Source organism: Phodopus roborovskii, unplaced genomic scaffold (assembly GCF_943737965.1).
Source record: "Phodopus roborovskii unplaced genomic scaffold, PHOROB, whole genome shotgun sequence".
Classification (NCBI taxonomy): domain Eukaryota; kingdom Metazoa; phylum Chordata; class Mammalia; order Rodentia; family Cricetidae; genus Phodopus; species Phodopus roborovskii.
In genome coordinates, this window is record NW_026125397.1 from 23,490,140 (window position 1) to 23,778,497 (window position 288,358).

A 288,358-nucleotide genomic window follows, 5' to 3' on the forward strand; every position below is an offset into this window, starting at 1 on the left:
TCACCAACCCTGGTAGTGCCTGGATTTTGTTTTCAAATATTACTAATATTTGAGATCCAGAGTACTTTTACTATGGAGTAGGCTCTGTCCTAAAAAAACAAAACAAAACAAAAAAAAACAAACAAAAACCCTTCCATGTGTTAACTCATTTAATCTTCTCAATCTTGTGAAGTAGGTAATATTATCTCCCCCAGTTTGCAGCTGGGGAAATTGAGGCACACAAGGACAATTTATTTGTTCAAGGTTATACAATTAGGTAGTTCAGAGACTGGGCTCATGGTATTGACTGTCAAAGAGTGGGTAACAGAAAGTCTAAAGCCAGGACACTGGTTTTGTTTAGCGGCTGAACATTGCAGAACTCTCTTCTTTTCCCTCTTCCAATTGTCTCCTCCCTCCCCCCTTCCTCTCCCCCTCCCCCCTCCCTCCCTCTCTCTCCCCCTCCCTCCCTCCCCCTCCCTCTCCCCCTCCCTCTCCCCCTCCCTCCTCCCTCCCTCCCTGCCTCCCCCTCTCTTTCCTTCCTTCCTTTCCTGTCTTCCTCTGAGATTGAACTCAGGACCTCACACTGCTAACCATGCTCTCTGTCACTCCATCACTTAGCTACATGCCCAGCTCTGATTCTTACTTCGTCTAAAGGTACAGTTTCTAGAAAGGGCTCGGGCTGTTTGTAGTGGCTACATGAGCAAACCCCTGAATGTGAGCTTCAGCTCCAGGGACAGAAAACAAGCGCAAGTCCCAGGAGAAAACTCTCAGCCTCGCGTCCACCCTCTGGCCAAAGCATTGATCATATGCCCCATTTGGTATGTTGCTATGGAAACAAAGTAGGCCTGGCTCTGCACGGGGCAACTGAAGCCCTGGGTGCAGCAGAGGCTTATGCCGGCCATTTGCCTTTGTTATCTGTCTCGGTTGCCTTAAAGCCTCAGAGACACCTAGTTGCTGGGTGTTCAGGAAATGTTGAGGGTGCCCAACTTCCATCCACCTCAGCCTGCCAAGGTCAGAGCCCTGAAGCCACTGTGGCTACTACCCTCCCTCCCAGCCATTGCCATGTAATGTGGCATTTTATCCTCAAGCCTAGATTTGCCACGCTGATTCAGATTCTTGGGTCTGGGTTGGCCCACGGTTGGTTTCCTACCGTATGGGAAGCATAGCTTTGCTCAGGTCGGGTCGACCCCTCTTTATTATCCCTCCCGGGGCTCTCTCTTGGCCGCTGGGCTCACACGTTATCTGACCCGCTGCCAAGAGAGCCTAGGAAAAGGAGGAGAGATCTATGGTGAATGTGGAGATTAAAAAAAAAAAAAATCAGACTAGAGGCTTCGACGGGAGAGTAAGTCTGGGAGGCAGACTGGGGTAAAACCGGAATGGAGGGCACGGGTTGGGAAGAAGGCTGTTAAGTAATGATGGAGAGTGTTGCCTTGGGCCTCTCATGTTGTAACCTGTGGCTGATACATTAGTCAGCCCGAGCACATGGAAGCTACACAACGTGGCTTAGAAAAACATCTCACCTCCGAAGAACAGTCTCGGAGGGGGCAGACAGGGCTGGGAGGGCGCTCCTGGTGATGGCTGCTCTCTGACGTTCTGCATCACTCATCACTCCGCTGTTTCCTGAGCTCCCAGAGTCAGCGAACATGAAAGCCTGTCTTTGTCATTCAACTCCGTAAATGTTAACCTCCTATTAAATTTGTTTTTCACATAAAAGGACTCCTGGAATGTGTTCAGGAGGAAGCTTAAGCCTCACACTACCTTGCATTGCTCATTTTCCTTGTCTCCCACCCATTCTTAAAGGGAGTTAGTTATGCAGTGTGCGTAGCGCTCGGGTTTGCTTTTTTGCTTTGAAGGTCTTGCACAGGATCCCGGGTTCTGTAACACCATCAGCTGACATTGCGGTTGTTTTCTTTGTAGGAGATCTATCTTTTCTTTTGTCACTTACTGCCCTTAAAACCTCCCGCTGGAGTCTGGCCATTTTGCAGCTTTACATAGGTCCATGGCGCAGTGTAGGTCGGTGGAATCTTCAGTGCGCTTTGTAGGCCTGCTCAGTTCCGGAAACTGAGTACGGTTTTATTGGCTTGAATTCTGCCTCTTCTCCGCTCTCCTTGGCTCCTGGAGGAGACTAGGTTCTAAGTGTGTTTGAGTGAACCCTTCCGGCCTCCAGGTCACAACGGCCTTTCACATTTTCTGTCTTCTCCATTTCACATTGTCGCTAATTTTCAGCTACACCTCATGATTTTCTCCTGTTGAGAGTCCTTTGACTCTGCACTGATTTTGCATGGTAGGAGACCTGAGGTTGAGAATAAAGGTATTTACTCCAGGAGGTCCCACAACTTTCTTGCGGAGGGCAGGAGGTTGGTTTGGTCCTCTTCACAGGTTGGGGTGTGGGGGGAGCGATGGCTCTCACACCTGGTGCAGGCTGCTTTCTATCCTCCTCGCCCTCCCAGATTCCTTCTCACTGCATGTTTCTAGGGATTGGGAAGTTTTCCTGTTCTCTGGGAGTCCCCCTGTGCACTCGTCCTATATTGGGAGTCAGAGCGTATTGCGCCTGGCAGGACAGCCAGCAGTCATAATAGCGGTAGTGGGCGCTGTGCATGCACAGTGTTGGACACATATAGACACAGGAGCAAGACACACACCAGCCCGCGTCATGGTCCTCAGGTCAAATATCTGAGCATAAAACCATGGTGCAGGAAATAGAAGATTGTCCAAAGTAACAACATCTGCCTCTGTCCCTTAAAAAGGGACATGGAGAGAGATGACGTCCAGTGTGAGACTTGTACGAACAGCCTGGAATTGGGGGAAAAGAGCTTTAACAGAGCTTGCAAGGCAGAAGGGGAAAGGGCTCACCCAACTGTTTATAGAAAGGGCCTTGTCTCACTCACTGTTGGCTAACCCTCTGGCTTCATAATCACAGGACTTAGCCGATAGTTTTTCTTGAGTATCCCTTTGGAAACCTCTGTAATGTCCTTGTTTACCGGAGGAGTGTTCATTAGAGCCTAGATTCCGTGGGGACAGCTTTTCACATGGACAGCTGAAGAGCTGTTTGCCCCTTCTTTGGGTGAGTGTTCTGTCTCCCTAATGCCCCCCACTTCCGGTCCTTCAGACACAGGCTTGCTGCAGACGATGGCAGAGGCTCGTGGATGCTTGCCCATCCCCTTGATGCAGTAAAGCTTTCAGCGGAGGCCTCTGTCTGGACCTCTGTAGTTGACTGAAGTTTGCTGCTGTTTATAATCTTCAAATCAAACTTTGAACCAGGCCCTAGTTCTTGGTTGGAAATTAGTTGTAGAAAATCTGGGCTCTGAACAAAAGATACATTTGAAAAGGTACCCCCCCCCCCCAAAGGAAAAGCTGAGAACAGCTGTTGACTATTTACACAGGTTTTTTTTTTTTTTTTTTTTTTTTTTTTTTTAACTAACTGCTAGACAATAGCTGTTTTCTTCTCCATTAGAATGGCATTTTCTTTTTCTTGGGCCATTTAAGTTGTCAGTCCATGTGGTCATGAGGGTTGGCCTGTGACTCTTCTCTTTGCCTAAAAGGGAACAAAGACGTTTCCTTCTTTTCCATTTTTTGTAGGTTCCCTCTCTGAGGCTGATCTGCAATTTGTGGCGGGCGGCGGGGGGGGGAGCTGCCACAGTGTCCCCTGAGCATGGGCACAGGGGTGAGCTGCATGCTCACTCAGCCTTTGGGCCTTAGGGTCCAACCCTTGATTACTCAGGGTGCTCAGCTGAGCTCGGCTTCAGGGAAGAAGCCTGCCGATCACCTTTCCCGCCAGCTCAGCACAGGTTGCTCACAGGTTACACTTTACAGGAAGTTTCTGTATCCAGAACACCATGGCTGTTTGTCAGCTTACATAGAGCACAGACCTGAGAACTGGACTATGGCTACCCCATGGTGGGGATGTCTTCCCGTACACGTGTTTCTCTTACTGGTTGATGAATAAAACTGGCAGACAGAGGCAGGAAGATGGGCGGGGCTAGGAGACGAAGTGTGGGAAAGGTAGGCAGGGGGAGCCCGCCAGAGGGGCCAGGAGGGTGGGACGCACCAGGCATTCTCCGGAAAGATAAGGCCATGTAGGAATATATGGATTAGGAGTTATGGGTTAATAATTGAGAAAGAGCTGACCAATAAGGAGCCCTAGCCATTGGCCAACAGTTTATGATTAATATACGTCTCTGTGTGTTTATTTGGGGCTGGAAAGAGGGAGGTGGGGCCTGATGGGGCAAGAAGCTACAGTAACAAGGCCCACACTACCCTCTCTTCACTGGAACTGTGTACCTTATTTTTTGAGACAGGGTCTCTCTCTCTCTCTCTCTCTCTCTCTCTCTCTCTCTCTCTCTCTCTCTGGCTTGAACTTTACAGCTGGTTAGGCTGGCTGGTCATTGTGTCCCAGGAATTGGCCTTTTTTAAAACCCCCACAGTGCCCATACCACCCACCATATCTATTTTTACAAGGGTACTGGCCATTGGACTCAGGTCCCCATACTTGTGTGGCAAACATTTTACCAACTGAGCCATCTCCCCAGATATATGAATTTCAGGAGGGACAAACATTCGGACCACAGTATGGGTAACCGCCATTTGTCACTGAAGTTAGACTGTGCGCGTATTGCTCTTACCACAGGTTGTGTGAGGTGTTGAGCGATGGGTTCATTTGGACACACACATCCTATTTCCAGTGCCCTGCACACTCCTCCACCATCAGTTTTACAGCTTTCATTACCAGTCCGCCCCCAGGAGTATGATGAAACCGAGAAAATGTTTATGGGCTAGTAAAATTTTTCTACTAATCTGCAAGGCTATAATAAAACCCATGAACTTGATGGCCTGCAGGAAGCGTAACAGGAATTAGGAATTTAGAGCCATAAGGCCTCTTTAAAACCTACAGGAAATGACTCCCAGAAAACGGATGAATCATAGCATTTTAAACAGAGAATTAAGCTGCCAATTTAGCCAGCTATAGGCTAAGAATAAAAAATTTCCAAAAGAACCTGTGATTTCCATCTCTCTTGCCTTTAAGAATACAAGTAATTCATGTATGTAGGAAATAAAAGTCAAATTAAAGCCATGACTGGAACACAGTGTATCTTACTATGACTTTGTCCCTTTTTAAAAGGACACTATACACAGCCATATTCTGCCCCCTTGTGGCTGGAATAATTAATACGTGCAGGAGACCTGCTAGAAATCATACTCAAGTGAGGGACGGCCAGAGGAAGGTGGTTGGTAAGAGGCCACTGTCGGAGCATGCATATTTGGCTGTAGTCACCCTTATTCAGGGCAACAGCGGTGAAGGGGGACCCTGACGCTTCAGTATGTGCAAAGGCATGCTGTCGCAGAAAACGTCTTCATTTCTGTTTCCTACTGGGTGTATCCATTCACGGCACAGTACTGCTAGTCAGCATCACCTCCGAGTAACAATCGTTTCTATCATTTAACCAGCCAGCTTCCTCACATCATCTCATGTATGGGAGTGGGAAATATTTACCAATGGATGCTGTTCACCCAACTAGGAGATAAGAGCTGGGATTTGAACGGAACCCGAGCTCCCTGAAGCTGTACACTTTCCATCACACAGCATGTCGTACCCACATTTTGGGAACTGTGTGCGAGATGAGGGCTGACAGGGTTTGCCCTTCCCTTCCGTCAGCAGCTAGGACAAGGGCAGGGAAATTGGGAAAGACGCTAGCCCACAGGGCCGTCCACAGAGAAATTCTTGTATGCAGACGATCTGCAGGGCCGTGTACTCATCCATCTGAACACAGAAAGTAGCTTACCATCTTCTAGGCTCCGTGGAGTTCCCTGGGAATTTGGCTCCCAGGACCTTCAGGAGACTCAGGTTCTTTGAATTCTCCCTGCACTTTGACTCATCTCTAGAATAGAATGTAGATGGCATTCAAGTGTGATCGATCCAGGGAAAGGCAACAAGAAGGATGTGTGTGTGTGTGCGCGTGTGAGTGTGTGTGCATGTGAGTGTGTGTGTGCATGTGAGTGTGTGTATGTGTGTGAGTGAGTGTGTGTGAGTGTGTGTGCATGTGAATGTGTGTATGTGAGTTTGTGTGTGTGAGTGTGTATGTGTGCATGTGAGTGTGTGTGTGAGTGTGTGTGAGTTTATGTGTGTGTGAGTGTGTGTGTGAGTGTGTATGCATGTGAGTGTGTGTGCATGTGAGTTTATGTGTGTGTGAGTGTGTGTGAGTGTGTGTGAGTGTGTGCATGTGAGTGTGTGTATGTGAGTTTATGTGTGTGTGTATGTGAGTGTGTGTATATGTTAGTGTGTGTATATGTGAGTGTGTGTGTGTGTGTGTGTGTGCGTGTGGTCTTTCTTTGGACGTTCTGTTAACTAATCTATTTGCTGCTGTTTAATTATTCTAGCTTTACAATAAAGTTTTTGAAACTAGGTAGTGCAGATCCTCCAACGTTTTTTTTCCCAAGAGAGTTCTGGACTATTCTAGGTGCAGATTTACAAAGTGACAGCACCCTTTGCCCGATTGTCCCCAGCTGGAAGTCGTCACCAAGTGTCCTCTCACCTTTAGTTTCCTCTTCCGGAGCCAGCCGTCCCAGGCCTGACACACGCCTCGTCCTCTGAGAGGCGGGCGACAGGAGGCGAGCTGTTGCTCCTTCACCCCCCCCCCCAAAGTGCTCCTTGGCCCTTCCAGAGAGTTCTGAGGACAGCTGTGAGACTGCTGTGTCCAGGGTGGGCTGGGTTCAAGGTCATCTACATCCAATGGTCAACTATAACTTGGTCTCTCTAAAAATTTTCCTTGTATCTGAAAGTCACATATTTTGATGCTGCATCCAAGCACCCTATGCATTTTTGTTTGTTCGCTTGAGACGGGGTTTCTCTGTGTAGCCCTGGCTGTCCTGGAACTCGCTCTGTAGACCAGGCTGGACTTGAACTCACAGAGATCCACCTGCCTCTGCCTCCCGAGTGCTGGGATTAAAAGTGTGTGCCACCACCGCCCAGCAAGCTCCCCATGTAATGTTTGGCTGCACACTCTAATCTGAATGTTACAGTTTCAGATAGACGCCGAGTTGTTCTTTCGAGAGCGAAGTTTGGGAAGATAATCGGCAACACTCCCCCAGACAGATGGTGCAGATTCTAGTTCTCACTGATGCCGTCGTCCTAGGCCCACTCAAGTTCTAGATGCTTCCGTAGGCCATACACGGTGTCTTCAGTGCAGTCACAGGACACAGGAGCAGCAGGGGAAACAGATTCCAGTAAAGCTGACATCTCCGAGTACCTTTCACCGTGGATGTAGTTTCCATGAGCCCAGAGCTCACGCCTGGTGGGGGCTTCCAGGCAGCAGCAGGCAAGTGGACGTGGGTAGCAGCTCTTGCAGAGAGGGGACTGAAGGCGCATGAGCAAGCGCGCAACCAGCACAATTTCTCAGCGTTAATAACGCGGCTAGAAAAACCACGTCTCCCTGATGCTTTATTTTTTGTAAAGAAAAACGGTGACATTGCAGCTCATGCTTAGACTGTTCTGGGCACCTTTTGTTCAACTGAAAGTCAGTGTGTGCAGATGCTCCCTGCAATTCTGCGTTGTCCCCCTGCAGCACAGGTGCAGGGGGACAACGTCAACGCTGGCAGTGTGCTGCTTTGTTCTGTTTTTAAATATAGCGGATGGGAATAACAAAGAAGTAGGGCTACAGGGCTGGTGACGTGGTGAAGGGCCTGAGTTCAGATCCCCGGCGCCCACGTAAAAGCCAGGCGTGGCAGCATGGGTCTGTAACTCCAGCCCTGGGGGATTGGTGGGCAGGTGGCTTCCAAGCACTTGTTGGTCTAACCAAAATGGTTCGAGCTCCAGGTTCGTGAGGAGCCTTGTCTCAAAAAGCAAGGCGGAGTGCAGTGCGGCACTATTTGAGTTAAAGTTTCTATGGCTGTGATCACGCACCGTGACGGAAAACAAGAAGGGGTGGGCTCATGTCGTCTTCTGCCTCCACACCACCTTCCATCACTGAGGAAAGTCAAGGCAGGAGCGCCAGGTAAGCATGTGCAGGCGGGAGCTGATGCAGAGGCCAAGGGAGAATGTTGCTGACTGGCTTGCTCAGCCTGCCTTCTAATGGCATCCAGGACCAGCAGCCCATGGATGGCATACCTGAGCCCTCTCACATCAGCCAATCGTCAATCTAGAAAGCGCACCAAAGGCTTGCCCATGGACCAGTCTGGTGGGAACATTTTCTCAGCTGAGGCTCCCTCTTCCAAAATGACTCTTGCTTGTGTCAAGTTGACACAGAACTCAACTGCACAGAAGGAGGTACTCACTGCTGACCTCTGACCACCATATGCACGTGTGAACTTACACACACGTGCACCCACAGCCAACACACACACACACACACACACACACACACACACACACACACACACAGGGATAGTGGAGAGCCAGGGTACGGATCGGCAGTAGAGTAGTTACGATGAGCCCTGGATTCAATCCCCACCACAGAGAATAATAGCATCAGGAATGTAGCCCGTTATAAACCAGCACTGAAATCAGTGGAGGACACACACACACACCAGACAGCATCCAGTAAGCTTCAGAAGAACACTGATGTTGAAAATAAAAACACAACCAACCAACCTTAAAGCCCCAGCAAAAATACGTTTATATATGTATGTGTCTCAGTCACTGTTCTATTGCTGTGAAGAGATGCCTGGCCAAGGCAACTCTTAGAAAGCGTTTAGTTGGGGCTGGCTTACAGTTTCAGAGGTTTAGTCCACGTCATCACCTTGGGAAGCATGGCAGCAGGTATCACAGGCGTGGCTCGGGAGAAGTAGCTGAGAGCTACATCCTGATTGGCAGGCAGAGAGGCTGGGTTTGGCATGAGATTTTGAAACCTCAAAGTGACACACTTCCTCCAACAAGGTCACATCTCTTAATCCTCTGAAGTAGTGCTATTCCCTGGTGACTGAGCATTCAAATATATGAACCTATGGGGGCCATTTCTACTCAAACAACGTTAGTATGTATGTATGCATGATGTATGTATGCACGTCTGGGTTCATGTACATGCATCTCATAAATTGTGAGAAACATGAGGTACTGAGTGAATGTGCTATTGCCATGAGCATAGACATGTCAAGAACCCCAGATGACTCGGGCCCAGGGGAGCGGCAGAGCCTTGCTTTGGTCCAAATACAGATGCTAAGAATTATTGACCTTAAGCTAAAGGTGTATGCAGAGATCAAAGTCCTTCCTTCTGAACTCCCACAGAGACGTCTTACCAAGCCCAGCTAACTGCCCCGCCCTGACAGCTATGGGCAGTAAACCCGCCTCCTCATTCTGAGGCTTTGTTGATGAATATGTGGTCGATTTTAGAGAACGTTCCATGTGGCGCGGAGAAGAAGGTATATTCTTTTGTGTTTGGATGGAATGTTCTACAGATGTCTGTTAAACCCAATTGGGTCTTAACTTCTTAACAGAAGTTAAGTTTCTGTCCGGTGGTCCTGTCCACGGTGAGAGTGGGGTGTTGAAGTCTCCCACTATGAGTGTGTGAGGTTTTATGTGAGCTTTGAGTTTTAGTAATGTTTCTTTTATGAATGTGGATACCTTTGTATTTGGTGCATAGATGTTCAGAATTGAGACTTCATCTTGATGGATTTTTCTTGTGACAAATACGATAAGACTTCATCATCTCTTTTGATTAATTTTAGTTTGAAGTCTAGTTTGTTAGATATTGGGATAGCTGCACCATGGGTGTGGTCGGAGCAACAGGTGCAGGCATGATGGACATCTCACTACACCAGCTTGTTTCTTAGGTCCATTTGATTGGAAAATTTTTTCCCAACCCTTTACTGTGAGGTGATGCCTGTCTTTGAAGTTGAGGTGTGTTTCTTTAAGCAGCAGAAGGATGGATTCTGTCTTCATATCCATTCTGTCAGCCTGTGTCTTTTTCATACTTCAGAGGTTTACAATGAGTGTGCCAAGTTTCCGGGCTGCTGATGCATCTCCATCCAAACGTGTGTGTGTGTGTGTGTGTGTGTGTGTGTGAGTGTGTGTGTGTGCGTGCGCGCGCACATGCCTGTCCTTTCTTCATTCCCCTGTTTCCCCAGTCAGGTCAAACTCAAAGCCTTGTAGGTCAAGGCACTGTGTAGCACCCAAGGAGCAAAATAAACAGCTTCCTTCTTCATCGAGTCCTGTGTTACTGCTGGGAAAAACCCTCTCTGCTTCCTGTTCACCCTCCCAGAGGTACTGTGTGTGTCATGTCTTCCACGGGGATCTACCACATTTCCCCTATTACATGATATTGCACTATAGAAATAAACCATATTTTATTAACTCATTGACAACTTGTTTGAAATTTTCTTCTGTTACAAACAAAATTTTTAGTTCATGCCCCCTTAGGAGCATTTCTAGTAAGACAGTGACTCTCATATATTCAAAGAGTAACCTTTGTTATTGTGCTGAGAGTGGCTAGGGGCTAGGAATCAGAGCCAAAAGTAGAGAGATTGGGAGGCAACTGTAACGGTCCAGAGAAATGCTTGTGTCCTGGGCCGGAGAGCAGAGGGATGTGGTGAGTGTTGGAGAATTGGGCAAGCTTTGGCGATAAATGTGGTGTGAAGAGCCGTTGCTTAAACATGGAATGTGGGGGAGAACCCAGCATCGATTGTATCCATTTTCTACCAATTAAACTCTTCGGTCCTGGAGGGAAGCTCCTCAGAACTAGGAAGGCTGACTCGGGCAGCAAACAACTGAAGAGCCTCAGGAAGTCCCTGAAACTGACTACAGGTCCCAGGCTCCTTCCTCTCCAAGCCAATGCAAGGAACAAGGACTACTGAGATCAGCCAAACTGAGCTGCCTGGAAGAGAGCCTCACCAACCTGCCCAGCTGCCTGTGGCTTGTGCAGCGAGCTCCAGGCTCCCAGCTCCTGAGAGCTGTGTTGGGGTGGGCTATGGCGATGCTGTCTTTGAGTCACTCCTAGTAACCAGTTCTGGTGGTTTGAACAGGAATGGCCCCCATAGCTTCATGTGCCTGACCCATAGGGAGCGGCACTCTTAGGAGGCGTGGTCTTGTTGGAACTGTGTTACCGTGGGGCTTTGACATCTCAGGTGCTCAAGCTGGGTCTACTTGTCACTTTCGTTTCTGCTACCTGAGGATCGAGATTCAGGGCTCTCAGCTCTCAGAATCACGTCTGCCTGCGTGCTGCTTTGCTGTTCTTACACGGGGACCCAAGTTCCGTTACCAGCACCCACTTGGTAGCTCACAACTGCCTGTAACTGCAAGCCTAGGGCTTCTGATGCCCTCTTCTGGCCTCCTTGGGCACAGCGGTACACAGACATAGGACAGACACAACACCCAGACACATTTAGAAAACAAGAGAGAAAAGAATAAAATAAACGGGCCTGGAGAAATAGCTCAGCAGCTAACATATGCTGCTCTCGCAGAGGACCTGGGTTCAGTTTCCAGCACCCACAATGGTGGCTCACAACCAGTTCCAGGGGATCCAGTGCCTTCTTCTGATAGCTAAGGGTGCCACATACCCATACACACACACAGCAAACATACATGCAGGCAGGCAAAACATTCATACTCATAAAAAGTAAATGTAAAAAGTAGATTTAGTGGAGTCAGAGCAGTTTGGGAAGACTCACGTGTTTGCCTGTCTACTCCCCATCTGCTCGTGCAGTTCTGAGGGGCCGTAGAGCCTTTGGGGTGAGAGGCACAGCTGGGTTCCTGTGAGAGCCCTGGGACCCTGCTTCCTGTCTAAGCTACCCTGAGATCTGAGGAACCAGAAGACCCTGTCACGGCAGTTGGAGCTGCCACAGCTGCTGTGTTCCGATGTGACGGACTGAATCTTCTAAACAATAAACCAAACAAAACCTTCTCTCCTTTAGTTGCCTCTGCCTGTGTGTGTGTGTGCATTGGTGTGTGCCTGTGTGCATTGGTGTGTGTGTGTGTCTGTGTGTGTGTGCATTGGTGTGTGTCTGTGTGTGTGTGCATTGGTGTGTGTTTGTGTGCACTGGTGTGTGTGTGTGCATTGGTGTGTGTGTCTGTGTGTGCATTGGTGTGTGTGTGTGTGTGTGTGTGTGTGTGTGTGTGTGGTTCTAGGGAGGGTGAAGTAAACCATACAGATATGCTAAGGCTGAGCACTGGATGATTTCTCAGGGGAACCAGTCTAGGCAAAACTTCAGCAGGAGTGGGGGCTCTCTGGTATAAAGGTGACATCATTGGATCTATGAAACAGTGAGCATGAGGGGAAAGAAGTCTTCAAGGACCTTCACATGCCAAGGACAGATTGGCAGGGGAAAAGCTCCAGCCGAGCACCTGAGAAGAGCCAGTGGGTCGGGAAGACTCTAGGGCCCGTGGACCCTGCTTAGGCAGGAAGAGTGATCTGGTCTGTGAAAGCCGCTCACAGGATGATGGCAGCCAGCATCTGCGGGAAACGGAGTTCATTGGTGGAACAATGCCTGGCTGAGTTGGGCTCGAAACATCGGGAGGTTTGGAGGTAGCAAGGGTAATGTCAACCCCACAGAGGACTGTGGCAGCTTGGAGAGAGGTAGAATGAAGGCAGGATGCCAGGCCGAGCAAACACAAGCTCCTGGTGTGCCGCTGGTGGATCAGAAGCAGAGAGGGTTAGGTGCAGGGGTCAGATGATGGATGTCCTGAAGCAAGTGACATGATGGGACCTAGGGCTAGGCGGTGACAGGACACACCTTTAATCCCAAAACTTGGGCGGCAGAGGCATGGGGATCTCTAAGTTTGAGGCCAGCCTGGTCTACAGAGCTAGTTTCAGGACAGCCAGGGCTACCCAGAGAAAGCCTGACTTGAAAATCAAACAAACAAACAAACAAACAGAAAGATGGGACCTAGGTCACGTGTTGCAGGCCTGGGCATTGGAGTGCTAAGTGGACCTTTTACAGCCCCAGGAAAACAGATCGTGAAGGCATGAATGCAGGCTGTGCAAACTTATCCGCTGGTTGTAAATACGTTCTTGCTGTAATGATAAGGAAAGGCCGGCAGCTGGATTCATGGCTTAGTGATTAAGAGCACTGGCTGCTCTTCCAGAGGACCCAGGTTCGATTCTCAGGGCCCACAACGGCAGCTCACAACCATCTATAACTCCAGTTTCGGGGACTCTCTGATGCACTCTTCTGTTGCAAGATACTTGATTACACTGTGTCAAGAGGTGTCACTGTGATTGGCTTAATAAAAAGCTACGCAGCCAATAGCTAGGCAGGAGGTAAAGGCGGGACGTCCGGGCAGAGAGAGACCGCTAGGGAGATGGGAGCCACCTGCCAGACGCTGTGGAAGCAGCACTTGTAGGAGGAGAGGTAAAAGCTGTGTGACAGCATGTAGATTAATAGAAGTGGATTAATTTCACTTATAAAAGCTAATTAAAAACAAGCCTAAGCTAAGGCCAAGTGTTAATAATTAATAGTAAGTCTCTATGTTACGATTTGGGGACTGGCGATCCAAAAAAGCCTGCTACACTCTGCTGGCTTCATAGGGCACAAGGCACTCATGTAGTACACGCATATGTATGTATGTATGTATGTATGCATGTATGTATGTATGTATGCATGCAAAATACCCATCTATACAAAATTTTAAAAATTAAAGGTCAGTGGAGTTGGATAGCGAGGCAACCACAAAATCACCTTCACCCTACCCACATGGCAGCACACATTACAAAACGGGGTCATATTCTTTTCTGGACCATACACTGTCACATACTGTGAATGTTATTTCATGTTGAGACACAGCTACACTGTGGCTTCTACTTGTAAATTATGTATTATTCATCACAAAGTAAAAAATTCCCATTGCTAAAGCATCTCAGAAAACCGTTCATATCTTCATACCAACATGTCCCTTTCAATACTCCATTGTGTTTCACTATATAGAAACACCCATAATTTATTTAACTAGTTCCTTGTTAACATTTATCCCCAGCTGCTTATTTTTTGTTTTTGTAGTAATAGTTGTTGAAAATTTTGCATCCAGACGTTAATGTATTTGTATGATTATTTCCTCATTTATGTTTTTTTTTTTTTAGTACCTGATGATTATAATGGTAATGTGTGTCTATTATAAAACTTTTTTTTTTTTTTGGAATGAGTGAACTCATTTTTGTCTGAGGCAATTAAAACCTATTCATGCCTAACTAAGAAGACTGGTAGAAAAAAGAATTAAAACGAAAAAAAGAAAGGAAAGAGGTGTGCTGGAGAGATGACTCCGTGTTAAGAGCACTGTCTGCTCTTCCAGAGGACCCGGGTTGATTGTCCACTTTCTCACGACAGCCCCAACTGTCTGGAACTCCAGGGGATCCAGTGCCTGCTTCTGACTTCCACAGGCATCGAGCATGAGATTGATGCACAAAGGTACATGTGGGCAAAAGCACTGGTACCCATAAAAATAAAACTTAAAAGAAGAGGGAAATTTTTATGTAAAATGCAGATGACTTCTGTGCTACTAAACTAGCATGGAAGAGGAACCTACACGATTTTATATGAGTCTGAAATAATATTGAACATTATAAGCAATAATGGCTACACTGGCAATCATAGACCAAAGCTCAGCTATGAATATCAGCCCAAAAGCCCCACATAAAATATAATTAACCAGACTTTAGCAGCTCATTAACAGGGTCTAGCATTAACAGTTAGGGATTATTGTGGGGTTGCAAGGATTTCCCACAGTCAGGTGATCTATTATTATGAGGAGAAAATTATCACCTTTTCCACAGGAACTAAGAAGACATTTGATAAAAGCTGATATTCATTCTTGGTGGAGGATGGCATCAACCAGCGACAGATGAACACTTTCATTTATGAGTTTATGCATTTATTCCAGCCAAAGTCTAGCAATGGTCATAATGGAGAAATAACATATGCTTCCATTGAAGATAGAAACAAGGAAAATATGTCAATTAGTGCCCCTCAACAGTAGGCTGTATGTGCTACCAAATTCAGTTAGACAAAGGAAATTTGACATTAAAAAGAGGTAATATGATTATTACTTGCAGATGTTACATCTAAAAATTTAAAAGTCATCTGAAAAATCATGTTAACCAATATAGGAAGCAATTTTCTTTGATGAAAAATAAATATGGAGACATAAATATTCTTTTAAATAATTAGAAGATATGTTGGAGGAACTTAGACAAAGTTTAATTTAGAAGAAATTTGGATGTTCTAGAATATTTTTTAAACATTCATGGGATCTGTGAGAGGAAACATTGATGTTCTGTGTGTAGTCTGAGGGTAATGAGGGTAGTAGACCACCATGCCTAGAGACACTGTCTCTTCCACACCCAACCAGGAAACCCAGAGCTACAGCACTGGGCAGCTTTAGCCAGTTGACTAGAAGATTCAACATGACATTCATGTCAACTTTAGTTTAATGTAATCTTAGTGAAGACAAGACCTTCTTTGAGACTAAGTAAGGTGCCTCTCACGTTAACATGAACAAGAAATGGGAAGGCAGAGCCAGGAAAATCCTGAAGAAACGTAGTGGGAACCAGCCCAGATATTAAAATTGTAATAGGGCTGGTAAGATGGCTAAGTAGGTAATAGCGCTTGCCGCCAAACCTGGTGAACCGAGTTTATTCCTGGGACCAATATGATGGAAGGAGAGAACAGACTCATGCAAGTCACCCACTGACTCCCACATACATGCTGCAGCATGTGGGACCCCCACTCCAATGAAGACTACAAACCTGTTATAAAGCCATGATGACTTACATGTATAGCATTGGTTTTAGGAAGCAGCTCAGTAGAGTATACAATTCTCATCCGTAAGACAATCTATTTGCTGTTGTTCTGGTGTGTGATAAAGGTGCACTTCAAATCAAAGAAATCAACTTTTCAGTTAATGGTGCTAGGACAATATGAGTGAGTTTCTGGAATTAAGTTGGATGCATACCTAATACCTTCTACCAAAATAAGTTTCTGATGGACCAAAGCCTTAAATATACAAAATAAAGAGAAATAAAAGAAGGCACAGAGGTCTTGTGTTGGAACAGAGGAGGGATGCTAAGCATAACGGGAAACCTAGAAGACTTAAAACCAACCTTTGAGAAAATGAAGTAAAAAGTTCATTATGACAAGATCAGCGTAAGCAATTCCATTCACAAACTGAGAGAAAGTATATCACTCTCACTCACAGAGGTTTGATTCTCTTTCCCAAAGGAACTTCTTTGAAATAATAACAGAGGCGAGGGTGTAGCTCAGTGGAATACTTGCCTAGAATTCAAGAGGTCCAGAATTTGACTCACAGCACTGCAAAAACAGTAAGAAAAATGGCAACCAAAACGAAAAGGTGTGATCCGAAGGGGTAAAACACAAAAGGCTCTTGAACACATAAGACGATGCTCGATTTCACACACAGGAAATACTAAAGAAAACTACGAAGAAGGGACGTTTCCTATGTCAGTTTGGCAGATCTCATGTTTGCTAACACACGTCACAGGTGAAAGTCAGGAAAATGGAAACATATACTGCACAGAATAGAAACTGGTACATGCACTAGAAAGGGTGATTTGCCAATGTTTATGAACATTACAGATGTGAGGATCTTTTCAGCCAGTAATCCATTTCTAGGAACTCAGCCAACAAACAGCTCTCATGTATGCAAATGGCATTTTTCTTATGACGAAGTCATTCGTCATAGAATTGTTTATAATCATGAAAGTTTGGGAGCAATCTAAATGTTTAGCAGTAGAAGTCTGGATAACAAACTGTGGTGGTTCCTTCGTATAACAGAAAGATACCATGAAATTTTATTTTTTTAAAAGTAGTGTTTAAGTCTATTTTTTCCAGCTAGAGTATGGAGCATTGAATAATCAATCATTTGTATGTAAAAGGAAGGAGATTGTATTTATTTGTTTATGGATCAAATATTTCTTTTAAGATGACTTATTTTCAAACATGTGTCTGTGTGTGGGTATGCACACATGAGTGCAGGTGTCTGCAGAGGCCAGAAGAGGGTGTCAGATCCCCTGAAGCTAGGACTACAGGTGGTTGTGAGCCGCCCAACATGGATGCCAAGCTCGGGTCCTCTGGAAGAGCATCACTCTTAATGACTTTGCCATCTCCACATCCCAGAATCAAATATTTTTGAATGGATGCTCAAGTGTCTTGGGATGCAATGAAAGTTCTGCAGATGAGGGTGGCTTAGATAACAGAAATTTATTGTCTCACTGTCCTAGTTTGGTCTCTGTTGCTGTGATAAAACATTGACCAAAAGCAACTGGGGGAGGAGAGGCTTTACTTCATTTCCCAGCCCCCAGCCCTTCATGGAGGGAAGTCAAGGCCGGAGCTCAGGGCAGGAACTGAAGCAGAAACCTTCGAGGAAGGCTCCTTACTAGCTTGCTCTCCAAGGCTTCAGTCAGCTTGCCTTTTCATAGAACCCAGGACCACCTGCGCAAGAGTGACTATGACTGCAGTGGCCTGGGCCTACCACATCAGTCAAGAATCAAGGAAACGCTCCCCAGAAATGCTCACAGGCCAGTCTGGTGGAGGCAATTCCTCAGTTGAGAGTGGGTCTACTCAGGTGACTCTAGAGCATGCCAAGTTGGCACAAACGGAACAGCACGATTGATCCCTTGTCAACCTGACATAAACACATCACTGTCAAACCATAACCTATCCTTTCTTGTTTGTCCCCTCAAGACACCAGGTTAATATCACAAAAATCCACAGTACAACTTTAAAAGTTGCGCAGTGTGGCAGCATCACGTAAAGGAGACAGGCTCCCGGAGTCAAGACTGAGCCCAGTTCCCCTAACCGAGGGCCATCACTTCCCTTTACTGAACAGCACATTAACCATGGCATGGGAAAGGAATGAGGAACTTTGTCTCAATCAGTATTTTACATGGCTTTTACGAGAGAAGAAGATTTTCTGATCTCACTGACCAAGAACAGCAAGCAGAACCGTAAACAGACACTATCAACGCACAGTCACAGGCTGCTCTCAGGATCCTCTGAGGGCCATTCGCTGCCAAAGCGCTCTTGCTTTCAACAGTGCTCTGAGCTCTCATCGCTGACCTCACACAAGTGCGCTGATAGGAGTCAAGGGCGTGGAGGCCTTGTGAGGGAGTTTAAGAGTAGAGCTGTGAGCTCAGCTCAGTTTGCAAATGTTGATTACAGCAGCAGTCCATGGCAGAGTAAGGTGGACTGCACCGTTCTCCTTAGAGATAACTCCAACTTAAGTAAGCAGCATGCACAGCGCATAGTTCCAAGTGGTCTCAAAGAACATGATTAAGTTGTTTACAACGTTAGGTAAAAGTTCAGTTGGTGAAGGCAGGCTACAAGAACAATTTCCAGAAAAACTGTTCCCCATACTACGGTCTTTAAAAACGCAAATGCTTCAAAAGTTTAAAGTCATTTACAATACCCAAAGTCTCTTAACTATGAGTTCCTGTAAGATAAAAGTCAAGTTAAATGCTTACCCACAAAGACAAGGACCCTGGACACAATTACAATCAGATCAATGCAAACCCGAAGTCTAAGAGTCTAAAACGCTCAGTGCCTGGCATCTGGGGTTCATTTGTGATCATCTGGACCCCGCGGCTCTCCGGCGGTTCCACTTCTCTGGTTTGTGGTCTGTAAAACCCGGAGCTTGTTCGGTGGGCTCGGCCTGGCTTGACTCCGCACCCAGAGCTTGTTCGGTGGGCTTGGTCCAGCCTCAGAGACCCCAGCAATGCGGTGCCGAGCCTCAGTTTCTCTCCATGCGTTTCCAAAGCACCGTCACTGATGGCCTCTTCTGGCTTCTCTTCAGGAAGACACTGACTCTGCCCCACAGTGCCAAGCCTTGACTGCTCTCCATAACCCCGCTGTGCCCTCAAAACCAGTACCACGTGGGAGGCGCTTACACATCATTTGCCAGAGTGATGTGCACCCTTGGTCCCCAGCTGTATGAGAGCTCGTTTCTGCTGGCCCTGAAGAGATACGCCCCTAACCCCAAAAATTTCACCTCATTGAGGACAGTCTCCTGTTAATCAGAATATCTTCAGTTCCAGCTGACCAGCATCCACAGTTCCAGTAAAGGAGAGGTCTTCCTTCCAGATTCTTAATTCAAACACATCACAAACATGGCGCTGATAAGAGTCTTCGATTCCCTCTGAAACTCCCAGGCCTCCATTGTCATCCATGCTTTGAGCATTGTCCTCCAGCAGTGTGGCTGGAGGATTCTCCTCCCGCCTGCCAGTTTCCAAATAACCACTCTGAGGCTTCCTATCAGTTACAATTGTTTGGCCAGTGGCCCAGGCACATTACTGACTAGCTCTCTCAATTAAATCAGCCCATTTCTGTTACCTTTTATCACGAGGCTCATGGCTTGGTACCTCACATGGCACGTTCCCAGCAGCTACACGGCCTCTCTTAGCTTTGAGAAGGGTTTGGACCTGGAGGCCACTGGGTACAGGACATCAGGGTATTTTCCTGCCCAGGGTTCAGATTACTCAATTTAGTGACTCCTTATACACACACACACACACACACACACACGCACGCACGCACGCACGCACACACACACACACACGCACGCACGCGCGCGCGCGCGCACACACACACACACACACACACTCTGAAAGCAGAGGCACAGGAAAGACTCTTAGTCTCCTCTTAGACCCCTCCACATCCCTTCCCGTCCCCGCTTAACCCTGTCTGTGCTCCCTGTTGGTGCTAACCTGTCTTTGCATACTGCTAATGGGCTCTTCCTTAGGAAGTCAGACCCTTGCTGACTTTGAGCTAGGCTTGTGCTTTCTTCCACCCGATCGTAAAAACTGCTATTCTAAGGAAGTTGCCTAAGTTTCCTGTTATTTCTTATACATAGATTTGTGCCCATTTGTTCATCTGACGAGCATTTATTGAACACCTACTACATGTCAGGGTGGCTTACAGCTTATGGAAGTGAGATCTGGCTCTACGTGTTTTATCTATCATGTGTGTAATCAGGTTGGGGGAAAAAATAAGAAAGAGTAGCCCGAAAAGAGGCTAGAAGGTAACGATGACCGGTGTTGTAGGAGCAGAGGCAACATCTCAACAGTGGAGTGGTTTCGAAGAGCCAAAAAGTTTCAGGTGAAGGACTAGTGAGTGTAAAAGTTCAGTTTTGGGCGAGGGCTGCGTGTGAGGGTGCGTGAGGACGGCCGCGTGGCCAGAACGAGGTAGTGATGGATGAGACGCAGAAGTGTGGGGGAGGGGTCAGGAAGGGGGAGGGGAGGGAAGGGGAGGGGGAGGGAGACCTGGTTGAGACGGTATCATCCGGTATCACCTGGGTGTGACAAGACCATTGCACCCAACGACTCACATTGGCTGTGAGTCCCTGTACAAGCCAGTTACCATTGCAGCACGGAGGGATGGAGTTCTTCTGATCGTTTTCTTTTCAAATTATGTGTGTGTGTCTGTATCTGAGTGTGTGCTCCTAAGCGCCGGTGCGGGTGGAGGCCAGAAGAGGGCGCTCTGGTGCTGAAGTTACTGGGTTGCCCGCTGCTGCCAGCAGTGGGTGCTCTGAGCCTGCGCAGTAACTGCTGGGCAGCCTCTAAAACTCTCCTTCAAAGGCTGAGCGACAAGAATGTGGAGTGTGAAAGCCCAGGGCATTAAGAACCAAGTTGGCCTGTGGTCCTAACCCTGAGGGCGGGTGTTGCAGGGTGAGGGCAGACAGAGGCAGGGGCTCCTGAGTTTGACGAGGTCAGCTTGGTGGCGCCAAGAAGTAAAGGTACACGTAAAACCCACTATGCGGGGAGTCTCCAGCGGGAAAGTTTAGGAAGCAAGGGTGTGTCCTGCTAAGGATGGGGAGCCAGGCGCTCTGCATTCCCGAAACTTCCTAGAAGTGCTGACACTTCCTGGATCACGGCGCGGGGGCAGCGTGCAGGTGCGGGACCCCGCCCAGCAGAGGTTGAGGGCGCGTGCGATGGAGCAGCAGGAAGACGCATGGGCTGCTGGGAAGGAGGCCACCCCGGCAGGGGCACCCGGGGGACGGCGGGCAGGGCGGGTGTGGCGCTGCGCTCAGCCCAGGGCGTTTGGATCCGCGACAGGGACATGGAGTCCCGCAGTGTGGAACTGATTTTTGACCACGTGGGACACTTTGGCAAGTAGGGACGCAGAGATGGACATGGGGCCAGAGTGGGGCGGCACGCGTTGGGGCACAGGGACATCTGTTTCTGTCGGTTGGGATGGAGTTCCACAGCTTCTCCAAGCCCTTTTGGCCCCGCGCTTGCAGAGGCCTGGCCAAAGCCCAAGGCCTGGCGTGTCCTCTTGGCTTCCGGCCCTGGGAGGCGCTGCAGCCCGCTGGGACTTGGTGTGTGCAGGCAATAGGCACCCCGTGGAGAAGTTGGGGCTTTGGGAAAAGGCATGGTCGCAGGTGTAGAGAAACTGCCAGCCCTCCCAGCGTCCAGGATAACTGCCTGTTTCCACCCCAGTGGGAACTCCCTGGGCCCGGCTGGTTCTCTGGGCTGGCTGTCACACAGATAACTAACATGGGCCAGGTACTCAGTGTAGGGAGCTCACACACAGGTCCTAATTTGACATTCACTGTTGGAATCTTTGAATGAATGACCGGGAAATGGAGGCCGTCGGGTTAAACACCAGCAGCAGAGTAATGTAGAAAGGATCAGCTCTCATAGATGAGCTAGAATGGGCCTAAATGTTCCATTTAGCTTCAGATGTTTATGAATAACTATAGAAATATTTATTACGGTCAGAAATGGCACACATATGTAGTTTCAGTTTGTGGGGGGGGGGGGCAGAAAAGAAACTGACAGAAAGTTCCAGGCCAGCAGCCTGGGTTACGGAGGAAGACACTGTTTTAAAAAGGAACAACACAAAGAAACGGTTATTGCGAGGTTTCTGTAGACTCTGGTCCTCACAGTAGCTCTCCAAGGTAATAGTGCTTTATTTTCTCCTTGTACTTAGGAGCTGACTAAAGTAACCGTGTAGTAGTCTGTGTTTGGTTAACGCATCGCCAGGTGCATGGCTCTTGCCTATAACCCCAGGGAGACTGATGCAGGAGACTGCTTGCTGAGTGTGGAGGCCAGCCTGGCCTCCACAGTGAGTTCGAGGCCAGCCTGGATTACAGAGGGGAGAATCTGTTCCACATGAAATCTGCATTGCCGGATTACTCGGGGACCATGCGTGGGCAATGCTTCTGTCCTCCCCAGCATCTGTTCCCATTGCACACACACACACCCCTTCACAGACCAGGGGGGCTGCCATGCATCCCCCGGAGCTGAGTGACTAGTGTCCTGCGCTGCCTGACGTGGGTTGTGGAATGAGAATTCCGGTCCTTTCATATGGCAGGAAGTGCTCTTACCTGCTGAGCCATCTCTCCAGCTCCTCCATCTTACTTCTTTGCCCCGACCCGCGAGGCAGTCAGTGAGGAACACCTAGGGAAGAATGCAGGACAAGGGATATGGAGAACGGCAGCAGGACAGACTTCTCATCAAGCTGACAAATTTTATTTTCTCAGGGAAGGCATGTATAGGGCCGTAGGCAGGGTGTGAGCAGGGTTTGCACGAAGGCAAGATGAAAGGGTCAGTAGTAGGAATGCCTTGAGCTATTCTTTAACTGGCTGTAAAGCTACAGCAGGAGGAATATCCTGAGCCATTCTTTAACTGTCTGTAAAACTGCAGCAGGAGGAATACCCTGAGCTGTTCTTTAACTGGCTGTTAAACTACAAGCCTGTGTCTAGGATGCTCTGCTGAACCTTCTGCTTGCTTACCTCTTATGAGGCAGTGATTTTCTATCTCAGAGGCCTGAGGTAGCGAGGATGGTGATGGTCCCCAACACTTCTTAAGACAGGGTCTCCCACAGGGTGGGGAGCTCACTTAGAGGCTGCACAAGGCTGCAAAGACTCAGGGTTCTTGCCAATTACCCACCAACACTGGTGTTATACGCACCTGCTGCCTCGCCTGGCTTTCCGTGCCTGCTGGGAATCTGAGCTCAGCCCCTTATGCTTGCGTGGCAGGCACTTTACCAATGGAGCCATCTCCTTCTCTGTAAATGCATGTTTAACGGTTACACGAAATCATAGCACTGTACATATTTCTAGGGTAACATACCCTTACTATTTACAGATAGAAGAGGAGGATGTGGGTGGATGCTTAGTTTCCTACAGCAAACTAGTGAACACACTATGTGGCAAGTCCTGATTTCCTCTTGTGTCTCGGTGGGTATTGCCAGGGAAAGGAAGCCCTACATAAATCACCTTTGAGACAAACATGGAGTCTGAGTTCTCAGGTAGAGCCCTTCCATACGATAAGACTGGTTGGGTACAAGCCCAAAGGCCTCAGATAAACAACTTCTCTAGTCTGTTCTTCTATTGCCATGATAAAATACTGATCAAAACCAGCCTGGGGAGGAACAGCTTCATTTGACTTAAATATCTTGCTTGGGTTAGTCCACGGAGGGAAGCCAAGAACTCAGGGCAGGAACCTGGAGGCAGGAGCTGATGCAGAGGCCATGGAGGATGCTGCTTACTGACTTACTCCCCATGGTTTGTTCAGCCTGCTTTCTTATGGAGCCCAGGACCACCAGCCCAGGGATGGCCCCACCCAGAATGAGCTGGGCCCCTCCCACATCAAGAAAACCCACCACAAACATTCCTGCAGGTGAATCTAATGGGAGCATTTTCTTCACTGAGAGTGCCTTTTCCAAATGACTCTTTGTGACAAGTTGACAAAAACACTCTTGGGCACACTGGGCCTCTCTTTGAACTTCACACCCAGGTTCTGCATCTCCCAGTTTGTCTCTGTGTGTGTGGCCTGTCACTTTAACCTCTCTCTGCTGAGAAACTGTCCGGCTCTGAATGTTGTTCAGTTACAGGCAGGACCGTTGATGTTGACGTCTGGGCCACAGCAAGAGCAGGTTTATTACCTTCAAGGGCTAATGGTGATGCCCGGTGCTCTAGTGGTGTGTTGAAAAGTAGAGACACGCTCACGTTTGCCTAAGAAAAATTAGTACATAGGAAGTTTTCTGACATAAAATCTTTTCCATGCCTCATTTGCCAAGCAGAGGTTGTTTGGTCAATAGACTTGAACAATATCGTACAAACTTGTATGTTGGAATGACTTGATGAGATGACGGCGAAACTAAAGTTTAGTGCATGTACTTGAAATATATATGTGTGTGTGTGTATACACACACACACACACACACACATTTCCACACACACGTAAGAAAGGGAGACGCACCTATAATTATTTTTGTATTTACCCATCTACGTATGTGTCAGGGTCTCAAGGTTAACCAGATGGAAGAACCCTTGCATACTTAGTTGCGTCGTTTTCCCACCCACAGGCCAGATAGAAGACCCAACCTTCTCGTGTCTTCACAGGTTCCAGATAGCCCTGTATCTTACCTGTGCCTACCAGAGCATCTCCTGTGGCATCCACTACCTGTCCTCCGTACTCATGTCTGTTGTTCCCGAGCATGCCTGCAAGCCCCCAGGCAGAGTGCGGAAGGCAACCTTCCACAACTTGTCTGCCTGGAAGTTGGAGGACATACTGGCCCTGCAGTCCTCAGACCAGAAAGACCACATTACGGTGCAGCTGCAGGACGGAGAGGTCTGGGAGCTCACAAGATGTAGCAGGACCTGGAGGGGGAACACGTCGGATTTGGGCTACAGGTACAGTGGCCAAAAGTTCAACAGCCCTTGCTCCGATGGTTATGCTTATGACCAGAGCAAGTGGAGAAGCTCCATGGTTAGAAGACTGAACCTGGTCTGTGACCAGAAATGGTACGCAAAAGTGATCCAGCCCTTTTTTATGTTTGGCATGCTGCTTGGAGCGGTTGTTTTTGGCTACCTTTCTGACAGGTAAAAAAAATGGAACATTTAGCACTGTTACATGGTGTAGGATTCAGTTTGCTCTCTGGGTCTCGTGATCGGGCAGAGAGTCATGTGCAAAGCTCCAGTCATTTTCATAACTTCCTATGCAAAGTGTACGCTCTTGCTGCTTCATCTCTGTGGTACGCAGAGTAACGAGCTGGTAAGATGACTGACTGAGCAGCCTGCCTGGACATTGGGGATGTTTCTGCTGCCTGTCAGCTGCATTGCTGGGGACATTAACACTCACCTGCTTCAGAATCCTAGTTTATAAGCTGAGTTCCCCTAAAAATCTTTCACCCTGAAGCTTTCTTCCTTCCTTCCTTCCTTCCTTCCTTCCTTCCTTCCTTCCTTCCTTTCTCTCTCTCTCTCTCTCTCTCTCTCTCTCTCTCTCTCTCTTTCTCTCTCTCCCTTTATTTCTTCCTTGTTTTCTTCCTTTTTTTTTTTTTTTGAGACAGGGTTTCTCTCTGTATTGCTTTGGAGCCTCTCCTGGAACTAGCTCTGTACACCTTGCTGGCCTAGAACTCAGAGATCCACCTGCCTCTGCCTCCTGAGTGCTGGGATGAAAGGCGTGTGCCACCAACACCGGTAATTTTTTTTTTTTTTGTTCAAAGCTTTCTTAAAAAGAGAAATACAGAAGAAACCGCTCCATACATATAGCCACTTGATGGATAATGGTTATTTCTTTGTTTATTTTTTCCTTTAAATAGACTTGATTTTAATGAGAGGTAGCCTGGCCTTAGGCCATAATACCTGTAAATGTGAAAACCTCATTAGCTGGTTTGTTGTAGTCTCTTTGTGTTGCTGTAGCAAGAATGCCACATATTGGTAATTTATAACCAATTTATAACCAATAATTTATTTTCTCAGTCTTGGGGACTGGAGCATCTGAGATAAAGAAGCCAGAATGGCTGATGCTGATGAGGGGCTGCTCTCTGCTTCCAACATGGTGTCTTATTGCTGCTGCCTCCAGAGAGGAATGCTTTACCCTCACACAGGAGGAGGGACGGGAGGGCTACAGAGCTGTCCTTTTTTATAGGGGTCTAATTCCATTCAGGAGGAAGGAGTCCCCAAGACGTGACCATATTGGGGCATTTTGGGGGTTGCATTTCAACATTAATTTTGGAGGGTATGCCATCATGCAAATCACAGAGCAGCCATATTTTTAAGCATTCACACTAAAGTAGAACACTGAAATAAGGCAACCTTCGTCTCAGAGGCACAGACCATTCTTTGAAGAGTCTCCGCTAAAACAGAGGTGAATGTGTTCGGCCTTCTCTGCTGTAAAATTCACAAGCATGTCCTGAGTACTGGGGACCTAAAGATAGCAGCTTAGATCAGAAACCCTCACCTCTAGGGGATAGCAGCCTAAGACAGCTGTGAAATACATCTGGAGAGAAATGACAGCGCTCTGTTGTGGCCAGGGCCATTCCTATTGTTGTGAAAGCTCGTAGGTGCTGAGTGTGGCTGTTTTCATCTGGCAGATTGGGGCACAAATTATCGTCGAAGCGTTTTCCATTGAAATGCACTCATTGCTCGAGGCAGATGCAATCTGTGCACGGGGTAAATGTGCTGGAATACCTGTGCTCCGCATAACGGATGCTTAAACACCTGCACCAGAGAATGAAAGATGTGAACTCACAGCAAACTGCGCTCTTGCCTTTGTGCCTGGTGCATTCAGGGAAGGTTTGAATGGCGGAAGAGAAGGATGGGTAAAGAATGGGTAGAGGTACAGAAGATGGGTCAGCGCTGGTTGCTTTCTAGAGACGTGGCTGGTGAAGTGGTTTGAGGTGAGAAAGACCAGTTGGAATCAATGATGTAAACACTGGGGAAAAACAGGGAAAGTGGACAGGGAAAGGCGCAGGCATATCTGGGAGGCATTTTGAAACTGAAGATGATATAATGATGAATACGCAGGGAACAGGGGAGGCTGGTGTGTGTGCATGTGCGCGCATGTGGGCGCGTGTGCGCGCGTGTGTATGTGTGCGTGTGTGTGTGTGTGTGTGTGTGCGTGTGTGTGCGCGCGCGCGTGTGTGAAGGTTTAAAAGCCTGGATGGTGTGTGTCTGGATACTCGCAATGGCTTGCACTATGTCTGGATTCTGGAAAAGACAGGGATGGGATACTCAGAGTTAATATCCCCTGTAATCATGACGAAAGACTGTAGCCCCTCCTACAGGGCAGGAGAGTGGGGAGGGGCAGCCAGCGCTGGAAGACACAAGGCAAGCAATAAGCAGGTGCTGTCCATCTTCCATCTGTTGCGTCTATGACGAGGTAAATGCAAGATGGCTGAAGACACCGTGGGTTCAAGAGAAGGTTATCATTTAGGTGATGAGATTCAAACTGTAAGGAAGGAGCCAGAAGAGAAGGAGAAAAAGAACCAGGTAGGTTGGGTCTTAGGGGAGGTGGGAAGGTGCTGGCTGTGCAGGCAAGCAGGCAGGAAAGGAAGCTGAGGGTCGTCCTGTGGTCATTCAGAGGCTGTAGGACTGTTCTCCTACAGAGAGAGACGAGGTCAGCGAGGAGATGAGAGTGTGGAGCTAGCCACAAGTTAACCATAGAGTTCAGGCAGTGGTGGCACGCGCTTGGATCCCAGCACCAGGGGGAGGAAACAGGAAGTGATGTGATCGGTTGGAGAACAGGAAGTGATGTGATTGGTTGGAGAAAGGAATATAAGGTGGGCAGAGACAGGCGCTGGACTCTTTCTGGTCTGAGATTTCGTAGAAGTGAGAACTCCAGTGGCTGCTGCTCTGCTTCTCTGACCCCTCAGCTTTACTCTCTAATAGCTGACTCTGGGAGTTCTTATTGTTAAGACCAATTAGACTTGTGCAACATCTAGCGCCAAAATCAAGGGACTATTTTATTACTACGAATCTCATGAGCTTTTGGTTTTATTTTGACTCCTTAAAGCTTTTATTAAGGTATAAATATTATCTCAAAATTTATAAGATTAATATATGTATGTATGTATTTTACACTTTTTGACATGATATTAATGGTCATATATGTTAAAAGTACTTTCCGGCCAGCCTGGTCCCTCAGCCGCATCAGCCCCAAATAACACACAGAAACACTGTATTAGATATAAAACTGTTGGCCTGTTACTAGCGGTTTTTTTTTTAATTGTCCCTACACATATAGAGCACTAACTGATTCTAGAAAAGGGCTTCATCTAGCTTCCTGTACATGATTTCGGGCTTGAATCTCTGTTGGTTAACTAGGAATTAAGTTTTTGTACTCTGGATGTACATAACAGAGTATGGTCCTTTAACCTTTTTTTTTGAGATCTGCTGCATATGACATTTAAAACGTTTTAAGTTTTCTGCCTAACATCAACCTTTGAAGTCTCCAAAAGGAGGATGGGGCCCCACAACGATGATTCCAATGGGACTGTGACAACACCACTAAGCTGGAAAACATCACCTAAAGATAGGCTTTGGACTAAAAACTGCTCAGGACCATTTTGAGGTGGCTAGCTGAGATGATCCAGCCTCATAGACTACTCTAGCCAGGACTTGAGACAAGCTCTGCACTTTCCAATTACACGGAGACTGGACAACAAATAATTCAATTATCTCTTCCAGGACTTGACAATTAACCCAAAAATTTCTTTTCAGGATCCCCTAAAGATGCAGGAAGTAATTTTAAGATCACAGTGCCCACATTCCCAATAGGTGGGATAGGTGATTTTTGTTATTCAATGAATTATGGATATTTGTCATTGATTAGGATGGTTGGTTACAAGTTGTTATTGATAATGGTTGAAAAAAATCTGAACAAAGGAGATTAGATTCAGAGTTCTTGTTTTGAAAAAAAAAAGAAAAAGGGGTTACAAATATGATAGGATAAGGGTAGATTATTGAATCTACTTTTAAACCAAAACAAGCAACTAATAGTATTAAATATTTCATATTGATATAGATCTTTGTATATTGATACAATGTTGAGATTGTTTTATAGAACATACTGTACATACATTTCTACTCTTGTTCAAGGTATTGTACCTATAAGTTCATTTAACAATGTAATGCAAGTTTCTAGCCCTTGGAAGGTATCATTGCCAACCAATTAGGATATAAAGAAATGCAAGTTAGTCATTACAATCAAACTTGTAGTCATATTAGATATGTTTTCAAGGTCAAACCGATATATTTTAGATAGGAAGGTCATCTTCAAACACTTAGGAGATCTGCAGAATATGGCATTTAAGATATCTTAATAACATACGGAGTTTTGTTTGTTTATTTGTTTTTATGACAATGAGACAAGTCTTCTCCTGGCAGCACCAATCTACATTAAAGAAGATGATGCACATTGAAGAAACCCCACAGGAAGTTTACTTCCTTTGTGGCAAAAGTTAGTCACTGGGCGAGAAAGTACCCTTGCCTCAACCGCTGACAGTATGCTGTCCAAATTGGACAAGCAGGACATAAAAGAAAGTGGCTGCCAAACTTTGCCAAGACAAGGTAGGCCAGCCCTTCTGTATACCCCACTTCACAGAAAAAAGTCTGTCAGATATGCTAGGCCTGTAGGCTAAATGTGGATGGGTGGCTGTCCAGGCAGCCAGCTGTTTCTATCATTTCTCACATTTTTGGAAGTTACTTACTTGGACTTCCTGGTTACTCAGGTAATATTATTTCCTTCGTGGGTCTTGTATGGAGTTGAAGACTTTAAGTTATAGTTTTCCTTGTTACCAGATTCAGAAAAAAAAAATCATTAAAGAGGTGTAAAGTGTTTAGGGTTGAAAGACATTAAAAGATAGCTTTGGCAATGCAAGTTAGAATAGAAAGTGAATTAGGTGCAACCTTTTGGACTCATCAAGATAGGACAGATATGGAGTATATCCTCTGAATTTGTCAAATGCAAATGGATTAGATGTTGTTGATGCATTTTTTTGCCTGCATATATTATATATAGTTACTGTACTTGTTGTATGTACTTTTTCCAATATTAACTGTAACATTTTTTATTTCAGACCAAGGGGGGAAATGTGGTGATATTTTGTTTGTGCTCCATCCTAAGGGCAAGGCCCAGAGGTTCTGTGTACACGTTAGCGGCCTAGCTGGAGGCCTCCCCACTGGAATCAAATGCATAATGTCGGCAGTGTTCACCTTTCCTGAACAGGACAGGCTGCTTAAACGGCGCAGCCACACTGGCGCCCCACTGTGTTCTTATTTTTCAGGTTTGGAAGGCGAGTGGCTCTGTGGTGTACAAGTATCGGTGTGTTTTTTTTTGGCATAGCGTCAATCTTTATATTTGATTATTTAAGCTTCATGGTGATACGCTTTTTCCTTGCCATGGTGAGTTGTGCTTATCAAATAGTAAATTTAACCCCTTTAGGTTTAATTGTCTGTTAAGAATCTACTGAAAGAGACCGTGGGATGACTGATGTTTGTGCACTGCAGAAGACTTTCTGTGAATATTAATACCTTCTGTTTACACTGGCTCTCGTTGCAATGAAAAACTGCTGCGTATTTAGGAACAAATCTCTTGTCTCGTTCTGTGTGGCATGTGGCCTGTTGTTAAGAAAGCAGTATTGAATTTCTAAGTGATTGTGTTGGCCTAGCACACACCAGATAGGTAAAGGATACTGTAAAAGTCATTCATATAATTACTGCAGAACAAGGAGGGGCAAGCAGCCTGCACAGGCCTTGGGGAGCAGGGAGAGCCTTGGGCGTGTGTGCATTTGACAGCTTTGCCCCCCTGAGCACAGGTCAGCCCCTTTGAGCCACAGTTTATAGTCTGTAAACTTCAGATGATCACCCCGTCTCACTGGGTTGCCAATGGTCTCAGTGGGATGGAGTGTAAGGACCCCCCCAGCGATGGAAGCTGGCACAGGGCAGGTGGCTGCACAGTTCTGTCATCACAAGTGTGTCAGCAAGCGAAGACGCTGTTCCATGCTGGCAAAGACATCTAGACAGGTTCCCTGTGGCAGCTGCACACTTCCTTTAAGATAATTTATTTTAAAACTGTGTGTATGTGATCATGAATGCCCATTTTCCCCCTGAGACAGGGTTTCTCTGTGCAACAGCCCTGGCTGTCCTGGAACTAGCTCCGTAGACCAACCTGGCCTTGAACTCACAGAGCTCCGTCTGTCTCTGCCTCCTGAGTGCAGGGATTAAAGGTGTGCGCCAGCACTGCCTGGCTAAATGCACGGTTTTCCTTTTAATGTCAAATAAATACAATTTGCACATAAAAGTGCACAAATTACAAATATCTTCACTCAGTGAGATAAACTCAGCTAGTATGTGGATCTAGTGAACCTCTGTGGCTAGTGAAGTCATAGACCCTAGAGGAGCATCTACAACCATCACTTACTTTTCTAAAAGCCAGTATAATCCCCAACCGCACTTTAATCCTCAAAAAACGTAAGCAAGCATAGCTCTCACCCCTCAGCAAAGAAGCCTCTCTTGCAGCAGACAGAGAGTGCACAGAAATCCACGCCCGGTCACAGCACAGGCAACTGGCCATGGGGCGCACAGCCCTGGCTGACACACTTACGATGTGACCTCCTCACCTAAGGGTCAGGGAGTGTCACTGGAGAGGGACAGAGAGACTGTCAGAGCTGAGGACCCGAAGGCTGGGGTTGAGACAGGGAGCTGAACCCAGGAAACCCTGACAGCAGGGTCCCTTAGACAAGTCCCCACAGCGACAACAGCAGCCGGTACTCCACAAGGCCCCATCCCTGGATGAATACTAAGAGAGGGGTCAGTGCCCTTTAAGGTTAAGCCCCCTCCCCCACCCAGGGGTTATCAAATCCAAAGTGGCCAACCCTAAGCACATGCGGATGCCAGCAATGCCAAATTAACTCAGCAGATTGTGCTTGTGTGAGTGTGTGCGCACGTGAGTGTGTGCATGAGTGTGTGTGTGTGTGTGTGTGTGTGTGTGTGTGAGACAATAATAACTGAAGAAAAGGTCATGAATTTGAGAGGGGACATGGGAGGGGAATAAATATAGTACTTATATATGAAATTCTAAAAAAAAATAAATAGACATCTGACCTGGACAAGGAGGAGCTAACGGGCCCCCAGACGGATAGCTGGGAATCCAGCATGGGGCTGACTCAGACCCCCTGAACATGGGTCTCAGCTAGAAGGCCTGGGCAGTCTAAGGGACCTCAGACAGTGGAGCCAGGATGTATTCCTGGTGCACAAAAGGACTTTGGGAGCCCATTCCCCATGGAGGGATACTCCCTTAACCTAGAGACAGGAGGGAGGGCCTAGTCCCTACTCCAAATGACTTGACAGATTTAGATGAACCCTCCTGGAAGGCCTCACCCTACATGTGGAGTGTGGGGGGGGGGGGAGGATGGGAAGGGAGGGTGGTCAGGGTGCATGTGGAGGGGATCGATATGCAAAATAAAAATAAAATAAAATAGGATTAAGGGAGACTTTTGCGAAAAATCAGTGCTCTTCTGGGATAATTTTGCAATAACTAAATAACTGTTTTAGTTTCATTTTTATTGCTGTGATGAAATGTCCCCTGCTCCAAGCAACTTTAAGGAAGAAAGGATTTATTTAGCTTACAATTTCAGATCAGAGCCCATCTTTTCCGGGAACTCAAAGCAGGAACTTGAAGCAGCTTGTCGCACCCATAGTCAAAAGTATAGAATTAACACGTGTGGACTGGAGAGATGGCTCAGCGGTTAAGAGCACTGTACTCCTCTAGAGGACTTAGGTTCAATTCCCACATGTCAGCTCACAACTGTCTGCAGCTACAGTTCCAGGGGTCTGACACCGTCTTCTGGCCTCCTTGGGCAGTGGTCGTGCATTAGGGATGGCTCACAGACAGGCACAATGCCCACGTACATAAAATGACAGCGACAAGGACAATACCTAGACACCGTAGTCACCTGCTGCTCTTTCACTCAGCCCAGGGCCCAAGCTGGGAGGATGGCGCTGCTCACGTTCAGGCTGGGCCTCTGCACATCAGTGAGCGTAGTGGAGACAGTCCAACAGGCACACCTTCAGGCCAGCCTGGTCTGGGGATCCCCTCACCGAGACTCTTGTCCCAGGGTTGTGTCAGACTGATAACTCAAAGTGTCAGCAAGCGTGTAAGCGTGCTTACGTCATCCCCTCTGCCCCCGGCTGCTATTTTAAGTCCCTGGACTTTGACTGTCCTGTTAAGATGGACTGGAACCTTGAATTGTAAACTAAAACATCCTTTTCTACCCTAAAAAACCCCAAACCCAAACCAAAATAAAATCCCAATAATCCCATTAACTTTAGTACTTTTGCTGTTAAAGTCCAACATGAAACAACCGTAAGAAACAACCGTGACCACTCTTCAACTGATACTTTGCTTTGTATGTATTTTTTTTCCTGCTACAGAGTCTTCTTACTATGCAGCCCTAGCTGGCCTTGAACTCACAGACATCCGCCTTTCTCTACCTCCCCAGTGCTGGGAGGAAAGGCGTGTGACAGCATGGCCATCTAGAACTGACCATTTGATTCAATATTTGTTCATCCCCAAAGCATGGAGATAACTGTTTTTTATAATCTGAGTTTTGCTAAATTAAAGTTAGGCATATTTTAGCTAGAGATGGTAGTGCAGGCTATGTTCTCAGTGCTGGCCAGGAAGTTCACAAGTTGGAGGCTAACCTGGTCTGTGTAGTAATAAATAAAACAATAACAAAATAACATTATTTTCAAAGTAAGAAAATTATCCAACTTCTATTGTGGTAAATTCTGTACAACGTTTGCCATTTACAAGACCAAAACTCTTTGGCCATCAAATGATAAATCCACTCTTCCTCCTCTCCTGGTAAGCAGGACAGTTTATCTTTCTGATGTTGGCTACTAGATACTATCTCAAGTGGTACAGGATAACTTTTTATTCTTTTGTAACTCTCTTATTTCATTTAGTGCGGTTCCCTCTTCCTTCTCCCTCTTTCCTTCCCTCCCTCCCTCTTTCCTTCTCTCCCACCCTCACATGCACCCCTTCCCCCCTCCTCTCCCCCCACTCCACATGTTGGGTGAGGCCATCCAGGAGGGGTCATGTAAATCTGTCAAGTCATTTGGAGTAGGGTCTAGGTCATCTCTCCTGTCTCTAGGTTAAGGGAGTATCCCTCCATGGGGGATGCACACCTAAAGTCCTTTTGTGCACCAGGGATACATCCTGGTTCCACTGTCTGAGGTCCCTTAGACTGCCCAGACCTTCTAACTGAGACCCATGTTCAGAGGGTCTGAGTCAGTCCCATGCTGGATTCCCAGCTATCAGTCTGGGGGCCCGTTAGCTCCTCCTTGTTCAGTTCAGCTGTCTCTATGTGTTTCTGAAGCTTGGTCTTGTCCTCCCTCTCTCCATCTGGATTCTAGTTTGGCTCAGTGTTTAGTTGTGGGTGTTTGCTTCTGTTTCCATCATCTACTAGATGAGGGCTCAATGATGGTGCATAAGTTAGTCATCAATCTCATTATCAGGGAAGGGCATTTATGGTAGCCTTTCCACGGTTGCTCAAATTGTTAGTTGGGGTCAGTCTTGTAGGTCTCTGGACATTTCTTTAGGTTCAATTTTCACTTCAAACCTATAATGACTCCCTCTTTTATGGTCTCTCTTTCTCTCTCTCTCTCTTTTCTCTCTTCTATTCCAACCCTGACTCAATCTTCCTAGTCCCACATGCTCTCCTCTCCTCCCCTTCTCTTTCTCCTAGCTCCCTCTCCCCTCACTTCCCCCCTCCCCACTCCCCATGTGCTCTGGGGGACTTGTCCCTTCCCCCTTCTGTGAGGGACTTTATATGAATCTCTTAGAATCCTCCTTGTATCCTAGTTCATCTGGTTGTGTGAATTATAGGCTGGTGATCCTTTGCTCTATGTCTAAAATCCATACATGAGTGAGTAAATACCATGTTCCTCTTTTTGTGACTGGATGGTTTCTTCAAGTTCCATCCACTTGCCTGTGAATTTCAAGATTCCATTGTTTTCTTCCCGCAGAGTAGTATTCCATTGTGTAGATGTGCCACATCTGACAGAGGACTGATCTCCAAAATACACAAAGAACTCAAGAAACTAGTCAACAAAACACGACCAAACCCTAGTAAAAAATGGGGTACAGAACTGAATAGAGAACTCTCAATAGAGGAAATTAAAAAGGCTGAAAGACACTTAAGAAAGTGCTCCACATCCTTAGCTATCAGGGAAATGCAAATCAAAACAACTTTGAGATACCATCTTACTCCTGCCAGAATGGCTAATGACAGCTTATGCTGGAGAGGATGTGGAGAAAGGGGAACACTCCTTCACTGCTGGTGGGAGTGCAAACTCGTACAGCCATTTTGGAGATCAGTATGGCGGTTCCTCAGGAAAATGGGAATTAGTTTACCACAGGACCCGGCAATCCCCCTCTTAGGCATACACCCAAATGATCCACATCCACGCAACAAAGACATGTGCTCAACTATGATCATAGCAGCACTATTTGTAATATCAAGAACCTGGAAGCAACCTAGATGCCCCTCAACTGAAGAATGGCTACAGAATTTATTTTGTATTTAAGACTTCACAACAGTTCTCTGTATGACCTACAGATGTCTGTATCATCTGAGGATCCACCTCTGGGCTGCTTCTCCATTTTAGCTATTGTGAGTTTGTTGCTGTTGACACAGGTGCAGCTACACTACTTCTGCCCACCGGGCCTTGCTTCCTGTTCCTTTATCGGAGGAGGGTATATACTAAGGAGTGGCATTAGTGGATCTTGTAGCATTTATAATTTCTTGAGGAACTGCCATACTGTTTTCCACTGTGTGCATTTTCCATTTTCCATTCCCACTAACAGTGCACAAGGACCCAACTTTTCTACACCCCAGCGTTATTTTTCTGTTTTTTTTTTCCAGTAGGTATCTTTGAAAATACTTATTTTTATGTGTATGACTGTTTTGTATGTCTGTGTACCACATGTGTGCAATGCCCTCAGAGGCCAGAAGAGAGCATTAGATCTGATCAGATGAGAATTACACATGATTGTGAGCTGCCATGTGGATACTGGGAGTTGAACTCCAGTGCTCTGAAAGAGAAGTCAGCGTTCCTAACCACTGGGCAGTCCCTGCAGTCCCCGGGCCCATCTTAGAGGATGCGAGGGTGTGTCACCACAGATCTGGCATGCCTCTATTTAACAGTGATGTCAACCACCTTATTAAGTGCTTTCGGCCACTTAGGTAACTTTTGTGAAATGCCCACTCAAAAATCATCTGTCCACTTTTGAACTGAATTGGTCTTCTGAGTGTTTTGTTTTGCTGTAGGAATTCTCTGTATAATCCTTTACCAGACACATGACTTGCGTGTATTTTCTCTAATTCTGTAGGCGGTCTTACTACTCTGTTGGTAGTATTGGTAGTGTTGTTTTTTTTTTTTTTAAATACAGAAGTTTTATCTTTGATAAAATCCAGTTTGTTTATTGTTGTTGTTGTTGCCTGTCACAATAAAGTTTTAACCAAGCTTACTTTTCCTCCCACTAGTCCCCATAAAAATCTTGTCCCTATTTTACAATTAGGCTGCCACAATGGCATACAGATACACAGATATGCCCTTTCAGAAGAAACAGAAATAAGTGCGCCTTATACTGGAACTCTTATTAGACAAAGTGGCATCTAGTACTTTTTTACCATAAGTGCTCCCTCAAGTTTGCTGCTGAGATAGGGAGAAAGATAAGAGGACCTGCATGAAGAAGAAAGATTAGTTTTTACCGAAATGAATTTGCAGAGCGCTCGGACCTCTCGGTCACTGTAACTGTACCATAATTACCGTCTCCTTGTCCCTCAGGCCGCAAGTGGCTATTATGTCGTGGCCTTTGTCTACGTGATGGAATTCATCGGCAAGAAGTCTCGCATGTGGGCATCCATGCATCTGCATACCTTCTTTGCTATTGGGGTAATGTTGGTGGCTCTGGTAAGCTATGTGGTGGACAACTGGTGGCTTTATCAGCTCATCCTGTGTGCACTGACTGTGCCTTTCATCCTCTGCTGCTGGATGCTGCCGGAGACCCCCCTCTGGCTGCTCTCAGAAGGGAGATACAAGGAAGCGCAACAGGTCGTGGACACCATGGCTGTGTGGAACAATTCTAGCCCCTGTGACCTGGTAGAACTTTTATCCCTGGACATGAGTCGATCCTGTGACAAAAGCAGGAAGGGCGTCAGGAAGCTCAGCCTAGTGGATCTGTTCCACGAACTGGATGTTGCCAAAAGGACTCTCATCGTTTGGTTGGTTTGGCTCACAGCAAATTTTGGATACTACATATTTAGCATAGAGGCTATTCGGAAGAAAGAACATGAGTACCTATACCTCTTCCTAGTGGGTAAGTGGGGGACACACGGGGGGGCGGGTCCAGCTTTTGCCGAGTTTGGATTATCCTTTAAAGCCAGGAACAACCCTGGTGACCTTATTAGTGTGACATCTGTTAGTTTCGTTTTATCTTAGGATGAGTGTCATATTTGTCTGGAAAAAAAGGATGCGAGTTACACGGGCTTAGTTCCTCCCTACCCCAGCCTCGATGCTTGCTTCCTTCTTTCCTAACCTGTAGTTCTGCCCAGAGATAACTTCTAGAGTGTTTGGCTTGTACATGCTCAGCTCCCTTTCTGTCATCTCTACCTACCCATGCAACGTAAGTGTTCCATGGCTTGGCAGGAATGAGGTCCTTTCACAGTACACTGCTCTGGATAGTCGATTTTCTTTTGATGTTATTATATGCCTTGAGGCCCTTCAAATGCCCTTAATTTATAAATATATATATATATATCTTTATTACATGCAACTATTATTGTTGTCATGTCTATTTAATTTTAGTAAAAGCTAGAATGACTTTGGATAAGGCAGATTGTAACTCCAAGGATAAGCAAAGGTTAGGTAAATGGGTAGGGTGGGAAGACACAGACGATGTTAGAAACTTGTATTTCTCTATCTGATCTGCACTGGTTGCTTCTGTGTGGGCTGCTATATTTTATATTATCCTCAGAAAAGTATTGCTTTTACATTTTTATATGTGGATACCATATTTTCTTATCAAAGTACTCTGATGACGTATCTATTTTTGTTTGCCATTCAGCAAGAGTTTAAGAAGTAATTTTTGGGGTGGGGGTAATGTTATAAGTGTGTAAGGAAAGCCCACCCTATCTGTACGTCAGTTTGAGAAATGATGTCGTTTTTCCTAGAGTGGCAGCAAATGGCAGGGGACGAATGCGGTGTGTAGTGTGCATGGAGGGTTAGGATGCTTCGTGGCACAGCTGTGCCCAAGACTTTCATGTTTTTGATATAAGAGTCAAGCTTTGCATCTATATGGTGAGGAATTTTGCATGAGTGGGTCTGTAACTGTATGGGGCCAGGCTTTCCTTCATTCTTCTAGCCAAGTAAAGAGAGCTCCAAGACAAAGGCCCTGCCCACAAGGGACTATCAGATCTTTAAAATGTTTCGCTTTAGGATTAAAATCTAACACATGGGAATTTGGGTTATAGCTCAGTTGGTGGAGTCCTTGCCCGGCGTGCTCGAAGCCCCGGGCTCAATGCCCAGCACTGTATCAGTGAAGGCCTAGTGCCTGTCATTTGGTCACTCAGGACGGGGAGGCAGGGGGTCAGACACTGAAGGTGATCCTTATCCTTGGCAACGCAGTGAGTCTGAGGATAGCCTGGGGATGCATGAGACCCTGTCTTTAAAATATATATAGTAAGTGGTTGTTATTAATATGCTTAGTTCCTATTTTAGTTAGCAGCTTGCTACTTTAATTTTATCAAAAAATTAAATCACTTTTTTTTTTTTTTTTTGAGACAGGGTTTCTCTGTATTGTTTTGGAGACTTTCCTGGAAATCGCTCTGTAAACCAAGCTGACCTTGAACTCACAGAGATCCACCTGCCTCTGCCTCCCGAGTGCTGGGGTTAAAGGTGGGTGCCACAAATAACCAGCTCACTTTTTTTTTCTTTTTTGGCTTTAACTTACATATTTTTAAGAAGTTTATTGTGGGCTGGGTGTTGGTGGTGCACGCCTTTAGTCCCAGCACTCGGGAGGCAGAGGCAGACAGATCTCCTGTGAGTTCGAGGCCAGCTTGGTCTACAGAGCGAGTGCCAGAACAGGCGCCAAATCAATACAGAGAAACCCTGTCTTGAAAAAGAGAACAACAAAGAAAAGAAGTTGATTGCGCCACAACATAGGTTTTGAAGTGAGAGACAGCGCCGTTGAAAACGTAAGGAGGAAGTATGTTGACTTTTTATGACTGGGTGTAATGCCAGCGCTCTTTTAGGATGAGGGGAGCTGTAGAAGTGGTCTGATTTTGCCACCCCGAACTAATAACTGTAAAGCTGGCCTTGTGTTGCTTTTGTGATTAGCGATAGATGTCAGAAATCAGGGTGGCTGAATGCAGTTGGCTTGGTGCCGGTGGTGGAGGTGGAGGTCTTACACAAACTATGGCCTCCATTTTTATTTGTTTGAAGATGCACTTTGTAAACACTCCCTCCCAGTTCTGCCAAGCACAAGGAGTCCCTCCCATTCTCTGCACTCTCTATTCATTCACGAGCACGGACCTCCAGGCACCACACCAGGGTCCTAGCGAGCTCAGCTCCCGGGACATTGCGAGGGGCCTGGGTGGTTTCACAGGGAACACTTGTCTTGTTCCAGGGGGTAGAAACATGGGACCACGCAGACAGCGCTGGGAAGCTCCTTCAGGGTGGTGGGCGGACGTGTGGGGTCACCTTGTGTCTGCACAGCGGTCTCACACAGGGCTCTTCGGCTCAATGACAGGTGCTATGGAAATCCCTGCCTATTTCTTCACGTGCCTCTTGTTGGAGAGGGTGGGGAGAAGAAACACTATGGTCTTCTGCCTTTTGCTTTCATCCTTCGCCTGCGCTGTGCACTTGGCCATACCCTGGGTGAGTCATTTGCTTTATTTATGAATGGCTGTGACAGTTTGAGGGAAAGACTTTTAGTGTCTTTTAGTATGAAGACCGATTCAAACATATGGACACAGTATATAGATACTATTTAAACGTATCTTTTTTTGTTTTGTTTTGTTTTGTTTTGTTTTTTGAAACAATCCTGGCTGTTCTAGAACTCACTCTGCAGACCAAGCTGGCCTGGAACTCACAGAGATCCTCCTGCCTCTGCCTCCCCAGTGCTGGGATTAAAGGCGTGTGCCACCACTGCCTGGCTTAAAGGAATCTTCTTAAAAAACACATTCTTTCTCTTTTATGTAAATACTGTGTTTATCGTAGGGAGATGTCTCTCTTTCATGTTGTATTTTAGAAAAGCAACAATTTCCTGGGAAGTTGATTATACCCACCAGTGGTTCTGGAATTTTCTTTCCTTGAAAAGGGTTTTCTTGCAGCTCAGGCTGGCCTCAAACTCAATATGTACCCAAGAATGACCTTGAGCTTCTTATCCTGTCTCGTCCTAAGCATTGGGATTGCAGGGTCACACTACCATGTACCCGGTGCTTGAGGATGAATTCAGGGTCTCACGCATGTCAAGCAAGCACTCTACCAACTGAGCCACGCTATCCCCAGGCCGCTGTGTGGGATTTAACACCCAGTCACTCACTCACTCACTCAGCAGGGCGAAGTCAGCAAGAACCACGCATCACGCAATGAAGGCCGGCGAGTCTAGTTTCTGTAATGAAAAACAAAATGGGGTGAGGGAAGGAGAGTGGCCCCATACCTGTGTGAATTAGAGAGAGAGAGAGGCTGGCAGGCGTCTAGGGGATACACCTCTCCAGCTGACACATGGCCAGCAGTGACAAACCGAGGGGAGCGTTGTAAGCGCCCGCACTTACCGGGCCAACGTCACCTGATACGGCCACAAGGAATTGAATCAGGCCAGGTTGGAGGGGCCACAGTACAAGCGAGACTGTGACAATGTCATTGAGAGCCACCAGGCTTTTTACATCTGTATCAGACACAGAGTGCAATGGCAATCGCCAGGATCGATACAGTTGCAGTTGCTGGGATACAGTGACGTTTGCACCCCACATCTTAGGACTTAATATGAATTATATTCTCAGAGTAAGTTTGTGTGGTACACTAGCCAGAGTTATGGAGGTCCTATTCACATAGGAAATTAAACCCGTTGTTGTTTTAAAACATGCTGCTGGAATATGAAAGTTTTAAGTGATTTTAATGACGCCAGATTTCCTTTTTTTGTGTGTGCCTTCAGAGTCACAAGACTTTGAAGTTAGTGGTGGTTTTGGTTGTCAAAACTGTTATAGGATCAACATTTGCCTTCATTTTCATTTACACGGCAGAGCTGTACCCAACAATTGTAAGGTAAGGATTCATAATTTTATTTTGTTGGAGTCCTGTTAGTTTTCACTTTATGTCATTTTATTGTATTTGGTTTTTAAATACAAATGCATCCTTTCTGTGGATGTTCCCCCAGAACTCCCAGATCTGGGAAAATTACATGATGGTGTTAAATTTGAGTTCAAGGCATTGTTTATAATTCATTAGCAAGGAAATTAAGGGGTTAATTTGAAGTAACACTTCTTAGTTTGTTTTTGTTTTTTGTTTTTGTTTGTTTGTTTGAGACAGGGTCTCTCTGTACAGCCTTGGCTGTCCCAGAACTATTCTTGGGTGGCCTCAAGTCACAGCAATCTGCCTGCCTCTGCCTCCCAAGTGCTGGCATTAAAGGCATGCACCACCATGCCTGGCTTGAAGTAACACCATTAACCTAACACCAAATAAAATAGGGTCTGCTGGCTGTGTGTGTAACACAAGGCTGGTTTGCTCAGATATGTTTCTGAGTATTCTGATGGTGTCATATGCATTCGCTGGAGCGGGTGTGGCTAAACGATGACTTTCTCTTAGTTGAATAGGCACAAAGTCTCAGATCCAAGTCAGCATACTGGAGGCCACCCTTGGCTTATCACTATAATCTTATCACCATGGCTTTGCAAGGGCTAAGCTCTGTGGCCACTCTGGTGGCTGTCCACCTTCTTATGGGGCACCAGTTCTACTGAATTAGGACCCCTATCTTTATGCAACCTCTTCTTTATTGACCTTGGCTCCAAAGTCTAAGACAATGTGTGTGGGGAGAGTAAAGACTTCAGCACCTGCATGTTGAGGGGACATAGTTTAGCACCTGGCACCATGTCCCTGGCTCCCTGAGATGACCTCATCAGGAACATCCCCAAGCTGTAAGAAACTCTCCGGGATCTGACACAAAAACCTCCGTCCTGGAACTGCACCTGCAGACCCTCCAGGAGAGCAGGCAAGTTCACAGGTGATTCTGAGTTGTTGCTTGCTTTCTTGGAGACTGTTTTGGCAATCCAGGAGTCCAGGGCCCTTCTAGACCTTGGGAGAGGCTTCCCACCATTTCCCATGAAAATGCCACATGAAGAACATAGGCTCTTTGGGAGCTCTGGTCAGGTGCTGGAGTCTCCTCTGGTCTTGGCTCCTTTTGCTCTAGGTTGTTGCATGTCTTAGGGTTTCAGTGGCTTCAATGAAACACCATGGCCAAAAAGCAACTTGAGCAAGAAAGGATATATCTGGCTTACCCTCCCATATCAGTGTTCAACACTGAAGGAAGGTAGGAAGAGAACTCAAACTGGACAGGATCCTCGAAGCAGGGTCTGATGCAGAGGCCACGGAGGATGCTGCTTACTGACTTGGTCCCCATGGCTTGCTCAGCCTCCTTTCTTGCAGAATCCAGGACCATCAGCCAGGGGATTGCATCACCCACAGTGGGCTGGGCCCTCCCCCGTCAATCACTAATTAAGAAAAATGCTGTCGCTGGATTTTATGGAGTCATTTTCTCAGCGGAGGCTCCCTCCTTTCAGATAACTCTAGTTTGCATGTCAAGTTGACATTAGACTAGCCAGCACACCACGGAAGAACATGCACCCTCCACTGGTGCATCCTGCAGCTCTCAAAGCTCTTACTGCAGCCCCTTGGTCTGGACAAGATAGTGGAGGCTGGAGACAGTGCACATCTGCCGGCAGGCACATAGTTGGGACCCTGAGGTGTCAGGAAAGGGCCTTCCTCCAGTGTGCTTCCCACCTTGGTCTGCACAATTGTCTTGAACTTTAAAGTTTAAATAGTGATCAGTGTTAGAATAACACTGTGAAAGGCCAGTGACCCACCTTCCTCTTAAAGATCTAGAATAGTTTCCTGCTGACAGGTCCTCCCAATCCTCCCAGGAACCTTTACCTATCACCCACTTAATTGAGCAGTTTCCCTTCCTCCCTCCCTCCCTTCCTCCCTCCCTCCCTCCCTCTCTCCCTCCCTCCCTCTCTCCGTCCCTCATCTTCGCTTCTGTATAGACATTTAAACCCAGAACCTCACACATGCTAGACAAGCACTCTACCACTGAGCTGTATCCATAATCACTTTCCCCCTTTAGTTTTGATTTTGAGACAAGGTCTTGTTAAACTGCCTAGGCTGGCCTTGAACTTGTGTTCCTCTTTCTTTAACCCCTTAGAGTGCTAGGATTATAGGCATTTACCTTGATACCAGGAAGAAGTTTTTATTCTCTAAGGAAAAAAATTATTTATTTTTAGTGAGTCTATTTCTTGGCCTATAAAAAAGCCAATCTCGCCGGTGACTAAGAAGAACCTGACGGCTGGAGAGATGGCTAAGAAGTGAAGAGCACCGGCTGCTCTTCCAGAGGACCCAGGTTCAATTCCCAGCACCCACATGGTGGCTAACAGTCATCTGTAATGAGATCTGGTGCTCCCTTCTGGTGTGCAATCATACATGCAGGCAAAACATTTTATATATATATATATATGATAAATAAGTAAAAAAAAAGAACCTGACATTTAGCTTTTTGCAAAGGATATTAGCTAACTGTTCACCCACAATTATGTTACCGCTGTGTGTGTGTGTGTGTGTGTGTGTGTGTGTGTGTGTGCATGTGTGTGTACACGTGTGCGTTGAGGTTGCTTCTGTTGTCTGCAGTTTACACATTGTGGAGCTGAGATTAGCTTCTTGACCAAAGTCATAAAGAACTCAGATCTACATTTCTGGGCCCATCCTGCCATTCAGCGGAAATGTGCACAAGCATTGTGGAAACAGAGCTGGGCATTAGCAAGGGATGGGCTGCATCTTTCATGCCTCCCAAGTCAGAATCATGTGACCAACCCTGCTTCCAGCTGTGGATGGCGGCTGGCCAGTGTGGACCACAGTGGACCACAGTTCCAGTGCCTTCCATGTGCTGAAGCTGGTTGAACACTTCCCTAGTAGTTGCTTTCCAGGAGCAGAAATGCCCTTGGGCTCCCTGTTCACAAGCCCCGATGGTCTTTCCCTGTCCCTCAAAGGTCGGGAGGCTTCTCTTTAATGCAGGCTCTTTCTCAGCACGCACCCTGACCGCACGCTTAAGCTCTCCGCTGTTCTTTTCCTCCCCAAACGGCGCATTTTTTGTTTACTTTCTGCCCTATTTATTGCTCATTTTTACTACAGATCTGCTTGAGAGTAATCAGTAATAGCCTTCCACAGACCCAATGTTGTGCTATTGTGGAATTAGTCTGTTATTTTAAAATCTGGTCTCATGTAAATTCTTAGACCGTGAACAGAATGCAGGTGGATTCTTTGCTAAGAGAGCACATGAGTTCTCAGCCCAATTCTCATTCCCCCCTCAATTCCTGAGCTAGGCATCTGTCTTAGCTAGGGTTTCTATTGCTCTGAGGAAAACTCCATGACCAAAAATCAAATTGGGGAGGAAATGGTTTATCAGGCTTACACTTTAGCATTGCTGTTCATCACAGAAGGAAGTCAGGACAGGAACTCAAACAGGGCAGGATTCCGGAAGCAGGAGCGGATACAGAGGCCATGGGAGGGGGCTGCTTACTGGCTTGCTTCCTATGGCTTGTTCAGCTGACCTTCTTATGGAACCCGGGAGCGACAGCCTAGGGATGGCTCCACACACCGTGTCCCTTCTCTGATGACTGTAGCTGGTGTCAAGTTGACACACAAGTCCACCGGCTCCAGCATCCACTGTCGCTTCTCTGAGCATCACCGCCTTCCAGGCTCCCTCTAGAATGGCCCACCAGGCTCTTGTAGCAGCATTCAGTGGCTCCTGCATGCCTTCCATAGAACAAAGGCCTAAAGTTCACATGGCCAGGGTCACCACAGCAATGGTCCCACTACTTGTGACCAATGTCTCTGTGCTTGGTATTCGTTTCATTACTGTTGCTATGAAAACGGCCCCGGACAAAGTCCGTTTCAAGAAGGCATGGAAGCAGGGGAATGAAGCTGGCCTGTTCTGTTACATCAGCAGCCCTTTAGGGAGCAAAAGAGGCAGGGTCAGGCTACGGAACCTCAAAGCCTGCCCAGTGACACACTTCCTTTAAGACTCAAAGGCCCCATAACCTTCCCAGACAGTGCCTCCAGCTGGGGGCGTGTGTGTGTGTGTGTGTGTGTGTGTGTGTGTCAGTGTTTGAACACATGAGCCTGTGAGAACATTTTCCATTCAGGCCACAGCTTCTAGCATATCTGAGAACTGGGGTTTGACCTGTAGCCAGCTTTGTGCAGAACTCACATCGGGTGGCTGACTGTGCTTGCTGACCCTGAAACCGGAGAAGAGAGACCAAATCCATGCCTGTCTAACTAAAGCAAGCTTTGTTAAATCCCAGCCAGGACTCCCAGAGAACGGTACTCAATCAGGCCAGTCAGGGGCTCCTAAAGGCAGAACCCACAAGGCTTTGTCCAATGGGGGCAAGCATACGTCCTGACGTACTTCCTGCCTATGCATCTCCCAGCTCTGTGTGATCAAGCACACTGTTATCTCCCGTGAACAGCAGCCCCCACACCCCAGGAAGTTATCTGACCCTGGGCAATGGGGCTAACAGGCTAACGTCACCCCTTATACTATTACCCTCTTGAGTTGTAGCCTGAGTCAAATCCTTGACTCTGTGGTGGGTGCCTGTACATTACATACAAGTTCAGATTATAACTCTAACCCCAGGGGATCCAGCACCTGCCTTCTGGCTTATACACACACACACACACACACACACACACACACACGCCAAAACAAAAAGTACAAAAAGTAAAATCTTAAAGATGCCATTTGATACTAACAGACATTATAGACAAATATTTTGTTCTCCCAAGTTGCCATACCCTCCCCTAAACAAATGTGTCTGTCTGATCCTTGTTATTGAGCTGGATCTGGATACATACGGGCCTCGTTTAAACAGTAGATTAAAGCTGGCTTGTGCCTTTCTAACATGCATGCTCATATACACGTTATTTCCCAGACTGAAGGTGGAAGTTGTTGGTTTTGGAACCATCTGACTTACTTCTGAGTGTTATTATTTCTCCTCATGGTGGAGCGTGAGGAGGGGTGGCAGGTGGCTGCCGTTGTTACCAGCGTCTGAATTCTCCTGGTGTTTTCAGGTGCTGGGCTGTGGGGAGCAGCAGTATGGTGTCCCGAGTGGCAAGCATCCTTATCCCTCTCACGGGGCGTCTCACCAAAGTCTGGATCATCATGCCACAGGTCCTTATCACTGTCTAGACACTGGGATAGCAGAGGGGTGAGAAAGCCAATTCCGTCATTTCTGTTTTTATCCTTTGGAGACCAATATAACCATTGTGTAACGGAGGTTTCTTGAAACAGGAGCGCTCACCAGCGGGTAAGTAGGAGGTGGGATGGTTTTATCGCCTGCTCTTAGCCTGGAGCTGCCACCAGCAGCATTTCAGCAGAAGGGCCCTCTGTCACCTCTCAGGCCTCTGTCTCACCGCCTAGCCCAGCCCTCAGTGGTTGAGCGCTAAGGCACTCCCGTAGCCGGCCTCTTGCTCTGGGAAAATCTTGGAAGAGGCTTCCCTCTTGAGTTCCTGTGGCCCTGGCAACATGAGCTGCCGTGTGGGTTTGGAGAGTGAGAACAGCCGTGCTCAGAGCCACATGGAGGGACAGAGAGGCCGGGAAGCGGCTGGGTCATAACTGGGTCTACCTGGATCTTCCAATCGGGAGGAATATGGAGCTGGGGAGGATGGAGGGCAGGTATGGTGGTGCATGTCACTCCACTCCACTCCTGGGGTGTGGGACCCTCACATATGGCCGCTGTCCTCCAAATTCTGTTGGCGATTGCTCCTCCACACCTCTCCGCCTCTCTAGTGCTCCTTTCCCTAAGGCGCATGCGTGCCCCCTCCCCCACGCTGCTGGGTCCTCTCCTCTCTTCTCTTCCAAGCTGCTAGCCTCGCCCCATGACTGTTCTGTCTGGGTCTCTTTGGAGCTGGTAGGCCATTTAAAGCCCCCCCCCACCACCTCACACTTTCAGTCAAGGGTGAGTTAATGACCTCAAGCTCAACACTTGGGCGTGGCCTTTTATTCACGCCATCGCTCTTTCCTACGCCTCCTCACATCTGTCAGTTATCACATCTCAGATCTCCTCACAAGAACCACCTTCTTCTGACTACTAACATATCCGTGCATGTGTGTACAGATGTGGATGCATTCTGTGCGCGCGCACGTGTGCAGAGGCCAGAGGTCAGCCTCATGTGTTCCCCAGGCGCCACTCATGTTTGAGGTGACCTGGGATTAACAAGCAGTCTGGGCTGGATGGAGAGCCCGTCCCCTGCCCGTCTCTGCCTCCCCTAAGCTCCAAATTGTTATGCCGAGTTAAAAGTATATGCTCGGGTACAAAGTAAATCACACAAATGCTTAGGTGAGTCAAGTGGAATTGGTCATCTTTGCCAGTAACTGCCTAGCGCTGAAGAAGTGGGAATTAAGCAGTATGCCATCTTGTTGAAAACTGATGCCCACAACTACAGTGGTGCACAATAAGTACCCAGCTCTTATTGAGCCAAGTGGTCTCGAAGTTATTGATAGCTTACCAGACCAGACTGGAATAAAGTTAGCTATGCAAGTTTTAAGTGCAATAAGACGCAAGAGAACTTGCTTATAGGAAAAGAAAGAACATAGGCTACCTGGTGTGCATAGCACGTGTTCAGGGAGAGTCCACCACCCATTGTAAGGAATGGGACTTTGTGAGACTTTCTCCTTTGAGCTAGCACTTTGTTTCTTAGAAGAAGGGAGGGAGGGAGGGGAGGGAGGAAGGAGAGAGATAAAAATGTTATTTAAAACAAGGAGTCAAACTCACAAAAAGAAGACAGACAAATCCATAAAAGAAAACTGCTGTAGATTCACATAAAGAATTAAATAATTATAGGGAAGGATATTTGCAAGGGTGTTTTAAGAGTTATAGAAGAACAGAGGTCTTTAACAGATACTCGGGTGGGCTTAGGTTTAAGCGCTTTGCTGATGTTACTTTTTTGTATAAAGCAGATGCAACTGTTTCCTTCATTTACAAGGATGGAGGGAGACTAGCAGAAAATAATTACTGGCCAAGGTCTCTCACCATAAAGGAGACAGAGTGTTGTGGTTTGAATAAGAGTGGCACTCTCTGAGGGGATTAGGGGGTGTGGCATTGTTGGAGGCGGTGACACTGGGGCTGGAGTTCGAGGTTTCAAAAGCTCTAGCCAGGCTCAGTGTCTGCTCCGACCCGCAGGGGCAGGGCAGTCAACGACAAGCCAGGAAACACCTAGCAGGAAAGGAAGGACCAGGGATACAAAGGACAGAAAGACAGGATTCTGGTCAAGCTGACACATTTTATTTTCTCAGGGGAGGCTTATATAGGACCGTGGGCAGGGTGAAGAGGTCAGTAGAAGGAATGTCCTGAACTAATCTTTAACCGGCTGTAAAACTGTAGCAGGAGAGATAGCCCTGAGCTGTTTAGCTATTCTTTAACTGGCTGTAAAATCGCAAGCCTGTGTCTGGGAATGCTCTGCTCTGCTGAACACTGCTTATTTCTCAAGAGGCAGTGATTTTCTATCTCAGAGACCTGAGGTAGAGAGGATGGCTATGGTCCCCAACAAGTGTCTCAGTCTTCCTGCTGTCTACAGATCTGGATGTAGAGCTCCCAGTGCTTTCTACAGCGCCATGCCTACCTGTGTGTCCCCTGTGCTCCCCACCATGATGATAATGGTCTAAACCTCCAAAACCACAAGCAAGTCCAAACTAAATGCCTTCTCTTAGAAGAGTTGCCATTGTGATGGTGTCTCTTCCTGGCAATAGAGCAGTGACTGAAACAGAAGTTGGTACCAGGGAGTGGGTATTGTTGTGACAGGCCTGGTCATGAGGCTTGTTGGCAGAACGTGGGCTTTGGAACTTTGGGTTAGGAAAGCAGTTGGACATTTTAAGTAGGACATAATGGGCCGCACTAGTAGGAGTATGGAAGACAGTGTTGCTGAGACCTGTGCAAATTACGATGGCCCAGCTACAATAGAGGTTTCAGAAGGGCAGAAAATTAGCACAAGGCCTAGAGACTGTCCCTGTGATATTTTTGTGAAGGATGTGTCTGCCTGAGGCTAAACTGAAGCGTTTCGGATTAATGGTGTTGGCAGAAAGATTTCAAGACAGCCTCGTGTTGACTGTATCACGTGGTTATTAGTAGCCACTCTTAAGCAAAGGAGCATCATGAAATGTAATGGAGCTAAGTCCAGTGCTCGAGGAGATAAAAAGTTTAAAGAAAAGTCTGACGCTGAATGAAATAAAGGGAGTGGTTACCTCGGGGCAAGACCCCACCCAGGTAAGCTTCCAACTTGTGAAAAGGAGTTAAAGAAAAGTGTGAGCAGTGAAGGGCACCGCGAAACAGAAATCTGATGAAAATGTATTTGAACGAGGGGGCCACGTTCCAGCTCCATCAGGTAGCGGAGCCCGACAGCTTCGGTCACGGGACTTTTGTTTTAGAGTCAAGGATATAATGAAAAGGGGATTGAGGAATTTTCCTCTGCAGCTAAGGAAAGCCACCGGGGCCAGGCATGTGCCAGGGCCCAAAGAGGCCATTGTGTGCACTGTGAGGGCCAGAGAGTAGAATGTGGTGGTTGAGTAAGAACGACCCCCACAGGCTCATGTATTTGGCTGCTTAGTCAGGGGGACTAGTACTACTTGGGAAGGGCTAGGAGGTGTGTCACTAGAACCGAGCTCCACAGGGCAGGGGTGGTGAGGACAGCAGCTAGGACAGAGCAGGACAGGAACTTCCCTGATTGCCTGGGAAGATCAGCTTGTGGGGGAGGGCTGTCGAGTCTCAGAGGTCCTGGGCCAGGAGAGCTGAGAAGGACCTGGGGACAGGGTGGCAAGGGAACTCACACACATGTGCTCCTTGATAGGCTTTCACTCCAGGAGTGAAAGAACCTTGAGCACGATTGTCACGAGACAGTGACAGCAGCTATGTATGGATTGTTTATGGTGGGCCAGGCACTGTCCCAGCCTCAAATACACCAATACCTCAGCAGTCCTGGTAGCGGGTGCTGGAATTTTATGTGCCCACGTATGTGTTCCTGTGGGTGTATGCACAGAGGTTGGGTGTGTGGAGGCCAGAGGTTGTTACCAGGTGCCTTCCTCAACTAGTCTTCACCTTGTAAAGAGCTTTGTGGGTGTGCGGTATGTGCATATGGGCATACATACATACAGCTCAGGTACGCAGAGGTGAAAGGGCAGCTCCGTGGTCCCAATCCTCTCCTCCCACCCTTGAGTGGGTCCTGGGGATTGAACTCAGGTTGTCAGGCTTGTGTGACAAGCACCGTTACCTGCTGATCCACCTTGCTGGTCCTCCACATTGCACTTCGAGACAAGGTCTCTCACTGAACTGTGTGGTGATGTATTTTTTGCGATTTATTAAAGCTTGCCTGAGAATTCAGAAAGCCAAGTCAGCCACAGGCCGTAGAAGCCAGGCACACACCTTTTAATCCCAGCAGCCAGAAGCTAGGAGGTGGCGGTACACACCTTTAGTCCTAGGACTCGGGATTAAGAGGTTGATGGATCTCTGTGAGTCCAAGGCCACCCAGGTCTACACAAGACTGACCCAGTCCTAAAGAGAAACAGCTCACACAAAGATGATCTCAGCACCTGGGAATCACACGCCTTTGATCTCAGCACTGGAGGGGTATAAAAGATAGGAGCAGGGCCTTCAGTAGTCAGTATCAGGCATTCATTCTCCAGCCACTTTGAGGGTAGGAAGACATTCAGTCTCAGGATTCTCCAGCCACACTGAGGAGAGGCAGCAGACCAGCCTATTCAGCCTGGGGTAAGGGTAAAAGCTAGTGACCGGCTTCTTTGCTTTATTGATCTTCAGCTTGAAGCTTGAACCCCAATGTCAGTCTCTGGGTCTCTTATTTATCCTGTTACAGACTGGAGCCTCCTGACTTGGCTAGGCAGTGCTCCAGGGATCCAGCTGTGCAGTTCCCAGTGCTGGAATGATGGGTGCATTCTGTCTCACCTGACGATTGTCTTTAATGTGTGCTGGGGATCCTCTCAAACCCTCTCTGTACAGCAGACACTGTTGGTGGCGCTGTTTCCCCAGGCTTCCCCCCCCCCCCCACTGAGTTCCACCTTATAGATTAGGAAACTGGGAAGCCAGGATATTAAGTAGCTCACACAAGACCGCAGGGGCGCCACGTGACAAGGACCCAAGCATAGTGGGTATGTGGGTTATAATGGCTTAAGACTGGTTTTCACTGCGGGAAAGCCACCAGGAAGGAAAAGGTGTCGTGAATCTGGGAAGGAGGGGAGGAAGGTACGAACGTAAAGGACTAATGGATCTAACTAGAACAGAGAGATTTGTCGGGGCAGGAGGATTGAGGGGCGGAGATCTGCTGGGGTGGTTTTTGAAGTTTGTGGGGTGCTGGGAATTGGTCAGGGCAGCAGGACGGAGAAAGAGTCGGGGACACGTCTACTGCCTGGCTAGCAATTATTGCTGCATGGCATGGTGAGGACCTGTGCCCGGGGTCCCGGAATTCTGGAGGTGTAGGCAGGAGGATTATGAATTTGAGGCTAGGCTGCACAGTGGGATTTTATAGGAAGTCAGATGCATACTTCCTCCCCATCAATTCCATCTTTGCTTTGTGTCCCAATCGCTGTAGGCTCTGACTCATTGGACATTTCATTCATTTATTTGTTCCTCCTCCTCCTCATCTACTGGCATGATGGCTAAAAAGATTTCCTTTTATGCTAGGCATCCATCTTGGTGCCCACTACCTGTTTGTCCCTGGACGATAATCCCCAGTAGCCCTGACTCGGCGACCCCCACCCAGAGGTGTAAGCCGTGACCGTTTACGGGTGTTATGCTTTGGCTAACTGATTTGGGGCTCTGTAACCTGCCTATGCAGATGTTCGGGTGGCCTCGACTACCTAATCTTGGCAGAGTCAAACAGCTCATGGCTCAATTGTGTGGATCCTCAAGGTCTTCTTGTGTTTGCTGCGTTTGAAATTCTGCCCTTCACCCCCTCTTCTCATGGCAACCTCAAGTTTGGCACAGAGATTGCACTCCTGCTAGCAGTAATCAATCACTCCTTTAATTATAATTGGATTGAATCTGTGGTCTTTTCCCAGGGGTCAGGAACTCCATAACCCTGGATGATACAGTATACTAGTCTCTGGGACATGGACAGGGCTGATGAACTCAGGGCTCACTTGCTTGGTTTCTGTACACTCTGGGGTCTAGGAAAAAACACAGGGGCTTTTCCTTTCCTTTCTTTCTTTCCTCCTCTCTCTTTCTTTCTTTCTTTCTTTCTTTCTTTCTTTCTTCCTTTCTTTCTTTCATGCCAATCCCTAAAGCAGAGCCTCCAAGGGAAATAAAGGAAGCAGGAGCTGGCGTTTCTCGGCTAGATGTCCCCTCAGTGGTTTGTGAATGAGTGAATTGAGCTTAAGCCTCGATGGTGCTAAAATTAACTCCCACCCCAGTACAAGCAAAGACAAGGCCTCAGCAAGGAACAAACACACTGACTGTTAATGCTAACTCTATTTATTGCCCTGGGGGGGGAGGGTTCAGTGAGTTCTTAATCTCTGAAGGGTACATTTCCTTTTTTGTACGTCACTTACATTATTGTTATTGTTATTTTTTTTTTTAAACATTTCCTCTAGATTTTATTTGGGATCCTGGCCATAGTGAGCGGACTGCTGTCACTGAAGCTTCCAGAAACCAGCAACAAACCATTGGCATCTACTTGGGAGAGAACTCAAGAGCGAGTGGGGGGAAACGAGGGTGGTCCAGGCAGAGCCCCTCCCACAGTCGAGCAGGGTAGTCCGGAGTAAGCCCCTCCCACAGCTGAGAATAGGAACGCAGAAAACATGGGGGTGATTGACCTGGGGGGGTCCTGGTGCTCTTCTGTGGCGCCCAGCACTTGGGATGTGGCCAGGAGTGACTTTGTTCTGTTAAGAGAGGTGCTATTCGGACCCCCCCCCCACACGTTACTTATGTACCTGCATAAAAAACATCGAGAGGAAGTTTTAAACGATTGTTTTGTAAAAGTCAGTGAAATAAAAACCAGTAGGAGAACTGTAACTCTTTTTAAGCTGTGGGTTGTTACTTATTTGCCCCTCGCTTACTTTTCTTTGCAGTGGTCCCCTGGCCCCCCTCCCTGCCCCCGGCCTCCTTGCCTCTTGCTTTGCCGAGGCTCAGGTTTGAGGGATGCTAGGGGTTTCCATGGGTACCAGGGACCGCCCCATCCGCGCCTCTCTCGCTTTCGCTTGCTTTTAAGTCTTCTCAGTGTAAAAGGTTATTTTAGTCTTTTATTTATTTTTAAATCAATCTTATTTTACACACCAATCCCAGTGCCCTCTCCCCCCTCTTCTCCTGCCCCCCCTCCCCCGCCCCCATCTTCCTTTACAGAGTATCACACAGTAGCCTAGGCTGGGTCCAAGATCATGGCCACCCTCTTGCCTCAACCTCCTGGGTGCTGGTGTTAGAAGAATGACCTGCCGTGCACCAGGCTCACGAGTGGTTTTTGTTGTTGTTTGTTTGTTTACAAAGCCCCTTGGAAATTCTGATGTTCTTTCCTTGTTTGTGAATCTTCCTCACAAACACATTGTTAAAGGGTGTTTGCCTTCAGGAAGAAATCATAAGATGCCAGCATTTAAAAAGGATGTCTCGATTTCCAGTGCACTTGAAAGTGCAAACCAGCACACTCGGCTTTGGGCCAGTTGTATCCGCCAGGGGTCGGGAAACCAGTATTTAGTCTGACATTTTAATTCTTTTCCCAGATTTACCAGGTTCTGTTCATTGGACAGCATAGAGAAATGGCGAATGCTCTGTGAAGTTAACACAGCATTCAGGGAGACTGATCGAGGGTCCACTCGACTCTGTTGCCAACGTTAACGCCTGTGTCTTCCTGTTCTCTTAAGGGGACTGGACAGTCTCCGCAGTTAGAGTTCTTACTGCCCTTGCAGAAGAGCTGGGTTGGTTCCCAGCACCCACAATGCTGCTAACAACCATCCGGAACTCAAATTCCAGAGGACCGGATGCGCTCAACCCATGTCTGTGGGGACTGGATGCAGTGGTGAATGGGCAGATAGGATAGCACAAAACAGCCATACACATAAAACAGAAATCAATACATCTTTAAAAATTCTCATTACAAGTAACTGCACATTTATTTTATTTCTATTTACTAAAAATTGTCTCTTAACCTCACTTTAATCCAAGGTCTTTTAAAAATAGCTTAACATCTTGGACATTTCAATTACTAATGGTTTTGTAACCTTACCTACTAATGTATCTCAGATTTATCAAGCATTTCTCTTGGGGGCTTTCCTGATTCTGATTTCATCTAAATTTACTATTTGTTTCCTTTGCATGTGGAAGTCTGCTTTTGAGTATCATCTTATGCTTAATGATAATTGATGAAGCAGTCTGTGTGTGTGTGTGTGTGTGTGTTGGGGGTTAGTCTGAGAAGCAGCTGTGTGAACTTAAAAAGAATAGCTAAGGGAAATAAAGGACCCACTTGGCCTGAATTACTTAGACTTTTATACTAATCCAGTCCCTGGGGTAACTGTTAGCTCTTCATTTAGACTTTACACATATGAAATAAAAAGTAAAACAAACAAAAAGCAGTTTCTCCTTTTAAGTAATAGACACGGTAAAACAGGGACAAGAAGAGAGAAGATTTTCTTGGGTTTTCCACCGCTATGATGGAAAGGCCAAGGCCAAGAGGAACTTGGGAAAGGAAGGGTTTGTTTCAGCTTACAGTTCCTGGTCACTGACGGAAGTCAGGAACCAGGAGGTAGGAGCTGACGCAGAGGCCGTGGGAGGGAGCTGCTTACTGACTTGCTCCCCATGACTTCTTCAGCTGCTTTCTTACCGAACCCAGGACCACCTGTCCAGGGGTCACCACCCCCAATGGGCTGGGCTCTCCCTCATCAATCACTAATTAAGAAAATGCCCTACGGCCTGATCTTACAGAGGTATTTCCTCAATCGAGGCTCCCTCCTTTCAGGAGACTCTAGCTTGTGTCACATTGACAACATTAGGCAGCATCCTGTTTGCCTGGGTTACCTTCTAATGCCTCTTAATGAAATAATAATCTCCTTCAAACAGGTCTTGCACATTTTTGGCTATATATGTTGTATATCAGTCTTCCTTCCCAGCTTCAATTCTTTTATTAAACCCGCTTGGTAAAATACGGGTGTCCCTGGGGTACCATGCAGTCTACCTTTGGCTTTTATTCTCAGTTCGCGATAGCTCCTAAAAGCCCTTAGATCCTGGAGCGATAGGAACATCTTTTGTATAGGGCCTGCTCCATGAAAGAGCCTGGGGATGGAAAGGACCACGGCGTGATTAGATGGTAGACTCAGAACCCTTCCGCCGTCTCCAGGGAAGGGAGAACCGATCCCCAATGAACAAAGCTGTAGCCAGTGATAACACCTGTGGACGTTAAGTCTACACAAGAATCTGAGAGGACAGGGTCAGCAGCTTCCTCTGGCTCTTCCTCTGCAGGCTTTATAGCTGACCGAGCCCCCTGCGTTCTGCCAGGCACACAGTGACCCTGATGGTACTGCCAGGCACTGCAGGACCCCCCGATTTGTGACGCTACTGATAGGCCTGAAGCACAGGGCACAATCTGAGGTTCGGGATCGGCATCTGAAATGTGAGAAGGGGCAAGCAAGTCTTAGGGGAGTGGGCCCTCAAGCTGTGGCATCTGGTGCCACCTCCAGGTAAAAGGTGCCCGACTGAAGTGAGCCGGATGAGAAGTCTGCCGGAGATTCGGTTGCTGGGTGTATGAGTGCATGGAGAAAAACGCGGGACTGTTCCGCGGGGACCATGGGCACACGGGTCTTACCCGCTCTGGACTGCCCCACGTAGAATCTTGCGTAGCTGAGCTCATCACGGGCGTAGGGCAGCTTGCAAATGGAGCCCTCTTTCCACCATTTTTCCCAGGCAGGGAAACAGACTCAGAGTCAGCTGACTGGCTCACAGGGAGAAGGAAGGACGCCTGCTGTGGTTGCTAGCTTGAGCCTCGAGTCTGATCCTCGGACTGGCCCCTATCACACAAGAGACGGCGGTCCTTTCCTCACTGTGTTGGAGCCTCTGTTTTTATTCATCTACAGAGCGAGGAGAGTACAACAGCGGTGCCACACGCAGGGGTAAAGCTAAATCGATTAACACATCTGTACAGTTAATATTATTATATTAAATGCTGTTTGGGCTGCGGAAATGGCCCAGCGGTTACGAACACTTGCTGCTCTCCCAGCGGACCAGCACCCATGTAGATGACATGTGACTCGAGCTCCAGGGGATCCGATGCCCTCTTCTGGCTCCAGTGGGCACTGCACCTTGATACATCAAATTGCTTCTCTGGAAAACAACTTGGTAGTGACCGGTGCTTTACACACAGTTGACACTCAGTAAATACTGCTCCCCTTCTATAAATATGTAGCTCCCACTAATGCATTTTCTGAACGTTTCCCTGCTGCCATCAGACTGTCATCGGAGTTGCCACCAGGCTGTCAGTCATCCAAGCTATCAACAGCATTTCGCTGCCTCGCACGCACCGGGCTCATCCCACCCTCTGCAGATGCCCACCACAGCCAGGTACCTAACGGGAGATGGGAGACAACCCTGGACAGTGCAATCAGGAAACAGATGTTTGGTTCTAGCTGGAACTTTTTGGAAGCCAGAGAGGCCACTTTTATTTACCGCACACACTGATCAGCTGGAGAAACTCCAGGCTGGTGGCGAGTGGAAGTGCTTGGGAGCCGGACAAAGACGGGCCATGGTGGCTGAGCCTTCCCTCGCAGGCTGGGTTTGCAAGCTCCTCTCTCCTGGGCAGAGGCAGACACAGTTGATTGGGCCAATGGAGAGTCAGTTTAGAGAGAATGCCCTTAATAATTTCCCCAATGGGAAGGAGTTTTGTTTTCCCCGTCTCTCAGGAAACCAGGCTAACTGGTCACTGGAAAACAAGGGTTGGTGCCAGGACCTCCGGAGCACACAATTGCCTTCCCAGAGACAGGTATTTGAACCTCACTTTGGGCTCAGGGGTCATTCTGTCTGCACCCTGGGGGTGTGCTTGGTTTGGATTTGGGCCAGAGCCTGCCAGGTCACACCACTCCAGGGTCCTTCCTATCTTTCCTTCCCCAACCTGGCAGCTGGTTATTCGTAGTCACAGGTTGCTTTTGCCCTTGTGTTAACTTATTAGAGCTCCGGAGAAAGCTGCTGGGCAGGCAAAGCCACTGTGATATAATAGGGCTAGTAAGGGCATGGCTAGCTGTCTACTACCCCCCCTGGGAACATGTCCAGGACTCCCCCCTCCCCCTCTGGCCTTCCCTACCCGACTGCCCTGTGCCTGGAACTCTCCTCTTGTTTCCCCTTGGCTCTGGCAGTCTAGTGTCTAGGCTCAGAAGCACACGCACAGCTCAGTGATAGAAACGGCGCACATTACACCTCCTGGAAAGGCTGCAGAGCTCCTAGAATGGGGGTCACATGGAGAGAGGGAGGAGGCAGAGAACCACCCTGAGCCAGACCTCATGATGTCTGCCACAGCTGATTCCTCTTGACCTGATGTCCTGGCCATTGCTCTTTGGGAGAAGGAATTGTGCCAAGGGCAGGGTTTTATGGTGACAGCCCCAACAGCTGGCTGGGTATTAAAACTTTGCCCCCCCAAAGTGGCAATGACTAACTGGGATGATTGTTATATTTTTCTCTCTCTCTCTCTCCTTAATTGGGAATTGAGCTAGACAGAGGGAGCTGGGCAGGGAGCAAGCAAGGCTGCCGGTTGTCTCGGTGAGAGGTAGGAGGGTGCTGAAAGTTTTGCCAGTCTTTACCTCCCACACAAGATGTCAGCCTTGGGGTGCTGGCCACAGGTACGGGACACCTACACTTTTCCCTGTACCCTCCCACAAGAGGCCTATGGGAGACCGCCTCCATGGCTTCTCATTTACCTCTTAAGGGGCTAATAAGAATTGATTTTATCTCGTCTTCCAAAGGTCACGGAGACTCAAAGGCCACGGGCCATTCCTTCATGTTATAGAGCCATCCATCGCGCAGACCAGCTAGGAGCCCAGCTTCCCTTATTTTGAAAATGTGCAGTCCAGGTTGGGAATTCAGGCCCAGAGTTCAGGGAGGACACAGTGCTGGGAATGAGGCTGGGAAAGGGGAGTTGGTTCCCAGAGACTGTGAAGATGGGAAGACGATAAAGTTCTCTGTCACTCACGTGCTCTCTGATGCTATCGTCCAAAGCAGATCACACACATGCTGCTGCTAGTGCCTCTGTGTCTGCTCCCCAGCAGGTCCTAGGAGCAGAGGTCATAGTTCTTCAGCTTTCCAGGCCGTGTTTACCTCACCCGCACTCCCTAGGATGTGCCCATAGGGGAAAAGTTCAGGCAGGCGCCTGACTAGAAATCTGTCCCCAAATGCCTTGTGATTGCCCCCGGTGAGTGTGGCAGAAGAGCTAGGCTGATGCTGGTTTGGTTGCTAATGCCTGGAGAGACCTTGTAGCTTGCACTGTAGTTTAATAGGAGGAGAGCTGAAAGAGTCGCTGGACTTCACCCATGGGGAGGGACATCAGGAGGGAGTCTTACTCTGAGAAGCTGCCTGACGTAAGGAGAGAATTGTAGGCCTGGACTTCATCCGGGCAGCATGACTCCCTAAAGAGGGTTTGCATTTCCGTCCTCTCAGACCATGGACACAGTGCGTATTGCAGTTGTCGGAGCTGGCGTGATAGGGCTGTCAACCGCCATGTGCATTTCCCAGCTGGTCCCCCGCTGCTCCGTGACGGTCCTCTCAGACAAGTTCACTCCTGAAACCACCAGCAATGTGGCAGCTGGGATGCTCATCCCGCACAGGTACCCAGGTGAGAGACGGAGATATTTGCAAGATGCTGACTTTTACACGAGGTGCCTTTCTTGTGACCGTGGCCCAGCGTCCCCCTGCTTGCCCCAGGCCTGTGCGAGTGACCCTGAAGGCTGCCTGGTGTCCCTGGACATCTTCAAAGGAGGCGCGCCATCTGAGAGTTCATCCAGCTACAGATGCCTCTGCTCTCTCTGTGACTCAGTGCCTTGGTGTCCCTTCATCTTTCCGCTGTTGCTAGAGGAAGGCTTGGCTCCGCTCCCCGACTTCTTCCTTAGACATAATCCAGACCCGCACTACTGACAAATACCATCCCATGCCTACCGGTAGACTCTTGTGAGGGTTAAACGAGCTAATATTCACAGAGTTCTACACAATGCCCTGCACAGAGCCATCCATCCATCTGCATTCGCAATTATGCCTGCCACTCTGCCTACTATAGTCTTGTTTGACCAGAGCTGAGTATGAATTAGGTTGCCATGCTGGCTTAATCCACAGTTGAACTGGAATTGTCTGTTATCTGGAGATGATTTCGGTAGCATGTGGCTCTTAGCCACCATTCCGGTTTTAGAGTTCAGGGGTAGGAACGCAGGGGTGCATATTAAACCAGCTCTCCACAACAACATAGGTGGTTGGAGGACATTCCATTGAGGTCTAACGTAATTCTGCAGTGCAGTTATTATTTCGCCTTTATCTCCAAGCAAGCAGCCTGTCTGCAATTTTGGAAGAGCGTGTTGCATTCACAGAGACACACTCTTCACTGATGTCAACGTTTATTCAATATTAAGGGAATATTTATTAGTTTTATAACCAGTGATTTATTTAAAAGTTTGTTACTAACACATCCTTATTGACCTGGAGCCCTGTTGGTCACCCTTCCTGTTTCCAGCCCGCCTGTAAGGAGTCTCTCTGTTCTATGTTTTGTCCCAGCCATGTGCCTGGTTGGATTTCCCAGTCATACAGTCATTCCTGCTCTGGCTGGCGTCTGTGGAGTATACCATGTGTGCTTCTGGCTTCTGTGTCGGGCTGCCCTGCCTAGCCTGTGCCCCTCCGTCAGTCAGTCATTACAAGACAGACACATCAATATCGAAACCCTGTGTATTCTGTCTGAATGCTCCCCCCTGACTCCATCTGTGTCACGATCATTTCCTCTCTTTGCCCTTTGCTTTTTTCCATGGCTACGCAGACACCCCTGTGCCCACGCAGAAGCGGTGGTTTTCGGAGACCTTCCAACACTTGTCCACAATTGCCAAGTCTGCAGAAGCTGCAGACGCGGGTGTTCATCTGGTGTCTGGGTAAGAAAAGGAATTTGAAGTCGTAGAAATAGAACAAGACAGCCACCAGAGATCAGCAGAATAGATTTGTAAGAGGGAGGACATAGAAACTGCTTCAGAAAACTTGAGAAATACCACTTAACGGAATTAGTGTTTTAAAACAATAAATCATCATTGTAATTTCTTATCACAAATATTTTTTGAGTTTCTTCAAATAATGTGAGGTGGTTTGAAAATAAATACAGAGAAAAGCAAGCAAAGATCCTGAGTAGGGCATAAGCACTGAGTTTGGGTGTGTGGAGGGTGGTGTAGCTGATGGACATTGAAGAGGTGGGCATTGAAATGCACACAGAGACCCCAGGCAGAGGAATGTCGTATTTATTTGAGAATCATTAGAAAATGAGATGGCCCCAGAAGTAAGTTTTGTACCTCTTAAAGTTGCTTTTTGGGGAGGGGTAGGTGCACGTTAGGTCACGCTGGGTGAGCGCCCTCAACTGAACTACATCTTCAGCCCTAAACTCATCTCTCGCTTTTTTGGTTTTCGAGACAGGGTTTCTCTGTGGCTTTGGAGCCACAGAGAACTCGCTCTGTAGACCAGACTGGTCTTGCTCTCACAGAGAGATCCGCCTGCCTGTGACTTTAGTGCTGGGACTAAAGGCGAGCGCCACCAACACACTGCTTAAATTTATCTCTTGAAGTGCTGTTTGGAATGTAGTGTTTCTGAAATGCTTAATACCTTTCTGATTGATTGTTAATATCTGATTTTGAGCAAATGTATGCTTACGTGAGGTCTGAGAACAAGTCCTATTTAACATTTCTTCTTTTAAATAATTTATTTATTTTATTTTTATATACATTGGTGTTTTGCTTGCAAGTGTGTGTGTATGGGGGAATCAGATTCCCTGGAAGGGATCACAGACAGCCGTGAGCTGCCATGTGGGTGCTGGGGATTTGACCTGAGTCCTCTTGAAGAGTATCCAGTGGAGCCATCTCTCCAAGCTCCACCCCCAACCCCAACTCCGTTTAATGTCTCTAACATGAGCAGCACTTAAAACATGATCATTTCATTCCGCATCCTCTAGAGATTACTAAAAAGATTACTAAGTATTTTAGCGTTTTTCAGTCTCGGCGTCATCAAAGGACAACAGGTGTGCTGTCCTATGTGCTAACACAGCCTTCTGAAGAGCAGGAGGATGCCTACCCTTAGGATGTTTCCAACTGCTTTTCTATCTGTGTGCCACCAAGATTGTTTTAAAAGTACAGGTCTTGGAGCTGGAGAGATGGCTCAGTGGTTAAGAACATTTTCTGTTCTCACAGAGGACCTGGGTTCAGCTCCCAGAACCCACCTGTAACTCTAGTTCCAGGGCATCTGCTGTCCCCTCTGGTCTCTGTGGGCTCTTGTCTGAAAGCAGTGCACACAGAGGCATGAATGCACATGTGCATGTACATAGAATAAACAGTTTTCAAAAAGCAGCAGCAGAAGAAAAGAAAGCTCCAGGCTGTGGACTCGGCTTCTAAGTGCTTACTTACCTCAGAAGGGTCTCTACTCTTCCCATTCAGTGGTCTGAATGAAAGCGGCCCCAAAGGCCATCTGGGAGCGGCACTATTGGGGGTGTGGCCTTGTTGGAGTAGGTGTGGCCTTGTGGGAGGAAGTGTGTCACTGGAGTGAACTCTGAGGTCTCAGAAGCTCAAGCCTAGTGTGTCTCTTCCTTCCTGTTGCCTGAGGGTCTGGATGTGGAGCTCTCAGCTCCTTCTCCAGCACCGTGTCTGCCTGCGCGCGGCTGTGCTTTCTACCGTGATGAGGATGGACTGAACCTCCGAAGCTGAAAGCCAGCCCCAATTAAATGTCTCCTTTATAAGGGTTGCCGTGACCATGTTGTTTCTTCACAGCAATAGAAACCCTAACTAAGACACCTTCCCTCATCACATAATCACCAGGTTGGCAGGTGATAGCCTCATTTTCCCAAAGCCTCTACCCAAAGAAGCAGGTTCTGCTTAACCATCAAGCTGTGGACTTATCCTTTTTAATGGCAGGGCCTATTCTCTCTCCCCAAGGTTAGTTGCTGAACCATATTGAAGTGTGGTATTCGCTGTGTTATAGTCATGCTGAACCTGTTCCAAAACAAATAGGAATTCATCAAGGTTGTCTCTAAGTAATTTTTAGAAATAGACATCTTCCAATATTCTCTCATTTCAAAACTAAGGCTTTACAAAGTCTTGTGTATCTTTGACAAAACTTTAATCTTCATTTCTTTAAAAGGAATTTTGGTAGCGCTCTCTCTACTGGTCTTAGAGGTATGACAATGAGGATTTCTACATATTCTAAATGCTTAGTAAATATGTGCTAAGTGAATTTTACCAAAGACAGGCACAGTCTTATCCCGAAGTAGCTCTGGGGGAATGTCCTAAATCTTACAAGTTACTAATGGAACATTCGTTACCAGAGGCTGGAGTACAGAGAGACATGTGTCTGGAGAAGAAGCTTGCTCCAGACACTCATCAGAAGCTGTGTAGGAAAAAGTGATTCCTTTGAGACCCTCGAGATGAGTGTAAGTTAGTAAAGGGACAGAGAGAGGGTGGGCTCAGAGGACACAGGTGTGGCAGAGAGGAAAACCCACACCCTGAGCATCTCAGGTGACTGTGGTGAATTGAGAAATGCCCACTGGGGCATTTTACACATGGAGTAACTTCATATTTAATTGCAAAGGCATTTTATCTGTAGTGCAGAGACTAAACTTGGGGAAAGAGATGCAAATGCAAGTAGGATGTATGGACGGTATGGAGATGGAGTAGATGGATCTGAGAAATGGTTAAAAGGAGATTGGATGGGGTTTAATAGTTTAAGAGTGTACACCCTTGATCCCAGCACTTAGGAGGCAGAGGCAGGTAGACCTCTGTGAGTTCGAGGCCAACCTGGTCTACAGAGTGAGTTCCGGGACAGTCAGGGCTACAAAGAGAGGCCTTGTCTCAAAAACTGAAAAAAAAAAAAAAAAATCAAAAAGTTGCTATTGTGGGGAAATAGGTATGTATGGGTCAGGGAGGGTTCCTATCAGTATTGGGCTAGATAGTGAACCTTTTAGAATTGGGTACTGCTGGGGTGACTGGGCAAAATTGTGGAGGAGGGGCCATATATCCCAGGCAGGGTATTTGTGATGACAGAAAAGACTTCCCATGCCCAAGAGACACTTGGTCTTCTAGGGTCTGCTTTGGGTGAATTGCTCTTCTTAGAGACACAGACTCTGGTGTGGAGCAACCACTCGGCGTTCAGACTGGGGTCTTGGCACTTCAGAGAAAGGGTGGTTGCCGTTGCTGATGGAAAAGCACGTGCGTGGCTGCTATTGGCAGCCGTTACAGGCTTCTTCTTCTTTAATATCTAAAGTTGTTTTAAGAATTGTTTCATCCAGTGCTCCAGGGTTCTTACTGATCACCAATACCGGTGTAGACTCTACACTCCCACTATTATGTCCATACCCCCAGGCTCCTCTGGGGACTCCTGCCTTCATAGCCTAGAACTGACTTAAAATCACACACCTGCTTCCTTCCAGTTATCCAGGTATGGGGATGTACACCTTTAGTCCCAGCACTCAGGAGGCTGAGGCAGGAGGATCATTATGAGTTGAAGGTCAGCCTGGCTTATATAGTGAGTTCCAGGACAGCCAAAGTTATATAGTGAGACTCCGTCTCAAAAACAACAAAACACAAACGAACAGGCAAACAAAATCCTGCCAATTAAGATATCATATTCAAAATCAAGGCTAACCTTTGAATTTCTTTTATTTTCCTTTCCTTCTTTATAGGACGTGTGGTGCAAAACATTAAAAACTTTCCTCTAAAATATGCAGTCATGTGTAAATAGGAAATTATGGTAAAGTCATTTAAGAAAAATCAATTAAATCTATTTATTTAGATAACACACATAGTCAACATGTTAAAAAGAAAATCATGGCAAATCATTTCAGAAGAAAATAAATGAAGCTGAAGAGTTAAAAAGGCATGCTTTTTTTTTTTTTTTTGGCCATGCTGGGGACTGAAAGTCTGGCCTGGTGCATGCCAGCTGGGATCTCCACCACCCACAGAGTCAACTCCCAGCCCTGTGAGTTCTTTACAAAATGTCTGACTCCTACCGTTCCAATACTGAGGTATCTGAACCCCAGAGGATGGAAGAATCGATTGTTTCCTCTGTGTTTACAGGAAGTGAATTTTAAAACGCGTTAGGGAACTTTATATGGACGATGAGAAACGCACCGTTTCGCATAATTTAAGGAGCCCTTCTACTCCCCGTGTCCCAGTTGGCAGGTGTTCCAGCATGCCCCCCACGAAGAGGTGCCTTTCTGGGCTGATGTCGTTCTGGGATTTCGAAAGATGACAGAGGCTGAGCTGAAGAGATTCCCTCAACACGTCTTTGGTCAGGCCTTTACAACGCTGCAGTGTGAGACTTCTGCCTACCTCCCGTGGCTGCAGAAAAGGTTGGTTGACTTGTCCTGTCTGACATGGTGACAAATTATTGCACAGCTGTTCACGAAGCACGCAGCCAGCTCTCCCGGGCCCCTCGGGGGGCTCACAAATGGCCAGGGCTGTGGAGTGCACATGTGGCCAGGACTAAGTCCGCGCCACATTCACGGTAACTTGGTGCCTCATTTGTCCCTGTTCCCTCAGAGAAAAGCCAGTTACTGAATTCTTAGTTTCTCCATTCGGAAAACGGAGGCGTTTGGGTAATGCATTTATAGCTTTACTTCTTTGGAAGAGAAAATCCCAAGTTTGCCATGAATTATTTTAACTTTTTTCTCATTTTCAGTAAAAATATTTTTTTCGTCATCATCATCATTATTATTAATTTGGTTATGAGTAAGAATATTAAAATTGAGGGCTCATCTAAAGTATGTAATTGCTTCCTGAAAATTCAGTCCTTGAACCTATGTTTTCATCACTCCACGTTCTTAGCTTTTTAGGGTACACAGCAAGTGTGTTTTCCCTTGAGACACGTCGATGCATGTAACGAGTATGGTTTTTCGCCTGCCGTCTGGTTTTGTCCCGCCACCGCGCCAGCCCCAATTAACACACAGAGACTCTGTATTTGATATAATGCTGTTGGCCTGGTTATTTGTTTCTTATCGGCTAGCTCTGTCTTAATTATTAACCCATTTCTGTTAATCTAGTATTTCCACGTGGTCTTACCAGCGAGAGGCAGCTGGCGGTTCTATTCTCCGTCCTGACTCCTCCTTACTACTTCCTATTTCCTTCTTGTCTCCTAGTCCCGCCTATCTTGCTTTCCTATTGGCCAACAGTGGTTTATTCATTAACCAGTATGGTATGAGAAACATATACAGAATGACATCTCCCATCAGATGCATCTCTTGCTGGCTCATCCAGTGCATGAGGTTGGGGGCTTGTAAAACATAAGCTGGTCAATCCCCGAAATCTGGGTACCAGGTTGGTCACCCTTATCTGAAATGTTTGGGACCAGAGGTATTTTGAAATTCGGTCTTCTTTTTGTTTTGTTTTGTAATCTACTTAATGAGCCTGGCATCTGGCCAGATGGCCGCTGGTGGGTGACAAAGGCTACCTACCCCCTCTTCTTCTATGGAAGGCTTTGTGGAGGCAGGACAATGTCTCTGTGAGGGAATAAGACTCCTGGGGTTCACTCTGTGGGCTGCCAGATGGGCAGCCGCACAATCCCTGCTGTTCCTTACCCTTGGGCCTGTTCTGCCGCCCCCGCCTCCCTTCCCCACAGTGAATCCTCACTCAGAAGAGAACATTCCTCCCAGCATGCCGTGTGGGAGCCTCCACGCCTGCCAGGATGTTATACCAATCCAGGAAAAATATGTTATTTTATTATAACTCAGACCGGTAATTTTTTTCCAAGAGCAGAAGAGATCATCTCCTTCTCAAACATTGCCCGTAATGTCTAGAACACTAGAAAAGTCCTCAGAGGCTTAATCCCCCGTGCGGGCAATATTTTACATCTTGGGGACAGTAAAGTCACCCGCTTGGCTGCTTTCCTGCTTGCCACATCCCAGGAAATGAATCATGGAGGCAACAAGTCTCCTGCCAGACAGCCTACCTAAATAAATTATCCTGAAGGGGCCAGAGCCACCCTGCATTTGGTGACATCTAGAAAGCCTGGTGGTCCCTTTCAGTGTTGGAGGGCTGTAACTTAGATGGGCTGATTTCTTTCCAGGGTGCCAAGCCTCGCCCCGTGGGTCTGAGGTGTCTGTTGCACACAGAACCCAGCCTGGACCCCATGTCCACACAGTTTTGTTCACTTTCTTCAGACAGACGTTCCACATGCCTGACTCTTGTCTGACTCCTGGGGAGTTTTATAGAAATAGACACCTGCGTCCCCCAGGGGACAGACTCTCCCAGTTTATGCCTCTTTCTCCTCCTGACCAGCACACCGTGGGCCTATGGGAACATAGCCTCCCTCTGAAGCATCCCTTAGTGCAGTGGTTCTCAGCCTTGGGAGGGGAGGTCACATATCAGATTTCCTGCATATCAGGTATTTACATTGCAATTCTTAACAGTGGAAACGTTATGGTTATGAAGTAGCAATGAAGCGAATCTATGCTTGGGGGGTGACCCGGCGTGAGGAACTGTGTTAGAGGGTTGCAGTGTTAGGGCACTGCCTTGGGCATTGCCTTCCTGTCCTGCATCTGTTCCCCAGCGCCTGGTTAGGGGAGTGTGAGACCGAAGGCTCCACAGTCGAATGTGTTCACTGTTCCGTAGGTGGGCAACGACAAAGAACGAGGACGGTGGCAACACGGTGCTGCCTGTGTTTCCTGATGGTGGCAGTAAGGCTTGTAGGGAACAGAGGAAGGATGTGTGGGGTACAGTGGCCTTGGCGGCCATTATTAAGACGCTCAAAGGCATCTCGTGGCTGGATTTTCTTCCCCAGCACCTCCTCTGTGGACTAAAGGAGCAGGGCCTCTCCATTCAGGGCCGTCTGCCTATAGATACCCTGGACCACACATCCATATCCCCTCCTTCAAGCATCCTGCTTTACACACGATGCTTGGTGTGACCTGGAGTGATTGGTATGTATTTGTGGGGTAGGATCAGCCTCGGGTGGACACTCAGAGAAGTGTGCGATAGCATGTAGTTCATTGTGAGGATGTTGTTAGTGAGAGCAGCAGACAAGAAATGTTGTCAAGGGTGCGAAAATTAGGTTTGAGTTTAAACAGAAGGCCAGAGGTCACAGTCTTCTCCCGGTGTGAGAGTCCTGGGGATATCTCAAGTACTTGGAGTCCATTTTTCATTTGTCTGATAGCTAAAATGAGGGGCACAAATATCTCTAGATTGTTTTCATTCCTGTGAGGACAGGCACGTTCAACTCCGAACCCCAACTCCGGGCAGCCCTGCTCTGCCTCCGGCCTCCTCCCTGCTTTTGGGATTAGTACCGGTGCCCTCCGTGGGAAGATGCGCAGATGCCTTAGGCGCCAGCTGGGCTTGGACACAGACTGGTCCCCTTCCTGTTGGCCAAGGCACAGAAGTTCCCAGGGCATATAGTCTGCAGAGGTGTAACCCGAGCCTTTACCTTCTCTCCAGAGCAGACACACATCTGCAGGAGGGGTTTTCACTTTATAGCATTGCAGGGCAGAGGGTTATTTGGATAACATCCCAGAAATAGTCTGCTCAAAGGAGTGATTGGCATCTTAGAAGCCTCCTGAATTTTGAGTGGTTAAAAATGTCTGTTGCTCCTCATTTTCTATTCATTAAGTTCCTATAAAAGCATTAGAATGTGTCTCAGTGAGTTGATCCCAGAAGAGTGGGTCCCTGGTCATGGTTGGTAGCTCTGTGAGGTCAGCTTGCCTCGCCCCTAGGCTGTATCCTCCCTCTTGTCCTGTTCCCCACCCAAAGGTCTCTGCTCCTTCCTGGCCATCCTCACTGTGGTATTTCTCCAGCAGAGCCCTTCTTGCCTGCTAAATGCTCCTAGTTAATGCTCTTAGTTAATGGAGCTCCCTTTTCCTCGTGGATTATGAGGCCTTGGTATGCTCTACTTGCAAAATGGGATCTCACTCTCTGCCAGAATCTCCAGAGGAAAATGATGGAGTATTTTCTATCTCTGGTTGGTCCCTCCCCCCCCCCCCCCAGCTTCTGTAACAGCGGCTTCATACGGCATACGGCTGTTAAAGTGATTTCTTGGCCGGGGTCATTTAAGCTAGTGTCTGGCTTCTGGATACAGAGTCCTCCTCTACACTGGTGTCAGGCTCATGATGTTATACACTGATGGGTGGGCAGCACCGAACACTCACACGGAAAAGGCGTGGTGTGACCTGTTTCTCCCTGGGAAAGAGATCTAAGGGGACCCAGTACAGCAAGCCTGGCTGGGCCTTCCCAAAGCCGCCTACCTCATCTCCAGAGACATGTTGGGCTTTTACCACAGCTCCCAGTGAGGGCTGTTGAAACAGAAAAGAAGGCCATTTGCATTTATTGAACTTACTAAATTCCCATATAGACCCAACTACTCTTATCCCTAGGCTATAGTTAAGGAAACAAGTTCAGCGAATTGAAGAATTTTGCGTGAACCCTAAGACTGGTAAGTTCACCTGAACTAGAAAAAAAATAACCCTGAGCTCTGGTTAGAATGTTCAAAGACTAGCGCGTGGGACCTACAGTCTGTTCAAAGAAAAACAAAACCAAGACAGCGACCATAGTTAAATGTCAGCGACACCCAGCTGTGAGGCAGGCTACCCACGGGTCACAGAGCGGGGCTCGTGTTCTATGGCAGCGTGACAAACCCTTCTTGCCCTGACCCAGCAACTGCGGCTGTGGTGTGTGACGGATGTTGTCCCTGGCAGCAGTAGGGAGGAAGGGAAGGCTGGAAGCTTAGAGAAGTTCCTAGCGGAAGTGAGGGGTAGGCGGTCCCACTTCCCCAAAGTCTTCCCTCGCCTTCGTTGGCAGATTCATGTGTGCGCACAACGATTCTAGTTGTTTTCAGCCCCCATTGTCCTCTCTCATCTCGCTCCCCGCTCTGTTGAAACCCTTGTCCCGTTTGGTTTCTGCTGCGCTGGTAAAAAACACGACCAAAGCAACCTGTGCAGGAAAGGGTTTCTCTGGCTTAGTGTTCAGACCGCAGTCTATCATGAAGGGAAGTCTGGACAGGAACTCAAGCAGAGCAGGAACCTGGAGGCAGGAGCTGATGCAGAGGCCGTGCGGGGGGGGGGGCGCTGCTTACTTGGTTGCCCCCCAGGCTTGCTCAGCCTGCTTTCTCATAGAACCCAGGACCACTTGCTCGGGGATGGCCCCGCCCACCACGGGCTGGGCCCTCTGGTGTCCGTTATCACTCAAGAAAATGCCAATCTGATGGGGGCTTTTTCCTCAATTGAGGTTCTCTCTCTTTAGATAACTCTAGCTTGTGTCAAGTCAACCAAAACAGAAACAAACAGAACTAAACAGCACTCTCTTCTTCAGACAGACGGCTCTCTCCCTACTTTTGTGTATTTTCCTCTTCCTCTCTTCCTTCCTTCCTTCCTTCCTTCCTCTCTTCCTCCCTTCCTTCTTTCTTTTCTTTTCTTTCTTTTTTTTTCTTTTTTTCTTTGTTTTGTGACCCATTGCGTTTAATTAGGGTTACTTGCAGAACCTGGGCGGAGGATTATTTACTTGCTAGAACACCGGGAAATTATCAGTGGCTGAATCACTGAGATAAACGATAGCTCTTCCTCCATCAGCTACCAGGGGAAGCGTGGGGTCTCCTGAGCTCTCCCCATCCGTGGTGAGACGTTGATGAGTCTGAGTCCGGGCTTGCGCGGCTTTGTGGTCGAAGCAGCTGTATAAGGTCAGGTAGGCCCTTGTCCCCTCCCCGCCCCTCCCCACCTCCTGGCTCTTTCGTCCTTCTCACCCCATCTTTCCGTGGTGTTGGTGTTTATTTCTTAAACAACACAAACACAGTATTGAGTGCAGGTTAGTGTTGCCACAAAACACCAATTTCCCCCTTTTCCAGCCAAGTTTAGCCTGAGAGAGTTGTCTCACCTTTAAATCAAAAACACTGTTAGTGTTCACCCAACAGACAGTCTCAGTTTCCAGATTGTTCTGTGGAGAGAGTGGAAACTTACGATCCCAAAGCTTTTAGTCACTCTGTCACACTAGGTGTTTTTATTGCTTGTCTGTGGCCCTGTGTAGATGCTTGCCAGTGTCTTTGGTTTTTCTTGCCGCAGGTAAATGCCACAGCCTCCCATTGGTTTTCTGAAGAACAAGCAAGGATACACAGGGCAAAAACTAGTGCCTGAAATAACGTCTTGGGCTGAATGGAAAGTACACTCCAGGTTCAAATTACTAAGGGCTTAGCACAGCTGGGCCTTCTGTAAATATTTAATGTATAACACATGAATCCAGTCCAGAGGTTTCTGGTTGTGCTTCAAGTGCTCAGTGATTGTATGGGAGCACTCCCTCCAGTGGGAGGGATGTGGAGAGTAGGGGGCTGAAGCTCTGACCATCAGTCACCGACTGCTGAGCTGTGGAGAAGACAAAACTCTGCTCACAAAGGCTGATGCTGGGAGCTGCCTTGCTGACCGCTTGCGATTCTCCTCTGCTTGTGGCATTTTCTAGAACTGGGGACAGTGTCAAAAGACCAGTTCCTTCCAGATCTCAGTGCAAGTTTCAGATGAACTTTTCAGTCAGAAGGAGTGGAATGTCAGGCTTTTCTTGTTGAGTTAAAAATCAGCGGTGAAACTCTGCCGTCGTCACCAACCTCTAGCCACACCCTTATGCTCTGTCTAGAAGTTTCTGACTTTTCTGTTTTCCTTCTCATGAGCATGTTCATGGGCATGGGAGGGAGGGAGGTGTGCTGGCACGTGCAGCTCTGCTCCCTTAGAGGCAGGGAGGGCACAGGCACCTAACCCTGTCTCTGCTTCTCTCTGGAGTGTGTTCGAGTGACAGCAGACAGGGGCAGATGCCTCTGGGGTAGCACTGTATTTGTCAAAGTTCCCTGGAGAAGGAAACAATTGTGTGCTTATGTGTGTGCGTGCATATGCACATGCCTGTGTCTGTATGTTAAAACTTCACACTGCCAACTGTCTACACTGTCTCCCAGTTCTTTTTACGGTCCTGGAGGAAGGGCATACTCTCTTACAATGTTTTTTTTTTTTTTTTTTTTTTTTTGTCCCTCTTAGCAATGTTTTGCTTCTAGGTCACCAACCTGCATCTATTGGACAAAACTGCCAAAGTGTTTTGTATTAAATCCCTGCACCCCGTAAGGAACCTGGGAATAAGATTATTGGATGACAAGGGATTAAAATGATAAGATTACTAGGGGTTATTTATTTATTTTTTTTAACGGCTTCAGAATTTCCACATTCAAGATGGAAAGAGTTGCTGGGATGGGTTGTGGTAATGTTTGTGCAACAGTGTACGCTTACGCATTGCCATTCACAACATGCCACTGAGCTGTCCACTTGAAAATGGCCCAAGCGGTAAAGTTTTATGCTGTGTATATATATTATCCTACAATTCAGCAATGATTACAAGGCTTGCTAAGCCGTTCCTTCTCATCATTAAACTGTTATATTCTGTTCCTTTTGTGAAAACATTCTCTGAAAGAGTGAGAGAGACAGAGAGTGAGACCATTTACCAGGGTGAACTAATACAGAGGTGCTTGCAAGGATTAGCAGCACGTGACTGGATGTGGAGGCAGAAGGGTCTGAACAGGAAGTGCTTGGGAGTTCAAAGCACACGTCCATTTATCTTGCATCTCAATACAGGAACTCTCTGTGAAATGTTTCAAGAGAGAGACGTATGATTTCCTTGTTTTGGCTTTGCAAAATAGGTTTTCGTTTAGGGCTAACCTCAGGGGTCTCCATTGGCCAAGGATGGAGAGAGACTGATGTTGTGAGCTCTGGAAGTGCCCGGGAGCTTACTGTTTGGTTGTTGTTCCTGTGGTCCTGTCCTTCCTTTCTGGGAAGTGGGTGAGAGGCGGCCAAGGTTCACCCCGTGTCTCGTTCCCAGGATACAGGAAGGTGGAGGTCTGCTACTCACCAGGAGAATAGAAGATTTGTGGGAGCTGCAGCCATCCTTTGACATCGTGGTCAATTGCTCAGGCCTGGGAAGCAGACAACTTGTGGGAGACTCCACGATTTCCCCTTTGAGGGGCCAAGTGCTCCGGGCACATGCCCCCTGGGTGAAGCATTTCATCAGAGATGGGAGTGGCCTGACGTATGTCTACCCTGGCACATCCTATGTAACCCTGGGAGGAACCAGACAGAAGGGGGACTGGAATCTATCCCCAGACGCGGGACTCAGCAGAGAGATGTACTCTCGATGCTGTGCTCTTGAGCCCTCTCTCCACAGAGCCTGCAACATAGAAGAGAGGGTGGGCCTGAGGCCCAGCCGGCCAGCTGTGCGTCTGCAGAAGGAGGTCCTCGTCCGGGGAGGACAGAGGCTGCCTGTGGTCCACAACTATGGCCACGGGAGTGGGGGCATCTCAATGCACTGGGGCTCTGCTCTGGAAGCCACCAGGCTGGTGATGGAATGCATCCATACCCTCAGGACCCCAGTTACTCTTTCAAAGATGTAGCTGATGACAAGGGTCAGCAAATAACCCCAGGCAGTATTGCTCGAAGCACAGTTTAAGGCCCTCATAATGTTTCCACTGCTTGAAAGTCGAATCTGACCCTCTCTGTCTCCAAAATCAGAAATCATGCAGCACACATCAGCAGACTTAGAAAGCTTGCCTCTAACGACACAGGGCACAAAGCGCCTACTTTTGTCAAAACACGTTATTAAAAAATGCTTGCTGAATAGAGTAGCGTTTGGGGAGGCTCTCATGGCACTGCATGGATGATGTAAGTGACAGGGGTTTTTGTGTCTTTGGCTCATAAACTCGTAAGAGGATACGATGTGCGGGAAACGCTTGGACCCCTGACAGTGGTAGAGTTGTGTAGCATCCTCTTGGGTCACAGAGCCAACCCAGTAAGCATTACCATCTCTCCAGATAAGAGCACACAGTGAGGGCCTCCTGTATTTAACTGAAGGCAAAGTATGGTCGTTGCCCGTGGCAGCTGCCTCCTCCCCTCAGCTGGCAATGAGAGTTGGCGACAGAGGTGGGGTTGCCTAAGGCAGTGGCGCCAGTTAGGAGCAGCTGCGAGTCTGCCACTGTGTGTGTTTCATTGTTTCTGGGAGGAAACACCTAACAGAGACAACCTGAAGCATTAGTTTGCTCACTGAGTCACACGAGGGAGGGCCCTTAGAACAGAGATGCTCCACTTAGGCCCGTGAGAAAGCAGAGTGGAGAGGCCCCCTCCCTCCCTCACCGCCAGTTACCTACGCCCTCCAGCCATCCCCACCTCCTACAGTTTATTCTTCAATGGTTCGTTCAATTCTTGGATTTATAAAAGGATTAAGTCATTGATTAGGTCATCTCTATCTACCCTCAGCTGCGCCCAGAGCGGTGTTTCAGCACTCACCTAAGCCACAGCCCATCCTGTCAAGGTGACAATGGGGACTTACCATGTCGGTCACCTACTCTGCACGTCCCATTAGAGCAAGTGGAGGGAAGAAAGCTGGCTGACCGCACAGTGAATGAGCATCGTGGAAGACGGAGTAGTCTGCAACCAAAGAGCTGATTTGTTAGTGGAGACGGAATGGTCTTATTAAATGATGTACAACACAAAGCATCCTTCAGTTAAAAAGTATTAAGGAGGAAAGGAATGCGTCTTGCGACAAAACAAGTCTGAGAATTGCTGAGTTGAATAATTTGGCGGGATTCCCTAACTTAGGTCTATTAGGAACCGTTACCCTGTCCCTGCGCTTTGGGGATCCTTGGGGGTGCTCCTCTTGGCTTGGGAGAAGATGTACTCATTCACTGAGATACGCAGTCTTGGGGCAGTGATATTCTGAAGGGAGGTGCTTTTGCTTCTGAATAATGGAGTCTATCCTGAAGGTATTTGGGGAGGTGTGGGTTTGGCCGTACATACAGGGACAAGGCAGGAGAGATGGCTCAGCAGTTAAGATTGCTCACAATCTTATCTACAACATATCTACAGTTTCAGGGGGCTCAGCACCTTTCTATTGAGGTTCTGCATGCGATTTTATTTGCAGAGAGCTCTCTGCTGAGGCTGCAGAGGTTTAACTGTTTTGATGGGTCAAGTCTTGTTAAGTCAAGCAGGTTCATTTCTATTAACTTCCACAAGGGGGTGGTGTTGTATCAAACTCAAATAAAACAGACTGGAAATTCAGAAAGGAGAAGAAATAAAGCGTGTGTGTGTGTGTGTGTGTGTGTGTGTGTGTGTGTGTGTGTGTGTGTTCAATTATTCTGAATTCTATTTAAAGTGAGCAGGATATGCACATGGCTTACATAAAAAAATCACACGCACCACATGGGAAACAATGATAGATGGGCATTTTAACACGAGAAGATAACATTTTTAATGGTTAAAAATAAAAACAAAGGCTGCACCTCAGCACGGAGATACCTTGTCCTTCACAGAGCCATTAGACCATTTTTCCTACAATATATTTGATTACGTTTCTCACCCCCCCAACTGCCCCAAGCTCCTCCTCACTCCCCACAACTTTATGTTCTCTTTCTCTCTCAAAAAAAAAAAGTAAAACAAACTCATAAAACTTGAAAGTGAAAACGAATCCCCCCCCCAATCCAGCAAGACATAAAAAATTATATTAAGACAAAACAGACCAAAACAAACTACTCCCGGGCACAAGGCCTGCCTTGGAGTGTGCCTAGTAAGCCCAGTGACACTCTATCTCCTTGGGGAAAACTGACTTTGCCTTGCCAGCAGGGGTCAATTTTGAATGGCTTCTTGGGTAGGGGAGGGAGTCTGAGGCTGCAACCTCCTCTCCATGCTGGGACCCATCTGGCCTGAACGCGTTCTGAGCACACACATTTGTTTGTTGCACTTGCATGGACATGCAGCTCTCTGCTGTTATCTCTCGAGTCTCTCACACACCATGACCTTCACCTATTTGCTATTCTGGTTTTAGCTTCACACTCATTTTATACGTCTAAAGCTCTACCTTGCAGGCCTGGAAGATCAGAGGCTTCCTGGCTACCTGCCCTGATTTCATTGTCACTAATTGCTCAATGCTCCTAATGGTGTCTCTCAAAGGTTATTACTCATGTTGGTCATGAGCTGCTAACCTGGGCTGCATCTTAACACGTGGGAAGCTTGCGGGGAATCCTGATTCCCAGCCTTGCTTTGCCGCAAGGAGGTGGGCTGGTGGGTGGGTGGGTGGGGAGGCTCTGCAGCATTAGCTTGTGCTCAGAGCTGCCCACGGGGTTCTGAGCCTCGGCTGAGGCTGTATCATTCCACCTTCTTCCTTTTCCCTTAGAGCCCTCAGCCGCTATAACCCTCCCTTGCTCTCATGTGCAGAGCTAGGGCAGTGTGCTGGCTTAAGCAGGTACATCCCCAGGCACTCAGGACAAGGTGGCTTTGACAACTAGCTGCCTCCCAAAGTGGCTCTCTAGATATGCTGGCAACTTCCTTGCTAGCTAGAGCTCAGCTGCCAGGAGACAGCTGCCTCTCTGAAAGGTGGGAGGCAGACTTTGCACACCGACACTTGCCTGAGCATATAAGGGAGACAGAGCTGTGAGCCACGGCCTGCAGCCTTCTACAAGACAGCACAGGAAGTTAGACTGCTGTCTGTCAGACTTGTGAGACACCAGATCACACACCTGTTTCTAGTGCCAGGCACTTCTGTAACAGTTGACACAAAATGCTCAGGGCACCATTAGTAACCAACGTCTTCCCTAATTTTGCCTCTCCTTCTAACGTTGAATGAACCAGAGGAATCAAAATGTGCACCCCTATCCAGTGACAGCAGGCGTCTTGCGTTCAACCTGCTTGCTGTGTCCCAGGCCAAAGGAAGGTCTCCAACCAGGGCGACACTGAACCTTTCCTCTGCCCGCCTTTGAGTGCCTGCCAAATGAAAGAAAGGGATTCAGGCTCACTCCCACACAAGCACTAAAGAACCAGCCATCGGTTTTCTTTGGCTGGTGGATTAGTCAGCATACTTCAGAGAAATAAAGCCAACATATGGCTATGTAGAGATCTTTCACAAGGGATGGGGCAGACTACGTGACTGTGGAGGCTGAGCAGAGGCCTGCAAGATGAAGGAAGGCCTAGAAAGCCCAGTGGTACAGCTCGGGTCCAAGACAGAGACCTTGGACAGCTCCCGGCTGGCTGCTGGTAAAAGGGCCCAGTGCTGGTGTCTGGGGGCAGGAGATGAGGACAGAGCATCTCCCCCCATCTTCCACCCATCCATCAGGCACTGGGCAGAGCGTGCCGCATCTGTAAGGGCGATGAACTCAGTCTGAAGTCAGGGTTCTGAGTCAGTTCTTTATCTCCGGCCAGCAAGATGGCTCAGTGTGCAACAGCACTTGGGTTCCCAAATCTGAGAACCTGGGTTCAACTCCCGGAACCTCCAGTAGAGCCTGTAGTAGAGGCTCATCTCTTCTGGAGACATCCCTACATCCACATCTGTGTCCACGGATAACAAATAACCAGCGGTTTGGGCACACGTTAGCTCAGGCAAGTTGGCACGTGAAATAAACCATCGTAACCGGCCTTTATTTCTATGAAGAAGATCTCATGTTCATGTAAAAGTTCTGTTTCTTTAATTGAACATGGACCACCTGTTTTATTTCCTTCTTTCCAATTCCAGATTTTTGGTGCTTTGTACACACAGGGGGCAACTGGTTCCTGTCTTAAACCCTTGCTTTCTAGTGTGGAGCCTTTGTGGCTGTGTGTGCCTGCTGTGCTGTGACCCAGGGGAACGAGGCCACTTTGAGGCACGGCCATTATCGCCATGGTGCTTCTACAGACAAAGGTTATGTTCAGCGTTTAGGACTTTATGCACTTGGAAAGAGAAGATATTGAACAGAAAGGCTGAGTGCAGTGTATAGAAAGAAGACAAGCTATCTTAAGATGACACACATTCTGATTACAGGACAGACACATTTATTCAAATGGGCTCCCCTCTCTCCTTCCCCTTTCGCTGCATTTCTTACTCTCCTCCAGTCTCCCTTCCCTTTCCTCTTCCTTCCTTCCTTCTCTTCTTTTTTTCCTGCCTCTGCCCTCAACTTTTCCTGTTTGTCCCATCTGCTCCCCCCTCTTCTTTCTCCTCCTCCTCCTAATTTTGATTTTTTGACACAGAGTCTCACTGTGTAGCTCTAGCTGTCCTGGAACTCCTCTGTAGACCAGGCTGGCCTCGAACAAGCAGAGATCCACCTGCCTCTGCCTCCCGGGTGCTGGGATTGAAGGTGTGCACCGCCACACAGCCTTTCCTTTTGTTTTTTGAAACAGGATCTGCTACACAGCCTGGGGTGTCCAGAGACACCAATTTATATTTAAGCCAAATTTTCTCAGTCAATTAAGATCTCTTAGAAACGAGGAAGAAGACAACCACGGACCCCTGTCCGTGGAGAGTTGTAGGTCTTAGGAACTGGCTACGAGACTCTCCTATAAGGAAGAAGAGAATGGTAGACCTCTGCCTTCTGGGAGTTGTAGTTCTTACAAATCTGCTACAAGAGTCTCCTAACATCAGACATTTGAAATGAATGCAGCCCTTCTAGTATTATTTTCTCAATTTGTCTCATTTTTCTTCTTGAACGTGTGAAGGATGGAGGCAGGTTTGAAGCCTGTTTCCCCTGGATTTCACTCACTGGAGAGAAACTGATTGAGATGTTTAAGTGGTGCCTTTCTTCTTGAAAAATCTCAGCAGTTGCCATCAGGCCTGGGGGTTTTATTATCCTAAGTGACTCTGCTGTCTATAAATCACAGCCCTAAGCAGCCAAAGGGAACACTTAACCAGATTCCTTAAAAGTATAGCCAAGGCATTCTCAATAGTTGGCAGAGCAATCGACTTCTGTCAGCTCAGAGTCCCTGCCGACCTGGCCTGCAGCCGTCTCTCACAGCCCTGGCCCCTGAGTTGCACTCACTCTGCATACACCGGTGTGGTCTGTCCACTCCCACTCTGCCCTCCATTCAGACCGGCTCACCTGGCCATCATGTGCACTCAGAGCTCTGCTGGTTCTGCCCGGGCCGCTCTGGAGGCGGCAGGGACTCATCACAGAGGCTTCACCTGCGTCCTGGGCCCTTTTGTGAGAACCAGAACATCAGGTACTGGTTCAGTCTCAAGGAAGAGAAAGCCTGCAAATGCCTGCCCCGACAAGCAGGGATGTGGACGGTGGAGGGCCGGTGTGGGGACTCTGAGGTCGGTGACATGAGCTCCGAGCTCCTTGGACATGGTGCTGCGCTCACGATAGGCCAGGCTGCAGGTGTCACATCATGATTCTTCCCCCAAGGAAACGCCCCCAGAAAACTCAGGGAACATTTTGCCTCTGTACACGTTTCCATAAGATTCAGCTCAACGGTTCCACTGAGATTTGAGGGAATGAGGCAACTTGGTGGCAATGTAAAGGTCAGGCTCTCAACTCCTTGTAATGTATTGAACTGTAAATGGAGTTCCACCAGCTGGGGGCTGGGAAGATGGTTCAGCAGTTAAGAGAACTGGCTGCTAGCACCTCTGCAGACCCGGGTTAGACTCCCAGCCCCCTACTTCCTTCTGCAACTCCAGTTACAGGGAATCTGACATCCCTTTCTGCCCCCCACAGGCATCAGGCACTCACATGACACACAGACATACTTGCAGGCCAAACATCATACACATATAATATTAATAATAAAATATTTGTGTCGGGTGATGGGGGGGTACACACCTTTAATCCCAGCACTCTGAAGGCAGAGGCAGGAAGATCTCTGTGAGTTCAAGGTCAGCCTGACCTACAAAGTGAGTTCTGGGACAGTCAGGGCTACACAGAGAAAGTGTGTCTTGGAAAAAGAAAGTTGCTCTAAGGGCTTCTGCAATGAATTCCTTGAGCCTGTAAGTCCTAGAAACATGTTGGCTGTAGCTGGTGGCCAGGTTATTGAGACTTACGTGGAGGAAAACAGGCAAGAGAGAAGAAATGGAGATGAGCCGAACTGGGAGTTTGAAGAGGACCATGTTAGGTCTGAGGAGGCATGGAGAACGGCTTCAGATCCTGAAGTCTGGATCCACACAGTTAATTCTACATTCCTCAGAAACTTTACACTTCAGAAAATAATGAAGGATGGAGAGGAGAGGGAGGGAGAAGGGGGAGAGAGACAGAGAGAGACACAGAGGATATTTCAGATTCCTTAACAAGTAAGAGGTGACTGGACTGGAGAGTGATAGCTCAGTGCTTAGGGACAGACACTGTTCTTACAGTGCCAGAGTTTGGCTCACAACTGCCTGCAACTCTAGCTCCAGAGGATGGACGCCCAGTTCCGGTTCTCATGGGCACTTGCAGTTACACAAGACACACAGACACACAGCCACACACACTGAAAAGAAGTTGCTTTGAGTGGGGCTTGGGGAGATGATTGGGTGAGGAAAACGCTCGCCTTGCAATGTGAAGACAAGAGCCCCAGTTCCCAGAACCCACATCATACCAGGCGGGCATGGTGGCCGCTTGTACTCTAGAGGCACAGACATGGCATCCTTGCAGCCAGCTGGCGGGCTAGATGAGTCCCAATTGATGAGCTCCAGGTTCAGCAAGAGACCTTGCCTCAAAATGTAATGTTAAGAACCATCTAGATCACTACAGGCATGTGCACGTGTACCTGCACACACAAGTGTGAATACATGTACACTCACACCACAACACCACACCCAAATATACAAAATATAAAAACTTTTTTCTTCAATGATTTCAGTAAAATGGATCCTTTTTTGTTGTTTTTGTTTTTCAAGACAAGGTTTTTCTCTGTCATGGAGCTCACTCTGTAGACCAGGCTGGCCTCCAACTCACAGAGATCCACCTGCCTCTGCCTTCCGAGTGCTGGGACTAAAGGTGTGCGCCACCTCCACCCAGCAAGATGGATACTTTTTTATGGTGTTAAATAAAAATTACAGGAGGCCATTGCTCTGTCTCAGCTCCTGCACTACAGGGCAGACTGAAATAAAAATGAGATCAGTCACAGTAAAGATAAAACTAAGTGGTTTTTCTGACCTTCCAAGAAATCGAGGCCACAGAAGCAAAGGCCAAACTTTCCAGACAAGCCTGTGTCAACTGATATGATAATGAAATTCTCTGTCAGCAGCAGCTCCTGAGAGGAAACAGGTAATGGAAAGGAAGCTCATGTTAACCAATCAGCTATGTTTTTATTGTCATCTTGAATGACCAATAGGTTCTTTCGCTTCTGATATTTTTCAGTTGATGAAATTAACACCTTCTGCTTGGCCCCAACAAACTGTGCTAGGTTTGAAGTTCCTTCCCTCCATGTCTTGAAGATACTATTCCATTATCTTCCCCATTGTTGCCGTAGAGAAGTGTGATGCAGGTCTTATTGTTGACTTTTTAAGGTAACTGACTATTCTCCGCCTTTGTTCAGGCTGCAGGTTTTTTGTTTTTTGTGTTTTTTTTTTTAAATAATGTACTACATACAGTTTCATCTTTTTTTCTGTCCTGTTCCTTCAGTCTGAGGTTTTTATGTCTCCATTAATCTAGGAAAATTTCAGAAGTTTCTTTCCTCATTCTGTCTACTTTCTCCTTGGAGATACATTTACAAAATGTTAGCTTTAATTGTATTAGTGGAGAATTATGGGGCATGTTTATTTTGTACTGTGGAAAAAGCTACAGTATTTAGGGACTTTCTAGAGAGCAATTTGAGTAGGGATTACACGAGCAAAGCATCTGGCAGAGGACTGAGGAGTGAATAATGTGTATGAAAATGGACACAGCGGGTGAAGTTGGAAAGTTTCTTGAGAGAAGCTTGCCTGTTAGTTTCTATAGGGTGGAAGATAACAAAGAATTTAGGGAGATCTGAGACCACCCACGCTGAAAGAATCAGTCCTTAGAAATGGGAATGAAAAACCACGGAAGAGTGTGCACATCACTGATGTAGTCTTCCTGGCAGAATTCTTTGTGCCTGTCAGACTGTTAAAACTGGTCCCCAGGAAACTGGAATTTCCTCCCAGGAATGTAATGCTGAGAGAGGGAAAAGGTTGAATCCTGGTACCAGCCGGAGCTCGCCTCCCGGGAAGAGATTTCACGCAGTCCTGACAACTTTTAAACCACCTTGCAGGAGAGAATGGAGCCCAGATGATGATGGGCAGGAGCACACTTTGTAGTTCTCTGTGCTTCTCATCCTCCATTTAACCCTAAACCTCAAGTCGGACCCTACAGGTGGCATTAGATGATCACAGGGTCTCTTTGTTCCTCTTCCCAAAGCAGCCACATTGATTAACTATCCCTTTTCCATGTTCCATTACTGTCTGTTCAGTTGCTCTGTTGAGGACAGATGGCCTAGTCTAGCTTGTTCAGCTGTTGGGGTTATGGTTACGATCCTAACAACTCTAGCAAAACCAAGAACGCAGTGGGAGGGAATGGTGGAGATAAATACTCCTCTGAGTCAGCCAGAGAGGGAATAGGCGCGGATAAGGGTCTGCTGGGGTTATCATCTGTTGTCCTGGACTACTTACTTCCTTACAGCGGAGAACCAAACCGGCTATTGCTAACGAGGGAAAAGTTGCAGACCGCTGTGAGTCCTTTCCTAGTCTGCTTCTGGTACTGTGGGAAAAAAAAAAAAAAAAAAAAAAAAAAAAAAAAAGCGTCTGAGGAAAGCAACCTAGAGGAGGGAGGTTTGTTAGCTCACAGAGGCAGGAGCTTGAAGTAGCTGGTCACATGACATCCACAGTCAGGAGAGAGTAACCACAGTCTGTCTGTGCTCAGATCACATCTTTTCAGCCTTCACACAGCTCAGCTCAGCATCTCCTGCCTAGGGAATGGCCCCACCCACAGCTGAAGTCCTCCTCCCTAATTAAAGCAAGGAAGATAATCTGTGCTCCCCCCCTCAGACAAGCCCATAGACCAATCTAATCTAGGTGATTCCAGAATGTGTCAAGTTGACAAAAGGAACTGCAAACTCGGGCTATGGGCTCATGCTATTTCTCAGTAAGTGATGCCCGGAGGCTAACGATCCTAAGGGCAGTGAAAATGAGTTAGTTAATTAACAGTGTAACTAACACTGTTAATTAACTCTCAAGCAGAGGCATGCCGAGCAAGAGCGGGAGTTTACCTATGACCAGAGGGTACGCTGTGCCCGAGTGGCCACTCTGAAGTTACCTAGTGTGTGCTGCGAAGGAGAGCAGATTCTTTTAAGAGGGGACCACTGGCTCGTGCACTTGGGTTAGGTTTGCCCTTGGAAAGATAGCTGTTTTCATGACGTGAGGGGACAACGCCCCATGTGAAGAGGTAAGGACATTTTAGACAGAGAGAGATATCAGTACAAAGGCACTAAGGGAGAGCAGACTGTTTGGTATACACAGGAGCAGCAGGCTGAGCCAAGATCCGCATCCAGCTTAGCTCACGAGATCGACACTGTGTAGACCTTGTATGTGAAGTGCGACTCAAAGCTGTTAGGGCTGAGACCATGAGGGTGTGACTTGCATTAACCCGGGTTGTACTCGGAGAGTTAACTGAAGAAGGGATAAGAAAGCAAAAGGGAAGACAGGGCAAGGGACCCACTGCACCGATGCAGAGGGAGGCGTGACGGTCCTGGACAGACGCCGTGGAATATTATTTTAAGATGTGTCACATTCATTTGTGCTGTGCAATATTCATCCAGTGATGCAAAGATGTGTTGCATTCTTTTATGTTGCATTTGTTTAGCTCTGTGAAGCTGTGTTGCTTTGCCTGTCTAAAGCACCTGATTGGTCTGGTAAAGAAATGAACGGCCAATAGCAAGGCAGGAGAAAGACTGGGCTGGCCGGCAGAGAGAACAAGTAGGAGGAGAAATCAGGAAGAAAAGATCAAGAAGCCAGAAAAGAAGGAGGCGGTCAGGGGCAGCCACCCAGCTACACAGCAAGCCACAGAGTAAGAAGTAAAGAAAGGTACACAGAACAAAGGTCAAAGCCCAGAGGCAAAAGACGGATTGGATAATTTAAGAAAAGGTGGCTAGAAACAAGCCAAGCTAAGACTGGACATTCATAAGAAAGAATAAGTCTCCGTGTGTGTATTTATTGGGGAGCTGGGTGTTGGGCCCCCAAAGAGTAAAGATTAAAAAAAGAAAACTAACCAGCTAGAGTAAGGAATAGTGGTATTCTGCATCTCCTTTGAAAGTAGTACAGGATTTGCTATGGACTGGACCTGGGATGTGAAGTTTGACAAAGAGGTAATGCCGACTCCAAGGAGCTTGGTCCCAGCAGTTGCGATTGAGGCGTGTGTGTGTATGTGCGTGTGTGCGTGTGTGCATGCGTGTGTGCACGTATGTGTGTGTGTGCGCGTGTGTGCGTGCGTGTGTGTGATGGCTGGCTAGTCAGAAGTTTGGGGCATGTTAGATTGGAGAGCCAGTGTGTATGTGGGGTGTGCAGGCAGGCAGATGCTGAAGTCAGCCGCAGGTGGAGGTATACATTTTGGAGCTGTCAGAATATTCGAAGTCATGGCATTTTATGGAGTCACTTGGGAATAAAAGAAGATGCCTGAGAAGACACCTGAGCCCAGTCAGCGCTCAGATGTGGGATGACGAGGGGACCACAGAATAGGACACAGAATAGGACTCTTCCGTGGGTAGAAAGAAGGCCTGGCAGTGTCAGCTCTCTGGAGCTGAGTGGAGAAGGGTGTGGCCACCTGTGTGGAAGGCTATTGGCAGGCAAGGCTGCCGGCTTTGGCAGGAGAAATCACTGGCCATGAGAACTATTTCCCTCAAGTGTTAGCGGGAGATTCTGATGGGCTAGGTTTAAGAGACGTCGAGGAGAGAGGAAGTGGAAATACCTACTGGGAGACAACTCCCAAGGGGCAGAGAGAAAAACCAACACCCCAAGAGGCAGCTCAGAGAGCCAGTCAGCTGTTTCCCAAGGTGAAGGATGCAGAGGTGGCCCTAGGTCAGTTCTTGGCTGAGTGACTGTCCCGTGAGTACAGCGGGAGTGTGTGTGTGTGGAGGCGAAACCGTCTGAGGGTTAGCCCTGCTCAGAGCAGCTAAACTGGGGCCCCAAGGAATGGGTTGAATGGTCAAGGAAGGGAGGCTGTGGTCCTTGGGAGGAGGAGAACAATGGAAAACAATACAGACATTGTTTTTGTACAACTTAGTCTACTTCGGGGTTCTTGTTGTTTCTGAAGTGTGTGAGTGCCCTGGAGTTTTGAGCGGCAGTCTGTTGGCTTAGTGAATCAAATCCTGATAGCCCCGTGGGGTTAGATGTTGGGGGTTTGTGAAGTTTGGGGCCTGTACATTTATCTTCATCCCCTCACAGTTTAAGATTCTGGCAAATATGTTGGGAGGAAGCATGCACACGTGAAAGCCTACCCTGTATCTGTAGGCCTCTGACTATAACATAGTTCCCACTGCCTTGTAGCGCTCAGCCTTGACCCCTGAGCACAGCTCCAGCACAGTCAAAGCCTTGCGGGGGAGGGGAGGGAACCAGCCTCCACTGGGTTACATCAGTCTCAGAGCATCCCTGGAGATGCCACTTAACCCCCCCTGTCTTAATCAACACACCAAACCAACAGATGTTTCCAGGGGAAGAAAATCTCCCAGGAGTGTCCCTTTTGTCTGAAATCCAGTTTTTCAATCTTTCAGTCTTTAAAGCTCCTACAGGAGATGATGGGACAGACTTATCTACTCTCTCCGAGGAGCAGATGGGAGGTGGGGGGGGGGAGTGGGGGTTAGGGGGAGGGGAAGAGGGAGGGGGAACTGGGATTGGAATGTAAAAAATAAATTAAAAAGAAAATAAATCTTCTACAGGTCTCATCTGATGTCTTTTAGGATTTTGTTGTTGTTGTTGTTACTATAATGTGTTATATATGGTTCATGCACAAAGAAAGAGTAAGAATACAATATGACCGATCAGAAGAGAGAGAAAGGGATGGAGGGAGGGAGAGAGTTAGGCTTTTGCTCTGCTCATCCATTTTCTCTTGGACAGGATAACCCCCCCCCCCCGTTATACTAATGGAATTTGAACCCAGGATCTCACACATTTTAAGTGAGATCTTCACCACTGAGCTTTATTCCCAGCCAGCTTTTTTTGGTGGGGGGGGGGGGAAGCTGGAGAGAGAGAGAGAGGGAAGTGTGCAACGGTGCCTTCCCCTCAATTGCCCCCTCAAGCCTTAGCCCTCCCTCTCCCCCACTGTCTTGCTGGGACCTTGGCATGCCAGACAGGCGCTCTATGACTGAGTTACATTTCCAGCCAATCTTTATTTCCTCTCATGAGGAAAGTTTGATAGACAGCTGGCCTATGGTCGTCAGAGAAACACTGGATAGTCAATGATCTGCGAGGGAAGAGAGAAAACTAATCCAACCCTTGCAGGGTCTCCAGTTGAGGGGACTCTCTCTCTCCATATCTCAGTAGTTATCAAGGGCATGGCTATTGCATACCACAGTGAAATAAATGACATTTGTGGATATGGTATGGGGCTATCAAGGAAAAATTACATTGCCCTTGCTTTCTTAAAAGGACCTGGAAGAAGTAGAAGGAACTTGAAATAGTTCACAGTTAAAGTGTTTGACACTTTGATTGTTCCTCAGCTTAATTGAAACTTCACTAATTAGAAATACTGCATAGGAGACCCTGTGAATTGTGGGGGCACCTATTTCAAAGCCTGTATTTTGGGTGTTTTCTACAGAGTCTTGAAAACTGAAGTATTCCCTAATCGTCCTGATGGCTAGGATTCCATTTATGACTTAGGTTCCCTTGGACTGATGCCTTAGCCTGAAGCTGGTATTTGGAACGGAGTGAGGTGTGGAGAGAGACAGGGCTAGAAGCATCTCTTGCTGCTGCAGAGTGGGGCAGGGAACCCTGTCCAGCCTCCATCACTTCCTGGCTCTGGTACATCCTTCAGGCTGGGCGGGGCTTTCTCAGCAGGGGCGGAGGCATCAAGGAGTTGACTCCTGCCACTCCCCTTTCTGTGGTTTAGTAAGCCACAGAGTACCAATTACTGTCTTGGTTTGAATGAACTCTAGCACAGCTTCCATTGCCTACAGTGGGTACCACTCATGCGAGATGTCTGAGACAATCCCATGTGTGTACTTAGCTCCCAGGGCGTCTGTAACAGGCGGCCGGGCTAGCTTGTCTGAGGACAAGGCTAAACCCAAGTCCAGTGACTTCTGAGCTTGGAATGCTCTCTGTTGATGACTTTGCTGTCCTCAAGCTTCACCTGAAGTGTTACTTTTCCAGTCATCTTAGCTGAAGTCCCATATACCCCCATGGACTGACTTCTTAGCATATTTTGGAAGGCGTTGCTTCTGAAAGGGACATCAGCCACGTCCAATTTCCAGTGAATGTGTTGCAGGTTTCCTCCCGAGGTTGTTTTTGATAGTGTGGGATTGGGAAGGGCTTCAGGGTAAGAGGCGAAAATGCTTGGGGAACTCACACGTATGGGGTATCTGCTGGAGCTAGAAGCATTTGTTGCCAAGCACGGTACTTGGAACATGGAGGTGTATGAAGATAGGTTCAGCTGAAGCTGGGTCACACCACACCACTATTAACGAAGGCTTACCTGACAGAGTAGAAAACACTGATATGTACAGACGTAAAGGGAGTTTGCTAGTTCTTACGTTTGGAGGAGACAAAGGGCCATGCATTTTGAGGATCAGAATGAAGGGGTGTCGAGGCTGGTGGAGGCGTGCTTATGATGAATCCGGGAAGGGTTTGGGGAGATGGTGTGGCTCCTCACCTTGCGGTCAGCCATATAGTTAATTCTTTTGGGCTATGGACAGGATGATTTTAAAGAGCTACTTAGAGACCAGGGAAGTAGCTTCTTGGTCAGCAGAACCAAGAACTTTGAATGGCAGAGATGGGATCATTAGAATTATTTTAAGGTTGCAATGACACCTTTGTCCACAGAGCTTTTCTTCAGTCTTTCCTAGGAGATTTTAGAGCAATTTCACAACTATCTAATTTTAACTTTCACGACAGTCTTGTGAGGTAGGTAAGAACCTCACTTTCGCTTTTTTTAACAGTTCATAAAATTTCATAACAAGTATTTTTCAAAGAAAGCACACAGGGTCACAGTGTGAAGCTGGCAGGGAAGTTTGCCTTCTTACCACAAAGCTGTGATTCCTGCTGCTGGGGAAGGTTTTAATCCTCTTTCCATTCCAACCCCTGGGCCACGGAGGGCCATCGGTGTTGTCAGTTAGTGACAAGCCCTATGAACAATAATGATGAAGACTTCCCTAAGGCACTGGCCATGGCTTGTGCCTAGAGAATGCATTCCCCAGCGAGGCCTTTAGAGAGGTCTCAGAGTTGCAGGAAACAAAATTGAGACATGAAACTCTGGACCCTTTGGGGTGGTCTTCTGTGGGCAACTCAAAAAGACTTTCTCAGAGTGGGAACTGCTCAAGGAAGGCAGACAGAGAGTGTGTGTGTGTGAGTGTGTGTCTCTGTGTGTGAGTGTGTATGTGTCTGTGTGTGGGAGTGTAAATGTGTGTGTGTATGAGTGTGTATGTGTTTGTGTGTGTGTGGGGGTGAGTGTGTGTGTGTCTGTGGGGTGAGTATGTGAGTGTAAATGTGTGTGTCTGTGTGTGTGTCTGTGTGTGTGTCTGTGTGTGTGTGTGGTGTGTGAGTGTGTGTGTGTGGTGAGTGTGTATGTGTCTGTGTGTGTGTGGTGTGTGAGTGTGTGTGTCTGTGTGTGTGTGTGTGTGTGGTGAGTGTGTGTGTGTGTTTTAAATGTTAGTCCTTGTCTTCTCACTTCTATTGTCTGAAGAAAGAAATAATTCTGTTGCTCTGCTCAGCTAAAAGTTTTGCTCCTGTCAGCAATAGAAGCTGGCAAAACTTCTAACAAACTTTAAACAAAGTTGCTAACCCTGGTGGTGAGTAGCAGACACAATCAGGGGATCTGAGATTGCCAAGGCTGGAAAGAGAAGGGAGCTTCTTCCCTTTGTTTACCACAGGGTCTGAAAGGGGCGCATGGACATCTTCTTCCCTTTGTTTACCACAGGGTCTGAAAGGGGCTGCGTGGACATAGCTGTATGTCAGGAAATGGATTTTTATTTTAAAGAGATCAGATTGTGATGGGCTATGGATTTACTTTTGATTTTATTCCTCATCATTTCATATTTAATTGCTAAAATGAGCTTAGGGCTGGAGTTGGCTTGTGAAGTCGTTACTTTGCTTTTAATCTAGAATTGGCAAATGAAGGACTTAAGATGTCACGTGTAATGCCCAACGCTTGCCAGCTTCTCAGTTCAGCTGAAATCGAATTCTGGAAAAGGTTGATATGGCTTACAAATAAAATTTTTGGTACTGTCCATAATACTTAGCAAGTGAGTAATCTAACATGCATGAGACTCTCTTAAAGTTTTATCAGTACATAGAAGGGTATGGGGAGGGAGCTGCTGGGTGTCCACAGTGTGGTGTGGATGCTGAAAAACTGAGGATTTACATGGAAATAATCACACTATATCATCATCTAACTTTGTGCCTAATAGTTGGGCAATGACCATACTCTTTTGTTAAATCCTATGAGCAAACCTCATGAGTTTATGGCTCTGCAGTAAGGGGAGGCAATTCAGCCTTGGGTGCAAAGGATAGGTCTTTGTTTGCAGTCATAAATCCGCCCCCCCCCCCTTCTGGCCTCCCTGGACACTGGGCAGACGTGTAGTGTAGCCACGCGTACAGGCAAAACACTCATGTTTACACATAAAATAAAGTTACCCCTACCCACAAGCCATCGGGGACTCCCTGTGCCCACAGTGAACCCCAGCCCCTCAGGCCAGTCTTTTTCAAACTCACTGTGACTGTCACACCTCTGTCACCCGGCTATTAGTGTTTGTTTCAGGCACAGAGAGTGACCAGAGCACCGTGAACCGGGGCCTGAAGACCGCGGCCATGCGCCAAGTGCGCCATTGGAAGGCCCCAGAAATTCTCTGCTGTATGATATCTGCTCAGGTCATGGTCCTAGCAATGATGGGGACTGTTTTCTACATACACACACATACACACACACACACACATACATACATACATAATTTCCCCACATTCCGGCAGGGTTTAAAAACCACAAAGACCTTAAATAAGATCCTTGGCTATTAGGATGTCACTATAGTGGCTGAATCAACACACACACACACACACACACACACACACACACACACACACACACACCACACTGGTGGCTTTTCTCCTGGCCATCATTGTGACAAGAGTGATTTCTCCTCTCTCCTAGCAACAGCGGCAATTCCTTTAGGAGAGGCATTTGTCTCCTTTTCCGACTGGCTCAGTCGTTGGGGATGGTGGAGGAGGGGAGAGGAGGCAAGGAAATCTAGCTCCAGGCCTCGTCCTCCCTCCCTGTGGGTGGAAGCTGCTCTCGGCTGTCTTAAGATTTGGGTTTGCATCTGATAATGAAAACATAAGCTCTAGTCAAGGGGTCGTTGCCAAGGCGGCTCTGGGCGGCAGGAAAGACACACAGGGGTGTTGAGGCTGGAAGTTGCAAGTGCCTGGAGAGTGAGCTTCAAAGAGGGGCGAGGTGTGAGCTCAGGGGCCTGAGGGAAAAGGCTAAGGAGGGGTGTGGCTGAGCAGCACACAAGGGCCCTAGGGACCCCTGAAATGAATGGAGAACCCTTCACCACAGCACAGGGCAAGGGACGGTCTGCGAGTTAAGTCGGATCAATGCACTTTCTCAGAAATAGCGGGAAGTTTGGAGGTGCTGAGGAGAAGGACGGCATGCTCCGGGTCCGGGGTGGGGGTGGGGGTGGGGGAGAGGGGTGTGTGTGGGTGGGGAAGGTGGAGCGCCCTCTTCTTCTTTCAGGACGGTTGAGACCCAGGGAGCCCAAGCTCCAAATAGTTCAACTGAAGGCAAGGGGAGGGAAACACGAATTGCAGCAAAAGATAAAACGGGAGTAAATATCCTGTCTGACTCAGAGAACAATGTCAGTAACAAATGACGTTAACACTGTGGGCCAGGCATATCCCTGAAAGCTCTTTAAATATATATGAAAAGTCCCTGCACCCCGGTAAGCCTCTCTACCTGTGCAGCGATCCAAACCAGACCAAATGAAACCGAATTAGAAAAAGTCCATGTTTAATGGATACAATGCTCCGGGATGGCCTTCCAATCCTCTCCCCCCCCCCCAATAGAGGAGACGGAAAGAGACTGAAAACCCACAGTTTATTTTCTGGGGTTTCCATACCCTGTGGGAGCGGTCTTGGGCATCTCTGGGGGAGGGGGTCATCATTTGGCGGGCTTTCTGAGACGCAGCAGGGTTTGGAGGGGGTAGGGGAGGCGGGCTTGGGTGAAACCTCCACCGTAACAATATTAACCCATGTAGGTTCAGGAGCTCTAGGCAGCTTTCCAGCCAATATATGAGCTCATTTAATCACCGCGACAACCCAGGAAGAAGTCATTTTTATTATACTTTGTAGACGAGGGTGCTGAGGCAGCTTCTGAGCGGCAGGCTTGGCATCACGTCTCACTCAGCCAGGGCCTGCAGGCTTCCTGTATGTACACCTGTGGTGGGATATTTGTACGCTCTGAGAAGGTGCATTGCTGTGATTGGTGCGATAAAAAGCAGAACGGCCAATAGCTAGGCAGGAGGTAGAGGCGGGACTTCCAGGCAGAGAGAGGAAGCAGGGATGTTAAGGAGATGCCTACGCCATGGCTCTGGGGTGAATTGGAGGGGGGGACAATTGGGGAAGGAAGGATGTAGGGATGTAGGCAGGGAAGGGATACTAGGATGGAGGGAGGGAATTCTCGTCGTCTCCTGGTGAGAAGTGATGGGGGAAGAAGACAAGGTTGCCTTGTGAGCTTCTGAAACTTCAGACACCTTAACAAGATGTCTTGTTAACGCTGGGAACTTTGTCAGTGTTTGTGCTTAGGGGACCGAAATAGAACATTTGTCATCATGGATACAGAGGTCTGCACCCTCTGCCACCACAGTGGGGAGCAGAGTGCCATGCATCTGTAGATTTGACCTGGGCTGCACAGCTTGTTTGAAAGGATGAACCTGGGGACTTGCCTCCCACAGAAACTCCCCCGAGGTGTGGCTTTTGAAGCTGCCCTTGAGCGAAGCCCAGCCTGCGCCTGATTGTTAAGCACACTCTTGGGTTCCAGAGCCGGTGCATTCTGATCCGAAAATAACACAGTTCTTATGTTTTCCCTAGGGTTATCGCCTTAATGTGGGAAGAAACCAAAATGGCCTTTGACCTCAGGATTTTTAATATATTCACAAGCTGAGCTGAAATGACAGAACCCTGAGATTTTTGCCTTTGAGCAAGCTGTGCCTGACTTTATCTTTTCTGACCTCGAGAGGCTTTGTAAGCCCTTGAGTTTGGGAAACTTTAAATCAGGAATGGTTTTTTAGTTCAAAGTGATCTATAGCTGGAAGCTTATTTTTGGTATGTGTCATAATGATAAGATTTGTGGCGGGTGCAGGAGGGAAGTGCTTTCTAGGTGGCCCTATGAAAAAGGACGTGTTTTGGTCATTCTTAACCCAAGTCCCTTTATTAAAATCTAGGAACATCTCATGTGGAAAGTGTGTGTGTGTGTGTGTGTGTATGTGTGTATATGTGTGTGTAAGTGTGTGTGTGTGTATGTGTGTATTGTGTAAGTGTGTGTATGTGTGTAAGTATGTGTATTGTGTAAGTGTGTGTATGTGTGTGTGAGTGGGTGTGTATGTGTGTGTGCATGCGTGCATGTGTGTATGTATGTGTGTGTATGTGTGTATGTATGTGTGTGTAAGTGTGTGTGTATATGTGTGTAGTGTGTGTATGTATGTGTGTGTATGTGTGTATGTATGTGTGTGTAAGTGTGTGTGTATATGTGTGTAGTGTGTGTATGTATGTGTGTGTATGTGTGTGCGTGTGTGTGAGTGTGTGTATATGTGTGTATGTGTGTGTGTGCATGCGTGCGTGTATGTGTGTATGTATGTGTGTGTATGTGTGTATGTGTGTGTGAGTGTGTATGTGTGTATGTGTGTGTCTGTGTGTCTGTGTGTTGCATCGTCAGTAAACTTCCTGCCAGCAGCTCAGGACCTATGGCTGACTGAGTTACTGACCATTGCGGCCCCCACCCTTCCCAAGCAATGTTATTTCTACAACCGTTTCTTTGATCTTTGTCTGTTTTCCTTCCAGTGGCTTCCGTGAGGATGTCTCTGATTCTTCTCCAGGTTCTGTAGTGCAAGAGGTAGGTAGTGTTTAGAAATTCAATCTGTGAGCAGGCAGTCTGGGTTTGGCTATGATCCTTATTTGATTGATTTGCATCTGAGCACTCCAGACATGGTTGAGACCAATCCCGCTGAAGGCATTGTGGGAAGAGTCGTCTCCATGTCTAAGTTTGAGAAACATCTCAGAGGAAGGATGCAGTAGGTCAACACCAACAACGTGAGGGTTGTTAAAGACACACACAGGTTTTTGCTGGGTCACCCAGACACACCGCCCAGGCGTTTTCCTGTGGGAGCTGTCTTGGCAGGGCTGCAGTCGGAGCCAGCAGAGTAGCCTGGGTTCACACCTGAGATGGAGACTGGATGAGAGAAAGGCTAGCTAAAGGGGTTAAGAATCCAAAACAGAGACACAGGATAGCCACCGGGAGGGACACACAATCCATACTGAGTGTGCCTGGATTATTCTTTCATGATCTTACACACTCAACCAGCAGTCGGGACAAAATGGCAGAAGACTTCTATTATCACATATAAGGGGCAAAGAGAGTTACTTCCCTTAATCCTCCAGGTATTTACTAGCCACACCTGCCATCTACCTTTCGGGTTTGAAAGCCCAAGCCTACTGTTATTTAGATAAGAGACATCCACTACCAAGGCCCAAACATCCTGTAGCCGTCAAACTAATGTCTGATAGGTAATACGACAGGTTTGAGCTCTCTGAACTTGAGGCGAGATGGAATGGACTCCTCTTCATGGGTCCTGACATTTTCCGAAGGCCAGGCCATCGCCAATTTCCTTAGGTTGACGCCTAGGCTGTGGTATGATATGAGGCAGGGCTCTGGGTCCCAAATAGGTCCAGTGACAGTCATTCTGTTACATCTTTAGTTTTAGTCTTGAGAGTTTTCGATTTTGTGAGTTTGACCTTCTGATGCAAGCGTAAGTCATGTTAAGCTAGCTTCTTAATATGTAGCTATGACTCTGGGTAAGGGGGAAACTGATGAGCAGTGAACACAAATCCCATCTGGGATGTGGCTTTGGGGAGGCATTTGAAGGGAGTTGAAGAGTCAGGAAGCAGGAAACCAGAGGTAAAGCTCTGCTGACATCATCCTTCTGTTGGGGGCGGGCTCAAGGCTACTCTTTGATGCTTCCCAGTCCTAACAGGGAAAGGTTTTATGGCCTTTAGATAGGATTAGCGAAGCCTTTTTGTGGTATGCTTAAAAATTAACAAAACACATTTCATGAAAAGACAAATTTCCCCAAATAACACTTTCCTCTCAGGAATTAAATATGACAAAATAATTATAAATGCCTACAGACTTGATGCTCTCTTTGCTTTCTATTTCAAAAAAATTATTTCTCAAGTTACCAAGCAGTTATTCTAACTATTGGGGTTATAGCAATAACAACTAAACAAAGTCCTTGAGCTCACGGAGCTTATACTCTGTGTAAGGATTCAGGCATATGCTGGCCCGCCCCCGTCACCTGGCAGAATGCACTCAGGCAGTACCGTGGTCAGCCCAGGGTTCCATGAGTACTAGTCTCCACGCAGGTGCAAGAAAACCCTTAAAAGACAGACCGCGCCCACTTACGATGTCTTTTGCTCTTGTTCCTCTCTCTCTCCTCTCTCTCTCTTCTGTTCCGGGTGTCTCTCCGTCTCTTTCCTCTTCCTCCTCACTCCCCCTTCTAAATAAACTCACCTAAGCTCTGTCTGCCTGGCATGTTATTCCCTCTGCCTTGGTCACCCTCACCCGCTATGGAACCTGCCATGCTCTCCCACACGGTCCCTCACCTTGTGAGCCCCACTCGGGACACCCCCCCCCTTCTCCAGCTTTCTCCTGTAACTGTAACAGAAGAGCAACACTCTTGCTTGGGAAGCCATAGTAAAGTTGTCATGTTGTCAATTCTCATGGCTGGTATTGTAACAGACCCCTCAGCATCTTCATTCTAGGAGTACATTTTTCGCTTTGTGTCACTGGGGGCAGGCTTTCAGATTTCAGAAGTTCACGCCAACTCCGGTTAATCTCTGCCTTGTGCTTGTGGCTCAAGATGTAAGCTCTCAATGCCACGCTCCCCCCATGCTGGCTTTAACTAACCCTCCGAAACTGTAAGCCCGCAGTACTCTTTCTGCTACAAGCTGCCTTGGTCTTGGCGTCTCATCACAGCCATAGAAAAGCGGCTAGGACACTTGGCTCCTGGGACCCACATTCTCTTATCACACAGCTTATCAGTGTCAATACCTTACCTTTATTGAACTCTCCTTGTTTCTGACTTTAAATTGGTAAATGTCAGAGATAAGTTCTCGAAAATGTCTTACCTCCTTCCCTATGTGTGCTGAGGCTATAAAGTCATCTCTCAAGCCCTTGCTAATTCTGGGGATTTTAACTTTGACTCCAACTGCTTACTCTGCTTTTCCACTTGGATGTCTAGATAGACTTTCAAAACTGCATGGTCACCAAGATCAACCCCTTGGTTTTCTTCCCCAAGAGTGTTTCCCCTTTCAGTCAATGGCAACTTCATGCATAGCGTTATTCAAGAAAATTCTGGGATCATCCTTGGCTTCGAGCTCTCATACTGTGTCTGATTCTTCAGATTTAGGTGCAAAGAGATTCACCATTGCGTCTTAAAATGTAGAAACTTGAAAATTACTTCCACAACAGTGGGAGAATGGGTAAATCATGGTATTTCTAGACATTAAAATGATACTGCAATAACTAATAAGCCAAGAAGGTAAAATAGAAAATGCTATTTGATCCACAAAAATGGGAAAAGGTAAGGTCTGTTGATAACAAGTGTAGGCAATGATGTGGGAATCTGAGGCTACTGTTGGAGAGAGTGTAGACAGGTACTTTGGCTATGAAAACTGTGACACAAACTTCTGTAGAAATTAAAACTAGAGATGTCATATTAGCTGCAATCCCTCTACTGGGCATATAACTAAAGAAGACAAACCATCACCTTGTAAAGATACCTGTATCCCTATGTTCTCTGCTCTATTATTCACAACATCCAAGGAATATAATTTCCCACCAACAAACATGTATAAAGAAAATTTAATGTATATATTTTATGGGATAATACTGCCCTTAATAAAGGAGGAGATTCTGTTATTTCCTACTGCATGGATGGGCCAGAGGACATTATGCTAAGTGAAATAAGCCACAGGCAGTCATAAAAATGTTACATGATTTTGTATTAGAGCAGAGTCCAAGTACACAGGTAATGAAATAATGGTTACCATTAGCAGAAGAAGAGAGGAAAGAAAGTGGGAAGAAGATACACAACACAGAGATGTGGGACAACCAGCTTTAGAGACCTAATGCCCAATATGAAAACTGATTAATGGACTTGCATTGCATTGCGTTGGGTAGTCTTGCTACATAAACACACTATCTGACTTGATTTCTACAGTTTCAGTTTCCTGAAGACAACTTTAGGTGGGAAAATTTCAAATGGAAAATTCCAGAAATACACAGTTCATAAGTGTCCAATTGTGTGCTGGTTTGGTTGCATAATTAAATTAGTCATCACTTTGGTCCAACCAAGCTTGCTAGTCATACAGAGATCTCAGTTATCAGATCGACCCAGATTATCACATTAACAAGCCATGTAGATGTCAAAGTTATCAAATTAGCAGCAGTGTTTGCAGAGAGTTTGGGTCTATACAGTTTGTGGCATCCATTGCCGGTCTTTGGAGTAGGTCTTCCGTGAGTGATGGGTATCTGGGTTATGGTAGACCTTAGACACTCTTGCTCTCCCAGCATAGGAACGATGAGGGATTATAGGCATGTCAATCTTTGCTATAGTGACAACATCACCATCTAAATCTTCTAACGATGTGTCATAAAGTAATATGAACTATCAATTTTGTTTTTTTAAAGATGTAGCTAATAGCTCACAATTTAAAACATATTTGTTGCACATAATTTCAAGCATGAAGAACTATGAATTCATTACCCAGTTATAACAATAACCAACTTGCAGCCATTTTTGCTTTGTTTCTATCCCGTGCATACCCCACCTCTCTCCACTGAGTTATTTTGTATTTTTTGGTTGTGAGCCTAGCCTTTAACAGCTGAGCATCTCTCCAGCCCCACAGAGTTATTTTAAAGCGAATCTCAAGCATATTATTTACAAAGTGGTGATTTTGTCTTCTTTGGGCATGTATAATACTTTGGGCATGTAATATAGTAAATATTATGTTACAAAGGTAGATCACAGTAGGGTGGACATGATTTCCCTTTGGTAAACAGGAGGAGTCCGTGAGGGTACTCACTTCTGAATAAGAAATGACTGCTCTCATCTTCTCTGGCTGGTATACATTCCCACAGTGCACATGTGGAGAAAGGACAGTACTGGTTGGAGGAAGATGCTGATGGCAACCTTCCAGCGACAATCCTCTTGAACATCTGATTGCTTTGGTCCAGTCTGGGCGTTTACACAGGAGAGCAGAGGCACAGCCACTCTACAAGAGCGAGGGTCATTTCTGTTGGCCTCCCTTTTCTCCTTGGTACGTCAGTAATTTAAAATTTCGATATCAGCATCTATTGTGACAGCGTGGTTCTTCAAAGTCAACTCTGCTGACATCTTGTGCTGGAGCATACTTTACTGGGGAAGGCTGACTTTTCCAGTGGAGAATGTTTAGTAGCATCCTGGTTTTTTATCTATTAGATGCTAGTATTGTCTTCCCCTTTCCCTATGAGCTGCAATAATCATAAATGTCTTTAGACGTTGTCTAGTGTACCTTTGTAAGGTAAAGTTAGCCCTGGCTGGAAATCACTGCACTCCAGTGTGTGTGTGTATGTGTGTATGTGCATGCATGCACGTACGCGTGCACACGCACGTATGCACATGCTCTCTCTCTCACACATATATGTAATACATATAAAATGCATAGTGTTGGAGATCAGCAACAAAAACTCTTTTCAATTTATTTTATTGGCTAAAACCTCATGGAGAATGTATTTTATGATGTGGGAAAAAGTCACTGTTGTGTTTTACTGATCCCCATATTTAATTAGCAAGCGTATGACACAATGGCTAATGATGATCTGCTTATTTGAGACATATTCAGGAACAACCTTGGCAAGGGAAAGGCCAAGGCCCCAAGTGGAAAGGTCACCTGTCAGCTGTGACAGTGGTGACCCCAGCTCACCATTGGCCAGTCCATCACCATTCACCACACAGCGAAATATTGTGTGGGAGTCGAGAGTGGGAGAGCTCTGCCTAGAAAGTTAATGATGTTACATACATGCCAGTAGGTCTTTTGATGAGTAATTAACATAAATAAACACGGTTGCAAAATATAAAGGAAAGGGTATTTAAACATTGCATATAGTCTGGGTGTTTTTCGCCCATAAGGGAGACATTATATTACAGAAGCATAATGAGAGAAGGGGACATATGAGATCATCTTGCCCGTTCTCTTCAAGGGCTACACAGTTCTGCACGTGTCCATGACTGTGTCGTGCTGTCCTCCCAGGACGGAGTCTCCTTAGATACCCCATTCTAGTAACATAGGGGAGTCTTCCCGATGCCTCTCTGTAGAGAAACTAGAAGAGGGCATGCATCAGTGATGCCATGATCTTGAGAAGATTGTTTCTTTTCTTAGTGGCACTGTGTTAACTGCTCAGAAAAACAAACAAACAGACAAACAAAACACTAAATGAAACTAACCACCTTCTAGCAAAGTCCACATCAGACGTTGCTGAACTAGGGCTAGCAAACACTACACATGTTGCTTTAAGCAATGCCATGTAAGTAGATAACTCATTGAAGAGCATTTGCAGAATCTTGAGTTGGAGGGTGGAGCTCAGGGCCCTTGTACGTGCTAGGCAAGTGGTGTCCCACCTAGCCCCAACCCCAGCCCAGCCCCAGCCCCAGCCCAGCCCCAGCCCCAACCCCAGCCCAGCCCCAGCCCAGCCCCAGCCCCAGCCCCAGCCCAGCCCCAGCCCCAGCCCAGCCCCAGCCCCAACCCCAGCCCCAGCCCCAGCCCCAGCCCCAGCCCCAGCCCCAGCCCCAGCCCCGCCCTGAGATCATGAGTCTTACCTGTTCTTGAAACTGCTGGTGTTTGAGTCGGATTCTCTAGAGGAACAGACCAGTGGATGAATATGTTATCAAGCAATCTGTAAAATAGTGACAATCACAGCTGAGACACCGAGAATCTGGCACTTGGTCCTTGAGACTGGGTCCCTCAATAGTCAGAGTAGTCCCAGAATAGCAGTCTCTCCCTGGGAGTGGCGACTGTAGTTACCCAGTCCACGGGGCAGGGCGCCTCAGTAGGCCCAGTCTGGCGTCAGAGGCCTGCAAAGTTCCTGAGAGCACTGGACCCTAGGCTGGTTCCGCTGCGGTGGAGAAATTAACCCCTTCACCAGGAGTAGGGGAAGCAGAGACAGGTAAGTCAACCTGGAGGGCAGGAAGGGAGGTCAAGGAAGCAGAAGGTGAGAAGTTTCTGAAAGAAACACCTCCGTTTAATCTCTGCGGCAACCCAAAGGTGTCACCCACAATCTAGGTCAATGGAGACATTGAAACTGACCGTACCGCCTAGCATATGCCAATTATACACGACAATGGGTTTCATAGTATTTTCACACACATACAACGTGTTTTTATCATACTAGTTGGGAGCTTCTAAAGTCAAGAGAAGATATTTATAAACCCTGAGTCAATGATGTTTCTAGATCACCTTGTCTTTTTTTGTATTTGCCCATTTTTAAAAAGATGTATATCTTTTTTTTTCTGTAACAATACCTAGAATTTTCTTTATTGGTAAATGATAAAGGACAAAGTTTTACTCAGACACGAAATACATAATACATGTGACATTTGTAACCCTAAGTAAGGCCTGTCTCCCCACAGGAAACAGAAACTCACACAAACCAACTTCTTTGTTTACTGTCTCCCATCGCTCAATGGGAGGATTGTGGTTCAAATGCCGTTCATGTAAATAAGTACAGGATGAGAGGCTGTCTCTTACAGCTTGTGTGAATAAAAAGGCATTTGTTTGTACGCCTTAATACTGACTTTATCTGCAATTTCCCCGAAGGTGGGCAAGTACATATCTGCTTGTGTGCCTGTCTGTCTGTCTGTCTATCTGTCTGTCTGTCCATCCATCTATCCCCTATATCTAACATCCATGTCTATCCATCTATCCTTCATCTGTGTCTACCGTCTATCTATATTCCAATCATGTATGAATATTTTCAAACATAATGAAGCTCCATGAGCCTGAGAACTGGTGGTGGCCTGGGAATGGTCTCGGCAGGGTTCAGAAGTTCTGTGGCTGGAGGAAAACAGGTTAAGTGCTCCGTGACAAATAACAAATTGGGTCTTCAGCCAAAAAGGAATGGGAACTTCATAGAGCAGGGCTCCCTATAGAAAATCCCAAAACTCAAATGGGGAGGGGACCAGGCATCATTCTTAGTCTCTGCTGTTCATGTTGCAGGCTGGGGGAAGAGACGGAACAGCAGAGACAGCCTGCAGAAAAGCATGGAAAACACGTGTGTGTGTGTGTGTACATGTGTGTGCGCGAGCGAACGTGTGTGCATGTGTGTGCATGTGTGTGCGTTACCTGGCCATAGTTTTAAAAAGGACCTAAAATAACCCGAATGTAAATCTAGAAATCAAACTCACCCCAAACAGGAGGAGGGACAGAGTCCTAACAATCAAAAGTGGAACACCAAACCCGGGGCTTCTAACTGTGAGTGAGTATTTAGGTTTTATTAATTAAGGTCAAGGGGATGATGGCAATACCAGCTGGGGAGCATTTTGCCTAGAGATAAATTTGTCCCTCTGCATTTCTGCAAGGCAGCGGGGAGGTATGTGTTTGGAACTAAATTAATTTGATTTCCATCATGCCATGGTAACTTCTGTTCTCCCTCCCGGCTGTCAGATGTCTTAGCTGGCTCCCCCTCCCCCTCATCCCCACACATTTCATAACACCAAGAGAAAGCACGGATTGGCTTCGGGCAGAATTTAGAACCTGAATAACTCCTCTAATTTGACTCTTCTGCTGTTCTCTCTCCCTCCCTCCTTCCTTGAGGGAGAGAAATTGTAAACGGAAGCATAAGTATGCTTTATTTTTATGTCGTGTTTAACGGCATTCAAGCGCTTGACAGAACTTTTGCTTCGGTGCAAAACCTGGCAGCTCACCTTCCCGCCCCCTCCGTGTCTAATAGTAACACTAGCGAAAGAAATCGGAGCCCAGGACCCCAGGAATGTGCGGGTGTGCCTAGCCCACCGCCCCTGCTCTCCCTGCTGGGCAGGATAAGGTTACGCCGGGGCCTCCGCCGTCGCAGGGAGGAAGGCGGGCCGACACCCGGCCGGCTGGGGAGTTGCCACAGTTGGCAGCCGGGGGCCCTTAGGGACGCTGCTCTGCAGGCGGCCTGGAGCGGAGGGCGGGGCCCAGAGCGCAGCCGGGGTCCCCGCCATGGCCACGGCCAGGCCTCCCGGGCGCGGCTGCGGAGCCCTGCCCCGGTGGCTGCTCGGTGCTGCGCTGCTGCTGGGCCTGCGGCTCTGCATCGAGTTGCACCGCGCGGGCTCCGGATCCCCGGGACGCCGCGATCCCCCGGGGCCACCCCGGCCGCACCTGCTGCCCCCGCCCGACCCTCCACGCGGTGCCAGTAGGAGGCAGGTGACCTACGTGCGCAGCGGGCGCAGAGCACTGCCCCGGGGTGGTGGGACCACGACGCCGGAGCCGAGCTGTTGCACCCCACGCGGGCTTCCCCGCAGGAAGGTCAGTTGCAAACTGTGCAGACCTGGACCTTGGTGTTGAGCGGCACGCAGTCCCAGATGGCTCTGGGGAGCCTTCTGCTCAGGCCGGTGGACCTCGTAACGGGGACCTGCAGACTCTTGTGCTTCCTTCTGACTGCTCTCCTTCGAACCTTCCCTAGCCTTTCCAGTGTCCCTATAGACTTAGGTGGAAGACAGCAGAGTTCATCCACACTCAGACAGTTTGCTGAGCGCCCACTGTGCAGGCCTCCTTCTAGGATTCTAGGAACAGAACACCCAGCAACCACACCCATTTCAGTGAGGAAGAGGGTGCTCAACAGCACGAAGGGGATGCAAAGGAGGCTTGTGGCTTTCCCACCCAGGCCTGGACAAAGACGGATGGGTAGACACTATGAATGTATCGCCAGGTCCAGGTGATGGTGCATTCTCCCCCCACCCCTCCGCCCCAGTCCCTACCCAGGCCTGGCACCCAGTGAGAAGACAAGCCCCCAGCACCACTTAGTGGGAAAATAATTGCAACCTCCAGGACCAAACCTAAGCTTGTCTTCCATTGCCTGCTAAGCGCTTCCTTGCCTCATTAACTTCCTGCCACACACTTCATTGAGTAGGTCAATTTTAACCTCTGGTTGTTAAAGCCTGGGCTTCCTACCTTCTTTTGGGAGCTCATCATTTATGTGGTACTTAAGAGGGGAAAGACTAGGAAGTGAATGTACACGCTTGCCAAATCCGCGTGCCCATCACTCCTGCTTCCAACCGCAATGGCTTCCTCCGAAGCAATGCTATCTGTCCTCACCACACCCGTTTACCACCGTACTGTCCCTTTGGCTCTGCGGCTCCCTGTCCGATTTTAATACCCTCCTTCATATTTCCGCGGCTCTTCCTCTGCTTTGCCTCCGATCCTCCCACAGGACTGTAGTTACTTAATAGGCTTCCCTATTATCTTCTGGGACAAACATAGCTCCGTTTATGTGCCTCCTATGTAAAGACCTAGCTAGTTGCTCTAAAAGACCCCCTTCCTTCTCATGCTGCCCATGCGGCTCCCATGATGGCCGTGTTAAGCATTCAAAACTCTTTTCAAGGCCTTACGCTAGCTGCTGGGTCAAAGGCTGAATTCGAAGTGGTTGGGGGCTCAGCAAAGGAGCTGAGTTTGATTCCGGCCTTGAACCTATGGAGGATGATCAGAAAGAGAACAAAGGGGACATTTGCAGCAGAGGCACTGCCTTTGAAGAGTCTGGCTTCCGTAGTCGGTCTGCGGATGTCCCCAAACAGTCGGTCTTGGATACTCTGTTCTCTTTCCCAGTCGTTCTCTATACCTGTTGTTTCTGCTGTTCAAGGACTCCCAAGGCTTTGTCTCTATAGTTATTGTTAACTAGAGCGTTAACTTTACAGCGTCAAGGCTTGGAATGCATAGACTCAGAAGGCCACTGGTGGTGTGTGTGGAGAGTTCACCTTTATCCCCTGGGGCGGAGAGCCAGTCTGGAAATGGCAGGCAAGCCGTCGATGTGAGGGCAGTAAGAAGTGGAGGGTGCTGGCTGTGTGTGGAAAAGGTTCATGGGGGGGGGGCTCTGTTTGCCTTTGGTGGATTGCAGAAAGGAAGCCCTGCCTCCAGATAACTTTAAATATCCTTTAGGTAGTCAGTTGGAAATGTCAGACAGACAGACATGTGGGATCTGGGGCTTGGAGGCAGTGTCTAGGCTGAAGTAATGATTTGGGGTCATTGCTTGCAATTGGCACTAACACTACGAGATGTGTGAGGTCACCTGAATGTGGCTCATGGGACAAGGGTCAGAGCGCTGACGTTCTGTCATTACAATTAGAAAGATAATGAAAGGAAAATGTTAGCACAGTGTCTGGCATGTTATAAACACAGTATGACAGCTTATTTACTTTCCTTTGCCGTTTCCTGTTCCGTGTGCCCCATCCTGCCAATCTTCCGCCCTTTCCTACTTCAAACATTCAGGTGAAGGCTCATTTCTCTCCGTGACTTCTCAGGTCAAGGTGCATTGAGAATCTCCTGTTTCCGTGCTGAGCTCTCTGCAGTCCGCAATGGCGACAGCAATGCCTTCTGTGGGTGTGAGCTGCGTTGTTCATGTGAGAAGCCATCTAACTATGAAATCCTCTTGCACTGGGAGATGAGGATGGATGGCAGGGGATGTGTGATCATTGCCTCTTTTGATTGTGACAGTCCTGGGACCTATCCATTTCTGCACATTCCAGACTCACAGTGGACTTGGCCTCTCAACTTCGCATAGTCATAGTGTGCCTGCATCAAAACATCACAGATGGCCCTTTCTTTACTGTCTGTTTCCTGGGCGTTTCTGGGTTTTGTTGTTGTTTTCTTTCTTCAAGAGGTATCTATGAATTCCTGTGTGAAGTTCTTGGGGGGGATTTATTTACAGAGGACTAGATGTGGTCTCTGTGATGTAGGCTTCTTGGGTATTCTTGGGTGTATGTGGTATCCCTTATAGGTTGGCAGCCCGTCTACAAGGAAGCAGCTTTTTAACACCTAGCCCTTGCTCATTCAGGAGACACTTAACTCAGGACCAGGCTTCCAGGGGGAAATGTCTTTGCGGAGTAATGTCATTTGACATCTAATATGCTGGCAAACAAAGTGACTTCTGAGTCACTGAGCTACAGAACCCAGCAATATGCTGCTGTCTTGGCTGCTAAGTTACAGATCCTTTGGAACAGTGTGTGTGTGTGTGTGTGTGTGTGTGTGTGTGTGTGCGTGCATGCACATGTGTGCAGGGGAGGGACTGTTTCCTCTTCTGAAAATCCATATGGCAAATGTGGTTTGCAGCTTGTCATCTTCTTAGCTTTCCGATTCTGTAGCTGCCCTCAAAAAGATGGGAAGTGGCGTAGTGTGCCCCCTGATCTACCCGATCACCTTAAGAGCTCTTACAGTTTCAGACTCCTAGCAGGGTAGGCTGAGTCCCCTGTGACACTGAGAGAAGGCAGCATCCTGTAATCTGCTCCCTCTTCCCCTGCCCCTCTTCACCAAGCTGATAGGACAGCTCTAAATGTGAAGTCCTCTGTCACATCAGGAGTTCTAATCTCCCAGCACTGGAGATGGGGACAGAGGACAGATGGTGGGAAAGTGCCAGCTCTTTTGATCGTGACAATCTTCGAACTCATCGGTCATGTCCGGCCCCTTCGGTTTTGCATATGTACCCACACTTCTGAGGCAGGGGGTGGTGGCGTGAGTCAGCCCCCTCCCGCTGCCCAGGAAACGGAACACTTTCCTTTGAAACAGTCAGCTGAGAGTGTTTGAATGCGCTCCAGCAGCATGTGGGTGTGGAATAGCAGTTGCTTAGTTTCATTTCGAAAAGCGGGTTTTTATTACAATTTTGATGTGTCTTCAGTGGGGACCAGGGCTCTGCTTACACCCAAACCCTGCACTTAGTTTCTTGGAGAGTGTTCTGTGGGCAGAGGGTTGCTAATGGAAGCTCTATTGTTTTCCAACAACCAGTGGTGGAGATATTGGGTTTTTGTGTATAATTTGTGCAGCCCATTTTCTCTAAGGAGAAAAACGACCTGCCGGTTTTCTGAATAGAATTGGATTTCCCGTCTCAGGCTGTGAACAAAACCAGGGCTTCATAGTTGAGCGGGGGACTGTCAAGGGTGGAGAGCCCTTGAGTTTTTCCACCTGTGCAATGATAGCTTGCAGGCCTTCTGTTTCTGAGAAGTTGGGCTCTTTGTTCTGCGATGCAGGGGAAATAACAGGAGCCTGCTTCATTTGCCATGAGGCAAGTCTCAGCACAGCCACCTGCCAGCAGTGATAGGCATCTTTTCACAGAGGACCTGGGCCGTCTGGATACGTCACAGTCGACCTATCAGTGTCCCGGGGAGGTTTCTGGAAAAGGAGGGTGGGAAAATTTGCTCTCCAACAAGCATTTTTATCCTGCTCAAGTGATTGAAAGAAAATTGAGTTGTAGAAGCCTCACAGTCTAGGGGCATATGTAATTTAAACTAATAGCAAGCGAAGCTGTTGGTTACTTAGGGGGTGAATCTAGCCAATGAAGTTGAATCGCATAGCATTTTTTCCCCCCTTGTAGTGGGAATTGAACTCAGAGCTCATACATTATAGGCAAGTGGTCTACTACTGAGCCCCACCTATCCCCTCTTGTAAATATCTTTAGATGAGGGTTACGGTGGGACCCAGCACCAAGCACCACCCATATCCTAATATAAAAATCTTTAGACGGGGTGCCCTGTGGAACCCACATAACACTCCCTCCATTCACTTTACCTTTATAATCTCAGAAAGCATTTGAAGTTACAACTCCGAGCCAAATACCTTCAAAACGATCAGTTGTTTTTCCTTAAAAGTGACAAGCAAAGTTAATACTTCTTAGCTCCATGACAGTGTGGCATATTCCTATCATATACAGCAAAGGAAAGGGTCCCTTTGAACTGTTGCTCTTAAGAAAGATGATGTGATGATTAACCTTCAAAGTCAACTTGACTGGGCGGATCACGGAGGTGAGAGGATCACTGTGAATGTGGGGAGCACCATTCCATGGGCCGGATCACGGAGGTGAGAGGATCACTGTGAATGTGGGGAGCACCATTCCATGGGCCGGATCACGGAGGTGAGAGGATCACTGTGAATGTGGGGAGCACCATTCCATGGGCCGGATCACTGAGGTGAGAGGATCACTGTGAATGTGGGGAGCACCATTCCATGGGCTGGGAACTGAGAAAACCAGACATCAAGTATACGAGTTACCTTTCTGTTGCTGTGATAAAACATCATGGCCAAGGCAACTTACAGAAGAAGAAAGGGTTATGTGAGGTTATGGTTCTGGAGGGTAAGAGTCCATCTTGGAAGGGAGGCATAGCAGGAAGCAGCAGACATGGTGGCTGGAGTAGAGTGCTGGAGAGCCCACCTCCATCAGCGTAAGCAGTAAGCAGAGAGAGCATACTGCAGGTAAATGAGGGTACTTACTCTCAAAGCCTGCCCTAGAAACAAACTTCTTCCAGCCAGGCCTTACCTCCCCAAACAGCACCACCAACTGAGGACCAAACGTTCCAATGCCCAAGACTATGGAAGCAGCATTCCTTGCTCTCCATCTCCTGACTTTCAGAGATACAAGGAATCCAAGTGCATTATCCTGTCACCATAAACTCTTCCTTGCCATGCTTTCCTCGCTACAGTGGGTGCTACCCACAAAGCATGGTTCCCAAGAAGGATGGTACTCATGGTGGATGGTACCCATGATGATGGATGGTACCCATGATGATGGATGGTACCCATGATGATGGATGGTACCCACGATGGATGGTACCCATGATGATGGATGGTACCCATGATGGATGATACCCATGATGATGGATGGTACTCATGATGGATGGTACCCATGATGGATGATACCCACGATGGATGGTACCAATGATGGATGATACCCACAATGGATGGTACCCACGATGGATGGTATCCATGATGGATGGTACCCTTTGAAACTGTGAGCCAGAATGAATACTTCTTGTATTAACTTGCCTCAGTTGTTATTTTTTCCCAAGGAATTTTGAAAACTAACAGATACAGATGAATCATCCAAGGCCAGAAGTGGACATTGGGAAGGATGTTTGTAAGGAAATATATTTTGTCGATGTAGCACTGTTTTGTTTTATAACAACCCCCCCTACTGTTTTGGGTTTTTAAACAAGAAAATTGCCCTCTGGCCTAACTCAGAATGAAGCAGCATGGGAAACTAAAGAGGAGAATTAAAGAAGTATGAGGAAGGGTGTTGGGAACACTGGAGATTTCTCCGTGAGCCGGAGGAAGAGCTCAGTCACTTCCTTTTGAAGAAGGGACTATTCCGAAAACCCCGGTTTTCGGAGCCCGTTGTCTGTCTGTCGGAAGGGCCAACAGAAGGTTCTCCTTGCTCCACTGAGGGGACAGCACTCTGATGTTCACTTGATCCAAGTGCAGCACAAGGTCCTGGAAAGCTGTTCTTAAGAGTATGGTGACCTAAACCTCTAAGTCCTTGCTGCTCGGTGACTACTCAGTGTCATTTTTGCATGTTATCCCTTAGACTATTTGTTTCTCATATTTCATATTATTTCAATTGACCCATTTTGGAAATCTGTAATCTGGGACCTAGACGAGATTGTAGGGGTTTCATTTTTACAGATCCCAGATCCTGTCCTCAATATGTGTGTTTATATAGTTATGTATGTCTCTAGTTATCGTCATTGCTTAATTACTTGCCAGTTAATGGTATTCTTTGGCATATGTGCATTGTGTGTCCCCATGTGGAGACTGGGGATGTCTGACATCTTCCTCTATCGCTTTGCCTTTTTTAAAAAATAGAGATTTATTTATTTTTATTTTCTGTGTGTGCGTGCTTTGCCTGCGTGTATGTGTGCACCTCTTGTAGGCTGCATGCCTGAGAAAGCTGGACAAAGGCATCAGATCCCCTGGAACTGGGGTTACAGACAGTTGTGAGCTGCTAGGTTGTGGGTGCTGGGAATTGAACCAGGGTCCTCTAGAAGAGCAGAGAGTGTTCGTAACCACTGAGCCATCTCTCTCTAGCCCTGTCCTCCCCACCTAACTTCCTAGACAAGCTTTCTCACCTGTTGACTAGACTGGCCAGACATTAAACTCCAGGGTCCTTCTGTCTCCTGCTTCCTGTGCTGGAATTGCAGATATGCGATGCTCAGATTTTTACATGGGTGAGGAGGATTTGAACTTGGGTCCTTGTATTTGAGTAGGAAGCATTTTACCCACTGAAACATCTCCCCAGTCCGTCTACTACACTCCTATTTCCAGTTAGTATTCGGCAGAAAGCTGGCATCTGGTGCACAAGAGTTTTAGCCAATGGGTGAATATACACAAGATCCCTATGCTGTATCCCGTTCATTCTTCTATCCTCTCCCTCCCTTCATTTCTTCCTTTTCTTCTTTTAAAAAGTTATTTGTAAGGACTTGTAGTAGAGAAGTAAACGCAACAGTTGGCTCACTATCTCAATTTAGGTTTTCAAACCAAAATTAGAGTCTTACGGTATTTGATTGTTGTTAATGTAGTTACTTTTCAAAAACATCCAAATTATTGCTCAGTGCATTTGCATCTTTACGGCCTCCCTTCTAATTGGCTGGTTTAGGATTCTTTAGTGTGAGGCTACTTCTGTACCAGTTAGGACTCTAGGATTGTGAGAGACAGGCCCAGCAGAAACTAGTAATACCAGAGACTGTTGGGAACATTCTGAGAATACAAGGGAGAAATAAGAAGCCAGGAGGGCCCTGGGAAGTCAAGCCAGGGCTAAAGCGAACCTGAAGACGGCAGCTGTCTGGATGACCCCATATCTCAGACCTGGTGGTACCAACTCTTTGTTTTGTTTGTACCCTTTCTCCTCCTACCGCGTTAGTTTTACTTTTCTAAGGAAACGTTTCCCCCGTTTCTCCTTGCGCCTGATGCTCCTTCACGGGATCTCAGCGTCACTTCTTAGACACACCTGCAAGGAGGTTCGGATTGTAGCTTACGGATGTAATCAGGCAGATGACATCAGAGCTGCAGCGTAGCTCTGAGCCAGGGCTCTAGTGATGGGGAAGTGGGCGGTTCAGGAGTCTGCACCCAGTCTAGTGTGTCTGAAATGGTTGCTCCTGCCCTCGGGTGTCTGTAAGCCAATAAATCTTTAATCAATTCCCTTTCTCTTAACTAGCTAGAGTGGTTTCTGTTGTTTACAACGAAGAGCCTTGACAGGACAGTGAATTAGAGCTGGCTCTTTGGAGGGTTACAACTATAACTTCTCCTTTTCAGTTTCGCCTGGGTCTGTTTAATTCAGGCTTTGGAACATAATGATTGGGGGCTGGGTGAACCATGGGCTGAGGGATCGCTCCCCGACAAGATGATAACATTCCGTTTCAGATACTAAATTAACACAGATCTGCTGCTCATCTCTAGAGACACCAAACCGTGTTTCATAGTGCCATTTGCCTGGGGTAGCAGGAAGGAGGGGACAGTGTTTGCGGCTGTCACAAATGACAGTCCAGAGTCAGGGCTCACACTACTGTAGGTTCACTTCTGGCTGGGCTGTATGTCCCTTGTAGATTGGGTGGGTATGTGTCCTGCTGCTCTGTGCTGTAATTGTTCCACCCCTGGACCCCATTCACCTGAGCAGAGGGGTGGGTGCCCTAGTGTGTCTTGCCTGGCATCACTGAAAGCCCCAGCCTGGGGCCTGGAGAGATGGCTCAGCAGATAATAACTATCAGTCCCCAGCAGTCACATACAAGGCAGTTACTTCCATTCTGGGGTTCTGGCACCCTCTCTGGCTTCCCTGGGCTCTTGTGTGCACAGAGTGCATATAAACATGCAGGCATGTATATACAAACATAGTTAAGTCTAAACCAGCCTGGAAGTGACATACTTCTCTCCTGCACACATTTCGATGTCTAGAGCCAGCAGTACCATCCTGCCATGTGCCAGAAGACAGCTGGAATGTTTGGTAAGCAGGACGATGCCACTGCAGAGTGTAACTTTCAATCATGTGTGTCTATGTGGACACCGTCTACGTCATGCTTTATGTTTATGTTTTCAGCTGATTTGCTGATTTGCATGTTTGACCGTAGGGAAGAAAGCATGGGTATTTGTTTTTAGTGGCTGAGAACGGAAATGAAGTAGCCGTCTGAATTAGTAGTAGTCTGCAATAAAAACAGACTTCGTGTACATCTTGCAAACATGCTGGAGCCTGTTCTGGGATTTGTTAGCACAATGGTTCTCACCGACATTGTTTATGTTCAGTTCTTCTCAGGGCAGATGGAGGGAGTGAACTATTAAATAAACCATGAAAGTAAAGGGCTGGAGAGGTGGCTCAGGAGTGAAGAGTGCTTGCTGCTCTTCCAGAGGACTGGAGTCTGGTTCCCAGCACCCACACCAGGCAGCTCACAACTGCCTGTAACTCCAGTTCCAGGGGAATCTGACTCTTTTTTGTGGCCTCCAAGAGCATCAGTATGCATGTTCTCATAGTCACACACAGACACACAGACACATACACAAACACACACACACAGACCAGACACATACACACATACAAACACATACACACACACAGACCACACACACAAACACACACACAGACCACACACACAGACACACACACAGACCACAAACACAACACACACACAGACAACACACACAAACACATACACACACAGACCACACACACAGACACACACACAGACCACAAACACAACACACACACAGACAACACACACAAACATACACAGACACACACACACACACTGAATCTTTGAAATAACAAAAGCCATGAGTGGAAGGTTTCCAGTAAGAGGAGTCAAACCCCGTATGTTTAAAGCCATAGTAATCATTTTTCCATTTTTACTTGAAGCTAACAGATTTACTTCCAGAATGTGGCCACAGATCAGTGGCAATACTTGAGGCCTGTATGCACAACGTGACAGCCAGTGATTTAGTTTATTTCTCATTTACTCTGAGTGTAGAACAAGGGATCATTTGAAATCCCTGCTTAGTAAAATGCATGGCCACTCAGAGCTCAGACCGATGAGGCTGTAGACGAGGCCTTTTCTGTGGTGCTTTGCAAGTGGAGTATGGATTAATAATAATAACAACAACATACGAGATCCTAGGGTACCTGCAGCATGGATTTACTAAAATGTCATCCACATATTCTGATATGTGTAGCTTGCCCATGAGATGGGCTTCTGGATTCTCTGGTCTTACTTTCTTTGTTAGGATCCAAACCCTGGGAGAGCTCTATATATGTTAGGCCTAGGGACCCTGCTTTTATGCTTGAGGTCAGAGGGTTAAATTCTGTTCCCTACAAGTTGAATATAGGGGAACAGACACACTTACACTGAGCAAGAGATGTACATTTCAGTTTCTTTTCTTAAAAACAAAAGACGGGAGTTTAGTATCTTTACTTACTGTGGGTGTACGTGTCTGCCTGTGGGTATGCTCTGGCAAGAGCAGGTGCCCTCCGTGGCTAGGAGTGATGAGCCCCTGGGGCTGGGGTTACAGGCAGTTGTGACTGGGAGCTGCCCAAACATGGGTGCTGGGAGCCGAAGGAGGAAGCTTGGTCCCTGCAAGAGCAGTGAACAAACACTCTTAACTGCTGAGCCGTCTCTCCAGCCCATTTTCTTCCTCTGCAAAACAAACCTCACAGGGCTCTGTGAAGGTAGAAGGAGAGAGCAGAGGCGGACGCACCAGGGGGCGTCCTGGCACCGGGACATGCTTCCTACATGGCCCCTGTTTGCAATGTCAGAAGTTATAGGAGTGGTGTAATTTTGTTTCTCTGTGTCTCGCTCTCTGTCTCTCTGTCTCTCACTCTCTCTGTCTCTGTGTGCCTCGCTCTCTCTGTCTCTCACTCTCTCTGTCTCTCTGTGTCTCACTCTCTGTCTCTCTATCTCTCACCTCTCTGTCTCTATCTCTCACCTCTCTGTCTCTATCTCTCTGTCTGTCTCTATCTCTCGCTCTCTCTCTGTCTCTCTCTGTCGCTCTCATTCTCTCTCATTCATGCTTGCAGTTTGTTTCATTCCCAGGGATGCAGAGGGCTCAGCTGACACGCTCACAGCTCTGTGAACCGGCGGTGATAGTAGACACTCAGTAACCCTGGCTGGAAGAATGGGTCCCTTTATTGCTGCTGGCACTAGCCAGTGGGTCTGGAATCACCAGAATCTGTCAAGCCCTCCACTGCATTCCCTTTGAGGCCGCTCATTTCCGAGTCCGGGTGAAACACTACAGATCTTGGCACAAAGCGATTAGCGTTTACTTTGCCTCCAACTGTAGGACCAGGCTGGGAGTCCTTGTGTGGCCATTGAACTTAGAATTACTTTTACAGATAGACATTTGCGGTCATTTTAATGTTAGAAATATCAATCCTAAATCCTAAACACCAATAAGACAAAATAAATAATAAATTCCAGTTTTTTTTTTTAATTAGTAGGTCTAAATTTCTAAAAAAATCTGTCTACTTACTATTGTTGCTTGGATTCTTCACTAGAAATGTAAAATTGTTCTTTTATCTTGCCAAATAAGCACCTAACTAATATTCTTTTTTTTTTAATCTATAAAGCTGTTAGCCTGTTACTAGCATTTCTTATTGGCTAGCTCTGTCTTAAATATTAACCCATTTCTATTAATCTAAGTGTTTCCACATGATCTTACCTTACCAGAGAGAGGGACCAGCATTCTGCTCTTCCTGTCCTACATCTTGAAACTCCTCTCTACTACTTCCTGAATCTTCCTTGTCTCCTAGTCCTGCCTATCTTGCTTTCCTATTGGCCAACAGTGCTTTATTCATTAACCAATACAAGAAACATATTTACAGAATGACATCTCCCATCATCTCCTTTTTTATGTCTAAAATAAAAAGGATTTTTAACTTTATCATAGTAAAATATATAACAAAATGTTATCAAATAAGAACCACAGTTAACAATGTTTAGTCCATTAACATTTAAAGAACATTAAAGATTTAAAGAAAATATTACATCATCTATTCTATCTTTGAAAGTCTAAAGTCCTATATGCAACTTATCTTTAATCCTAACTATGGAAAACTATAACCATAACCATTTGTCTTCAACTCCATCAGAGACCACAGAAGGATAGTATATAAACTCTAGAAATGACAGAGACAACTCACTGCCTGGTCAGTCACCTGAAGTTCTTCTGTAATGTTCCATCTTCAGCCTATAGGCCATAGTGTGTCTGGCAGACTCCTCAGCAAAGCAGGACACTTTAAACTGTCCACCTGTAGTGGCAGTTTGTCAGTCACTTTTCTCTGTGTCCTACAGACTGTCTGGCAGACTCTTCCTGAAGCAGGAACTCTGTAGCACTGTCCATCTTGAATCAGCAGTCACTTTCCTGTGGGCCCTGTCTGCATGTACAGTTTATACAGCATAAAGTCAAACAGTCCAGACAAGAGCAGTATCTTGCCCAAATGGCTAGTCTTGCCATATTGAAAGCAAATTCCACAAAGCATTTCTTCAAAGTCCACCTTCCTTTGAAATGCCATATTCTGTAGGTCTTTGAAAGTTTTGAAGAATGCCTATCTAATTGAAATATATCTTAATATAACTAGAAAACCACTAACTTAACTATAAGTTTGACTATTATAGGTAACTATAATATGTACTAAATTATACATTACATTTTTAAATGAGTTATAGAAACACAATACCTTAACAAGAGGAGAAATATACATATCACAAAATTGACCTTAAATTGTATCAATAAATGAAAATCCATTTCAAAGCAAAATATTTATATCTATACCATAATCCCATTTTACCTTTAAAGAGATTGGTAGTGGTCATTAACCATTTTTAAGCAACCCCATATAAATGAAAACAAACATTTATAAACAATATTTGGGAATTTGGGCGTCGTTCTTTCCAAACTGCTTCCTGCTAGTAGGGGGCGCTGTCTTGGGGATTCTAAGAAGATGCAGAAATCCTGGTTGTAGTCTGCAAGGCTGCCTTGTCCCAGCTGTTTGAATGTTGGATTACCTGGGACACCGCTTCAGTGGGGCTGGAAGGAATCCATGTTAGTCTGGAAGGAATCCACAGCTTTTTATTTTCCGTGGAAACAAAAATAGAAATCCTTTTCCCTAGTAACATGTCCTTAGACTTAAATTTTGGAGTTCAAGCATTTTTAAAATATATAAATTGAATTAATCCAGCAGCATTTCTTTAACAGTTGTTATTTCCTCAGCAGTCAAACAATACAAAGACAATATAAAACCATACAGTATCCAGATTCTCTCCGTGCTTTCCATCTTTATATGGCTTTTTTTTTTTTTTGAGACAGGGTTTCTCTGTGTAACTTTGGTTGCTTGGGAATTTATTCCATACACCAGGTTTACGTTGAAATCACAGAGATCTGCTTGCCTCTGTCTCCCGAGTGCTGGAATTAAAGGCATGTGCCACCACACTCAGCTACTCTCTGTCTTTTTATTATTCTTTTTTAATCCATTTTATCCTTTTTCTTTTTCTCTCCCAAGCCTATGTATATTTTAAAACACACTGTAAATCTTTAGAGGTTTTTCTTAACCTGAATCTGTCTTTGCTGTAAATCTTTATCTTTTTTTGTGGCCACAAGTCTTTTATCTGGTAAACAACATTGCTAAAATGAAAGCCACAGCTGTATTAACCACGGTCTATGAAAGTGGCGGCGGGTACTCTTACCCTCAGAACTGAGAGCTGTGCTCACTGCCTTGGTCTACGCTGCCATCCAGCAGCATGCTGCTGGCTTGGAGATGTGGCCACTGCCATTGCCAGCTCTCATACACACCATTCAGCTGTTAGCAGAGCTCTTTAAAAGCCTTGTGGTTTTTTGCTGCTTATGCTGAGTCAGGAAACCTCCCTTAATGGAACCATGCAAATCTCTGCTTGTCTCTAGCAAAACAGAGCCCAACTGAGAAAATACTGTTACCAAGAAGCCTTGCATGTCTCTGTTCCTTTTGTTTCTAAAACCCTTTCTTAAGCTTTTGTTAAATTTTAAGTGGAAGTTCTTAGTAGTCATGTTACTGACACCATTTGTTACAAGCAGTTTTCATGCCGGCCTGGGCCCACAGCCACACCAGCCCCCAAATAACACACAGAGACGCTGTATTAGATATAAAGCTGTTGGCCTGCTACTAGCATTTCTTATTGGCTAGCTCTGTCTTAAATATTAACCTATTTCTATTAATCTAAGTGTTTCCACATGGTCTCATCTTACCGGAGAGAGGGCCTGGTGTCCTACTATCTCCGCCCTCCATGTTGAATCTCCCCTAATTAATATTCTTAATTTTGCATCTTGGCTTATGAAGTGTTTACACCTGACTTTATAAAGAATGATTTTGCCAACCTGTGCTGTGGCAGACCTAAGTGTGACAGTTTGTTGCGGGGGGGGGGGGGACAGAACTTTAGGGGCCTATCTAGTCTTGAAGACGCTCATCATAGAGTTGTTTTATTGCTGGATGAGGAGAATGGCTCTAGACTTCCAACAAGACGCCGGGAATCCCTGAGACCACCCCCACGAAGCCTTGAAGGTCACTGTTGCGTGGCCATAGCTGCAGAATGGGTATCGAGTGGTTTACAGCTGGTTTGGTCTACGAGGATGCCCTTGACTTATCACATAACCGGAGTGTTGTTGGGCAGAGTTGGGGATCATTTCCCTAATACTTACATGCAAATGGCAGGAGCCACACAGGGGGAGGTTGGTAGTCTTCCTTCTGTATAATGTTCTGAATGAAAATGTCTGGTCTCGTCTCTAATTCCTGTGGCTAGTTCAGTGTTTCTTCCTGGTGGCACACTTCTTACAGCAACACAGACCTAGAGAGTCAATTCAGCTCAAACCAAATAACATGGTAAAATCAGTTCTTCAAAGGCGTCTTAGCGGCTCTCCTTTCTTCTCAGGCTCCGACTACACAGTTCTTCTACACCCACAAATGCTTTCCTGAACTTTCAGTCTCTCACATCACTCTCTACTCGCTTGAGTTTCTAATGAACAAATTCCCAACCCACGCCCCCTTTTGTTTTTTTATTAAGCTTGAGAGATTTTTTTCCCTTGCTTCCTTTCCTTTGCAGGCCTGGCCTAGTGATGCTTTAAGCTCCACAGTGGCAGCAGGCAGAACCGTGTTTTTCCTTTGGTGGTGATGTAGGCAAGGGTTCTGCTGTCAAACTAAACTCCCTGCTCTAGCACGTGTGGAGGTCTGAGGAAATCCTCCTGTGTCTAGTCTTGCTCTTCATCTTGTTTGAGACATGTCTCTTGCTGTTTGCCTCTGCCTATGCTAGGCTTGCTGGCTCATGAGCTTCTGGGGATTCTCCTGTACCCACCTCCCAAGTCTCCACAGGAGCTCTGGAGTTATAGGTGTGTGCCACCGTGTCTGGCTCTTCATGGGTTCTGGGGCCTTGAACAAAGGTTCTACGCTTTCATGGCAAGTGCTCTATCCACTGAGCAATCTCCCAGCCCTATGAAGTATTCTATTTTTTTTTTACACAAAACGTGTGCAGAAATGTTTAGAGAAATATCATAATGTCCAGAAATAAGAAACCACTTAAGTGTCTCTCAGCTGATGAACAAATAAGTAGGGTGTGGTTTAGCCAATCAGTATTGATGTGCGCTAAACTGCAGATGGACCTTGAAGCATCGTGTTAAGTGAAAGAAAACAGTCACAAACAGACCACGTGTCCCATGTCGTGATTCAAGTAGAGTCAGAAGCTACGTGTAGGGGAATAGAAGTGGTGGTTCTTGGGAGCAGTTTCTTTCTGAGAAAATATTCTTGAAGTGGCAGTGGTTGTACAATATGTATGCATACAAACTCCGCTGGAATGTACGCTTCAAAATGGCACATTTTGTGGAGTGTGATGAATCTCCTAGATTCGCCCATGAGCGAACCACAGGTGTGAAGCTCCATGCTCTGCCCTGTTCAGATGCGGTAAGTGAACCGTGAGAGGGCCGTGTCCGCACTCCAGACCGCTGGTGCTCACTCATTGGCACGGCCAAGTTCAGCAGGGCTGTGCAGGCCCTGTGTTTGCCTATCAACATGGCCTCTCAGAAGCTCCCACAGCTCATCAGGCCTGGCAACACATAACGCATTGAGGAGTGTGGCACACCTACCCTGTGTTTGGAGATGGCGGAGAACCTCGAGGTACCATTGTTAATGAGCTTGCTGGCACTATACGTATGCGATTTTGGCAGAAAGGACAGCACAAAACACTAGGGTTTGCAAAAGACAAAAATAAGTGTCTATACTTCTGTTAGCCAGTTGTATCTCTTAGAGCAGTAACTTCTTATTCTGCTTACACCGGCTTAGGATTTCTGCTACACTGGCTGCTTTTCCTCATCATATTCACCAAAATGACTTTCTGTGCTTGCAATGATTCTTGTGTGGAGGTCCAGATGGCCTTCTCTACCTCATAAAGATTTGCTCTGTTGTGTGTGTGTGTGTGTGTGTCTGTGTGTCTGTGTGTGTGTCTGTGTGTCTGTGTGTGTGTCTGTGTGTGTGTGTCTATGAGAGAGAGGGGGGAGCATTGTCTCCCTTCCATCAGTAGGGAGCCTGGTTGTGGTCCTGGTTCAAGATAAAATGAGCCTGAGGTTGGCTGAGGTCAGATGGCGTCATTTCTACTCTCTGCTGTCAGTTATTACTGTTGAAATCTAGATTGCAGAAAAATATGTTGATTCCTATAGATTTTAGGTTCTTTATTGAAGTGGGGCATCTAAGATATTTTCTAAGTCAACTAACATATTTTAGAGTTTGGCTTTAGCGATTTTTGTTAGAATTTCAAGTATGCCTTACATTGCTTAAAAACAAATTTGAACTGATTATGTAATTATGATGGGGAATGTTCTTTTGAGTGGTGAATATTCATTTTGCACAAAAGTAGTAAAAAAAATGCTTATTTTACTAATGTGCACTTAGAGGACCCTCAAACAGGAGCAGGCAGCTACATGAGTTTTGAAACTGAAATGGCTTGAATTTATTTGGGTGCCCTGGATACAGAGAGTTGTTTTGGAAAACTTGACGCTTGGGTCTTATTCTTGGATAAGGAATGTTCTTATTTACAAAAGCAGAGCCAGCAAAGATTGGCATTATTTAACACACACACAGCATCAGGTTTCCTTGTTAGGGTGATGTATGGAGAAAAAGCATGGAAAAATGTACCATCTACATGTGTAAACTTTATTTTTGAAGTGTAGGTAAGACAGAGTACTGAGTTAAGTAGCACACATGTGTTTGGTGCAGTCATCAACGTCACAGTAAAACCAGAAGTACCGTGTGTTTCTGATGCTTTAATATCAAAACCATACAGGCATGAAGAGAGTGGGATAAAGGAAACTGGAAACTCAAATTTCCATGTCTTTTAACCAAGGAATTCTTAGGTTGTAGTTATTTTGAAACTAAAAAAATTCAACTTAAAAATAGAAGTGAAGAAATAGGAACAGATTGCAGTCTGCAACAAAAAGAAAAAAAAAAAACCCCAAAAAAACAAAGCCAGAGTGAGCAGGGACAGTGGGGACCTGTTGGGGACACTTGTGTTTAGTGTTCAGTCCTCAGGGAGGCGCCGATACACGGGTGGGAGGAGACGCAGACTGAGACTCAGCAGCGACTCTTCACTTTTTTATTTATTTACATTTATTTATTTTTGAGATACAAAAATGTGGCGAAGGTAATTTCACAGAAGCTCTGGAAAGCACTGCAGAATATTGAACATCATACACAGGCTTACACAGTTCACACGTACATACACACGCCTCACATCCTCTCATGAGTGAACACACACTCATGCATTCCCATGCACACACACGCTCACAGGCATTCTCTCTCTCTCTCTCACACACACACACACAACCACACTCACATACTGAAATACACATCCATACACACATATTCTCTTATGGACAACTCACATGTATAACCACACTCACATTTACACACGCTCACATTCAAATACTCACACTTGTTTAACCTTGACTTTCATGTCTTTTTTTTTTCCTTTTCTTTTCTTTCTTTTTTGAGGCAGGGTTTCTCTGTGACTTTGGAGCCTGTCCTGGAACTCGTTCTGTAGACCAGGCTGGTCTCGAACTCACAGAAATCACCTGCCTCTGCCTCCCAAGTGTTGGGACTAAAGGTGTGCGCCACCACCTCCTGGCGACTGTCGTTGTCTTAACCTAACTCTCACCTCCCCAAGGAGTGATCCTTCACAGAACTCCCTGACTAGGTGCAACAATTAATCTCGGTGTGCGGGGGTGAAGGGAGGTGTGGCCCCTCTTGAAGCTGTAGACTCATAATGTGGGAGTGGTTCAGAAAGACTCTTGGGATTTCCAGAACACAGATGTGAGGGATTCCTGTGGAGGACCACTCCTCAGGGAAGAGTTAGGTCGAGACACGGACAGACACCAGACATGGTTGGGATGGCCGGCTCCTTTCACCGAGAGTGGCCCCCCGTACAGTGGACATTTCTCTACAGGAGTCTCTCTCTTCACTGTGGGCTGGGCTAAGTGATTGAAACCCCAGCGAGGTGGCGTGCTGCTGAGGAGCTCAGCCTGTAGAGTGGGGACCGTTCCCCACCAGGATGGGGCTCGCCAGCCACTCCCTCGCCCTGTGACGGGCATCCGTGGGGTCCGCTTGCCCCCCCCTTTCTCATCAGATGAGAAGAAGCCCATGCATGCCTGTCCACCCCCAACCCTGGCTATTGATTTTTGTGTTCTTTCATTTGTAAGCAAGTGCTTGTCCTATGCTATAAAACTAGTCAATGCTAAGCAAATTTTTGAAGGTTGAAGAAAAATTCAGTTTCTTGTGAAAATAAATTAGTGAGGTCATGGGCCACCTCTTCAATCTCACGTACATTTTGATTTATGCTTCTCTTTCTCCAGCAACGCATTCGCATTGAACTGGCATCTTTCTGTGCTGGGCAGTGTCACTGCACCGTCTCTGGCTGGTGTTTGTGCAGTCTCTGTGGCTATTCTGCTAACAAGCTGAGTCAGAGCCTGGTATCCACAATCACCCACAGGCAGTGATTAGACCAGTTATAGAAAAGGTAGATAGATCACAAAGCACACGTGTGTGAGGTCTACTCCAACCGAAAATGTGCATGTATATTCACTTGCCAATATTACTTTGCAACTTCTCTTGCAAAAACCCATTGAAACTTCATACCCCCCCCCCTTTTCCATTTGGTTTCTTTCACATGGAGCAATGGCTCGGTATTTGTGAGGCAATTTAAGTGCAGAATGCTTGGAGACTGTAGTAATTAGAATATACTTGCTCAGTCCGTTCACCCATACCTAATAGGGCATTTAAAGATGGTCACTGTCAGGAAATACCTGCCAGGAACAGCCTAAGGAAGGGAAGCGTTATCTTGGCTTGTACCTCGGGGGTTGCCAGTCCATGGCAGTGGGAGCCCTGGATACCGGGGATGCTGTTTACATAGCACCAGCCAGGAGGCAGCCAGCAGGGGCTAGAGCAGGCTGCTATAACCTGTGACCCACTTCCTCTGTTAGGACACACCTCCCAAGGCTTTCCCACACTTCCCCAAATAGCACCTCAAGCTGGAAGCCAAGTGGGGGACATCTCAGAGCCCCCCCCGAGAGCCTGTGGGGATCATGTCAGAAACATGCCCTTTGCTGATGTCATGAGAGCCAGAGCTGCTCTTTTCTGTGTACACACTTCATGGACTTGCCTAATGATCAATTAAGTTGTCATTTTAAAAACTTGTAAAAATGATATGAACTGGTCTGGGAATGAAACAAATGATTGCTAGAGAAAATAAACTAAGCTGTTAGCAGCAGGAGCTCACAGCAGAGATACTCCGAATGTCAGTTAGCTGATTTTGTGGAGATAGGCTAGAGCATTTCTGCATGGGTTTACATCTGTAGCCCCAGCACTCCAGAGGCCAAGGCAGAAGGATTGGAGGCTGACCTTCAGCTACATACTTCACAGCTGAGACTGTGTCCCAGCCCTCCTTACTCAACCTCCCAGTGTTCCTACTATAATATATAATGACTAGTACATAAATAAATATTTAAGCTTTAAAAACTTATGAAATTAACTTCTGGTTTGGGTGACACTGGAGGATCGAGCCCGGGGCCGTTAGCATCCCAGAAAATCACTGCACCACTAAGCTAAGTCCCCAGACCCATGAATCCCCTTTTGCGTTCCTGTGTGCCTGTTTGCATGTGTGTGGGTGCACACGTGTGTGCATGAATGTGGAGGCCCGAGGGTGACATCAGGAGTCTTTCTTGATTGCTCTCCACCTTGCTCATTGAGGCAGGGTCCCTCACTGGAGTGCAGAGCTTGGCAGTATGGCTAGTTTAGTTAGTGAGCTTGCTTTTGGGATCCTCTACAGCCACACCTGCTTGCCATTTCTCTGTGTTCTGGGGATTTGAACTCCAATCTTCATGCTTGGCTGCCAAGCAGCAAGCATTAATTACTGAGCCACCTCCTCAGCCCGTGAACACCAATCTTTCGTGATATGTCTTAGGCTCTCTAAGCTTCCTCAAGGTTTGGGCTAATATACTTGTCATCCTTGAACTCTTAAAAAGTGTTATCTCTGGGGCTGAAGAGATGGCTCAGAGGTTAAAAGCACTGGCTGCTCTACCAGAGGTCCTGAGTTCAGTTCCCAGCACCCACACGGTGGCTCACAACCATCTGTAATGAGATCTGTGCCCTCTTCTGGCCTGTAGGCATGCATGCAGAGAGAAGACTGTACTCATAATAAATAAATACATCTTTAAAGAAGTGTTTATCTATCTATTTATCATCTATCTTTTCCTTTCTCTCTCCCTCTCTCTCCCTCCCTCTCTCTCTCCCTCCCTCCCTCTCTCCCTCCCCCCTCTCTCTCCCCCTTTCTCTCTCTCTCTCTCCTGCCTGGTGCCTGAGAGGCTCTTCTAAGACAGTGTTGGATCCCTGGAACTGGAGTTATAAATGACTGTGAGCCACCACATAGATGCTAGGAACCAGACCAGAGTTTTCTGGAAGAGCAGCCAGTGCTCTTTATAACCACTGAACCATTTCTCCAGACCCTGCTTTTTATTTTTATGTGAACAGAACTGAATCAGAGACTTCCAGAATTCATAACAACTTATTTCTGTCTGAGTAAAGAACAGTTATATTTAGCTACTTTAAGGTATTCCTACAAAGCCCAGTTACTGAATTTTCCTACTTTCCCCTCAAATTAATAAAAAAGCTGTTCTCAACTCCAAGAGATGTATCATGTTCTTTCCTCTCTGGCATTTAAACCAATGTAGAAATGTCCCTTGGAACCAGTTCTGTGGGGGATTGCTCGGGAAGCAAGACATGCGGAGTCTTCACAGGTTTGTAGTCTGGGTAGCCGACTCCCCTGCATCCGATCATACCAGACATAAGAACAAAGTGAGAGGTAAGAGGGGGGGCCGCAGAGCATGCGCCCTGCTTCGTCTACTGTACACACAGCAGGGACAGTAATGGCCAACACTGGACCCAGAAGGATGAGTGGGATTTGAACTGACTTGTGAACAAGGAAGAGGATTCTGGGCAGGAGGAGGAAGGCCTGGCTCACTGTGGTACAGGCCAGATGCACTTAGAAAACAGACCAGACAGTAGGGTTGGTTTATGTTACCCAAATGTCCTCGGGTTTACTCTGAGTGCTCCCTACCTCCCCTGAGTATTGGCACTGAATGGTCTTTGGTTGTGTTTCTTTTCTTTCTCTATTCAAGAAGCTCTATACCCTCCATTCAGTCTCCGAAGGTGTGCTGTGGTAGCCTGAATGTAATTGGTCCCTATGAGATAAGCTCATAGGGAGGGGCACTATCAGGAGGCGTGGCTTTGCTGGAGTAGGTATGACCTGTTGGAGGAAGTGCGTCACTGTGGGGGCGGGCTTTGAGGTTTCCAATGCTCAAGACACCACCCACTGCCTCAGTCCACTTCCTGTTGCCTTCTGCTCAGGATGTAGACGGCGCCACGCCTGCCTGCGTGCTCCCTGCCATGATGACGATGGACTGAACCTGTGAACGGGGAGGGCTGCCGTGGTCGTGGTGTGGCTTCACAGCAATAGAAACCCTAAGACGCGTGGCACTGGGAGATCCTGTGCAAGCGGTCTTAACGGTAGAAAACATCTTTTACCTCCCTGGCGCCTGCTCAGTGCCTGTCAGTCAGGGCAGGCTAGGTGATACCGCAGCGACAAACATTCATGTGACTTAAACTTTGAGAGGGTTAATACAGCAAATTCTCGCTCTTGCTACATACCCGGCGTGGGTCGGTGGAGATGGTAGAGAGCTCAGTCTCTCTTGTCGCTGTTACTCAGGGGCTCAGGTGGCCCTGATATCACCACCCATCGACACTTCCTGGTCCTTTAAGTGAACAGTTTGACCCCCTTCTTCACTACTGAGCATTAATTATCCGGTCTCTTAGAGTGCCCGTATCTTATGGGTAAACAGTTTTATAAATCCGTTGCCATTACATCAGGGCGTCTATCAATGCTGGCTAGCTGTTGTGGTTTTACTTGAGAGGTCCTGCTGGGGTTGCTATTAGTATGTCCTCTCTACAGGATCAGGAGAACCATGTGAGAGGAAAAGAACAGAGCTGGGATTGGGGCAGCGGTGGTGTTAGCCCTCTGAGCGCTCCCTCCCACGTGTGGCTTTACTTGTCATTCCACCTCTTTAAATTTCATTTTCTTTAAACAGGAAGGAGTTGGGTTATGTGTGAGGCTCCTTTCAAGACAACTATTCTCTACAAGCATAGCACAAGTAGAGTTTCAGGCCAGAAGACTGTGTTTCCGAGATTATGTGTGTGTGTGTGTGTGTGGTTTTTAAGTTCTTCCTTGTGAAAGAAAGCTGCTGTTTTCTTCTTTAATTTTAATTTTTGAGAAACTTGTGCACAAACTACCCTTCCCTCCGCTCTCCAGTCCCCCAGTATCTTCTCCTCCCAAACTCATGATCTCTCCTGCAATTATTATTATCGCTTATGTGTGTGTGTGTGCGCGCGCACACACACGTGTTTATGTAACTACTGAGTCTATTTATCTTTGCTCACATGTGCATGTGTCTAGGGCTGAGCACTTGGGATTGGACATTCTATGTGGGAGCTACCCCTGTCTGTGATGGCATGTTGACGAAGATTATCATTCTGTTAGTCTTGTTCAGGGAACCAAATTGTTAAAAGTTCATGGGTGCAGCTTCCCTGTCATGATTAGAAGACACAATCTTGCAGCAGATGACACTACTAACAATGTTTGGAAAATCTCCTCGGTTAAGATCTGATCTCTTTATTTGCAGTCTGTCCCCTCTACTCTTGTCTGCAATGGGGACAGGGTGGCAGCTTCGCTTTCAACTTTGGAAAGTCTTGCTGTCTTGCAGCAAAGGACCCCAAATCCAGAGAGCTACACGGCAGCAAGCCAATAATAGCTGAGCCCAAAACAGTCTGCTTCCTTTAGCAATTCCTCACAGTCAGCAAAGGGCACTTAGTGAGAAACATGGCACATTTTTCTTTCCATTTAGGTTTGAGGCTTGAGTGCTGTGGGTTCCCAAGGCACCCTGCCAGCCCTGACTGCCCTGACTGCCCTGCTTCACACTGTTGACAGTTGCCCACAGAAAACCTTCCCTGTGCTTTTTCTAACATGCCAGGCACTATAATGTATAATGCATCCAGGAAGAAAAATGTCCTACAAATATAGACTCATGCAAAGAATGTCCTAGAACCAGAGTCTTATCTCTAATTGTCAGGTAGAATTTCCTGAGGCTCCCAAATACCCTACCAGTATCTAAGAACCAGAGAGTGATGATATGAATGCTTTTAAACGTGGGCAATGTAAAATGAAAAAGTTAATGCCAACAAATGCACATTTAACACCGAGAAATGCACACATGTATACACACACAACTCTGTGTACCTTATGGCATTTTCAGTGGGGTGTGACAGCTTTGTCAGGAAACTAGTACTATTCCTCACCACGGGGAGAATGGTGTGGGGCTGGGGTCCCGGGTACATTTGGTTATTTGTCTCATACCTGCCTGAGCTGTGCTCCTCAGGTCCTTCCTTATGAAAGCTTGCTCAAGCGTCACTCCAGCTGACCTCCAGCTTCCGCCCCACTAACCAGCTGTGGCTGTGGCTGTGGCTGCTGGGTGACATGGCCACTCTGCGTTTCTGTATGTGCTTGGATGCATTCTTTCTGCCACATTCCCTACACCGGATGGCTAAGGGTAAATAAAGCTTGTTCCTTGTGTAGCGTCCAGAACGTCAACACTTTTCCTGGTTCTGATGAGGCTTGAGGACATGTAGTTGAGGGCTAACAAGGCGACCCTGGAAATCCCTTACCGAGCCTGTTGGGGAGGTGCAGGGATTTAGAGAATGACCTACTCCCTTCTCTGCTCATACCCTTTCCAGTTTCCTTCTCCATGCTCACCCCACACAGAGGCTTTCCTGCCCTGCCCACTTGCTAGCATATTGACAGCTATTTGGACATCTTAGAAATGGTCTTATGGGGGTGCTGTCTTATGGGGTTCCATGTTTTCAGGACAGGTGGCGTTTGGGGATGCTGATAGGTTTATTTTTTGTTTGTTTGTTTGTTTTTGTTTGGTTGTTCCAACTAGACAAGTCCATTGACATAGAAGATGGATGTTGGTTTAGATGATGTTAAGCTCCTAGAAAATCCGGGTACCTAACATATTATAAAGAATTTATGTATGAATGTACAAGAGTATGTTTATGTCTGTATGTGTGTGAGAGAGACAGACAGCAAAAACCTTCCTGAAGAATATGGTTAATACTTCCCTAAATTTTTGCTTGCTTTCCTAGGCAAACATTTTTATATAAACTTATTTGTAAAAGAAATGAAACGCCTCTCCTTTCCTAGTTGGAGTGTGACCTCAGTAAAATTCCTAATTTGACATTTGAATCCCCATTGTGTATGAAGATACTGTATACTGTATAATATCTTCATTATGCAAACTAATGGAAATCTCTGGAGTCCACTGATTGTCCTTTCCCGCCCCAGTTGGGAGTTATCCAATTCTTTTCAAGTTTAGTAGTTAGGGATTGCATCCTGGACACTTTGAGTATAATCTAGGAGCCTCTGGCTTTCAGTCTATGGATAATAGTGATGCTGTTTTAATATGAGGCTCCCCTCATTGGGCGCAGACATTAAGTTCTAGCCAGCTTTCTGTGGCGCTATGGTTTAAATAGGGAGTGTGTCCCCCAAGCTCGTATGTTGAAGGTCCTAAGCTGGTGACTCTTGTGTTTGTGGTGGGGCCTGGTTGGAGGAAGTAGGTTCCTGGGTACCGTCTTGACCTGGCCCCTTCCTGTTGCTCACTGTGAGGTGAGCATTTTAGTTTCTCCATCATCGTGTTCTGCCCAGAAACACGGGGTCAACTTGTAACATGAATAATAGAAATCCTGAGATGGAGATTGAGGCTCAAGCTTCAAGCTGAAGATCAGAGAAGCAAAGCAGCCAGCCAGTGGATCTTACATCTACCCAGCTGGCATGGCAATCCTGCCTGCACAATCCTCAGAGGCAAAAGCTCTGAGTTCCACTCTCCTCCTGCCTTGCGCTCCTTCCTCTGCCCAGCCATATCCTCCTGGCTCCTTCTCCCTAGTGCTGGGATTAAAGGCATGAGCTCTGTTACTCTTCACTCTTGAGTAGGCCAGGGTGGCCGTGAACTCAGACAGATCCATCTGCCCGTCTCCTGAGTCCTGGGATTAGAGATGTGTGCCACCACTGCCTAGCTTCTACAGCTAACTAATGTGGCTGGCTTTGCTTTCTGAAACTTCAGGCAGTCTTTATTAAATCATAAACAGTACATCACCACACCATCTGACCACAGACTGAAAGCCAGAACCTGGGAGCCAAGGCAAGTCTTCCTTCTCCTAAATTGTTTCTGTCGCAGGCAATTAGTGCCAGGGCGAGAAGTTGTGTAGGTACCGAGCTTTATGTCAGATCTGAGCATGCGCAGTTGGGGAGTGGGCTGGACTTCACAAATAACCGAGGCATTTCCTCGGCCGCTATTCCTTCCCAGTGGAGCCCGTGCCATTTACTTCCCTGTGGCTTCTTACTGTCTGGGCAGAAGTTTGGGTATTAAAAGCCACCATTGCCCACGCTTTGGGGCACATTTCCTGTGGCTGGAGCTCAGTCCAAGGCCAACCGGGCGAGGACACGCCATCCTCTTGGAGCTACAGCCTTACAGCCTCAGCTCTAAGGGCGAGTTGCCTTTTCCTCTGAATGGTGGAGGTCTTTTGGGCTCCACTTTTGCTTTTACCCGTTTAGTGGGGTTGTCTTGGAGCTGGGATACGAGAATGAGGGACAGGGGAAGTTGGGGGATGAGAGGTTTTCCGGCCCTCTCTGGGGAACTGCGGCTGCCTTCCTTCTCTTAGACTGAATGGCAGGTCTGCTCTGTGCTTTCTGTCTGTGCGAGCTGTCCCGAGTGGGGACAGCGCCGTGGCAAAGGATGAAAGAGGTTACACTTGCCTTCAAGACACTAGGGATTCCAGCCCGCAACCCCATCCCATCTGTCTGCAAGTATTTCCTTGTGTGACCTTTTAAAGGACTACTCTGCTTCCCATCCAGGGTTCCTTGTGTTTCATGGGTCAGAGGATGTGCCCAGCCAGACATGAGACTCAACTCTCATGCCAACAACATTTCTGGTACGGTACCAGAGTTTGAGAAATCGCTACAAAACACGTGACCCGATCATCCTTGATCTTTCTAAGTCAAGGCTGAGTCTAAGAACCAAGGCAGTAACAGTAGGCCTGGACAGTCTGGTATCTAAGGATAGCATAGGATGCAGGGGGCTGAATCCCACAGACCCTCAGGAGGGGCTGGATTTATGTTCTGTCCAGATACCACAGTGTGGCTCCCCTCCCCCGACCATTCCTACGACCCTCTTCTAGTTCCCAGGAGGAAAGAAGAGTTTCCTTCAGTCACTGTTCCCTGCCCACCAACAGATGATCCCAGTTACCACACAATTGCTAAATAATTTTACTTATTCTGGTTTGTTTCTCCCAGAAAGCCTTGGCTTGCCTGACCGAAATATCAACACACACTCAGCTCCTCATCTTTAGTTTGAATCAAGGTTGTGCAATTGTGTCCCTTTCCTCTGGCATAGCCAAGGTTGTTAGCCAGCTCTCCTGGTGGAAAATGCTGGCTCTAAAGCCTTCTAGGGCCTTGGGAATGTGCTTTGGGGAGTACACTGATAAAAAACAGCCAAAACCCTGATCATTTAAATCACCCATTGTATGTGACTTTCCAAATGAATTGTGCCATTGGAACACTAAAGGAATGGGCTGAGAGAGAGAGAGAGAGAGAGAGAGAGAGAGAGAGAGAGAGAGAGAGAGATGCTTCCTTTTTGTTTATCTTAAAATTCTCTTTCTCCTACCTGTCCCCCTATAAAAATGGCTTCTAGAGAGTTTGTGATGCCATGCCATAAGCATGTGTGGCACATGCTTATAAATCCTATCACTCGGGAAGCTGAGGCAGGAGGATTTCAAGTTCAAAGTCAGTACGAGCTGGTGAGTTTAAGAGCAGCCTGGGAAACAGAGCGAAGCCATACCGCAAAGCTCACACCGCCCCCCCCCCCATATCTATCTCTAAGCTCCGATGTGGCTGTTTTTACTTTGACAATTTCCTCATGGGCTGTATGAGATCATTTATGAGGGTGAGGGAAACACTTGTGAAGACAGGAAACGGTTATTCTAAATTTCCAGACAAAGACAGATTTTGCAAGGCAGCACTGATGGCTTTTTCTAGGTCATGGGTGGGCCTTCTTTAAAAGATTTTTTTTTTTTTTTTGATTACCACCAGTTTAGCTGGAGGCTTTTTTCTTGAATTAATGAGTGCTGGCTGGCAGGCAGAGAAGAATTTTAAAAGATTGCTTTAAAAATTTTTTTATTGTCTTTTAGGAATAAAATCTTAGAATCCAGCTTCCTGGCTTTGAGAGATCCAGTTCCTTTTCCTTTTTAAAAGAAACAAAATGTAACGCGGGTATAATAAATGATAAAAATATCCCCAAACCTCTTGTCTGTGCTTGGTGCAGTCATGAGTCAGCCCCCTTGCATGGGATCAGCTTTTACCCTTTGGAAAGTAGGACCTTAAATGTCTGCAAAATAGCATGAGGCAATGGGAACTAGCTTTGTAGAAGAGCTTCTGCTGTCCACCATCTTAATGTTTGAATCCTGTGTAAAAAAGCCTTCTGCTTTCCTTTCGAGATGCAGACCCCAGAGTAAGTGCTAGGCAGGTCTCCTACAACAATAATGGGTCCTTTTCTGGAAGAGTCCAGGAGTGTGCCCTCCTGAGAAGCTCTTGTCTTAGGAGAAGACACCCCCAGTCCTCCCCACCCCTACCCCAGCTCTGTGTGGATGCCCGGGGTCTTACAAAGCAAGAGCATGGATTTCAAAAGCCTAGAGGGGTTTCCTTCCCTTGGTGGGGGGCGTGGCGGGGTGGGGGGCACGCTGTGTGACAGCTCAATGTAATGTTGCACTTGACATTTCCACACAGACTTGTGGGGAACAGACAGACAACCAACACAAAGTGATTTTACTTGCAGCCACCTGCTGCGAAGCAGCTGCTCTACCTGCCTCTGGAGTCATCTGACCGACAGATGGGCCTGGGAGAGTGGCGGAGGTGGCATTGTCATGGTCACTCGATAGTTTAATAGGCACACCGTGCACCCTGGCATTTGGGAAATCCCGTGGAGCAAAACCATCATCATTTTTTTTTTTAAAGAAAATGATGGGTTTTACTCTTTTCTGTTAAACTTGCCTGGGTATTTGAAGGTGCCCATAGAATTCTGTTTGTGGGAGTTTGAGAAGGGCGTTATGTCGATGTGTGCAGTGCAGAATTAAGACAGATGATAATTGAAAGAGATGATAAAAGCGAGTGGTTTCCATGGGGAAATAATCACGACCTGCTGTCAGATTGATTCCAATAAGAGCACTGCTTTATGTGAGATGTTTGTTAAACAGCTAAACCAAAGCAGTAAGCCAGGGCACTAGCGCTGTCTGGCTGCCTGCGTGTTTCCGTCTGAGATTCCTCGGTTTAGGTTAGCCACCAGCCCGGCTGTGTGTAGCTTCTGTGTGGTCAACACTTAGCTGGAAAAGGGGAGTACCGGGTTGTGGGAAGACAATCCCGCATTTAACCAGAGGGATTCACAATTACTGATTGGCGAAGTCACTTCAGTGTGTTAGGCTGTGTTCGCTGCTGCTGCTGGGCTCAGCGTGTTTCTTTAATAGCTCTGGAACGACATTGCTGCGTTTGGGGGCTTTTAGCCATAGAAACCTGTCCCCATGACCCTCACCTGCGTTTTTGTGCCCGTATTGTACACCATGGATAGCTCCATCGGAGACCCTAAAAAACGCGCATTTGTGGCCAGTATGAGATGGGTACCGAGAGCCTGGCACGAGGCACAGGGCCCACAGGGTGAATGAGTAAAGGAACGAAGGACTCTGCAGTCAAATCTTACCTGCACTCTGCTCCACCAGCTCGGCGCCCGTGGGGGACGCGTGGGCTCACTCGGGGGCCAGCCTCAGGTTCTCTCCCTGTGGATTTGGCTAATAGGAGGCAGGGGGTTGGTGAATGGGTCCAGCAAGGTGGTATCTGTAATAGGACTGGCTGTATTCTTCTCTTACAGACCCTCTCCATACCATTTTCCCAGGGGGTTCTTTGGCATCCCTGCCGCTCCCAAATAACCATTAAGAGATTTATTATTAACTATAAATGCTTGTCTCCAGCCAGCTTTTTCAACTGAAATTAACCCATGTCTGTTCATCTGTGTGCTGTCCTGAGACTCGCCCCCTCCCTCTCCCATGTGAGACTCCTCGGACTCTGTCGTTTTTCTTCCCTGCAGTCTCTATGCCCTGAAAATCCTGCCCCGCTATTGGCCGATCACCTTTTCATTAACAATGAGAGCAACACATGTTCACAGTGTACGGAGATTGATGCACAGGTACCACACCGCTCCTCTTACACATCCTTAAGTCCTGCCCACGCCTGCGCAAACAGTCTCCCAGTGAGCTTCTGGCCAGTTCATCAGTTACCAGTGTCCTGCTGAGGACCTGTCTGATACTTGCCCAATGGTTATCAGCATCTAATAAGAGGAGAAGAAGATCAATGAGGGGCAGAAGGTGGCCTAGCTAGGGTTCCTTGATGCTTCTAGATCTCTCCACAGGTACATCCTGAAGCCGTCAACTATGGTTCTAGATCTCTCCACAGGTATTCCCTGAAGCCCGTACTAGATCTCTCCACAGGTGTGCCCCAAAGCCCATCAACTGTAGTTCTAGATCTCATCAAGTTGACAGTTGAAATGAGCCACCACAGTAGTCTGGGATGGCTTTGAACTCGCTATCCTCCTGCCTCAGCATGGGCCAGTGTTGAGACTGCAGATGTAGGCCACCATGCCCTGTTGACTGGATACATAATTTGTGAGGACTCTTGTTCAAATATCATGAAGAATTTCAGGACAAAGTCAACAGGGTGATAAGCTAAGCGAGACCCTACTAACCCTTTGTAGGTGGAAGTCCCTTGAATGGGCCTCTCTCCTTTCAATGTCAAGTGGTATCATGTGTATCCAGCCACATCGACGTCACTATTAAATGGAGTCAGGTGGAGTTTGTCTAGGACCAGACAATCCCCAGGGGCCATTGTCACCAGCTTCTTAACTACAATGCCCTCCTGTGGTTTAGGTAGTCTTAAATGACAGCAGCTCTGTGTATACATGCTGGTAGCCTTGGCCCAATCTGGCATTCCTCCTTCCCTGCCCAGATCCTCAGTCTTTACACACTGACTATGTTCTCTGTCCCTCACAGGGTTCCCGGTGGCATATAGAGCTCCAGCCTTGGGCAGGCCCTGCTCAGTCCCTGGATGAAGAAGCCTCAAGGTTCTTGAGCTACATCAGCACCACTCAGGTTGTGTTTCGAGCCACAGTGCACTTGGGAATAATGGCAAAGGTCCTGAGCAACCGCTGCAAGAAGGGTTGGCCCTCTAGGGCAGGAGGCTGTGAGGAATCCCTGATAGGAACAGGGTAGGGACCAGGGTTCTGGAGTGCCACTATTTAATTTCCCCCGCTCTGTGGAGGCAGAGAACATGGCTTCCGTTGCCCATCAACCTGGAATGTTCTAATGATTCATCCCCAAGTGTTTTAAAGAGTCACTTTGGGAAATCGCTTCTGAAAGCCATTTGAAGAGACAGATTTGTCCCTGTGAGTAGGCAGTCAAGTGTGTCACAAAACGGAGCCGTCATCTGGAGGTTCAGCTCCTTTCCTGTTTGGAAGCATTGGTCTGTGCGCTTCCCGGCCATGGGCACTTGGCAGCCAGGCCATGATGGCTGAGGAAGCCAGGGACTCTGAGGAGCAGTTCGAGACGTTAGTGACCCCAGTGCCCACTTCCCTCTCCTTGGAGAGCCCTAAGTCACTACTGAGCATGGCCTTTATTAGTGGCATAACACTCAGTGGCAGCTCCTGCCCAGCTCCAGGGGTGAGGCGGAGTCAGTCTCTGAGAAGGCAAAAGAACTTTCCTTAAAGAGACCCCAGGGCTCTTGACCCATTAATCAGAAGGTTCACTCTCATGTTGCCGGACCCGAGGGAAAACACAGACATAAGAGGATGCTTAGCCCTGGACTGACAGGTGGCTTTTTGAGCTTGGGAACTGATCACAATAGGGTACTCCATGGGCAGGAGTGGCCTGGACAGGGAGGCTTAGATGCTTATATCCTTAAGTCCACTGGCGCTTGGCAACGTACTGAGCCTTGCTGGCAGCAAAGCCCGTCACAAGGGATGGGAAAGAATATAGTCTAGTTTCCCCTCCCTTCCTTTGGAAGAGGCTCATGCTATTCAGGCCAGGCTAGACTGGGACTCGCCCCTGAATGCTGAGATCACAGCTATAAGCCATTGTGCCTGGCTCATTTCCTGAGCTGTAGGGACACTACTTCAGATTAAAAATCTTCTTTCTGACATGATGCAGTCAGACAGTCATAGGAATTTTAGCACTTACCACCCAAACATGGAAATAAAAGCCTGTAGAATTAATCATGGTTGAAAGAATGATAAACCAGTCCCTGTGCTTTATAGACATTTATCTTATTTCACTGCTTCAAATTAATTGGATGAACTTATCCAGGCTTAATTAAAATACTAGAATTTTAATTTTACAATTTGGCTTTACATGAGGGATAGGAGACCAAATGTCTTAATTATAACTTAAAAAGGCTCTTAATGGCCTGGAGAAAAATTAGAGTATTTAATATACAAACAATTTGAAAATGATGAGCTCCATCTAACAAAATGAATTTATTGAATGTAAGCCTCCAAATTCCATCTTACATGTATTTTAGGTTAACGTTCTATAACGTACGTAAGGATCTTTACTTAAAAGAGGCATTGGGGCATTTAGTTGTCATTTCAGATGTCTTATGTCTTTCTTGTGAGCTGTGGTCTGAGAGGGTAAAGGAAGTGTGTTCTGATGCCCTGAGGTCAATGCTGGGACCTGGACAGTTGATTTTGCTCCTATGGTTGTTGCCATTCTGATCCTGAAAAGCTTGAGGTTAGACCAAATGCCTCTAAGATCTCCTCTGTGGCTGAGCACTGTATACAAAGTAGGTTAGGGCTGTTATTAGCCAAGTATTTCTGAGCACCTATGTGGCCAGGGAATTGGGAAGGCATTGGGCTCACGGCCTCGGCCTCAAGGAGCCCAGGAATGAGGGTCACACACTTACTGATAGAGGGAGAAGCTGGTGTTTGTTTGCAGCTGTGGGAGGAAGACTCTTTCTACCACAGTGTGATGCGGGCTCTGCATCTGGATCCTGACTAACACAGAGCAAGGCGGACAGCGTTTCTGCCAAACTTCCCAAGAGTCTTCGTGAGACAGTGATATCCTAAGAAATGGCCCGTACACCTTTTACGTGACGGAAAATGGGTTGGTGCCTGATCTGTGGTGGGGACCTCAGCAGCAGAGGGGTGGGGGCCGCGTCCTAAGAGCTAGTGGATGATGAAGTTGACGCTGAAGTTAGTTTATTCTGTCTTATTGAAATCCCAATGGGATCTAGGGTATTTCCCAGCCGCAGTATGGGAAGGCCACCCCACTCCCCAAAGAATCTGTATAGCTTGTTACATATAGGAAAAGTCAGGCCAATGGCTGACTCTGAGGCCACAGTGCCTAAGTGACTGTGGCACTGTGGCTTGAAGTAATGGTTGTACCCAGTTTGGAATATTTTGAAATGATATGTCCTGAGTTCCTTCCAGACTCAGTGGGAGGCTCTTTGTGCTTCATAAAATGTGACAGATTGCAGACCTCACAATGGCTTTGTAATCAGGGGACATTTATCCGGTGAAGCTCTGTGCTCTGATGGCTTCCAGGTGGGAGCCACAATGGATGACACCGAGTGTTCATCAGACCGTTTCACCAACCAGGCTCCTGCCCCTTCTCCGTTCAGCAAGGAGCTTCGGGGATGCTTTTGTGACTTATGCCTCATTTAGAAATCATCTAACAATGGAAGCCTGCAAAACTTGCAGAACATTAAAGTCACTGCTACCTAAAATTTTCAGTTAGCAGCAGTGAGTCACTAAATGAATTCCACCCCCATCCTCCTATGCTGCTTTAAAAAAAAAATATCCCTCACATCTATGTTCAAATTCATACAGTAAGGCGCAGCCTTTGGTAAGTTCATGGCTGAAGTTTTTGTGTATCAGTACAAAGGCCTATGCTGATCACATGCCCAGGGGCTGGCAGGATCTGGTCTCTGGGATCTTCAGCATTAATAAAATGTCCCTCTCTAATGGTAAGTAGGATATGAGAGGCATCTGACTGAGGACAGGCCCGTGGGTTGGCATTAGACAGCCATGGGTGTGGTACCCCTGTGCTTAGTGATGACCTTGATGGCATGGTGAGGGTTCTGAATTTTTTCTTTCTTTCTTTCTTTCTTTCTTTCTTTCTTTCTTTCTTTCTTTCTTTTCTTTTCTCTTTTTTTCTTTCTTTTGGTGAAACATCAGAGGATGCCATATTTAACCAGAGTGTGCAGAGTGTCAGGCCCAGTTTAATTAGCAATATTGTTTGTCTTAATATGGGCGGCCCAAATGACACCACAGAGTTCTGCAGTCAGTAATAGAGTGAGCTGCTAACAGGAAATGGTTAACTTAGAATCTCTTGCCTGTGCTGATGGAAAGGTTCAGAGCCAGCTCTTTATGGCGGCCCATACCATATGCTCCAGGAAACAAGCCTCCCAGTAAGGAGTTCACGTTAGCAGCAGTGGCTGTTCTAAATAAGAAGAAATGTTTTAAATTCTATTTTTCTGTTACTGCTCATCTGTAATCTGTTATTCATACAATTATCTCCACATCTACTTGTAAAATACCCAGAAAGTCAGGCCCTAGAGACCTGGAGACACAGATTAGAGTTTTGCAATATTGTATCAATAGTATGTACTATATTTGTGTTCTCTCTCTCTCTCTCTCTCTTACACACACACACACACACACACACACACACACGGGGGGGGGATGGAGAAAACAAAATATTCAGTTCTGCCTTTAAGCTTCCCAAAATAATGTAACCATATGAATATACACTTAATTTTTAAGGGATTATTGCCAAAAACTCCCCAAATTTTAAGGGCTCTTTTTGCCACATTCTACTCATGGCTTGGTAGAATTGCTATTCAAGCTTTTGGGATGCAAAACAAAATGGAAAACGAGTTAGATCCCTTTAAGCTAAATAAATAAAAAAAAATTCACAAAACATTTTCTTTTCCTGGAGTCTGTTTGCCTTTGTCCAGACCTAATTTACTTTATATTGCTAAAATTACAAGGGGAATTAGGCAGGCAGAGGGTATAATTACTTCAGCTGGAGCTTAGCTTGGAGTTGCTGTCCTTGCTTATTTTGCTTGTAAGAGAGTTTATTGAAACCTTGGCTATAAATCTTAACCAGAAAGTTTGAAAAAAAATCAATATTTAATTAATTTTTAAGAGCAGAATTTTATGGATGGCTTGTAGTTATTTTCTAACCTCCCCTCACTAAAAAAGAAAAAAAAACAAAAACTCGAATGTCCGTCAATGAGATAGTTAATGAATGGTTAAAACTGGATAATTCCTGATTGGTTTTTTTTTTTTTTTTCCTAAGAGAGGAAGAGGGGTTTTAAAAATGGTGTCTCTCTGATAGGAGAATATCTGTGGCAGATGAAATCTTAGAAAAAGAAAAAAATGTAATCAGATAAAGTTGGATCATGGTAGAGAGAGAAGACCATGGCTACGTCTCAGGACGGTAGCCCTGGACTGAGATCCTGGGGCCCTGGGTCTCTTCCTTAGAGAGAGGCCTCCGGTTAACTGTTCTTTGTGAGGGGTCTAAGCGGATGCTGTTTTCTGTTGAAAGCTCTGGCCCAGGTCCAGTCACTTCCCTTCACTTTCTACGGAACAGGTAGGAAGACCTGAGACATGGCCAGGGTCACTTTTTGAGGGACTTTATAAGAGGCCAAACCCTCCAGCTGCCTGAGGGCCCCAGCAGAGCCTATTAGACGGCATCTTCCTTGGGTCGGGATACTGTGTATTTAGAGGGACCCAGAACCTGCCCCCACCCCCTTTCTGGAACAGTTTCTGTTTTTATTTATTTTTCATCATTTTTTAAAAATTGTAAAACAATCTTTTCTTATTCCAGCTCCCATTTTTTGCCCGTTCTCCTGTTCTCCTCCCCCCCCCCACCCCTATCCACTCCTCAAGGCAAGGGTTCCCATGGGGAGTAACAAAGTCTGGCACCTCTCCTTGAGGCAGGACAAGCCCTGCCTCCCTGTATCTAGGCTGAGCAAGGTATCCCTCCAAAGAGAATGGGCTCTAAAAAGCCAGTTCAAGCACTAGGGATAAATCCTGGTCCACTGCCAGTGGCCCCACAGACGGCCCAAGCCACACACATTCGGAGGACCTGGCCTGGTCCTATGCAGGCAGAACCTTCCTTTTTACTGCAAACCAATCTCTAGGTGATTCTGAAGCAGGGGGCGGCACCTTAAGCAACACCTAACAGGACAGAGTGGAGTTTTGGTGCCACCAGAAAGGCAGCAGGAACATGGCCCATGTGTCATCATGGCAGGTCTTAGGGAGAGGTGTCTGCAAGTATCCGATCTTCAGAGAAGGGCACTGCCCTGGAGCGAAGGGCTCAGGCTTAGGCAGGCTTAGGGGCCACAGAAGTAAGTGCCTGGGTCTCACCAGCCTCCCAGAGGAGCAGAAGGGCTGAGTTCCCCCGGCTCAAGACACAGCAAGTTCCCCATTAGTAGATCAGCTTTGGCCAGTTAGATTGGCAACGCCCCTGCCCTTGGGTAGGTGAGGAAGAGCAGGTGGACAGACAGAGGCAACATTGCCATTTCTCTCTGTTAACACCTGTGTTCTGTAGTTGTTGCTGGAACGGTCTCCAGTGACTGATTTCTCCTTCCAACCACGGTTAGAGACACAGAGGTGGAAAGACCCTGGGTGGATAGGAAAGAAAAGTGAATGCTCTCCTGTGTTTTTCTTGTGACTGTTTTTGAGAGTAGATGCATGCAACTTAAGCCGGCCTCAAATTCCTCATGTAGCTGAAGGAAGCCTTGAACTCTTGATGTCCTTTCTTCTACCTCCTCAGGGCTGGAACTATGAACAAGTGCCACCCTGCCTGGCTGTTTTGACTTTTGGCCACCCTGCCTGGCTGTTTTGACTTTTGTTTTTTTTTTTTTTACTTTGAGGTCTTAATTTATGTGTTCAAGTGTTTGCCTACATGTATGTTTGTGTGCTGTGTGTACACACAGCCCACAAAGATCAGAGGAGAGTACTGGACCCTCAGGGACTGGAGTTAACAGTTAGTTATGAACCATCGTGTGGGTGCTGGGAATCGAGCCCTGGTCCCCTGGAAGAGCAGCCAGTGCTCTTAGACACCAAGCCATCTCTCTAACCGTGTTTCCAGTTTTACCTGGGCGCGTGCGCACATGCACGCAGGCTGTAAGTTCATGTGGAGGCCAGAGGTCGGCATCAAATGTTTTCTTCCGTTGCTTTCTTTCTTCTCATCTTATTTATTGATGCAGGGACTTTCACTGACCCTGGAGCTCACAATTCAGCTAGACTGGTCATGGAGCCAGACCCACAGGGTCATGACAGAGTGCTTGAGTTACAGACAACAGTGTAGTTACAGATGACCCAAGATGCCACTGAGGACTTTGCAGCAATTGCTTTACACACTTGCTAGCCCTAGAGTATCTTCTTAAGAAAAACAAAGCAAAGAAAAACAAAAAGAGACCTGCTGTTGTTTTCCAATGAACAAAGCAGTGAACACCAGAGCGCCTTTCTATCTGCAGGGTCTTTTGTCTCTCAGGTGATGGTTAGGAGAGCTCGGAGGAATGCAGAGAACAGGGACCTTCGGTCACTCAGTGAGGCCAGTGTCTGGGTCTCATAACTGTTTTCTCCTATCAGTACGAGCCCCCCCCCCCCAGCTCAAGCCGTCCTCCCTTGGGAAGTTCATTTGCTTGCTGTGCATTGGAATTGGGCTTCTCCCTGCTTAACTTCCATCCACAGTCCCTTTGGCTTTCTTACCTAATTTTGAAGCATGGGTTAAGAGAAGTGCTTGGGTCAGCTGGGCAGCACTCCCCACTCCAGGCCTCTCTTCCAGGACGCTGCTCCTTAGAGGTTATCATTAGAATAATTAGCTCATTAGAGAACCCTGTCTCCTCGCTGGGACAGGATAGCGCAGGCTACTTTTCTGGCCTCAGCGCCGCCCTCTCCTTATCTGCCTGTAGTAAGGCACAGGTAACCTTGTGAATGTCTTGCTCAGCATTGTGTCACACTTTTGCAGCAGCCACAATGCCCAGGTCTCAGTCCAGACACCCTTCCGTTCAGCGCCTCCTCCCCACTCACACACAACCTCCCAACTCCTCTTCCCATCCCGGTTCCCAATTTGCAATCTGGGCAGATGGCTACTGCAGCCCATTTCCTTTGAAACCCGCATTGAGTCTGCACGAGGTTACTTCTTATCCGACAGACTTGTAATTGAAATTCCTCTGAACATTTCGCAGCAGTCTTGTGGTTCCCTGGGGGGAAAGAATGGTTTGCAGTGGGGGACTTTACTCTCCCATCATTATTTCCAGGAGCAGGGAAGGCAGTTAAGTCTGTGTCTGCCATTCATCATGTAGCATTTTAAATTTTTCATATTGATTTCCAATCCTTACAGATTGCATGCGATCACATGGGTACAGACAGCTTGGCTGCTGACTCCAGCCCTGCAACGAATCCCTGGCTGGTGTGTCTTGATGACAGGTTTGGCTTAGCTCATCAAATCCGCAGCAAGCGCTGCCGCCTCTACTCCTTAGGGTAAGACATTTTTCATAGCAGAGGAGAACACAAACATTCATGCTGGCAGCCGAGGCCTCTTCAGTGATGACGGGGTGGCGGGGGCAGTGTGTACGGGCAATGAGATTTGTCTCTTGCCTCTGCTTCAGGCTGACCTGCTGTATGGGCAGGTGCTGGCATGTCTCTGACTGAGGTCATCTTGGCAGGATCCACCTTACCTTCCATCCTGCTGCAAAGTGCTTCACTTTCAGCATGAGGAGGGGCCCCTTGGAGAAACCAGAGGCTTCCAGCGTGAACTAGACACCCTTGTTAGAGAGAGAAAAATATCAGTGGCTGTATAAAGGAAAAGTGTGCCAGGAATGCTCACACAGCTATGAATGACCCAAGACAGCCAACAGCCACTACTGTGTGTGTGTGTGTGTGTGTGAGTGTGTGTGAGTGTGTGTGAGTGTGTGTGGGTGTGTGTGAGTGAGTGTGAGTGTGTGAGAGTGAGTGTGTGTGAGTGTGTGAGTGTGAGAGTGTGTGTGAGTGAGTGTGTGAGAGAGTGTGTGTGAGTGTGTGTGTGAGTGTGAGTGTGTGTGAGTGTGAGAGAGTGTGTGTGAGTGTGAGTGTGTGTATGAGTGTGTGTGTGAGTGTGTGTGTGAGTGTGTGTGTGAGTGTGTGTGTGAGAGTGTGAGTGTGTGTGAGTATGTGTGTGAGTGTGTGTGTGAGTGTGAGTGTGTGTGAGTGTGAGTGTGTGTGTGAGTGTGTGTGAGTGTGTGTGTGAGTGTGTGTGTGAGTGTGTGTGTGTGTATCTGTGATCAAGCTATGTGCAGCTTTGCATTTAGGTAAAAAGAAAGTAAAGGGAATTCTTAGAAAAAGCATGCAATTTTTGCCAAAACACTGACTTAGTTATACAAGCTGAAAATGACCTCGATATACTACAAACAGATTTCAAGAGGGTCTATAAAAAGATGGATATAAATTAATGGGACTATTTCAGCAAGTGTGTCAGCCCTTTTGTAAACCGTCCTGAACTTACAGATTGTGTCTCAGGTTTCTATGACTGTGATGAAACACCATGACTAAAAGCAGCTTGGGGAGGAAAGGGTTATTTATGCTTACAGTTCCACACCACAGTTCACCCAGAGAAGTCAGAGCAGGAGCTCCAGGCAGGAAGTGGAGGCCATGGAGGGGTGTGGCTCCCAGTGTTGCCTTGGCTTGCTCAGTCTGCCTTCTTTTAGAACCCAGGACTATCAGGCCAGGGGTGGCCACACCCACAGTGGGCTGGACCCTCCCACATCAATCGCTAATTAAGAAAATGCTCTACAGGCTAGCCAGATCTTATGAAGGCATTTTCTTAATTGTAGTTCCTTCTCAGATGACCCTAGCTTGTGCCAAGTTGATACAAACAAAACACAGTCCCCCCCCCCCACACACACACCCAAAACAATAAAACAAAACAACAAGGATAAAATGATACACGTCTCAAAACAAAGGAGAGAATTATTTCTGCTCAGTAGACTGCAGAGAGCAAGTGGGTTCTCAGGTTAGGCCACTGTAGTACTTTTAAAGCAGTTAAGAAGACCCTAAACAATGTCGCTCTAGGTCTCACTTACTTTATTCCACTCTGTGGTCGTGGGTAGAGGAAGACACCTCGGTGTCTGGAGACCTCCCCAAAGGAGCTGGTTAGGAGGGGAGCATCATTGCTGTCCAACTGTTACAAGCAGTTGTGGGCAGGGGTGTAGTCAGTAGAGTGCTTGCCTAGCATGCATGTGGCCCTGGCCTTAATCCTCATCAGTACAGAACCAAGGCATTTATACCTAGACTCCTACCACTCAGGAGGTAAAGCTAGGAGAATCGGAAGTTCAAAGTCACCCTCCACTGTATAATGAGGTCAGAGCCAACCTGGGATAACACGCGGTCCTGGATCAAAAACAAGGGATTGCAAGTCATTTCAGATTTTTATAAAACAAAGAAAGAATTCAGGTACAAGGCTGAAGTTAATATGTTCTTAAGTGGTTCAAATGAAGATATGTTGCAGGTGTCTCAGGATGGGACTTGGCATGTTGGTATTGGCTTGCTTGAGAAGGAGACCCAGGTAATGTGTTGAATGGCACTGAAGTCAGGCAGGAGCTGTGCAGCCTGTGGGTTAGAGTCTAGCTTTTCCTAGAAGCCTCCAGCTCTGCTTCAAGTCTGTAGGGAGGACTAGAAGTCATGACAGTGGTATTTATTTTATGTCACGTTAAAAATTTGTGAAAGTAGGTTAAAAAATAATTGCATAGTATAGCATGCAAGTTGGCAATGTAGTCATGATCCCATTTCCTGGTCCCAAGCTTTACATTCTGCTTAACATTTTACATTCCACAGTAAATTCATTTAAGAATATAACTGAATAAGATAAAACCTGGGGAGTTATTTAGGGTGTGTTTGGAAATCTTTCCCTCCAAGCTGTTAGATAAGATGGTTCTGCAGCAAGATTTTAGGTTATTACAGAGAAAAACATTATTTCCTTTCATTTGCATTCAAAAATCATCTTTGCAAAAAGCAAATGAGAACTCCTGAATTACACTGGAAACAGAAATGACTAGATTATAACAGTCAATGTTTGATGAAAGACATGAAAGCTTTTATTACAAACTGCAATCTATCTGAGCATGGTGGCTCACACCTTTAATCCAAGTTCTCAGGGGGCAGAGGCAGGTGCATCTTTGGGAACTCAAGGCCAGCTGGTCCTGTCCCCAAATGAGGTCCTGTCCCCGAAAACAAAACAAAACAAAGCAAACAATCAATCAAACAACTCTAAAACTCAAAACTCAAAACCAAACCAAAAATCCACACAGAAACAAGGACAAAGAAAGGAAAGAAGACTTGAGTCTAAAGAAAACACTTGTGATAGAGAGAAATAACACTTCTTGATTGCGGGCAACGGGTGGCGTGGGGTCTGGGATCTAGACGACACTCCTGTTTTGATGAACTACTTGTTGAGGACGAGTAGATTGCTGTTTGCCATCTCAAGTAATACTGAGAGGAGACACACAAGTGGCCGAGTAGACACTCCCACTACCGGGAGGGTCGGTCCTGTGTCACCAGCGTCTGGGAGCCTTGGGACAGTTGTGATAGCGGGAGGGTGGATGAGGAATCTGTGGCCCCTGCGAACAAGTGCGTGTGCGAGCTCGTGAGACCGGCAATAACGAAACTGCGCCTCTGCTGGGGCCATTGATTCTCAGGTAAACCAGAGAGACAGGTGCACCTGGGGGTGGGGTGGGGGCGTGCTGGCCCGAGAATCCAGGAGTCAGGGGGCAAAGGCTGCGTCTGATCTGCCTCATCCTTTCTCCTCCGCCCTCGTAACTGCCACAGGTCTTCCCTAGACTGCCTCCCCCAGGGTTAGCGTTTCTCTGCTGCGAGTCAAAGTTCCATATTCCACGGGAGGCGTAAAAAGACAACTGACGAGTCCTATCAAAACTTAAACTCGGGTTCGCTTTTCAAATGGTGTGGAGTAGGCCAGTGAACGTACTGCAAGGGACAAGAAAGGAAGGTAGACGTTGAAGGGAAGAAAAAGAAGAAGCAGAAAGGCCACGGGTTCGGAGGGTAGTGCATAGCTTACAGTTTCAGACGGGCTCTTCCCGTGTCCACAGTCGGGAGGGGATTGTCCAGGTGTGGTGGCAGGACACAGGATGAGTGGACCAGAGAGAGACGTCGCCTAGTTTACCGTCATGGCAGCGATTGTGTTATAGGGGTCGAACCGAGTAGCCAGGAAGAAGAAACGAGGCAGAGGCCGCCGTCTTCATTTCCCCCTGCTCCGTGTTAAGTTAGACTCTTTTGTTTCGATACACGACTTCTTGGTGTAAGACAGAAGATTCCCTATGTCACACATGGAGGCAACTCGAGCCAGTGTTTTAGACAGAAAACCCGCAATGTGGCTGGGAGCATTTCAAGGAGACTGAATGAGCCTCCCAGTCAAATGCGTTCGTTTCCCAGAGCTTGAATGGAGCCAGCAAGAGCAGCGTTAGCACAGGACACAGGAATAGAGGAGGAGAAGATGCTGGGTCTCAGTGTTCCTCCTCACTCTCTCCCTGATCACCAGCTGTGGTCCGTAACACCACGGACACGCTGTGCAGCTGTTTGTGCCATGGGTAATATCTATGCTTTATTGGTAAAAAGAGGAGGCATGCGTGTGTGTTCCCTAAAATCTCCACTTCATTCCCTTGGGAATGAAAAGTGTCCTGAAAATACATGGGTTTCACTGTGGAGCCCTGCCTGTTCTGGAATGCCCTATGCAGACCAAGCTAGCTTCAATGAGATCCTCCGGCCTCTGTCTCTTGAGTACTGAGATTAAAGGCATATACACCACGCCTGACTTCATGTTTTAATGACAGTTTGGAATTTCATGCATTGTCTGTCCTCTGTGTGCTTTGAGACCCCCCCTCACCACATACCTCCCCACACACGTACATATGTATGTGGCAGTTTACAGACGTAGCCCGCCACCTGGCCAGAGTGTCTTCTGTACTGCTGATGTGCTCACAGTCGGGAGGAGAACACTTCTCACTACTTCTAGACCTTTCCTCTCAGGACGAAGGCTGGAAAACTTCTGATGTGTACCCCAAATTTACTTTTGATTGTTTTTAGCTTAACAGTTTTATTTACATAATAATACACTTATATACTATGTATAAATATACTTAGGTATTTAAACATATTCTGTCAACACCTTATTGGCCTTTTCAATTATGCGCCTTCTAGTAGTTGGGGTGGGTATCTCACTGTGGGTTCAGATTGTCTTTCCCTACTGAGTAATGGATCCTGAGCATCTTTTCATATCCTTATGCACTAAGATTTTGATTCCCAGGGGACATAAGACCCACTTACTGTGAGACACTCAAGCCTGCTTAAAAACAGGCTAACTAACCAAGGCCTTCCGCAATCCACTCCCTTTTCCTTTCAGAGCACACAGATGCTGATATGTATGGTTCAAATGCTTAAAGTACACTCATGGCCGTCCAAAGAACACTGGTGTACAACTTGTATGATAAGCCCTGCTCTCTCAAGAACTCTCGGTACCATCTCCGGGGAAATCATCTTGACGGTCATTCTGCCGGAACAGCACACCCGAGACTTCTTTAGTGACGTCCCACACAGCTGCACGCAGGCAACCTGGTTGCCTTGCTCTGAGACATCGGAGAAGGCCCAGCGTAACTGTCCTGATGTTCTAGTCCAGCCTACTTTTGGAAATTTAGCTCAAAGTCCTTCCCTTCTTAGCTCCCGAAACCTTTGTCGTGCCCTAAAACCCCAGCACTGGTTCGATGTTTATTCATGAATCATCTAACGTCACCTCCCTCTTATGGAGGGAGGGTGGCAGGCTTAGCTAGAAGCCTTGAAATGGATCCTAACTGCTTGAGTGTTTCAGAAGGGAACGGTACAAGCTGCTAATTGTCCCCTACTGTCCATTTTCTTCTTTTGGTGAAGTTAGCAAGACACAAGGCCACTATGGATTGCTGTATTCCCCGGCTTTCCCTGGGGCTTCAGTGATTAGCCGTGAGCAATGGCTGCGAGTGGAGAAGTGTGTAGCTTTCAGGGTGTGGGTGGCCTCACAACAGTGTGGCCACTGCTTCTCTTTCTGCCTTCCTGGGTGACTGCAACACAGACAGGAGATGGGGGAAAGGACCGGTCACCTCAGACCATGAGATGGAAGCCACTCATGTGATTTCTGCTGCTTGCTCCACAGACTAAACCACAGAGAAAATATTTCTACCAAGTAAACGTTCCTACAGTAAATTCTCTTTGTGGTTAAAATTACAGTGGAAGATGGTTTACGTTCAGATTTTTTTGTATTAATAATAGGCACCGTTATAATTATTTGTTCAAAATGCCTTTTCCTCATCACGGCCTTGTGAGCCCCCCCAGCTCAAGGGCCCGTGGGTGCCCTGCTCCCACGTAGCATCCTCTAAAGACTCCTTTACGCAAGGAGTAAGTCAGCGAGTCAAAGCCTGCTGCGAGCTGTGTCTGGACACTGCTGTGTAGCCCGGGAGTGGCAGGCCTTACATAAAGCCTGTCACTGAGGGCAGTGTTGCAGGTCTCTCTGTTGCCATTGGGGTACAAGAGAGTCAGGAGCAAGCAAGGTCAACACAACCTCACTCCCTAAAAAGTGGCGACGTTCCAGAGCTTCAGAGGAATGTTCCTCCAGAGCCTGGTGTCCCAGGTCACCCGCTGTGGAGGAGCGTGTGGAAAGGCTGTGCACGCAAGCGTTGTAGATGTCATGCATGCGTGAGAGGTGGCTGACCTGGGCTCCATCCACCCCTGGAGTCCTTGGGATGTGTTGTGCAGTATCTGGAGTCTTCCTTTTGCTTTTAACATCTGCCATGAAACCTGATAAATGTAAACTGAGCCTGAAAAAAAAAAAAAGCATTATTTTAAATACACAAAAGGCGGAATTGCACACACTAGGTAAATGAGCATACCTTATTGCTTCCCAGCACAGTACATACTTATATATTAAAATTAAATGGTGTGGAAATGTCATGGTGAAATCCCATGATTGTATAGTCTATATACACTGATTGTGATTTAATCTTGGCTGCTTGGGTGGGTTGAAATGCCTAGGGCTTGGTGCAGCGCATCTCTAGGGGTGTTTGTGAGGGTCAGCACATGTCTGTAGGGGTATCTGTTGGAGGTTAGCTCAGCACCTCTCTAGGGGCATGGGGGGGTTGTGGATAGTCACGTGACTGTGCTGAATGGATTGAGCCATGATGGACTCAAGATACGAATCGAGAGTCCAGGGTTAGAACTGTGGACCTGGGCCCAGTTGGGGGAAATCAGTTCTTGGGTGGGGTGTCCTGGGGGCTCTGTCTTGCCTGGTCCTTCCTGTTACTGGCTTGCTGGGCTTCCTGCTTGCCATGCTGTGAACTGGTCCAGCATACCTGCCCCTCGGTGATGGGTTGAGACCATGAGCTAGAATTCACATTTTCCTCCTTTGGATTATTCTTCTGTCATTTTCCCACAGCTACAGACTAACAGACTGCCAAGAAGAAATGAGGATTAGACAGGTTGAGCAAAAGTAACATCGGCTAATAAAAGTTGCAAATTACAAGCAGTTTCAAGTAATCTGCCATATGATATGAAATATCTCTATCATGCAATGATTGACTTACATGTGTAGGCATGTGCTTCTAATAATTTATAACAGACACCATCCCTTGTATATATGTAGAAAAATGATGGAACGATGCAGAAAAACTACGAAACCTGTCATCTCTAGAAGTTAGTTGTTACAATTTCAAGTGTTGAAAATGTGCTTTTGTTTCCTCTGCTTCTTACTTTCTAATTTTTTCTATGTGTAGAAACTAGAATGATAAGGAACTAGTTTAAAGGGTCAGGGCTGGAGCTCAGCGAGCAGAGTGTTTACCTAGGTATGCATAAGGCTCTGAGTCTGATTCCAAGGGAGGAAGGAGGGAGGGAAGAGAGAGGGAGGAGGGAAGGAGGGGGAGGGAGGAATGGAGGAGGGAGGGGCAGATGGAGGAGGGAGGAAGGAGGGAGGGAGGAGGGAGGGAGGAAGGAGAGAGGGAGGAGGGGAGGGAGGGGAGGGATAGAGGGAGGGAGGGGAAGGGAGGGGGAGGGAGGGGGAGGGAATAAAGAGGGAGGGGGAGAGAGGGGAGGGATGGAGGGGGAGGGATGGAGGGGGAGGGAAGGGGGAGGGAATAAAGAGGGAGGGTTTATAGAAAGGAGAAAATAGGCAACGGCCTGTGAGGTGGAAGAAATGAAGATGTTGGGTCTTTCTAGCTAAAGAGGGTTAATGAGATCTGCTTGAGGGACATCGTTGGCTGAATGACATGTCAAGGTATGTAGTGAGACGGAGAGCAACAGAGTGGGGTGAAGGGCGAAGGGTGAAGGGCGAGAATAAGGCCAACAGGGCCACCTGGGTGTTTTAGGTAGATGCAAGCTTGTTTCAGTTAATTAAAACCTGAGGAATGATTGTTAGCTCCTGTGTGTGTGTGTGCCCAAATTGTGCAACAGTCTGGACTAGCAGTCTAAGAGAATCAAGTTCTTCTGTACTGGCTTGGGTTTGGCCAGTGTTTTATAGACATTCCGTGGGCTTTTGCTATCCCAAATCACAAGTGATCATAGGACTTTGGAAATTAGCATGATTATACATGCTTGTGTTCCATGCAGTAGGATGTTGAGGTAGGAGAGTTGTGAGTTCAAGGCAATGGGCTGCATAGCAAGTCTTTCTCTGTTTCTGCCTCTGTCTCCACCTCTCTCTCCCTTTTCTCAAAAAAAAAAAAAAAAAAAAAAAAGCATAGAATTTTTGGCAGAGAAATCTTAATTACCAGGAGGGAAGGCTTTCTTCTGGTTAGTTTTATGTTTTCCATTCAAATTGGCATTCTAATCAGTGTGGTGGTTTTTACACTAAATAAGAAGTTTTTCTTAGTAGCTAGCTCAGTGTGTGTAAGTATATGAACTGTGGACATACCACCTAGTAGGTGTTTAGGTGTAACGTATTCATCATTTCCTCCCCTACTGCTGTGAACTTAGGTACAGATTCTATTCTTGTGCCTTGGACCTAGTAGAAGCACACACATTGCCTTTCCTTTTTCTTTAGTGGTGTTCACTACTTGAAAATACACTCCCTTGAAAAGAACACAGTGCCTGCCCACAAGTTCAGCATTGTGCTTAGTGCCATGGAGACAAATTAGTGCCTCATTACAATGCAGCCCCCTCAAGGGAATTAAGCCCAGGCTTACCTTTTTTCGGCCTGTGCTGAGAAGATTCTCTTGAGACTAGTGGATATTCTTATTTTTATTGAAAATAAATTTTGTTTCATACAATGTGTTCTCCTCCCCCAACTTCCCACTACCCCCACCCATCCAGCTCCACACCTTCTTTCTCTCTGTCTTCAGAAAACAAACATGCAAGTAAAAACAAGCAATAATAACAACAACAACAACAAAGATAAAGCAACAGAAGCACAGAAACACAACACAAAAACAAAACCCATAAAAACACAAAATCGGAACCCATAATACGGAAGCAAAAAACTCCAGTAAGATAAAACCAACCAAACAAACAAAAAACCCAAGCAAAACATCATGAAACTAACAAAAATCTCCAAAAGTACCATTGAGTTAGTCTTGTGTTGGTCATCTTCCGCTGGGCATGGGGGCTTCCGTGAAGTGTGATTTATGTACCCAAAGAGCATCCATCGGAGAAAACTAGTGTTTCCTTTGTAAGTGGTTGTCAATTGGCCATAGCTTCTAGGTTAGGGATGGAAGACCATGTCCCTTTCATGCTCCAGTGCTGGTACCCATCTGACTTAGACTTGTGCAAACTTTGTGCATTGCTGCCACAGTCTCTGTGAGTTCATTTGCACATCGGTCCTGTTGTGTCTGGAAGACACTGTTACCTTGGTATCCATTTCCTCTGGCTCCTATAATCTTTCCACCTTCTCTTCTGTATAGTTCTCAGGGCCCCGAGGGGATGCCTTCCACTCTCTGCACATTCTCTAGTTGTAGCTGTCTGTACTAATTTCCGTCTACTACAGAAGGAAGCTTCTCTGATGATGGCCAAGTGAGACTCTGATTTTTGGGTATAGCGGAGTGTCAGTAGAGTCATTTTATTGTTATGATCCTTCAGCAGAAGAAGAGTATTTGATTTTCCCCTGGGTCCATGGCCTATCTGGTCTCCAGTTATAGGCCACCTAACAAATGTTGGGAATGAGTTCCATCTCAGGGACTGAGCTTTAAATCCAGTGGTTGGTTACTTTCACAACATCTGTGCCACAGTTTAAACAAGTGTGTCCTGCAGGCACACTTGTCCTGTAGAGCACAGGCTTTGTAGTTTGGTTGCTGTTTACTGTTCTGCCCTACTAGCATGCAGAGTACCTTCTAGGACTGTGAAAGACTATAGGAGGAGCGAAGGCTCTATGTGGACACCAGCTTGACTTCTTTGTGCTCAAGGAGATATTTAAGTGAAATATGTAAGTATTGTCTTCAGCTTTACAATCAGTTTGTGGAGAGCAACTAATGGTCTTGGTAATAGCTAAGTCGCTTGGGGGTTTCCGTGGGACCCCTTTGGCCAACAACTCAATTAGATGTGTTCCATTCCTGGAATTGGAGGATTCACTTGATGGCAAATGGTGTCTAGCTGGGGCTGTCTCTTCCATTATTTGGTGACTCCATTTAGACTCATGTCACATTTGAAGCTTCTACTACAGTAGTCTTCATATGACCCCTCAAATGGCACTTAGTATTAGTCGTCCCTCTCTGTATTCCCTCTCTAACTCTCCTCTGTCCCCCTCTGTTTAATCCCGTTCCAGCTTCCCAATTTCTTCATAACTTTATCATTCTATTTCACCTTCCGTGGGAGACCTCACCCGAGTCTCTTACTCTATTCCTAGCCTCTGTGACTATATAGATCATAGTGTGCCTATTGAAGTTTGAAGTTAGCGGGTATTCTTATATGTTCCATTGCTAATATTAATTTACAACTTAAACTATTCTCATGTGAATCTACACGTTTAGCTAGTGATTCTGTGATCCGTGTTTAACACATTAGTTGTTTTTTTTTTCCCAGAGGCTTTGGTCTATAGTGTATGAGTGTATGTGTGTGTAGAGCATGCATTTGTATGTATAGAATATATGTATGTGTGTGTAGAGAATGCACAAGTGTATGTATAGAACACATGTATGTGTATGTAGAGCATACATATGTGTGTAGAGTATGTGTATTTGTGTGTAGAACATATATATGTGTGTAGAGCATGCATATGTGTGTGTGTAGAATATGTGTATGTGTGTATAGAACATATATATGTGTGTAGATCATGCATATGTGTGTGTAGAGCATGCATATGTGTGTAGAACATGTATATGTGTGTAGAGCATGTGTATGTGTGTGTAGAACATGCATACGTATGTAGAGCATGTGTATGTGTGTATAGAACATGCATGTGTGTGTAGAGCATGCGTATGTGAAGTTCACTGGATGTGTACATTAGACATGTTTTAAAACAGAACACATGATGCCACCAGAGAGACTGGTGTTAGGGTTGTCAGTGTTTTCCTTTAACTTTGCTTTGCTGTATTTTCTTGCTTTTATTTTCTTTCTCTTGCCTCTAGCCTGGGAGGTGACGACACACGCTTTGAGATGAGCATGGCCAGGGATGGATGTGAAGTGCACCGTTTTGACCCTAGTGTCAAATCAGCCCACGCTCTGGAGAACCAGCGCCTCTGGCATCACCGCTTGGCCATCGATTGGCGGGACCCACATCCAGCTGTGGCTGCTCAAAAGTCAAACAGCAACACCAGGAAACTGGGAAGCATTTTGAATGAATTTGGGCATCACAAGGTAAGACTTCTCATTTGAATTCAGTATTAGATAAAGTGAATAAACCCATCAGATTAAGAAAACGAGAGCTGAAGCTAATAATGTTGGAAGACGGCTTTTCCATTTTGCTGGTCATTGCATATTTTTACAGAGATGACCTGAACACATGGTGCTGGGGAATGCTAGAGCTGTTTATACTGAATTTCGGATTTTAGTTGCTCCTAAAGAATGCTAGGAATGTCCAAAATGAGACAAGAGACTAAGAAGCTACTTCTGACAGAGACTTCAGCATACTTAGGAGTTTATCTAAAGTTTCCAGAAAGCTAAACTGCTTATTTCAACCTTGAATACAAATGTAGCCCCTCCCATGTTTTTGCTTGGTAAGACACTGCTTTTACATATTTCTCGAGTTACTTGCTATTTCGAGACTATTGGCTCTTAAAGTACAAAAAATACATGTATTTCTGTGTAAAATCTACTTTGTAAAACTCAATGAACATCATGTACATTGCAATTTATATAATTGTGTCAAAACATGTAAAATATACACAAATATACCATTGTGGAGAGACAGCATAAAGTAACTCAATCTTTGAACAATGTTCCTTGAACTCAAGTTTTAACATTATATATCCCAGCAAATGTATATTCTAAGCAGGTTCTAAAAGGGTGATTCTGGGTACAATTGCCTTTTTAGGTTTCTATCTCTCCTTGATCGAGTTTGGCTTGTCCTAGCCTGTGGTTCCCAACCTGAGGTGACACATAATTTGAAACATATCAGAATAGGTATCCATCTGTGAGACAAGGTGTGGCGGAATCGGCTTCTTGATCTTTAACGAACCCACGTATTCCTTTTCCTCTCCCCTTCCTCTTTCTCCTGTTCTTTGAACACACACACACACACACACACACACACACACACACACACACACAAACCAAACAACAACAACAAAAACCCTGTCTTAGTTAGTTAGGGTTTCAGTTGCTGTGATAAAACACAATGACCAAAACCAAGCTGGGGAGGAAAGGGTTTATTTCCTCTTACAGCTTGTAGTTCATCATCCAGGGAAGTCAGGGTAGGAACTCAAGGCCAGAGCTGGACAGAGGCCATGGAGGGGTGCTTCTAACTGGCTTTCTCCCTGGTACTTGCTCAGCCTGCTTTCTTGTAGAACTCGGGACCACCAGCGCAGGGATGGCCCCGCCCACGGTGTGCTGGGCCCTGCAACAGCTGCAAGCTTGCCTACAGGCCATTGTGGCGGGGACATTTTCTTGGTTGTGTTTTCCTCTTCCTAAACGACCTGTGTCAAGCTGACCCAAACCTAGCTGACCCAAATCCCTTTAATGAGACAGTCAAAGCTTTCTCAAGAACAACCTTGAAGAATTTATTGCTCTTCTAACATAGGAATGGCTATTTGTTCTTTGTTTCTGCCACCAAGAGAACCGGCATCTGACACTTAGGAATCTTAATGCTTCTTACCTACAAATATTTTGGGTAAGATCTCCGAGTAGAACTTTTCTCACGTGCTACTAAATTTTTAGTAAGCATGAGAAGTGGAGGCATTTTTTCAGAATTCTATTCCAGTTCGTTCTATTTGCCACCCCTACTGTTGCAAGTCTGCTTTTCTTTACTGATGAAAATGACAAACCAGTTCACTAATATGTCAGGTCTAGATTATCCAGAGAGTGAAAACTTGTTCTGTTTGGTAAAGACTTGGTTGCTGCTCTCCATGGGTTCTTTCCTGGTCCTGTCCACTCTTGTCTTCTGAGACAAGACTGAATAGGCAAAACAGGTATCCTTTGCACTTTTTGAACACGTTTTAGCAAAAGGGTTTTCACAGCAGAGGATAAGATGAGGCTTTGAGAAAGCTCATGTGTACATAATTTATCCAAGCACATTTCCTATAGAGTGTGTTTTAGGACAATGAGACCCAGGGCTGAATTGCATGTGTTCAGCTCCCTGGGAGCATCTCTGCGCCCGCCAACTTCTGTGCTGGGGGTAGTGTGGAACATTTTTCCCCCTAGATAGCAAAAGCGTTTACAAGGGTACTTAAAGAGAGAGATCATTTCAAGGGTTGCTTTTGTTCCTAAAGTGACTTGTTTTTCCTAAAAGAAAAAAAAATTAATAACGAAAGTGATCTGCCTCAGAATTGCCAGGTACGTATTTGATGCTTAAAAAGAAAATTCATTGTTGAAGAGCAGAAGAGCTGCTGGTGTCCTTCATAGAGATTCTTCTCATGAGTACTTCCAGACAGAAACAAAAAAAGCTAAGCTACTAGTGAGTGATTGCGTCCCTTAGAAACACACTGCAGTGCCAGATTAAAGGAACCCTCGTTTGTGGCCTGTGGAGAGCGTGGTCGGTTTTCACCTCTCTCTGTGTATGCAGGCATTGATAAATAGGACATGGCTGTGGCAAGGGAGGTGGATAGAGCCAAACAGTCGAAAGGACTGGTATTTCATCTCTTTGTCCGTTGACTCTGAAGGTGGCACCAGAAGCCAAACGATGCTTTGAAGACTTTCAGATACCTCATACGGTTTTGTGATAATTTCCACGTTTGGCTATTTGGTTGTTGTTGTTTTTTTTTTTTTTCTCTTCTTCTCTGCATCCAAACCCAGTTTCTATTCAAGCAAGGAGTGTGAGAGCCAAACGTTGGCAGTGTTTGGAGATAGTGACAGAAAGATGCATATGGCTTCTGCGCTGCCGTAAAAACTCTTTGCTAATTTTAACTTCAAACTATAAATCAAAAAAAAAAAACCCTCTACATGGCATGATGCAGAAGCAGCTGCATCAGCATCAGCAAAGGCTCATGGACCGGAGGCCCTGCCTGCCAGGGAGTAATAGCACCTGGATGCAGCCTTGCTGGGGATGATTTACTGTCTAACTCATGCTGCGGCGGCTGCCGCTGTTAACTAAAGTCTATGAATTTTTCAAAAAATAGCTGAAGATTAAACCCGAGGATTCTGCTCTTATTAATTTTATTGTGTGGTTTTTCTCTCCCCCAAACTCTTTATCGCATAGTCAGCTTTTCCTAAACGACACAGGCTTGGTAATGATAAATTGTGATCATTATTGTGACCAGCCAGCCAAGGGTTCTTCCGCCATGTTTGGGTGGAGAATGTGGCTGCTAACCTGCAGCTCCCGTAGTGCCGACAGCTCTGGGCTTAGAGGACTGGCAGCCTCTGCGCTTTGCATTCAGCTCTGCTACTCCGCAGCATCCACAGATGCTATAGGACTCCCTGGCCTTGGGTTGCAGTGGCCGGGGCTTGTGGTGCTCCAGCTCTTAGCTTCCACCGTCTTTCCCTTGTGTCTTTGCACCCTTTGCCTTCTGCGGTCTCTGCAGGAGCCGCGAATGCCTGGTGTTGCAGGTTGGTAGGACAGCACGGAGGAAGCTCGGACAGAAGAGTGGGAGGCAGGCAGCTGACACAGCCTGTCACTCATAGGCACAGCCCTGTTTACAACCACACACAGTCTGTGAAGATTATGCTGGGTCTGTCACAGATACAATCGTCCCCAACTTGACTGAGAGTTTTGGGTGACTTTTGGGGTGGCTGTGACAGATCATGCTTTCTTAGCTGAAACAATGTGTCCGAGCGTGTCGATTCAGAGTGCCTGAAGTGGCTCTTAATAAATCAAGTATTTTTCAAAGCCAAATCCATGGTCGGGGATGTGGCCGTGAAAGCTACTGTAGTTGCCACCATCCCGATGGCGCCATCGTCGTTCCCAGCCCACTGGACCCGAGAACCATGGAGATAACAGAATTGGGCCCCATCCGGACTCAGTCCTTTATGGTCCTGAAGCCATCCCCTGGCTGGGCTCCTTAGCAACCACTGTAGCAACAGAAAAGTCTTGTCTGACGGCTGTCAGTCAAGCAGATGATCAGCTCACCCCTGACAACTTCAGTCGTTTGAAACGAACACAGCAAACAAATGAAACTCACGGCAAAGAATGGTGCACTTTATCTAAAAATCATAACCCCTGTCTGACACTCTGAGGATGGGATGGGCTTCCCTGGCCTGCGTCTGCCTTATTATGGCCTTCAGTCTTGACCCTGCTGCTGCTGGCATGGAAAGCCAGCTTCCTGGGTGCTACCCTCCAAAAGAAGACCGTAATCAAGACCAGAACCGCAAGCTGGATCGTCAGCATTTGTCACTGGGAACGTCACCTCACTGCTCTCCGGCACTCAGTTTGGTCATCTGTAAAAATAACAACATTAATAAAGTGTGGCTTATTTGGAGAATTAGATTCGAGAACACCACGCGGAAGTCTCCAGCCAAAAGCCAGGCCTGGGTTCGTCACTTAATCTCTTTCAGTGACACATGTCAAACTAATTCAGGAAATGCCAATTTTCTTTTTTTCCATGGAGAATGTATCATAGATTCATCGTAGTTGCTAACTACAACTTTCAGGCACCCATTGCTGTTTGTGAAAGCTCTGTGTGAAGCTAAAGGGCACTCGGTCCTTCAGATGTGGTTGAAAGAGGATGGCTGTTGTTTGCTGCCGTGGGGCTCTGAACAGCTCCGTGTGTATGAAGCAAATACTGTGCTGCAGAGAGAACAAATAACCACTGAGAAGTAACTGGAATCTGTTTCACACGAGCAGATGTCCACCTCCGGGCTGGGCTGTCTGCTCAGATGGCTCTGAGGGACTCAGCTTCCTCCCTGTCTGCTCAGGTCTCTGTCCCGGCTGCCTCTCGCTCGCTCATTGTCCTCTTGGGTTCTAAGCGAATAGAGTCTCTGCCTTCCCAAGCTGAGGGCTTGATACTCATCCCAGCGCATCCGTTCCTTTCTATGGTGCTGTTTGAGGGAAAGTGGGTTCTGCAACTACTGCCCCTCCTTTCCTCTGTACACCGCACTCAGCCGCGAGGGCCGTGTAGACAGTCATTGCTTCCGAATGCTGTCAGGAGTGTACAGACAGTCATTGGTGTAAGCAGACTTTGGATTTGCTTCACAGAAAGGAAAAGGTGCAGCGGACTCATGAAACGCCTGGCTCACGCTTGCTCATATGAAGGGAAATGCAGAGTAAAACGGCACCTGTGTGTTCCACAGTCACCAGCTCAAGAGCAGCAGGAACATGAGCTGGCTGAGTCTTCCTGCACGTGAGGTTGGCAAGAGTGAACCCGCAGTGCTCCCGGGAGTCTCCAAACTCAGGTTCCCACGTGTGTGACGTCACAGGCATGAGCGAGGTCAGCTGTTTGCAGCACTGGGTATGGGTAATCTCGCCGTGTAGGAGTGGTTAAATGAAATGCTGTGTATCTTTTCATGGACTCCTTACAATGCCCCACAAATCTTTATGTACTGCCATGGAATAATTATATCATACATACATACATACATACATACATACATACATACATACAAGTAAAGGAAGTCACAAAGCAAAGAAACTGCTGGTTTGGGGAAAGAGTAAATTCAGATGGATTACATTAGTCAATCTGAAATTTAAATTGTTGCCATCAAAACAGTATTGTATTGATTTACAGATAGATGAATAAATATAACTGAAATCCCAAGGTAATTTACAAATAAACACACACACACACACACACACACACACGTGTATCTACATGTATGAACTTTGATAAAGTGCTAACATAATTCAACAGAGAAAATGATAGTGTTTACAGAAAATCTGGTCAGAGCCATTGGATATATGTATGGAAAATATTTACACAACGTGTTTTGATCAGACCCTCTGTCTTCCTCTAGTGACCCTACCTTGTACTCTCCCAACTCTTCTTTTTCTGATCTCAGGCTGACCACTCAGTATTGGATAACTAATTAGGGATCTATAACTAGTTAGGGATCTCTTCCCCAGGGAAGACCATTCTTCCCACTCTTTAAAAAATAATTTACATACGTAATGTACATTTTTGTGTTTTACCTGCATGTATGTCTGTGTGAAGGTGCCAGGTCCCTTAAAACTGGAGCTATAATTATGAGCTGCTATGTCCGTGCTGGGAATTGAACCAGGGTCCTCTGGAAGAGCAGCTGGTACTCTTAACCACTGAGCCACCTCTCCAACTCCACCTCTGATTTTTAATTGTTGGTGCTGCCCCCATGCACACAGGTGTGGGGCCATCCAAGGAGACATGGACAGCCTACTAGCAGTCATGTCCCCGATGGAGAGTGAGTTCCCCTCCATCAGCAACCATCCACTATCAATAGGTTGTCTACCAGGAACAGAGCCTTGGGGGGACCCTTCCTCCTTTGTGTTAGAATTTTGACTGGCTTGATATTATGCAGCTAGCCACAGTTGCTGGGAGTCGGTGTGTAGGAGGCGGCGAGGCCATGCCCAGGAGTCCGAATCTCATAGCTTTCCTCCTCGACAGCCAGATCTTACACTTTTTTCTAGCTGCATTTCCATGATGTTCTCTGAGCCCTGGATGCAGGGAGGTTAATAGACATGATTCATCCACAGCTAAGCACTCACAGTTGCATGTACTTGACACCCTGACCGGGTTTGCATAACCATCGCCTATTGTAAAAGGTTTCTCTAGCCACATTTGATCAAGATAAAACATCCTACTAATCCAATGATGTTGTTAAGAATATAAAACCTAGCCAGGTAGTGGTGGCATGTGCTTTTAATCCCAATACTGCAGAGGCAGGTGAATCACTTAAATACAGAGGCAGGTGGATCTCTGTGGGTTCAAGGCCAGCCTGTTGTACAGAGTGAGCTCCAGAACAGCCAGGACTATCTCACAGAGAAACTGTCAAAAACAAACAAAAAAATAAAAAAGCAAAAAAAAAAAAAAAAAAAAAAAAAAAAACCCAACCATAAAACCTGAGATAAAATATTCTACACAATATATCAGATTAAAAAACTTTCATCCAGAATGTATCATGATTTTTTACACTGAAAGTTGGGGTGGGGTGGGGGTGGGCAACAACTCAGTTCAGACCTGAGCAAAAGATCTGAACAGATGCTTTCCCAAAGAAGATACAGAGAGACAAAAACTCTTGGGAAGATGCTCAACACCATTTGGCACCTGGGAAATGAGAGAGTTAAAACAGATGTGGCTTTAACATCTACCAACCACAAAGCCACCACTAGAGTTACAAAAGGAAAAGGTCAACAAGAAGCAGTAAGGAGGGTACTTGATAACTGGAACTCTTGGGCGTTCTTGGTGGAAATGTGGCCCACTTGGAAGACTTGGCAAATTTGTGTTAAATTTAGGCTGTAGTATAGAGTTTGTGTTAAATTTGGGCTGTAGTATAGAGTTTGTGTTAAATTTGGGCTGTAATATAGAGTTTGTGTTAAATGTGGGCTGTAGTATAGATCAGGAATTTCCCCCCCCAAAGGCCGGGGTATCAAGGCTTTGTCTACAGCCTATGGCACCACTAGAAGATGACCTAACTAGTGGGAGGTCTTTAGGGTGTTAGGTATGTACCCATGGAGATGCTTCACCTGCCATGATCTGCTACCTACAGTCCCCAAACAGACCAGTCAACCGTGCACAGAAACCTCCAAAACAAACTTTGTTTTAAAAATACTTATACATTTTTTTAAATTCATTTTACTTTCCAACCGAAGTTCTCCCTCCCACCCCTCCCCACAATTCACTCCCCCATCCAATCCTCCCAACAGATAAGGGCTCCCATGGTGAGTCGACACATTTTTGGAACATTAAGTTGGGGCAGGACCAAGCCCCTCCCTATCTAAGCCTGCTATCCCCTCAAAGGGAATGGGCTCTAGCAAGCTATCTCATGTACCGGGGATAGATCCTGATCCTAATGGGGTCCCTCAGATAGTTCAAGCTTGACAACTGTCTCCTGCATATGGAGGGCCTAGTTCTGTTCCATGGAGGCTCCACAGCTGTTGGTTCAGAGCTCATGAGTTTTCATGAGCTCGGTTCAGCTGTCTCTGTAGATTGTCTTGACCTGCCTTGTTCATCTTGTTCATGTCATCATCCTCCCTCTCTTAGGTTGGATTCACAGAATTCTGCCTGGTGCTCGGTTGTGGATCTCTGCATCTCTTTCCATCAATTACTGGAAGAAGGTTCTAGCTTCTCTGGAGCTATAGATTGTAGTCTGGTTATCTTTTGCTTTGTATCTAATATCCACTTATGAGTGAATACATACTGTGTTTGTCTTTCTGAGTCTGGGGTTACTTTACTAGTTCTATCTATTTTTCTAGTTCTATCTATTTGCCTGCAAATTTCATGATGTCATTGGTTTTTACACCTGAGTAATAAACACTCCATTGTGTAAATATACCACATTTTCTTTACACATTCTTCCTTAGGACATCTAGGTTGTTTCCAGGTTCTGGCGATTACGAATAATGCTGCTATGAATATTGTTGAGCAAGTGTCCTTGTGGTATGATTGAGCATCTTTGGTGATATGCCCAAGAGAGGTGTTGCAGAATCTTGAGGTAGATTGATTCCCAGTTTTCTGAGAAACCACCATACTGATTTCCAGAAAGGCTGTACAAATTTGTATTCCCACCAGCAGTGGAGGAGTGTGTTCCCCTTACTCGACACCCTCTCCAACATCAGCTGTTCTCAGTATTTTTGATCTTAGCCATTCTAACAGGTGTAAGACAGCATCTAATAGTTGTTTTGATTTGCATTTCCCTGATAATTAAGGATGTTGAGCAATTCCTTCAACGTCTTTCAGCCATTCGCATTTCTTCTGTTGAGAATTCTCTGTTTATCTCTCCACCCCATTTTTAGTTGGATTTTTTGGTATTTTATCGTCCAGTTTCTTGAGTTCTTTATATATTTTGGAGATCAGCCCTCTGTCGGGTGTGGGGTTGGTGAAGATCGTTTCCCATTCTGTAGGCTGTCACTTTGTCTTGTTTACCACGTCCTTTGCCGTACAGCTTTTCAGTGTCAGGAGGTCCCATTTATTGATTGTTGCTCTCAGTGTCTGTGCTATGGGTGTTCTATTTAGGAAGTGTTCTCCTGTGCCATTGCATTCAAGGCTACTTCTCGCTTTCTCTTCTATCATGTTCAGTGTAACTGGCTTTATGTTGAGGTCAAGTTATGCCAGCACCATTTGCTAAAGATGTTTTTCCATTGTACTTTTTGGCTTCTTTGTCAAAATAAGGTGTTCATATGTGTGTGGATTAATATCAGAGTCTTCAATTCAATTCCATTGATCAACATGTCTGTTTTTATGTCAGTGCCAAGCTGTATTTATTACTATAATTCCATAGTAGAGCTTGAGGTCAGGGACGGTGATGTCTCTGGAAGTTTCTTTATTGTACAGGATTGTTTTTAGCTATCCTAGGTTTTGTTTTTTTCATGTGAAGTTGAGTATTATTCTTTCAAGGTCTGTGAAGACTTGTGTGGGGATTTTGATTGTGATTGCTTTGAATCTGTAGATGGCTTTTAGTAAGATTGCCATTTTTATTATGTTGACCCTACCTGTCCAAGAGCATGGGAGATCTTTCCATTTTCTGAGTCTTCTTCAATGTCTTTCTTTTTTTCTTTTCTTTTCTTTTCTTTTCTTTTCTTTTGAAACTTTAAGTCCCTGTCATACAGGTCTTTCACTTGTTTGGTTAGAGTTACCCCAAGATATTTTATATTTGTGGCTATTATAAAGGGTAATGTTTCTATGAACTCTTTCTCGGCCCATTTATCATTTGCGTATAGGAGGACTACTGATTTTTTTTTTTTTTTTTTTTTTTTTTTTAGCTAATCTTGTATCCTGCTGAAGGTGTTTAACAGCTGTAGTAGTTTCTGGGTAGAGTTTTTGTCACTTATGTATACTATCATGCTATCTGCAAAAAGTGATAGTTTGACTTCTTCCTTTCCAATTTTATTGTCTTATTGCTTTAGCTAGAACTTCAAGTACAATCTTGAATAAATATTGAGAGAGTGGAAAGTCTTGTTTTGTTCCTGATTTTAGTGGAATCACTTGGAGTATCTCTCCATTTAATTTGATGTTGGCTGTCGGCTTTCTATAAATTGCTTTTAATATGTTAAGATATGTTATGTTCCCTGTATCCTTGATCTCTCTAAGACCTTTATCATGAAGGAGTGTTGGATTTTGTCAAAGGCTTTTTCAGCATCTAATGAAATGATCATGTGGGTTTTTTTCCTTTCAGTTTATATGGTTGATTACATTGACAGATTTCTGTCTGTTGAACCAACTCTTTATCTCTGGGATGAAGCCTATTGGTCATGGTGGGTGATTTTTTTTTAATGTGTTTTTGGATTTGGTTTGCTAGTATTTTATTGAGTATTTTTACATCAATGTTCACGTGGGAGATTGGTTTGTAGTTCTCTTTCTTTGCTGCATCTTTGCGTGGTTTGGGTATCAGGCAACTAACTATAGCCTTGTACAAGTGGCTTGGCAGTGTTCCTTTGATTTCTATTGTGTGGGACAATTTGAGGAGTATTGGTATTATCTCTTCTGTAAAGTTCTGGTTGAATTCTGTGCTGAAACTATCTGGTCTTGGGCTTTCCTTTGGCTGGGAGACTTTTAATGATTGCTTCTATTTTCTTAGGGGTTATAGGTTTACTTAAATTGTTTACCTGGTCTTGATTTAATTTTAGTATGTGGTACCTATCCATAAAATTTGTTCATTTCTTTTAATTTTCCAATTTTGTGGAGTACAGGATTTTGAAGTATGACCTGCTGATTCTCTGAATTTCCTCAGTGTCTGTTGTTATGTCCTCCCTTTCATTTTTGATTTTGTTCATTGGATTTCCTTTCTCTGCTTTTTGGTTGGTTTGGATAAGGGTTTGTCTACCTTGTTGATTTTCCTGAAGAATCAACTCTTGGCTTCATTGATTCTTTATATTTTTCTCTTTGTTTCTATATTATTATTTGAGCCCTCAATTTAATTATTTCCTGGCATCTACTCCTCCTGGGTGAGTTTGCTTCTTTTTGTTCTAGAGTTTCAGGTGTTCTGTTAATTCACTAGCCTGGGATTTCTTCAATTTCTTTATGTTGGCATTTAGTGCTATGAACTTTCCTCTTACAGTGTTCCATAACTTTGGGTATGTTGTGCATTCATTTTCATTGAATTCTAGGAAGCCTTCAAATTCTTTATTTCTTTCTTGACCCAGGGATGATTTAGTTGGGCATTATTCAGTTTCCATGAGTTTGTAGGCATCTGTTGAAGTTTGCTTTATTACTAAGTATGTGGTCAATTTTAGAGAAGGTTCCATGAGGTACTGAGAAGAAGGTATATTTTTTTGTGTGTTTGGGTAGAATGTTCTATAAATGTCTGTTAAGTCCATTTGAATCATAATATCTGTTAGTTCCTTTATTTCTTTGTTAAGTTTCTGTCTGGGAGACCTGTCCAGTGGTGAGAGTGGAGTATTGAAGTCTCCCACTATTAGTGTGTGGGGCTTGACGGATAATTTAAGCTTTAGTAGTGTTTCTTTTACAAATGTGGGTGTTCTTGTATTTGGGGCATAGATATTCAGAACTGAGACTTCATCTTGATGGATTTTTTTCCTGCTATGAATATGAAATGGTCTTCTTCATCTCTTTTGATTACTTTTAGTTTGAAGTCTATTTTGTTCAATATTAGGATAGGTACACCGGCTTGTTTCTTAGGTCCATTTGATTGGAAAATCTTTCCCCAACCCTTTACTCTGAATTGACATCTGTTTTTGAAGTTGAGATGTGTTTCTTATATGCAGTAGAAGGATGGATTCTGTTTTTGTATCCAGTCTCTCAGCCTGTGTGTTTTATAGGTTATTTGAGTCCATGGTATTAAGGAATATTAATGATCAGTGATTACTATTTCCTGCTATTTTTGTTTTTGTTGTTGTTGGTGGTGGTATTGCATATTCATTCCCCTTCTTTGGGATTTGCCGGTGTGGGATTATCTATTGCCTGTGTTTTTGTGGGTGTAGCCAACTTCCTTGGGTTGGAGTTTTCCTTCTAGTACTTTCTATAGTGCTGGATTTGTGAGTAGGTATTGTTTGAATCTGGTTTTGTCTTGGAATATCTTGTCATCTCTGTCTAAGGTTATTGAAAGCTTTGATGGGTATAGTAGTCTGGGCTGGCATCTATGGTATCTTAGTGTCTGTATAACTCCTGACCAGGACTGTCAGGCTTTCACTGTCTCCATTAAGAAATTGGGTGTAATTCTGATAGGTCTGCCTTTGTATGTTACTTGGCCTTCCTTTTTTGCAGTCTGTATGTTTAGTGGTTTGATTATTATATAATGAGGCTTTTTTTTTTTTTTTTTTGGTCCAGTCTATTTGGTGTTCTGTAATCTTGTACTTTCATAGGCATGCCCTTCTTTAGGTTGGTGTTTTCATGGTGTCCCAGATTTCCTGGATATTTAGTGTTAAGAATATGTTGGATTTAACATTTTTTTGACTAGTGAATCTATTTATTCTATCATATTTTCAACACCTGAGAGTACTCTTCCATCTCTTGTATTCTGTTGTTTGTGCTTGTATCTGTAGTTCCTGATCATTTACCAAGATTTTCCATTTCCAGAATTCCCTCAGTTTGTGTTTTCTTTATTGCCTCTACTTCAGTTTTTAAATCTTGAACTGCTTCCTTCACCTGTTTGATTGCTTTTTCTTGGCTTTCTTTAAGGGATTTGTTGATTTCTTCCAATTTGTGTGTGTGTGTGTGTGTGTGTGTGTGTGTGTGTATTTTCCTCCGATTCTTTAAGGGAATTTTCATTTCCTCTTTAAGGGCCTCATCACCTTCATACACTTATTTTTAAGGTCTTTTTCCTCTGCTCATCTGTGTTGGGCTGTTCAGGTCTTGCTGTTGTAACACCACTGCTTTCCTGTGGGGCCGGATTGCTCTTTGTGTTGTTGAGTGTGTCCTTACACTGTATCTGCCCATCTCTCCCTCCATCTGGTGCAGGTGGAGCCTGTGCCTCGCTGGGTCTGTCCTAGTCCAGTTGGTGCTGTTAGTTAGTGGCTGTGTCTCCGTTGACCACTCCTCCAGGAGCAGGCAGGGCAGAGCCTCAGGTAGTTGCTCCTTCAGGTGTGGGCTGGTCTGTGGTTGCAGGGTTGCTGATTCAGCGGGTATCATATAGAGAATGATTCTGAATGTTGGCTGGGATACAGGTGCTCTTTCCCAGGGGGGCTTTCTTAATATAGTTTCTGGAAGCCTCCACTGTGGACGCTTCTGGGCCACCTGGGCTGCTCTCTCTCTGATACTTCCAGGCTGGGCTCTCTCTCTCTCTTCCTCTCTTCCTCTCTCTCTCTCCCTCTCTCTTTCTCTCTCTCTCTCTCTCTCTCTCTCTCTCTCCCTCCCTCCCTGTCTCTCTCTCTCCTCCCTCCCTCCCTCCCTCCCTCTCTGACCCTTCTGGGCTGGGGCCCACCTGTTTGTTTTCTAATGAGAAACAGAAAGGTTGGGGATCCCTTTCATCCCTCTGTCCTAAAGGGGACCTTCCTTCTTTACAAAGGTGACTATCTCAGTTATTTGTAGCAGTCATGGAAACTTGATGACACGATTGAACATATATTTACAGACAGACCTAGAAGCCTGCTTCTAGGTGTTTTTGCCGAGAACTGAGCACATAGATGTGCACAGCAATGTGTGCTTGAAAGTGCATGTATGCTGCATTCATATCAGCCCCCAACCGAGGCAGCTCACATGCATGTTAGCCGGGGTGGCGGTTAACTTTCATTGTAAAGGTGGCTTGATTTAAAATCGTGCACTAGACACACCTTTGGCATCTTTCTAGGAAGAATTAACTGAGGGGATAAAGTAGAAGGCTGAACGAACAGCATGCCATTTCTAATCTGTCCCAGGTGTGAGCAAGCGGCCTCACGGCCCACCAGCATGCCCCTCCCCACCATGACGGAATGAACGTGCTAGACTATAAGCCAAAAACACTGTCTCTATTGAGTTCCCTCTTGTTAGTTATTTCATAACTGCAACAGGAAAAGCAACTAATAAAACATTTGAATAAAATGGTCACAGCTTGAATATATAAAAGACAATATGCCATATGCCATACCACCCATATAGGCTAAATACAGCTCAGAAATAAAAAAAAAAAAAAAAAAAAAAAAAAAAAAAAAAAAAGGAAAAGCTTAGTATTGTATAGAACATGAACCCATCTTGCAGACTCCATGCTGGATAAAAGGGTACGTAGTGTAGTGTTGCCCACTCGGTCAGATTCTGGAAAACAAAAGCCAGCCATAGAAGGCTGACCAGCCATGTCCTGGAGCCGTTGATAAATGATGGACTTTTGAGTCCACGGGGACTTTTGAAGAGTGTGAATGCTCTGTGTTGGAGTGTGTTGATGGCTTACATGGGTGTTCACAGATGTCACAATTCTCTGGGTGGTACTCCTGAAACGTGTGGCTTTACTGCATGTTAATTATGCCCTCGGAAAGGAAAAGTACAGAAGAATGTGTGGGTTTTCCCACCCCACTGTTTACATAGCAGTTTTTGGTTTTCTAGCCTCTCCCCAAAAGAAACGAAACCCTGGGGAAGTCTTTTGTCTCCAGGGAGCACAGATCACCAAGAGAGAGATTCTATACTGTGCCCTTTGAGCTGTGTACCTTGTCAATATTTAAGAAGTTAAAATATGTTCAGTAGCTTCTTACTGTGGTTTAGATCTTCATGCCCCCCCCCCAGGGACTGGGGCTTGTACTGAAGGCTTGGTTCTTGGCTTGACTCTACTGGGAGGCATCCTCTCTCCTGGTCCTCAGCAGGACTCTACTGGGGGGGCATCCTCTCTCCTGGTCCTCAGCATGATGCTGCTGGGAGGCATCCTCTTTCCTGGTCCTCAGCATGATGCTGCTGGGGGGCATCCTCTCTCCTGGAATCGATCACCATGCATGAGAACTCTTGAAACGGTGAGCCCAAACAGCCTTTCCCTGCTCTAAGTCTTTTTGTCCCAGTAACAGAATGATACCGTTCCTTTATTTCTACTTCTGCAGCTACTTATGGATGCATTCAGGAAACTTTAAGTCTACCCTCTTCCTCCCTTAGTTGCCTTTTCATATTCACTTAAAATATTATTTATTATCACACTTTGAGTGAATTCCTTCATATTAGCTTCCAGCTCTTTCTTTTAAAACTGTGTCCTGTGCAAAGTTTATACCACTTAGTGTTATTTTTGCTAGGGGAAAAAAAAAACCCCACTAACTTTTTACTTTCAAGATTTTAATTGGGATCTTTCCTGTCCATCTGTTCTTTTGTAGTTGTGCATGTTTTATTTAAAAATATATTGCCACTGCTTACATCTTGTGAAAGCAGATCTTATTTTCGAGTCCTACGAGCATCCTAAACACACCAATTATAGCCAGACTGTTCAATACAATTAATCTTGGAACGAATAGCCATCCATTTGTTGTTGAGGTTCTTTGCTCTTATCCTTTGACTTGTGTGTAATTTGATTTGCTGACTCATTTTCAGTGGAAGGTTTTGGACTTGGCTTTTCTTTTTTCTTTCCTCATTGGCTCCCCCTTCTCTGCTTAGAGCTTTTGCAGTAGCTCCAGAGCCTAGTCTTATGCAAGCATTTGGGGGGGGGCACTTCTTACTCTCTCTCACCCCCACCCCGCCCCCACCCTGGGTCCAAAGATGCTGGGAATATTCCAGCACTGAACCATCCGAAATCTACCTCATCTCCTGTTTACTAGGGTGTTTTTCTTCTCCTCACCTCAGGGCAGTGGTGAGTTTTAAGCCAGATCTTCAGCCAGTGGTATTTGGAAATGTGTTTTAGGCTCTTTCCCGGAGCTAGGGAGCTCCACCCTAGTCCTGGCTTTAATCAATCCGAGTGGCTCTGGTTTTTGTCTTGGAGGCCCTGACTTGGCTTCTACTCTGTGCAGAGGATGCTGTCCCAACGCCACTGCCACCTATCGAAAAAGGATGGCGGTGGGCCCTGCCTGCCCCGCCCCTGCTTATGACAGGGGTTAGGGGCTCTTCTTGGTTTCCGGCTCTCATTTGTACTTTCCTTTTCTCTTCTTCCTTTTTGCTTTGTGAATGGCATGGGGCAGGACTATATCTCTCTTTCCTATTTTCATTCAAGTGTGATTGAAATAAACTCAGCCTTCTTGGCGTCATCTAGAGTATCTGCACAGATCAGCGTCATAGTTATCTTTCCTAACACATAGTTAAAACACCAGGAATGAATGGTTCTGACGTGTCCACATTGCCTACAGATCATATTCCACATCACGCTTTCTCAAATGTAACGTATGTGTTAAGTGCCTGGAAATCTAATTAAAGTCACAAGGTGGGCGGGGTCAGAGAAGGGGCCTGGGCTCTGTATTTCTTCATGTTCTGAGATGATGCTGGGGTGCCTAGTTGGGAAACTATACTTTCTGTAGTAAGGTCTGTAACGTGCTTAGCAAAACACGGGACCTGAGAATCCTTAATAGAAATGGACACTGCTGGGACTTGAACCCAAGGGACATCCCTCGGGGCCTGAGCACTGAGCCACATGGCCCTGCCCGTGTCTTCCTCCGCACTCAGTGCAAGTTATTGTCAAGGCGCACTGAAGGACAGGTGCTATGCCGTAGGTCATTTTTCTACCTGTAGCTTGTGGCACTGTGTTTCTGTCTGAGCTGCCATCCTGGAACAAATTCTACCGAGGTAGCCCACCATATCAGCTTGAGGCCCAGGCATGCCTGAGTCCTGAGTGACTATTGATTTGTCCTTGAGCTAAAGCCTTGGTCTCAGCCGTGTCTTCCCAAGTGAGCCATGTTCCTGATCCCTTATCGTAGGGCCTCCTGCCCCACATACCTGACTTGTGAAAAGCCTAGGGAGCTTGCTGGCCTGATTCACTCCAGCACCATGCTAAGTCGGATGTGTAGGGCACTGGGGTTTCAACACCTTATCTTTTAACACACCCCAGTGCAGTTCCAGTAAGTACGGCATTAACAAGCAGTGAGCACAAGCGTGCAATCTCTACTGGAGATGACTGATGTCTCACGTGAGCTTTCGGTGAGGAAGCTCACCGAAAGCCAGCTATGGTGCAGTGAAGGTTATTTCAGGCTCAAATACAATCTACTGTCTGAATTCTCTTACATTCCTTCTTCAAAGGGAGCCGAATGTCATTTATCATTCAGTGCGTTTGAAGGCAGCTTCATCTGCTGGGATTACTATTTAATCATGAAGGGTCTGTGTTTCTGTGAAATCAGCCGGTGGTGATTTAGCAGTAATGAGTCATTCAAGGCACTGAATTGCAACTGGAAAGTGAAGCCGCCTTTCTGTTTCCTTCGGTCTGCAGTGGACCCTGTGGATAAGGCATCTTGGAACATGAGTCCAGAACTTTGCAATCCCACACTTAAGAAATGAGGTCTTTTTCTTTTTAATTTCTCTCCCTCTCTGTTTAAGGTTTGCTCACTCATCTATAATAGTGAGGTGTTTCTCCCCCCTGTGGGGCACAATGCCTTGCCTTCTACTGTTTTCAAACCGTCCTGTGTTTAACTTATGACACAGACCTACAAAAGACTAGGAAAGCCTCCAGAAAGAGGACTAACCGCATCTGGGTCAAGCTGTGTGTGTGTGTGTGTGTGTGTGTGTGTGTGTGTGTGTGTGTGTGTGTGTGGCTGTGTTCTCCCTGCTGTGTTCTGGGAGCAGCAGCTCTGATGGACAAGCTTGTGTTGGAATAGTGCTCTGGGTCTGGGGATTTGCAGCCTCCTGTATGGGACCAAGCAGTCCACAGATTGTACAGTTACAATGGGACATAGGAAATAAACCCAAACAGTAGCAAGATACATAGTAAATAAATAATCCCAACTGCAAAAAGCACTTGATTGAAATTGCAAGGAGGTTGCAGTGTATTGCCTTGGAGAGGTTATTGGGGTGCTCCCTCTCACCCCAGTCACCACAGGGTAAGTAAACTTGACCATAAGCCAAAACCTTTGACTTAGGAGCCAAAATAAATAATTTTTCCCTTTAACTTGATCATGCCGGGCACTTTGTCACAGCACCAGCATTTTTACTCGCATTGGAGGACTTGAGCGAGTCAGGCTTTCCTTTGTAACCCCATCTCTGGCTGTGAATAAGGCCATAGAAGCAGGAAGATGGGAACCTGCCTGTCAGCTTCTGCAGCATGCTCTGCTTCCCCGCCGAGTCCCTGAGGGCCATGCCTCTGTTTCCCTACTAAAGGGTATGCCATGCCATCGTGTACTTCATGAGATACTCTGCTGGAGAGTGTAGCGCAGAAATGGACTCACACTAGGGAGGGAAAGCAGCGGAGGGTAGTCACGGGACATGCGTGATTGTGCTCCATGGAGGACTGATGTAGCTCTGGGAATGTAGAGGCCCCACTACACACGGGGGAGATTTCATGTATGAGGGGAATGAGCCCCGGGTGCATCCTCCATTTTCCTTTGTCTCTGTGTTTCGGGAGTGGGTGGGTTTGCAGAATGGAAACCAAATGAACCTGGAGGGATTATGGACACTCTAGAAGTTTTCTTGCTTTCTCTTTGCATGCTGTCTTCTTCTGGAGGAGACTGCTGTGCGGCTTAGATTTGGAGAGACATGGGGCTCTGCACTTGGTTTATGTGTGTTTAATAAAAGCATAAATAAAGCCTTTGATAGTAGAAGGCAGAGAGCTTGCAAATCCTCCGAGGGCACAGACTCCTGAGCAAGCTCTAGGGTTTTACATTTTATTTATTTACTAACTTATTTACTTGTTATTAGTGTGCCCCTGTGTGTATGTGTGTGCGTATACATGGTGCATGCATGTGTTTGCAAGTATGTGCATGGGTGTGCATGGGTGAGTTGTATGTGTGCATGTTCCTGTGTGAGCGTGTATGTGTGTATCTGTGCGTGTGTGTGTGTGTGTGTGTGTGTGTGTGTGTGTGTGTGTGTAGGAGGTAAGAGGACAGCATTGTGGAGATGTTCTCTCTTTCCCCCTTTAAGTGAATGCTGGGTATGAAACACAGGTGGCCAGGCTTATTTGATGGGCAGGTCCACTGCTAAGCCTGCCCCAGGCCCTGAGTGAATTCTTCCTGGTCACGCCTGCATGCCCACTTTTGCCTCTGGAGCTTGACCGGGACAGAGCAGAGAGCATGAGCTAGGCTGCAGGTGTTTGAGAAGGGGTGGACAAAGGCACATTTGGACATAAAATCTGGTTTCTTTTCCACCCAGTGAAAATGCCAGGAAAGGAAGTTTCATTTGCTACGATTTAGTTACAAACATAAAGACCCTTAAATAAAACCCCACAGGTTTTCCAGCGTGGAGTGGCATTCAACAGTCTTGCAATTAAAACGATAATGAAACTTTTCGCACTAGAACTTCTCTTCAAAATCAGTGTGATGGGCGCACAGCACAGCACTAGGAGGAATTATGCAAAGCAGCCTCCCTGTTCCAAGTTTTATTTTAAGGTTTAATTTATTCCAGATTCTGCAGGAAAAAAAAAAAAAACCCGCCCATGTGACAAGCCTGCTAACAGATGTCAATTTAGTTTTATAGCACATGCCTGCGTTTCTGAGCCAGGGAGTGGAGGCTTTTCTCCCTGCTGTTTATTGCACACCGAAACCTTGCAGAGCTGTGGGCATGCGACTTAGCCTGCTTGGTCGTTGCCACTGTCAAGTGTAAGCCTCACTGTGCATCCTGTCAGATGAAGGTGGAGTTGTCTCCATTTTAATAACGTCTAAGCCAAAAGATGGGTTGGGCTATGGTATGCTGTAAAAGAAACAAGAAAAAAAAAGAATTGTGTATTTATAGACAAAATTAATTTAAATAATAGGTACTGATAAGTAGATCACCTTTAGTATTTAATTTAATATCTCCTATTATCATTTTGGGTTTTTGAGACAGGGTTTCACATTCTAGCCCTGCTAGCGCACAGGCCACGCTGGCCTTGAACCCACACAGTCTTATTGCCCGTGCTTCTAGTGTGCTGGGATTACAGGAACATGCAACCATGCCTGGCCTTCTATTTTCAGTTGTGTTCAAGTGAATGCAGAATAAGACTTGCTAATTTAACCATCTTAAGTGACTCAGTAGTGTTAAGCCTGGTGACATCCTGTGTCTGGTCTCGAAACTCCTTATAACGCAAATCAGAAAGCCAATGCCCTTAGGCAAAGGTAATTCCCTTTCCCCACCCCCAACTCCCAGTAACTGTTCAGCTACTTGTCTCTGTGACTCACCTACTCTAGATACCTCGTACAACTGGGCTCGCTCACAATGCCAGCCCTCATTTGGATCTGGCTTATCTCACTTAACGTTGTATTAGCCGCTTTTACTGCTGCTGTGATAAAACACCATGACTACCAACGACTGCACAAGAAGGAGTTTATTTTGGGTTACGGCTCCATGCGGAAAAACATCCGCCATGCAGGGAAGCAGGCAGCAGAAACAGAGAGATGAAGACTGGCATCTTCACGGCCAGTACAAAGTAAAGAGGGCAAAGCTGTGAGCTCCTGAAGCCCACCTCAAGGGATGGCCTTCCTCCAACCCAGCCAGACTTCCCAAACCTCCCCAAGGGACACGCTGCCAACTGGGGGCGGGCAATTATTCAAGCCTCTGAGGCCTAGATTCTCATCTAAAACACCACACGCACTGTCAGGATCCCCTCATATTGTAGACAGTCCTTTTCACATTACCAGAATGTCCTTCCTTTTTGTTTATTAATTATTTTTGAGATGGTGTCTTTCTATGTAGCCCTGACTGTCCTGTAGACGAGGCTGGCCTTGAACTCACACAGACCCATCTGACTGTGCCTTCTGAGTTCTGGGATTAAAGTTGTGGGCCACTGTACCCAACTATTCTTCCTTTTTAAAGCTAAATGATATCTATCTATCTATCAATATGTATATATAACACATTTAGCTTATTGATTCATCTGTCGATAGCCACTTGAGCTGCTCCGAGCTCTTGTCTATTATGGGCAATATGACTAGGACCATGAGTGTATAGAGCCTGTTTTCAACACCTTTGGATGTATGTGGACAATGAGCATTATTGCTGTTGATGATGATATTAATATTATTTTGGTGGTGCTGGAACTGAACCTAGCACATGCTAGGCAGACGCTCTGCCACTGGGCTGGATCACTACTTCATATATATATATATAATATATATATACATATATATGTATATATATATTGAGGAGCCATCATACATTTCTCATAGTGTGTATTTCATTTTATATTCTCATAAACAAGTAGGACAGATAGAACTATTGTGATGAGCTACAAAGAGGAAATGTGTTGTGCCTTGAGGGTTTTAGGGAAACCCAGTCTAATCTGTGATTGGCCTTGTGCTCTGGGGGCCAGGCCACAGTGAGAACTGGGTAATTGGTGGGTGGGTACAGGGGCCATCCACACCTTTGGTGATTCAGCCTCTTTGGTTTGTTCCTGTCTTCTTATCCGGTGCTCTCCAGTCTGCAGGACGGTACTAGAGAGTGATTGGAGAGTTTACTAGTGGGTCTCTACACTTTTATGTCTCTCTGTATATCAAACATGTTTTCAGTTGGGCTCTTTGCTTATTCAATGTTTTGTCTAATATTAGAGGTAGAGATATTTCCACCAGAGGCGCCCCCCCCCTTGCCTTGTGGGTGTGAGGAGGAAGCTGCCCGTGGATGTGAGATGATGTGAAGAGCCGTGAGGAGAATCAGGGAGAGAACGCTCTTTCTATTCTTAGAAAAAACCCTCTATTCTCCAACTCCCTAAGGAATTGCTCCATAAAGAACAGAAGGGCCCTTGGTTACTTCCTCAGTTGGCTTAAGTCAGTGATATTTTGTTCACTCACGTGCCGTTTACCGCAATTTGAAATTGAAGCTTCAGTCTTGAGACACTACGAGGACTTCAGATATTAAGAAGATATAGACACTGCATTAGAGGCAACTTCTTGACTTTATAAAATAATCATGTTTATTTGATTCCAAAACTAGTAGAGGACACAGTTATTATTCTAAGGTTCCTTGGCTTTATTAGCAACCGAGGCGAAGAAAGAAGCTGGCCACAAAAACATTTGGCTTAGCTCCTTCCTTAGAAAGTCTTATTCTTTGCATTTACTATGCCATCCCGTTCTGGTTAGCTAAAGATGCTGGCTATTTATCTGAAAGCACTTCCAAATTCCTCAAGGTTGCTCTGGCCTTGCTTTTGGCACGAGAGTGTGAAACTGATGGTGTTTCCAGGATGTCTCTGGAACAGTTAGCACATCCTGGGCCATGGTATCGGGTAGAGATGCTGCTCAGCCTTCAGCCAGAGGCTTCAGCTCAGCACTCTTTGCCTAATATGCACGAAGCTCTGGGTTTGATCCCTAGTGTCCAACTGGCAAACAAAACACAAACAACACAAAGACACAAACAAACCAACAAAACCAGCAGAAGCCCAGAGAGCCCCAATACCAGCTTTACAACCTGTCAGGGGTGTGACCAGCACAGATGAAACCCTCCGGACCACACACTGCATCATTTCTGCAGAGTGAGGACAGCTCTTTCCCTGCAAGACGGAGTCTGTAAAGCATGATCACAGCACCGCCTGCTCCCTACAGAGCTGTGCACCGGCTTAGACTGATCTAATGAGATAGCCCGTATTTCGTTGCTCTTTTACTTTCCTAATGATCGTGGAGGATTCCTTCCAGGTCAATCATTTACTCAGCTATTGCTACAGGGGGGAGAGGGGTGATATTCTGCATTGGATCTTGGAAGTACTTGGAACAGAACCAGTGCAGGCCTGAGGTCTGGGCAACCCTTCCCTATCCTTGAGATAGAGTTTGCTTCAGTGACAGATGTGGGCGTTGCTGGTGTGTTCCACACTGTCTGCCTGCTTCATGATGTTTGGAGAAATCTTGCGTCCCTTGGGCATCTCCCGGGACCCTGAAGTGAAGCAGTCGGGTCCTTCTGGCATCTTCGATGGTGTTAACGCAGCAGTGCAGTTGTGCTTTCCACTGGTTTTTTGCCCCGCATTTATTTCCTCTGGTCCCCCAGCCATCCGTTCTCTGTCTTTGCATCTTGTCTGAAGCCCTCTGTTATATAACTGTGACACTTTTGTGGGAGATACATCAAGTATAGTACTAAATTTAATGTTCCGGGATTTTCTGGGTGGCTTAAATTATCTGACTAAATCAAAGAGTGTCTGCTGCTTATCCCTGTGCTCGTTACCATGCGGTGTCACTTAGCTGTGTTAAATAAAGCCATCTCACTCGGTATGAAAGGTCTGGATTCACAGTGTGTGTGTGTGTGTGTGTGTGTGTGTGTGTGTGTGTGTATGTGTGTGTGTGTGTGGAGAGAGAGAGAGAGAACGAGTCTCTGTGTGTGAGAGAGACTCACATACATACTCATGGTCTCTCTCTGTCCTGTGTGTGAGAGAGAGATGAGAGGCTCTCACATACACATTCTTATTCTCTCTCTCTCTCTCATATATATGTGGGGGAGGAGAATCAGCTGTTGATATCAGATATCTGTCACTCTCCACATTTTATTTTTTGAAGCAGACTCTTTCGTGAACCCTGGAGCTTGGAGACTGACTGGACTGCCTAGCAGTAGAGCCCAGGGGCTGCCTGTCTCCACCCCTCCCAACACCGGGGTGGCAGACAGGCACCACCTGGCCTGACTGGGGATCCGAACTCAGATCCTGTGCTCGTGTGACAAGCACTTTACCCACTGAGTCATCTTCCCAAACTCAAATCCAGTGTCTAACCTGTTACATTTTCCTAATGCGTCCCTGCAGGTATCCTATAACTCTTTTTCTTTTCAGCCAGGGCTTGCTTTACATATTCCAAGCTGGCCATGAACTCACTGTGTTTGGCTACAAGGATGATCTTGAGCTTCCCACGTGTCCACCACAATGCTCAGTGTGTGGTGCGGGATTAGACCCAGGACTTCGTGCCTGCTAGGCGAGCACTACACGAACTGAGCTGCTTCTCGGGCCCCAGACAGCCCATCCCCTGACTGGACAGCCTCGTTTCCACTTTAACCCAACTCTCCCATTCTACGAAGCTTTGATGATAATTTCCACTCTTCCTAATACCCTCTCTGCATCTGAACAACCGAAAGCGATTTCACTCACCTTTCAGATATGATTCCAAATGCCATTTCTTCCACCATCCCTTTCTCACAGCCATTTAGATTTTATTGCATAAATGATGCATGTTCGCTGTCAAAAACGTGGGTGACGGAGAACGCGGGAAGGAAAAGGGTGAAAACTAAAGCTACCCGCTACTGAGACATGTAGTCTTTCGTTCCAGATTTCCCTTTCCTAGAGTATATGCATTTTAACAGAATTACATCGCCATCCTTCTATATGTGTTATTTTAGACCTGACTTTCTTTTTGATTGAAGTATCTTGAACATTTCTGTGTTGACTAAGTATGCCATTTCGGAATATGGCAGTATCATGCATACTAGCAGAAGTCTGGAAACAACACAGATATCTTGCTGAAGGATGGACTAAAGGAAAGTTGCTAAAGCCCATATGATGGAACATTCAGTGACTATTGAAATGCCTAGCACATCTCTGTATTTTGCTAATATGGAAAATATCTGAGCTAACCTGTTAAGAATTGGAAGCAGAGTGCCCGATGTGGGGTATACTGTGAATAAAATAAGTCTGCATCAACTCCATGCTTGTATATGTATTTTAAATGTAGACCTTTCTGTACGCATACCGGGGATTCTTTAGTGAAAGGTACTCTCTTTGGATACCCTTGGATAAAGGGATATTTTGAGTCTTTAGCATGAAGGTAGTGGGGATTCTGGGGTAGGAGAAAGATACTCATTGACCTTTTGAGGTGTTTGGACATTTTAAATACCTGTTCTTTATGTACTTTTCCATGAAAGTGTACTAAATATTTATCTACAATGTAACCTTTGATGGCTACATAATTCTAGTGGACAATTGCATCAGAGTATATGGGACGTGGACATAGGTTATCTCGAGCTTTGGACCACTCCTCACCATACAGTAGTAGCCCTCTCCACAGGCTTCGCACTATTTCTTTCTAACTGAGATCTTCCAGTGAGTGTAAACCTCATTTGCATGTCTGTACTATGAAAGCAAGCGGAGATTTCTACGTCATTATAGAAGACCACTAGATGCCCATCTTACATCACCGAGTCCTTACTGTATCCCTAGCTATATAAAGTATAATGTATAAACACTGGACATGTTGAGATGTCGGAGACAGTGATTTCCTTTCCCCACTTCAACACAGAGCTGCAGAGAATCCTGTCACATAGTCAACGGACATCTTTCTAAAATGACGGTAATGAAATTTACCCAGCCAAATGCTCTGAGATAGCCCTCTTTGTAGATCACTCTAAGCCCTATAGTCTCTCATGAAATACCAATATCTTTAACAATTTGAGCTAAGGTGTATATATATATATATATATATATATATATATATATATGTGTGTGTGTGTGTGTGTGTGTGTGTGTGTGTGTGTGTGTGTGTGTGTTTTACATATGATATATATTTGTGTCAGTCATAAAGTCATATAACCAAGTCCCCAAAAGAAGCAATATTGACTGTTTCTGGTTCCCTCGTTAATAATTAGTTGCCACTTGTCATTTATTTTTCTTCTATTGGCTCATAGTGGCAGACAATTAGCAGTCAGTGTGGAGGTATGAAACCCTGATGAGATTTGTCACGTGGGGAATTACCTTGATGCAGATAGCCTCTGCATATGCTTATGAGGTAAGCGATCCCAGAGGTTATGGATCACAAATTAAAATGTTGAGTTACATGGTTTATCGAATCAATTAAAAGCACACAGTGGGGAGTAAGGAGGTAGAGCCCATTCATGTACCAGCGGGGTAGAAACACAATTCTGCATGAATCCTAGTCAGCCATCAACCTCCCTATTCCCCCTCCTCCTCCTCTCCCTCTTCATCTCACTGTCTCCTTCCCTTGAGCTCTCTCTCATCAGCCTACCCCGCAATCGTGGGGCAATGAGGACCAGGACTGAGGTTGAGAGCAAGGAGACTCCATCATAGAGATGCAGGTAGGGGTGGGCTTTTTTTTTTTTTTTTTTTTTTTTTTTTTGTCACAGATGTGCGCTCACTTATTTAGTTGGTAACTGATGACTTCATGAATACTGATTGACTCATGCACACTTAACGCTCATTAACCACTTGAATGCTTAATGAACATTTCTATCCCTTTCTAATTCTTAGCACAAACATTCTGAATTCATCTTGGCAGGAGTAAAGATGTTCTAAAAGGACACTTGTCCCCTTATTTTTGTTTATCAGACTCTTGAGACAATGGACCCAAAAGCAATGGTAATTCTCCCAAGGGTCTCAAGCTGGGAGAAGGAAAATCCGGGAGCCTGGGAAAAACCAGGGCAGAGTGTATCTTCCAGAAAGAGATTTATGACTTGTCAGATGATTGTGGGAGAGATCCAGCGCAGACCAAGATGGCACAAGCCTGGACCGGGACTATTCAGCTGTGCAAGCCCCTGGCTTCTGCTTAAACCTGAGCCTGATGCCAGGACCCTGCAGACAGACTTGAAGGGTCTTAGTCTCTTTTCCCGTCATGTTTTGCTGCTTTTCACTATTATTATTTGTTTAATTGGCCTATTAAAAACAGTGGTCCAGCCTGACTTGCCATGGCTGTCCATGCCCAGGCTCTAACCCTAACAAACGGCTCCTAAGTTACTTGCTGACTATACAAGATACAAGTTGTGAGCCCCGTATTTTCCATTTGCTGCCTCTGTCTTCTGTAGAATTAAATACTCTTAAGTAAATAAACGGCCTCTAGTAGTTTAAAACCCAGCATTGACAACACTGTGTAGAGTAACCTCCCTTTTCACTACTCACCCACTTCAGTGTTGAAACAAACTTTTTCTCTTACGGTTATACTCTGGTTAACTAAGATTTAGAGGCAGTCTATGGGGGACGTGTATTTTGGGGACTAAGCCTCTGGTCTCAGGCATAGTCCCAGGGAGCTCTTAACATCTCACAGAGATTACAGGCACCGACCACTGGAGTCCGTTGTCAGTTCCAGGCCTTTCCCCAGTGTACATTTTAACACGGGTGTTCCTAAGAGGCGCGTACAGAGATGAAGTTAGCATCTTCTTGCTTCCTTGTAAAGAGCAGCATGGGGTAGGAAAGCTAAAAGTCCCAGCAGGAACAGAAGCAGAAGGAGTAGTCTACCCGTCAAAGAGCTGGCTCTTGAGGTGCCCTTTACTCTCTGAGCACAAGGGAGCCAGAGACGAAATCATTACCTCGGCCCGAAAACGTCATAGGAAGTAGAAAGGACGGGTATTTGGCCAGCAGCATTTGGCAGCATATGCACACACGCAAACACGACACACACATGCACATCTGTGGACACATGTGCCCAAGCATGATAATGCCACTGACAACATGTTTGGGAACCTTCCCTGTAAGAGTCCCCGGACCGTTTCTGTCATGGCTGGGCTTGCCGCAGGTGTGAAGTGAAGAAAACTTCGTCATGTGAAGAAAGTAGGGTTCTTTCCCTTGCTTTTTCCACACTTTGTTATCCGGGTATTCTAGCTTGAGTGTTTGGAGGAAGTTCAGAATAATAAGTTTAGTTCAGGTAGACTATCCCTATTTGGGTTTTTGTGTGCTAAGTGCTTTTAATCATGATGGGAGAATGCTAATTTATTTAGGTAGTGAATATATTAAAGGACATTATGCTTTCTGTGACATCTTTGCCTGACAATCTCTTTACTATAATTTAAACTGCGTATTTTGGAAATCTCTTTCCATTTAGAGTGAATTTAACATCCACAGATAAAATGTAGGATAGCAACTTCTTAGAAATTATTGAACAGCAACTGATAATTGAATCTTGTTCCCTAGGCAACCACATGGAAGGATGTAACATCCCCCAAACTCTTAAACTAAAGTTTAAGGTTGCAACTATTTTGGGTTTCAGCTTCCTCTGAAAGTGATTTTTATTTCTCGAAATCATTCTCTGATAGAGTGAAGCCTGTGTCCTTTCCACCCCTCTTCATACGTGTTCTTGTGTGTGACGGCCTCGCCTTCCTTTGATATCAGGGTGTGCAGCTGTTACAGGGGTGGCCACCCTGGACATGAGATCAGATTGAGGCTGGAAACTAACATGGAGCCAGAGCAGAGGCAGAGGCGGAGCAGAGGCAGAGGCAGAGGCAGAGGCAGAGAGGCAGAGAGGCAGAGAGGCAGAGAGGCAGAGAGGCAGAGAGGCAGAGAGGCAGAGAGGCAGAGAGGCAGAGGCAGAGGCAGAGGCAGAGGCAGAGGCAGAGGCAGAGGCAGAGGCAGAGGCAGAGGCAGAGGCAGAGAGGCAGAGAGGCAGAGGCAGAGGCAGAGGCAGAGGCAGAGAGGCAGAGAGGCAGAGAGGCAGAGGCAGAGGCAGAGGCAGAGGCAGAGGCAGAGGCAGAGGCAGAGAGGCAGAGAGGCAGAGGCAGAGGCAGAGGCAGAGGCAGAGAGGCAGAGAGGCAGAGGCAGAGGCAGAGAGGCAGAGGCAGAGGCAGAGGCAGAGAGACAGAGAGGCAGAGGCAGAGAGGCAGAGGCAGAGACAGAGAGGCAGAGGCAGAGGCAGAGGCAGAGGCAGAGGCAGAGGGTTTTCTGTCCAGAAGGCTGGGAATAGAGATGGTTAGTAGCCGGGTGACCTCTGTGCTATCTGTTGGGCCAGGCCACATCTGTCTCTCCAGGGTACCCACAAACAGGACCAGAGGTGACTAATAGCCTAGGTTACCTCTGCACTCTCTGTAGGGCCAGACCATACCTGCCTTTGCTCCCCAGACCTTTGCAAACAGGACCAGAGGTGGTTACTAGCCCAGACCTTTGCACTATCGGTATGGCTGAGACCAGATCCTCCTCCAGGCCCTTAAGATAACACACGTCATCTGCCTATAGAACCCATCTTCATGGAAGAGGTGGCATATGCTTTGAGAAGAGTTTCACTGTAGTTATGCCTTAAACTCTACTGTGCACATGGGATTACATTGCACCAGGAAACTTCCTTACAAACTTTCTTACTGTACGTAAATGTGCCTAAAATAAACTGCCCAATGCCACATTCTAGAAGTTTGAACTAATGCTGGCCGCTGAGTCATGTTGAACCAGACTTCCTTTTGCTTCTCTAGGATCCACCCTGTGCTGGAAGTTGAGCTGCAGGCAGGGAGGCTAACTCTGGACACTGAGACATTCCTTCTTGTAGCTGAAGCAAACTGGCAGAGGCCTGTAAGGAAGGCTTCAATAATTGGTTTAAAATTACCTCAAGTCTGGTAAGCTGGACAATTCAAGGCTCAGATCTCTTGAGAGATTAACCTGAGTTCACTGGAATATACCAGACAACGAAAATATTAAAAAACTGGATCGCTGTCAGCGTGGAGGGGGTGGTATCAATCAATCAAGCCTGGCATTTCAGCAGTAGCTGTCATGTCTGTCAACAGATAGCAACATTTAAGATGTGGACAGCTCTGATGTTTCTCCCTTAGTTATATTTTTAGGACCAACTTTCATAGTAACAAATTTGCTTTTGAAAAGAAGACTCTAATCCAACTGCAATAAAGTTGAAACATCAGAACTTTAAAAAGTATTGTTAATAATTCATTTTCAAAAGCAGTACTCATTTCTAAAACAGTAAAAATAAGAAAGAAAAAAAAAAAAACAACCTCCTCTAGGGTCTTCTTTGGACAGATTTGATCTTCGTTGTTTTGTGAGGAAAACAAAATATGTCATGTTTCCCGGAAACAATGTGAGCTGGTCCTGTACTGTGAGCAAGTTACCATATCCCCATACCCCAAGTTACCATATCCCCATGTCCCTCCAGGGGTCCCATTAATGAAACTGAGGGCAACCCCAACAAATACTTGATATTCGGCACAAACTCTCGGGCCTGGTGTGGAAATCACTCCATAGATAGCTGAGAATTGAATTTTCTGTGAAATACACTCAGAGGGGTTCTTCATGCGGCCTGTGAATACTCCTTTGTTGACACCTGTCAACTGGGATTTTGTTGTTGCTGTTTTGTTTTAGTTCAATGCATATCTGGGTGAAATATTCCAGTACAAAGATCAAGAGCTCATAATTAGTACAAGTAGTTTGTCACAACCAGCATTTGGAAAATAACCGATTGAAAAGGTATGATTTTAACTGGAAATGTTAAAAGTTGTATTCAGCACAAATTCAGTACACACAGACTACTGAGGTTAAGTTGTCAAATTTGGCAATCTCACTTCAGAAGAAGGTGTTTTCCCTCTGACAATGTTTGGCAAGATGAGCGAGCACGCCTGTCCCTCAGAGGCATAGAGAACTCCAGCAAGGGAACAGAAGCAACCTGGAACTCAGAGGAATTTAAAGTTACTGGGTTACAGTCTCACAAAAGACTTGCCTTTCCAGGGATTTCGAATGTTATGAGATCCAAGAAAAACACCATTTGGCACCGTTCCCTTTAGCATGATTTGGAATCACTGTTAGTGCCTAAAATATATCTTTCTGAAATGACCCACAGTGTATTTCAGAAGGCTTTGGTGGTGATAGGTTAACTACAACTCTCCTGACCTCCATGAATGGTGTCTGAACACTGGGAAGAGGCATTCTACTGTTCCCATTGATAAAATGCCAGTTAAGACTCCTCCAGCACAGAACCTACTGTGTTGCCTCATAATGGTTCAAAGAGGTCCTTGGCAGAGAGGGATATTGGGAGGAGAAGATGATATTCATCTTAATAAAATATGATTGTCTTTAGGTGTCGGCCTGGATGGTCTTTATGTCTTCCCGTTTGCTCTTCCCTTTCTCTTCATGCCTCTTTCCCTCCCTCCCTCCCTCCCTCCCTCCCTCCCTCCCTCCCTCCCTCCCTCTCTCCCTCCTTCTCCTCTCTTCCCCTCCCCTTCTCTCCTTTCCTTTCTGAGGTTTAAACTTTACCACAGAATAAGTAATTTGTGATCTTAAATGTGTCATTCGGGCCTTATCTTTTAAATGAGGGAGTTGGCCAGGTGTTCACAGAGCCAGGCCTCCCAACTAAGGCCACATTTAGGGGGCCTGGGTAGGTCCTATACTGGTTTCCCAGTGTCAGACTGGAGTGCATGAGCTCCCCCTTTGTTCAGGTCAGCTGTCTCTGTGGGTTTCTCCAGCCTGGTCTTGACCCCTTTGCTCATCACTCCTCCCTCTCTGCATCTGGATTCCAGGAGTTCGGCTCAGTGCTTAGCTGTGGGTGTCTGCTTCTGCTTCCATCAGCTACTGGATGAAGGCTCTAGAATGGCATATAAGGAAGTCATCAATCTCATTATTGGGGAAGGGCATTAAGGTAGCTTCTCCACTATTGTGTAGATTGTTAGTTGGGGTCATCCTCATGGATCTCTGGACATTTCCCTAGTGCCAGATTTCTCTTAAAATCTATAATGGCTCCCTCTAGTATGGTATCTCTTTTCTTGCTCTCCTCTATTCTTTCCCTGTCTCAATCTTCCTGCTCCCTCATGCCCACCTCCCCCCTCCTCTTCCTCCTAAATCCCATTCCCCTCCCCCCATGCCCCCAATTTTCTGGGGAGAGCTTGTCCCTTTCCCCTTCTCCAGGAGACCATGTATGCCTCTCTTAGGGTCCTCCTGTTTCTTAGCTTTTCTGGAGGTATGGATTGTAGGCCGGTAATCCTTTGCTCTTTGTCTAAAATCAATATATGAGTGAGTATATACCGTGTTTGTCTTTTGTGACTGGGTTACCTCACTCGGGATGATTTCTTCTAGTTCCATCCATTTCCAAGCAGTGTTTTTTTTAACTGTGTTTGTATACAAGTTTGTATGTAGGCGTGTACATATACTCACATCTGTTCGTATTTTCTACATTTAACTCTAGACCTCACCCACGGCTAATCTATTTCTTATTTTCATTCAGAGACCATTTCTCCTCAGATTTCAAAATGGCCTTTGTAATAATCTTAATAACTCACTAAGTTAATTTTGTTTCCCTCGAAATAAGTGCTGGGCATTCTTCATTCTTGCGTTCTTACCATAGTTGGTGTTCTGGGACCCATGTAGATCCACCACCCAAAAAAATATCTGTCTGGAGAGCATTTTCAATAAGTGCTCACTTGATTACTTATTTCTTTGCATATCTGTCCATTTAAACTCAGCTTGAATTCTTTGATGAAGCTGTCTACCTGCCCCAAAAGTGCTTCTTAATGTTTAACCGGATTTCCTTTTAGATTCTAGGAACTTAGTTCTATAGGTGAATGTTTTTAGTTTGTCCTCATTTTAGAAAAAAATTAGAATTTTTGCATCAGTGCAACATGTCAGGAAGATAGACGAACTAGGATGAAACTTTTAGTCACATGAGCTCTGAATTTACAGACCCATGTGCTGATTTCAGTGGCTCAAGAATACGGGGAGGAAGAGGCTGCCTACCTCTGTTTTGGTTCAACAGCTACCTTTCTGCCTGATTTGTCTTGGTGTGAGCGTGCGTGCGTGCATGCATGCGTGTGTGCGTGTGTGTGTGTTTGTGTGTGTTGTTGTCTGCAGAGGCCGAGGTCAGAGGAGGACTTCAATGTCGAGCTCTGTCATTCTCCACCTTACTTATTCCCTTGAGACAGGGTCTCTCACTGGACCTAAGTTCCTTGCACTGTTTTCATGGGAAGGTGGCAATGCCTGGCTTTTTTTTGTGGGTTCTGGGATCTGAACTCAGTTCCTCGTGGACTGCTCTCTGACTGTGTTTCTCCCCAGGTCCCTGGGCATGGCCACAGTAAATTGTGCTGCTTGGCTGCTTTCTATTGTAGGTCACCAGGATACAAGTTTACTTCCCAGATTGTCACAGGCCCCACTTGTCCCTAACTAGAGCATCTGAGGTCATTCTTTGCATCCTGTCACTAAGCCAGCAGGTTCTTGCCCAGTAACCTCAGGTTGGAATCGTCTGTCAAGCTGGAAATCTGGAAACCATTCTTTGGAAATGTCCTCATTTCCATTTAAACTCGCAGGGTGATGCTCACTGCAGGGGTCGTTTCTGAGAGCTGCTTACCGCAAGGAAATATTTTCCCGTAATATTAGTTCAGAATTGGTCTCCGATTAGCTGAGGTGACCCTCCGTGCTCCTCCTCATGTGTGGGGCACACCTTGTACTGGTAGCAGAAATTTTGCAAAGTTATGCTTCTGCTGGCTGACAGTGTTAACTGAACTTGATCTAGTGTATTTAAAGCCCCAGCGAGGACTTCTAACTTGCTCATATCAAAAGGGGATAGCTTCTTCTGCTTCTAGTGTGTCCAGTTTTCTAGGTGTTTATCTGTCTTCCTTTAAGTAGACTTGATAGGTAGAAGCCTTGGTTTAATTTTTTTTTTAACCATTAAGTAGCCACTTTTCTTAATTAAACTAAAAAGAAGGAAGAATTGATACTTGTAAATTCTGATTGAATATTGACCCAAACTGTAATAATTATAAAGAATTAATTATAAAGAATGACCTCTTGGGTTGGTAAATAATTGATGGTAAGTTAATTTTTTAAAAAATATTCATAGGAAGATGACAAGTCAAATGGCAAGTAAAATATGATATCAGTTATAAAACTCAGTGTGTACACTTCTTTTCAAGAATCTTTTACAAAATGGAGAATGTCTGTAAATATCTCACTGCGTGTGATCTAAGCCTCAGACCTAGGCAGCTGCTGATGCGGGAATAACTGTGTTGGCAGACAAAATATTGCCTGAGTGGGACGACCTTGTCTTGGCTGGGTGGTTGGTGAGCTGGCGGTTCATATGGGCAATTTATGGGTGTTACTTATGTAGCTTCAGTTCTTAGTCACAGGTTTTGATTAATGAACAACCTTCTTTATTATTGATGGGAGGGAGTGGACAATTTTAAATTGCATGTACATTTTCCAGGCAGGAAAAAAAAAGATCTATAAAATTTAGTATAGGGCAATGTATATGGGAAACATCTTTATTCAAAAAACTCAAATCACAAGTTATGAATAGATAACTCATCAAATATTTAGTTAAAATTGACCTAGTTGGTTTGTTCCTTCTTAAAAGACATCCGAATTTTGGTGTGACCCAGCAACACGGGGAAGATGGCTCAGCAGGTAAAGGGTTTTGCCAAACAACCCTGGTGACCTGAGTTTGACCCCTGGAACCTACATAAAGGTGAAAGGAGAAAATCCAGCTCCACAAAGCTGTACTCCGACCTCCACACAAGTGCAAGCAGCATACATTCACATACATATACATTATGAGCACGCGCACACACAAAACTTGAAGAATAGTCTATAGTGGGTTTGTTTAACACCAAATGTCCCAGTGTGCTTTCTGTTGCTGTGATAAACACAAATGAGCAAAGCAGCGTGAGTAAGGAAGGGTTTATTTGGCTTGCATTTTCTGATCATGAAGCTAAGGCTGAAGCAGAGACCACCGGGGGGGGGGGGGGGCTGCTTCCTGGCTTGCTCCCCCTGCTGGCTCAGTTTGCTTCTTAGACACCCAGGACCACCTGCCCAGGGGTGGCACTTCCTGAAGTTGGGATGGATCCTCTCATATTCATCACTAATCAATAAAATGCACTACAGACTTGGTACGGGCCAGTTTGATGGGGGCGTTTTCTCAGTGGAAGTTTTCACAGCTGACCAGACTTGTATCAAGTTGACAAAAAAGCCAACCTGCACATCAAATGTCATTCAGTCGGCCGTAGACTAGGTTATTTGTTTTGTTGCTGAGGCTCATGGCTCTCTACAGACTTGTGCACATGTGATATGGTACTTAGGCATCATTTATTCCACACAATTTCATTTTGACGTTTATGAAAGTTGCAATTTACACAATTTACGTAAATGTGCTAAATGTAGGATCTTTTTACTTCCATAGTCAACTTTAGGCTCGTTACAGTAGCGTTCTCTGGCTTTTACCTACCTCTTCTACCACACATTTTTCTTTAATTTATTTTTAAATTTTTTTGTTTGTTTTGTTAGGCTGTTAGAGTAGGTTCTCTCTGTGTAGCTCAGGCTACTCTGGAGCTCATATATTTCCAGGTAGGCTTAGGCTTAAATTAATCCTCCTGCCTCAAATTCCTTAGTGTTGGCATTGCAACTTCTATACCTGGCTGGCTCTCTGCTTCTTTGACTCATGGTATTGGGAGCTTTCTTCCTATAGAATGCATAGCTATACCCTCGCTCTTTGAATTTGCTTAAGTAAAAGGATTTCTGTAGGCGTCTTGTGATGCCGAGGATCAAGCCTAAGTTCTCACACTTGCTAAGCAGGTCCTCTGGCCCTGATCTACACGCCAGTCCTTAAGGAAAATGTAATGAAACAAATAACTCAAAGGACTGATCTGGAAAGATGAGGTCTGGCAGATCGTTTTAAGTAATCATGATAAACTAAGATAATTACAATTACAGTAATTTGTATGACAGGTAAAAGTTTTTACTCCTGTTAAAATATTTAGGTATTTGTTTCTATAGCTGTCACGTAAATGAAATACAAATTTAAGTTTCCTTATGGGTGTAGTTGGTGAGATGTTCACAGACTTTTCTTGAGGCAGAATTGCCATTTCCATCCAGGACTTTCCTTAGGTCGCCAGGGTAGAGCAACTGTGGTCAGCGACAGCCTCTGCTGATGGTACTGTGTGGTCAGCGACAGCCTCTGCTGATGGTACTGTGTGGTCAGTGACAGGCTCTGCTGATGGTCAGCGACAGCCTCTGCTGATGCTACCATGCACTTCATTTTGACTTTGACTTGCACAATGCCTTCCCTCATTTGGATCCGTGCACCATTTCAAGGTCTCGTCTCCATATAGCAGAGTGCCTTGTCCGCAGCACTATGCCACAAAGCCAGTGGTCATCCTGCTTACTTGAAGTTAAGGCAGAAGAGCAACGTAATAGTATCGCGCTCATTTGTAATTTTCCAGTTCAATTACATATAACAAGCAAATCTGCAATAAGGACAAGGAGATTATACTAAAATGGATATAACTCATTATAGGGCTGGTTTCAGAATTTAGAAATATTCCAGAGAAGAATTTGTATGGTTGCTGAGTATCTTTGTTTAGGTTTCTATTGCTGTGATGAAAGACAGTGACCAAAGCAAGTTTATTTGGTTCCCACTCCATCTCACTGTTCACCATTGAAAGAAGTCAGGACAGGAGCTCAAAAGAAAGGGCAGGAAGCTGGCGGTGGGAGCTGATGCAGAGGCCATGGAGGAGGATGCTCACTGGCTTGCTCTCCATGATTTGCCCAGCCTGCTTTCTTATAGAACCTAGGACCAATGGCCTAGGGATGGCCCCGCCCACATGGGATGGGCCCTCCCACATAAGTCACTAATTAAGGAAATTAGTGCCATGGGCTTGCCTACAGCCCCTTCTTATAAAAGCATTTCCTTAATTGAGGCTCCCTTCTCTCAGATGACTCTAGCTTGTATCTAGTTGACATAAAACTGTCTGGCAGAGTGAGTCATTTGTTTTTCATGGGTATCTGTGAACTTTCACATAATCTATGTATCTGAAGATTAATCTGAGAGTTCAGACAGAGGCCATGCCATTTCTGACCATGACAGGGCTCCTGTGGACTGATAAACAATGTGACGACTGCTTGAGTTTTAGTTTATGAAAAGAAAATGCTACTATTTAACCTACCTCAGACTTATTAAATGATATTTAGGCTGATGAATTCTTCATGTTTAGTATTCTCTCCCCTATGCCACAATTTAGGAAATGAAAATTGGCCAAAGTCTACACCTAACCTGTTTCGTGCTCAGTAGCTCCTACTTGCCGTTGTATAGTGAGGAGAAGCATTCCTTCTTGAAAGAGACCTCTAATGATGACAGTTCTTGTCACGCTGGAATAAGATTGGTTGATGACTTAGAATGAGCATGTATATAGCCTCCAAACTGTGGACAGACCTTTACTGTTCGCTTAAAATCATGTCTGACGCACTAAAGATGAAGCCGGCGCCGCTTCTACTTGTGCTCCAACACATAGAGCCAATTTTAACTTCATATGATGGGAGTGTGTCTCTGAGTGTTTATCGAAATATTCTACCAAACCAGACGTATATTCTTAGTATAAATATATCGAAGTCATATCAAAGCAGAAATGTAATATCTACTCAAGAAGTGCTCTCAGTTTGGTGCCCAGTAGCCAGAGACTGGCCGCTGTGGTAGAATGTCTCGGCGTGGTTATGAAAGGCCTTTCTCCGATGCCCTCAACACATCCTCCAACATTTACATGTATTCTTAACATGTAGATGTTGTTTTCTAATGTTATCTGGTCTTCCTTTCCCAGCCCCATCCCTGTGTATGCCCAAAGCCCACTGATGGCACTTGCTAAATGGTGTTTAGACTAATAAATTATTCATGTTTAATATTCTTTCTCTTGTGCCACAGTTTAGGACAATTTAGTTTTCCTAAAAGATCATCTTGATTGGGATAATATGCACCACTGTCCCAACTCTGAGCATGCACAGCCACTCACCCTGCGTCCCTTTCCCTATTGTCTACTGTAGCTTGTGAAGTTGAAACCAAAGAAGCCAGAGAAGAAAATTGATTTGTAACAAGAGGTTTATTGTCCCAGCTGGTCCCACAGCCCTCGAGTCCCAAATAAACACATGGACGCTATATTAATTATAGAGCTGTTGGCCAGTGGCTTCTTATTGGCTAGTTAATTATAAACCCATTTCTATAATTCTAAGTATTTCCACGTGGTCTTGGCTTACTGGAGAATGTATGAACCTGTTTCTCCTTTTGGTGGTTACATGGTGACTGTTCTCTGCCTACACTTCCCAGAAGTCTCCTTGTCTCCTAGCCCCGCCTATCTTCTTGCCTGCCCAGTGTTTCATCCATCCACCAACAAGAGAAACTTATAAACAGATGGACAACACCCATCATTGATTGGCACATTGTTTCAATGGCTTTGTCTTCCTAAAGGAAGATTGGCAGGTTTTATTCTGTAAATCACTTACGGTTGCAGTAGCAATTAAAATGTTTGTATGGTAATGTATGTCATGCGAATGGTAATTTAAAGGTAGCATTTTATTCCTTCAAGCATGATGCTCTCAAATCTGTGACTCCTTGTTATGCAACAGGACACTTGGCTTACATTAAACGGTCCCTCAGCGAATGCTCTTGTTCTTGTTTAAAAATGTCTGTAGCATTGGCAATTAATAGTACAGTTTGTCAAATAGCGCTTCCAACACTTTACTTGTGAAATACCAAAACATAAGTTAACCACTTAAGAAAGAAAACACACTTTGGTTGTTCTTCTTAGGCTTCTTTCTTTCTTTACAGTAAAAGTAGGGTCTTGCTAATGTAGCCTAGACCGTGTATTCAAGCCTCCATTCTTCATGTCTCAGCCTTTAGAGTGTTGGGGGATGTAGCAGTATGCCACCATATCTGGCCTCAATGCTTTCTTTATTAGTTATCCTAATCCATTGGATATCCCAATTCTCTGTTAACGCCCAAGAAAAGCAAATCCTATGAGCAATGCCACATGTAATGAATATATCCCTTAATAGTAATTGTTCTACTTTGCTTGTCTGTTACTCTGCTAAAATACTGACTAAGAGAAACTTGAGGAGAGAGTTTATTTGAGTTACAGGTTATATACCATCATTGAGGGAAGCCAGGGAAGAATCTGGAGGCAGGATTGAAGTAGACACCTTGGAGGCACACTGCTTAATGGTTTGCGCCCAGGCTTATATTCAGCTAAATTTCTTACATAGCTCAGGCCCACCTGCATAGGGATGGTACTGCCCACAGTGGCCTGGGTATCCTACATCAATATCGGTCAAGAAAAATATCCCACAGACATGCCTTCTTTCCAGGAAGGAAACTGAGCACCAGGATTGGTCACCAAAGTATTCTGATGGACGAAGGCTTTCCTGTTCATTCATCCTGAGTGAACGTCTACTCGTGTCTACCACTCATCTGTATCTATGGCAGTATTGTAGCTCATTTATGGATTTGCATAAAGCATAAGTGCGTTTAATCACTGGGACCAATCATCTGCCAAGATGGCCATGAACAGCTTCCTCCACCCTCTTTGTCCCGTCCCTTCTTCCCTCTGTGGCCAGACTCTGTTGTCTTGTCTGGAATCTGAGCTGGCTTTGTCGTTTATTTTGACCAATAGAATACAGTGACATTTTGATATCCAAACTAGGATTTTACTTGAAAGGTGTAGCTCCCATTATTGTCCTCTTCAAAGGTAGCCAGTGTGAGCAAAATCTGCTCATCCTGCTGGGAGGCCTGTTTTTAAAAACCTTAAATGGAGACCTGTGAATGAAAGGGTGCTTTGAGCCTGAGGGTCTTACAGGGGCACCAGGAGGGATATATATATATATATATATATATATATATATATATATATATATATATATATATCGGGCAGGGGGCTGGTGATTTTGGTTGGCCTTCAAATTTGTTGATTTGCCTGGCTTGGATGTTTAGCAAGGATGAAGCTGCCAGTGTTGGCTGATGTAGCGACTGGCAGAGTGATAGTCATAATTGCCTTGGATAGTTGCTACCTTTGGCTGGCTTTAACAGGACCTGCTGTCTAAGCAGTGGCTCCTGAGTACACACTGTCTTGCAGAAGCCCTGTTGCAATGGCTGCTTTGAGCACTGTTACCAGCTAAATCCTGCCTCTCCAGCATTTCAGAATGTGGCCTTGCATGGAGATACAGTTGATGCAGATGTATTACCTAAAGTGAAGCCATAAGGGAGCATGCTCGGCTCTAATCCAAATGGCTGATGCCTCTACAAAAAGGGAAAATGTGTACGCAGCTCAGAGACACACGGAGAATACCATGAGCAGAGACTAGGCGATGCAGGCTAAGAATGCCACAATTGCCAGGCGTAGAGAGAGGCAGGAAGAGTTTCTCCTCTAGAGGGAAACCTGAACCTTTGCATGCCATACCGAAGACGTGGCAGCTCCGTACCGATGACGTGGCAGCTCCGTACCGATGACGTGACACAGCTCCAGGGTTTAGGTCCCCTTCTGTGCTCTCTGCTATGCAGCCTGGTAAGCTCACTCCCACGGATAGCCCCTCCTGTCCTTTCATGTCATTCTGCAGAAGGATCACGGATCAGCCATGACCGGGGACAGACTTGTACCCTTAGTGAGGATGCTGCCACATTTCGATCCAGCTAGAATTAAAATTCTTCACAAAGTTGTATGAACACCAACTCACTGGATATTTGATGTGTAGGGAAAGGAGATGATGCTAGAACCTCTTCAATAGCCGGACAGATTGTTTCTTCTACCATCTTTGAGACCCTCTACCAAAAATACGTCTTTACTTACTCCAGAGTTTATTAGACGTTACCACTTACTTGTTTTTCACAAGAAACATGACTTAACCCAACTATATTAGGTTTGGCACTTGACTATCCCAATATAATCATTTGCATGATTTGAGGTGCCGTAACTGTTACACGATGGCATTAGAATCTTAAATGTGGCCTATCTTACCCAGAAATCTTTAGTGCTTTATAATAACAATAATATTGTCTGCATTATGCAATGATAAGTAAAATTACATTTGCAAAATAGTTCATGGTAATGGGACATTCTGAAATGTAAGCAAAAGGAAATGCATAACGGGAGAGAACATTTTGTTTTATTCACTGCGTTTTGGCTGTCTGTGTTCTCAGGTTGGGACGCAGGGAAGAGATTGTGGGTGACTCCATGCCACACCTCTGTAAGGCTGAGTGAGAAAGACCAGCCTGTACTGTTCTCACCACTGGGGTAAAGAAGGTGGGGATGTTATCATGTTTAGAATACTGTTTGCTTTTTAGAAGACGTTTACGTCAAGCGACTAAAAACTGCATTTCTAAAGCAAGTATGTATTTGCTATACGTTAGCTTTATTTGGTTCTGTTCTGGCTGCTTATAAGTTCTGATTGATAATTTACTTACAATATGTTGGGGCATGGTGTCGAAAGATGGCTCAGCAGTTCAGAGCACTTGCTGCTCTTGTAGAGGGCCCAGGTTGGGTTCCCAGCATTCCTGTTCACAAGCATCTGTACCTCCAGTTCCAGGGGTTCCAATTCTTTCTTTCTTCTGACCTCTGTGTGCACCAAGCATGCATGTGGGGCACACACATACACACAGACAGAACACCCACACGCATAGAAAAATCTATGCTGTGTTCCTTGTATCTTTATCAGTAGAATTTTCAGGTCCAGCTAGTGGACTCAGCCTCCCCATCCACCCGCCCCTGACTTCCTTGTTTGTTTTGTTTTTCTTCCTCCTAGTTTTTGCTGAGCCATCTACTCTCTTGAGCTCCATCCCAACCCTACCCTGACCCTTTCACATTTGGATTTATTTACATTATCCATCAGACTCAAACTCACAGAAAACCTAAGGCTGAAGGGAAATAAGTCTGTTAGTAACCTAAGAAATTCTTGGCTGTGCGACTCAATACAACACAAGCTGCTCTTTGAATCTGGGAATATTCTCTACCAATTAGGGCATTCTGTGAAATTTTGATTAAATATTTCTTTTGACAGCTTAATTACCCTTAATCCAGGAGGATCGTGCCTAAAGCTGCCAAGATTAAACAAAGCGTTAGGAGTGCCATCGTAGCTGAGGTGTAAAATGGGGGAGTTTGTAAGAAACGATTTAGCATGGTCCACATTTCCGTCTTTTTTTCTGGATCTTGAGCAGAAAGGTGGGGAGAATCTTGGAGGAATTGAGGGAGGAGAAAGAATATAATCAAAATACATTGTATGAAAAAATAATGAATTTTGTAAATGACTTCCAACTCTAAAAATGTAAGAATCCTGCTGCCTTTGGAGGTAGATATGGTGATATGGTATGGTCTGTGTGATATGGCATGGTTTGACTTGGTTTGGTATGGAGGTGGTACAGTCAAGGACCAAGCCTAAGAATACCATTTTATTGCTTTGTTACAGATTGATATTCTCAAGGCAGATCTGGAAAGTGCAGAATGGAAAGTTCTAGAAAACCTTATTTTGGAAGATGTCATTGAACAGATTGGGCAGCTCGTCTTTGAGATACATCTCCACTGGCCTGGCTTTGAGGTCAGTGGCATTGAGAGCAGCGTGGTGAGGTTTTGGTACAGCCTCCTGAAGGAGCTAGAGCACAAAGACTTCAGGCTCTTCCACACCTATAAAGATTTGTCGAAACCCCAGCTATTCCTGAAGAAAGCCATTTTCAATGCTAGCAGCTGCTATACCCTGAGTTGGGTGAATACAAGATGGAGGTAGAACAAAGCCTCTCACACAAGGCAAAGAACTGTCTGCAGATAGGTGTGTCTGTCTGTGCGTCTCCAGCTGCCCGTTACCTGCTTGGGGCGGGGGCTGTGTTATTACAGCAGGACGTGAAGCCTTGACAAGCAAGGGCACCGTGGATGAACGCTTCCCCTTCCCCAAACTGAGACTGGTTTTGCCTTTGACAGATGTGGGTGTGTCCTCCCCCACTCTCACTTAGAGGGTAGAAATGCTCCGCCTATGCTGGTTTTCTGTTTCCTCAAAATTCTTTACATATCTGTAGCTCATGAATTTACATTAAAATGAGTTTTTAAAGTTCTGCTTTTACTGGGTTGATCGGATTTTAAAATGCACTGTTCATTTTAAATTGGGAACTGATTTAACTTTAGCTCGCCTCCTTCAAGGAGTCACGGCTGAGCCAGCGTTGGTGGTGCATGGCTTTAGTCCCAGCACTCTGGATCTCTGTGAGTTCAAGGCCAGCCTGGCTACAGAGCTAGTTCTAGGACAGGCTCCAAACCCTGTGTCAAAATACCAAAAAAAAAAAAAAGGATTTTTTTAAATGCTTGGAGCTAGAGTGATATTAAAAGCACAGCCTACATTGACACCTGCACTGACACACATAACCACACACAACACATAAATAAAAAGATAAAAATAAATCTTAACTGGCTGTGCCCAAGCTTTATCCCAGCACTCAGGAGACAGAGGCAGGCAGATTTCTGTGAGTTTGAGCTAGCCCAGATATGGAGAAAGTTCTAGAACAGTCAGGGCTACACACAGAGAACCCCTGTCTCAAAAAAAACAAACAAACAAACAAAAAAAAAAAACAAAAAAAAAAACAAACAAAATCTTAAATGTTTTGTTTTGTTTTTAAACTAGTAGCTTCATATTCAACTCATGTAGTTTCTTGGTGGCTGGTTTATAAGATTAAATGATTATATTTGGCCAAATTTAAATTCAGATAGATTATACAGATCCCCTAGTGTACACAGGATGATATACCAATTCGTGTGTGTGTGTGTGTGTGTGTGTGTGTGTGTGTGTGTGTGTGTGAGACGCGGGTCTTCACTCACATGCTGGTATATCATGTCCAGCCTTCAGGGTTGAGGCTTTAGTAACCTGGAATACCCAAAGAATCCAGGCAACTAGAAAGGACATCTGGTGAGAAGGGGAAGAAGGACCTAAAGGGAGGGAAGGTGACCGAACCCAGGCCATGCAAAGAGCAAACAATACAGAGGAGGGTTACGTGTGGAGAGGGCTGAGAGGGTGGAGAAACACTAAGGACGCTTGAGAAATTAGAGTCTCCTGTAGTGAACTGGAGAAGCTGAGAACTTGTCTTAACGAATGAGGGAAGACGCATCACAAATGTGGCGGCACCTTCTAGGAGCAGCCCAGGAATAAAGCTGGCCTGCTGGCAGCTTGGCCTCGCCCCTTACAGCTGCTGCTTCCTTCACTGAGATCGAAACCACTGTAGCCAGGCTTCCATGGGTGACTGAGGACCAGAAACACTTTAGGTTTGGGGAGAGAGCTGGATTGCTGAGCCACCCAGCCTCTAAGACCAAGCAGCTGCAGAGTTCTCGGTCTCCTGGATGTGATTCAATTGTTATGATTTCAAAGTGAGCTGACTTAATACAATCCTTTAATATTTATTCTCATTCTTTTGTTTCTGTACCTCTAGAGCAGCGGTTCTCAACCTGTGGGCTGCAACCCCTTTGGAGGTCGAATGTCAATTTCACAGGGGTCATCTAAGACCATCAGCAAACACAGAGACTTACAATTATGATTCGTAACAGTAGCAAAATTACAGTTGCGAAGTAGCAACGAAAATAACTTTAGGGTTGGGGGTCAGCGCAGCAAGAGGGGGTGTGTTAAAGGGTCCCTGCACTAGGAAGGCTGAGAACCACTGCTCTAGAGAAACCTGGCTAATATACCTCTCCCTGATTTGTTGGCCAGGGGTGCCCTAGAATAACATGAATAATAAAGGACAGCAATAATAAAAATCCGATATTGGGATTCATGCTGAAAGGTCAGAGAAGCAAAGCAGTCAGCCACTAGCTCTTACCTCTGCCTCAGACCAAACTGGGTGATCCTGTCTCCACAAATCCTCAGAGTGTGATGCTCTCAGTTCCTATCACCTCACATTCCTCTCTGCCCAGCTCTATCACGCCTGCCTCCATCTCCCAGTGTTTGGATTAAAGGCATGAGCTTTGTTACTCTCTTCTCAGGTAGCCCTGGGTGGCCTCGAACTCACAGAGATCCGTCTGCCTCCGTCTCCTGAGTCCTGGAATTAAAGGTGTGCCACCACACTGCCTGGCCTCTATGGCTTGCATTCTGAAACCTCAGGCAAACTTCATTAAATCATAAATAATACATCACCACACCTGGGAGCTTCCAAAACCAACTGAGGTTATTGTCATTGCTCTTGGCTGCCCACCAGAATTTGGTGCAAGACCCTGTTGCTGTAAACACCACACATTTTGGTCACAGGACATTGAGGGGTGAAGATGATACTGTCCATTTTACACAGTGCTGGAAAGTGCCATGTAGCTCTGTGGGGATGGGAAGGTCATGATCAATTTACTAAGTTGCAGTCTCTGTGAACTATAAAAAAGATACACCCATGGGTGTCAGTGGTTCTGGTGTTGTAGGGGTAACCACACAGTCCCTGATTGGATTTAAGCTGCTCCACAGGAGAAAAATAAGTGCTTGGTACTGTAGATCTTGTCAAGAACTCAAGGCTGGAGAATTCATAGGTCCCAGCAGTGAACCTACTGCTATTATTTTGCTAAATGGACAATATCAAATTGTCCTCTAAATTTGTGTCTCTCTGCACCCATAGAACAGCGCAGCTCTCAGACGAGTCAGAACCGGGTGCAATAATGGTTTAATGCAGAAACTCACAAATGGTAGAAGTGCAGAGAGCTCACCACAAATCAGACTTCTGTATCTCACCCAACCTGGAAGGCACAGGTTGCTGTGGGGGGAAGGGGGGGATCCTAAGACTAGAGGCTGGGAGGGCCAGACCTAAACAGTGTTTTCTGGACAAGATCACTGCAATCAAGAATTCATAGCACCTGTGGTTGCCTGCACAAAACCAAGCAATCAACATCCAGCATGGCTCTCTCATTCCTGAGATGCTGCTGACAGTTGCTTCTGGGGCGAGGAGAGTCTGGTTTGTAAAAAAGGGTGTGACCCCCGAGTAGAGCAGTGACAAGCTAGTGGGCGGTCCTATATGCATGAGTGTACAGGCTGCACAAATGTGACTCAGAGCTATTTAAACAAATGAAGTTGGGAAGGGGGCGTAAGGCGTAGATCTGGAAAGAGTTAGGGCAGAATAGTATTATAATTATTTATAATTCTCAAATAATAAAGATATATTTGAAATGGCTGAGGATTCAAAACAACTGAACTTCTTTTAATTAAAAACAGTGTTTGGACCCCGGAGAGTACAGGTCTCAGTATTCATATTGGGTTGTTTTGAAGTGACTGTTACTTCAGCTCTAGGAGATCTGACATCTTCTTCCAGCATCTGTGGGCACACACACAGCCATGTGCCTGCTTGCACACACATGCTCACACACACAAGTCAATCTTTTAAAACTGCTTCTGTGCTGGGTTAGTGATGGGAGATGATGTTCTGTAAATATGTTTCTCTTATTGGTTAATGAAGAAAGCACTGTTGGCCAATAGGAAAGCAAGATAGGCAGGACTAAGGGACAAGGAGGATTCTGGGAGAGCTAGGAGGAGATTCATCATGGAGGATGGAGAGAGTAGAGGTCCGAATCCTTTCTCCAGTAAGATGAGACCACGTGGAAACACTTAGATTGATAGAAATGGGTTAATAGTTAAAACAGAGCTAGCCAATAAGAAATGCTAGTCAACAGCTTTATATCTAATACAGCATCTCTGTGTTATTTGGGGCTGGCGCGGCTGTGGGACCAGGCTGGTGGGAAAACTGCTCGTAACAGGGTAGAAGTCAGCCTCATGTATGCTGAGCTCATTTCTCGTTCAAGAACTGACTTTTAAGTGATACTTATTTTTACAATTAAAAACTGTAAAGCTTATATTTGATTGAGTAACTGGAAAAATTTAAAGAATGCTTGCAACAACTTGGTAGGTAAATTTACTTTGTATGAAATATAATTTTTTAAAAGAAAAATTGTCTGAATTGAAATATGTTATCAGTGCAAAATACAATATTTCAAAGTCTTAGGCTGCAAAAATAAAATACTAATTGTCAAAATTGAATACATGAAATAAATATATGAAATAAAATTTAGACATGTTAAATAAAATATAAAATTAACTGCCCACTTTTACCTGGTGTTTAAAAAAGTTAAAACTAACGTAAGATTAATATTTCTATCAGGATATATTATACATATACATATATATAAAATTATAACAATCTCTGTTTCCTTCTTCATATTTATTTAATTGGTTTTTCTAGACAGGGTTTCTCTGTCTAATGGTCCTGGCTGTCCTGGAACTCACTCTGTAGACCAGGCTGGCCTTGAACTCACAGAGATCCACCTGCCTCTGCCTCCTGAGTGCTGGGATTAAAGTCGTGCGCCGCCAATGCCTGGCCAACAGAATCTGTCTGTACAAGTACAGAAATCTAAAAGTGTGTCTACAATACGATTCCTGGAGCTAAGGCTCAGGGCCCACTATGGAAGAGGGATAGAAAAACTCTAAGAGCCAGAGGAGCAGGGAGTTTGCTGTGAGACTCTGTCAACCAGCAACCTCAGAATTCACCAGAATGACTGCCTAAATACTAGCTGAACAAGGATGCCACCAACAGACACGCTAAGGTGGGAAGGAGAAAAAAGTCAGGGGGCCTCAGCCTAGACAAGGAGCTACAGGCAACTAAGGAATACTGAAACAGAGATGTAGTCTCTCCCCCAGGAAAGGGCAGACCAGCTGGTTATCCAACACCAAATAGTGGGCCCCGAGAACACACATACCAGTAATATTACACAGACTCAGCAGGCTGTAATTCTGTACTTGGGAACACACACGCTTCAATAATTAATGAGAAAGGTAACAGATTTGAAAGGGAGAAAGGAGGGTTACATAGGAGGACTTGGAGGGAAAGAAGGGAAGGGATATAATATCAAAAACGAGAACTACTTTTTAAAACAGCATCAATCCTAAAATGTTTAATCTGGGCACGGTGACGCGCCCCTTCAATCCTAGCATTTGGGAGGCAGAGGCAAGCAATTCTCTTGTGAGTTCAAGCCCAGGCTGCTCTACAAAACAAACAAACCAACCAACAAATGTTTGAGATTTGAGTTAAAACCTGGAGATCTAAAATGCTGGAAACTGGAGAGCAGGGAGCTAAAAATAAAGGCAGTCAATACAGGTGTGCTGGTTAGGGTCCATGAGATTAACACGAACCAATACACTCCTGGGAAGAGGGCTGCTTAACGGAGGAATGGCCTCCATGTCGGCATATCTGTGGGCCGTTTTCTTGATTGCTAGTCCAGGAAGGAGGGCCCAGCCCACTGTGGGCCATGCCATCCCCGGGGCCGGTGGGCCTGGACTATTTAACAATAAGGAAAGTAGCTGCGCAAGGCCCGGGAAGCAGCTGTGGTTTCTGCAGCTGGGTTATGCTCGGCTTCCGTTGGCCGTGGGCTGGCATGTCGCTGTAAGGCCCAGGACGCCTTTTGCTCCCAGTTGCTTTTGGCTATGGTGTTTATCACAGCCACAGAAAACACACTGGGACAATGGCGCAGTGGAATCGATGTTCTCTCTTCCACTGTCGCTGAAAACGAAGCCATCTCTGTGGTGGTGTCTTGCTTGTACAAATAAAGCCTGTCTGGAGGTCAGAGAATGGAGCTCGCCACAAGCACTTCCTGTACAGACAGACAGGAAGCGAAGGGTGGAAGCAGGGAGAAACAGGGCCTCGCCCTCTTGTCTGCTGAGACACTAAGGTCAGGTGTGGCGGTGGCTTGCTCCTCCTTCTCTGATCTCTCGGCATTTTCCTCCGTATCTGGCTGACTCAGTTTTTAATATTTAGGCCAATACAAAAGTCATTTGGCTGAAAGCCTGTCATTCCCTTTTCCTTAGGTTTTTGGGTAAAACAGGCTGAGGAAGTTGCTTCCGTAATTACGTACATGGAAAGTGTAATACAAGGGCGTGGCATTTGCGCATACATGCAGCCACATGTACTTTTGGCTAGCTAATTTCTTTATCCTAGATTTTTAAACGTCCAAGATAAAATCTGTGATCATAATTTCATTGTTGTTCCCACTAGTGCAGTCTTGTTGGAGGATCATTTGGAGACCTTGCCAACAGTTTTAGTCTGACTTAGAAACAAGAATTCTGCATTTTAAGTGAAGTTCCTGGGGATTTCATAGATACGTCTGTATCTTCAGTTACTGAATCTTTCGTTAGTTCATTCTGTTTATTCACTCACTGATCATATAATTCAACATGAATTTTGTTTCAACGTTTGTGACAAATGCCTTTGTCCTCCTGGCTCCTTTGTACGTGGCCTTGACTATACTCTGTCAACTGGTACTCACTGTGCGTGGATGCTGCTAGTAAACTATGGTGCCCCATTGCTTTAAACTACAGCCTCATCCTGAGACGATAAAATGCGAACATTATGCATCTGATGAAATACGGCAGCAGTATTTCACACTGAGACCCATGTTTAATACTGCCGGAGGGGCTGGGCGGTATTGTGTATTCCCTTCCAGCACCTGAACCTACTGTACCCCCCCCCCCCACTATTTTCTACCACAGTCCAGTCAGCTGATCTCCAAGACGCATCTGCAATTGCTGCTGCTATCAGGTCTCCATGGCTGTCACTCAAAGGCTGACACTTCACTGCCAATCTTCCCTTTTAGGCAGTAACGTGTCCCTCAGGGTCATTCCTTCCACATACGGTACATGCCTGTCACCCAGCATTTGGGAGACGAGAGGCAAGAGAATGGATTCGAACACATCCTTGGCTATACAGTGAGTTTGAGGCCAGCCTGAGGTACACGCACACATGACATGTTTCTCCTCAGGAAGAGCTTGTTTGTTTGGACTTCCTGTTTGTTGTTAAGAGTGGTTCTTCACTCATGGCAGAGCAGTCCAGCTTCAGTGTTTACATGTGAATTCAGTTTAGGGATGCTAACTTCCAGGGAGGAGCTCTGGATGAGGCACACTGCAAAGCTGGGGAAGAGCCTCCCTGTCTGTGCCCTCTGACCCCACACATTGTGCCCTCTCAATGCTCCAAGGGTGCTGAGTTGTGTTTGACTATGTGACTAGAGCACACACATTATTAACATACTATACACCCATGTCCACCTCCAATGTCATTTCTTCCTGTGTGACCCAACCAAGTGAAGATGGTTTGATCTAGTGTGTCTCCATAGACTTAAGCCTAAAAAGACACAAGGAACATTTCAACAGCACTTTCTACAAAAAAAGAATGCTTTATTCAAAAATAGGATCTTTTCAAAAAGGAGAAAACTTTTATGTACAGATACTCGGTTTAGAAACAGTCAAAAACACAATAAGAGAAATCGAGATTCCAAATGTATGACTGGTAACATGCAATACTTTTACCTTTCTCTTACCACATCTCAGTAATTCATTTTGTTCAGACAGTGGTTGGGACTTCCCACCCTACCTGGAAGACAGACATGGCAATGGCTTGGCAGTGCAAAGTTCAGTATACGATTTTTTTTTTTTTTTTTTTTAAAAACATGGTTACTGCCACTCAAACTGGGGGGACACTAAGACATCTTAGTGTCAATGTCTTTTTCAAAGATCTGAAAGGAAGTTTAATTTTTTCTAACATCCATTACTGTTTGTATTCACAAGCAGAATTACAGTAATTTTAAAAACTAAATATGACTTCAGAAAAATCACAAGGTAGTATTTTAGATTATGCCGTCATACTCTGGCCAGAGGGAATTCATGAGTGGCAGAGCCCTAGAGCCCCTGATTTCGGAGAGTGCAGCCAGGTCCTTACTGACAGTGATTACGAGTACATTCATAGCCATGGCTTGCCCTGCCCCCTGGAGCTCCGCCTCCCAGACATCTCCCTTCTGCTTTGCTGTATATGGTCCTGTCCATCTTGATCAGGAAGAGGCAAGGGAGGAACTGTGGCTGCTTTGTAATTTTACATTGCTTAGTACTCAGAGGAACATCGCGGCCAATACAGGTCACTCATTTACAAGTAAAAATATACAACACAGGCCATAAAAACAACAGAACTCGTGAAGCCAAAAGACTAGAACTTGATTCAGTGAAAATGATAGCTATGGACAGTAACCCCAGGCTTCTTTTAGTATATATCAAACTGTTCCCGCCTTTCCGTCCGCTTCGGTTGGGTTGGTAAGTGACTGGCACTTTTTTGAGTCACTAGTTCATCATTTCCTCTAGGATCCCATATCCAACAGGCATTTTTTCTGATCCCAAAAATGATCCTTTCAGTGACATTATGGGGATGGATAAATGCCAACTGCCCGCCAACAATAACTACTTGTCAAATATGGTTAGTTGTCATTCTTCATATAAATAACATCTATAAAGAACAAGATGAAGTTGCCAAGGAACTTAGGAGGCAAATTTACAACGCTCTTACCAAAACCATGGGCAACTTCATAAGGCCATATATGAAAAGATTACCTATAAATCAAGTTGTCATCCAACACATTTTAATAATTAAATAGTTAAATATGACACTGGATCGAAAATGACCCCAGACCGTGAAAGGACTAATGCCACTAATCCCACAATTTAATGAGGCCATCCCAGCCACAGGTGACGACCTTGGAGGTCTCATGTGGGTGCCACACGGCCCCTATGCACACTTTATCATGGGCTTTAAACCGGCTGTAGAGCTTTGTGGTCTTCCAGTCCCAAATGTTCAGCTTTCCATTTCCATCTCCTGAAATCACATAGCTGCAACAGAATGAAAACAAGTCACCATTAGTCACACACCTTACACTGGTGGACAAACAGAGAGGAAATGTGAACGTACTGCACTCAGAAGAATGAACGTACAAGCTGACCGTCGCCAGGCTCCACCCCACCCCCAAACTGCCAACCCAAGAGCTAGAAAGCTATGTTTCACGGATGAGACTGGGAGTCTCTAGACGGGAAGGCCGTAGGCACGTTACGGTGCAGTGAACGTTTATTTTAAACACTTTTAGCTTCAGGATGCTTTGGACATGTCGAAGACTAAGTCAGAGGGAGGAACCAGAGGCCTAATACCATGCCAAATACACAAAGCCACAGGGCCTCTGAATCCCTCCCACCTATATAGTTTTAAATAAGAGTAGAAATGCAGAAATTTCACTCTCGTGACCCAGAAATATCCAAAAGCTGCATTTCTGTTTTCAGTGTAGACAAATATGCACACAAGATTTGATGTCTGTCCAACACTGTGATGAGAAATTCTGGTATCAGCGACATAGAAACGCAGAGAGAAAGCCATGCTGACATAAATAGGAACGTATCAGGGGTTAGAAGGCACAGAGGAAGACCCTACAGAAAAGCCAAATCTAATTTTCATATCTTGTTCTTGCCTTTGTAATGTCGTATCTGTCATTTTGAAAGACAATTACACAGGTCACAGTGACCTGAAGTGTGTTACTGAACATCACTATACCGTATCGTCACATGTGAATATGAAGACTTAACTTACCTCATATCCGGCGAGAAGTCCACCTGACAAGCATAGCCTGCTACCATATGGCCCTTAAAAATTTTCTTCTTATTTAATCTGAATCTGTTCTGTGCTCCAAAAATTAAGATTTGGTTATCCATTGACTGGCATGCTAGCCATTTCCCTGTAGAATGTAATAAGTGACAGATTTTAGAGGAAGATTCAATATTTTTTTTGATGGGGAGGGGTTGAGACAGGGTTTCTCTGTGTAGTCCTGGCTGTCCTGGAACTCGCTCTGTAGACCAGGCTGGTCTCAAACTCAGAGATCCACCTGCCTCTGCCTCCAAAGCACTGGGATCAAAGGCGTGCACAATCACTGCCTGGCTTTTAAATTTTTTGAATAGTTTATTTCAAAAATTTGAGCTGTCATTATTTTTGTGCTCAACACTTTCTTCTTTTGATTTTCGAGACAAGGTTTCTTTGTGCAGTTTTGTACACCAGGCTGGTCCTGAACTCACTGAGATCCACCTGCCTCTGCCTCCCCAGTGCTGGGATTAAAGGCGTGTACCACAACCACCCAGCTCAACTACTTTCTAATACCATAAAAGCAAGTTCCTATAGTATACCTGTAAAGCGTTACAAATCAGTTACTGACAAGAGGTATGCTTTATCTAAAGTAATGGACCCAGCTCCTACAATCCCATTTTGATGTGAGGTACTCTTCCCATCGGGAAGCTTTTGACTTTTTAAAAATAAGGAAACAGTTTCCAAGGTTTGTGTCAACAGAACTAAGTTATTAACAAAACATGTTAAGTGGAATTAATTTATAATAACTCCAGACAATACAACTATAGAATGGAACTGAACTACTGAAGACTAGCTCTGGCGAACGGAAGATTATCAGTAAAAGTGCACCAAAACCAAGGAGCAGGAGACGGCAGCAGCTGTTTCTTAAAGGGCTTGCTGCTTTTCTCTAGCCTGGAGTCCGCAACCCCAGGCCCTGAGCACAGTACTTACTCACATCTTAGACACTTGTAAAAATTACCCAAGAAACAGTCCTAGCCCTGCTTGAGCGAGGTAAAGGCTTCTTCAAGAAGGGCGAAAAACCAATACATGAAGTTCTGAACCCTGATGCCTGGGGGTACATACGGGGACTGACAAAGTGTACGGACTCGGCCATTTTTCTATGACAGGGTTCTTGCCAACTGTCACTGAGCGGCCACAGAAAGGCAGATGGAGGGGTAGATGCTCCCTGCCCTCTGTCTACTCCCAGGGCAGCTCTGAAAACACACACTCACAGAGCTTGATGGTATCAGTGTGCCTACTGCTACTTAAAAGACAATGGATTACTGAACAGGAAACAATATTCATTTATTTTGTTTTTAGAGATGCAGCTTTGTTTCCCACAACCCCCAGTACCCTTTCTTTTCAACTTGGGCCCTGCCGTCAACAAGAACAAACTGCTAGGGCTGGAGAGATGACTCAGTGGTTAAAAACACCGGATGCTCTTCCAGAGAACACGGGTCCATTTTCCAGCACCCACTTGACAGCTCACAACTGTAATTCTTTGTCTGTAATTCCAGTTCTAGGGGATCTGACAGACACTCTCACATAGACATACATGTAGGCAAAACATTAATACATATAAAAAACTAAAAACAAAAGAACACACCATTAACACTCCATGCCATGAGTGGGCTGCACGAAGCATGAGCAGTCAAAGGAAGACAGGTATGTGCCATGAAGGAGAGGGACTCCAGACGTGAGCACCGATACCAGCTCAACAAAGCCGTGTGGCCCAGAGGATTATACCTGTGCATGTTTGTCCACAGAGTGTAAGGAGGGCGAGGGCTCATCAGACAAGCTCCCCACTGTGGTGACCTATTCCTGCTAGCCATCAAACCCTACAGAAAATGTAGACGACAACTAACCCCAATGTCAAACAGGGCTGAAAAACGGCTCTGAAAAACCTTTTACAGGCAAATTGCTAAAATGTTCTCATTCTGAAGAATCAAGACCACAATTTCCTATTCTCCTGAAAGTGCTTATTAAATGACTTACTGAACCTGATCTGTGTTGGAAGAAAAATTATTAAAAACCAAGAAGCAAAAAAAAAAAAAAAACCAACTGTCAGAAATCCTTCATGTCAACTGTGTTATTGATTCTTTTATTTTTCCATAACAAAAGAGTGGGTACGTGTTCACATAGAAAAACCAGTAATTACTCCTGCTGCTGAGTGGGTTTCTTACACAAGCACGGACTTCCCGCCTCCCCTACACGCAGTGCCCTTAGGACTCCAGCCATTGCCCCGTGTCTCAGTAGCTCATTTTAGAGCACACCCTACTTTCCAACTCACCGTTTGGAGACAGAGTCACTGCAGGCATGGAGTGCATGCTGGGCTCTGCTATGTACTTAAAATCCACAGGGATATCCCTAAAAGTTGAAAATTGCGCACATATTAGAATGAGAAATCCACAAAAGCACATTTGGAAGAATTACCCAAATTTATCCAAATAAAAGCAACGTGCTATCCATTAAACTTCCAGGGTGCAGTTTATTATTAAAAAGCTTTTATTTTACAAATGACTTTCTGTGAAAACTTTAACAACATTAGTAGTTCTAGTTTCTAGTTCTGAGACTTACCTTTGGCTCTTATATTGCTAAATGTCCTCAAAAAGATTCATGTCCTCCCTTTGAATTTATCACTAGTGGGTAGTGAATTTTATAGCATGGGTGAAGACTAGACTGTTCTAAATCAAGCAACCACATCCTGGGGTCAATCTTTAGTAAACACAGCAACAGGAGCCTTGGTACCATCAACTACAACAGTGTCAAGGGACCCTTCCACAGGGCCACACATCTGGTGTTCTCCACATCGGGTGTTTACATTATGATTCATAACATTAGCAAAAATTGTAGTTATGAAGTAGCAACAAAACAATTTTACTGTTGGGATCAGCATGACACGAGGAACTACATAAAAGGGTCACGGCATCAGGAAGGTTGAGAACCACCATTCTAAAACAAGAACTAAATCCGAACAACCCTTGGAAAATCACTATGTATGGCAAAAATGCCTGCTAGACATAGTTAAATGTCATAAATACAGCATCAATTTTCTACTTAGAATCTGTGATTCAATTATAACAAGGTTGGAACTGATTTCAGATCATCTGGTTTGGAAATGAACTTATCAAAAAGCTAACAAGTCTGTGGCATTTTAAAAAGAAAAGATAAACAGCAATGTTTATTCATTTCTACAAAATTTTCTTTAAGAAATATTTTATCATAATAAACACCTTTGGTTAGAAGACACTAACAAACCCCCATGCCTACTGACATACTTTCAGCAGACTTGAAGGCCACAGCTGCTGGTATGTACCGTAACCTCCAGCTCTTAATAGTGCTTGCATAGCACTATTAAAGAAAGCCCAGCATCCTTTGGCTGTTTGCTTTTAAGTAGCTATGTTTATGTGTATGGGAACCTTGTGTGCTTGTGTCTGTGGAAGACAGGGGAAGGCATCCAATCCCCTGGAACTGAGCTAAGCAGACCGCTCTGAGCTCTGACTTCATTTTTTTATATTTTTTATTTCTTGAGACGGGGCTTCTCTGTATTGCTTTGGAGCCTGTCCTGGAACTCGATCTCTAGACCAGGCTGGCCTCAAACTCACAGAGATTCACCTGCCTCTGCCTCCCGAGTGCTGGGATTAAAGGCATGCGCCAATGACGCCTGGCCCAAGCTCTGATTTTACTAAGAAAGATTGCCACTTATTTATTTGTAACTAAATCATAAAACAATCATGACCCTTAGTAAAACCAGTTTAAGTATTTTTTTTTTGACTTTAGAAAAACATTTTTTTTTTTTTTTGATAAAAGGAAAAAGTATTCAATATATCTATGCTTGTTTAAAGCTGACACAACGGGTAACTCAGGGCATGAATGATTACAAAGCAGGCATTAAGAAAGCTAAAAGTTTGGTATCTTCTTTAGATTTGTTCTAAGGCCAGGATGCTTATGTGTGACCATCACACACCGAAACGAAGCCAAACATCTTACACTTTGCCCGCCATTTTGCAAAGAAGAATAAGCAAGCTATCTAGTAGAGACTGTGAGGGGGCTGGTGAGATGACAGCGGGTGGAGTGTGCACCTGTGTTTGATCTCCAGACTCACAATGAAGGAGCCTGGCTCCTCAGAGTTGTCCTTGACCTCCACTGTACTCGGGAAACACAAGCCAAGACTCTGACTCTCTCTCTTTCTCTCTCTCTCTCACACACACACACACACACACACACGTACAAAAACAGCAAGTAAACAGCAAAGAGCATGTGTGATACCACAATATGACAGCTATCATGACCACAAAACCAGCAGTTCAAACCCGCGTACTTCGGAGGGTTCTCCAGAGACTGTGAAGGACAGTAAGTTTAGATCTCAATTTCCAAACCAAAACACTTTGGCTAGAAAAATATGCAATAGCTGCATGTTATCAGGCTTTGGCTTTGACTATAATTTTTATTTTTATGTATCTATTTGTTTTATAAAAGTCATTTTATTGATGAAAACTCACCACTCCCAAACTCGTAGGCTCTTATCATCGGACGTACTCACAAATCTTCGATTCTCATCCACAAAAACAATAGTATTAACAGCTCCCAAATGCCGATCGTATTCCTGCACAATCTCCCCACTGCGAATGTCCCACTGTGCAGCAACAAGAGAGAGGGGCAGATGAGATGGGCTCATAACAAGCAGCGGACTACACTCTGGAACCTAAGGGCTCCTAGCAACCATGCCCATCACCTGACCGCTCCCTTCCACGCACGCAAGGACCAGCAAAGCAGCAAACGTCAACAGCGAACTGAGAGCTCTGTTCTCTTCACAGGCCTAGCAGACGCCCCGAGAAAGGCTCACCTGTACGATCTTTTTGTCAGACATCCCGGCCACAAACAGGTTTTGCTTGTCTTCATCAGGATTGAACTTGACACAATAGGGTACTTTTCGGTTTGTAAATCTTGATATACACTGTCCTAAACCAGAGTCAAATTAAACAAGAAAAGTTAAGTTTCATCCTTTATCAAACAGTCACTCCTCAGTGACGTCCAGGGAGGGCGCCCGCCTGCTCTCAATGCACTGCACTGGTACTTTCCACAGAGCTGTAACACTAAACACTTCTCTCCAGGAGCTGGGGAGAAGGCTCCATCGGTAAGAACGCTCTCAGTGCAGGTGAAGCATCACGTAAACTGCCAGGCATGGCCGTGCACATCTGCAAACCCAGGAGGGGCGGGGGCTGGGGGCGGGGGGGGGCAGGGTGGAGACACAGGGATCCCGGGAGCTTGCTGGCCAGTGTCTGGCAAATCTGGTAAGCTTTCAGCTTCCAGTTCAGTTGAAAGACCCTACACTTTGAGGAAATAAGGTAGACTCTCTCTCTCTCTCTCTCTCTCTCTCTCTCTCTGTACATACTACATATAGAGACAAATTACAATTAGATCAATGCATGGGATATTTTGAGCAACAGAAAACATTATTGGTACAAGCCATGAGACTGAATATGAGATGTCAAGCTGAGTGATGAGTTAGAAATGAAGAGAAATCAAGGCATAATTCTACTACAAGTTCTTTAAGAACAGGCAAAGGATCTCTGGAGACAGCAGTTCTGTTGTTGGCGGAGTGGGTGCAGACTAGGAAAGGACACAAGAACTCTACAGTATGCTAGAATGTTCTATGTCTTACCTTGGTGGTGGTTAAAACAAATATGTAGAAGCTTACTATTAAAAAACAATGAATAACTGTGCACTTTATACTTAGGTATATCTTAATTTTTCGGCGCTGCAGGATGGTTACCTTTTAGCCTTGGGGACACTAGCCTGGCCACACACTGACAGGAAGAGTTTAGGCGGGAGAAACTTTGCCACTCTCCAGATGATGGCAATGTAAAGTCAGAAGTGAGGGCCACTACAAGCAAGGCAAGGTGATGGGACGTCCTTCTGCGTGCTGTGAAATGTTTCTTTTATTGGTTGGTGAATAAAGCTGCTTCGGTCAATGGACAGGCAGGATTTAGCCAGGCGGGAAAGCCAAACAGGGATAGAGAAGGGTGGCAGGCGAGAGGCTGGGGCATCACAGGTAAGCCAAGACCACGTGGGAATGTACAGATTAATAGAACTGGGTTAGTAAATAGGAGAGCTGGCCATCGTTTATAATCAATATAAGCCTCCGTGTGTTTACTTGGGACTAAATGGCTGCGGGACCGGGCAGAACAGAAACTTCCGTCTACAGTGAGGAACCTGGGTGGGAGTCAGGGTGACCTTGGGTTGAACCAACTCTGCCACTGCCTAGCTCTGTGCTCTAGAGAAACCTACTTTCAGGATCAGTTTCCTCACCAGTAATGTAAGATTAGCACATGCTAAAATCTATTATAGATACCAATGTCCTGTAAACACTAACTTGGAAAAATCACAGGTGGATTTTTTGTTTTATCTTCAGACTGGCCTCTACCTCACGGTCTCCTGCCTTAGCCTCATGAGTGCAGCGATTGTAGCTATGTACCTTCATTCCTGACGCCAAAGGACGTTTCCTAATAACACACAATTATACCATCACAAAATACCCATGCAATTAATGTGGCTGTAATAAGTAAAACCCACTGGCCCACGTGAGTTCAGATCTACGTTACTGAGTCAGGCCATTACATTACATTTGCTCTCGGTCTGTGCAGTGACTGTACTAGACACGGGGAGTAAGGAGACTGGTCAGGCAGTGGGCGGAATGCTTTGTCTGTCCATCAGTGTTTGCCGTATGAACATAGGGGCGAGGCTGCTTCCCAGGGAAACCACGGGTGTGCAGACGAGCTTCAGTCTAAGCGCACTGAGCTATCAGTGCAGCCGGTGGAGAAGGCGTCGCCTCGCCTGGGCCGGCCTTACAGGCGTGCTAACTCAGGAGAGTGCGCAGCACTTACCCGTCTCGGTGTCCCAGAGTTTCAGGTACCTGTCATAGGCCGCACTGAGGAACTGTGTCCCCGCAGTGTTGAAGCAGATGTCTCTCACGGCTTTGCTGTGACCTAGGAGAACAACAGAAGCTATGGTGACATCAGGGGCTGCCCCTGCACGCATGGCACAAGGGGCGTACTCAACAGCGGGCTCGGGGAAGCGGCAAGTCAGCCCCCAGCCTCATCTCCTGCTTTACCGGCAATCTGTGCGCACAGGCTGCGGGTGGGGTGGGGTGGGGTGGGGTGGGGGTGGCTGTTTGTCTTCCTTCAAGATGCTCTGCAGGTGGTTCCGCTGGGCTATATTTTGTTAAGAACAGTCGTGGCATCTTTTAACATGCAGTGTGCACATAGATGACTAATCAGCTAAGAATCTAGTGAGATCTATCTCCTGTTCTAATTACCGTCAGCCAAAGAAATGAAGCTGAGATTTTGGGGGTTCACTTCCAGATTGCTCACCATGTTGGAAGTAAAACCAAAGTGTTCCAAGCCTCATGTATATTGTGTATTTCTGTGATCCTAATTCCATTAAAACTGATGCTAGCTCTTTTTTTTTTTAAGATTTTTAAAAAAAATTTTATTATACATATTGATCCCAGTTCCCCCCTCCCTCCCTCCCCCCTCCCTCCCTCCCTCTCTTTTCCTCTCTCCCATCTTCCCATGCCCCCTCCCAGCCCTCCACCCCCACTCCACATGTAAGGCCTCACCTGGAAGGCCTTCCAGGAGGGGGCATCTAAATTTGTCAAGTCATTTGGAGTAGGGTCTAGGCCCTCCCTCCTGTCTCTAGGTTAAGGGAGGATCCCTCCATGGGGAATGCGCTCCCAAAGTCCTTCTGTATACCAGCTCTACTTTTTAAAAGATGTTATTCTGACACTAAATTAATTTCAGGGCCCTGATTATGTTTTACCTGGATGTCAACCTTGCCAGACCAAGGAATCTTTTCAAAGTTTTTGAGGCAAATAAAATGTAGTTTAAAAAAAAGCAGAAACATGCCCATTTTTCACTATGACCAAGACATGAATAATTTCACAAAATATACGGGGCTCAAAGTGTCACCCACGGGCTGTACCCTGGGACCGCCCCATCACAGAACCCCAGTCAGCCGGTCACAGGGTAGACGGCCATGGCAACAAGCGAGTGCAGGCCCCGCCCCGCAGAGCCGCCTGTAGAGCGTTCTAGCTTTGCCCTGAGACTCTGCGGGTGCGGGTGAGGAAGTAAGGGCACCTCCGTGCCTGGGGCATTTCATCCCCCTGGACACAGGCAATAGTCTCCCTCCACGTCTTGGGTGCTGGCGTGCTAGCTCAGAGTCTATCTGCACAGAGCGCCCACACCGCTAGCACAGCGTGGGAGAACAGACTGTGATCTAAAAACGGAGCCACTGTGGTCCACTCCATGTGTAACAGTTACATCTGGAAAAGGTAACAGGAGCAACAAAGACAGAAGTCTGTCAGGCTACGCTGGCGCAGTCCGTCTCCCCGCTGGCCCCTCCCTTGTTATTATCTTCAGGGAGTTCTCAGCCCCACTGTTTGCTGGGTCTCAGCCGCTGGCTCCCAACCTCCTTATGGAGCTTCCCCTCCGGCCGCTGCTTACTGGGCATTTTCTCAGCTGCTCACACTACGCCCCCTCCCTTGCGGATGGCTCTACCATTCATCTGACCACCTCGAGTCATCTAAGGTCCCTGCCATGTATCACTCACACCCTGTTACTGAATTCAGTTCACTTCTTTCTTCTGCCTCTGTGCTTTAGTCCAAACTCTCCCCGTTTTAATAGACTAACAAAACAACCGTATCACTTACTTTCTACTTGTAGGCTTGCTATCGAAGTACACTCCAGTTGCCACGTACTCCTTCTGCACTCCCTGCCAACTGAGCAGTCTCTCTTACTAGCGCGCGCGGCTGGCTCCCCCCCCCCCTTTACCCACCCTCTCCCTGTCCTACCCCGGGCAAACAGTTATTACACACGGTTCCCCAGCGCAGCACTTTGTCCCACCACGCTGGCGTCTTCTCTCACTTCCGAGTTCTCTTTGCCCACCCAGAGAGAGTTGCTCCTTCATGAGTCAGCTCAGGAGGCCCATGAATACCGCCCTTCGTATCAGGGCAGTAAATTACTGCTGCTGCTATCTTTCTTGCAAAAACTTTCCTAAACACACTTGTAGACATAGAGAAAAAGAAATATTACCAATAAATGTTCTCAGGCAGCGCCGGTCTCCGTAAACTTCCCATAGCTGGAGAAAATACAAACCATGGAAATATTAGTTCTTTTCTTTATGGTGTTGGTAATTGAACCCAGGACCTCATGTACACCAAGCTTGTGTTCTGCAGCTGAGGAAAGCCCCTAGCCCTGGGAATAACAGTCTTAACGTAAGTCTTTATCAATAACAACATCTTAGTAGGCACAGTGGATTTAATTACTAACTACCGACTAGTTTGCCATTCTGTGCTATACTTCTGGGATATAGATATATACACACATATCTTTATGCTTGGAGAGGTTTTTACATCAAAGCATCAGGAGGATTTGTTATATACGGAGTTTACCTGGGTATTTTTATTTTCTCACTGGTTTTTCCTATATTTTGTATTTTTCTATGAGGAATAGTTTTTACTTTGTAACATTATAAACTAATCTTAAAGGAATTCAGTGTTATTAGGATTGTCACTATGTACCGTTTTAATACCGAAAAGTGTTTTTTCATCATATCTAATGCAGATAAATACAAAGGCTTCAGAACTAGCATCCCTCTTGTCTACCTCAGATTCACCAATGCTACAGCGCTCTAAGACAGAGCACTTTCTGGCCACCCAGTGCCAACCAGTCAGGAGGGGCAGGTCCCGCAGGCACCAGCAGGCGCCCCGGGGCCCGCCCCCTTCCCTCGCTTGCTTACTTCATGCTGTAGGCTTCAGTGTTCACTCTGCTGACTCACTCTACCCCCTTCTCAAGCCCACTCCAGTCTCCCCGCCCTCCCTCCTCGGCCTTCCTGTCAGGCATGCTCCCACAGAGGATGGAACACGCGCCTGTGCCTGCCTGTGCCATGGTTACTCACATCAATATGAAGGGACCACTCCCATGAAGAGTCAGTACTTTCAAACCTTTAATACGTAATACCCCTGCATATAACAGTGCCTACTAATGTCTACAGGTGTGCGCTAAATTCAACTTTATGTTTTGTTTGACCCAAGGGAAGGGCATAATGCCAATGAAAGTTAAAGGAAATCGGGGTCTTCTGAGAAACTTTTAATCAGAGACGAAGTGTTTCTATTACAGATAAATGCCCAGACGCCTGTTTCCCTCAAACACCGCAGCTCACTGCTGGGAGCCTTAACGATTTGACTCTCCAAGCCACGAGAACACTACAGGGTTGGAATCTACTGACCACTGTAATGATCTGGACACAGAGGGGACACAAAGACACTTAGCTACTCTCTAAAACTTAAGGTTTCAAAGACGTTTTCTTCACACCGGAGTTGACAAGAGTGACAGCTGCCAGTTACACAGCCGCCCGGTGGTGCCCAAGTGCTGAGGAGAAAAGGGGACATTACACTAGACACGGGGTTCCATCACATTTCCGTTCTTCCTCAGTCAGTGAGGAAGAAACAAACTCAGTTACAGACCCATAACCTCGATAAAAAATGCATTATTCCTGATTCAATATTTATGTGCCCAATGCCAAAGTGATCGGATTACATCCTAATCAGCTGTCTGAGCTTTAGAGTCCAGCCAATTGCACCACAGAGCCATATCTGAATCTGGTCTGGAAGCACCACAAAAGCTACATATGTAGGGGTGTACAGAAAACAATTGGCCTCTAATTGTCTAACAACACCAGATTTATTTATGGCTATTCAAACAGACTTAACCAAAGTCCTGGCTCTGCAAGCTCACTGGGTTACTGAAAACTCACCTTAATTTTACAGTCCATGGAACAAGACAGCAACAAATGTCCAGAAAGAGGAAACAGTCTGACCGCACTGACACCCTGGAAAAAGGCACCGCATTACTGCCCCGAAGCCCTCAAGAAGACAGACAGCGCAAGCAACCTACCCTGCTGGCTTTCTGTATTCTGAACATCACGCTCTGGGATTGCCTTTATCAGTGTTCCAAGAGGCATATCTCGACACTAAGCTATGGAAGGCTTTTTATTTTAGACTTTAAGTTTTCACTTCCTTATGCTGAGCAAGTCAAAGCTGCTACGTGCGCCACTTCTTTCCTTTCTGTGGCCCCTGTTCTTGGCAGAGATCTGGAAACCAACAGCTGGACCGCTGCAGATGACAAGGGACGTCACCCTCTACAGTTTGCAAATATCTCACTTTGCATTCGTTCAAAATCATCTAAGTCAAATAATTTAGAACAGAAAACATGCCTCCCCTCCGGTGTGTAACAACCCCAGGAGGCAAGCAGCGTCCCTGAGGCTAAGCAGCAGGCTTGGTACCATCTGCCCATCACTCACTGTGTGATGCCAAGAGGAGGCAGATGGCAGCAGGAACTCGTGGGGGAGGCAGGCAATAGGAACAATATGGAGGATGGACACTGACCCATAAAGCTTGCATCATGAGCAACCTGGACGGCCTTGAAGACTGCTGAGTGACCGTCCCTTGGAAGATTCTCCAGAGCCTCTCTTACATGTACCCTGTATCTGTCCTGACTTCCCCGTGTCAACGGCTGAAGCTCCACACCGCCTCCCCTTTGTGTTTCAGAGTGGGAACACTCAGCTGCCTTACCTTTGTGTGTCCAGACCACACATGAATTTGTTTTTTGGGAAGATAACATTTTTCAGGTGGCACAGACGACCGCAGATTAACACCAACATCCTGAGGTATGTGAAGGTAGGACCTGCCCTGATAGTCATACATTTCTTTAACTAAAAAAAAAAAAAAAAAAAAAAAGGCAAAAGAAAGCCATAAATACACGTAAGCCACAGTTGTGAAATCCGTATTCTTATGGCAGTAACAAATGCATAGGTGTACTGTCCATACTGAGACCGAGGAGATACCACGCTGATGATGTCAGATGCTAAGACTCTGCCCTGGGTGGGCTAAAATTAAGCTCCTGAGATCCTTGCCATCATTACAATGGAAGGTGGTATTTTAGAATTCCTAGACACCCAAGACCTTGAATAGGATCTACAGGTCTCTCACTGAGCTACGCATCTCAGTGATAAAGACTTCATGACAGCACAGTGGCCATGAGCAACCAAAACATCATGCCCAGGGTGAGAAACAGCCAAGACGGAAGGGAACAAGGAGCAAGCGGTAGCTCTTTTCCCCGTCTTGAGACTTTACACTGTCTGCTTCTGCTACACCTGCCTTTCTCCATCACCACTGCAAACTTTACAACATGTTACACAGGCGGGCGGCTTACACCACAGCTCATATGGCCACAACAAAAGGACTCTGCAACGGCCCTGACCAGATATGACTTTATAATCAAATGCATAAGGAATGGGAGGTGTTTGCAGCCGGCTTCTCTATGCACTCTGCACTGTGCATGCTCCTGTGCATGCTCCTGTTCTGTCACCACTGCTTGAAGAACCCTCAGCTCACACGCAAGGCGACTGCATGCTATAAGTTGCGGTGTTTTTACTGTACTGGAAAAAGAGACTTTCCGTTTCCCTGTGAGCATTCTTAGCATGTACACACTCAATTAGTGAACCCTTGGACTAAGTTGGATTGGTTTAAAAAGGTGCTATTTGAGTGGTTGGGTTGATCGCCATTAAAAATTACTAAATGAGTTCTTAGAACAGGATTTCCAACAATTACTGAAATGGCCCTAAATATCTGCCATTTTGTACTATATATTCATGCAAAGTGGTGACTATAAAATCAAAATAGTGATCAAGTCTGAAAAACATCAAAATGTTCTCTACCTTCCGAATTATCTGATATTCAACCAAGATTTATTTCTCATGTAACAATAAATAAGAACGTTGATTTCTTTAGCATGAAAACTTGTTTTCATATTTAAAGAATGCTAAAATTTACCTGGGTGGTGGCACATGCCTTAAATCCCAGCACAGAGGCAGAGGATTTCTGTGAGTTTGAGGCCAGCCTGGTCTACAAAGCTACATAGAGAAACCCTACCTCAAAAGGAAAAAAATAAAAGGTAAAATTTACATACCAAAATTTACAAATGTCTTTAATTACCAGGTAATGTTTACTATGCACACCAGTCTTTCATACCTGCTAGGGACACCAGACATCACAGAGGGATTTCTCAGGTGAGATGGAGCATGAGTGGGAAAAACTTAAGCAGCTGACACACATAACAGAGTATATCTACAGAAGCTGGCAGTGTGCCGGTACAGGCTAGGTGCTCCCTAATGCCATCAGTCACCGAACACAGTGCTCCCTAAGGCCGCCAGTCACTGATCACATTGCTCCCTAAGGCCGCCAGTCACCAATCACGGTGCTCCCTAAGGCCGCCAGTCACCAATCACGGTGCTCCCTAAGGCCGCCAGTCACTGCTCACAGAGATCCCTAAGGCCGCCAGTCACTGATCATGGTGCTCCCTAAGGCAGCCAGTCACTGATCACGGTGCTCCCTAAGGCCGCCAGTCACTGATCACAATGCTCCCTAAGGCAGCCAGTCACTGCTCACAGAGATCCCTAAAGCCGCCAGTCACTGATCACGATGCTCCCTAAGGCCGCCAGTCACTGATCATGATGCTCCCTAAGGCCGCCAGGCACTGTTTAGGGAGCACTACCAGACTCCTCAGACATAAATCTGGTTTGTGAAGCGGAATGTGGCCTCCTGAAACCTACCTACTCGATGTGACAAAGCAGCATGGCCAGCCCTGAATCACTCGCTAAGCTGCTGACCTCTATGAAATCCCTCACTGTAACTGACTGTTAATGAACAGGGGCATTATAGTACATTTGTAAGTCTGGTAATCTCAAATCTACCGCTATGGAAACAGTTCATTCTGCAAAAGTGACATGTAATACGTGACGACACATGACTATTCCTCTTAGGTTAAAAATGAAGCTATAAATGGCTGACGCACCTAAGGTATCTACCATTTTAGGAAAGAACTTACGGACCATTCAAGTTCCTCCTTACTTTTTTTTAAAGTATCCACTGATTCTAAATCAATAGATTTTCACGACAGTAAAGACATGGATGCTATTACCATGTAGGATTGTCTTCTCCTCCCCAGGCCTCTCCTCTTCCTGTTTGCCTCTTTTCTGCCTCTTCGCTGTGATCTCATCTAATTCCTTTTGTTCTTCCTAAGGAAACAAAGATGTAAACTTTAAAATGAATTTCTAAAATCTCATCATGCCCACTGTTGGCCATATATTCGCTACAAATAATGTCTCTTGGGGTAGCAATGCTAACTCTTCCACAATCAGAGATGGATTTACCTTTTATACAGATCACAAGATGCCATTAAACACATGCCTGGCAATATTTTTAAACTGATTATGTTTGTCTGTGTGTGTGTGTGTGTGTGTGTATGAAGTTTATACATCTAGAAATAAATGTAATGTTATGCTAATTATGCAAATGAAAAGACAAGCCATCAGAAAATCTGGTATCAGAGAGTTTTAGAAGGCACTGTTTCTTTCAGCAAGTCGACTTCACATCATCAGTAAGGACATAAGCAACAACTATGGCTTTGAGATCAATTTTTGGGGGAGAGCTGGGAAGGGGGAGACAGGAAAACAGCAAATCCATATCTCTACTAAACAAGTCAAGCTATGATAGCTAAAGTAAGACAGCAGCATATACATGCTACTAGGTTACACGGGCGTAAGGAACAGCTGGAATACAAACTTCATAAGGACAAGAGTTCCTTGACCTTGTCCATCACTGTGTTCCAGAACCAAGGACAGAGCCTAGCTTTCACATACCCAGTGGGTTATAGCGGTGGGGAAGAATTCTATAGTTTTACTTTATAAACTTCTCAGGAATCTCTTTACAAAATAATATAGATAAAACTTGAGATTTTAAAAATAAATTAGTAAGTAAAGCCCCCACCAATTCTCAAATGGCAGCAAGGCTGACATTTGCCAGGTATTGGAAGGACAGCAAGCAGGGCAATCTATGAACACTATTAATGCTAATTTTATTTTAAAATGGCTATATATTCTGTTAGTCAAAAGAGCACAGGAGAAAACACAGCAGAAAAAGAAAGGCAAATACAAACATTGCAAAGAAAAGCAAAGACAATTTACATTTTCTCAGTTGGCTGAGGCTGAGGAATTTTGATGAGTCATGGGTCCTCTAGGGAAATCTCCCATTTATCAACACAGATATGACTGATACAAACACAGCACACACTGAACTGACGATGAAAGGACACCAAAGCTTACTTCTGAAGGTTTGGCTACGTCTTTTTCATCTACATATTTTGCCCACGGTCCCAAGAAACCATCAATATTCGATGCATCGTTTTCTTTGAACTTTTTCCTCTTCTCTGTTTTCTTCTGACCAGTTTCAAATACAGTTAACCCTACATTAACAACAAACATACACAGTAAGTAAGCAAGCCTATACGCGTTAGAAACATCAGCATACATGATTTCATTTGGCTAAAGTAATTATGAGCAACCAAAACCAAAAGCTGTCTGAATCTGCCATACAGAGCACTCTTGCTGACAAGACACTCAGCATTCTAACACTTGAAAGGACATGAGACCTTACATGGTCAACGCCCTCTTTTGGTTTGTCGTTTCAGAGAAGCTGAAGAAGAGGTAGAGCAGCTCCTGCTTGGTGGGAGAGGTCCCAGGCAGTGGGGTGCTACCAGGTTGCTGGTCTTGGGCTTTTAGAGACTCATGACAGATCTGGGGTGAGGTGTGGGGGACAGGGGAGATGCTTAATGAATCAAAAACCAATGTTCGTTTTTGTTTTGTTTTCAGAGACAAGGCCTCATGTAGCCCAGGACAGCCTTAACTGGGATTATAGGGGTACACCATCATGCCCAGAGAGATGCCAGCAACTCTGAAAACAAAAATAAACTGTAATTTATTATTTAAAAATGAAACTAGACTACAATAAATGCTTACTATTTTATTTCATGTGTATATAACAATACAAATTAAACAATATATCATAGGAATCTGGTATTTATTCCATATATCAATCTAAACTTCGCCTCTAATGTCATCGACCTTAAAAAGACTGACAGAGGATGATGTTTTTTTTTCATCAGTAGGTGAAGCTGCACACTGTTTGTACCAACTAAACTGAAAGAAATGTTTAAGGGTCCTGGTCACAAGGTGACTAAGAATCTAAGTGTGTGTGTGTGTGTGTGTGTACAGAGGTGTAACTGAAAGAAAAAAAGCCCACCTATATGAACTCAAAGCAGTTTTCAATGGGTTCTGTGTTACAACAAAGCAAATTAAAATTCTACTTCAATACTAATTAGCTCATACAAGTAGGGAGCTTCATAATATAGGGTTACCCTTATGCAATGAGCGCATTTTATAAATAGAGTCCAATATTCTGATGAGTTTTGTATACTAAGGTGGCATTTAGGTTATGATGTCTGTCACACTCACTAAGTGAATAGGAACATAAATATATTTTAAAAGACATATTAAAAATTGGCATTACAGCAATTTGTCAGAAATTATTTCAACAGACACCTAGTATGGCATTTCCTGTTAAAAAATCTAGCTTGACAGCCAGAGGCCAATTGCCAAATTTACCTATGCATGAATGATTTGTAGTGGCTGGCATGTTGCCAAGTACTCAAAATAGCCAAAAGAGGTAAGTATGGCCCCCTTCCTGGAGAGACAGCATAGCTGGAGAGTGGCTAGCGTGAGTGGTAAGCAGGAAGGGCTCTAACTACCTGTCTGAGCTCTACGACGCTGTTACTTCAACTTAAAGAGAAGATCAGGAACTAAACAAATACTACTCTTCCCTACTGTCTGGTGAGTACAAGACACTCACTGTAATTACCCATTCCAAATACATTACCTTGATTCTTTTCAGCTTCTTCCACAGAACCAATATACTTAGCAGACACCTGATGATTATCTAGTGAAGGGTCCAGTGCATAGCCTGAAAGCAAACAGGTACAAATGAGCAACTCCCCTTTTACAACTCAGCTTACTACTGTCTGCGAACACCCATTTCATATTTTCCTTTCCAGGTAGCAAACGTGTCCTAAAGATTAGGCCTTCCTTTCTGAGTTCTATTTCCATTTCCAACACTTAACCCATGTGTCAGGCGGCCTCATGAGAGACTACAGCAAGCAGTATTTCATAGGAGGAGTCTAACAATCATTGCAGTACTAAGAGCCTTCCTAGCTGTGAATTCAGAGCCATTTAAATTCAGAGTTTAAAAGAAAGGTACAGTCTGTGTTTAGAAAGTTAGAAGTTATTTCCTTTTCCTTCTTGATAATGGATACCACAGTTAGAACATTATTAAACTGAAAAGAAACAGGGTAAGAAGTTATATATAACATACAGGTATAATTTGGAAAATATCCTTCTTAGTTAGGGCAGTCGTCTCTGATCTTAAAAAGGGTTCTTAGAAGCAGTTCCTGCTGTTTCTCTGGGAAGAGAAGAGGCTATCTGGGGCATATGAACATGACCCTTCAACCAGTTACACAGCACACGCTGTGTGGACTTGTGGTCTTCATGGGTCAAAGAGTACCAAGGAAAACAAAGGGTACGTACATTCAGATTAGACTTTTCTTGAGTGGATGTACTATTACAACAAATGTTTGACAAATTAGCCTTCAGAATAATCCAGCATGTTCATAAAGCTGAGCCAGATCACCAGGCTAAGGCCTACAACCATGTCGACAGACACGAAAATCACTGGTGCACTTTTTAAAGGGCACATGCTGCGGGATGGATTTAACATTTACTTTTATTTTTGCAGCTGAAGATTGAATTTCTTTGGGGAAACATAAAAAAGACTGTTATGAAGTATAACTGTGAAACAGGCCAAGGATGTAGGAGTTCAAATCAGCCTTACAACATACCAGAATAGAACCAACCATCTGTCTATTAGCTCATCTGCATAGACTTTCTTTTTCCCACTGTTAAAGTGTGTTCTTAGCCAGAGGAGAGGGCTTGATATCACAAGAGTGGTTCTGGAGTAGAATCCCTGAGCTACTTCAGATTTTTAAGGGTATAAGGATAAACTTAGTGTTACAATCATTCCAAGAATGACTACCCATTGGAAAAATGTAACTCCATTGAAAACTCACAATGGAAAAGAAGCTTCAAAGCCTGCAAGAATAGTTTAGAACTACAATGTTTGCACATTAATGATTTGAACTATGGGATAACAGAGACTTTTTTTGTTATCTTTGATATACAAAAAGATTGCAAACCACAGGTTAACTGATGATCTGGCTTCCCCCTGTGAATAAGCTGAAATATAATGAAGACTGATTATACCAAGTATTTATTGCAGTAGCGGACTTGGGAAAAACTAACAAGAGTACATTTGGGTAGACTTTCTTTCCCTGGGCTCCTTTGGCCCACCGAAGGCCACGGTTACACGAAGCACATCTTACATCTGGTAACCTGATATACAAAATATTGTGTTATACATGAATTTTGGGGCTGTGTACCTTCGCCTTTAACTGAGCCATTTCTCCAGCCCTGCACCTGAATTTTTAAATGAGACTTTTATCTCATTAAAGTCTAGGTATATAGACCACAACCGTCTAAGTTTGAAAATGTACACTTCAAACATGCAGATTTATCAAAATACAATTGAAATGAGATTTATGTTTATAGAATGGCACTGCATGGCATTGGGGGATGGAATGAGGAGGGTGTCCTTGGCCATCCTTCTTCGTTGTAACACCAGCCCCCAGCTCATGTGGCCAGTCTTGGTCCAGAGGGAAGGAACTCAGCTCTGTGTGAAGGTCTTCCTTTCATCTGCTGCCTTCCTCAGTGGAGTTAGTATTTATTTATTTTTCCTTCTGGTAATCATACTTGAAATGGTTGTAACACTAACTTTGTCATTATACCCTCATGGTTATAAAATATAAGTTAATCAAAAGAAATTATAAACAATTTACAAAAAAATTACTTGAAAATATACAGAAGAAATATATAGGAAAAATCAAACTGGAATAAAGACATACTATTTTGATTATCAAAGGGAAAATCAATCACACGGGTCCAGGGTGCAGCTTTCATATGTGGCCTTCCATGTATCACATGGTAGAATAAACTGGGGAAATTCTTTCAGAAAGCAATTTGATAATGTACCACGAGTGTAAAAATAGTCTTTGATCTACTTTTGGAATATATTTAAGAAAGCAGTAATAATGTATAAAGTTTTATGCACAAGAATATTCACTACTATATTATGAATGGCATCTTACTGTACTATAACACACAAACTGCATTTTTAATACTGAAAGCTGGAACCAACATGAAAGCTAATACTTCAAGATTTCTTACAGACGTTAGTCTAGCAGACCTTGATTTCTAAAAATGTTAATTGTTCCTGGTACTGAAATTAAATGCACGATAATAATGACTGTCTATCAGTACATGACAGAATGTATAAACTCACACATTTTTGTTTTATTTTTTATGTGTGGGTATTGTGCCTGCATGTATGTCTATGCACCATGTGACTGCCTGGTAAAGAGGGCTATGGGTCCCCAGAACTGGAGTACAGACAATAATGAACCACACATGGGTGCTGGGAATTGAGCCCAGGTCCTCTGAAAGAAGAGCCAAGTGTTCTTACTGAGCCACATGCCTGTCTCTCATGACTTAGTTTTTAATGTGTTTCACATTACTATAGGCTTACAATGTACTCCTTATACAAGCAGAGGGCACAAAATATACTTGCAACCATTTTATTGGACCAGAAGTATCAATGAAATCTTCTAGGGCAATTATGCAGTCCTTTTTGTTGTTATTGTTGTTTGTTTTTGAGACAGGATCTCATGTAGCCCAGGCTGGCCTAAACTCAACATATACCTGAGGATGACCTTGACATGCAGATCCTCAGGCCCTGTACATCCTAGAATACTAAGATTACAGGCAGACATTAGCACACTGCTCTCAGGACTGAACCCAGGGCCTACATGCTCAGGCAGTGGCCTATTAACTGAGCTACATCCCAGCTGGTGTGGAGTGTTCACTGTGACTGCATCCTTGATTGGTGATTCACGACCTAATAATACAGGACAAATCCTTCACACAACTACTTTTATTACTAGTTAACTTAAGACCCCATCACTGACAGACTATAGTTATTTTATACTATGGATTTGTTACTATTCTACTGGCTAACATCCTTCAATAACTAAGAGAAAAGAAAACAAAGTTAAGAAGTGTTTACGATAATGAATATATTTTTATACTACATTTTCATTTACCAACTTAATAATTATCTGAATGTGATGGTCATCTAATAACAAATGTTCATTACCAAGTACAGTAACAAGGAACAATCTGGCTCTAGGACCACAGAGGATTTAAAATAAAAGCTCAGTATCCAATGCGACTTCCATTCAGTATTTATAAGAAGGTACACTGCCTCTTTGGTTAAATCTAGATGAATAAACTTAAAAAGCCAGAACACAAAATGAATGATGGCATACATTACTCATGCATTTAGTAAAGCCAAACTTAGCACTGTTAAGTTTCATCATCGCCTTACCGTATGTGGCAAATGTTCTTCTTTGCTGCTCAAACATAAAGTCATTGATATGTGCTGGCTCAGCATATCCAGAAAGCATATTTCTAGGGGCAGCCATTTGCTGTGTTCTAAAGGGATTTTCCGGTCCAAACTGCAAGGAAGGAAAAGAAGGTTATTGGAAGTACATATAACGTGTTGTCAACTCTAACCATCCAGGGCTGACTATCTATCAGGGATCATGTCAGCCACTCATGGTTCAGTGGAATCAGGCAAAGGATGATTAGCACCGCTGGTCAGCACCTGGACAGCACAGCTCACCTAAGTCCCGTGTGGATATTTATTTCAAGAGTACTTATTTGCACTGCAGGAATTCTAATTGGAAGGCACTTCTCTCGGTAACTGAAAACTACATAGATTTTTCTAAACTGTGGTTTGGGAATTTGGGTGATGGTTTGTCATTGACAGCACTGAAATACAATTTTGTTTTAAAAGTCATGTTTTTCCTCTACTAATTGCTGAGTTCCTCAAAGGTAGAAACTCAGAACCCTCTACATTCGCCACAGACATCACTAATCAAATACAACTCAATCAGGCTCCTAGTGGAGACATAGGACAGGAAGCAAACTAAAAATTAAGTATTTGGAACAGTCCCCAAGAAGACACATCAAAATGTAAATACAACTTCTACACTCAGAGAATTCACATTCTCACATAAAACAGTGGCATCACCTATTAGTTTATAACATGGGGGCTTTCCAGAATTATTTTCCAAATACTAATTTGTTTTTGGAAAGCCAGGCACTCTCCACGGCCATACATAAAGAAGTCCTCAATGGGGTGTTTTACCATCCGAGGGCCAAGTTTTACACCCTGTAAGAACAAAGACTAGAACAAATGTCTTCACCCCAAACATTCCCTAAATGTGCAACCATGAAGTCTAACTTGTAAAATACTCATTCAAGAAGGGCCACAATATGCTGTGTTATCCCCATCAAATAATGCTATTATAAAAGATCCTGGGAAAATCAAACGCTCTGACACAGAGTTTCACTCTGTAGCCCAAGCTGCCCTTGAACTCCTGCCAATTCTTTCTGAAATTCCTGATTCTTACTTGTTTTTATGAAGAGTCAAATGAGTGGTCACACTCAGGGAAAAGTGAGTCTAATACTTCTCTTTATTATTGTTTTGTTTTGTTTCACAATATAGCCCAGGCTGGCTTAGAAATGCATGGAGCCCACGCTGGCCTTACATTAACAATCGTCTTGCCTTCACCTCCTGATGCTGGGATTACAGATCCATACCATCATCACACCTGGCACATAAAGGTATTTATTTAACACTGGACACTCATTGTTCCTGATGAAACACTTTGACATTAGAACATCTCAAGTTACTATCTTTAGAGCCATCTTTTCTATGACACGGTTTCAAAGTCACAAAGTGCAAATGTGCTCCTGCTCTTTAACAGCACTGTGTCTTCTCCAGATATCATAACGTGCATGAGAAACAATGAATTTATCTGTAATGCACACGCACACACGCACGCGTGCGCGTGCACACACACACACACACACACACACACACACACACGGGGAAAATAAACCACTACAAGATTGCTATAGATTGAAAACTTGCATTTCTGCTTAAAATACCCATTTTTCTACCAAGTTTTTAACTGTTCTCATTCCAAACTCTAAAGGACAATTGTACATACGATGCAGGACTCTGCAGCCCACATCTGTTGATGGGTAGAACCACAGGCAGACTGCTGGAAGTCGCTGACAAGTCCATTTACCCATGGGATTATTACAATGACCAGAAACAGCAGCAACATTAGAGATAAAGTGTCTAAGGGTTCTTAACATGCACTCACTATCTGAGCGCTCAGACCCGCCTCACAGCAGCGTCTGTTGGGGAGAGGGGTCTCCCGACAGTGGGAGGGGGCTGCCTCTCTCTCTCCCCTGCTCTTGGGACCCTTTCCTCCTACTGAGTTGCCTTTCCCAGTTTGTGTCTGGTCTTACTGTATCTTATTGTGTCATCTTTGTCCCCGAGACAGGGTCTCACTGACCTGAAACTCACTCTGTAGACCAAGATGGCCTTAAACTCAGAGATCAGCCTGCCTCTGCCTCCTGAGTGGGAGGATTAAAGGTAGCACCAACATTGCCTGCCAACTTGTTTCGCTGATGTCCTTGGAAGGCCTGCTCTTTTCTGGGAGGGAAATGGGGTGGTGTGATGGTGGTGGTGCTGGTGGTGGATCAGGGGGACAGGAGAGGTGGGGAGATGAACTGGGATTAAAGGTATGAGCCACTACCACCTGGCTCCATTATAATAGACTGTTCAATATTGTGTAGCCCAGAGGGGCCTAGAACTCCTGGCCTTCCGGCTTCCTCCTTCCAATTGCTGGGATTGAAGGTGTGTGCCACCAATGCCTGGCCTCTATGGCCAACTAGGGGATTAGCTCTGCACTCTAATCTTCAGGCAAGCCTCATTAGTTAGAGCACAAACAAAATATCACCACAGCTTTCTACAAATCAGGAGAAGTTTTGGGCAGTTTTATTGACAGAATAATTTTGTAAGATGTAAGTGAAGTCCGACTATTCCTTATTACAACACTCTGCTGCTGCTGCTGACAACTTGGGGCCCTTAAAAGCATGGCTAGTTTAAGGGGTCTGGGATTCTTCCTTAGTCCAGTGAATTTAATATGATTGTAAAGAAACTAGTAAATAATTTATCTCTAAGAAGCTAAAAGGGAATCTAGCTCAAGGTAGAGAGTTGCTGGTATGAAACACCGTCCATTATATTTTCAACTTCAGTTTATAATTAGAGCAAACAATTCTGTATTAAAAGGTAGAGCATCTAGGAAAAGTTGTAGGTTGCAATGGAGGAATGATATTTACAAAACAAGCATACTGGCTAATTTTCAGAATTAGCAAAGTCATAGGATATATCATGCAGATTACACGTGGCCTTCAAATGCTGCTCCAGTTACTGATGGATAGAGACCAGGACGTGGGTCCTGATGGCAGTAAATTCAGACTTGGCTTCTGCTCTACAAGAACACTTACTTCATAGCTTTTGTAAGTACAAAAGGGGTGGAAGGTGCATCTGTGCCTGCCTGACAGAATCAATGGCGGTGTTAGCTCACCCACTGGTCTCTTTCTGCCTACTTTTCACACCATGTATTTTTACAATATAGTAAAGTTTTATCTCATTAATTATGAGAAAATTAAGAACATCCAAGATCTTACAAAAGCTAATACATAGTCTCATTATTCCAAATTGTAAACATGGGCTGTATTGCCTGTCGTCCACTTCACATATGACTGTCATAGATAATATCTGTCTGGCCTCTAACTTATGAACGGCACTGTAGAGGTTCAGGAACATCCCAGTGCCTATCTGGTTAGGAACACACAGCACACCTGCTCTCAAGGATGAGATGGAGGAGAGGGATTCTCACAGTGGATCCCTAACATAGGGACTTGAACTGAATCTAGCAAAGGCTCTGGTGACACTTTTCCAGACTTGGCCAAGTGATTTGGATTCTAGTCATAAAACACAAAGTTCACAATCTGTCACATCACGGATGACTGCTTCCTTGGTAATTATTAAAGATTCTAAATTTGCTTCCAAGAATCACTTCTTTCTTAAACTTTACCATATGTGGTATTCTTAACATGAACAAATTTACACGTTAGTGGCGGCTCCTTAATATGAGGAAGGAAGGATGGATGGAAATAATGAGTGGATGATTAACTTGCAAATATCATCACAGAGTTAATTCACATCCAGTCTTTTGATTGAAAGTTTTGAAAAATATAATTATATGGCAATATCACCGTTATTAATAACTCAAGATTCAGAAAAAAAGAAAAGCAGATCTCATAGAAAATAAACTGGCACCAAAATGTTATATACCACACAACTTTCAAATTTTCTCATCCTCTGAATGCAAATAAACACTATTTTACCGAAGCCCTTTCCATTTGTAGAACCCATGAGGCACACATGAATGACATGTCAAAGGACCTGCTGAGATGCTTGTTAGTCACGGAGAGGGGACAGCTTACCCAGGGCAGAGGGCGGGACTAAGAGACTACAGACCAGTGTGTAGGACACACAAGTCTCAGAGGACCTGAGCAGAGACTGTCTGTGTTCTGAGCTTTGAGAGCCAGCCAGCACTGTCTGATGCCGATACCACGGCACGGACGGTGCCACACATGTCAGACGCCGTGGGAACCGAGGCAGGTGAAGCATGACACAGCTCTGGCATGCTGACGTGTCTGTATGCCATGCAAAGAAAACTCCTAAAAGCACCGCACTTTCTCCCACGGTGCAGTAATCTGCAGTTCCCCACAAGCTTTCCTTAATGGTCAGTGCTCAGAATGACTCCTCCCTTCCTCCTTTCCCAATGTTTCTATTACTACTTGTTAGCAAGCGGTGTGTGTGTGTGTGTGTGTGAGAGAGAGAGAGACGATTGCACAGAGCACCCTGCCTCCCTCAGCAGAGTAACCGTTTCCAGCAGCAGAATAAGACAACAGAGAGGCACTCGGGTGCTCGGGCACTGTGTATTAATGGTAATAAAGCATTTTTCTTTGTGGTTAGTTGCCATAGACACTTATCAATGCTGAGAGAAGAGTATCAAGTGCATAGTGAAGAATTAATATTATCAGGTTCCCTTTTTTAACTTTAAATTTGAAACAAGCTTGTTTTACATGTCAATCCCAGATCCCTCTTCTTCCCTCCTTCTCTGCCCCCCCACCCCCCATCCCACCCCCTTTAAGCTCCCCAGGGAGGGTGAGGCCTTCCATGGGGAGACTTCAAAGTCTGTCCTATCATTTGGAGCAGGGCCCGGGCCTCCCCCATGTGTCTGGGCTGAGAGAGTGTCCTTCTATGTATACTACACTAGGGATAAACACTGATCCACTGCCACAGGCCCCATAGACTGCCCAGGCCTCCTAACTGACACCCACATTCAGGGGGTCTGGGTCAGTCCTATGCTGGTTTCCCAGCTATCAGTCTGGGTCCCAGATTCCCTTTTTCAAAAGACAGTTCTTTATGACCAGCCTTTTTTATGCGGGCACATAAGCAATCAGTGGATTTTAAAAAGGATTCTCATAAAAACTATAGGTTTTTTTGGAGACTAGAAGGATATATTTTCTAAAACTTATAGTAACACAGTTGAATGAGAAACTTAAAAAAAAATTAACACCATTTATTTGGCTCTGTATTAATTTAAATACTCAGCATAAGGGGAAGCATGTGTCTGCTTTCTTACCTCGGGAGCAAACATGGTCTCATAGGTAGGATTATACTGAACTTCTTTGACAGCAGGGTCAAGATGGACTCCAGTCTCCAAATCTTCCTGAAAGAAACCACATGAACGTTACAGACCTCCTCAGTGAGCATACATTTCAGGAACGACAGCAAAGTCACATTGTAAATGCCTAGCACCGACTTCACGAGTGTTACTTTAGTATCCCAGCACTAATAATTACAATAAAGAGTAACGAAACACATATACAGTATATGCAGTTTTAGATATCGAGATACATATTTCTCAACATACTAACCTTATTAACTAAATAAGACCCTTGTGTTAAGGAAGTCTAGCTTCCTCCCACCATCATTTCGTGTCAGCTTCAATACCTGGAGCTACTCTCTTATTCAGGAATGCCCTGGCGGCCGCAGCCAGGGAGGCAGGGGGGCTAGCTTGCCACTCCTTCCTGTCCTGCATGTCCAACCCCTAGTCTTATTCCCAGCCTTGTAGCAGATTACCTGCAGCAAACCTGCCCTCCCTTTCTGCCTCTACTCTCCAGGGCCTGACTCTGTTAAACTTGGCAGACCCAGCTTTCCTCACAGTGGAGCCTTCTAGTCCCACCTCTAGCCCAGCCTCATTCCCTCTTGTTAGCTGCCCCTTCCCCCCCCCCCCAATATCTAGAAACACCTTCTACCCAGGACACCCAGTGGCCACTAGAAAGGGACTCAGAAGCAGTCCCTACCAAGCAACCCACAGCTGCCACACTCTCCTAAAATCCAGAAAACAAGGACTGGAACACCCACCCAGACTCCATCAGGTGTAATTCTAACAGGTCTGTCTTTATGTTCCACGGTCCTTTCTCCCTTGCAGCTTAATCTAGTCTTTCTTTGTTCTGTATATTTGGTGTTTAGATTATGTGCTGAGTCACAATCATCTCACACCCAGATGAGTAGACATCAGAGTAAAATCATAATAAAAAACAGCCAGGACAATGACTCCACCAGAACCCAGCAACCCTACAACAGTAGGCCTTAAGATATGCAATATACCTGAAACACAGGGCAAGAACTTAAAAAGCTACTATGAATACGTTGAAGGTCCCGAAAGAGGATATGATTAAATTCATTAATAAAACATATGCAAATACAAACAAATAGCAAACGAAATGAAGAAAACCAAAGAAAACCCAACCTGAGGTAAAACTGGAAAGGGAAAATTTAGGAACTCAAACAAAACCTCAAAGTAAGCCTCACCAACAGAGTACAAGAGGCATAGGAGAGAGTCTGAGGTGCCGAAGACAACATAAAATAAATGGTTAAAGAGAAAATGTCAAACAAACAAAACCCTGGCATCAAGCATCCAGGACATCTGGGTCACTAATGAAAAGACCAAACCTACAAATAACAGGGATGGAGGAAGGAGAGGAGACCCAGGTCATGGGTGCAGACATCTTCAGCAAAACCATTTTCAGAAAATTTCCTTAAAATTCAGGTACATAGGGGCTGGGGATTTAGCTCAGTGGTAGAGTGCTTGCCTAGCAAGCGCAAGGCCCTGGGTTCGGTCCTCAGCTCCGGAAAAAAAAAAAAAAAAAAAAAAAAGACAAAATTCAGGTACACAAAGCCTGCAGAACACAAAAAAGATTGAACCAGAAAAGGAATTCCTTACTACACATAATAATCAAAACATATTCTTTTTAGGCAGTCATCATTACTGGTACCTAAACCACATAAAGACCCAACAAAGAGAATTACAAACTAATTTCCCTTATGAACACAGATACAAAAATTCTCAATAAAATACCTGCAAACCAAATACAAGAACACATTAAAAAGAACATCCAACACAATCAAAGTGGGTTTCATAGCAGAGATGCAGGAATGGTTCAACATATATAAATTGAAAATGTAATCCACAACATAAACAGACCGAGAGACAAAAATCACATGATCATATCATAGATGCAGAAAAGGCCTTTGGCCAATTCCAACACTCCTTCACAATAAAATCCCAGAGAAACTAGGGATACAAGGTACACACCTCAACAGAATAAAAGCAATTTACACAGCTGACAGCCAGCATCAACCTAAATGGAAAGAAATGCAAGGCAGTTCCACTAAAGTCAGGGACAAGACAAGGCTGTCTGTCCATTTTCTCCATATCTATGCTATATAGTACTTGGAGGTCTAGCTAGAACAGTAAGACAACTGAATGAGAGTTAGGGGACACACATAGGGAGGGAAAAGGTGACTCTAAAAACTCCTGCAGGAAACTCCTACAGCTGATAAACACTTTCAGCAAAGTAGCAGGGTACAGAATTATTATACAAAAGCCGGTGGGCCTTTCTACATACCAGTGGCAAACAGACTGAGAAGGGAATCAGGAAACAACAGTTTTCACAATAGCCACAATAAAATTATCTTGGGGCAACTTCAACCAAACTAGTGCAAGATGTATGTGGTAGAAACTTTAAGACATTAAAGCAAGAAATAGAAGAAGATGTCAGAGGACGGAAAGGTCTCCCATGCTCATGGAGTAGTAGGATTAACACAGAGAGAGAGGCCACTATCTATAGATCCAATGCAGTCCTCTTCAAAATTCCAACCCAAGTCTTCCAAGAACCAGAAAGGACAACTTTCAGCTTCATATGGAAACACAAAACATCCAGGGTAGCTAAAACGAGTCTGAACAACACAAGTGTTGCAGGTGTCACCATCCCTGATTTCCAATTGTACCGACACCTATAGTAATAAAAACAGTACTAACATGAACTCAGACCTGCTGATCAATGGAACTGATATGACGACACAGACATGTATGTGTCCACATACCTAAGACATCCCTGATATATTTTTCCTTTTAAATACAGAAGACAGATATATACACTGGAGGGAGGATGGGGGACACACAGCATCTTCAACAGTTGGTGCTGGTCAAAATGGATGGCTACTTGTTCAAGAATGCAAATAGATCCACACTTAACATCCTGCACAAAACTCAACTCAAATGGATCCAAGATCTCAACGAAAGGCCAGATACACGCAGTCTGATAGAAGAGAAAGTGGGGAATAGCCTTGAACTCATTGGTACAGGAAAAGTTTCTAAATAGAACACCATTAGCACCGGCACTATGAACAATTAATAAATGGTACTTCATAAAACTGACAAGTTGTATGGCAATGGGCACCATTGTTAGGAGAGAGTAGTAGCTTATAAAATTGGAAAAAATTTTAGCAGTTACACATTCATCAAAGGGCTAATATTTAAAATATATAAAGAACTAAAAAAAATTTGAAAATTAAGGAAACAACCCAATTAAAAATAAAAAATGGCCAGGCAGTGGTGGCACACACCTTTAATCCCATCACTCAAAGAGGGAGAGGCAGGTGGGTCTCTATGAGTTCAAGGCCAGCCTGGTCTATAGAGTGAGTTACAGGACAGACTCCAAAGCTATAGAGACCCTGTCTCGAAAAAATAAAATAAATTTTTAAAATGGGGTACAGACCTGAATAAAAGTTTTTTTTTTTTTTTGAGACAGGGTTTCTCTGTAGCTTTGGAGGCTGTCCTGGAACTCCCTCTGCAGACCAGGCTGGCCTCGAACTCACAGATCCAACTGCCTCTGCCTCCCTCTTTAGTTTCAAAGTCTACTTCCTTACCTTAACATTCTCATGATGTGCAGTTAGCACCTCTCCATTGTTCCCCCATTCCTGGCTTCACATCCTTATAGCCAAGTGCCTGGAGATTTCCATTACATACAGATGTCAGCACATTAAATGCTATGCTAAACACATTTCCCCACAATTCCATCTCCACTAACAAATCAGGCCCCCAGTTACTCACTTCTCCAGCTGTCCCTCCCCAAAGCCCGCTGTACCACTGCTGTTTTGCCTATTCTAACCCTCCTAATGCACACAACCTCTTCTGTTGTATTCCTTTATGGATGCTTTTAAAGCACAGCAAGTACTTTGATGTTTCCTCTGTCACCTGCTCTGTTGTTACCACCTGGTGTCACAACACTGCATCTGTCATGTGCTCAAAAGTCACCTTCTCGTTTCCCTCAACCCAATCCCTCTTCCTGCTGCAGGAGGGAAAGCTGTCTTTTTCTGCCTGCCGTCTTATGGAACGTTTTATTTTTCACAGTATTTGTAATGCATTATTTATTGCAATTGGCTTTTACTTACATTTTATGCCTTTACTGCCTTGCAAAATGCAGGGCAGGCAACACACATCAATAGGTATTTGTTAAATGAAAATGATGAAAGAAAATGTAAATCTAGAGAAATTATGTAGAAGGCGGCTGAGTAATCGTCACCAGGTTTGGCACAACCACAGCCAAAGAAGTCCTGGTACTGGGAGGGACAGTGGAAGCCAGATGTCAAGAGCACAGCTGGGGATGAGGACAAGCAGAGCAACACAGGTGCTGCTCACTCTGAGAGTTAAAAAGACGACGACGACGATGACAAACCCCCAGCATGGAGTGACAAGGAGATGCACAGGATGGTAGGAGGCGGTGTGGCATTCCTGGACTCCCACCATTGGGGAGTTGGTAGGATTATGCGTTCAGGCCAACCTGACTACACAGAAAGAAAAAGAAGAGAAAAAAGAACCAGGGGATAATCAATGTGTGTCCAAGAAGAGGTAAGAGCGGATTGAATCCAGGATACAGATGGAAGCATTCATGGCTGAAGAGGGCTCTCTTGGAGTGAGACACCAGATGCTGGCGATCAAAAATGATCAGATTCACCTTCACCAGGTTACGCATCAGGCACTGTCCAGGCCCAAGGAAATAGGCAAAGTTGCCTGTGTATATTTATAGTTTTACAAAGCTGCTTGACTTCACAGAGTTTTGGTCTGTTGGGTTAGAAAGACAATAACCCATGTAATAAACAAATACATAGTTTGCTATAGATGACAGCATCATGAAAAATGGAATGTAGCAATACTAAGGCTACATTCCATTTTTCCATAGTCTTTTGTTGTTTTGAGAAAGAGTCTCTCATTGGCCTGTCACTGCCAGAATGTCCTCAAATTAAAAACAGATTAAAGGATTAGAAAGTTCAGGTGGGTCTTCTGGCTAAGCCAGAACTAAAGCGCTGACCTGAGAGGGAGCGGGGCGAACACTAGTGTCTTCCTCTGAAGGTAGGTGTGAGTGGGACGTTCTTTACAGCAAGACTTTTTATTTTATTTTTTTATAGACAGGGTTTCTTTGTGTAACAGTCCTTGATGTCCTGTCCTGGAACTTGCTTTGTAGACCATGCTGAGGATGTAGCTCAAGTGATTAGAGTACTTCCTTAACACACACAAAGTCATAGTGTTGACAGAATGGTGGCATAAGTCTATAACCTCAGCACTTGGGATCAGAAGTTCAAGGCCACCCTTGGCTTCACAGTGAGTCTGAGACTCAGCCTGGGAAGCCTGAGGTCCTGCCTGCAAATAACCCGAAATATCTTGTTATGACTGTTTCCCTTTGGCTCAAGGGCAAGTTCATAGTCACATGGAAATTTTATCTCTGTGCCTAGTTTTTAACTTGATGCATTAAGGTTAGGGATACTGAGCATCGTTGTGTGGTCTAGAACAGGGGCTAGCAAACTCCAATATATGGGCTACAGAATAAATTTTGTACTAACAAAATAGAGTGGTATTCACAGTCTCAGTGTTGACTACAAAGAAAGGCCTGTCAGCGTGTGGTCAAAAGTGTCAAACACGTAATTTCTTTGTCTGTGGCACAGGTGGAAGCCAGAGGTTGACGTCAAGTGCTCTCCTCAATCCTGCTTCCCTTTATTCTGAGACAAGTTTCTCACTGACCCGGAGCTTCTTCATTCAGCTAGAATGGCCCATTAGGGAGCCAGGGGACAAACTGTCCCCTGACCTCCACACCGGTTCTGTGATATGCGCAACCCTTCCCCTCCCTAACCTAAAATGTAACACAGCAGGCCATATATCCATTTTTGGCCAATTAACTCTCAGTCACCAGAAAATCAGTTAAATACAGACACTGTATTTGCATGCTTCACGATTCTTTCCTTGAAAATTTTCTAATCATTTGCAATTACATTTATTACATATGATCTTTCCTTTCCCCTCCATATAAGGGAATGCTGGCGCACAAAGCTCGTGTGTTATACAGAGCCCAGATCGGGTCAGCTCCTCAGACTGAACTTCTGGTGCCTTTTTTTTTTTTTTTAAAGTTTTTCGAGACAGGGTTTCTCTGTGTAGCTTTGGGGCCTGTCCTGGAACTCGCTCTGTAGATGAGGCTGATCTCAAACTCAGAGATTCGCCTGCCTCTGCCTCCTAAATGCTGGGGTTAAAAGCGTGCTCCACCAACGATGGGCTGGAGAAAGGGGAATTCTAACAGTGTTATTTGATGCAGAGATTCAAGTCAGATGACAGCACCCCTGAATGTAAGGCCTAGGGCACCACTCGCGTCAAGCGTTAATCAAGAAGCTGAGGCTAGACTGCACCGAGCTCGGGGGAAACTGGCAAAGGCCGGAAGAATGCAGAAACAACACTGAATTTTCTACGGAGCAGACCGAGGAGGCTGGTGAAAAGTCCTCAGCCGGGAGGGCTTTGCTTTGCTCTAAAGATAGAATTCCCAGCATTCTTTCATGGCAGATGTCCTTATTTAAAAAAAAAAAAAAGTTTCATAAATGGCTTGTTCAAAACTTGTGAAAGACTTATGACACAAGCAAGGCCTCCCTCACCCCTCCCTTCCATCTCCCGGAGGAAGTTTTGCAGTTTTCTCTCCTCACTTTGAGCCCCCACATGGAGCTCACTACTGATTGGTGGAAGCTCAATCTCACTGGGTTTAAGACACATCAGTCTCAGACACACCAAGTCTCTGCCTTCCTAGGTCACCCAAGCGTGGAAACTCTTGCTGCAGTTTACTTGGCTCTGAAATCTCTGAACTGAACTTTTATCTCCCTGAGCATTCCCCCAGTTCTTCTTGAGACAGGGTTCCTCTGTATTGCTTTGGAGCCTGTCCTGGAACTCACTCTGTGGACCAGGCTGGCCTTGAACTCACAGACATCCGCCTGCCTCTGCCTCCCCAGTGCTGGGATTAAAGGCATGTGCCATCACCACCCTCCCTGCCTTGCCTTCGTCTTTATCACGGTCATTTCCCCCCTCCAGTGTTCAATCCAATCTGTAACTACTGTTTTTGTCCACATTTAATTGGCTGCTTCATCCACCAATGATTCCAGTATGTTCTGTTCGTTGACCGTTGTGGCCTTCAGTCCTGATTTTTTTTTCTGGGAAATAATACATGCTTAATAAAGAACTACGTAGCTGGGTTTTTCCCTTTATCACCTCCCTTCCCTGGGTTCATGCATGCTACTCCCTGTATCAACATTTATAATCACGAATAGCTAGCATGTACTGTCCTTTCACTAGATTATTAAGCTCTGTGTTGCATAAACTTTACCACATACTTTCATTTAATCTTTACAACAACCCCCCCCCCCACCACCACCACCCCGGTATAGGTAAGTTTTTAAGCAACTATCCGCATTATAAGAGAGGAAGTCGTGTAATTTGCAAGTAGTGAAGCCAGGATTCGAGACTAATTTCTCAAAAACAAGACAGTGTCTGGCCACGGCTCACTTCCAGTGAGGGCACAATAAATTCTAGTTAGGGAGTCCCGATCCGCTTCTAGCTATGTTCCAAAGTTACATCTGCTCCAATAAGGCTTCGTCCTAGCCTGGAACGCAAACTTTCCTCCGGTCTCGGACCACTTCCAATGCGACGGAGACGCGAGGGGCAGGGAAGTGGAGGAAGCCGTGGGATCGCGCGCAGACGCTAGGAACTTTCTTCTTGGCGCCGAGGTAAAGCCAGCACCTGGCCGGAGACGGGCGGGTCGGGAGCTGAGTCCAGTGCCCGCTCCGCAGCCATCGGTGGCCAAAGCACTCACCTTAACCGCCACCTCCGGAGCCGAGTCCACCGCCACTGCCAGGGAGGGCTTGGCTGCGGGCGATTTGGTCAGGTGCATGAGGGAGTCTGCGGCCGGCAGCGGACACCGGCCGCCCTCGCTGTCCGAGTCCGATTCGGACCCCGAGCCCGAGCCGTACGAAGCAGCCAGAGCTGCAATCGCAGCGGACATGACTGCAACAGACCCTCTCAGCCGCGGTCAGCAGGCCCAGGGCGGAAGAAGCGGCGACTGGCTCCCAGGTCCTGACAGATCGCCGGGCAACGCGTTGCTTACCTTCTCTAACAAACAAAAGAAAACACTTACAACGTCCTGGAAATAAAATGTAACGATTATTACTCTGGCTGCGTGGGAACCTGAGACTCGCAAACATTAGTCTGGGGAAGCGCGCGGAATTACAACCACTTATAACTTCCAGGACCTCGCCGATTAAAGCCCCCGCAGGTCTGAGACTCCTTCGAGGACTCCCGGCGTGCAGAGCGGCGGGGAGCGCGAGGCACCATGGGAAACGTAGTTTGCGGGCTGGGGAGGAGGCGGAGCCGGGCAGAGGGGTCGGCCTTCGACCCCGCCCCCGAAGGATGGTTCATTCAATTGGACATCATCTTCCCTCATCCCTGGCCCAGCGCCGCTCCCCGCCGCCCCCTCCCCCAAAGTGCGGGTTGGGCGGTACCACCGCGCCCCAGGCGGGGGGGGTGTACCCCGTCCTCCTGCCCACGGACGGGTGCGTGAGCGCAGGCAGCATCTCCCGCCACGCGACCGTTCGCCATGCGGGGCTCAGGGGGCCGGTGCGAGCCGTGAGCCGCGGCTCGGCGGGGAGGCTGTGGCGGCTCGGCGGAGAGCGCCGCGCGGCTCCCCCTGCTGCAGGCGCGGGTCCCCGCGCCCGCTTGTGGAGCGGCGCGCGGGGCGGGGGCGGCGCGGCGCGGCGCGGGGCAGCGGCGGCTCGCGGTGTTGTTCGCTCGCGCGTCGCGCGCACCGCGGCCCCGGCGGCATCCCCGGCCCGGCGCCGCAGCCCGACGCCCCCTCGGGGCTCTCGGTGCCGTGCCAGCGCGCGGCGGGACCGGCGGCCGCCGCCGAAGCATGAAGACGGGGTAAGGCGCGAGCCCCCACGGTTTCACGGTGAGCACGAGTCTGCCGGGTGCTGATGCCGCCCGCGCCCCGGTCCTGGCCACGCAAGTGCTCTCCCCCGGCCGGGCCGAGAGGGGCGTGTGCGGAGCCCGGCCGGGTCCGCGGCGGCGGCCGTCGCAGGGCGCGCCGCCCCCGCCCCCATCCCGGCTCCCCCGCGCCCAGCAGCCCGGGCCGCGCGTGGAGGACGGGGCGCGGGGTCCTCGGGTGCGGGGCCCGGCCCGGCCCGGCCCGGGCTGCTCCGGGTGCAGCGGCTGCGGTGCGGGGCTCGGCTCGCGGCTCCCGCCCTCGTGCCTCGGTGCAGCCAAGGCTGCAGCCCACCGCGGAGCCCCGGCCCGCCCGCCCGCCCGCCCGCCGCTCTGAAAAGCCGGCTCGGGCTGCGCGTCTCTGCGCCGCGGCTCCCGGTGCACGACAGCGGCAAAGCGAGTGCGGGCATCCCTCTCTTTTCCCGTCCGGGAGAGAAGGCGAAGCGGTTGCCGCCCGCTCTGGTGATGCCCGCGAATCGGAGGTTTCCTCGGGCAGAGTTAGGGAGACGCTCGCCGGGCTCTGATGTCGACGGGACTCGCCCATTGTGCCACCCAGATAATTATTCAACTATGCAGCATCCATTGCACCTTTCCCGGTTTTCTGTTCCCCTAGCTACAGCATGCCCCCTAGCTTCAGCACTCTGACACCTTCCCTATCTAGCACTTGCGGATGATCAACTAGAATAATGGTGATAAGAAAGCTCATCCGATCCGAACGTTCACGACCTGCCCTGCGACCGACTAATCGATTAATACCGAGCTAGAATTGGTACTTGAATACTGCTCATTCTAACCTTATCTTTTGCTATGCGAAATGTGCCTGCCAGTCTATTTTGCAGTTTTTTTCTCGGTGTTCACATATTGGCGAAGTCTGTTCAGTAATCGATGTGATTAATTTTTAATAGCTGTTTAGTCCATTGATGTTTGTAGATTTAGCTTGGTAAACTTTAATTTTTGTAATTGCTGATAGCGGCGCATAGCACAATTACAAATGCGATTCCCAGTTGGAACTCGCAGGGACAGTTTATCCCTGATGATCCAAGTTTCTGTTAGGAAGCATTTTTATATATTTTGAATATTTTAATAAAGTACTTAATACAAAATTTTCTGTTTTGAATAATAAAAGTTTTGTATTTCGTATTTGTAGAATATGTTTTATTTGAATGAAAGGAATGATTTACTATTTAAGGGGGATCTTACTCCTTAACTGAAATTTTACTTCTCACAGTTATTTTTACAGTATATTTTATTACTGGTTATAATTTTCTCCTATTTTTTTTCTAACTTATATTGTGGATGAGTAGATCTAGTTTTGCATACTCTAAGGATGAACTATGTTTTTGAAAACGTAAGAAACAAACATTAGTTACTTGCAGCTTAAATGGTATTATTTAGAAACAAATTGTTAACTACCAGAAACATCTCTTCTTTCCTTTGTGTCATTCCCCATCTTTTGGAGTTTGAGCTTGTTTTGTTAACCCTTTTGATAAAAACCAGGGTTACAGACAGTGCCAGAGTTTGAAGGTGCAATAATTGTTTAATGGCGCTTGTGAGTGGCATACATATAAATCGATGGTGAAGAGTCATTTTCCACAAAATATTAGGCATTGATTCAGAGAAGGTATTTTCATAGTGTTTTCAGACTAATTTTAAGTATTTTAATTGCTGGATTATGAAAATGCCTCAGTGTGTTTTTCCATGGCATCCAAAAGTGGCTGGTTTACATTTGATTTTGCTTTGGTGAGTAATGGGTAGAATTTCTCATTTCTCAGTGGTTTTTAGTTACAGACTTCATCCATACATATAGTAATTACAGATACACTGATGAAAATGATTGATAACAAGTAGATATCGAATTAAATCCATGAAGAGTCTAGAAATATTGAAGGTCTTTCAGTTTAAAGTTTTCGGCTAACAGAATTCATAATTGTGGTCACTTGAAAGACAGGGCAGCTTTATCATAAATGTCCTTGTGTTGAGAGACAGTACATTACGTTACTGTAGTATAATACTCTAGTTCTTGCTTAATTTTACAAATAATTTATCTTCATGTTAACGGTAGAGGGTATATTTGGTTTCCTTATTGAGAGATTAACTCCTTCATTTTCATAGCAAAAACTGTTGAAAGACTATATATCTTTAGAGTCTTTACTCAGATTTAGACTTTTGTTTCTTTGAGGAAATCATATAGGTGAAAATCGCTACAGGTTTATTTATAATTCATATAGCTGATTTTTTAGAAATTAATTTGATTACATTTTTATCATGCTTCCTTAAATATAAAGAGCCAAAATTTAGTGGGGTTTTTTTCTTGTTTTTTTTTTTTTTTTTTTTTTCTTTTTGTAATTGGGGTAAAGAAAATGTCTGGTTTTTCTTGAACTCCGTGAAGACAAGAAGTAACCTGCGGCTGGCTTACTGTCACAAATACAAAGGTAGTAGCTTTGCGCTTAACAAATAGAGGGTTCATCTGTGTTCAACAAACAAAAGGAGTAGCCACCAAATGCAAGATTTAGCAAATATTTATTCAGTAAAGCAGTTTTATCTCTAAAGAGAAAGATGTGTTTGGTGGTGTTCTGTAACCCATCATAGTCTTTTTAGCACACTGTTGAGCTAGCACGAGATCCTGAGTGATGTAGATGTTGGCATCGTACCTGAAAAGATGGTAATGATCTTCTTGCAGTGTATTTCCTGAAAATGGACAGTGACACTTCCGTTTCTGAAATCATTGTTGGGACTTCAGTTAATAAAAAAAGATGTATACATTGACGACTTCTGCTTGCTTATGTAACAGGTTTTAAAAACAAATGGCCTCGAGATGGATCTTCATAAAATTGAGACTTGTATGTTTTTATTCATTCCATGGGATTATAATTTTATGATTCTCTCTCCTCATATTTTTCCAGTTTCATTGTTCTCAGGGCTGGGGATAAAGCCCAGGACATGGGTGCCAGGCACTCCACGACTGAGCAGTATACACCCTGCTGTTGATTTGGAATCTTGAATGCTTATGAGTTGGTGATCTTAACTTTTTACTACATTTTAAAATTATAACGTGCTGTAGGACTTTGTAATAGTTTCTTTTCTCATTGCTGAGATAGAATTAAAAATAAAACAGTCTAAAGGAGGAAAGGTTTCTTTTGCTTAGGGTTTGAAGGGTCACCTTAGCGGGTGGTAAGACTGAGGCAGCCGGCCGTAGGAATGAGAGGGAGAGGCATGCAGCTCTCTACTTAGTTTTTCTGTTTTATTCAGCCAGGATCTAAGCACGTGCAATGGAGTCACCAACATTTGGGGTGTTATCCATCTCAGGAACCCCCAGAGCTTTGTGACCTGGGTGATTCTATATCCAGTCACATTTCCAATGAAGATTAATCATCACAGAAACAGTATGCTTGGTGATTAGATACAGCCCACATTAGACACATACTATACCGGAGTTAAAGGGTTATGCTAGTAGTTATTTCTAGAACATTACAAAGTTATGCTATAAATGTATTTAAAGTATTTATAATACTATATAACAATGACAGTTTTATTAAAATAGGAACTTGCCTTCTTTTATCCATCAAACAGGAGGAAGGGAAGGTGTTTCTTGGTTTTCGTGTGATTTTACTTCTCGGGAGCTTTGGTTTTGTCAATTGTAGAATCAGAAGGTTGAAGTAGACGGCTCCTGCTTGAAAGCAATCCCTGGAACTACCTTGTGAGCCGTTTTTCCTTTCTAATATTTCTGCCTGTACATTTGTCAGGGACTTTTCCCTTCTAGATCTACTTCTGAAAAGAACATAGTTCTAAATGTTTTCTTCCTATGCCTGCTTTTGGAAGCAAGGTGTTTAGTTCTTATGTTGTTATTAATTCTGATAGTCTTAAAAATCTGTCAGTACAGTTAGAATTATAATGCACGGCACGCTTTACTAGGTGTGGTAGGATTGGAGGCAGACTGAAGGAAGTGAATCGTAAATGCATCAAGGAGAGGGGTGTTTCTGCTCTTTGTGTGTCGGTCTCTAGCAACCCTAGCGCCTGAATTTCAGTTTAAGCTAAATGGAGTTTGAGTGGATGCAGTCGCTACAGAATAGCAGGAAGTCATTGTGCTAAGAATGGAAAGACCTGAGTATTGTGAGAAGAGGGATCGCCAAACAGCTGTGTGTCATTACAATTGGAGTATTTGTAGTTGTTTAATGAACTTGTGTAGAGATTAGTGATGCTCAAAGGTAATGTATGGCGTGTTCTCCAAAGAGGAAAGGGCGTGCGTGCTATTGCGTGCTCGCTTTATATGTAACTCATTGATTGAGTCTCTTATGTTTATTTTACCAAATTGGTACTCAGGAGGGTTTTATGGAAGAATGGAGTTAGCGGAGTCCCAGGTTGTCTGGGAACTGTGTTCTCCCCGTTTTTCCCAATAATGTCAGTTAGACCTTTCTGCCTACCCTCTGCTCATTTGCAGTTGGTCAGCCCTCTGCCTAACCAGTTACTTATTCTTTATGTAATAAATAAGGGCCAGCAGAGTGCTAAGCCCTAGGCTTGATAGGACCTAGTCTACAAGAGCCTGGCTCCTCAATGTGATGGACTTGGAGTCTGGTGGGAAGCCCATGGTTTAAATCTGTCTGATGGCTGCTCAGACCTGACTGTTGGGAAGGAGGTCATAAGAAGACCAGTCACAATTCTGTTGTTTGTCATCCCAGTTCTAGATACTTACACCAGATACCAAGAGGGTGGGCAAATGGGTCTTCTCTCCAGTTGTCCAGGCTATAAAATACACTCTCCGAGACTCCTAATGATTGCTTGCCATGTAGACTAGGAAAACAAATGGCTGCTCAGGAGAAGGGCCTCACAGTAGGGAGCAGCTAGTTTCCTGATTATAGGGCCAAGTGTCTTTGTCCATGGTCCTGACCTTGACTTGGACAAAAGCGCCATTTTTGTTCCATGCCCTTGTCATAGGTTTGACTTGTATTTAGGTAGTTGCCAGCTGCCTAAGAGTGTTCCATCTTAGATGAGGTAGTTTGTTCAAGGTCACATGACTAATAAAAATGGAGGTAGGTTTCACACAGTGTGATCTCCAGTCCCTCTCTTTTCCCCCTCCTCTAGACTGTCAGGAGTATCATTTCCTAAAACTGAGGATCTTAGAGGAACTCTGCTGAGTGGATCTAGATGTTTGTATCAGTTGGATTTGAATAACGAAAAGCAGCAGAGCTTTTTGAATGTATCAAATAGTTGTCTGGCTTCTTGCTATTTTTCTTAAGTGGCTGGTACTCTACTTGGCTAATGCTTCTGCATTGATTAGATCAGCTTTAAAGAAAAAGCTTGTTTGGTTCGTTCTTCTATCAAAGACTAAGAAGGCTCTCGGGCTTTTTCTTTGTTGGTTAGTTTTCGGATTTATCTACAAAACTAAGCAATTTTGCTTTCTAATTCTTAATAGAAATGTCTCCTGTCCATTTAGTATTATATTTGTCCATTTTGAGTAATTTTATAACATTTATACTAGAGGTTATGCCAGGAAATTATAGACAATCTAAGCAAAGAGAAAAGTGGTGATTAAAGACTAACAGTTTCCTGAAACCCAAATAAAGTCTTTCTGATAGACTAAGAAATCTGTCAAGTTTGTTGTTATTTCTAAAGAACTTTTCTTTGACCTCACTGATTAGATTTTTTCTCTCTCTCTTGGTTTCCAGTTTTTAATTGTATTGATTTCTGTTCTTTTTACTAGTTTCTTTCCCCTTATTCCGGGCCTGTTTACTCTTACTTGCCTGAGTTGGACGCTTGATTTAAGATTCTCCTACTCCCAATTTTAGAGATAGGGTCTCATGTACTTAAGGGTGGCCTTGGTCTTACTTTTGTTGCTAAGGGTGACTCTGAACTTGCAACCCTCTTGTCTCCACTTCCAAGGTATTAGGATTATAGGTGTAGGCCTCCAGGCCAGGCTCCTTTTATTTTCCTGTTGACGTTGTTTGGGGTTATCTCAGAGATGTTTGAGAACGTATTTTCCTTTAGTTCTGAATATTTAAAGAATTATTTGAGACTTGAACTATGGTATTCAATCTCCAAATATTTTGGTATTTTCCTCTATCTTTATGCTCTGTAATTTAATCTTGATTGATTGTCCTCTGAGAGCATACACTATGTAGTTCCTATTTTAAGTTTTTCCAAGTATACTTATGACTTAAAGCATCATCTGTTTCATTGATTGGACCATGTGAGCTAGAGAGGACTGTATAGTCTGTTTGAGGATCAAGTACTTTGTATATATTTAGACAGTGGTTGATGTTGTTATTTAGTTTAACCATATCCTGACTTATTTTCCTGCCAATTGGATCTGTTAATTACTAATAGAGGAATGCTGACATCTCCAACTATGCTAGCTTACCCAACCATTTTCCCTTGACATTCTGTCAGCTTTGCTACATGTATTCTGATGTTCTGTTCTGAAGAACATGTACGTTTAAAACATTGTTGTCTTACTATAGTCAAGGTAACCCTTTATCGTACTATAGTATGTTTTAAATTCCAGGTAATTCCCCTCATTCAGAGTTTCCTGTTAAACCTAATGTCTTCAAGCTTCCTTTTGACATAGTCCACATTTCCTCATGTAGATCTAGGCCATGCTTTAGTATTTTCCTTCCCTCTGAAGAACTTGTTTTGTTACTTGACATTATTCACTGGTGACAAATTCCTTTGGTTTTTATTTGTCTGAAAAAGTCTTTTGTTCACTTTTGAATAACTGAATACAAAATTTCAAGTTGGTAGTTTTATTTTTCTTCCAAGATTTTCTCCATCCTTTTATTTTTAATCTTATGTCTTTCTAAAATACATTTGCTGTAGAGAGTGCAGCTTACTTTTACCCAGTGAATGTCTCTTGTAATTGGTGTATTTGACTGTTCACATTAACGTAAGTAATTAATGACAGTTGGATTAATGGCTATCATTTTTAACTTCTATCCATTGCTCTTATACTTTGCTTTTTAAAAAGTCTTCCTCTTTATTTCATCTTTCCTGACATTAATTGAACATTTCATATGGCTCAATTTCCTCTCCATTCTTAGCGTCTCAGTTTCATCTTTAAAACTTTCTTTTAATGGTTGCCCAGATTTTTTGGATGCATTTATAGGTAATCTAAGTCTCCATATAATTACTTTAATGCTACTTACCAGATAGTTTAGGTAGTTTAACAGTGTTCCCAATTCCGCTCTCCTGTCCTTTATAACATTGGTGCCGTTTATCATGTCACTCAATTATATCATGTCACTCAATTATATCACACACTACCTTGATGTGTTACTTTGAATGAATAACTATATAAAGATTTTATTTTACCTTCTTTTTTTCTCTTATACTCTTCATATCCTTAATAGGTCTGGCCTATGTTTTAATATTTTCTTTCCCTCTGCAGAAATGCTTTGTCATTTTCTTAATAGGCATATTCATTGGTGACGAATCCCCTTGGTTTTTATTTTACTGAGAAAGTAATTTGTTCACCTTGGAACGACAAAGTTTTAAGTTGGTAGCTTTGTTCTTTCAAGACGTGAAGTAAGTCGTCCTGCCTCTTGTTTTAGTAGCTAATAATGAGACAAGCCCAGTGTAAGTTGTGCCTGTCCGTCTATAAGTAGTTTTTCCTTTTCAGGAATTCCCCATGCCTTTCAGATTTTAGTTTAATTAACGAATTAATGCTCGTGATCCAACCAAAGGGCTTGTCTGTGATAGGCACGTTCTCCAGCACTGAGCTGCACCTGGCCTTGTCTTCTGCAATCGAGTACCACCTGCTTAGGTGTAGATTTCTGGTATCTGGTCTTCTTCATGGTTTCTGTCACTGGCTTTAGAAAACTTTGTGTTTGATTATGTGCTACCTATCTTACATAGTTGATGTAATCCTCACAACAAATTGTAAAATAGTATAATTCTTACCTTTCAAGGCAGCTGAATTTTAAATATAGACCAGGACAGAAGTTTTATAATTCTAGTCAAATATTATATCTATTTCTGACTCAGGCTTTTTGTAGGCATAGAAGAAAACAGAATTATTTTAATTTCCTTACTCAGTTGCAATATTGGAGGTGGTTGTTGGGAATTAATTCCAGAGTTGAGGATATATGCATTCTACCAGATAGATTAAAATATTTGAGTGGGATTGTCACATGACTTCTCCTGGAAAGATGTAAATATTATTCATTCCAGGGAGATCCCTAGCAGATCAAAGAAAGGATCCCTCTTAAATTCCACCTTCTGTGATTGTTGGGGTTACTTTCTGTAGAGTGGGTGACAAACCATCAAAGCTGAGCCCACAACCCCAATGCCCAGTGGGTGGCCTTCCACTCCCGATACACTCCAGCACATCCAGGACCAATTGCGGCTGGGGGCGAGAATTGGTGACTGGCATCCCTCAGGTGAAGTCTCCTAAACTCCTCCCACACCCCCCAGCCTAGGATGATGCCAACAACCTCTATTGTAGCCTAGCACACATGGGCCATCATTATGTTGTTCTCCTTATTTTGTTGATCTTCCTGGGTTCAAGGTGTTCCATAGATCATCAGAGCAACTCCTATTCGTGATGGCAATAATCTTGTCACAGAGGAAATATCTTCACAATAACAGACTGCAGCTGTTTTACAACCAGGAGTTGACTGTCAGCCTGTGTAATGGTTCGGGGGGGGGGGGTACTTGCCTTGTGGGCCTGACAACCTGAGCTTGACCCATGGAATTTTCACTGGAAGGAGAGAACCCACCCCCAAAAGTTGTTTTCTGACCTTCACATGTGTTGTACACACATGGCAGCACTGTCTCTCACTACACATCATTACAGAAAACTTGAGTGGATTGAGTAATAGGAGAACCTAATGCTTGCTTTAATTTAAATTTGCTTTAAAAATAATCATAGCCTAAATGATATGGTATTGTTACTAGAAATAGTTAATTCCAAAGAGTGAATAAGTTTCCTTTGGGGAGAGACTGGAAAGTCATGATGGTAAATTTGATTTGGGGTCTATTTGATTTGGATTAGTGACATGTCTTTTTTTGAGCTGTTTGAGTTTCTACAGACAATGTAGAGCTGACAGATAGTTAGAGATCTGGGAGTGGATGGGCTCACAGAGAAAAGGGAAGAGTGGAGGGACCTGCATGTCCTCCTGGTGTATGTTTAAAGCGTGGGAAGAGAAGAAAAGAGGATCTTGAAGAGATTGGAGAGCATGTAATGTGTTATCTTGTGATCTGACTGCTCTCTCACATAAAGGCCAAGCATCTGTCTTTGAAGAGAAACCCAAAAGGCTAGTGAGTAGGAAGTGAGGCATTCAGTTCTGCTGTTGTTTTGAAAATAGAGAGTGAAAGGAATACAGGAAAGACGGATATTTAACAATGTGGAAACAAAGGGGCAGGGTAGAATATTTAGGTAAGAAAGCGAAGTGACATTGTTCAAGAGTACACAGGCACCTGGCATGTGTAGTAGAAGGAAAGGTACTGTTTGTTTTTAGAACTGGAAGTAGTGGTAATAGAGCCCTAGAGAGAAAGGCTGCACTTCCTAAAAGTCTTGTTCTAGTCTGTCTGCTTCAAACATGTGCTCTAATCAGCAGATAATACATGCCATATTGGAGAATGGGAATCATGGATGGGTGAAAAGCACCATGCATCATGCATGACTGCTGACTGCTGTCTTAGAAATATGTGCTCTTTGCTTGTAAAGATAAGACTTTGATTGTGTAGCTACCCTTCTTGTGCTTCATATACAGTAATCAAGTATCATAAAAGTCACCATTTTATTGTCATAGAAGGAAATGAACCAGAGTATATCTTTTAATAGATTTCCACATAAAGACTTTAGTTTGATTCTTAACAGTGAAAAGAAAGTGGATAAGCTGGAAAATGACTCGATAGTGGTCTTGCAGGGAACTTGAGATCTGGAGTCAGTTCCCAGCATCCGTAGATCCCGTGGTACCCAGTGTCTTTACCCTTTGTGGGTACCCACACACCACATATTTTATAAAAACATTTGTTAAATACAGAAAAATGATATAATGATCGTTCACAAACTTAACATGTAGTATTATATTTCATGTAGTAGGATGGATTTATGAATTCTCTAATGTTGTGTGTGTATGTGTGTCTGTATGTACGCACGTATGTATGCATATGGGACGGGGTTGCTTCTCTTGTGTGCTCCTGTGGAGGCCAAATGTTGGCATTGGTGTCTTCCTTTATCAGGGGAGTAGAGTCTCATTGAACCCAGAGCTAGCCACTTCATCAAGACTGGCTGGCTAGACCTCACCTCCTGAGGTCTAGGGGAATAGACGCACCACCATGCTTGGCGTTTGCATGGCCCTGTGGCCCTGTCAAGTGCAAGCACTTTACCCACAGAGCCTTCTCCCCCTCCATCTCTAGTTTTACCTTTGACAGCCTTGCTATGTTGCCAGACTAGCACCGAATTCCTTGACTCCTCTTCTAAGTGTGTGTGCCACCCTGCCCACTCATTACATTCGCTCTCTGAAAGCCTGCTTGCTATACACTGGGCGTGTTGTCTCATACTTGTAATGCCATCCCTGAGGAGGCTCGGTCGGGCTTACCACCGTAAGTTCAACACCAGCTTGGGCAACAGTGTGAGAGGGTGGTGTTCGAAATTGACAAAATCGGTAGGAAGCATGTGAGAAATTGTTAGGTCCAGAAACCATTGGTTTAATAAGTATTTATTTCTCTAGCCTTAGAATTCTTTGGTGGTAAAGAATTATAGAAAGGCTTTTGAAATAAATATATTATGCAGTAGGTATCATTGCTATATTTTAAGCCCATGGGTTAGGACCAAAGACAAGCCTATGCTTTATATTTTTAATGAAATATCCAATAAAGAGTATTTGTTTTGCTTTCCATTAGCTTGGCTATAGTATTCTAAGTTTGTGACGGTGTGACAGTGGTGAAAATTAAGACAATTAATTTGATTTTTCTGTTTCTATTGATACCTGATTTTCATTTTCAGCTACCTTACAAATACTACTAAAGTTACCTTTAGTTGACATTTGAGGGTAAGAGTGAAGCTTGAAGGTTTTTAATGTTAGGTTGAAGTATATCTCATTGTAAGAAAACTAGTAAAGTGAGTATAGCTAAAGATAAAATATCTAGATTATGTATGAGGAATGGAGCCTTGAGAATGGGGTGGGAGGAAAGCGTGAACTTGCAATGTCCTGAAAGTCGAGTTGTGTGTTCTGAAGGAATGAGCAGCTGTTCACATCTTGAATGAGAAGAAGTTAACCCAGCTCCGTCATAGTGGACCCTGGCCACACGGTCTGGTGCAATACTGAGGAAGTATAATGGAACAGATTTAGGTGAGAACTGGAGGGGTCAAGTTACCTGATGAGGAGTGTGAGGCCGAAAGAAACTGTTTTCTGTGAGATGGGTGCAATTATCACTTGGCGTCCTGCTGATGGCGGTGATTCAGTAAAGGGGAAGATGGTGCAGAAGAAAGGATAATTAACCCTACTGCTTACATAGGTTTGGGAACGGTCCTGAAATTTAGCCTGCACAAGACATGGTGCCTGAAGCTGGGCAGTGGTGGCACACTCCTTTAATCCCAGCACTTGGGAGGCAGAGAGAGGCGGAGCTCTGTGAGTTAGAGGCCAGCCTGATCTACAGAGGGAGTTCCAGGACAGGCTCCAAAACATAGAGAAACCCTGTCTTGAAAAACAAACGAAAAGGTGTCTGAGGAGAAATTACTTACTTTTGAAATAAGTATATTATGAAAGACCAACAACTTATTTACTATCTTACATGTAGATTATCTTTAGTAATGATACAATGGACTTTAATACAATTAGACCAGTTTTCCATTGAACAAGCACGTTTCTCTCAATTCAGGCATAAGGTTGTAACATTGGCAGAAGCTGGGGAACAAGGCTCCTTGGTTGGCTTCTGTTGGTCTCAGTTTGCTTTAGTTTGTTTGTGTCCAAGATTTTCTGCTTGATTATTTCTAGGAAGTTGTAAAAACTGTTGTGTCTGCTTACACACTGTCAACTTGACACTTAATATTGCTAAACTTAGATCATATAGTTTTTATTTGTAGGTAATAGAAAATAGTATTTCATAGCATGAATGTTTTCTTTAGTTGGATGACTGGGTATATTTGATTAAATGGCTTTTTGAGAGCTCTACTGAAATGTAATTGACATAGTAAACTGTGCAATTGGATGCATTTAACGTAGCGATTCGTAACGGAATCTACCCTGATCCCAAGTCAAGGAGACACCTTCAGAGTTCCATAGTCTTTGTGTCCTCCCTGCTCTTCCTACGAGTCCACTCCTTCCCTGTACTCTGTTGCTACAGGCTAGTTAGCAGTTAAAAGGTCTATGTAAAAGAAATACATCGTATACATACATTTGTAATGATGGAAGCGTATTATGTTGTTACATCTGTCATTAATTCTTTATATTGCTGAATACTCTTCATTATATAGTTTCCACTGTGATGAACAATAGCAGTGTTTCACATTCACTTGGCTCGGGATTGTTTTCCGGTCTTCACTGTGAAAGTGTGTTGCTCTTGGCATTCCTGTAGAGTCATTTGGGACACATGCTTTCTTTCATGTCTCCCTAAGCTAACACTGAAGCAAACAAAGTCCATGACTTCACTCCGTTTTATGTCTCACCCAGCCCACTAGGCTCTGGATGTGCTTTGTTAAATGCGGATGGACGGAAACCTTCCAGTGAAGCAGCTGACTAGTTTCTAGTAACCCACAGTCCTAAGGGTGAGCAGGCTGGGGGTTGGATTCGCTCTGTGAAGGGTGACTAGCCTGGACAAAACACTGGAGTATGACAGTAGGTGACTCTTTAACACTGTCCCTAGCCTGGAATGGTGGGTGGCCTATGTCTGTCCCCAGGAGTCGGATGCGAGGCAAGCAAGCAGTTCGAGCCCAACCTGATGTGATTGGGCAGCTCAAGGCCATTTTGGGCAACACGAGACCATACCTTCTTCAAAAGAAAACAAAACCAAAAGAAATATCTGTAGGATGTGTTGGGGAGGTAGGGGATTAGTGGGAGACTGAAGTTTGGGGTGACTGTGATCAAAATATATACATACTGGTGTAGAATACCAAAGCTTAGTAATATAGCCAGTCTAGAACACGTGCGTGATGGAGAAAATGTAAACTGTTAATCCCTGAGTTGCTGCAAATGAGATGATCTTGACTTTGATTACATGTAAATGTGTATTTCCCAAAAAAGAAAATACATGTATAATCAGCAGCAATCAGTATTTCATAACATTAAAAGATAGGTATTTCTGAATAAAGTTTGGAAAAAAACATCATTTTGTGAGAAGATACATATGTAACCAGGAACAATCAATAGAGCAATCAATATTATTTATAAGATTAAAAGGGTTCGCATTTCTGAATAAAGTTAGGAAAATACCCGATTTTGTGCTGACTACTATTTAGTAAATTTTTAAAATTAGCTATTCTGGTTTATTATACTAATTCATGTCATAAAGATTTGCTATTCTTTCATAGACCTTAGAAACTCTCTTTTCACTGCTGAAAACAACCATTATTAAGTTTTTTGTTTGTTTGTTTGTTTTAGAATAGTTACTGCTTTTGTGCTAACAATAGAATGTGATTCTATCTTTGAAACTACACTTTGTATATTTTTAATGAATGCATCAGTCGCATTTCTACATACTGGAACAAATGCTGGTGTCTTGTGGAGAAGTAGCAGAGGGAGAAAAGTCGCACTGGCAGTAACAGGGTGAGCCCTGGGTTTCTCAGGGACAGACTGCTACTCCCAGAGGCTTCACACAGACAAGTCAGTGCCCAAACTGACAGCTGTAGGCGCTTACTTTTAGGTAATCAATATTTCCTGTGGTGAATTCAGTTTTCTTTTGCTGTGTGTTGTTCTTAGAGAATAAACTAAGCAATGCTGTACGAAAGTAAATGTGAGTTAATACAACTATTCATTGAACACACACACACACACACACACACTAACAAACTCTGCTTATCTATTGAGATAGTAATGAATGAAACAGGGTTTCTACCCATTTAGAACTTACACTCCAGTGATGAAGATAGACCAACAAAGATAAACACGTAACAACAAAGGATTCACGTTACAAGGCAGTCAAAAGCTGCTATGATCTTAAACATGTGCCTTAGGGTTACTGTTGCTGTGATGAAACACCATGACCAAAAGCAACTTGGGAGGAGAGGGTTTATTTGTGGCTTATGTACCCTGAATCACAGTCTACTGGGGGAAGCCATGTAGTGATGGAGGCAGGGGGTTGCTGATGGGGGTTGCTGCTTACTGACTTGCTTCCCATTCCTTGCTCAGCTTGCTTTCTTGCAACACCCAAGACCACCGCCTGAGACCCTCACAGATGACTTTGCTTGTGCCACATTGACATAAAACCAGTCAGTAGGACCGGGAAAACAATGTGACCAAACTAGCATGTTAATGCTACCAGTACCCTCTCTAGGGAGGCAAGAATGGACTCAGGTAGATCAGATGGGCACCAATTATAGTCCGAGCAAGAAACGGTAGTTGTTTGTGGAGATGAGACAGAGTAATAGATGAACTTGATAGTAATTTGAAGGTACAGTCAACCTAATGGTACCAGAAATGTGGATAATGAGTAGAAGAGCCAAGAATAACAACTATGTCCCAACAGGTAATACATTTTTGAATGTATTTTAATATATACAGGTGATTGCATTTTTTAAAGTTTCCATTCTTGATGGCTCTGTGATAAAGAGCACTTCCCTTTGTTTCCAGCACCCACCAGGTGACTTGCATTAATCTGTAACTCTCTAGGGAATCTGGCGCCCTCTCGGGCCTTCACAGGGATCACATGATGTGGCACACATACATACATGTAGGCTAGACACTTATAAAACTGAATAAATCATTTTTAAAATTGCCTTTGGTACTAGCATTTACAGATTTTAAATGCACAAATAAAATATTTTTAACTCAAATATTAGACTCCAGGAATTGTTCTGTAAGTAATTATCTTCTTTAAATTTCCTTATGATTTAAGGAGATGTGGTTGAAAAATTTTTTCATGAGAAAAGATCTTGTTGTATCTTTAGCATTTAGCACAGTGACTAACATAATATGTATTTGGTGGAGATTTGTTGGGTGAATTATACTCACTGAAAGAAAAATACACTTTCCATAATCAGACTTGGATAAGATGATTCCTGTGGCATATAAACAGCTTCTCGGTGGGTGGTTTGTAAGACAGGTAGGCTCCATCAGAGTAATCATGAAAATTTGATTTAAACATATTACACATTGAGAAGCCACTTTATGGAATTACTACTAGGAATTGAATTGCAAAGCTAAGGTGAATGACTGCCAGGATCTGCAGCAATAAGTTGATGTCATGGACAAAATAATGACCTAAGTAAGCAAGACCTAGAAAATAGACTTTTCAGTTTTGACCCTGATGTGTATGTTATTTGGGGGTTAGTCACTCGCTGTAGAAACTCCATTTCCAGACGGGCAGGTTGGGTCATGTCTTTAATCCCAACACTCGGGAGGAAGAGGCAGGAGATCTCTGTGTATGATCCTGTACATATTCATATGCACCACGGTCCTCTAGAGCAGTGGTTCCCAACCTCCCTAATGCTGCAGCCCTTTAACACAGTTCCTTGTGTTGTGCTGACCCCCACCCATAAAATTATTTCTGTAATTTTGTTACTGCTATGGTAAATAGTTGTGGAAGGGTCATTTGCCCCCCAAATGAGTGACAACCCACAGGTTGAGAACTGTACTCCAGAGAACAGTGACCTCTATGGGATCGGATCTCTGTCTGAGTGAACAGGTAGGGTGTGTGTGTGTGTGTGTGAGAGAGAGTGTGTGTGTGTGTGAGAGAGTGTGTGTGTGTGTGAGAGTGTGTGTGAGTGTGGCTGTCTGTCTGTCTGCGTGTCCCCCCATCCCCGCACAGGCACACCACCTTGATTGATTGTTTTTCTACCTTACTAATTGAGACAGTCTCTCATCCAAACTCAAACCTCCCTCATATCAGTCATATGGCTGGCACTTGTTAGGCTAGGCGGACCCTCTGTCTCTTCCTTCTGAAGCTGGAATTACAAGTAGGTAGCCTTGCTCACCTAATGTTTATGTGTGTTCCGGGGATCCAAACACTAGTTCTCATGCTTGGGTGATTCTGGTTCTCTCACTTGCTTAGTCGCTGAGCACTTAGTCTCTGAGCCATCTCCCCAGCCTGAAGTTAAAGTTTTTGACAAACGATAAGGTGTAGTTGGCCCCGCTTGGCGTGAGACTGCGGTGTTCATCAGGTGTAGCCCGGGGTCAGTGAATTCTTGTGAAGTGCTGGTAGGCACCGTTGGGAAACTGGCGGTTTAAGTCAAATGCTTGTCACCTTACTCTCCTAAAGATTAGTTCTTCGTTGAAAACCAAAGTTCACAGTGTATAGTTTCAGTCCATTTTTGTTTTTTCTTTTTCTTCTGCTCTATGTTTTTTCAAACAAGTTTCTGTGTTTTATGTTTCTTATACTTGATTTAAAATATCCTCACCTCTGTCATTTTGTCCATCAGGAAACAGTGCTGTTCCGTGGAGCTCTCTATACTTCTATAAGCACCCACCGTGAGTAGCAGCCACTATGACTGTGGAGTGAACTTTTAAATTATTTTAAATCTTACTGCAGTCACATGTGGCTAAAAGTGTTTTGAGCAGCACTGGTCTGTGTAACTATTTTCCTTACCCCTTGTTTGTGTTGATGCCTTTTCTCTACTTCTTTGTCTGCCTGCTTTAGACCTTGACTGTTCAGAAGTCTTTGTGTTGTTGTTGCTGTTGTGGAAGCTTCTGGGTGGTGGAACTCTTTTCCTTATTTTGCATCTTCACTCTGTTTTAATCCTCCTGTGTAATCAGCTCTTTGTTGGAAGTAGTAGCCATCTGAGAACCGGGAATCCTTATTGGCAGCCGCAGAGTACCATTGGAATCTTTTAGGATATTGTGAGAGTTGGGAGGCTGCCTTGGCAGAAATACAGGGTGGATCTGAAACAGTAGCCATTTAAGAGCAAGCAGGGTCTGCAAAATGTGGGAACCTAAGGTCTGATCTCAGCTTTGCTGGTGGCCTTTTATGAACTTTGACCATTTTCTTAACTTTTCCAGGTAAGTCTAGTTATGTACAGAAATGAGACATAGTTAATATTTCTTCCTGTCTTGAAAGAGATAGACTTTTGTCAACTAAAACTATTATCAATGAGGATTAGGGTTGGTAGTACTTTTCTTTTGTGTTTTGGAAATGTCCTGGAAGAGAAAGTACATGTTGAAATGGCCAGGTTTGATAGAGAAAATACTGTTCTGTGTAGTGAAATACCAAGATGACAAATTATGTCAGGAACATATAATGGGCAGGAAAATAGCAAAGAAGTTTCTTTGTAGCACTGAATAAAACTAAGGAATAATAAAACAATATTAAGTGATTATGTATGCCTAGTAATTAGCAAGTCTGAGAATAAGAGTTAAGAGAAAGTCAACATGATTTTAATGAAATGAATAAACAGTGAATTGGAATTTCAAACAGAGAGTACTATCCCTGAAATGTCAGTCATTAAATATGTTACTTACATGCAGTAAAGTTAGAAGGGAAGGATGTTTATTTCTGAATGCTATAGCTTGTCCCTGTAGACCCTAACATAAACACAAGTGTCCTGCTTTCAAAAGATCCAGAAGTAATTGCCTTGTGACTCATCTTACTGTTTATCTGAGTCAGCCAGCAGAAAAAGCCTTTGTTTTTATCTTACACTTACGACTGCCCACTCCTTCGAGCACTCCTATTTGATCTATTTCTCCAGCCTTCCTAACCCCTCTACGTATCCTTGAACTTTCTGCCTGTCAAGAGCACACATCCCTAACATGTAGTTATTTTCAACCCTTTCTCTGAATTTTAGTCTTCCATCTTCTTGCCATCACTGAAACCTGTCCTCGAAATACATTTTACCTATGCCTTATATGAAAGTGTTAAGTTTGCCCGTATACACACCCCACATGCTGTGTTTGGAAGCCATCTTTGCTCTGTAATACTCCATCTACACATTTTCTCACTTTAATAAAGGAAGTCATAGAGACCTGCCAGTTTTGTCTCCTAACATTCAGTGTGCTTGTTATTAGTGAGCTCGGGGGCGGTGCCTATGGTTCCTACTGTGTGTTAGGACTTTTCTGTATCTGCACATGTGATAACTGTTTTAGCTGTCATGTCACATCCCTCGAGGGAGTTACTGTGTTCCTCAGCTTAGAGATAAGAAATTGGGCCACAAAGAAGATAACCTGTCCAGGTTCTTAGAGAGCTGAGAAAATAGTAAAATGCCCCTCGTGTGATGGCTGGAAAATTGTATTGTCCTGTAACACCTATTTTGAAAATGAGTATTTCAGAGGCTTAGTTTTTCATATTTAAAGTCAATAGAAACTTGAGCCATGATGAAAACTTCTCCCAGTGGTAATTACCCCCCCCCATTTGAAAGTCGTAATATTGCCAACACTAGAGGAAAGTTAAGTTACAACCTATCTTACAGATTATAAAGTAGGAATCAAAATGTGTTCCCAGTGTGTGTGAGGGGCATGGGGGTGTAAATGTAAAGAAAGTGCAAGATTATTTGTTAGCTAAAGCAACATTCTGTGTGTGCACTTCGTGTGTGTGTGTGTGTGTGCGTGCGTGCGTGCGTGCGTGCGTGCGTGTGCACGTGTAGGTCAAGGGTCAGTTCTTCCTCATCCCCCACAGGGCTGCCAGCTGCCCAGCCCCTTCTGGGATTCTCTCCTCCGCTCCTACCTCACTCTGGGAGCACTGGGTACAGACGCACCCAGCTTTGCGTGGACTCTGGAGATTGGAATCTGATCCTCACACTTGCACAGCTCTCTCCAGTCCTAGCTACTTACAAATTGTAAGAAATGTATCAGCATTTAATGCCATGAGTTGTAGAAATGTAGCTGATGGAAGATGTTTGTACAAATTGAACAGGATGGGGTCGGAGGTAGAAGGATCTCAATACTTCTAACTTGACTGTAGTGCTGTTAACAGTAAAGAGCCAGAGTGGTTTGTTTTTTGTTTTTGTTTTGATAAAAATAGGACCAGTGATTTTGAGCTTTCTTAAGAAAGATAATGGAAGAAAAGACAGCCAGCTAATGTCTGGAAATACATGTCATCTGGCCTGAAGATGACAATCTGGATGAGGTGTAAATTTTTCGTATGTTGGCACAAGTCATGTGCCAGGAGTCTGTGGGCAGGACTGTTCTCTGTGATATTGAGGATGTACTTTGCAGCTTTTAAAAATTACATGTTCTACCATTTGGGTTGGGAAAAAGAACAATTGTGTTTCTTCTCCTTAGGGAAATGTTACTTTTCCTCTGAATAAAGAATTACGAGAATGTTTTTGTAAAGTGCACTGTGTGAGTCGTCTCACTATAAAGAAGAACCAGAGTATGGTCAAAAGAACACAGAGAGGCAGATTGCGCACCCAACCCCTCACCCTGAGGGGCGCAGCTCCCCTCTTTGAGCAGGGTGTCATTGTAGATGCTTCAGAGTTTCTATTTCACTTGTTTAATTTTCACTTTGAAAGGGTTAATGAAAGCATTCTCTGAATGTTTTAGAAGGCTGCATGTCAGATGACTCTAGTGTGTTTCCTTGTGTGTGTTGACATAGCTTTGGTAGTAAATTGTCTACCTTGAACCTTTCAGTTACACATTGCTAGTAAAGAGGCAAGCTTTCTATATAAATATGTTCACACGGTAAGACTAACTAGTATCAACTAGGTGTTGTGTGATTCAGATTTCTTCATTGAAATGGCTGTGATCATACAACATCAACAAAATAAAGCAGCATTTTGAAGTAGTTAATAATGATTCTTACAGCAGGCGGTGCTCTAAGAGCCTAAGAATCTCCTCATAGGAACAGTATTGTTTAGAACTTACTGGCTTTGAGGTTTGTTTTCATGGTTGTGTAAGAATTACAAGGATTTGATATTTGTGTATATCTAAGTAACATAAAATGATAATATCAGGAGTCTGAAAGATGTTTTTCCTCTTCAAAAGGTGATAATACATCACTCAGTTTTCTACCTGGGGGCAAAGAGATGCTCAGTAAAGGAGCTTGCTGCCAAGCCTGGCAGCCTGAGTTCATTACCAGAGCTCCTATTGTGGGAGGAGAGAACTAAGTCCCCAAGTTGTCCTCTGACATATGTGCCACCAAATAAATGAATAAATAAATAATAAGTGGGAAAACTAATGGTGAGTCCTGGGCGCGAGCTTGGTGACCAGAGTTTGATCCCCAGAACCCACATGAAGGTGAAGGAGGGTTGTCCTCTGACCTCTACAAACGCACTGTGCCGTGCATCGCAAGTCCACACGGTAACAGTAAATACTCTTTAATTTCCTAAAAATGCTCCATCACGTGTGTGTGTCACTGTACTGTTAGCCATGGAATTGTTGGAGAAATCCTATAAACTTTCCATTTTTAGTAGCCAGTTTAAAAAGGGAAATAAAATTACCTCATTGTGGATGCTTAGTCTCACAGACTGACTGGTATAGATGATGCCATTGATGTGGGCCCACTCATTGTCTGCTCAGACATGTGAGGAGTGTAGTCAGACAGACAGCCAAGAAGCCAGTGACCTGTCTGGTGCCGATGCTCACTCGTGCCGTGCTCCCTCTGCAGAAAGAAGGATCCACGGCCTGAGTGCGCGGCGTGGGGAGCAGCTCGAGTTGAGGGCTAGGCCTGGCGCTTGCCTGGGCTGTGTTGTCCACAAGACCGGAAGATACAGGCTACAGGATGTAGAGTGTGGGAGTGATGTAGGAGAACAGAGTAGTTATATGGATCTAAGCTTCCTCCTTCCGGAAAAAATGTTCAGGGAGAAGAATGAAACCACTAAATCTCTTGTCTTCCCAACTGGCTTTCCCCTTAAAACGTACTTACCCCTTTCCCATTGGTCCAAACCATTTCATTACTCTCTACATAAGGTTATTTCCCCCTTTGCTCATAAATCCCTTCTTAGTCACACAGGTTTTATGGATCAGAATAATAGAATGATATAATTGCTAGGCTGCAGAAATTATTTTGGTCCGGACTGACTGTAGAAAATTTCTTACACCCCGATTCGTATCTTTCTCCCGATCACCAACCATCCCCCCCACCCGGTGTGTGTGTGTGTGTGTGTTGTTGTTGTTGTTGTTGTTGTTGTTGATTTGGTTGGTTTGGTTTGGTTTGGTTTTGGTTTTTTGAGACAGGGTTTCTCTGTGTTAACAGTCCTGGCTGTCCTGTCCTGGAACTGGCTTTGTAGATCAGGCTGGCCTTGACTCACTGAGATCCGCCTTCCTGTGCCTCCCAGTGCTGGGATTAAAGGTGTACGTCACCACACCGGGTCATCGTTCCTCCTTCATTCTGCCTTTAGGATACACCCTGCATTGACACCAGTATGCACCAAGTGCTGGTGCCTATGGTCCGGTCCCTATGGACTAAACTTCTCCCTTCATCTTCCTACGACCCACCCCCACTCTGCTGTTTGCTGCTGCCAAGTCTTGCAGAGAGATGGTCAACCAAGATTACAGCAGTCAGCGCTCATCTTGGCATACTGTTTCTTCAGAGACTTCCGTTTGTTCTTTTAGGGAACCTTCGGGCATTTCAGTATGATGTCCAGGGTCCTACTTCATCCAGCCTTCTAGTCCCCGCTCCAGCCTCCCCTCCCCCTCCTTTGTTCACGTTTTAGGCATGCTGCCTCAGGTCACTGTGGGCCAAGCACTGTAAACCCACAGAGGACTTCTCAATTCCAGGCCTTATTTACAGCTGAGATGCCTGAGCTTGAGTGTCTTGAGTTGAAATGAAAATCTAAACATGGAACTTGACCCCCTCAACTTGGCTAACTCTTGAAAATCCCTTTGATCTCCATTTAAGCATCTTTCCTTAAGAAATTAGATCTTGGACTGGAGAGATGGCTCAGTGGTTAAGAGCACTGGCTGCTCTTCCAGCGGTTGTGAGTTCAGTTCCCAGCAACTAATGTGCTGGATCACAACCATCTGTGATGAAATCTGGTGCCCTCTTCTGGCCTGCAGACGTCCATGTAGACAGAACACTATATATATAATAAATAAGTAAATCTTAAAAAAAAATAGGACTTGTATAGTTCGACACTAGAAAGTAGGCAATCCAAAGAACCTGTGTTTTTCTTGTCCCTTCAGCATGCGGTCCAGTAATTGAGCCATTGGTGTGCAATAAACTGTGAGTTATTGGGTAGCCATGTGTTGGTGCCATAGCTACTTAATAGGTAAATACTGCTTTTCAGACAAGGCTCATCACTCTGTGACCCAGGCTGTCTTCAAAGAACTCACTGTGTCACTCAGGCTGGCCTTAAACTCAGCAATAGTCCACCTGCCTTACCCTTTTTAGTGTAGGGTTGCAATGTGAGATGTCTCAAATGCCTAAAGAAAGATGCTGCTTTTTAGTATGGAGTGCTTGATCTTGCTTTTCAGTGATTAATCTGAATTTGTGATGCAGACATCTCAAACTTCAAAGTAACGTCTCCAACTACTGAAAATAACATTAGTGTAATAATATGGATTCGTAAGGTTTTCGTACTGGTTTATTAACTTAAATACGTGTTTTCTTGATGAGTAACATGAATCACAGGTGCATTTGGATCTGGTGATCTAATTGCTGCTGGTCTGCGCTGTTTCTTTGGACACTTGAATTGGTCGTATTGTCAGTGTTATGATTGCCGTGTAGTTTATTTCATTTAACGGTCCCAGCCTGTCAAAATGTTAACATTTCAGTACTGTCACATGAAGTACAAAATATAATTACCTAATTTTTTGTAAAGGCAGCATTGATCTCAGGATGGATTCTTCAAGCAAAGGCTAGAGCATCTCAAAGCAATCTGAACCTGGGGTCCTCCAGTGTTCTCCATCGCTCTTTAGCCTCGTAAATTGATTTTGTTATCTTGAATGCAGATTCATGAATAGGGAGTAGTTTGCTATTCACAACAAAGAGGAAGCTTGTTATTTTTTTATAATCCTGAGATGATTTTGCACAAGCTTCTTTTATTACACTGGTAAGCTCTATTTTTTTTTCTCCTTCAGACTTTTACTTGTAATAATGAAAATTTTCAGTAATGAAAGTATGGGTTATGAACACTGGAGGTTTAGAGGGAAGCAAGTTATGAGGCCCTGTACTGAGTTTCTTTTAAACAATATATTTTATAATAGTTTATTGTGTAGAGGTCTGGGATTTTTACATAGTTGAATTTGTGTTACAAAATTTATATATTTTGTTTTATGTAATTGTTCATGAATTCTTTTTTCAAAACTTTTATATTACCTTATCGGTTTTGCCTTTCATAACTGTAAAGCATCTTGTTATTTGTATAGTATTTTAGGAAAAACTTTTCCATGAATAATTTCTCTAAAAATTTCCATGCTCAAATTATTTAATTAGTGTATTACATGTAAATAAGTCGATTGTAATCTCCAGAAATGCTTCAGAATAGAGTGATGGCTGCATAGTTGTGACGATCTGAGTTGAGATGGATGCGCACAAAAGCTGGATGTGGTGTCGTTCATTCATAACCTCAGCACTGAGACATTGAGAGCAGAGACAGGCAGATTCCGGGCATCCTGAGCCAGCATTCTAGCTGCAGTGGCAAGTTCCAGGTTCAGTGTGTGACCCTGTCACAAAGAAATGACATCACTGGTAGAGATAAGAAGGTGAAAAGCAAACAGGAACGTACCCAAAGCTGACCTCCGCATGCGCACACATAGGCCCGTTCATCTGCACACACAATTATTTTTCTCTGTCCAAATTCCTTAAAATGTTTAAAATACTGGAACTTTTTATTTAATAATTATTTCATCCTGGTCTGCCCCATTGATCACATAATAGATCTTTAGATTGAATAGCTAAGTATCCAATAGTCTTAGGAAAATTGAAAATTATTTCTGTGATGTAGAATTTTTAATGCTTCTTCTTTGGGAAAGCATCCAGTGGTAGATGCTGCTGGTGCAGCAGGAGGGTATGGAGGAACCAGCGCCCAGGGTTAGGAGGCACAGCAGCTTCCTTAGAGGTTTGGCAGCAGTGTTAGTCCTTATATCACAGTGGCCAAGGTCAATGCCATGGCTATGGTTAAGGTCACCAGACTCAAGGAGGTAAAGCTGAAGACAGGGATCCCTGTCACCAGGCTGGGCCACCTGGTCAAGGACATGAAGATCAAGTCCCTGGAGGAGACCTATCGGTCCTCCCTGCCCATTGAGGAATCTGAGATCATTCACTTTTTCCTGGGTGTATCCCTAAAGGATGAAGTTCTAAAGATCCTGCCAGTGCAGGCGCAGACTCAGGTGGCCAGTGGACCAGGTTCAAGGCTTTTGTTGCCATTGGGGACTACAGTGGTCATGTCGGTCTTGGTGTTAATTGCTCCGAGGAGGTAGCCACTGCCATCTGAGGGGCCATCATCTTAGCCAAGCTATCCATTGTCCCTGTGCGGAGAGGCTACTGGGGGACAAGATTGGCAAGCCCCACACTGTCCTATGCAAGGTCACTGTGGCTCTGTGTTGGTGTCTCATCCCTGCCCCAAGAGGGGCTGGCATTGATGACTGCTACACATCAGCCAGGGGCTGCACTGCCTCCCTGGGCAACTTTGCCAAGGCCACCTTTGATGCCATCTCCAAAACCTTACAGCTACCTGACCCCCGACCTCTGGAAAGAGACTGTGTTCACCAAGTCTCCTTATCAAGAATTCACTGGCCATCTTGTGAAAGCTCACACCAGAGTCTCTGTTCAGAGGACCCAGCCTCCAGCTGTGGCTACCACATAAGGGATTTTTATGTAAGAAAATTAAGGTGAATTAAGTCTGATTTTTTTTTTTAAATAATGCTGATGCTATTTTTTTTTAACTTGAAATGAGTATAGACTATTTGACACGAGTCCTAAGACTTAGTCACTTACTGCTGACCTCAGTAAAATGCTAGTGATCCTTATGCTTCAGCAGATTGTGTCAGTCAGCCGCTCCTCTCATTGCTCTATGTGTCTACAGAAGTAGCTTACAAAAGGTTGGGGTCTTTTGGTTTTGACTGATTGTTATGAGTAGGTTTTTCCCCCACCATTCTGGTCCCACCGCTGCGCCAGCCCCAAATAATACACAGAGACTTTGTATTAGATATAATTCTGTTGGCCAGTTACTAGTTTCTTATCAGCTAGCTCTGTCTTAAATATTAACCCATTTCTATTAATCTAAGTGTTTCCACGTGGTCTCATCTTACTGGAGAGAGGCCGGCGATCTTGTCTCCGTCGTCCATCTTGAATCTCCTCCCTACTCCTTCTGGAATCCTCCTTGTCTCCTAGTCTGCCTATCTTGCTTTCCTATTGGCCAACAGGGCTTTATTCATTAACCAATATGAGAAACATTTACAGAATGACACCTCCCATCAACTGGTGGGGAAGGCGTGACAGCAATTCTGTGACTGCAGGGACACGTGGTGGAGAGCCTTACCTGGCAGCTGGACTAAGAAGTAGGCAGGGCCTGGATGAGGCAGGCTAGAACTCTAAATCCCATGCTTAGTAGACCACTTCTGCTGGCAGGACCTGTCCTAATGTTCCATGGCCTCCCAAATACCGTCACTAGCTGGGGACTCTTGAAAATATGTGAGTATGCAGAGGACGTTTTGCATTTAAACTAAAAATGTTAATTTATTATAATTATTTTAGTCTCTAAGCAGTGATTTTTTTTTTTTTTTGCGTTGTTTACATGTACTCCTTTAAAAACATTTTAAATAATTTTATGGGCTAGTTTTCCTCCTTTTTGCATAGTTTTTTTAATTGATCCTTTGGGAATTTCACATCATGCAACCCCGTTACAGTCGGTGCCCAGTCCTTTCATGTGGGCTCTCTCCCCCAAAAATAAAGTTTAAAAAGCAAAACACAAAATTAGCTCCTGTCATCTTTCCCAGCTTTCCATCACATGTTCGTGTGTTGTAGGGCCTTGGGAGCTGTGGTGAGACACACAGCAAGTACACCCTTTTGCTCAAACAGCTTTACTAGCAGCGTCTGGTTAAGGCCTCTGGCGTCTACTACACCATCAATACTGGAGCCTCACCAAGACTCCTCTGTTGCCCCGAGTCCTGCAGGTCCTGCAGCTGTGTTTCTGCAGGCCTGGGACCTCACAGGCTGCAGCTGCTCATGGATGGCGTAGGTGCTGCGTGGTAGCCGAGTCGGTCAGGCCAGGCCAGGCCAGGCCTCTGCTGGGACCACCACTCAGGCAAGGGCCAGGGCCAGTTCTACCCGGGCCAGCTCTCCCATGGGCCACAGACCTGGGCTGCAGGGCGGCCACGGATTCACACATGTCCTCCAGCTGCAGCTTGGGCTTGCATGTCGGCATGACCTCACCCAGATCAGTGTGGCCCTCAAACGTCGACATGGACATCACAGGCCACTCTGTCCGCCTGTTCTCGCCACTCTTGGAACTTCAGTTTGGCCTCTCTCCACGATGCACTGACCGCTCTGCTTTCTCTCCCATTTCTCCATCACACACCTGTTGATTGTAGCCTAGGCCTGCGCTGGGGCGGGGCGGGGTGGGGGGTGGGGAGCTGGCTGTGACTGGCTTCCCTATAGGTATTTGACACTTGTACATCGCTTAAAAAATTATCACTGCCGTCACCACAGTGCAGCTTTAGTTTCGAATGCTGTCAGATATTTTGCCGAGGTTGGTTCTGTAGCTGTCATTTTCTCGTATCTAAAAGGGAGCGTTCAGTCTACTATAGCAAGCCTGTCATCTTCAGCATTATTGCAGCTAATTTAAAATTTTAAATTACAGCCTGCGTCAGGCTTAGAAATAGACCCATTAAAAGGTGTTTTCTAATTACAAACATTACTTAAATTTGAGCTAAAAATTTTTATCTTAAAAATCATTTTAAGAATTTAAGATTTTTAAGAATCTTTAAGAATTGGTCTGTTATGGTGACATACCATTAAGTTTGCATCAGTAATTGATAACTTATTTGCTAAGAACGTTGGAAATACATATGAAAACCCTGAGAATTGTTTTAGGTTTATATGTTGCCAACAGACTGATTGTAGAACCATATGGATTATATAATAAGAAGTAGGGGGTTGCTATGATAGTGTCTTAACTGTGACTGAAGGGGACAGAGTAACAATTTCAGAAAAGAGTTGTTTTATGTTACAGCACAATGTATTTTGTCTTTCTTGTTAGATAAAAGTTTCCCTTCAGAATCAAGTCAAGCATTGATAATTTAAAAGATGTTATATGTAATTAACCCATTCTGTACAGTTTGGTATTGCTTTTAAGTGTCACTTGCAATATATTAAAAACAGTGAAATAAATTTGATTTCATATTTGCTTGTTAATTTATGTCTTAATGGTTATTTTAGTGTTTATTCTTTTTAAGCTGACAAAGTGCTATGTTAAAAGCGGTAAAGGGATCTCTAAAACCAGGAACCTGACATTTTCCTAGCTTTTATTTACATTCTCATCACTGTGATTCTGATAGGTGGATTAGACAGGTGGTCACTGCAGTTCAGACGGGGCGTGAGCCTGAAGTAAGGGACGAGGCAGACTGTACGGGGCGTGAGCCTGAAGTAAGGGACGAGGCAGACTGTTTCAGGGCCTTTTCCTTGTCTGGAGACACAGTGTTGTGAACACAGTAAGCCATTTTCCCTTTGTCATCACCGTACTGTTTCAAAGCCTTTGAGCATCTCCCGTCAGAAGGCGTGTGTTTGCTGTCCGTGTGTGAGTAACCGTTTTGTCACACTGGTCAAGATGGACGTCGTGTGACTGATGTGTAACCCAGCCTACACGTAATGACGCTTGAGTGCAGACGTCTATAGTTAATATTCTCTGGTCAGTGAAATTTGAATCACGGTGTTGGGAGATGTGTTGTTTGATGAACTGTTGCTTCCTGAATTTGTGCACGTGGGAATCACTCGAGTGAGGACAAAGTATAGTTCAAAGAAGTAGAACTTTGTGATAATTAAAGATTTGGTAGGTTAGATGAGATTTCGGGTGGTGAGCTGTTGGCCATAGCTGGCATACGTAGAAAAACAAATTTGATGCTGCTTGCTCAGTGTCTTCAGACTTCCTTAGCAAGGACCTCTTACACCGATTCCACAGTACAAATCTCTGCACATGGTCAGTATAACAGTGGTATGGCACTGGAAATTTGAAAGGATGCTGTGTGTTTGTGTTCTGATGATTACAAAGATGCCTTTGGCTTCTTTGGGTCAGGTGGCTCTGATTTTGTTGCCCTAGTTCAGTGTGTACCTTCACTCTTAAATGTGTCACTGTGTTGCTTGCAGCTAAATAACACAATTTTCTCTTTGTGTTTCTCACAGGTGAGCTGGTACAGCCGTTGATCTCAAGATGCCATTGGTGAAAAGAAACATTGACCCTAGGCACCTGTGCCATACAGCACTGCCCAGGGGCATCAAGAATGAACTGGAATGCGTAACCAACATTTCCCTGGCAAATATAATTAGACAGCTGAGTAGCCTGAGTAAGCATTTATCAGCGTTTAAATGTTGCAAACCAGAATTTCCTTTGAGTGTTAAGAAAACGTTCTTGTGATTTAGGAGGGATGTTTCATTTTAACATTACTGTAACATCTCATTTAGTGGGAGAACCTCAGGTATGGTAAGTATAGAAACCATTCTGGATAGAATGAAGGCTTTTAATTAACGTTCCAGTGGGCTGTGGATCGCAGGAAGTAGTTTTAACGGGTAATCATGGTGGGTTACGATGTAAGGCGGGCAGCCTCCCCAGTGAAACATGGATTGAATGGGCCTTTAAAGAATGAAATACTTAGAAAAGGAGAGGACTAGAGGCAGGAGTCACTGTCCCTGGGGGAGTCTAAGTGACTTGACATGGGCGACTGGTGGAGGCTGACTGGGGACAGTGTTGGATGAGAGAGGCTCGATGCTTCGTTTCCTAGTGAACGATGGCATTGTGGGGAATAAGTGGTCTGATGGAAGCATGGTTGAACTCCATGTATGTACACATCACGTTCACTCTGAAACTTCCTCTCTGAGGAGGGAAAAGGAGGTAGATGGGAGATGTGAGGAGTATAAACAGAACGGGGGGGGGGCACTACCAACTGAAGTGTCAACGGCATTTAAACAAGTGCGGGAGAGCGTCGTGGGCCCTTTGAAGCTGTTGAAAAGCTGCGGACACTCTGTCCTAGTTGGGTTTTCTGTAGCTGTGATGAAACACCATGGTCATAAGCAATTTTGGAGAAGAAAAGGTTCATTGCAACTTGCAACTCTGGATATCACACGCCATCCATCACTCGGCAAGAACCAGGAGGCAGGAATTGATATCAGCACAGGGCGCAGGAGACTGGCTCCCCAATCCTTGCTGAGCCTGCTTTCCTAGAGCCCAAGGGTGGCACCAGCCACAGTGTGAGCCTCCCATATTAATCACCAGTCAAAAAGGCGCTCCACAGGCCAGTCTGGTGGGGGCAGTTTTGTAATTGAGGCTCCCTCTTTACAAATGACTAGCTTGTATCAAGCTAACATAACACTAGCCAGCGCAGCATCTAAAAGCCTGCTTATAATTTCAAGCATGTGTAAACTTTTGTAACAAGATCCTTGTTTTGAACTACTCTCTTAGAGATGGCGTAGACTTTCCATCTCTGTCCCTAATGTTTGTATTTGTATCCCATTTGTAATTTTCTCTTACCTGCCAGGAAACTGTTCGGGAAAGCCTTGAACACTGTCCCACGCCACAGTTAGATGCTTTCCTCTGCTCAAGGCTGTTAGAATAAGATGTCCTGTCACTGTGTCTTATTTTCTTGCCTGTGTCTTCTTTTCTTGAAACTTTTTATTGTTGTTGTTTAATTTTTATATTTACTTATATTTATATATACATATAGTTATATGTAATATATTTCATTTATTATATGTTATTCTTATTTGACAGTTGAGGAAACTGATTATCAGTGACTCACTGTGAATGAAAGATTTGAGCCTACTCTGCGTTTTAAATTGATTTTCATATTTGTTTAATTATCATCCTCTATTTAAGATTTGTGAACTTCAGAGGATTTCTTGTTATCTTTGACTTCTAGTTTTTTGTAGTAAAGATATATATGACTAGAGAAGTTGAAGAATTTTAGCCTTTTGATGATTTTTAAAAGAAATTAAAATAGAAGGAAAAAAAATCTCCTGAGACAGTAATTAGTCTTGTATTCTTCTCTCCGGCTTAAAATCCAGTGCTAGCAGAGTCTGTGTATAGATGCTGATTATGGAGTGAAAAGATATGTTGTTTGTATGTGTTTTTACATAACAGTCTTCCCTGACCTCATCTGGAAGTTAAAGCAGAATGTAGGAAGGCAGGGTTTAGAGTCATTCCGTCGTGCCGGTCACCCCGCATTTCTGAGTAACATTGGGTTAGCTTTAAAGGCAGTCCCCGATAAAAAATGCCTTGTGTAACAGGACAGCACTTGTAGCTGCTAAACTGCTTGATGTGAATGCGTGGTCACAGTTGTGTTACATTTATGGTGTTCTCATTTTTGCTTAGGTAAGTATGCCGAAGACATATTTGGAGAATTATTCAATGAAGCGCATAGCTTTTCCTTCAGAGTTAACTCATTGCAAGAGCGTGTGGACCGCTTGTCTGTTAGTGTCACACAGCTTGACCCTAAAGAAGAGGAATGTAAGTTCACTCTCTGTGTTTTCCTTTACATGGTGTTAACACAGGAAAAGCTGTTAGCAACAGTATGAAGTGTGACGATGCTAGTCTGCTCCTGAGTCCATTGGGAAGAAGTCAGTGTGTTACCTGTAACATGCCTTCCATTTTCCACTTTCTTTTCGGGGTTTACTGTTGATGTCTTAGTTTTTTATCATGAAGATTCTCTGATCAGACTTTCTTCGGTTCTCTCTCACCTCCTTTTTGTGTGTATTTTGTCTGAGAAGCTGATCTGAAATTTTAAGGGTTAGATATAACTTCTTTTACTGTCTCTTTTGGTATATATTCCTAAACTGTGACTTGATATTTAATTCCACTGTCTTCTTTAAATGAACATTCCCCAAACTGTTCTATGTCAAGAATAAAACAGAAACAAGGTTTTATTAAAAAAAAAAAAAACACATTGCTATTTGTTTATTTGTTAATGGTAGAAATTTTAGTGGTAATAACACACTTCATGCTTCTGTAGATACCTTTCATGCTAATTTTTTAAATGCCTCGAAGCTCTGAAACACTGATAATTCACAAGTTCCTTTGCTTTTGTTGTTGTTGTTTGTTTTTGTTTTTGAGACAGCGTTTCTCTGTGTGGACCTGATTGTCTGGCACTCATTCTGTAGACCACGCTGGCCTTAAACTCGTAGAGATGCACTTGCCTCTCTGCCTCTTGAGTGCTGGGACTAAAGGTGTGCACCACCACTGGCTGGATTGCTTTGCTTTTTGTTTTTTTAATCCATGAAACTGAGAATATAATTTTCACTTAATATACTGTAAGTCATGTGAATTTTTCATAATATACTCAACAAATTTTTTGCTGAATAACATTTTTAGTATAAATTGAAGTTATGGGTATAAATTTAAACAATGAAAATATTAAATAATATTTTTAAAGCAAAGAGTAGAATGTTAGGATGAATAATACCTCGATTGAGCAACTCCCTTTCGCATAATTTAATGAGTATTTATTACTCTTAATGTACATCATTTATTAAAATTGTGATACAGTTCAGCGAGGTCTTTTTAACGTACGTATCGTTTCTCAGCACTCACAGAGGCCCACTCTATAGTCCTTCCGCCCCGCCTGTCTTGCCGCTGATAGACTGTCCGTGCGTTTTCCTGCTCTGGATATGTCATGAGAGAATGACATAGCGTGGTCTCTTGTGACCAGTGTCTTCCACTCTGTTCTTAAGATCTGTTTCTGTTTCCCTGATGACTGGTGATATTGAGCTGGAACTCTATGTGCATTCTCTTGGAGAAATATCCATTCAGTTCTTTGCGCCTGTGTTTTTTTCCTTCTATACTTGATTTTAAAATTGGATTACCTTTTTTTGTGGAGTTAGGAGTGTTCCTATATTCTGGGCATAGCATAAGTTCTAATCGGTCTTAATAATAAAAAACTCAGAGTCAGATATTAGGGTGTGAAAGCTGAAAGATCAGAGACATGGAGGAGCAAGCCACGTTTACCTCCTCAGCTTCCTGTCTCCTCCCTCTGCTCAACCACACCACTTCCTGTCTGTCTGTACAGACCTCCAGACCTCTATGGTTAACTAGTGGCTATCTCTGCCCTCTGATCTTCAGGCGAGCTTTATTTGTTAGAGTATAACGAGATATCACCACAGCTAGATCCAAATCGTCTGTGTTTTGCATGTAGGTTGACTTTCTTAGAGCTTCCCTTTGAAGCATATTTGTGTACATTAATCACATTTCATGAAATTCTTAAAATATATCTAATTGTTATTGTTGAGAAATACATTATAGCCATACATACTTTCAAATATAATTTGCATCAACATTTTCTTTTTAAATATTTAATTACAAATGTGTGCCATGTAATAATTCCTATATAAATTCTACTTTCATATATAACAAAAATTAACATTTAATTTAAAAATGCTATTACTTTTTAAATACAGAATTTATTTTCTTCTTTGACAGTTTGATGCATGTATATATAGCATTCTGGTTACTCTCATACTGTTAAATGCTAATCAATGTCTTAACACCATCATTAAGTAAAAGTACTTGTACCAGCAAATGAGCAAAGGTGTGGCGTGTCAGAACTATACATAGCTTCCTTTATTTTTTCTATTGTTCTTTTAAAATATGTGAACAATGTAGAATTCTGAATCTAAGAGCTGACACTTAACTGTTTTCAGTGTGAATAATTGGAATTGTTGTATGGAGATTTGTGATTCAATCTGGGCTTTGAAATTCAGTGGGAACTCAAAGAAAATAACATTATGAACATATAATTAAGCTACAGAGTATGATAAAAGTATTTTCAATTATCTTTAAGTGGTAGCTACCATGAAATTGCCAAGTAATTAAGAAAATGTGTAAAAATGTTAAAGAAATGTATACAATTATATTTCAATTTTGTTTATAAGCGTATTGAGCTAATATACTTACTGTGTGTATAATACTATTAAGGTAATATAAGATAATGTCAAGTGGAAGAGTGTTTATCAGTAAGATGTGGCAGAGAAGAGTTGGAGCTGGAGAAGGACATAGTATTTTCATTCTTTTTATATTCTTTACCAAAATGGCTTTGGGCATTTGTCCTCAGGCTCTGAATCAGCCTCAAAACCAGCTCTCGGTCTGTTATTGTGGCCTGCTTAGCCTCGTTTGTTGAGCCTGTTGTGTATTTTCTAGCTTTGGCTGTTTGTATTTAAAAATGGACAAGCAATTCTGGTTCCCTGAATTGAAAAGGTTGACTGAAAAGAAAAATTAGTGACAGGATCCATCACCACAGTACTTAACTCGTGTAACGCCTGCTAACCCTTCGCCTTTTCCCTCTAAATTATGCTCTGGTGTTTATAAATGTGCCATGCGTCATTCAGCTGAGTTATTTTGGAGGAAAATAAAATGAATTGGTGATTGTTTTGCTTTAGTGTCTTTGCAAGATATAACAATGAGAAAAGCTTTCCGAAGTTCTACAATTCAAGACCAGCAGCTTTTCGACCGCAAGACTCTGCCTATCCCATTGCAGGAGACATATGACGTCTGTGAGCAACCTCCACCTCTCAATATCCTCACTCCTTACAGGTCAGCAAAATAATGAATTGTCTCTCTCATACTTCAGATTTAAATGCATGATTCACACACAGGTCTAATCTCACTTGCTTCTAGCCAACAGAACCACCTTCCTACCTATTACTTTCAGAAAACATTTATTTATTTATTTATTTCTTAGATGAACATCACAAGCTCTGATATACAAAAGACAGGACCTGTTCAAGTAATTATTATGATAATCCGCTAGCAAAGCGATTACCGTGGAATTGTGTCAAGGAAGTTGTTATTATGTTTCTAATTTAATTTTAAGATTTAATCAGGAAAATGAAGCTTAAAAAGTCCACAATACTAACAGACATCATTGTTGCATTCTTTATATATCTTCGCTTTCTGAATAACAAATACATAGTTTTTTAATACTTTCCACTGCTTCCTTCTGTGGAGTCTGAAATTGGTGTTTCTTGGGAATTCTTTCACAGGATTTGTTAACTAGGCAGTTTGAGAGCTACAACACATACCCTGAAAAAGATGATCCCTGAATTGTCATTGGAAGCTAGAGCTCTGTGGGCATGTTGGCACATGTACATAAGTGTTAATGTTGGACTGAGCATTACGAAACACCTGTTGGGTTTAGTAAGATGCTAACTTTGTTAGGACATGGTAGAAACAGTAACAGTTCCCTGTTTTAAGAGCTTCTGCTTTCCAGACTTGGGTTTTCAGCAGAAGTATTTGTAATTATTGACTTTTCTCAAAGGACTTAGGAAATTTCATAGTCAGCAGAAGTGGGCCTTGATGTTGAACAGCGGTACCGTAAACTATTAGTATCAACTCTCTAAAGCTCTGCCTCTTCATGTTCCGTAGTTTCATTTCTGACTTATATAACAAAAAATGTATTCCTACAGTGCTTTATTTTAGCTTTATTTTATTTATTCATTTTGAGACATGATCGCCTTATTAAATCCACAGTGACCTTGAACTCGTGGCCTTCTGCCTCTTGCCTTGAGTGCCAAGGCCCTGACATGCACCTTGCGTGGGAGACAGTACTGTCACACATGCTATGCTGTATGTAGGGGAAGCACACTTGAGTGGTAGGTTGGTCTGATTGTTCCTATGTGTCACCTAATACATGGCATTGGGTGTTCTGTATTTCAGGGACGATGGGAAGGAAGGGCTGAAATTTTATACCAATCCTTCGTATTTCTTTGATCTGTGGAAAGAAAAGATGTTGCAAGATACGGAGGATAAGAGGAAGGAAAAGAGAAAGCAGAAGGTATTACAGAGGTTCAAAAGCTTGGAGTTACATTTATGTATTCATGTGTTGTTGCACACTGGAAACTTGGTTAACCTACACTTTGACAGGCTTGTTTCATTGGGCCCCATGCATTCAGGTCCTTAACTACAGAGATCACAAAGGGATATTGTGTAGGTGTGGAGTAAAGGCGGTAAATTAATCCAATGGTGTTTGCAATACCATGTATCCTAGCTGTTTTCAACAGGCTGCTGTATTCTCACTAAATTCCTGTTCCAGTCTGTTGTACTGTCATTTTCTACTTTCTGATAAAATGCTCCTGAATTTGCTTTATTTCATATGAACGATTTTTAAATATATGGGAGGAAGGAACAAATTGTGCTTTGGCACAGTAGAGGGACAGGCTGTCTCATCGTGCCTGTGTGTGTCCTCCCTCAGTCCCTGTAATGCCTTCTTGTTACATTCTTATGTGCTGGACAGTGCCCTAGTGTTCTAGCTGGAGTTTGCAGACTGGAGCCTGAAGCAAATGTTCCTGAACACAGGTTTTGTTCGCTGAGCACAATGATTTTGAAACTTTGAAGTGGAATTCCTTAGAGGCCATGTCTATGTAATTCAGGGCATGCCCCTTCTGCCTGACAGGCTCCATTCGTATATGTCGCCTGCTTTGTCCCTTTGTCCCTTTGGTATTTGTTGCTCCTTCTCCGGGCCTTCCTATGCTATCTCCCCTGGCAGTAATGTTTAGCCATTTCCCATATGGAAAATGGAGTGTCCTAGTTATTTGACTAGGGTTTAGATGGTTCTGACCATGGTAAAACTGTGAGACTTAGGTGTGGCAGTAAGGGTTAGTGACTTGTCTGCATCCAAAGAATTTTCTGCCCTAAGTCTAGGCACACTGTTTTGTGTCTAACCCCGCAGTTTGGAAATGAGTTATAAAACCATGGTGAGAACTGGGTTACAGCGAACTCTGGTCAGCTTTAACTCGGAATGTGCATATACAATGGTTCTGTGTTTGCTAGATCATGATGACATTGCCTTGTAAACACTGATTTATTTTGACTATTATAGCCTCTGTTTAAGTATTTAACATTTCACCACTTGGCTTTGTGTCATTACTTCTGCTATAGCAGAAAAACCTAGACCGTCCCCATGAACCAGAAAAAGTGCCAAGAGCCCCTCACGACAGGCGGAGAGAATGGCAGAAGCTGGCCCAGGGTCCAGAGCTGGCTGAAGACGATGTCGACCTCTTACATAAGCATATTGAAGTTGCTAATGGCCCAGCCTCTCATTTTGAAACAAGGTTTCTTTTATTTTGTTTTTGAATGAATGCTAAACACTGGATTTTCTTATAATATCTCTATGTACTTGTAAGTCTTGGCTCCCAAGCTGTGGAATTGTAAGGCCCTAACCACCTAACCTGCTAAAAATCCAACCTCCTTTAGCAGGTCATTTCCATATTTGATCTTTGTGTTGCCGCTTGTAGAAAGAAATGTTTGAAGAAATGATTTGTTTTAGATTTTCTCTGAAGACCTATCTCCCCACAATATTTCAGGCAGACTATGTTGAACGACATAGTAGAGTGTGTCTAGAATATTTTTGAAGTATTGGTTTGTCGCATATGAAACTAGAGATGAGAGGTTCCGTTGCGTTCTTCCCAAGTCCCCACGTTGAGATGTATCAGACGGAATTACCCACCTTCTCTTACAGACATGTGCACTAGGTCCTGTTTCTCAGTGGCCAGGGGTTCTTTCTAAGTAACACGCTACCACGACAGACACATGCTTTCAAGTTTCTGTGGGAAAATTATGTATGTATTTTCATACCTGCTTACTGGAAATGAGCTTCACATCTTCTTTTGAATAACACATAGGAAGTATTGGAGGCGTAACTGAAATATAGGGCCTATTTTAAGACAGATGTACGTCTGAGAGGTACTACTTAGCTATATTATTGAAAGAATGAAAATTAAAAAACAAAAATCTGTAGCTACACATGCTGCTACAGGTAAACATAGGTGCTAGTCTAGCCTGTTTACCAGTGTAAGTAATTTGTGACATGTTCTACACATCTGTTAATCCAGCTTTGTTCCCAGAATGCACTACAGTTGGTAAATAACAGCTCTTCACATGCTCAGCTAAAATTTTATCTAAATCTCATGTTTCTTTCTCTTGTTAAAAAACCCTTGGAAGCCATTAGTTTAAGAAAAAAAAATGTCCAAGTGGTAATAAATTCCAGTTTTTATATTTTACTTCTCAGTCATTGGTTAAAAATAATTCACAAAGAAATAAACTATTGGCACTCAAAAAATAACTATGTAATATTTCATTTCTCTAATAGGTACACTATTTCTGTCTCTTTCTTTCAGGCCACAGACATATGTGGATCATATGGATGGCTCTTACTCACTCTCTGCCTTGCCGTTTAGTCAGATGAGTGAACTTCTGACCAGAGCTGAGGAGAGGGTCTTAGTCAGACCACATGAGCCACCTCCACCCCCACCGATGCATGGAGCAGGAGATGCAAAACCAATACCCACCTGTATCAGGTGTGTGGGACAGCCTCATAAGGCTTTTTCTTAGGAACCAGTGGCCGCCTTCTTTACAGGATCAACGCTGAGCATGTGGGGCTCTCTGAACAAGTAGTTTCTATCACAAGAGTTCTAGTCTGCCATCGTTGTGTGCAAGCATCCAGGGAATGACCATAAATAACCATGTGAAACAAAACTTGATTCACAAAACAAGGAGCCTTTGACCTGTAAAATGTATTGCTTTCCTCTGATTAGATCAGGCTCCTTCCCCCATCCCATTCCCCACCCACTCCACAGGGAGGGTGATGCCTTCCAGGAGGGATCAATAAAATCTGTCAAGTCATTTGGAGTAAGAACTAGGACTTCCCTCCTGCTAATTGCTTCAAAGATTTGTGTTTTCATGTCATTACAGCTGTGTTAACTAGCATTACCTTATACAGTTTATTAAGAAAAATGAATGTTTGCAATGTGGTAAGGGTCTAAAATATGGAGGCCAAAGATGTTAGTTTACATTAAAAGAAATATTTTAGTAACTGCAAAGAGAGTAGGCAGTTTCTTGTAGCAATATTTCAGTATAGCTATTTTGAACTTTTACTTAGACATTTTCAACATAGGCATGTTAAAGTTTTCTAATAGAAAAATACAGCTCAGCTTTCCCATTATTAGTTTAAAATAGAACAAACCACAAAATCCTCATATCACTGACTTAATTTGGTATGCCAGTCATAGGAAGGAAAAGGGCTGTAAATTTCCTGTTGTGGTTTTTAATGAGCTGGCGTTGACTTCAGTGAAATGACATCCAGTGAGCCGCAACAGCCTCAGTATAAATGCATCATCACCGTATTGGCCAAGCGGTGCTGTAAGTGTGAGAACAGATACTGCAGTGTGGTGCGTGTAGCATCATCGTAGACTCCTGTCACAGTGCGGAACTGAACACTAAATAAAGCAGGCATAGAACTCTTGAGTGGATGTGAAAGTTGCACACAAAGTTGAGACTGTTCAGAAAGTTGGATTATTATAAACCAAAGCACTACCCATTAGTTTTCCTGTACACGTTTAGTTCTCGTTCTTTTGAAATAATGTTAAAGAATTTATAATTTCTATAGGAACATGTTAATGTGTCTATTGATGTAGCTGCTGGCAGACATTTATATATAGTTTCTGTAGTTATTATCTTTGTAGTCTCCTGTTTAGTAACTTTTGGCATCTCTTGATCATTTCAGCTCTGCTACAGGCTTGCTAGAAAACCGCCCCCAGTCGCCGGCTGCAGGCAGAGCCCCTGTGTTTGTGAGCCCCACTCCGCCGCCCCCTCCGCCACCTCTCCCGTCTGCCCTGTCCACTTCTTCATTGCGAGCTTCCATGACCTCAACTCCTCCCCCACCAGTACCTCCCCCACCTCCACCCCCAAGCACTGCTCTGCAGGCTCCAGCTGTGCCACCCCCTCCCGCCCCCCTTCAGATCGCCCCTGGCGTGCTTCACCCAGCTCCTCCTCCAATTGCTCCTCCTCTAGTGCAGCCTTCTCCACCAGTAGCTAGAGCTGCCCCCGTGTGCGAGACTGTGCCAGTCCATCCTCTCCCACAAGGGGAAGTGCAGGGGCTGCCCCCACCGCCACCTCCGCCTCCTCTACCGCCACCAGGCATTCGGCCCTCATCACCTGTCACAGTTGCAGCTCTTGCTCACCCTCCCTCTGGGCTACATCCAACTCCATCTACTGCCCCAGGTCCCCATGTCCCATTAATGCCCCCATCTCCTCCATCGCAAGTTATACCTGCTTCTGAGCCAAAGCGTCATCCATCCACCCTGCCTGTAATCAGTGACGCAAGGAGTGTACTGCTGGAAGCAATACGCAAAGGTAATTTTCTCCGAACCATGGAAAGCACCGTTACAGTGACATTGGAAATCTCCTAAATACTTAGGACAATACTGTGTCCCTCAATTCTAAACTTTTAGTTTTTATACAAACGGTATTTAAGAAACAGAGATATTAGAACTTGTATTTCAAATGGCTTTCAGGAAAAAAACATAATAACATTTAACTATTTTATTTTCATCTTTAGTAGGGTTTCTTAATGAGAAAAGGAACGCATTGTGGTTGGGTTGTAGTTCAGTTGTAGAGCTCTTGCCTAGTGTGCACAGAGCCCTGGGCTTGATCCCCAGTGCCATGTAAGACAGCATAGTGGCTGGAGAAATGAGGGGCATCACACGTTCTGGGTCATTCTTGGCTGTGGTTAGTCCTGTGCTATGGTTAGTCCATGGGCTACATGAGACTGACTGAAACAGAAAAGAAGAAGCTGTAAGGCATTGGACTTCTGTGATAGAGAACATTTAATAAAAGTTCTCACTCTGTATATGATCAGCCTCCTTAAGATGGTGTTTCCAGTGCGGAAGCTGTTTATTTGGGATGTAATGGCAATTGTTTTGCCAGGTGCTTCTAAAGGATTAAAGGTTCTTTACTTAGAGACAAGGAAGGTCATGTTAATTCACTTCTTAATTCAACATTTCCTAAGCAGGAGTCAAGAGGATAGCAAATGGTAGTGCTTTTCCTTCAAGTACAAGGGACAGTAAGACCGCAGAAGATATATTCAGGGTTCATTTGCCCCTAGAGGTGGTGGAAGTGTGTCATCCGGTCACAGATGAGCATGAGGTACAGCAGAGCATGGTGGGTAAATACAGGCCCCCCAGGAAAAGCTGGGGTTCAGGATCTGATTTACAGGATATTAGTGCCATAGTGTTTCTCGTGCGCCTTCAGTTTTAGTCCGTGAGGGTTGTATCTGGTTCTAATGATCAGTTTGGCTTTGTCGTATCAGGTATTCAGTTACGAAAAGTAGAAGAGCAGCGTGAGCAGGAAGCTAAGCATGAGCGGATTGAAAATGATGTGGCCACCATCCTGTCTCGGCGCATTGCTGTGGAGTACAGTGATTCGGAAGATGACTCTGAGTTCGATGAAGTCGACTGGCTGGAGTAGGGGTTTGCATCGCTGTGTATTGCAGGACGGAATGTCACACATGTCCTGTGTGGCGCTTGTTCTCTGAAAATGTTCGGTCATTCTAGTGGTTTGCTTCCTACTCCTCGCAATGAGTAACCCTTTTCCCCCATGAGTTTTGATTTTTCTGAGAAGTATTAGCATATATTTCAAACTAAATATTTTACAGTGGCTTATCTTATTTTTTCCCTCCCTGGAAAAATATAATTTGGCCCAATAAACCACTAAGTATTAAGCATGGACAGCTGTTGTCATAGAGTAGCAGATTCAGTTTTTGATAACCCTTAACTGTGCCCTTTGTGATTTTTTTTAATCTGAAGAAAGCAGCTGTGAATGGGGCCTTGAAGGCGCTGTGTCTGTTAGTGAGCCTTACCACACTTCTCGATGCTTTCAGAAGAAACACTGCCTCGGTTGTATGGATACACTCAGAGAGAGCGTTTACCTTGTAGTGTTGAATTCTCTTAAGGAATGGTTAATTTTTTAAAATCATTTCATTGTTTTAAATACTTGCCTTATTTGGACGTTTAGTAGAACCCCTTTCCCACTTATATATTGTGTAGTACAGTTTTGCTTGCCTATAGAAGTTTGAATTTTTTCCATGTGACAAACTCAGAATAAGCATATGTGTAACTTACATAATGTGAGAATAACAATCCGCTGCAATAAATGGTTCATTTTAAAGGGTCACAGTGTCGCTCTTTGACCGCGTCTGCTATGAGGTGGCTTCTAATTGCGTGCGGGAGAGAGTTCAGGGAGCTTCACTATGTAAATCCTCTGAGTTTCAGGTTTGTCGGGACAGGGTTTCTCTGTGGCTTTGGAGACTGTCCTGGAACTCACTCTGTAGACCAAGTTGGCCTCAAACTCACAGAAATCTACCTTCCTCTGCCTCCTGGGTGCTGGGATTAAAGGCGTGTACCACAATGCCCTGCTCCTTTGCATTTTTCCCCCCCTATGGGAACTTCTATGCTGTGCTTTTCTGAAGTTACACAATTATATTTCAGTTCCTTATGAGCTTAACATTCCTTCTTGCCGTGTGCCCCCGTGTGTTAATTCCTGAAGCATTACTGGGGGATTAGGTGGCTGATTCATACTCACTTGCTAACATGATAATATGGGAGGTGTTTAAGCAAAAAAACCAGTGACCTGTGAGTTTTGTAAAATAGAAAGGATGAACTAAGTTCAGCTATAGAAATTCAATTTGTGTATATAAAAAAATTCCTAATGGTTTAAATAAACAAAAGATTTGATTCAGTCTTTTAGATAGCTTAGTTTAGTAGAATAGTGAGAGGCTCTCAACCTTCCTAATGCTGTGACCCTTTAATACAGTTCCTCATGCTGTGGTGACCCCGGCTACTGTTATGAATCATAATGTAAATCGTAAATATCTGATATGTGACTCCTGTTAAGAGGGTGTTTGACCGCCCCGCTTCCCAAGGCGGGGTTTGTGACCCACAGATTGAAAATCACAGGTTTTTAACAAGAATTTAAGCCATTCAAAACTCCTTTCCAGCTTTAGGAAAATATAGTATGAAGTTTAACTTAAAATATGGCAGTTTAAAGTCTGTCTTCTTAAGTGTGATTTAATTAAAAAGTTACAAGTTGCATTTAAAAACAAATCTTTGTATGTGTTTGCACATGTGTATGGGGGAGGGCACGTGGTGTGGAGCCAGCAGACAGCTTGAGGTAGCAGCCCTCACCTTTCACCTCCTTTAGGAGATGGGCTGGTGTTACCTGTCCCTACCAGCACCAGGTTCGCTGGCCTGTGAGCTTCTAGAGTTTCTCCCATCTGAATGTAGGAGAGCACAAAGTCAGGTCCTTAGACTTGTGTGACTGGGCCTTTACCCATAGACGCATCTCCATCCCTTAGTGTGTGTTTTTTATAAAGATTAACTGTCGCCAGATAACCATGAGGTGTGCGGCTTGAAGTTAAGGGAGATTCATAAGAAAGTTGGTGAGTTTTTAGCAGTAAAGTAGATGTGCTTGTCAGTAAAGCCTAGAGGTGTATATCACCACAGTTTACAGAATCTCTTCTTTTTGTTTTGGAGAATATCTCTGGGAGATACCTTGACTGAAGAGTCGAAGAAACCTTTTGTTGTAGGATATTTAGCTTACTTTGCTGAGAGAGAAAGGGTTTTTTCTTTTTTAACACATTACCTAAGGTCAGCTCTTTTTCCATAAAAAGAATGAAGGCTCCTGGGTAAAGACCACCTTCTTATGACTGAACTGTGTTCTGCATGTTCAGCAGCGTCATACGCAAACATAGAATGAGTGTGTGTTGTAGGTGCCCGTTCTCCACCAATGTCACCAAATCCAGCGAACAGTTCTTAGTCACCTGCCTAAAACTGGCACTCCCTGTGGCATCTGTGGGCTCTGCTTCCCTTTCTTCCCAGTAAGGGTTAGTCACAAGGTACCGAGGGGCATTTGTCTGTAGCTATTCCTAAGGGAGGGATCCACTAGCTTCAAGCTTACAAGGCATGTGAAGCTGTCACGTGGTCCTCCAGAGCTTTTAATAATGCGAGCAGATGAGATGAATCCCAAAGACAAAACTGTTCATTTGCCTTGTGTTGCATGAGTCAGGAAGTGTCTCCTGTGAGCTTCTTTTTGGAGAGTCCTACCCTCCCTTGTATATCATCTTACACCATGTTTTCGTGAAGTCTCTCTGCCCTCACAACTCTATCCTTCCTTTAATCTCTGTGGTCCTTTCAGGCTTTCCTCGATAAACACTCATCCAACTTTGCATTGCAGGTATTTCCTGTGTGAGCTTGCCAGGTAGATTGCTCACAAGACAGCTGGGCCCTGAAAGGCAACTCCAAAATCATTACTAGAAACAATTTCAAATGCCCTCCTTTTTTGTTCTGTTATTTAGGACTCTTAAAATATTCCTTCCCATTAAAATTTCTTTCTCTGTTAATCTCAGTAACAGTTGATGGGAAAATAGTTTTGATATCATCAGAGAGTGAGTGTGTGTGTGTGTGTGTGTAGAAAGCAAAATTGATTGTGTTTCAATGGGAATTCTCATGAATCACTTTCAAAGTAGAACCAACTTTAACCTCAGTAAACAGGTACCGTTGCTTACTTTTTAATTTTCAGTCCACTTTTCTTTCTTTGAAGGTCTATTTTTATGAACATGGATGCTTTGCCTATAGTTCTGTATGTGTACTGTGTGTGTGTATGTTGCCCAGAGAGGCCAGAAGTCATCGGATCCCCTGTAACTAGAGTTACAGTTGCAAGCTGCTGTGTGGGTACTGGGAACTGAACCTGGATCTTCTGTGAGAGTTTCAGGTGCCATCTCTCCAACCGGCATTCCATTTTTCTCTTGATAGCAGCTGTTTTAAAAAACCTTCTCCCTAGAGTGCAGTAATTATAAGATAAAGTATTTCAAGCTTCTAAATAGTTAAAGAAATTCCTTTATGAGTCCATTATTTCTGCTAAATTCACTTGATAAGAACTGTATATATATATATATATACTAGTATTTAAAAAAAATAAAATACCCATTGTGCAAATCAGGATTGAAAGATAGTGTTTCTGTGTTAAAGTAATAAAATGTCAAATAAGGGCATTTCTTAGTTTGATATAAGTAATTATAATTAATTAAAGGCAACTTACTGAAACCAAGCAGCATGCGTAGGCCCTTGTAATACATATAATGCACCCCGTGTTCGCTGCTGTGTGAAGAACACATTTATTTATGTGCTGCATGACCAGACTGTAGAATGCAGCAGTAATGGCTGCCGCTTTTCAAGCCTGACAGCCGGGCTCTGAGTGAAGAATGAATACAGCCTTGAATGAGCATCTGAGACACTTTTTTTTTAAAGGCTAGTTATCAATACCCTTTTCTCATTATTGTAAGGCCAGCTGCTCTGGGTTTTTTTTTTTTTTTTTTTTTTTTTAACTTTGAGAGGAAACACACGCACACACACACACCACTGAGCATGTGTTGAAGTCTCTTTTTCAGAGCATGTATTCTCTTTTATGTAAACGTGTAATGATCTTGAATATGTGTGCATGTGTGTCCTTATGGGATGCAGTGTGTGTATTATACTCCGAAGACTTTCATGATAATTGTCTTGTTTATCCATCCTGCCTTTAGGCTAACTTTTCCAATACTAGTTCTTTGATACAGAGCACAGATATTTTCAAGACTAATAAAATTTTCCATCTACCTCTCTGACCTGAAACAACAAAAAAGACACAAGAGTTATTTAATCACAATATGTTTTCTGTTTTAACATCCTCAGTATTCCTTAGTGTATATTTTATTTGCATTCATGAAGGATGTGAAGTATACTTCTAACTTTAATAAAACTACATAGGAAATACTTAGACCACTCTAAAAGAAGCACATTTCCTGTGAGAGATGTTTTGTTGTTATTTTTATGCCTTCAGGGTTGATGGCTGGGCTCGGGGGCCATAGCAGTGAATAGACAGGGCCCTCCTTTCTGAGTATGCAGATAAGCTAACAAAGCATGGTGAACATTGTATTAATTAGGGAAGCTTACAGTACAGAGACTGTCTTAGTTACTTTTCAGTGGCTGTGACAAAACACCATCCCAAGACAACTTACAGAAGAGTTATTGGGGCTTCTGTCTGAGAGGGTGAGAACATGCCCATCATGGCAGCAGGAAGGCAAGGCATGGAGCCGGAGAGCAGTAGCTGAAGCTTGTTATCCTTATGTACAGAGAGAGAGCAAGATTGGGAACGCTGCGCATTTTCGAAACCTCAAAGCCCACCCCCTGTGACACACTTCCTCCAATAAGGCCACACCTCCTAATCCTTCCCAAACCGGTTTACCAAGGGAGGATTTGAGCATTCAAACACGAGCCTATGGGTGCCATTCCTGTTCAAACCACCCCATGCCACTCCTTGGCCACTTATCAGCCCGTAGCCATACAATGCAAAATCCACCTAGTCCAGCTTCCAAAGTCCCTATGGTCTCTCACAGTCTCAGTATAGTTTAAAATACCGAGACTCCGGAAGTCCCTTAACTAGAAGCGCCTATAAAGTTTAAAAAAGCAGATCACATACTTCTAACATACAGTGGCACCGAGTATACATTACCATTCCAAAAAGAAGGAAATGGCACGTAATGAGGAAACCCTGGATCCCAGCAGGGCAATCTCCAGGTTCTGTGGTCAGTGCCTCTTGTCAGGGTGTCGATGGTCCCAGCCTCCCGCGTCTGCTGGCTGAAGCACACCTCTCCCGGCTGCTCCCTCCGCGTCCGTAGCTCCACTTGGCAGATCCCCACCGCTCTGGCATCTCCACCGCCTCGTCTCAGACATAACCCGGGCTCCACTCTGCAGCCCCGTGCAGTGGCCTCTCAGGGACTCCCCTGCTGCATGGCTGGCCTCAGGCTTCCTTTGAAGATGTGACTGTAGCCATCCTGGCCCTCCCCTTAGGGACATGGCAGGCGTGGCTCTGTATGCTGGTGCAAAGGTCCCTAAGAGGCAGGCTCTGCCCACCTCTGTCTTTCTGCCCTTTCTCAGAAGAGGCACCCATCTCTGCGTCTTCCTCTTCCTTCCTGTCTTCTGATTTCCCTTCCCCTACTCCCTTCCCTCGGTAAACTTCACACGTAAACTCTGCCTGTATTTGTCTCTTACCCGCCATGGGATCCGCCAAAGGTGCCACCTCCCACCTTATTCATAACGGTCACAACTCTTAACTCTGCATCGTGAGTCTAAAGGCAGAAGTAAGTGACAGAGGCTGCCAAGTTTGGCCGGCTTGGGGTACGTTTGCATAAACTCTGCTCTGCTTTGTTGCGTAGACGTCCTTTTTTACAAGTTGGAAGCGTCCTTTTTTACAAGTTGGAAGCGTCCTTTTTTACAAGTTGGAAGCGTAGCTGGCTGGGATGAAGGAACCACTGTCCTCCATGTCACCTTTCCTATTTCAGCACACTTAGCTGAGCACTAAAGTGCCTGCTTGTGTCCTCTCTCTCCTAACTGTACATTTCCTGTTTCCCTGTGCCCTGCTTGCTTTTTTTCTCGCCTGCCCAAGGATCGTCACTAATAACCAAGTGAATCGACAGTAGGCTATCTTGGAATCTCTTCTGCCAGCAAAGTTCTCAGCTTAGCCTCAAACAGATTCTCAGGACAAAGGCAAAAAGCAGCCACATTCTTTGCCAGCTATGGCAGGAATGGTCTCTAGCCCCATTGCTAGGTACCGCTCTGCAACCTCCTAGCTGGGCCGCACGGTGCACATTGATCTTAGCAGGACTGTCTTCCCAGCTCCTACTAGGATGGCTCTTCAAGCCCTGTTCACAGCATTCAGCTGCTCTCCTAGAACCAAGTCCCGAAAAGCCACGTGGTCAGGCCCGTTACAGCAATAGCCCACTTCCTGGTAACAACGCTGTCTTCGTTACTTTTCCGTCGCAAAACATCATGATGAACACAACTTACTTAGGGTTCTATTACAGTGATGAGAAATGCTATGAGCAAACATCAAGTTGGAGAGGAAAGGGTTTTCTTAACTTACACTTCTTTATCATCCAAGGAAGTCAGGACAGAAACTCAAATAGGGCAGGGACCTGGAGGAAAGAGCTCGTACAGATAGATGCCGTGGGGTGGGGGGTGGGGTTGCTGTTTACTGGCTTGCTCCATGGCTTGCTTAACCTGCTTTCTTATGTCACCCAGAACCACCAACCCAGGCCATGGACGGCACCACCAGCAATGGGCTGAGCCCTCCCCAGTGATCACTAATTGAGAAAATGCCCTACAGCGGGATCTTATTTTTTTTTAATTAAAGTTCCTCCACTCAGATGACTCTAGCTTGTGTCAGGTTGACATAAAACTAGCCAGCACAGCAACTTACAAAAGAGTTTAATTGGGGGCTCATTGTTCTAGGGAGTTCAGAGTCCATGGCCGTCATGGGGGGACATAGCAGCCGGCAGGCAGGCACTGGAATAGTAGCTGAGGGCTTACATCTGGATCCACGAACAGGAAGCAGAACTAACTGGGAAAGGCATAGGCTTTTAAAACCTCAAAGCTCTCATCAGTGATACACCCTCCAACAAGGCCAAGTTTTGAGTTTCTTCCTAAACAGATCCACCAACTGAGGCTGCTGCATTCACATATATGAGCCCATGGGAGACATTCAAATCATCAGAGAGACAAAACTTAAGAGGTCGGGTCATGTGTCCAAAGGGAAGAATGCATTGAAGATTTGAGGTGTACCTTGACAGACAAGTTGTTGGAATAAAGTGAGGGGTCTCTGCTACAATGGAAAGTTCTCTGTGAAAGGCAGGAAAGGTTTGGAGCACATCATGCGTTGGACGCAATGGCAGAAATAGAGTAGAGAGGCATAAATCATGCGTGGTCTTCAGAAAGACTCAAAAATGAGTTTGCCTTCCCTCCATGGTCAACGAAGGTCCCTCCAAGGTCCCTCCAAGGATGCAACGAAACTGGAGAGATGACATTAGAATGTAATTTTTAAACCCAACAGACGATTACAAGTGTGAGTGAATTAGAAGGGTGTGTGCAGGTGATTAGAACCAGTCATATCACAGGAGAGATAGGGCTGCTTAGACGAGTGGTTCTCAACCTTCTGAATGCTGTGACCCTTTAATACAGTTCCTTGTGACCTCCAACTATAAAATTTTGATTGCTGTTTTGTAACTGTAATTTTGCTAGTTACGAATCATAATGTCAGTGTCTGGTATGCAGGGTATGTGATAGGCAACCCTTGTGAAAGGGCTGTTAGACTGTCAAAGACGGTCAAGACCCGTAGGTTGAGAACCACTGGCGAACATATACTCCACTGGGCTATTGGAGAGGACAGGGTCTAGATGACCTCTAGGGTCCTGGCTTTACGGGATAATGAGAGAAGCCGGTTTGGAGGCATTGTGGCGCCATTTTGGAGTTTTGGGTAGATCAGGGGACGGGTTGGGATGGGGGTTAGTAGAGTGAGAGCTTTGCAGAGAATTATCAATAGGAAATTACCAGTAAGCAATTGTTGAGGTTGGTGACCGTGAACTTACGTCTGCTCCAGTATGCAGTGTGTATACGCATTGGTCTGGTTGGTTGGTTTCTTTTCCAGCAGCCTAGCCTAATTCCTTGATTAAATTTCTGTGTTGATGCTTTCACACAATTCACTACAGTGTTCTTTCAATTTCTCCTTCTCATTAAGTGCATTCACAGGCTTCCACATTGTCAGATCACGCAAGTCAACCACCCTCTCATCCTAAGACTTCGTTCCTCCTAGACTTCCTTCCCTTAGGGTAGGATACAGATCCTCTTTTCCTGTCTCACCTGCAGAATTTTTATTTCCAAATTAAACAGCTGTAGCTGACCTTCCCACAGTCATTTTTCCAGTGTAGTCTGCCCTTTAAGTCCTGGGAGAGACGATCCTGCTATGATGACGATGTGATTGAGAACAAAGAACAGAGAGAAGCCCTTGGAAGTTTGACATTTGCTTCTTCATGTCTGAGTTATTTTGTCTGCCCAGCAGGAGTCCATTTTTTTCTTGACAACATCTCCTTGGCTCAGGTGTTAATTTTGCCTTTTAAAGCATATTGAGATGATACCAAAGTTTTAATTATTGGATTGGTAATTTTCCACAGTTCTTTGACAATAGACTTTTTGTCATTAACAAGACTTCTCAGAAAAGCAGAAGAATTGTATAATTCTACGTAAACTGCTTAGCATTACTTTGAAAATAGTTCAGAGTGAAGAGCCAACTAACCAAATAACAGGCTTTCATTCTGGAATATTTTTATTGTGAGAAATGTATATAGGAAAATACATAACACTTTTAGCTCCATAATCTGTCAGTAACTCCCCTTTGAGGTCACAGAGTAGAGTACTGTCATTACGCCAAAGACTTCTCTCATGGTGCCTACTAATACCTAGATTACAATCTAGATATAAAGGATGCAAACAGTTTCTAGTAGTCAACAACCATTCTAACCTTAGCATAAGAAAATAAAAAAACAACACACACATACAAAACGATAAAAGGAATGTCATTAAGATGACTAATGTTTCCCCAATGGGAAGATTTAATCTAATTTTTGTTGTCTAGTTTTGCCTAAATTTGGGGGGTATGAATAGATAAATGAATCTTTGGTTTCATTATACAGATATGCTTTGTGTGTCTGACCTCTTAAAATTTTGTTAGATGGAACTATGTTTGTATGCGTCTGTATTTTATATGGTAGTCTGTGACACAATGTCACATTTATCCATTCTACTATTGATGACTGTTTCATGTTTGGGAGCATTTTTGTATTTTCGAGACAGGGTGTCTCTGTAGCTTTTGGAGCCTGTCCTGGAACTCACTCTGTAGACCTGGCTGGTTTAGAACCCACAGAGATCTGCCTGCTTCTGCCTCCTGAATGCTGGGATTAAAGCCATGTGCCTGGCTATGTCTGGGAACTTTTAAAATAAATCAAGTTGAGTCACAGGACTCTCATCCCCTTTGTTGCAAGATAATGCCATCTTTTCACAAGCCGTTTCCTGACAACCTGGTCCCACAGCCACATCAGCCCCAAATAACACACATTCCGAAACTGTTGGCCATTGGCTATGGTTTCTTATTGGCTAGCTTTGACTTAATTATTAACACATTTTCTATTAATCTGTGTTTCCACGTGGTCTTATCTTACCGGAGAGAGTCCGGACCTCTTCTCTCATCACATCATACATCTTGACTCTTCTTTACTACATCTCCCAGAATTCCCCTCATCTCCTAGTCCCGTCTATCTTGCTTTCCTATTGGCCAACAGGGCTTTATTCATTAACCAATAAGAGAAACATATTTACAGAATGGCATCTCCCATCACCATCTTTTTCCTAAAACAGTTGACAAAATTTGTACCTTCTACCAGCAGTCATAATTCTGTCTTCCCACCCTGTAGTGACCTTGGGGATTAAACTATTTCATTTTAGTCATTTGTGTGGTATGTGGTCATGTGTCCTTGTCGTTAATTAATTTTCCTCTCCCTGGCGTCTGATGAGACTCAGAATGATTTTACGTGGCTGCTGGCCATGTCATCTTCCTTTTGTGATCTCTTTTTTAGTGGCTGCCATTGGGGGAAAGTTACTCACTTTAATGAAGTTTATTTTATCACTCTGTGTGTTTGTGCGTGTGTGTCCTGTTTAAAGGATTTCTTGTGCTGAGGTTGGGATGTGGTCCCATGTTCCAGAGACTTCTTTCATGTTTCCGTCTATGCTGCATCTGCCTGGGACTGACCTGTGTGGGCAGTAACGCTGAAAGTATAGACAGATGACTGTTCACACGTGTATCCCACACCGTCACAATAGTTTCTTACAGACTTAAATAAGGCCTGGTTTCCTGTGAGACTGTGCCCAGGGTCTTAGCCCTTTGCTCTTCTGGGTAAGTTTGGAATTGGGAGGGCAGGTAACAGACAAGGCATTGAGACGCAGCATGGCCTGATCACTGCACATGTTTGTGTATGCCACGTTCGTGTGCCTGTGCTTCTGGCCACTGGTGGAGCCAGAGCAGCACGGCCGTACGTCTCCAGAAGCAGAGCGTGACGGCGCGCACACACCTGTACTCCTCAGCCTCCAGAAGCTGAAACAGTGCAGTCCAGAGTCTGCTTCAAGGCTGGCCCGCAAGGGAGCACCAAGGCTGCATAACATAACAAGACGTCTTCTTAAGACAGGCACAGTCTCCAGATCTCTGTGCCTGCAATGAGCAGATCGTCAGCCACCCATGAGCAGTTACTACGTGTTATCTGTTTCTGTCACCCTAGCTAGGACTTTGAGTGCATCGTTGAGTACAAGTGGTAAGGGCCCAAGCGTAAGCTTCTATGCCTTGGTCTTGGCCTCATCTTCAGTTATAACCTGCAGGGTCATAAACAAAATCTTTCTGACTTTGTTAATAGATAGTAGGTTGTTTATTTAAATATCAGTTGAGTCCATTTCACCTACACCATTGAACTTATTGGCATATGTACTGTCCTTGAATTGCACAGTCTGATAAATACTGTGATTCCGTCTTATTTATGATACTTGGGACCCAGCAGGTGTCTTGAATCTGTGCTGTAGTATCTTTCATTGGTTTGGAACATTCTCCTGCCCGGTTTTCTTTATTTCCCCCTAGAATTCCAGGTACCTTTGTGTTGGATGCTCCTGCTGTCTACTGGTCCAACCGGGAGCTTTTATACTCCTGCCTGATTCATTTTAACAAATCCTTCCTCTTCCTTCACAAGTCAGTGAGCCTTTCTTGAGCCTGTGACTGTATGCAACATTTGTCCTTTGTGGAATTTATCATTTTTAAAAAGACCCAAGTTTCCTGTCAAAAAAATTTTTTTTTTCCCAAGACAGGGTTTCTCTGTGTAGCGCTGGCTGTTCTGGAACTTGCTTTGTAGACCAGGCTGGCCTCGAACTCACAGAGATCCGCCTGCCTTCCGAGTGCTGTGATTAAAGTGTGCCCCACCAACGCCCGGCTTCTGTCAACATTTTTAATATTGCCTTTTGTTTCGTTGAACGTCGTAAGAATCGCTGTGTTACAGCCTGTTACTGGTGATTCTCCTATCGGGCTCACATTCAGTAAGGGTGCATTGCCGTCTGCCTTTCCAAGGCCTGTCTTCTGGGTCTGTGGCGTCCCCATGCTTCAGCCCTTTAGAGTCTCCGCCTAAAACAGGGAGGCTGACCTGGTCTGTCCCCGAGGCTGGCCCTGGCCTCCAGCACCATGACATTGGCAGGTGCTGCTTTCTGCACAGTTT

The 288,358-nt window shown here is 45.0% G+C and overlaps 5 protein-coding genes across 5 annotated transcripts; 4 read left to right on the forward strand and 1 right to left on the reverse strand.

The window, feature by feature from the left end:
• Positions 1 to 20,960: 20,960 nt before the first annotated feature.
• Positions 20,961 to 52,960, forward strand: Slc22a16 (solute carrier family 22 member 16). Its single transcript, XM_051175631.1, has 8 exons — positions 20,961 to 21,017; positions 24,257 to 24,736; positions 29,923 to 30,040; positions 36,491 to 37,022; positions 39,453 to 39,580; positions 40,860 to 40,969; positions 46,040 to 46,139; positions 52,563 to 52,960. The coding sequence occupies exons 1-8, from the start codon at positions 20,965 to 20,967 to the stop codon at positions 52,731 to 52,733; spliced, it is 1,692 nt and encodes a 563-aa protein (XP_051031588.1). The 5' UTR covers positions 20,961 to 20,964; the 3' UTR covers positions 52,734 to 52,960.
• A 5,633-nt stretch (positions 52,961 to 58,593) lies between these two features.
• Ddo (D-aspartate oxidase) lies at positions 58,594 to 74,008 on the forward strand. Its single transcript, XM_051175560.1, has 4 exons — positions 58,594 to 58,765; positions 59,948 to 60,056; positions 64,325 to 64,501; positions 71,973 to 74,008. Exons 1-4 carry the CDS (start codon positions 58,594 to 58,596, stop codon positions 72,538 to 72,540), a joined length of 1,026 nt encoding a protein of 341 aa, XP_051031517.1. The 3' UTR covers positions 72,541 to 74,008.
• Positions 74,009 to 100,505: 26,497 nt separating this feature from the next.
• Mettl24 (methyltransferase like 24) lies at positions 100,506 to 192,070 on the forward strand. Its single transcript, XM_051175561.1, has 5 exons — positions 100,506 to 100,820; positions 131,056 to 131,154; positions 138,415 to 138,554; positions 149,627 to 149,855; positions 191,454 to 192,070. The coding sequence occupies exons 1-5, from the start codon at positions 100,515 to 100,517 to the stop codon at positions 191,766 to 191,768; spliced, it is 1,089 nt and encodes a 362-aa protein (XP_051031518.1). The 5' UTR covers positions 100,506 to 100,514; the 3' UTR covers positions 191,769 to 192,070.
• Positions 192,071 to 199,188: 7,118 nt separating this feature from the next.
• On the reverse strand, positions 199,189 to 235,303 carry Cdc40 (cell division cycle 40). Its single transcript, XM_051175562.1, has 15 exons — positions 235,096 to 235,303; positions 227,211 to 227,297; positions 221,954 to 222,083; positions 218,282 to 218,365; positions 216,673 to 216,812; positions 215,490 to 215,586; positions 213,083 to 213,222; positions 212,266 to 212,340; positions 210,543 to 210,588; positions 208,338 to 208,439; positions 206,297 to 206,412; positions 205,953 to 206,086; positions 203,741 to 203,817; positions 201,424 to 201,568; positions 199,189 to 200,678 (listed from the first exon to the last, which is right to left on the reverse strand). The coding sequence occupies exons 1-15, from the start codon at positions 235,282 to 235,284 to the stop codon at positions 200,501 to 200,503; spliced, it is 1,740 nt and encodes a 579-aa protein (XP_051031519.1). The 5' UTR covers positions 235,285 to 235,303; the 3' UTR covers positions 199,189 to 200,500.
• A 29,248-nt stretch (positions 235,304 to 264,551) lies between these two features.
• On the forward strand, positions 264,552 to 276,657 carry Wasf1 (WASP family member 1). The gene is made up of 8 exons (XM_051175563.1): positions 264,552 to 264,718; positions 266,740 to 266,874; positions 269,796 to 269,949; positions 271,072 to 271,189; positions 272,293 to 272,465; positions 273,531 to 273,710; positions 274,916 to 275,544; positions 276,500 to 276,657. Exons 1-8 carry the CDS (start codon positions 264,586 to 264,588, stop codon positions 276,655 to 276,657), a joined length of 1,680 nt encoding a protein of 559 aa, XP_051031520.1. The 5' UTR covers positions 264,552 to 264,585.
• The last annotated feature ends 11,701 nt before the right edge of the window (positions 276,658 to 288,358 follow it).

Excerpts from the sequence above, each read along its gene's own strand:
- Slc22a16 (XM_051175631.1), top strand. The coding sequence starts at position 20,965 with ATGGAGTCCCGCAGTGTGGAACTGATTTTTGACCACGTGGGACACTTT. Across the intron at positions 24,737-29,922 it reads TTTGGCTACCTTTCTGACAG|GTTTGGAAGGCGAGTGGCTC; the intron begins GTAAAAAAAATG and ends CTTATTTTTCAG. Across the intron at positions 37,023-39,452 it reads CCTATACCTCTTCCTAGTGG|GTGCTATGGAAATCCCTGCC; the intron begins GTAAGTGGGGGA and ends GCTCAATGACAG.
- Ddo (XM_051175560.1), top strand. The coding sequence starts at position 58,594 with ATGGACACAGTGCGTATTGCAGTTGTCGGAGCTGGCGTGATAGGGCTG. Across the intron at positions 58,766-59,947 it reads CATCCCGCACAGGTACCCAG|ACACCCCTGTGCCCACGCAG; the intron begins GTGAGAGACGGA and ends ATGGCTACGCAG. Across the intron at positions 60,057-64,324 it reads GGTGTTCATCTGGTGTCTGG|TTGGCAGGTGTTCCAGCATG; the intron begins GTAAGAAAAGGA and ends CCCGTGTCCCAG.
- Wasf1 (XM_051175563.1), top strand. The coding sequence starts at position 264,586 with ATGCCATTGGTGAAAAGAAACATTGACCCTAGGCACCTGTGCCATACA. Across the intron at positions 264,719-266,739 it reads TAGACAGCTGAGTAGCCTGA|GTAAGTATGCCGAAGACATA; the intron begins GTAAGCATTTAT and ends ATTTTTGCTTAG. Across the intron at positions 269,950-271,071 it reads AATATCCTCACTCCTTACAG|GGACGATGGGAAGGAAGGGC; the intron begins GTCAGCAAAATA and ends TCTGTATTTCAG.
- Cdc40 (XM_051175562.1), bottom strand. The coding sequence starts at position 235,284 with ATGTCCGCTGCGATTGCAGCTCTGGCTGCTTCGTACGGCTCGGGCTCG. Across the intron at positions 218,366-221,953 it reads AAGAACATTTGCCACATACG|GCTATGCACTGGACCCTTCA; the intron begins GTAAGGCGATGA and ends GTTTGCTTTCAG. Across the intron at positions 215,587-216,672 it reads ACGTAGCCAAACCTTCAGAA|GAAGAACAAAAGGAATTAGA; the intron begins GTAAGCTTTGGT and ends TTGTTTCCTTAG.
- Mettl24 (XM_051175561.1), top strand. The coding sequence starts at position 100,515 with ATGGCCACGGCCAGGCCTCCCGGGCGCGGCTGCGGAGCCCTGCCCCGG. Across the intron at positions 100,821-131,055 it reads GCGGGCTTCCCCGCAGGAAG|GGTTCCCGGTGGCATATAGA; the intron begins GTCAGTTGCAAA and ends TGTCCCTCACAG. Across the intron at positions 138,555-149,626 it reads TGCCGCCTCTACTCCTTAGG|CCTGGGAGGTGACGACACAC; the intron begins GTAAGACATTTT and ends TCTTGCCTCTAG.